The 224,784-nt window shown below is 43.4% G+C and overlaps 5 protein-coding genes and 1 long non-coding RNA gene across 7 annotated transcripts in view; 2 read left to right on the top strand and 4 right to left on the bottom strand.

Moving 5' to 3' along the window:
- Positions 1–7,761, bottom strand: part of DNTT (DNA nucleotidylexotransferase) — a 23,883-nt gene extending 16,122 nt beyond the window's left edge. Inside the window, exon 1 of the mRNA XM_036265655.1 lies at positions 7,486–7,761. Within this exon, the coding sequence (XP_036121548.1) occupies positions 7,486–7,688 (203 nt within the window). The 5' untranslated portion in view covers positions 7,689–7,761. The remainder of the gene's footprint in view (positions 1–7,485) is intronic.
- Positions 7,762–38,585: 30,824 nt separating this feature from the next.
- Positions 38,586–39,576, bottom strand: LOC118632334 (40S ribosomal protein SA-like). The gene is given in 1 exon segment (XM_036265363.1): positions 38,586–39,576. A coding segment is annotated over 1 exon segment (879 nt). The 5' UTR covers positions 39,506–39,576; the 3' UTR covers positions 38,586–38,626.
- Positions 39,577–46,260: 6,684 nt separating this feature from the next.
- LOC118632421 (sodium-dependent serotonin transporter-like) lies at positions 46,261–65,960 on the top strand. Its single transcript, XM_036265523.1, has 14 exons — positions 46,261–46,367; positions 47,038–47,450; positions 49,962–50,096; positions 50,521–50,740; positions 51,517–51,655; positions 52,183–52,317; positions 52,674–52,777; positions 54,359–54,486; positions 54,742–54,854; positions 55,528–55,659; positions 56,651–56,750; positions 58,154–58,254; positions 62,666–62,833; positions 65,886–65,960. Exons 2-14 carry the CDS (start codon positions 47,114–47,116, stop codon positions 65,958–65,960), a joined length of 1,887 nt encoding a protein of 628 aa, XP_036121416.1. The 5' UTR covers positions 46,261–46,367; positions 47,038–47,113.
- Positions 65,961–76,751: 10,791 nt separating this feature from the next.
- BLNK (B cell linker) lies at positions 76,752–153,728 on the top strand. The gene is made up of 17 exons (XM_036264937.1): positions 76,752–76,993; positions 105,694–105,759; positions 109,526–109,575; positions 118,536–118,576; positions 122,513–122,669; positions 125,906–126,066; positions 128,487–128,568; positions 129,744–129,815; positions 136,028–136,100; positions 137,778–137,805; positions 138,584–138,626; positions 141,036–141,120; positions 141,845–141,876; positions 144,890–144,966; positions 146,039–146,122; positions 148,001–148,156; positions 153,412–153,728. Exons 1-17 carry the CDS (start codon positions 76,947–76,949, stop codon positions 153,529–153,531), a joined length of 1,374 nt encoding a protein of 457 aa, XP_036120830.1. The 5' UTR covers positions 76,752–76,946; the 3' UTR covers positions 153,532–153,728.
- Positions 132,215–179,338, bottom strand: LOC118632153. Of its 2 annotated transcripts, XR_004959973.1 has the most exons (8): positions 179,240–179,338; positions 176,733–176,818; positions 167,547–167,698; positions 165,965–166,052; positions 164,203–164,254; positions 141,868–142,016; positions 141,709–141,774; positions 132,215–132,439 (listed from the first exon to the last, which is right to left on the bottom strand). It is a non-coding gene; the product is annotated as an uncharacterized LOC118632153 (long non-coding RNA). The 2 variants fall into 2 exon arrangements; XR_004959974.1 differs by lacking the exons at positions 132,215–132,439; positions 141,709–141,774; positions 141,868–142,016 and adding an exon at positions 163,337–163,394.
- Positions 160,856–163,275, bottom strand: ZNF518A (zinc finger protein 518A). Its single transcript, XM_036264936.1, has 3 exons — positions 161,499–163,275; positions 161,245–161,314; positions 160,856–160,968 (listed from the first exon to the last, which is right to left on the bottom strand). The coding sequence occupies exons 1-3, from the start codon at positions 163,264–163,266 to the stop codon at positions 160,932–160,934; spliced, it is 1,875 nt and encodes a 624-aa protein (XP_036120829.1). The 5' UTR covers positions 163,267–163,275; the 3' UTR covers positions 160,856–160,931.
- Positions 179,339–224,784: the final 45,446 nt, after the last annotated feature.

A 224,784-nucleotide genomic window follows, 5' to 3' on the forward strand; every position in this document is an offset into this window, starting at 1 on the left:
TGAGGCTGGCGCTGGAGAGGGGGGCTGGGGTCCGAGCTGGGACCACCTGGATGGCAGGGTGTGCCCCAGCACAGGTAAGTCACAGTAGAACAATGTTCACGAGACTTCAGGGAAGACAGCAAACTGCTTCCCTGTTCTAGGTCCACATAATTCCAAAAATTATTTATAATAAACTTCTTGAAAGGTTGTTTATATGAAGACTTTAAGAAGACAACAAAAGGATTAATAGGGCTACATATTCCATTTATATTCCTTTCCTTTATTATTAAGTACTATAATATTTATTGTTATTATTGTTGTTGTTATTGCCGTAACACTATGAAATAGGTATCATCACCCCCATCTAACCATGAGAAAAGAGAGCCTTGGAGACATAAAAATCCACCCAGCTAATAACTGGGAGAGCAGGGATTTGATCCTGGTTCTATTTTAACCCACAGCCTGCATGCCGGACCAACGTGAGCTCCCCCTCTGTGACTTTGTGCTGACTCCACTCTAGGCTCTTATATAAAATGTTGTAGTATTTGCATAGAAGCTACACACGTCCTCTCATATACTTTAAATCATCTTTAGATGATTATAGCACCTAATACGATGTGAGTGTTATGTAAATAGTTCTTATAAAGGGATCAACTTTCTGGGATTCTAAAGTTATTTTCCATCTACGATTGGTTGAATCTGTGGTAGGGAACCAGCGGATACAAGGGTTAACTGTATAGTCTTAGGAGATGGGCAATATCATTCGGATGAGAAAACCCAGGCTGGCAGAGGTTACATGAAGCCAGGATTCAAACCCAGGTGTGCATGACTCAAGCACTCTCTTAACGTTCTACTAGACTGTGGTTAGACCCCTGGGTGAGGTTTTGTTTGTTTTGGCATTTTTTCTGCATTTTCTGTCATGAGCCATCTATCATTACTTTTTTCCTTAGAAGAAAAAAATATACATGAATGTCATTTTCAAAGACAGAGAAACCTGGGGCTGGGGCTGAGGTGCTACCTGCCTCTTCCCAAGAGCCTGTGCTATTCTCATAACAAAAGGTGATAGGCAGCCTCACACAGCCCCCCCCCCCCCCAACCTTTCAAAGGCCCCAAGGCACTGCCGAGATGGCTGTTCCCGAAATACCAGGGAACTCAATTCCTTAAAAGCACCTAGTTTCTCACCCTGGCCGTTTTGGCTCAGCGATTAGAGTGTCAGCCCTCAGACCAATGAGACCCAGGTTTGATTCCCACCAAGGGCACATACTGTACCTTGTTTGCAGTTTGTCCCCAACCGGGGTCACGCGGAAGGCAACCAGTTGATGTGTCTCTCTCACATCGATGTTTCTCTCTGTGTGTGTCTATCTCCCTCTTTCCCTCCTTCCTAATCTGTCTAAAGATAAATGGAAAGATATAAATGAAAAAAATTAAATGGAAAAATATCCTCAGTTGAGAATTTTAAAAAAAAAGCATCTAGTTTCTTAGTCATGGCTAACTAAGGTCTTGGACTAGGTTTGGGAGGCCTTGACCAGTTCAAGAACTGAAATAGAATTTGTCCCTCAGCTTCCCACAGGGCAAATACCCAGATACGCAGAGCCTTCTCCTGCAGCTAGTGAACTGAAATGTGCTCCTCGTACTCACTGGTGTCCCGAGTGCTCACCGGCGCCCGGAGGGAGGGGCAGTGATCTAATCTGCCTGGTTACCACCTGGGTATAATCATGCCTGGTGCCCAGCACACAGCCAGATTCATAGTAATGGTCAATAGGTAGACCATTGGTATTCCTTAGGACAAAGCTAAATGATTTTTAACAATTCAGTTTAGGAACAAGTAAAGCAAACACATTAAGTATATAATAACACATGTGGTAAAAGGTATAAGAACCCTAAATGTGGCACTCAGATGTCTGGAAAACCCCAAGTTATGGAATTAAGTCATAAATCTTAGTTTTGAATTTTTTTCTCTGATACCTGTATCCTGGCTCTTCCTGTCTTTCTTTTCCTAGTTGGCCCTGCCTCTCAGTATAATTAGAAAAACCCTCCATGAAGAAAGAAGCAGTCTGTCTCCATGTCATCCTTTTTGCCTGGGGACAGACTGACCCCCAATCTGACTTCCCCAGTTCTCATGGGTGGTCATCTGCTTTTACCTTTGCCTTTAAAACTGTTTTCTGATGTAGGACTCATTTTGTGAGCAATGGCTTCAAATAGTAATTTACAGTTAAGCTGAGCTGTTTACAGTTTTAAACCCTCCTGCCAATTTCCTTTAGCAACAGATCTGTTTCAGGATCCTTGAAACAAAAGTCAAAGCAGTCAAGACAGGTTTCTATTTCCAGCCCCGATAGACTTAAGCCTGAGGGTCTTACCTTCTTTTGGGGCCCAGCTTAAATGGTATCATGAACATTTCCACATTTTGAAATACAAAGTAATTTGGACCAAAGCAGGACCAAAGTTTATATCGCGTGTTCTTGAATTTATAAATGTAAAGTCTTTATCATTTTGCTGCTTACAAAAGTAATACTGGTGCATTGTAAAAAAATAATTTCAATTATAGAAGTTAATCTTGGTCATCACAAGTCCTCTGGCTGGGTCCACATTCACCAGAAAAAAAATCATTCTTTTGAGCAAATATTTCCCTAAGTGTACTGTGTGTAAGAAAATTGTCAGAGGTCTGCGGGTGAGGTGTCTCTGACGGCCCTGATGCCATCCTTGCCCTCGGGGAGCCAGGGAGGTGTCCCTGGGTGAGATGAGGAGCAAAGCCAAGTGGAAAGCTGTGGATCACACCCATGTTCCAGGGAGGGACTTCTCTCCACTAACAGGCCTTCCGGGGTCTTAGGTCTTAGACATAGAGAGGTGTAGGGAGAAGGGGTTCAAGGTCAGGGGGCAAAAGGGAGGAAAAAATATAAAGAGGAACCAGTGAAGATGGGTTTGGACACTGGGCCTGGAAGGGGCCTAGAGATAGATTAGTTCAACGTCAGATTTTCTAGAACTGGTAGCATCTTTTCCTTCTGGTGTTCAGTTTATTTTGCAAACAATGACTTCCAATATTTCTTCTTTCAGACACCACGAATTTGAAGTGATAGGACATTGTTTCAGGTAAATAAAGCTGGACACCAGTTAAAGCTATAAGGATTGATTTTATTTAGTATTAGCTATTGCAACAGGGAAGAGGGTCCAGCATGATGGAGTTCAACTTCAAAGAAACAGAAGGCGGGGGGCCTTTTAAGGGCTGGATATGTTAAGGGGAAGGTGCTGAGGGGCATGGAGGGGATTGGTCCATGGGACCAGGCCACCTGGATTTGCTCACTGGTGCTATTCAGAGGAGAAACACATTTCTCGACTCTTTAGGACAGGAGGCAGTGGTGCGGGTTCGAGTTTTGCCCTCCCACAGAGAAGGGGATGGAGAGTTCTCTCCTTGAACGTTGGCCTTTCAAAGAGCTGACCCTCTGGTCTCTGAGAAGACAGCTGGGGGTGGGGGTGCTGGAAGACTTACATCTCAAAGAGGCAGAGGAAGAGTCTATCATTTCAAGGTGTCTATAGTAACTGCTCTAAGGGGGGCCACCTGCCTATTGCCAGGTTTGGCTGGAACAGCAGAACCTTCTCCTGGCAGCCCTGAGCTCCCTCAGGCAGGCATTTGTGTAGGGGCGGGCGGGGCATCCTAGGAACATGGCCTTACACTGCTAGAGACCATGCTCAAGTCTGGTTAAGGAGAGAGTTTTTATCAACAGTCAGGTGAGGAAACCATGACTTTTACTAGCATGAGATTCCCTGGGACACTGGAGGTAATAGTCGGGGGATAATGAGTGAGGCAGAAGCCACATTCCCCATGTGACATAGGAAATGCATAGAAAGCACAGGCAGGCAGGGTCGTATAACTAAGCTAACATAATACAAGAAGGCTGAAAGTAAAGGGTTGGGCAGGAAAATGCTAACTTAAAATAAAAGACTAGTATATACTTATTACAGTCTCTTTTAATTCTAGATGATAACAGCTCCAGTTCCTGACTCCCCTGCCCCATGGTGCACTCCTTGCGGGCAGGGCTCATGTCTTCTGGTTTGCATCCCCAGAACCAGGCACATGCTGCGCAGAGTGGATTCAAACGGAACCCTTTATTTGTGATGTCACTATGGTACGTCTTGCTTTTACGAAGACAATGCGTTCCAAAGGTGCCTTGTAGACAAATTATGGAGGTCATGGCAGGACAAAAGTGTCATCTGGTGGACTTCTACTGCTTAAACAGTGGAACAGCAAGTGTTCAGCTGCTGGGTGATATAACCCTGGAGAGCCCTCCTTCCCGCCACAGCGCTTTCTTCTTCAGCAGAAGGCTATGTGGGCATGTGCTGCAGAAGAAACCAGCTCCGACAGTTCAATGCATCCAGGTAGGCCGTGTCCAAGCCGTGCGCTCAGGCCAGCCGGCCAGAGTAAGAATCAGATTTTTCCTCAGCTGTAATCCTCCTCAAAGAATGTGCTGGGAACTCTGACGACGGCTGCCTATTTTCAGAGCATACTTTGCCCCCTCGGCTCCTCTTTCTCTGAATCATATTTGCTAGCAAGGGCAGGTATAGCTCACCTTCACTAGTGGAAGCATCCTTTCTTTTAAATATCAGCTTTTTATTCATCTTTAAAATATATTCATATTGGCCCTGGCCGGTTTGGCTCAGCAGTTGGAGTGTCAGCCCACTGACCAATGAGTCGTGGATTCGGTTCCGGTCAAGGTACCTCGGTTGTGGTTCATCTCCGGCCCTGGTTGGGTTGTGCAGGAGACAACCAGTCGATATGGCTCTTTCACATCGGTGTTTCTCTCTCTCTCTCTCTCTCTCTCTCCCCCTCCCATTCTACCTAATGATCAATGGAAAAATATCCTCGGGTGAGAAATTTTTTAAAAAATGTGTGTGTATGTATATATATGTGCATATTGTAAAAAAACAGAGAATAATAGCAGCTACAATCCCTCCCCACTACTCCCTTTTCTCCCACTCCCCAAAATAACCATTTGTAACATTTTGACTGGTTTCCTTCCTTTGTTCTATTTGTTTATATCATTTGACCTAGTTCATACTGTGGAGGAAAAAACCCTCTCCTTAGGGGTTTGCTGTAAAGGTCAATGGATCCAGCTAATTAACAAGAACACAATAACACTTCACATTTGCATAACCTTTAATTTATCAAAGCACATTGACATCCATCATCCCATTTGGTGATCACATCAGACAAAACCATTTATCTGGAAAGTTAGGTCAGAGAGGAGAGAGGGTCTCGCCACATGACATGGCTGGGAAGGGTCAGAGCCAGAATTTGAGGACTCTACATTTTTCATCTCGAGATATCCCCCTACAATGATTTCTGTTGTCCTTTCCCATTAAAGTCTGTGTTCAGAGATGCCGTTTGCGAGCTAGGACTTGTGCTTCCTGTGGTTTACTTCTGAGCCATAGAACACATGTGTATTGACTGTGCCTACCAGGCTGCCAGCCTGGGAACTGTGCCACCGTCACACGCACGGCAGCAGTTTGCTCACCAGGCACCGGTTTCCTCCGTCGCCTGAGCAGCTGGCCTGGGTCCCCGGCAGCAGGCATCTGGGGCACGGCCTGCCTCTCGGGCTCTTGCCAAAGGAGGAAACTTGCCTCCCATCATCTCCCCACATACCTGCCTCCGCCACCACGCACGTCTCTGTTGCCGTGCCTGTCACGAAGCTAGTCAGCCCGGCTGGGAGTACGGACCGGTCAGCAGAGCTTTCTGTGTAAGTGGTCCCCGGCCATCTGGTTCCCACCTTCCTGCCTGGCCCTTGCCAAGTTTCTTTACCACAAAAAAGTAGTTCCATATTTGCTAACGCTTTTCATTTCATTTCTTCCCCGTTTTTTTTTCTTTGAATTTTAATTTCTGATTGTTGGCCTCTTCGCCTAGGTCATCTTTCCCCTCCTAATTTCAACATTTTATGTAAATCTGTACAATTAGGCAGGCTTAACAATTAGATGAAATCTAAGATTTGACGGAAAGGATGAGACAGGGATAAAGAGAAAAAGAGGCAGAGAGAGGGCAAAGAGATCATACAGAGTGAAACGAGATGGGAGAGAGAAATGGAAGACTCGGGAATTTCTGAATGGGGCGCTTTGGTAAAAAATAAAATGTTTCTGGGACATTGAGTTTTCGTATGAATTACGGATCTTGTGAAAATGATCATATCTGATTATCGGCTTTTGACATATGTCTCTCAAGCCATTTGAAGCCGAGATTTCATCATCAGGGAAGGCTTGTTTTATTTGTAATCATCAAAGAGCATTTTTTAAATACAAATTTACTTTCACATAGAATTCTTATCGTTTGCCTGAAGGAAAAAAATGATCATCAAAACCAGACAATTGCATTAATCATCATTCTTGATTCACTGCCAGCCTCCTGGCAGTTCTGCTTGGCACTATTTAGGTTAAGGTTCTAATACCACTTATTCCTGGACTTTGTTTTGTTTTCTCTTCCATCTGTTTGAGACCAGTGAACAGCGTAAGTAACAGTTAGAAAAGCAATAAGGCTAACTGCCGGGATGTGACCGGGTTTGTAAGTGAACCAGTCTAGGGACCCCAGTGGTAGCTTCATCTGCCTCTTTTTTTTTTTTTTTTTTTAATCCTCACTCGAGGATATTTTTCCATTTTTTGTTCAGACAGAGTGGGAAGGAGAGAGAGGAAGAGAGAGAGAGAGAGAGAGAGAGAGAGAGAGAGAGAGAGAGAGAGAGAAACATCGATGTGAACGGGACACATCAAGTGGCTGCTACCTGCACGACCCAACCAGGGCCAGGGACAAACTGCAACCAAAGTATGCGCCCTTAGCGGGAACCAAACCCGGGTCTCTCTGGACTGCAGGCCGACGCTCTAACCGCTGAGCCAAACCAGCCAGGGCTCATCTGCCTCTTGTCTCGGTTTTCTTGAGTAATCTCATCACATTCAGCTTCAGAGCTGTTCCCGAATCTGTAACTAGCATCCTTCTCTCTACAAACCCCACTCAGATGATCTTTGGAAAAGCAAGATCAAGGCCCCATTGGGGTGCCTATGGTGATACAGTCCCTCATCTTAGCCTGTCACGGACACTGGTCACCATGGCACAGCCAGATGTTTAAGAGCCAACCAACCAAAACATTCTTTCTGCCTCAAAGTAGCTGAAATTTTTTTTATTGAACTCAGTGGTGTTTTGTTCAAACTGGGCAAGAATGAAATTTACTGGTTTCAGTATTGAATTTTCCAACTAGGATTCTGTTTATTGTCCTTAGATACCTCATCTCAAAAAAGTGAAAGGCAAAAGAAATGTTACCTTATTTTTGGATGCTAACTTGTTTCAGTATAATTGTATTCAGTCCCCACTCATCTTATTTCCCCTAACTAACTGCCTCAGGTTAGTTCTTCAGTTTCAAACCTGTTCTCCCAGTGGGGACACCACCTCTTCCTTACGTGGGAGAAAACACAGGCTCCTTGGGTTTCCAAGGAGCTGTTCACACAGTCGATTCACAAATGAAACCTGTGGTATCTTACCTGAGCTCATTCTCAACCCTGAATCCTTTCCTTCGAGCCAGCTCCATGAGGAAGGCCCTGCGGGTGCTTCCCATTTTCTTCTCCAAGATGAAGAGGACCAAATCTCGGAACTTGATGTCCTGAGGAGGGGAAGCCATCTGAGTACCCATCTGCCTGGGTCTCTTCTTCCGAGGGCCCGAGTGGGCCATTCGCGGGGAGTGCATGGGTAGGAGGCTGCTTCTGTTTCTGGCTGTGCCTGGAAGTGGCGTCTCCTGAAGCGAGGGAGAGTCTGCCCCTCCTTCAGAAGAGCTCTGATGTCATCCCCCCAGCAGACCCCGAAGCCAGGACACGGCTTCCTGGGCCCTGCCCTGGTCCTGTTCTTCCTGCTGAAGAGTGTTTGCCTCTGTTCAGCTCATTTGTCCAATATGGAGATCAGACAGAAACGGTAAATTAATTTTTGTTTTCCTATGCATAATCTCATCAGATCCTCAGAATAATCTTGTGAGAAAGGTAGGGAAGCATCATTTTCTCATTTTATTTTATTTGTTTGTTTGTTTGTTGAGGCCCCTCTTGTCTTTATTTTTTTAAATCTCTCTTAATCTCCCAACTTGCTTGCATTCTCTTCCTCTCAGACAATCATTAAATACATCAGATTTCTGTCATTTACATGGGTGTTATAATACACTGTGTGTGGTTATTCTGATTTTACATAAATGGCATTGTTATATTTCTCGTTCTGCCGATCACTTATTTTACTCAAAACGAAGTTTTCAGATCCATCCATGTTGCTCTGTGTTCTAATCTGTTGCTTGCTCCACAGTACTCCATGGTGGGCCTTTTAGCTGTGTTGATGCACTTTATAAGTGAAGAAAAGATTCAGACATGTCCTTATTCACAGAATAAGGGGCAGAACAGACCTTGAATTCAGGTCTTCACACTCCATATGCTATCTTGGCTTCTTCAGTAGACTGAAGGTTGTCTGGAGAATGGTCTATCACAGAGCCCAAAAATTGATCTTTTGGGATAAAATGAGATGATCTTTTGATGAGAATTACTGCCATAAAGAGACATTTTCATAACTTTATGTTCAAATAACATTGGTGTCCCTCATCGATACCCTTGATAGATCTCATTTCCTGAGCATCTCCTCTGTGGTAAAGGCCAGCACGGCCAAGCTGCAGCCGACTGCACCCTCACCCCCCACCCCCCCGCTTCCAAATACTGTACTAACATCCCCACCAGGGTAAACAGCCTGCTCCAAGTCACAGAGCTGGTAAGTGGTCTCAGGTGGGAAATGATTAAGCTAGGACTTGAATTCAGATTGATCTCATTTTAAAACCAGTGCTCTTAACTACAAAGGAAACTTCCTCTCTGCCTGTCTTCCCCAATAACAAATCTGATTTCTGCGCCTCCACTCTGCCATATTTGAGACTTTTTCTACCTCCAAAAAGTACATGAACTCCTTACCACACCAGCAGAGAAAGACTGACGTCATGCATCTGCAAAGCTGTGCTGCTCAAGGGTGCAAAATCTTCAGGTGGAACTTGTAGAGTAATAGACCTTAGCACTCTGCAAGTCAGAACTTTTTTATAAACCAGAGCTGTCAAAAATCAGAGAGAGGCTGCACTGTATATTACAGGTCATGAAAAGTATTCAAATAGAGTCTGGACAGCTGCTTATTGAAATGTAGCAGGGATTCAAATACCTGGTAAGGACTTTGAACGCAGCGCTGTGATTCCAGCATACTGTGATTGCTTGCTGAAGATCGAAATCGGGGGGTGAGTCCGTTCTGGCCTCACTGTTAGGCCTTTGGTTACTGACAACAGTCGTAACTACCAAGTGGCCCTGCGGCACAGGGCAAGCAAAAGATTCTGGCAAGAGTCTGAGGTCGTTGTGTCCATCCCATGGTATGGCCAGAGGAAGAACCAGTGTGTCACTGAAATGGTAAAGGGGGTGGAGACGTGGTGCAGAGATAAGACTCAGAGCCTGGGCTCTGACATCGGGCTGCCAGTACCAAGCTCACTTCCATCACCTGCTGAGCTGAGTGCTAGGCACAGGGGAAGCCCTGTAAATAAATGTCAATTGGTAGTAATTTGGTATTTTGTTCTTAAAGAAGTCCAGGTTCAATCTGAAATCAGATGTCTAAGCATTATACAATTACAAATCATCAAAATATTATATTAACCGGTCTTATTTGATTTGCTTTGAATCACTGATATTGAAAATATTACCAACAAAAATTTTAAATGTGATGATGCCTGTCTGGTTATTAGTCTATTGTCTCTCAGCTCCAAATCTATCTTCTTATGAGATTGGAGCTGGGACTGTGCAAACTTCATTTCTCGTTGGTATGAGGCTCCAAGTTAGGCTCTGCCAGTAGGGGGCACTAGAGGGAGACTGCAAGGCAGGAGAAGGGAGGACTTGGTCCTCTTGGTCTGCTTACTGATACTGTCAGGTCTTCTGAGTAATGGTTCATTACTCTGGCAGCAGCAGCAGTTGGTTCTACACGCCAGCTTTTCAATTTTACTTTTTTTTTTTTTTGCACAACCAGGCATAGCCTCATCATGCCCTTCGGAGGTACCAACGCCAGCCAGGCACATCTTCTCAGAGGTCTGAGTCCCAGCTCTGCAGGAATTTTCCTGTGAACTCCTACAGTGCCAGCAGCAATAGGCAGCACCCCCTCCTCAGAGGTCTGTGCTCCAGCTCCATGGGTCCCCTCTGCTCTCTCCCTTGGTCCCCCAGCCATCGAGGTGGGACATGCTTTCTGCAGTTACTCTCTCTGAGTTACTCAGTGCACTCGCTTTACCGTTCAGACTTCCAATGCCTATTAAACCAATCCTTGTATTAAATTCTCTTTATTGAAACACCTAGCATGATTTTCTTTTTGCTAACTGGACCCTGACTAATACACCATCTAACCAAAGTGAGGTGTAGGAGATGGGGACTCATCTACACTACTCTTTCTAAAGAGACCTTTGACAACAGTGTGAAAAGTCTTAAGGTGTCCAGATCCCTTGACCAAGCATTTGCATGTTTATAGGAAAGAGACACAGAGGTGAATGTGCTAAGAGCTTCATTGCCAGGCTGTGCAGCAGACTAAAGCCGCAGGCATGCCCAGTCCCAGGAGGGAGGAGGCAGACAGAACCCTGTGCAGCCACTGAAATCATGTCATCTGAGAACAATGGAAATATGGAGAAAGGCTCACACTATAGTAACTGTAAAATCAGTTTACAAAACAGTTTCTGCCTGACACCAGTTTTGACGGAAAAGACTAGTAAATATGGCAAAGCTAATATTGTAACAGTGGCTATCACTGGTGGTTTTATGCATAATTTATATTTTTGTCTTTGTGCTCTTCTGTATTTTACAAATTTTCTGTAATAAACATAAATCATGTTAATCACCACAAAAACAAATTACTTTAAAAAATAACCTTGAGCCTGGCTGCTGTGGCTCAGTGGATAGAGCGTCATCCCAGGGACAGAGATGCTGGATGGTTCCTGGTCAGGGCACACGCCTGGGTTGCTGTCTCCATCCCCAGTAGGGGCGAGCAGGAGACAGCGAATGGATGTTTCCCTCTCTAAAAAAAAATAAATAAAAACATTAAAAAATTATAATAATAACCTTGAGTTGACACCATGTGGCCTTCGTGCAAAGCTGCCATTCAAAGGCAGTAAGCTTGCTGGGTAAGCTAAATAGCACTTGAAGGTGTTTCCTCATAAGTACAGCACGGGGCTGAGGGACACGCTCTTCCACGTCATGGAAAAGTCCCATCTTACTGCCCAAGGCTCGCGGGGTGGGCCCGAGCGGGGCTGGAAGGGGCTGTCGACTCCGGGGAGGGAGCTGCATGCTCCCAAGTCCCTCCTGCCGCCTCCAGAGCCCTGTCCTTTGCGCCCTGCGCCTGTGCTAGGACGACAGCTGCTGGCGCTGAGGGCTCTGTCGCGGCCTCCAGCGGGCGTGAAGCCCCTCGGCCTCCGCTCAGAACTGGTCGCCTCGCCTCCAGATGGTGAAAACAGGGCGGCGCACACGCCAGTCTCGCGATGTCTCAGCAACGACCAAATCGCGCCGGTGCAGGTGCCTCGGGATGACCCAGCACCCCACGAAGGCCAGTTCCTCTCATGGGGCGCTGCGGGCCGCAGGGACACGCTCATCCTTCTCACGGAGGGAGCCGTCGCTTCCCGGAGCTGTTTGTGCCAGATGTCGAGCACTCCCTTGGTCCAGTATTTTTGGTCAATACCCCCCAAATTGCAGTGACTTCACCTCTCTCTCTCTCTCTCTCTCTCTCTCTCTCTCTCTCTCTCTCTCTGGGCTAGAAGGCCATCTCGGTCTCTGCAGCAGGGCCGAGGGCACTGGAGGGTCTTGCATCAGCAATGAAAAGCTTTGCCTGGGAAATGATGCACATGACGGTGGGCCATAGCCCGTTGCTGGAACTAGTCACACGGTCCCACCTGACTGCATCCGGATTTGGAAATGCAGGGGAGCACATGGGACTTGGGGGAGCTTTCCTGCCACGCCCAGGATGGGGCTAAGTGCCGGCCGGTGGGGTGGAGACTCCTGGTCAAGGGGTGTTGCTGCGGCCGCACTAAGCCTGTGGCGGAGATCAGGGCGGACCAGGGCCTGCACTTCCTACAGGAGAAGCTCCAGGAGGTGGACCTCAGCAGGCGGTGGTCAGGCGATTCTGGGGCCTTCCTGGAATTCCAAGTCGTTGGTGTGGTCCTGGGGACAAGAAGAGCTGATGCCCCTGAGATACTGACTGTTTCTCCTTTCAAGCATCACATCGAGGAAAAGTCCTTTATAAAATGTCAAAGGCTATGCTATGTTTGGGTCAGGTGCCTTCCCGGTCCCCACAGTCTTCTGCGGGTCTTGCTGATAACAGCACATGTCATTCTGTTCTACAGTGTTCTAATCCCCTGTGTGTACCTTGCATGGGACTGTAAGTCCTGCTGGAGTGGGAATCCTGTAGGTCATACTTACATCTGAATCCCCAGCACCTAATACAGTGCCTTATGTAGTAGGCACAAGTAAATGTAGAATAAACTAGAAATTAAAGGTAAGTTGAGATTACTATTATTACTACTCAGCTTTTATGCCGTTTGGGTAACCATGATAATGAGTCTTCTGCCATGACTGCCCTTCTTTACCCTGTAAGTTTCCAATGAAATGTCTCTTCAATATGAGCAAATAGAATACAGTTGTTAAGGAGCCAGACTGCCTGAATTCAACGCTCAGATATTTATGAGCTGTGTGACCTTGGGTAAGTTACCAAACCTCCCTGTGCCTTAATACCATCATGTGTGCAAGGGGGTTATAAGGTTTCTATGTTATAGGTAGTTATGAGGACTACACAAGCACTGCAAAGAGAACTGGCATGAACAAGTGCTCAGAAGGGTTCATGGTTATAGTAACTCAGCCTTCTTGTCCCCCTTTCCTCCCCTGCCCCTCCCTTGTGTCCCCATACACTTGAGAGGTTCTGTCAGAGTACTTCCCACTGGCCTTTTGCTTTTCCTGGACTCTTCCAAAAGTGATACCAGTCCCACTCAAGAACAGGCTCGGGACCTCAATGAGACTGCAGGGTGTCCTGCAATGATTCCCAACCTAGGTTCCAGGGAACACCAGTCTCACACAGTGGCCCAGATGAAACAAAAAGTTCTGTAGTGAATTGAGTTTAGGCCAGCCAGACAACACTATACAATTTGTGTCAGAACACTGAAGAAACCCGTTTAATGTTGTTTATAGCTCGGTGTATTCCCAATTGATTGTTTTTATTTGGGGGTGTTCCAGGGCACTTACAGCACCTTGTTGAACACAACAAATGTTGACCACTACGTAGGTACTCAGCCTGAAAGCCTGGAGTTAGGCCTGGCGACCACCTGCCACTCACCAGGTGTGTGATCTTGGGCAAGTCACTTAACCTATGGGATTCTCAGCTGCAGATTTGTCAAACACTAATTATGGCCAACTTGACTGCACTGGAAGTGATGAAGAAGATAGCGTAAACATACCTGCCTGGCGGTGGGTCCTGATTCTACCCTCTCCTTTGCCCTGCCACACCCTGGTGCTGGCAGACACACCCAGTGCTCCCGACCTGGGTGGGTGCTGGCAGCCACAAGGAAACGGAGAGCGCACCTGGTCCCACCGCCGCTCTCACGCTCCTGTGCAGTTGCTGCTCTTCTTAGCTCAGCATTGGTTTGTTTTCTCTTTGGGGGCAATACTGGGGACCCACATGATGGTTCTTGGAGGGCTTTATTGAGTGTGCGTGTGGTCAGGGAAGAAGGAAGAGGGGTGCAGGTTTCCCCTGGTTTGGTGGAGAAGTGAGCCTCTTCCCACCCACAAACGTTCCTTCTCTCCCCAGGAGTCCTGTTGTCGTTTTGTTTGTGTGCATTAGAAGAAGTCCGTTTGAGAGATTAAACTTCTGCTTCCGGCAGCTTTCTTTTCTTTTATATGAAATATTGTGTATCATCGACTCATTTCAAGCTGTGGATCTAGGAGCTTTGCCATCCTTGACTGTGAGGGCAGAGTTTGGTTGGGTTGGTTTTTCTCCTGAACACCAGCTTCCTCTGCTGCCCCAGCAGCTGTGTGGGTCCCTGGCAGCCAGTGGCTGCAGCTAAGAACGGCCTCCTTGGGAAAAGTGGTCAAGTTTTTTTTTTATACTAGGGTAGTTGTTTTATTTTATTTTTAAATTTTTTCAATTACAGTTGACATTCAACATTATATTCGTTCCAGGTGTACAACATAGTGGTGAGCCATTTATATACTTTACAGTGTGATCCTTCTCATAAGTCTAGTACCTCCTGACACCACACACAGTTATCACAATATAGACTGTATTCCCTATGCTGTACTTTGCATTCCCGTGACTATTTTGTAACTACTGATTTGTACTTTAAAAAAAAAAAACAACTTATCTTTATTGTTGAATGTATTACAGATGTTTCTCCTTTTTCCCCTATTGACCCCCTCCTCCCCACTCCCACCCCACTCCTGTCTTACCCAGCCCCCCAACCTCCCTCCCCTTTGGCAACCATCAATTTGCTCTCTGTATGTATGAGTTTGTTTCTGTTTTGTTTGCTCATTTCTTTTGTTTTTTATAGTCCACATATAAGTGAAATCATGTGGTATTTGTCTTCCTCTCTGAAGTCAGCATAATACCCTCTAGGGCCATCATGTTGTTGCAAATGGTAACATTGCATTCTTTTTTATGGTCAAGTAATATTCCATTGTGGGTATGTCTAAAAATCTTGGAAAATTTGCTTCCTGCCATTGAGAAGCAATCTTGTAGCTCTACATTCTTGATGCTCAAAAATGCAGAAATATTCTATATTTTAGTGATAACTTGGGGTTTCACCTTCATCCACAAGGTGAGAAATGATGGCAAAAACAAGGGAGTTAATGGAAGCAAAGCTTATATGTGAACTTCTAGTCTTTATTCAAAATGATTTCTTAAACTCCAGCTGTGCACAAGATGGTAGGAGGAAGCATGAGGACCAGCCTGGAGGTGAGAAAGTACAGGTATCGGCCTCGAGGAAGAGTTTGAACAGGAAACCTGGGATTTCATTTGCGAAGAATTGGGAGCTGTTGCAGGTATGTGAGCAGAGGCAGGGGGTGATAAAATGGTGCCAGAGGAAAATTAATCAGGCAGTAATGAATGAGATGAGTCAGAGATGGGAAGAAATTAGGAGACTTGTAATAATGTAGGCACAAGGTCATAAAAGGCTGGACTGGGATTCTTCGAAAAGAATCTGAGCAGAGCCTGAAATGAGAGTGACAGGTCCTGGTGACTGTGCCGTTGGCCTTCGGTTAGGGGGACCCAGGGTCAGCAATGACTCCTGGACACCTGAGGGAAGTCGTCCAGTTCCAGATGATTTTAAAATCTTCATCTCCAGCCCATTTCTCTCTCTTAAGGGCCAGGCCTATTTAGATTCCCATTAGGGATCTTACTCAAAATGCTTAGAACAGAACTCTCCCTCCTCACTTCCCAAACTGCCCCTTGACCTCTCTCTCAGATCCTTTTCACTGTCGCTTGATGGTGCTTCTGTCCCCTCTGGATTATGAACCAGAAATAAGCACAAGGGTCAGATAGGCAGCAGGGAGTGCGCGGATGTTTAACAACCAGCTTGTAAAGTTCCGGAACAGTTAACCTCTGGTTTTGTTAGCTGGCGGGAGCCGGTCCGACACAACACCGCAGTCTGGGTCACAGGACCAGCTCCGTCATCGGAGAAGTAACGAAACACACTGAGAGAATTTGGCTAGATTGTTTAGTCCTACCTTCAGGACACATATCGTTTCATCGAAAAGTTTATGACATAATCAGATGATGATGATGGAGTACAATAATGGCAGTCTGTAAAGATGTTAGGCTTTGTGAAGCGCTCTGACATTTACACTCACCCTTCAGAGAACACTGGAGGATGTTAACTCGCTCCTCTTACACGCTCCTGCTGGAGGAATTGGGAGGAGAGATGGTAGGAGAGAGGCAGGGGAGGGGTCTGTCCAGGTCAGGAGGGAGGGGCCAGGTCTCTGAGGGCTCGAACGCCTGCGCTGGGCCCTGGGAAGCCACAGAGCGCTTCTGAGCAGGCCAGAGGCCAGAGAAAGTCAGTCTAGCAGTAACATGTAAACGAGTCTAGAAGGGGACACCTCGGAGATGTGGAGATCTGGACTCCAGCTGGGGACTGTTGCCATTGGCCAGGAAAGAGCCTGAACTGGGGCTTCATGTATGCATCCAGTCATTCATTCACAAATATTTATTGTGTGGCTACTCTGTTCCAGGCACCATCTATGTCGTAAGACTACAGAGTAAATAAAACACAATCTCACCTTCATGGAATGTATATTCCATCAGAGGGAAATAGACAATGAATACAATTAATAAATCAACTGGAGTAGCCAGATGGTGACAAGGGCTAGGGGAAGAAACAAAGGGTATAGGTGGGGTTGAGGTGGCGATTTTAAATGAGATGTCAGAAGGCCTCGCTGAGGAGGTGACATTTGAGCCAAGACCTGAAAGCAGCTCATTTCAGCAAAAACGGGGGCTGGAGGTAAATGTGACCAATCAGGGAGGAAAATCATAAAGAAACAACTTTCAAAAGAGAGAATCTCACAACAATTTAGACAATGAATTAGCAAACAACAGGGTCATAACCAAAATGGTAAAATATACAGAATGAAGCTGAACTTGAAATGTGTTCATCTTTTCCAGTTTGAAAAGAGTTGATTGGCCCTGGCCAGTATTGCTCAGTGGTTAGAGCATTGGCCTGTGGTCCAGAGAGAGCCGAGTTCGGTTCCCGCTAAAGGTGCGTACCTTGGTTGCAGTTTGTCTCGCACCCTGATTGGTCATGCAGGAGGCAGCCACTCGATGTGTCCCTTTCACATCAATGTTTCTCTCTCTCTCTCTCCTTCCACTCTATTTGAACAAAAAATGGAAAAATGTCCTCCAGTGAGGATTAAAAAAAAAAAGAAAGAAAGAAAAGAGTTGGTTGAATTTTCCAGTTTTTCTTTACTAGATTGTGTGAGGGAAATTTTAGGCTATAGTATTTGTAATAGGAGGGGTTTGAGATGGTCTTAGCTCAGAGTGAAATGAATAAAAAACAGAGCCTGATAATGATACAGGGTGGGCAAAAGTAGGCTTACAGTTGCAATACAAATAATACAATAATAAATACTACTACTACTACGGGAACAAACTCATGTTTCATGTACTCACAACTGTAAGCCCACTTTTGCCCACACCGTATGCTTCCGGTCCCCGGCTGCTCCTGGTCCCGAACGGGTGTTTGTGCCCCGCCTGCTGGGACCAGTCTCAGTCAAGGTCGCCGAAATCCCCCAGCCCACCCTGAGCGCCACAGCGGACTGTGGTTTGCTGCCTGGAGCCGCACTGCAGGTCGGAACTCATTTCCTCTGCTGATGGCTCCCTGCCAAGGGAGCCACCTGGCCTCCGTCGGCCCCTTCTGGTGGGTGTGAGGGGTTTTGAAGACCTTGTTTCAAAGGGTAACAAGACTGAAGGGCCGCGCTAGCTCCAGAGCATCCGTGGGATTGGCAGTGTGACTGCACGGGGGATGGACAGGTCCCTCCACCACGTCCACTTCCTTCACCCCCCCGGAGGTGACTCCCAAGGGCAGCCCCGGCCCACTCCAGCACACAGATCTCCACGTCAGGGCCAGCTTCCTGGCAACTTGCCATTAGAGTATACATTTTGATTGTCTTCTGCCCCTAACTACCTTAAAAACAAAAAGTAATAGTTATTGACTTTCAGAGAGAGAGGAAGGGAGAGGGAGAAGGAGAGAGAGAAACATCAATGTGAGAGAGAAACATCGACTGGCTGCCTCCTGCATGGCCCCCCATTGGGGGATCAAGCCTAAAATCAGGCCTGTGCCCTGACTGGGAGTCGAACCGGCAACCTTTCAGTGTACAGGATGATGCTCAACCAGCTGAACCACACCAGCCAGGGTTCTTTATGTAGACAAGCATGGCCCGTCTTCCCACGTAGGTCATAGACTTCTTGAAGGTAAGGAGACCATCCTCGACCTCTTTCTGTACCCCAGAGAGACCAGAATGGGTCCTTGTGCATAGATGACAGCCCCTCATTACAGGCTTAAATACACCATTTCCGCTTCCATCCAGGGTGACCAAAGACTTGGTGCATGACCCGCCCCTGGTGCAGAGAAAAGGAATGCTCAGGCCCACACGTGTTTGTGCCAAGCCAGTTCTCCTAAGCTGGTTTTGCTGGGGATGCAGCCAAAACCTTCTCTGATCCTCTTCCAAGAAGTGAAAGTCTTTTCTCACCACCTGGGAGGAAAAAGGGGCTCAACGGCCCAGGCCCGGTAGAAACAATCACACATCGGTGGACGTGGTATGACACTCAGCTCCTGATGCAACGACTTGGAGACATTCAGCTTGAATGTGTGTTTCTCAAAGAGAATAATTCAGGGAGAGGGGATCAGGGACTGACTCCCCTTCAGTATAGTAATGTCTTTTCCACGAAGGTTTGTGGGCTATTGTTTACTTTCTAAAAATAACAGAACATTTCATATGTGATGTCTTAAAACTTTAGAGACAGTAGTTTAGCTTATAGCTCTTTGCTAAATAGTTTGATTGTATTTTTTTTCTTTATTGATTTTAGAGAGAGAGGAATGGAGAGGGAGAGACAGAGAGAGACATCGATGAGAGAGAACATCGATTGGCTGCCTCCTGCATGCCCCCCACTGGGGATCGGGCCCACAACCTGGGCATGTGCCCTGACTGGGAATCAAACCAGCAACCTCTTGGTGCAAGGGTCGATGTGCAACCACTGAGCCACACCGGCCAGGCAATAATTTGATTGTATTTAACCAAATGTTTTAACTTGTATAAACTATATGTGGTACAAAAGAGCCTGGCTCCTTTCAAAAGTTTTCTGAGGTAGCAGGTCACTTAGTCACAGAGGAAGCAGACCTATGTACCACGTGTAATTCTGAGCTCTACTAGACAGAGCAGAAGAGGGTCCAGAAGAAAGAATGGCTGAAGGAAGAAGTTTGCGTCAGAGAGCAAAACCAGCTTAGAAAGAGAACAGAGGGAGAGAGAGAGAGGAGAGTTCCAGAAAAATCTAAGAGGAAAATGCTGTAAATTCTAGATGTTAAGAGTCTCCTGGGGCAAGGGGGTGTCTTAGTCAGTGTGAGCCGCTATAACAAAAATGCCACAGACTGACAGGCTTAAACAATAAAAATGTGTTTCTCACAGTTCTGGAGGCTGGGAAGTCCAAGATCAAGGTGCCGGCTGACTCGGTCCCTGGTGCGCTCTCTTACGGGTTTGCAGATGGCTTCCTTCTTGCTGTGTCCTCACATGACACACAGAGAGATCATCCCCCTTTTTTCTTGTCTTATAAAAGCACTAATCTCCACTCTTTTCATCTAATGACTTCTCAGAGACCTCACCTCCAGTATTATTACCTGGGAACTAGGGCTTCAATGTGTGGATTTTGAGAGACACAAACATTCAGTCCATAAGAGTGAACAACAAAACAAAAGTCACTGCTTGCTTCTTATATGCATACATTGTTACATAAATATTGTTCTCTGCTTAGAACTTCTGTTCACAACCCTAGCTAAACAATAGCACTACCTGAGCTTTCATAATATCAGGGACCAGGCTGCATCCCAGGCTAATGGAATTCGAACCTCAGAGGGTGCGGTGAGGCTGGATCCCTGTGTTTTCTCCGAGCTCCCAGTTAGCCCCCTGTGCTGCTGAGGATGACAGAACGCTGGCTTAGGTATCTGTTGCGGAGGCAGCCACTGCTAACCATGCTTTGTCTTCCTTTCGAAAAGCTAAAATGATATGGAGACATAGGTTCCTTCTCTATTCCCTTTTGATATTTGGATTCGCTAAATGTAACCACTACTTTTAAGCAGGACATTATGACAAGGCATCAACCGCCCTTTAAGCACAGACTCCATCATTACCCTGTGAGACAGTGTCCCCAATGCCACAGGGACACATGGCCACATGTGTTTTTCATTTGCCCAGCACTACCTTGAGGGGGTTATATTCCCTGGAATTATCCAAGAAGACACTATGTTACCTAAGGGGACAGTTTGAATCATTGGATTGAAATTGACAGATGAGACCCAACTTTAAAAATTTCCCCCACATTCCAGCAAGAAGAAAGAAAATCAGCTTTTCTCTAGACAAAATAACAAAGCTCATGTTTTCTCTGTACACAAAAGGTCCAGTAAGTGGTCTTGCCTCTGACACAGGAGCTTGAAGACCCCTTTGTATGTGCTTATATATATACGGGGGTGGGCAAAGGTAGGTTAAGTTACTAGCCATCATTACCTAAAAGATAAATCATAAGTTTAAGAAATAATAACAATAAGATCAATAATACAATAATTAATACATAAATAACAGTACAAACATAAATTGTTTCGCATACTCACAATTGTAAGCCTACTTTTGCCCATCCCTGTATATAGCTGCACACTGTAGACCAGGCAGTGTGGACAAGAACTTAGACGTGCAGGTCAGCAGTGGGCAGCACTCCCAGCCTGCTCTGAGATCCTCGTGGCAAAGAAGAAATGCTAGCTTCTTGGAGGGAAATCCTGACATGCACACGTGGGAAATGCTGCGTACTGAAACCAGTCCGTGGTGCCGTTCACAAACCCCTGTGCCTGAACTACTGCAGTCGTCCAGCGAGCTGGGGACAATGCCATGCTTCATCTCCAACGATTCTGCTGCCCAGCGCACGCACGGAAGTTCTCATTGTCACCAGGTGGTGTCAGTATTGTCTACCTTTCGAGGTCTCCGGGTTGTAAAGCAAAGATCCTGTTGGAGAAAGTCTGGAGTCTTTGGCTGTGAATAAATTACTTTCTTTAACTAGATTTTAATATTCTTCTTCTTAGCCTTTGCTCCTTCATTTTCTGCTTTGTATTTCTTTTCCCTCCTCGTGCAGAAAAAGGGCAGCATCCTCTTTATCTGCAAAGGCCAACATAGGAACATAGCGTTCATTCAACAAACAAATTTTGAGGATCGGCACTGTGTCACACAGGTCCCTCCCCCACAGAGCTTTTGGGGTTCCGGATGTCAGCATAAACAGGGCAGAGGCAGCAGCTCTACAAAAAGAGGCTGTCTCTGGTTATGCCACTTAGCAGCTGTGTGGCCTTGGGCAGGGAACTTAACCTCTCTGAGTCAGTCTCTTATGCACAATAAACATTTTCTTTCAGTTTATTATGAAAATTAAAGGTGTTATTTACACTTGTGGCTACTTATTGAATGTCTTTAACGCATTGGTAGGGGTTGCTCTGGCCTTGTGGTCCTCCAGCTCTGTGGCTGTGCAATAAATAGCATGGAGTTTGGAGCCCAGTCTAGGTTCCATCATTTATACTTGATGACAAGATAAATTGGCTTAAATCCTCGATATGTGCATTTACATTTTTTTTTTAATCCTCATCTGAGGACATTTTTCCTTTTTTTTTTTTTTGTTCAGATAGCCTGGGAGGGAGAAAGAGAGAGAGAAACATCGACGTGAAAGGGACACATCGAGTGGTTGCCACCCGCACAACCCAACCAGGGCCGGGGACAAACTGCAACCGAGGTACATGCACTAAGCGGGAACCGAACCCGGGTCTCTCTGGACCACAGGCCGACGCTCTAACCGCTGAGCCAAACCGACCAGGGCTGCATTTACATTTTTATAGATATTTCCCATCTGCAAATGGCTCTCTATTAAGGATGTACTAATTTACACTTAGATTATACACCAGAGAGGTGGGAATAGACCCATTTCCTCATGCTCTTAACACACCATGTGTTATAAACTGGAGGAAAGGTATCTCAGTGGAGTTTTCATTTGCATTTCCTTCCACATGAGCGAGTTTGTGCATCTTTTTCATCTCTCTGGTGGCTATGTCCGTCTCTATCAACCATCATTTATATATCTTGCCTTGTTTCTATTGGCTATATTGTGTTTTTCTTGTTGATTTGTGGAATATGTTTACATGTTACAAAATTACCCCTTTTCCTGCATGTAGGTTGCAAATACTAGGCCCAATTTTTCCTCTGACTTTTGATTTGGTAAATGGTGGTGCTTTTGAACATAGACTTATTTTTATGTGGTAGATATATCAATTTTAGCTTTTATGACGTCTATGTTTTGTGTCTGACTTAGAAAGCCCTTTCCCATCTGAGATTCTAAAACAGGAAAAAATTCCCATGTTCTCTTTCAGGTTTTTAAAATGGTATTATTTTCATGTTTAAATCTTTCATCTTCTTGGAATTGATTTTAGTGTACAAACGGAGGTATTGAATCCACATTTCTTTACCCCCAACTAGCTTCCTAGTTGTCATAGATTCTTTTATTAAATAATCCACATTTTCTCCACTGGTTTGAAACCTACTGGAGTTTTGAAAGAAGGTCAGTGACTTCTAAATTTGGCAGCAGGAGGATGTCGAGTTTCAGAACTTTGGGCTCTTTACTCTTTCTGAATTGTATCTCTTGTCCTTGGGAAAAAGAAGAAATACATGTGCATTGACCTAAAAATGGCTCAACAACAAGCTGTGTGGGAGGGTGGAAAGAACATGCACTCCCAAGTTAGAAAACCAATACCTGGCTTCACTTCTCCTATTGAGTAACTGTGGGAAAGTCACTTCACTGCGCTGTGCCTCAGTTTTCTCTTCTGTAAAAGGGACATAATGATAGCAGCTTTGTTGTACTGTATTGTGAAGTTCAAGTGCATTAACACAGGTGAAAGAGTTATATAAACTATAAAGGTCTATAGGCACATTATTTATTTTAACTTTTCGAAGTTGGTACAGCATTACCAGTTAACTCAGGCAACACAATTCTAGAGTTTGAAATTTATCAACTTTCTGATAAATTCCAACTTCTTTGGAGATGGCTAACTTCTTTCTCCCTGCTGGTGAGCATCCTGGGTTTGCCTATTTTTGTTTATTTGTTTTCTGACAGCATCTGAGTGGGAGGAGGTGGTGATAGGATGAAAAGGGAAAATTAGGAAATTTGAATCCTCCATTAGAGTGTCAGGGAGAGGGAGGCAAATTAGCATAGGGGAAGGGGAATGATTTGGCGGAGAGGGAAAACTAGAGGAAGCATGAATGAGTTTGTCTGCAATCTTGTAAATATAATCACATCCCAGAAAATCTTAAAATTTGCTGTTTTACAGTTTAACTTACACTAAGTTTTGTGGGCAGTACAGAAGAAAGGCTGAGGGCCAGGTAGTGCAGTGGTTGGATCAGAGTCCCTCCTCGTTTTAGTAGTCCCAGTCTTCTCCTCTCTGAAGCAGCGAACGATGCATATATGCATTGCGCATGCTCATGCGAGACTGGATTGGGCATTGGAGTGGGTAATCTAGAAGATGTCTCATGATGGGGGCTTGTGTTTGCCCTTGGAAAGTGCAGCAGACTCTGCAAACAATCCTGCTGGACACGGGTGCCACTGGAGTCTGGGCAGTCACCCTTCCCGGTCCCACAGACAAATGCCCCTCCCCACTCTGAAGCTAGCAGAAGTCTGGGCAGAGGAAGATGCTTCTGACACCCTGCCAGATTTGCAAGAAAGGACATGAGACCAATGACTCTTTTATCACAAAGGGAAGATAGAGTGTTCAGGAGGACAAGGGATGGGGACATTGGATGGGGACTTGGTGGGGGGTGGTGGGAGTCCATGAGACCAGCCAAAGAAGAACTAGGAGACAATAAAACCACCAGTCAGGGTGCACCATTCAGTGAAGAAAAACATGACTGTGATTGACTTTGCTGGAACCAGAGAAACCTGTTCTTCATAATTCTCTCGGCTGTACACTGGCTTTATCAGCCCCTCCGTTAGTCTGTTACAGTGGCTGAGGCTGATCGTGGTTCCCAACACCAGACCTTGTCCACATATATTATTACAAATGCTTCCAGCCCCAGGGGAACAGTGGCTTCAAAATTCCTTCTCTGCTTAGCACATTCTAGAAGTTTGACAACAGGTCACCCCAAACACCCCGTTCATCAGTTGGCCCAGGTGCTGTTATGAATTACAGTATTTTCTCCAAGTCAGTTATTGTAACCAAGTGAATTCTCAGGAAGTGTGTTGGAAACCACCACAGGCTGTTTGAACTTTTTGAGGTCACATTATTAAATTTTCAGCATGAATTTCTGATTAATTCTACACAAGCCTAGAGAATTGTGCTTGTGTCTATAGGTGTGTGCTCTCATTTAAAAATCCACCAGCAGGGCCAGCTTCGTGGGCACATGACCTATGCGGCCACACAGAACCCCACACTCAGAAGTGCCCACCCTTGGTTTAATGCTCTGCTATCACCGTCTTGAACTTCTTAATCATTTTTGAACAAGGGTTCTCACATTTTGCATTGGATTCCACAAAATACGTAGTGAGTCCTGCTCACTATGAAATATTGGGCTTGGTTCAACAGGGCAAACAAGTTTTTTAAATGTTTAATCTGATAGTTATCAGTATATATTTTTTAATGCCTACCATTCAGGTACAGAGAACATAAACACCAAGAAAGACAAGTATCACATGATCTCACTTATTTGTAGAATATAATGCACAAAATAAGCTGATGAACAAAATAAACCGAGACATAGAAGTGGGGTGGGGGGAGAGATAAACCAAAGAACTTGTGAATATAAGCATAACCAACAGACATAGGCAACAGTGCTGTAGGGGGCGGGTGGAACGGGAGGAGGGTGTCATTGGGGGAAAAAGGAGAAACATCTGTAACAAAAATAAATTTAAAAAATAAAAGTCTCATACTAAAAAAAAAAGAAAATACACATCAATGCTTATAGGGGAAAATGTATATACCTTATGCCAATGTATATAAAAAAGGTCTGATTCTTGAATAAACAGCAGTAAATTAATGATTCTGAAAGGGGAAAATAATTATAGTTGAATTAGTTTCTTTGGTTTGGGAGCATTAATTACCACGTCATCTCCTATAGTTAGAGGAAGTGAGAGAGAAATAAGACTAAATAGAGAAGATCAGTCAAGGGTGTAGAGAAGAAAGAGAGAGGAATCTGGGGTGGGAAAGTGAAATTAATCAAGTATTGAGCCCAGTAGTCTTTTTGATGCAAAGAAAACAATTCACATGGTCACCCCTTCTGACATGTGCGTTATCTGATGACGTTGACTTCTTAGGAGACAGACTATGTGCTCTCTTCACTGTGTGGCTTTTTCGTTTTTCTGTGTCTGAGCTTGCTTTGCAACAGACAAGAAACATCTTGGCGATCTCTGGGTGACTGGGCTCAAAGTAACACCAAGCTGTACAGGGGGCCTTGATCCCTATCTCTCCGACTTGGAGGCATCTTACTATTTTGCCTTAACCTGTAATTATAAAGTTAAAAAATAAATTAACCTCTTTCTTTAACACTGTGCAAGTGTATATCTCTCCCCCTAAATTTTCAGCACTGCTGTTTTCCTTTTGGCCCCACCATTTCTTTGGCCAAGTTTTCTCTTAAACAGATATGTGTTCACCAAAGAAATGATTCTGTTGCTTTAAGAGGGGGAACAATGTTACACTTGGTCAGTCTGAAAATGGAACACCTGGCACCCATATTTAGACATTTTAAACATACACACATGCGCGCGCACGCGCGCGCACACACACACACACACACACACACCAGCCTTTAGCACTGAAGTGTGCAGAATATTATAGGAAGCTCATTGCTTAAAAGCAGTTGAGTCCACTCATTTATTTGTAACTTGGTTGTTTGGGACTTGAAAGCACTTTTCCCCAAAGAAGCAAAGTTATAAATGGTGCTTTAGTCCTCAGGCTCAAAAGACTGTTACAGAAACGTCTGCTCTGGCAATGAAAAAAAAAAAAAGACACGATTCTGTGGCAATACAGTAATCACGCCAAAGAGAACAGCTAACCAAAGGAAAAACGTGTTTGCTTTGGACGCTTATGCTTGAAGAGGAATAGGTTTCACCTGAGACAGTGGTAGAGGCAGCTGGAGATTTCCGAGGTGCCACGGGTCATTTTAGCCACCCAGACCCTAAAAGCCTTAGGTGTCCTCCCCCCCCCCCCCCATGCAAGGCTAAGCCACGTGTTTTGGTGTGACGCCTATGTCTGAGTTCTACTTTTGGCTCAGAATGAAAAGGAGAGCAAGAGAGGAAGGGAATTTTCCTGAGGTGTCTGGAGTCCAGAGTTTGGGGGAAAAGAGAGGAGGAGTAAATAAAGCTGGGTAAATTGTAGCATCACGACCCACACTGTTCCCTTGAAGAGAACGTCCACTTTGAACTCTTCTTGCCACATAGGGAGCTTCCTTGTGTCTGTAAAAGTCCAGCTCACAAGTCCTCTTCTCTGGGGAGCTGCCCCCATTCCCCTGACCCCCTCACTAGTTATTAGCGTGGCTTACATATATCTCTATGGAGGCACACTTCACATTGTTTTGTAATTATTTATGTCTCCTCCACTTGATTAGAACCCCTCACAGGAAGAAATAATATGAATTCATTTTTTTAAATGCCTCAAGAACCTACACAGCACAGGAATGCATGTTTCACTTGCCTAAGTGGGAAGCAAGCTATGAGCAGGACAGAACAGGACTCGGGGGAGAGAGTGGGGACCTCATCCCACCTTGGGGGAGGACTGGAGACTGCAGGGAAGAGGTCAGACCAGAGCTTTGCCCTGCTTACCAGGAGCTTGGTCGGTCCAGAACCACTGACTTCTTATCCAAGATGAATAGAGGAAGGAATCTTGAGGTGGGTTGGAGGAGGCTGAATCTAAGTTACTGCTTTAATAGCTGTGGTGGTTATAAAATCAGTGATAGCCCTGATTTTCACGTGGGATCATGTGGGTATCCCACATGAAATATATGGGCAGGGGAGGGTCTCTAACCCAGCTCCAGGATGGGGGCAGGGCATCACTTTCTTCTTGGCCTTGGTATTTGGTTTAGGGATGGAGATGTAATGAAAATATCTAATCAGGGTGGATCTCACTACTTTTGAGGGTGCTATCACCATCCTGCTGTACCTGAATCTGAGGCTGGAGGAGCCATAGGGCTCCCCACCCCCAAAAGCCCTAATTTATAGTACTTTTCAATTCCTGCAGAATACATAAATATACACACATACACACACACATTTATCCTGCTTGGTGTTCTCTGAGCTTCCTGGATGTATGGTTGGGTGTCTGAAATTAATTTGGGGAAAATCTCAGTCATAATGGTTTCACATATTTATTCTGTTCCTTCCTTCTCGTTCTGGTATTTCCGGTTTTCCATTACATGTATGTTAAACCTTTTTAGTGGTCCCACAGACCGTGTACAGTCTGTTCTAGAGTGTGTTTCTTCCACCTTTGTTCTCTTGGCTTTTTGCGTTTTGAAGATTCTATTAATGTATCCTCTAGCTTTGAGATTTTTGTCCTCAGGTGTGCCTAGTCTTCTAAGAAGCCTATCAAAGGCATTCTTCATTTGTTAGTGGTTTTTGTTTTTAACCTCTTGTATTTCTTTTTGGTTCTTTCTTAGAAATTCCATTTCTCTGCTTCCATTGCCTGTCTGTTCTTGCATGCTGTCTACTTTATTCATTATAGCCCTGAGGATATTAATCACGGATGTTTCAAATTCCCAGTCTGATAATTCCAACATCCCTGTCATGTCTGGTTCTGATGCTTACTCTGTCTCTTCAAAATGTGTGAGGTGTTTTGTTTTGTTTTTTTACTTTTGGTGTGCCTTGTAATTTTTTCTTGCTAGATGGACATGATGTTCTGTCTGGGTGAATGGAATAGCTGTAAACAGCCTTTGGTGATGTGGGGGTGCAGTGGGGGGCAAGTGAAGCGTTCTGTGGTCCTACGATTAGGTCTCAGTTATTCTGTGATCTTGTGCCCCCGCACCGCGGACTCAACGGATGTTCCCCTTTTGGTTCTTCCCCTTTAAGTGGGACAGGATGGCTGGAGTGGGCTGGGGTGGGTATTTCCGTTTCCCAGGTCACGTAGGCTCTGGTAAAACCCCCACAGGTTAGGACTTGGTTGCCCCGTTTCCAGAGGGCAGGGTGGTTTTTATCCTTCTCCCCTGCTGGAAGCCCAAGGGGATTTTTTTTTTTCTGATATTTACCGTGGGAACCAGGTTAAGCTTCTAGAGGTGAATTTTACAATATCGTTGGGTTCCCTTATGACTGGTCATCCCTGTACTTTTTAACTCTCAGCGTTGTGCCCACCGAGCCTCCAGCATTCTGTCAATTGCAGTTCAGGTTTTTCTACACTGGTTTCTTCCTGAGAGTCTGCTCCGGGAAGCCACAGTGACCTACATTCGCCTGTCCCTCTGATCTTAGGGGCAGCGGTTTGCACCGTGTCCTCTCCTACACACCAAAGATTTATTGTTTTTTTCAGTCTGTTCAGCTTTTTTCTTGTTGTTAGAATGGAGTTGCAACTTCCAAGCACCTTATATGTGTGAAGCTGGCAACCTCAATGATTTTTAACATTAATTCACTTCCTGAGTTTAAATAGTTGTTACATCTCACAACCAATTTTTACTTTGTTTATTTGCAGGTGTCTTTTAAAAACTGCCAGAGCTAATTCAGAAAGTATTTATTATACATAAATAATATTATAGTTTTGTGCTTGCTATAGAGAAAGACCAAAGAAGTAGAATATAGTCCTTTTGCTGCAACGTCATGATAGGATATACACTAGAAAAAATATTAGAGTTGGCATCTGGCTAAAAACCAAAACTGTGGTCCAAGAACCAAGAGATGGAGGAAGTCAGAGTAGAGGTCCAGGTGGACCAGAAGACAGGACAAGCTTCCAGGAGGAAGCGGAGCTTAAAGAGAGTGGAGTTTGGATCAGCCATAAGAAAGTAGAAAATGGTGTATAAAAATGCAACTGATTTGTTTTGTATCCTGCTACTTCTGAATTCATTTATCAGTTCTAGCAGTGTTTTGGTGGAGTCTTTAGAGTTCGCTATATACAGTATCAAGTGATCTGCAAATAATGACAATTTTACTTCTTTCTTTCCTATTTGGATAATTTTTATTTCTTCTTCTTGTCTGATTAGTATGGTTAGAACTTCCAGTACTATGTTGAATACCAGTAGTGAAAACGGACATCCCTCTCTTGATCCTGATCTTACAGGAAATGTTTTTAGTTTTTGCCCATTGAGTATGATGTTGGCTGTCGGTTTGTCATCTGTGGTCCTTATTATGTTGAAGTATGTTCCCTCTATTCCCATTTTGCTGAGAGTTTTTTTTTTAAAATCATAAATGGATGCTGGATTTTATTTCTGCATCTATTGATATGATCATGAGGTTTTTACCTTTCATTCTGTTTAGGAGGTGCATCACTTTTTTTTTTTTTTTGGTACGTGCCCCTAGCGGGAACCGAACCCTGGACTCTCTGGTCCACAGGCCGAAGCTCCAACCCCTGAGCCAAATTGGCCAGGACGGTGCATCACATTTTTGATTTGCAGGTTTTGTTCCAGCCACGTAGCCTTGGAATAAATCCCACTTGATCATAGCATATGATCTTTTTAATGTATTGCTGGATCCGGTTTGCTAATGTTTTGTTGAGGATTTTAGCATCTATGTTCATCAGGAATATTGGCCTATAATTTTCTTTCTTTGTAGTATCTTTATCTGGTTTTGAAATGAGGATAATGCTGGCCTTATAAAACAAGATTGGGAGTCTTCCGTCCTCTTGAATTTTTTTGTGATAATTTGAGAAGGATAGGTGTTAGTTTTTCTTTGAATGTTTGGTAAAGTTCATCTGTGAAGTCATTCAGCTCAGGACTTTTGTTTGTTGAGAGTTTTTATTTTATTTTATTACTGTTTCCATTTCATTGGTTATGACTGGTCTATTTAGATTTTCTGATTCTTCCTGATTCAGTTTTGGAAGATTGTATGTTTTTAAGACTTTATCCATTTCATCCAGATTGTCCAGTTTATTGACATCAAGTTGTTCATAATATTTTCTTACAATCCTTTGTATTTCTGTGATGTCAGTTGTTACTTCTCCTCTTTCATTTCTGATTTTATTTATTTGGGTCCTCTCTCTTTTCTTTATGAGTCTGTTTAAGAGTTTATCAATCTTATTTAACTTTTACAAAGAACCAGCTCTTGGTTTCATTGATATTTTACCTTTTTTTTTTTCAGTAGATGAACATAAAGTTTATTTCTCTATCACATCAAAATCAGATGTGGGTCAAGATGCTAAGTGTTGACTTAATTATCCAAGTTGTTTTTATTTATTCATTTATTTATTTATTGTTGTTAATCCTCACCCAAGGATATTCTTTCCATTGATTTCTAGACAGAATGGAAGAAAGGGAGGGAGGGAGGAAAGGAGGCGGGGGGAGAGAGAGAGAGAGAGAGAGAGAGAGAGAGAGAGAGATTGATTGGCTGCCTCCCACATGACCCCAACCGGGGGAGAGGATTGAACCTGAAACCCAGGTACATGCCTTTGACCTGGAATTGAACCCGAGATCCTCTGGTCCACAGGCCGATGCTCTAACCTCTGAGTTAAAAGGCAGTTAGAGTGTTGACCTGCGGTCCAGAGAGACCGGGTTTGGTTCCTGCTAAGGGCACGTACCTCGGTTGCAGTTTGTCCCCGGCCCTGGTTGAGGTTGTATGGGAGGCAGCCACTCGATGTTTTCATGTCGATGTTTTTCTCTCTCTCTCTCTTCCTCTCTCTCCCTCCCATTCTATCTGAACAGAAGTGGAAAAATGTCCTTGGGTGAGGATTTAAACAAAAGGGCCAGGGCTCAATTATCCAAGTTTTGTCTTGTGAGACTGCCATTATAAATGACATGGTATGGACAATTTTGCACTGGGTTTTGTAGTGAAATCTGAGAATCTCACTTCCTCCCATCACATTGGCCAGAACCCAGTCACTTTAACCCTAGTGTAAGAGAGATTGGGAAATATATTTTTAAATATCCAGAAAGCAAAATATAACACAAGATTTGAGACACATCATTTCCATTGCGATTAATGGGTTTTTGTTGTTGTTGTTTCTATTTTGATTCTCTTTTTTAATTTATCTTTATTGCTGAAAGTATTACAGATGTCACTCCTTTATCCCCCATTGACACCCTTCTCCCCATTCCTGCCCTCCCCACCTACTACCTTCATCACACTGTTGTCTGTGTCCACTGGTTAGGCATATATTGCATTGTTTTTTAGACTCTATTTTGTTTATTTCTGCTCTGATATTTATTATTTTCTTTCTTATATTCCCTTCAGGCTTTGTTGGTTGTTCTTGTTCTGGTTCCTGTAAGTGTAAAGTTGAGTGTTTATTTGAGATTTTTCTTGTTTCTTGAAATAGGCCTGTAATGCTATGAATTTCCTTTTTAGGATTGCCTTCACTGTGTCCCATGGATTTTGGGTTGTTGTTTCCTCACTTTATTTATTTATTTTTATTAATTAATTAATTAATTTTTGTTACAGATGTTTCTCCTTTTCCCCCCACTGATTCCAACCTCGCCCTCCCTCCCCACCCTGTCCCCAGCTTTGTTGTCCATGTCCATTGTTCATGTATACATGCATATAAGTTCTGTGGTTTATCTCTCCCCCAGCACCCCCTCTTCTGGGGATTGTCAGTCTGTACCACACTTCCACATCTCTGGGACTACCCCATTCCTCAGACTGTTATGTTCATTATATTCCACAAATAAGCAAGATCATATGATACTTGTCTTTCTCTGTATAGTTTGTTTTGCTTAGGATAATACTTTCTAGGTCCCTCCATGTCATCTCAAAGGATAAGAGATCTTTCTTTCTTGCAGCTGCATAGTACTCCATTGTGTACATGTACCACAGCTTTTTTATGCATTCGTCTACTGAAGGACACTTGGGCTGTTTCCAGATCTTAGCTATTGTAAACAGTGCTGCTATGAACATGGGGGTACATATATTCTTTCTGATGGGTGTTTCAGGCTTCTTAGGGTATATTCCTAGAAGTGGGATCACTGGGTCAAACGGAAGTTCAATTTTTAATTTTTTGAGGTAACACCATAGTGTTTTTCATAGTGGCTGCACCAGTCTGCATTCCCACCAGCAGTGTACTAGAGTCCCCTTTTCTCCACACCCTCACCAACACTTGTTGTTTGATGATTTGTTGATGAGAGCCATGCTGACAGGAGTGAGGTGATACCTCATTGTTGTTTTAATTTACATCTCTCTGATGATTAGTGATGTTGAGCATTTCTTCATATGTCTCTTAGCCATTTGTATGTCCTGTTTGGAGAGGTGTCTATGTAGTTCCTCTGCCCATTTTTTAATTGGGTTCTTTGTCTTCCTTTTGTTGAGTTGTATGAGCACTCTACATATTTTGGAAATGAACCTCTTATCTGATGTATCATTGGCAATGATGCTCTCCCATACAGTGGGTTGCCTTTCCATTTTGATGATTGTATCTTTTGCTGTGCAGAAGCTTTTGAGTTTGATGTAGTCCCATGTGTTCATTTTGTCCTTTGCTTCTGTTGCCTTAGGTGATGTATCAGTGAAAATTCTGCTGCGTATGATGTCTGAAATTTTGTTGCTTACGTTTTCTTCTAGGATTTTTATGGATTCATGAGTCACATTTAAATCTTTTATCCATTTTGAGTTTATTCTTGTGTAGGGTGTAAGTTGATGGTCTAGTTTCATTTTTTTTTTTTTTTTTTGCATGTAGCTGTCCAATTTTCCCAACACCATTTATTAAAGAGGCTGTCTTCACTCTACTGTATGCTCTTGCCACCTTTGTCAGATATTAATTGAGCATATTGCTTTGGGTCCATTTCTGGGTTCTCTGTTCTGTTCCACTGGTCTATATGCCTGTTCTTGTGCCAGTACCAGGCTGTTTTGATTACAGTGGCTTTGTAGTATAACCTGAAATCTGGTAATGTGATCCCTCCAACTCTGTTCTTCTTTTTTCAAGATTGCTGTGGCTATTCAAGGTCTTTTTTGGTTCCATATGAACTTTTGAAGTATTTATTCTAGTTCTGTGAAGTATGTCGTTGGTATTTTAATGGGGATTGCATTGAATCTATAGATTGCTTTGGGTATTATGGACATTTTAATGATGTTAATTCTTGCAATCCATGATCAAGGTATGTGCTTCCACTTTTTTATATCTTCCTCTATTTCTTTTTTTCAATGACCTGTAGTTTTCTGCGAATAGGTCCTTTATTTCTTTGGTTAAGTTTATTCCTAGGTATCTTAATTTTTTTTTTTCCCACAATGGTAAATTGGATTGTTTTTTTAGTTTCTCTTTCTGTGAGTTCATCATTGGTGTATAAGAATGCTATCGATTTCTTGAAATTAATTTTGTATCCTGCTACTTTGCCAAATTCATTTATTAAGTTTAGTAAATTTTTTATGGAGTCTTTGGGGTTTTCTACATATAATATCATGTCATCTGCAAATAATGGCAGTTTCACTTTCTTCTTTCCAATTTGGATCCCTTTTAATTTTTCTTCCTGTCTGATTGCTGTGGCTAAGACTTCCAGTACTATGTTAAATAAGAGTGACGAAAGTGGGCATCCTTGTCTTGTCTTGTTCCTGTTCTTAAGGGAAATGCTTTTAATTTTTGCCCATTGAGTATGATGTTGGCTGTAGGTCTTTCATATATGGCCTTTATTATGCTGAGATATGATCCCTCTATTCCCAGATTGCTGAGCTTTTTTATCAGAAATGGGTGCTGGATTTTTTCAAATGCTTTTTCAGCACCTATTGATATGATCATATGATTTTTATCTCTAATTTTGTTTATGTGGTGTATCACACTTATTGATTTGCAAATATTGTACCAACCTTGCATCCCTGGGATGAATCCCACTTGGTCATGGTGAATAATTTTTTTTGATGTATTGTTGGATTCGATTTGCTGGTATTTTGTTCAGGATTTTGGCATCTATGTTCATCAGGGATATTGGTCTGTAGTTTTCTTTCTTTGTAGTGTCTTTTTCTGGTTTTGGAATTAGAATTATGCTGGCCTCATAAAACGAGTTTGGAAGTCTTCCTTCTTCTTGAATTCTTTGAAATAGTTTGAGGAGAATGGGTATTAGTTCTTCTTTGAAGGTTTGATAAAATTCCCCCGTGAAGCTGTCCGGGCCTGGGCTTTTGTTTGCTGGGAGAGTCTTGATTACATCTTCAATTTCTTTTGTTGTTTTTGGTCTGTCCAAGTTTTCTATCTCTTCCGGGTTCAGTTTTGGGAGACTATGTGTTTCTAGAAATTTGTCCATTTTGCTTAGATTGTCAAATTTGTTGCCATATAATTGTTCATAATATCTGTTAATCAACCTTTGTATTTCTGTGTTGTCAGTTATTATTCCACTCTTTCATTTCTGATTTTGTGTATTTGAGTTCTCTCTCTTTGTTTCTTGGTGAGTGTAGCTAAGGGTCCATCAATCTTGTTTATCTTTTCAAAGAACCAGCTCTTTGTTTCATTGAACCTTTGAATTGTTTTTTTTTTTTTTTTGGTCTCCATGTTATCTATTTCTGCTCTGATCTTTACTATTTCCTTCCTTCTACTTGCTCTGGGATTTTCTTTTTGTTTGCGTTATAGTTCTTTTTTTTTTTTTATCCTTACCCGAGGACATTTTTCCACTTTTTGCTCAGGTAGAGTGGGAGGGAGAGAGAGGAACAGAGAGAGAGAGAGAAACATCGATGTGAAAGGGACACATCGAGTGGCTGCCACCCGCACAACCGACCAGGGCTGGGGACAAACTGCAACCGAGGTACGCGCCCTTAGCGGGAACCGAACCCGGGTCTCTCAGGACCGCAGGCCGACGCTCTAACCGCTGAGCCAAACCGGCCAGGGCTGCGTTATACTTCTTTAAGTTGTAATGTTAGATAGTCTATTAGAAATTTTTCTTGCTTCTTGAGGTAGGCCTGTAGTGCTATGAACTTCCCTCTCAGAACTGCTTTTGCTGCATCCCATAGATTTTGTGTTGTTGTGTGTTCATTTTCACTGGTTTCCAGGAAGTTTTTAATTTCTTCCTTGATCTCCATGGTAACCCATTCATTGTTCAATAACATGCAACTTAGCCTCCATGTTTTCAAATGTCTTTGCATATTCTTGTTGCAATTGATTTCTAGTTGTATGCTATTGTGATCTGAGAAGATGCTTGATATGATTTCAGTCTTCTTGAACTTGTAGAGACTTAGTTTGTGCCCTAACGTGTGGTCTATCTTTGAGAATGTCCCATGTGCACTTGACAAGAATGTGAATTCTGTGGTTTTGGGGTGTAATTCTCTGTAGATATCTGTTAAATTCATTTATTCTAGTGCCTCATTTAGAGTCTGTGTTTCCTTGTTAATTTTTTGTCTAGAAGATCTATCCAGTGATGTCAGCAGGGTATTGAAGTCCCCTGCTATTATTGTATTGCTGTTGATTTCTCCTTTGAAGTCCTCCAGAAGATTTTTAATATATTTTGGTGCTCCTATATTGGGTGCATATATGTTTACCAAGGTTATATCTTTCTGTTGGATAGATCCTTTCAATATTATGTAGTGGCCTTCTTTGTCTCTAGTTATGGTCTTCACTTTGAAATCTATTTTATCAGATGTGAGTATTGCTACCCCAACTTTTTTTTTGCTTTCCATTTGCTTGAAATATTTTTTTCTATCCCTTCACTTTCAACCTATGATAGTCTTTTGTTGCGAGGTGGGTTTCTTGTAAACAACATATATGTGAGTCATGCTTTCTTATCCATTCAGCTACTCTGTGTCTTTTGATCAGAGCATTCAAACCATTCACATTTAAGGTGATAATTAATATGTACTTATTTATTGCCATTTTTGTTTAGTGTGGTTCTATTTTTCTTCCTATTTCTTCTACTAATTACAGCAGTCCTTTTAGCACATCTTGCAGGGCTGGTTTGGTGTTAATATATTCCCTTAGCCCTTTTTCTTTTGTCTGGAAAGCTCTTTATTTGACCTTCTATTTTGAAGGATAGCCTTGATGGATAGAGTAGTCTTGGATTCAGATCCTTGTTTTTCATGACCTTGATTACTTCATGTCACTCCCTTCTGGCCTGTAGTGTTTCTGTTGAGAAGTCAGCTGAGAGCCTTATGGGATTTCCTTTGTAGGTAACCTGTTGCTTTTCTCTTGCTGCCTTTAGGATTCTCTCTTTGTCTTTAATTTTTGGCATTTTAATGACTATGTGTCTTGGTGTGGGCCTATTTGTGTTCTTCTTACTTCAGGCTCTCTGTGCTTCTTGAACTTGAATGCCTTCTTCCTTCACCAAGTTAGGAAAGTTTTCTGTCACTATTTCTTCAAATATATTCTCTAGCCCTTGCCCATTCTTCCTCTGCGGGGACTCCTATGATGTGAATGTTATTACGTTTCCAGTTGTCCCACAGTTCTCATAAGCTGTCTTCCTGTTTTTTAATAGTTTTTTTCCTTTTAGTTTCTTTATTGGTTGGTTTTTTTCTACCCTGTCTTCTAATTCACTGATCCAGTCCTCAGCTTCCTCTACTCTGCTGGTTAGTCCTTCCAATGTGTTCTTAATTTTTGTTATGTCATTCTTTATTTCCACTTGGTTGGTTTTCAGTGTTTCTATATCTTTACTCATGGTGCTGATGTCTTTACTCATGCTGTTGAGCTTCCTCAAGATCATGGCTCTGAACTCTCGCTCTGATAATTTGCTTAGCTGTCTTTCATTGATCTCATCTTTGATAGAGTTCTCTTGTTCTTTCATTTGGGATTTGTTTCACCATTTTGGCTATCTCAGTGGGTTTTGGAGCCTGCCAAATTTTCCCTGTGGGTGTTGGTGTTCTGCTGTTTGTGGCTCCCTCTACTGGGTTTGGATGAGCCTGGGTGGGCCCAGGTTAAACACCACTGTCAAGTCTTACTTTCCTGGGTAGATTTGTAAGCCCAGGAAAGGTTCAGTTGTCCTTTAGCTTTTTCCTGGTGGCTAGTAGTCTCAGTTACTCAGTGCCTTGGAATGTAGTCCTGGTGTTCTGCATAAGAGGATTTCCAGAGGGTGGGATAGATGCTGGTTATTAATGAGCCTCAATTTGCATTTCTTTGCCCCACCTGGGAAAGGCTGAATCTCCGAGGAGTGGTGGGGCTTCTGCTTTTCCCCACAGTTCTGGGAAGGAGCACACTGGCCACCGTCCTTAGTGGCTGCAACTCAGCAAAAACTCTGAGTGCCCTCCAAATCCCGGGTATCCCCACAGAGTTCCAGCCCAGTCTGACCTCCCTCTGTTGTAGCCTCTAGGTGAGTGGCTGTGGCTATTTTAGTGCTCTGTCCTGGCTTTCTGCGCTGTGGAGCAGGCTTGGTCTTTATTCCCCAAGGGCGCTGCTCACAGCTAAGACTGCTGCTGTCCGTGGGTTTCCACCCTCTCAAGCCTCTGCAGATCCTGCCAGTGTCCCTGGTTATATGGTCCTGTCCTGCTGCTTTTCTGTTGCTTTTTCACAAGTATTTGTCTTTATTTTAGTTGTAATTCCCGTTTGGTCCTAGGAGATTGTCTGCGTAGCTTCTATTCACTCCACCTCCATTTTTCACATCCTCTATGCCTATCTTGTGCGCAGCTGGGTCACACAGGCCTTCTTGGTGCCCCAACACCCTGCAGGCCCCACGGGTAACTGGATTGCACAGTCCCTTTGGGGACCGGGCTCTATGCCTATGTTATGGGCTGCTGGGTCGCACAGGCTTCTCTGGTGCTTCAGCACCCCACAGGTCCCACGGGTAACTGGATGGCACAGTCCCTGCTGGGTCGCACAGGCCTCTCTGGTGCTTCAGCACCCCACAGGTCCCCCAAGTAACTAGATTGCACAGTCCCTGCTGGGTTGCACAGGCTTCTCTGGTGTTTCAGAACCCCTCAGGTCCCGTGGGTAACTGGATCACACAGCCTCTTCTGGGTTGCACAGGCCTCTCTGGTGCCCCCAAACCCTGCAGGTCCCACGGGCGGGCAGCTGTATCACACCAGTCTCTCTAGGGCTCTGGCTTCCCACTGCACTTGTGAGCTGCTGGACTGCACAGGCCTCTGTGGAGCCCTAGGTCCAGCCGCTTGCGGCTGGGGAGTGCCGCTGCCCTGTGGGGCTCAATTCCCGCTCAGCTTTTGTTATAGTTTTTGGGGATGGGTCTCAGCTGCTGATCTGTGCTTCTGTTGCCTGGGAATGGATGTCTGCTCCCCAGCTTCTGCTGCTGGGGGTATATCTTGACTCTGATCGGGCTGCTACTATGGGGGATGGTGCTGGGCTCTGGGCTGTCTGCGGCTTCCGCAACCACCACCTTGGAAGCTCCACTACTGTGCACTGGTCTGTGTTGACACAGAGTGTCTACTGGTCTGATGGTGCCAGGTGTGCTGGTGGGCTCAGGTTGCTGGGCCCTAGCCGCTTCCACTGCCTCCTCCCAGGGAAGACCCAGGATCTTCCAAAATGGTGGGACCTCTTGCGACGCAGGGAGAAGCACCCTGAAGGGCCACTTACCACAGTAGCTGGCTGCTCCATCCACAGCACAGGAACCTTGTGCTCCATGTCTCTGCACTGCTTGGGTTTGGTCGTCCACCTTCACGTCCACTCACACTCTCTCACACACTCACCCTCCCTCCAGTCCTACCCGCCGCCATCTTCCCTAATTTTCTGTTTCCTCAATTTAATTTATTTCAAGCTATCTTTTGATTTCTTCCTTGATCTCATTGTTAACCCATTCATTATTTTTTGTTTGTTTGTTTGTTTGTTTGTTTGTTTAGAAACTGTTTATTTTTCGTCAACCTTATTTCAATTCTGTTAAGAGTTTGTGGAAGAACAGCTTAAGACCACTCGGTGGTTGTTCCTACCCATTCCGTGGCCTGAGCAGTGGGGGCTGCAGACCAGTCTTCAGTGGCAGGTTGAGTGCTCCAGTCTTCAGTAGGAAAATGCTGAATGGGCACCTGCACACCTTCAGACCAGTCTGCCACCTCCGGCTGAGCAGCAGTGAACTCGGGAGCAGGAACAGTCCATTCACCCTGAAATTCCTCCTTCATCACAGCCTTTTCAGCAGCGACATGCTCTTCTTTTTCAATCTCCTCAGGATCTCTGTAGAAGTAAAGATCAGGCATGACCTCCCACGGGTGCTCACAGGAGATGGTGCCATGCATGCGCAGCACTTCCTGGGCCAGCATCCACCACATCAGACCCACTGAGTGAGCCCCCTTGTTGTTGCAAGGGATGGCAATGTCCACGTAGCGCAGAGGAGAGTCTGTGTTACACAGAGCAATGGTGGGCAGGTTAACGTAAGATGCCTCTGTGAGAGGCTGGTGGTCAGCCCTGGGATCAGTGACGACCAGAAGTCTTGGCTCCCGGAAGGCTGCCTGGATTTGGTTAGTGAAGGTTCCAGGAGTGAAGCGGCCAGCAATAAAAGTGGCCCCAGTGGCAGCACCAAACTTGAGCACAGCTCACTGGCCTGTGTTCCTGGACGATATGACACTGACATCCGCTGGGTTTTCGATGGCAACAATGGCACGAGCTGCCAGCAGGAGCTTCTCCCAGGTTCTCTTCAGATTTATGATGTAGATGCTGTCACTTTTCCTTTTGTAGATGTACTGTTCCATTTGGAAGTCAAGGTTGGTGCCACCTAAGTGGGTTCCTGCTGCAAGGAATTTGAGGACATCCTCCTCCTTCATTTGCAGGACATCCAGGGCTCCGGACATTGCGAATGTTTCCCTTTAAGTTACATGGGAATGAGAACAACGCCGTATGGGACCCTTTCTGGGTAGCGCGGAAAGGCCCCATTCATTGTTTAGTAACATGTTATTTAGCCTCCATGTCTTTGTGTGTTTTTCAGGTTTTTTTTCTCGTGATTAATTTCTAATTTCATAGTATTATGATCAGAGAAGACAGTTGATATGATTTCAGTTTTCTTAAATTTATTGAGACTTGTTTTCTGTCCTAACGTGGTCTATCCTAGAAAATGTTCCATGTGCACTTGAAAAAAAATGTATATTCTGCTGCTTTGTGGTGAAATACTCTGAAGGTATCAATTAAATCCCCTGGTCCAGTATGTCATTTTAAGCCACTGTTTTCTTGTTGATTTTCTGTCTGGAAGATATATCGATTGATGTCAATGGGGTGTTGAAATCCCCTACTGTATTACTGTCCATCTCTCCTTTTATGTCCATCAAGATTTGCTTTAAATATTTAGGTTCTCTTATGTTGGGTGCATAAATAATTACATGTTGTATTAATCCTTTTATCATTATGTAGTGTCCTTTTTTTCTCTTACTAAACAGCCTTTGTTTTAAAGTCTATTTTGTCAGATATAAGTATTGCTACCCCAGCTTTTTTTGCATTTTCATTTGTATACAATATCTTTTTTCACCCCTTTACTTTTAGTCTGTGTGTATCTTTCATTCTGCAGTGGGTCTCTTGTAGTCAGCATATATATGGGTCTTGTTTTCTGATCCATTCAGCTACCCTATGTCTTTTGATTGGAGCATTTAAGCCATTTACATTTAAAGTGATTATTGATAGGTATGTATTTGCCATTTTATTCTTTATAACTGTGTTCCTCCTTCCTCCTCCTTGTCCTCCTCTTTCTCCTTGTTCTCCAAGAGACCCTTTAACATTTCTTGTAATACTGATTTGGTGGTAATGAACTCCTTTACCTTTCTCTTGTCTGGGAAGCTCTATTTCTCCTTCAATTTTAAATGATAATCTTGCTGAGTAAAGTAGTCTTGGTTGTAGGTCATCACTTTTCATCCCTTTGAATATTTCATGCCAATCCCTTCTGACATAAAATCCTTCTGTTGAGAAATCAGCTGACAGTCATATGGGAGTTTCCTTGTAGGTAATTATCTTTCTCTTGCTGATTTTAAGAATTTCTATTTTTCTTTGACCTTTGCCAATTAAATTATGATGTGTTTAGGTGTGGGGCTCTTTGGGTTCATCTTGTTGGAGACTCTCTGTGCTTTCTGGACTTGTGTGTCTTTTTCCTTCACCAAGTTAGGAAAGTTTTCAATAATTATTTCTTCAAATAGATTCTTGATCCCTTGCTCTCTCTCTCCTTCTAGTACCCCTATTATGCAGATGTTGTTACACTTCAGTCCCAAAGGCCCCTTAAATTATCCTCATTTTTCTAAATTCTTTTTTCTTTTTGCTGCTTTGATAAGATTTTTTTCTGCTACCTTTCCTTCTGAATCACTGATTCAGTCCTCTGCTTCATTCAACCTACTGTTTATTCCTTCTAGTGTATTCTTCATTTCAGACTGGTTCTTTTAATGGTTTCTATGTCCTTTCTCATGCTGTTGTAGTTCTTACTAAGTTCCTTGAGCATCCTTATAACCATTTTTTTAAACTCTATATCTGATAAATTCCTTGCCTTCATTTAACTCCCTTTTCTGGAGATTTCTCCTTTCTTTTTTTCCTCTTCATTTGGGCATGTTTCTTTGTCTCCTCATTTTGGCTGGTTCTTTGTGTTTGTTTCTATGTATTAGGTATATCTGCTATGTCTCCTAGTCTTGGTAGGGTGACTTTACATAGTAGGTGTCCTGTGGGACCTAGTGGTGTAGTCTCCTTGATTACCTAAGCTGGGTGCCCCAGGAATGTCACTTGTGTGGGTTATATGAGTCCTCCTCTTGCAATTGAGTCCTGATTGCTATTGGCCCATTCATGTGTGGTGTTGACCCTCAGCCTGGCTGACTGTGAGGATCAACTCCAACCACAGGTGGAGGTGCTGACCACACAAAGCGGAATTCTCCTCAGCAAGTTTTGGTGCCTGCCGAGACCTCCCTTTGGATATGCTGCTTGTGAAGCTAATTGGATCTTGCTCTGATGTTTTCTGAAGCTCACCACTGGGTGTGTTGGTTCTAAGGCCTCTTAGAGGGACTGTGGTACAGGCCAATGTCAGACACTGCCTGTGACTGGCCCTGGGCAACCTGTTTGGAACTGCAAAGCAATCTATACTTTGTGGCTGCCTCTGCTGGGCCTTGGTGCAGGTGAGAAGGATCAAGCTCTGTACCAAGGCTGGCTACTACCAGCACTGAGCCTGGGGGCAGGTCACAAAAGGTCCATGGCACCCAGAGATTTGCCTCCACCTGCCTCTTTCTGCTGGTTCAGTCACTGAAAGAGCCTCTGACAGCACTTGAGATACATAAGATAGCTTCTCACTGAGTCATTAGGTAGGGGCAAGTGGTATTCACCAGATAGATACAGGTTCAAACTCGGTGCCAGTGCTGAGTCTGAGGCCACTCAGCAAATGGTATATTAAATCTAGTTGTCACTCACTGGGTGCTCGCACACCTTTGTGGTGGGGTGGGGTCTCAGGTAGTTGTCATGGTCAGGCCAGCAGAGTTTATCAGGCCCAAACAGACCAAGATTTGAAAGCGTGAAGGGAGGGCTCTGCATCGGTTGGGTGAGCAAGGGAAAAATGGTCCTCATCCTAGAACTACGCAACTGAGTCTGTCCCAGATTCTTCCTTGAGCCTGATCTCAGCAGGGTGGGGCCACTGAGAGTTGGGAGGATGGGGCCAGTGGATCTTCTGTGAGGAGGAATTGCTGGTCAGGCTTGAGAGAAGGTGGGAAGAGTGGCCCCTGCCCTAGAGCCACACAAATCAGTCTGTCCCAGACTTGGTCAGACCTTGGCAGGGCAGAGCCACCAGGAGTTGGGAGGGTGGGGCCACTGGAGCCTGGAGAGTGGGGCTAGCAGATCTCCCACAAGGAGGGGGGGAGGGGCACCAATCAGGTTCGCGGGGAAGTGGGTGGAATGAGCCCCCACCCCAAAGCCACACAACTCAGTCACTGACTTCCCCTGAGTCTGCCCAGACCTCTACACCCCACCCCAGGCAGCTGGCTCCTCAGCAGCGTGCAAGCTCCAAAAGGTGGAGCGACAGGGAGTCCAGAGGGTGGGGCTATTGTTTTCCCCGAGCCTGAAGCCTGAAGGAGAGGAGTGCTCCCTCCAGGAAAGATGGCATCTGTGGCGTGGGAGAACTCAGCACAGAGATCCTGGCAGCTGTCCCTAAGCTCCCTCCCCAGAGCCACCAACCCCGGTCTTTCCTAACATGACTCCAGTCCACTCCGCCCTCCCTCCACCAGAGCCCAGGGTAAGTTGCTGCAAATGAAGTTTTGTGTGTTGGCCGTTTAAGAGGGAGCCTGTGCCCTGTCAGTTTGGCTCAGAAGTTAGAGTGTTGGCCTGTGGACCAATGAGTTTCGGGTTTGATTCTGGTCAAGGGCATGTACTTGGGCTGTGGTTCGTCCCTGGCCCTGATCGGGGTCATACGGGAGGCAACCAGTCGATGTGTCTCTCTCACATCAATCTTTCTCTCTCTGTCTCTCTCTCCTTCCCTCCCACTCTATCTGAAGATATAGAGAAAAATATCTTCAGGTGAGGTTTAAAAAAAAAAAGAAGGCACCTGTGTCTCTAGCAGACTCCTTTCTCTTCCTGATAAACTGAATTCCCACTGAATTTCACAGCCAACTGTTACATGTGTGCTTCCTCCCAGCTCTGGTGCTCTGGGCTGGGGAGCCCGGCTTGGGGTTGAGAGCTCATGCTTCTCAGGGGGAACCTTTACAGGCAAGATCTCTCTCCAGACTCTCAGCTGCCAGACCTTTTCGTGTCTGCCTTCCTACCAGTCTCAATGTGGCTTCTTTCTATAAATCTTTGCTTATAAGATTTCTCTTCAGCTAGTCTTCAGTTGGTTATTCTGGCTGATTGCTCTAAAATTTAGTTGTAATTCCAACTTAGTCCCAAGAGGAGGTGAGTGTAACATCCTCCTACTCTGCCACCATCTTGGATAAATATGTCTTTCAAAAGAGAATGCTCTCAAGAGCGCATGCTTAGAAGCCAACCTTAACAACAATTTCTTCTCATCCTTGGGCCCCTTGCTCTCAGTCATTGTTATCTGCTGGTCTCAGTAGCAATAGCTGGTCAGTGCTCTGTAAAATCAGGATCATGGGGAAGGAGTTGGGCTTCACAGGCAGCATCCTGCAGGCGGAAGGGGCCTAGGCCAAGCCCTCTGCTCCTGGCCAACCTGCCTAGTAACCGGGAGGGGTTCTCTTCTCCCGGGAGAGGCCTAGGAGTGAGTTGAAGGAAAAATGTGCATGTCTATCAGTTTGGTGGCTTCAAGTAGCTGTAACTTACGTGTTTGCACCCAGGTTCTCTGCTCAGGGGTAGGAGCACAATGGGAGAACCTCAGAAAGCAGAGCTGGACGGAGAGAGACCAACCTCTGTGGAGACCAACCCCTGAGTGGGCTGAGGGGCGCTCTTAACATGTTTTCTTATGACTTGGGCCATTTCAGCCTATTGATAATTTTTTTTAAGGTGCTGGGGATATTTCAGGAAACAATGTAATGCTCAGAACAAAAATAGAAAATATCCTTATATTCTTATAGGAACTGTTCTTATAGGAACTGTTCATGACTGTTGCCAAGAAATCACGATCAGATAGATGCTATGTGGGCTGGGCCCCTGAGGTTGCTCTCAGAAAGGTCACCAACACACACATTTCCAACACCTCTGCAGAGTGCCCCAAGGGAGAAAGTCGAAGAAATCCAGAACAAACCCCTCAGCTCCTGCGGCAGGAAGGTGATGAGTCACTAGCCGGCCACATGTCTTTCCTCTACCAACAAACCCTCAGGGACGGCCGCATTTCCCTCCCATCAGCCCTGGTGGACGTGCCGAGAGAGGTTGGGTGATCTTTTGCTCTCTGAGCTTCAATTTAAATGAGAGGAAAGTTGTGATACTAAAGATAGGAAGAAGAATATTTTGAGTAAAATTTTGAAGGTGGAGAAAGAGAGATGAGGCCCGGAGGCCTCCGTTAGGGACAGGCTCTGTCATCGGGCACTGTCTGGTCGCATGCTGCCGCCGTGAAGCCCCTGCTCCGTCTGGTCTGCCAGTTCTTTGGGGAGATGTGGAAAGCGTGTTGTTGATACCGACTGGAGAGGAGTGCAGAGGCCTCCTTCAAACAACACAGCCAGAGTCTACCGAGTTCAGGTTGAATTTGGCTATATGTTGAAATATGTTGACGTATCATCTCTCTCTAAAACAAAACAAACAAAAAAGCCACGTCCTTGGCCTCATACTTGTTTATGGTGGATAAGAGGATGTGTGGTTATTTTAAAAATTCATCGAGTCTAGTTGAGGTCCCAGGGAAGGGGGGAGCGGGGAGAGGCTGGACACCGTGTAAACAGGCGAAGAATGGGGTTTTATTTAGAGCACTCTTTGTCAGAAATTTGTATTCTTCTATGAGTAGTGTTTGTATCCTTGAGCCCAGGATAAGGTCAGGGGTGGGGACCAAACAGTTAGATAAGGGAGAACCCAGGACACCTACCCCACCCCTTACACACACACACACACACACACACACACACACTCTAGCTCCATAGACCTGGTTTCTCTCTTGTTGCTATATTTTTGGCAACAATTAGTCCCTTTAAAATTTTTATTTCCCACATACAGAAAAAATAACCCAATAAACATAAAACTCTAATTACTTGTGTCTCTTGGTGTTCATGTCTAATTCTTGTCAATATTCATGTACATAGTCATCAGCATGAATCTACTATTTTGTGTTCTAATTTTTCACTCATTACATTTTTGTCTTTACAGTCCCACATGTGCTAGTTAAGTTTATTCACTAAAAGCCACAAATATATAAAACACATACGTTGACATTTTTATTAGCTACCAGTTCCTAGCTCTCCTTCGACTGTTGTATTTGCAGGGTTGGGATAAATCCCTGCCGTTTTGGATAGGGGTGGCCGTCATCCCCAGATGTCTTTTCCTAGAAAGTTGTGTGTCTGAACTCCCAAACAGCTTCCAGAGCTTGAAAAGATCCGGCCCAGAAGAAATTAAATGAACTGGAGGGTTTTGGTTGCTTACTATTTAATAACAGGTCATAGGTTTAAAGTCCAAAAGGGCTCGAATTTCTACCCCACGTTTGACGTCTCAGACTTCAATCCAGAGGAGAGAGAGTTGAACTGACTTTGCTGCACCCTGGCCCACAGCAGGGATATGAAGGCTCGGGGACCACGGTCCAGCCCTCTCCCCCAGGGTGTGTGGGGACAGAGGCGCCAGCCATACCCGCATCTGTAACTGCCGAGCTCCTTTCTGTGGATCTTCTGGCTTGAATGAGAGGCGCTCCCGCTGCCCACTATTGCAGAGCAACCAGGGGTTAGCGCCAGGAATGCTGGGAGAGCAAGAAGAGTGAACGGTGAGCAGCAGCCCCATGTAAGGCCCAGTGGGACTTGCAGGGATGTGATGGGAATAGAAAGGAGAGCACAGATGGGCCAGACACGGCCAGAAGCAGCTAGAAGCTGCCCAAAGGCTTCTAAGAGCTGGGTGACAGGGAGAGTGAAGGAGTCCTCGGCTCAGGGCTGGGTGCCTCCCAAAGGGCGGCCTTTTCACCTCGATCCTTTGGTCTTTTCCTCTTTAAGTCACATCTGTAGTTTACACAAAATGTACTTTGAGTGTCCAGCTTAAACGAAAGAATTGTCCTTATCTACTTGCAGGCTGAAACGGCCTCTTTATTTGTTATTCTTTCCCCAGCACAGCACCCAGGACCAAGGAAGCACTCTGGGAGCTCTGCTGAAGCAAGCCCTCTTCTTACCTTCTTCTCAGTCCTGGTCAAGTCCAGCGCGAGAGTCCACTCCCAAAGCGAAGCCAGTACTTTGTTCTTAAATAGAGCTTGGGCAGAACCTTGGTGATTTGCTGCGGGTTTTTTTTTTTTTTTAAAGAGCCCCCTCCTTTTTTAAAAATATGTTTTTTTATGTATTTTAGAGAGAGAGGAAGGGAGAGGGAGAGTTAGAGAGAGAAGCATCGATGTGAGAGAGAAACATCTATCAACTGCCTCCCGCATACACCCTAATCAGGGTTCGATCCTGCAACCTGGGCATGTGCCCCGACCAGGAATTGAACCGATGACCTTTCAGTGCATGGGATGATGCTCAACCAACTGAGCCACAACGGCCAGGGCTGCTGCATATTTAAGTTTGTTTTGTTTTTTCTTTTTCAAATTACTTGATTGTGGTTTGATATCTTGTATTGGTTGAAAAATGTAGTTGATTTTATTGACTCTCATATAGCAAATAGGATGTCTCACATTTAACAGATGTACTTGTAATCCCATTAACCCTTGTAGTTTAAGATATATAATGAGTTAATACCAAAGCCAAGTAAAATGCCTAATTTTAGTCTTTCTCTGTGTTTCCTTCTGGCAGAGCTCCCAATCCCACTGACATAAAGCTCTGAGGACCCCCACGGATCATGCACCAAGAATTCAGTTCAGGTGCTTGGCAGACGGGCACCAGTATCTACTAGCCAGCAAGATGGAGACCCTGTCCTTACATTCCCAGAAGGAGCTGACAGTGTGTAAGGCTGAAGACCGCCAGGAAAGTGGAGTTCCACCGAAGGGGGTCCCTGCCCCTGGGGATGAGGTGTCCAGCCAGCTCTCCAACGGGTACTCAGCGGTTCTGAGCCCCAGTGAAGAAGATGACTCTCAGCACTGCATCCCAGCTGCCACCACCGCCCAGGCGGCTGAGGTTCACCAAGGGGAACGAGAGACCTGGGGCAAGAAGATGGACTTCCTCCTGTCGGTCATTGGCTACGCCGTGGACCTGGGCAATGTCTGGCGCTTTCCCTACGTGTGTTACCAGAATGGAGGCGGTCAGTATCGTGAGCCACACGCAGAGGCTTTGACCCAGGGGTGGTCTGTAGCGTCTCTTGGGGAGCCAGAAGATAAATCATATCTTTTCTGTCTTTTATTTATTTATTTATTTATTTATTTATTTATTTATTTATTTATTTATATTTTTTTAATTAACTAATTTTTATTTTTTAATCCTCACCCGAGAATATTTTTCCATTGATTTTCAGATGGAGTGGGAGGAAGGGAGGGAGGGAGAGAGTGTGTGAGACAGAGAAACATTGATGAGAGAGACACGCATTGATTGGTTGCCTCCCGCAAGACCATGACCAGGGCCAGGGATCCAACTGCAACCATGGTACATGCCCTCGACCGGAATCAAACCGGAGACTCTTTGGCCCACGGGCCGACGCTCTAACTGCTGAGCCAAACCGGCCAGGGCCTGTCTTGTTTAACTGATATGGGTCTGGGAACCCGATTGCTTAGACATAGAAACTTATCTAAAAGATAAATCTCCAGTAAGCCAACACTTGAAGTCTGCATGTCTGACGCTCCCTGGGCTATGAAGTTGGATGAACTCTCCCGAACCCGACCTCAGCAGGTCTTCAGCATCAGTCGGCAGCACTAGTGCTCCATTTGTTGAACAGCTCCCTTCCCGGCCCGCATGGCCCAAGCTCCACGCCTCCACCCAGCAAGATGCAGGGGTGACCGCAGTACTGTGCTGAGCTCCTGCTCCCGCTGGCGGGTCCCCTCAGAGGGGTCCAGAGAGGGAAGGTCTGTGCATGGAAAACTTGGGAGGTAGCTCACAGGTCCAGAGCTCCTGGGCCTTTGGACCTGGGTGAGATCAGAGAAGGGCTTCAGCTCGAGTCCAGAGTTTTAGGTTACAGTCCGGGCATGACCCCGAGCTGAGCCCAGCCCCAGCAGGGCATTAATGCCGACCCAACCGTGCATGGATGTGTCTGTGTCTCCAACAAGAGGGTTAGGTTTTTGAGACCAGAGACTATTTCTCGTTTCTCCTTCTGCCCTCAACACTTCCAGAGCAGTGCACTTGTACATTATGAAAAATAGTAGCTGAGTGTAGGCATGGATATGGGAGCCCAGAGAGAGGAGTGAGTAGGTGTGGGGCTCCGGGCTGAGACTGACTTGCTATCAGAATAGGAAAAGGATGAGAGATGGGAGTCAAATTAGTCGATATTTATCTTGACAGGAGCTCTGACTACAGATTTGGGAGGGCAGCTAAAATGAGTGGTTTGGGGGGGGGGGTGTAATTCATTTGTGCCCATGGCCTGACACGGAGTCGCCTATCTTGGCTGCTTTTGAGGGCCGTGGCCCATGCAGCTGCAAAGGCAGTTCCTGCTGGGGGAGGGGCTCCTGCCTGGGAGGAGCAGAGGTTGGAATCACCTTATCTCCAGCTCGGGAGGACTCACCTTTAGCCTGAGTGTTACTGAAGGGGCTGGGTCACCTTGTGCCCTGTGGTGAAGCCAGGCAAGCCAACCCTTTGGACAAATGCCACCAAGAGAACACAGCGTGGTTCTTACTCTCGATCCAGATTTCCCCAGAGTGGTTGGTTGTAAATTAGGTGGGACCTTTCTGAGCTGCACTGACTTCAGGTTTCTTGTTTCAAAGCACTTTATGGGAAGGGAAGTTGTCAGGGAAAATCACAGCCCACCCATCCTTTGGGCTGGAACTCGGGCTGCAGGTGAGCAGTCCTTGGCATGTTCACCTTCTGCTTTGGCCACGCCAGCCAGGACACGCCAGCATCCCCAGAGATGCAGCAGCTCCGCCTTTTCTCCGTCTGTGACAAACTTTCCTGTTCGGCCATACCTGCCCAAGTGGCTCAGGAGGGAGCATTCTGGCTCAGTGGGATTATGGAAAACAGCTCACTATCAACAATCAAGTGTCGAGTCAGGGATAATATGGATGAACAAAGATACTAATTCAGGGCCTCATAGATTACTGCAGCTGATGGACAGGTTGCCACAGGAGATCTGTTCCAAGGGTCCCAAACGCTGGTCCATGTACTGGTTGCATCAGAATCACCTGAGGAAGTTAACATTTTTTTTTTGTTATACCCACACCTGGAGCTTCTGCTTCAGAAAGTCTGGGTAGGTGTGTGTTTGTAAGCCCACCAGAGATTATGATGGATGGCTGGGTGTGGGGACATCAACTCTCCTCAACCCTGTCACTTTATACAGAGGGAAATACTCTGAGAGAAGTGGCCCTGGGCCCTCCAGGCACTTAGAGTGGAACTGGTCCCGGTGCCGGTTCTGTTGACTCCCAAACCCAGCTTTCTTCCGCTTGCTCTCTGCCACCTCCAAAACCTCACCTTCGTGGTGGAGCTGTGTCTGTTACTCCTGCCAACGCACCAGGACCAGGGAGCACAGTGTGAGGTCACTCAGCGGAAGGAGGCTTCGGGATGCCCGAGCCCCAGATGGCTCTGTGATTCCCAGTGCGGACCTGGCGTGCAGAGCAGTTGGGCCTTCCTGGGACAGGCGTGGGCAGGGAGTAAAATTGTCTTTCGTCTGCCTCAGGGGCGTTCCTTATCCCCTACACCATCATGGCCATTTTTGGAGGGGTCCCACTCTTCTACATGGAGCTCGCGCTGGGCCAGTACCACCGAAACGGGTGCATTTCAGTATGGAGGAAAATCTGCCCCATTTTCAAAGGTAACTGAAAGGCTGGAGTGGGTGGGTTTTCCAAGACAGTAGTGATTTCCATCAGTGGGTGGGAGCTGGGGACCTGGAATCCATTAGGCCTTCCTAACCCTGAGTTATAATAATTAACTGCTCAAGTGGTAGAAGACTGTTAATGGGAAACAGAATAAATGACAATGAAAAGTAAACAGCACAGAAAAACTTCAAAGCATTACCGCACAGACACACTTCTGAACCGTGTAACCTTGCAAATACACTTAGGTCATTTCCCACATTGTCACTTTCCCGCCCCCTCCCGGGGCCTTTGGGCAATGAATTGAGTGGCAGCCCCCGCCCGAACGCCTCCCCCCTGCTGCAGTGCCCTCCAGTGCCCAGTTTCCGTCTTTCACTGTTGGGCTGCCTTTCCCACTCGGGCCCCCCTTGCCCTCTGTCCCAGGGATCGGCTACACTATCTGCATCGTTGCCTTTTACACCTCCTTCTACTACAACACCATCATGGCCTGGGCGCTCTACTACCTCGTCTCCTCCTTCACCGCCCGGCTGCCCTGGACCAGCTGCGAGAACCCCTGGAACACGGGCAACTGCACCAACTACTTCTCTGAGGGCAACGCCACCTGGACAGTCTACTCCACATCGCCTGCGGAGGAGTTTTACACGTGAGTGTCTGTACGTGAGGGCGTGGTCTGTTCAGGGCAGGCCCCACCTCTGGGTTTGGCTTCTTTGGAGGGAGGCTGGGGCAGGGCAGGCCCCAGGCTGGTCTGGAGTTTGGGGACTCTACTTTGAATGCTCCATAACCTGGCCCTCTGTGCCATCCAGTCCTTTCCGAGGCACCATGCCAGGCGGCTGTAATGTGCCCAGAACAACCCCTACCTTCATGTTCCAGAATTACTCTTCTGCTCCCAAACCGCCCTTCTTCCTGGGCCTCCTCTGAGCTGATGCCATGGAAGCCAAGCCTCTGACCGCTTAGGTAGTTTGAAACTATCCACAGTCCTGGTTTCATGTGTTCACTTCCTAAGTGGGATCTACCCTTTGGAAGTGGATGCCTGGAGCAGGGAGTATTCCTTAATGCTGGGATTTCAGACAACGGCAGCCCAAAGAGAGTGATCGTTTGGGGTCAGGAAGGGGCCCACCACTCACACATACAAGTCCTCATGTGCCCAAAAGCCGGTCATGTTGTTCATGTTTCCTGCTGGTCCGGTCCCAGCAGGACAGGGGAGCCCTGGGAGCCTGCCCTCGGGCTGAGCATGCGCCCCAGGGCTGGCCACGCCTCCAGGGTGCGCAGAGCCAATCCCTGCTCTGGCCGAGCTCAGTGGCCACGTGGTGCTTGCAGCGCGGTGTCTGTTTCTTCTCTTGGCGCCTCCTCCGGGTGTCACCAGCAGTGTGCCCAGGCCACTGCTCAGACCATCTCCTGGCCTTTCTTTCTCCACGTCAGGCGCCACATCCTGCAGATCCACCGGTCGGAGGGGCTCCAGGACCTGGGGGGCATCAGCTGGCAGCTTGTCCTCTGCATCACGCTGATCTTCACTATCATCTACTTCAGCATCTGGAAAGGAGTCAAAACATCCGGCAAGGTGAGGAGGACTCTGCGGATCCAGGCCTGCAAGGGGCCCCAGAGGATCTCAGGCTCGGAACGCAGTTGCCCAGACAGGGGGACATTTTGCCAGACATTCCATGATGCTCAGTCTCTCTTCACCAAGTCTGTTAGAAAGTTCTAGAAATGGGCCAATCCCAAGAACCATTATATGATTTAATTTTTTTTTTTCTTTAACCCACTGGCAGTGTCACAGTATATAATAGTGGCAATAAGTTACTGAAACCCCCCGTGGACCATGTTCAGTGCTTTATATACACTGGCTACTTGACCGTCTCTGGCAGGGTACTCACCCCACTTTACAGCTGGGGCTGGGTTGAGAGGTCGTTAGTACCAGCAAGCAGTGGATCAGATCCCTGTCTGGTTTTAAAGGCTGTGATCTTTTTGCCACACCACCTGCCTCCTAAAATTACAGGGAGGAAAAAAAGGTAGATCTCTGTTCTTGGAGGTGTTCAAGAATAAAAGACACCATCACCCACGTGGTGACCTGTGTTTCCTTCCTCACAGGTGGTATGGGTGACAGCCACCTGCCCTTATATCATCCTGTTGGTCCTGCTGGTCAGGGGGGCCACCCTCCCCGGAGCCTGGAGGGGTGTTGTCTTCTACTTGAAACCCAACTGGCAGAAACTCCTGGAGACAGAGGTAAGACAATGAGGAAACCGGTGTGTACCTCTCTGTCCGTTTACTAAGTGAAGCGAGTCCTCTGAATAGGGTAGTAGCAACAACTATAATTTCAGTTCAGTGGCAAGTCTGCAGTGATGCTTTACATCAGGAATAAAAGCATGCAAAGTGCAGTTGAGGCCACTGGATTGGTGATGCCCACATGAGAGGAAGAGGTCACATTATTTGTACCTGGTATGCAGCCATCCTTGGAATGAGCCTTGAGAGCTGTTTCTCTGTGTCTGCACATACCCACATGGTGGCACGGGGCGCTGGCCCTCCTGGCACCTGGCATCGGCCCAGGTCTCAGCCCTTACCCTACCTCTACTGTGTTCCAGGTGTGGGTGGCTGCTGCCTCCCAGATCTTCTTCTCTCTTGGTCCTGGCTTTGGGGTTCTACTGGCTTTCGCTAGCTACAACAAATTCAACAACAACTTTTATCAGTGAGTATCGGGGGCCCCCCAAACACAGCTTAAAAGTGGGATAAGTGTGAGGAAGGTGTAGGAAGGTGATTGAACTGATGGCCTCGAACCTGGCTGGGCTCAGGTCATGTTGACACCCTGACCCTCAGGGGTGCCACAGGTCCCTGAACAATGCACTCATGGCCAGAGCTTCACCTGGGGTTGAGAGAGGCCCCAGGACTCTTCTGTCTTATGACAGTCTCTTTATACCAAAAAATATATTAAGAAATTCTAAAGCAGGTTTACAAAAACTGCAACAAACAGTACATGTTTAGATTTAACAAAACAATTATAATATTTATGTATATATACACAAAAAGTATGATTGAACTATTTTGACCAATGCAAAATGCCATAATTTTTGTGGCAAAGTCTTAGTTCAGAAATGCTGATGAACCAGAGAGTATTGCACCCATTAGGATTTAAATATCACTCATCATCGTAGAGTTGACTTCACTGTAATGTTCTATCACAGGTGCCAAGGTGCAGCAATCAGATTGTGCTATTCACAAGATAATTACAAATTTTATTTTATTTTTTAAAGGAATTCACACGCACCCTAGCAATATGGCCTAGCATTGGGACACCAGCCAGAAGTCCAAGATGAGCTCTTCTGTTAAAAGTGTCAGGATAGCACTGGCTGGTTTGGCTCAGCAGTTAAAGCATCGGTCCTCAGACCAAACAGTACCTGGTTCGATTCTGGTCAAGGGCACATAACCTCTGTTGCAGTTTGGTTCCCGGCCCTGGTTGGGGTTGTGCGGGAGGCAACCAATCCATGTGTCTCTCTGACATCTCTCTCTCTCTCTCTCTCTCTCTCTCTCTCTCTCTCTCTATCTCTCCCCCCCCCCCTTGGTCTGAAAATAAATGGAAAAATATCCTCAGGTGAGGAATTTTAAAAAAAACCATTGCCCAGCCTGTGTGGCTCAGTTGTTGAGCATTGACCCATGCACCAAGAGGTCACCAGCTCGATTCCCTGTCAGGGCACATGCCCAGGTTGTGGGACCGATCCTCAGTGGGGGGCATGCAGGAGGCGGCCAATCAATATTCTCTCTCATCAATGTTTCTATCTCTCTCTCCCTCTCCCTTCCTCTCTCTCTTAAATCAATAAAGAAAAAAATTAAAAGAAAAAACATTTTTTTAAAAAAGTATCAGTATATCACTGTGGCAGTCTTGTAACCTCATTTGCCCATAGTGTCAAAAGCCGAAACCGAGGACTTCACAAATGTGAGGCTAAAGCCCCCTTCTGGCTCCCACTGCCACGCAGGCCCAGTTTCAGAGCAAGTTTTGTCTGACACTGAGAGGTCTGTGCTGTGCTTGTTCCCAGGACCATGTTCTAAAATTACCTGACCAGCTGTCGCCCCTGCCATGTGTGATGGTAACGGCAGCTTGTGCTTCAGGTGGGATCCAACAGTCTGAGAGGCTGGGCTGGGACAGGGATGGGAGCCAGGTCGGGCTTGAAGTCCCTGTGAGGTCAGCCCGCTCACCCTTTGCCACAGCTGGAGACAGATGTCCTCAGACGCCTGGCTTGGAAATGTCTCAGCCCCCTTGGGTTTTCTGCTCCAGAGACGCCCTGGTGACCAGCGTGGTGAACTGCATGACGAGCTTGGTTTCGGGATTCGTCATTTTCACGGTGCTTGGCTACATGGCTGAGATGAGGAAGGAAGAGGTGTCCGAGGTGGCCAAAGACACAGGTAGGACCTCGGTTCTATTTAGGTCCCTTGCTCCCTGAATTGCTTTGCTGCTTTTTGGATCTTTTCAATACCTAACTTCTGAATGATTTCTAAATGCTTCCTTTAAAAATGTCAAAGATTTTAGAAAAATTTAATGCCTTGGAGAGCTCAACCCTTCCCAGGTACTCAGGCCACAGAGGGGATGGGGCAGCTCCCTTGGCACCCAGTACCAGGACCCTGAACACACTGTGGGCTTCTCCTCCCCCTCTGTCTCAGGCCCCAGCCTCCTCTTCATTGCATATGCGGAAGCCATAGCCAACATGCCGGCATCCACATTCTTCGCCATCATCTTCTTCTTGATGTTAATCACACTGGGGTTGGATAGCACGGTGAGTGGATGGGGAGGGAAATCTGACTCTGGGGAGGAGGAAGAAGAGGAGGAAAAGGAGGGGGAGGAGCCGGGAGGGGAGAGAGAAATTGTACCCATTCCCTCCCATCCTGGCCACCCCAGCTGGTGTTGGCTGCTCCCTCCGGGTGCTCCCCCAGCCCCTCGTTCGCCCCTCATCGACTGCGCTTACCACCCTCTAGTGCCTTAGGGCCATTAATGGGACGGCTGTGTGTGTGTATACACAAGCACAGGCCAGGGGCTCAGCACATGTGAGCTGTTATTACTGTACACTGTCCCTTAGCCAGGTGGCAGCAGCTAAAGGCCAGGGCAAGGTCACCCTGTGTCTCGGTGCCTTGCATTCAGCTTGGCACCTCGCACTTAGTGTAGAATGAGCCTCACTACAAGTCGGCTTTTCTCGTGCAACCAGTGTCCCCAAGAGACCTCACATGAACGAGTCCTTTCCGTGTGCTATAGTTTCTTCCCTTCATGTTCTTTGGGGTGGGTTCCAAATGACAGTGTAAACAGAGTAGGATATTTCCAGTGAGGGCTGGTGAGTAAGGGGGACTGGTCACGATCAGCTTGCCTGGTCACTTGGCAGTCTTAACCCCTCCTTCCTGTTCACTGTCCTAGATTTGTCCCCAAGCCTCCCTTGAAACCATGTGTGTCCCTCTCAGTTTGCAGGCTTGGAGGGGGTGATCACAGCTGTGCTGGACGAGTTTCCGCACATCTGGTCCAAGCGCCGGGAGCTGTTTGTGCTCTGTGTGGTTGTTACCTGCTTCTTCGGGTCCCTGGTCACCCTGACTTTTGTGAGTATCACAACCCTCGGCTTTCAGTCGGCCTCCTCGAGGGCAACAGAAGGCTACACGGCGCCGTCCCTTCCCTTCCATCGCCCACGGTGCCCTGGCTTATAAAAAGTGTGACTGCTTATAAAAAGCTTGTCATTAAGGACAAAAAGCTGTTCCTGGTGGCATCTGTTTGTACACTCTGTGCAAGGTGTCTGGATGCTCTTTGCATTTTACAGTAGCTCCAGCTGGATTTCAGGCTTGGCAGAATATCTGGAGAAAAGCTAAGATTCGCTTTCCCAGTTTACTCCCAGTCCTTGGGGCCACTTCCATGGCGATATTGCCCTGATGTCCTGATGTGCAGAACATCTGGAGGCTGGGGCCTCACGTTCCCTGTCACCTTGTCTCCTTCAGAGAACTTGCAATGGTGAAGAAGTCAGACCCTCTCCAGTGACTTACTTTTCTTGGTAGCTGAAGGAACTGCTCTAAAGCGGGCATCAGAAAGCACCACAGGCACCCGGGCTCGTGTCCTGACAGGCAGAGCTGGCAGATATCATCTTCAAGCCATGACCCCAGTGTCCGCGGAGCTTCGGCAGGGTGGTGGATCCTGGGCGGGACCCGAGGGATTTGTGAGCTGGAGCAGAAGGCAGACCTGTGCCCAGTGTGCTCGGTGGGTCTGGTGTTGTGGACTCTCACAGGCTCAGTGTTTAGGGATCGGGATTCTCCAAGGTAGAGTACGCAGTAGGGGTTTGGCAAATCGAAGAAAGTGAGCAAGGCCCTTTTGAGTTTGTGTCTTAAAATGTGGTGAGGAGAGGAGACAAATAGAGAGAGCTCCGTAGGGAGGGGAGCGGCATCTGATGGGCGAAATCTGGCCCACCTGAGACGGCCAATCCAACAGATACTGATATTAGGCCCAAAGTGGGCATTTTCCAGGATTACCCTTAGTTAAGAAGCTTCTCTTGGCCCCGGTCGTAGAGAAGAGGCAGTGCCTCACCCAGGCCCGTCTCATTCCCAGGGCGGGGCCTACGTGGTGAAGCTGCTGGAGGAGTACGCCACGGGCCCCGCGGTGCTCACCGTCGCCCTGATAGAGGCTGTCGCCGTGTATTGGTTCTACGGTAAGGTGCTTCCTCCCACCAGCCACAGTCTTGTCGACATCATCCTGAAGCCACCGGAAGAGAGAAGGGCCAGTTTCATGGAAGGGAGGGCAGTGGGCAAGACGTCCTCTCCCGGAGGGTCTGTGATCATCTCGTCCTCCCTCTCTACAGAAGGTTGCTCGAACCCTTGGGAGGACGGATTTTCCTTCTGAGTTTAAATGTTTACCCAGTGAGACAGCCCGAGGGGGTTCCCTGATAGGTCAGCCACAGTGGATGCTTGAGATCCCGGCTGGCTAAGAACTGGACAGAACATAAAGAACTGGAGGACGGCGAATGCATTAGCAGAGTGGACCACATCCTGTGGAGTCCGGAGTGGCCCTCAATTTAAATTTCGGAAGCAAGAGCTCCCTCCAGAGCCCCGAGGCAGAGTTTAGGAGCTTGTCTTCTAGGGAAGAGGCAGGAACGCCTCTGTTTGGATTCTCTGCCCTGGAAAAACCTACTCTGGTCCTGGGATGGAATCCAGTAAGAATGAAACCACAAGGACCTCAGACAGTGAGCCGACATGGGTCCGTTGGCAGGGGTCCCAGGAGCCCCTGGCTGGGGGTGGGGAGGGCACAGGCAACTGAAGTGAAGACAACCAGGTTCAGAGATACCTCTCTTTATCCTTGAAATCAAGAAGTGATTACTTCATTCTGAAAATGCATTTGTCTTCCTAGATTCAGTGACAATAGCACCGTGTTAGCATGCTTGGCATTCTGCACATATGAAGAAGGGGCCCCCATACTTTAAGTTGCACGTCAGTCCAGCTTTGTAAAGAGAAGTGCTCCCTACCTCCTCAGCAATTCAGACGACAAGTTCACGTGTGTGCTCTCAGGGGAGCCGCCGCAGGCCATCTCCTTCCCTTCTCAGCTGTGCACAGGGCAGAGTCCCCCTGGTGCTCTCATGCCAGCTACTGTCGCAGAAGAGCCTTCGCTGTGACCTGGCACACGAATGGGCCCCGCCGGGGTCCAGATGTTCTCCTGGAAGTTTCCGCTCCGTGGTTACATGGTCAGCCAGTCGCTGTTGAGCGGGCTCATCATTCTGAGTACTCAGTAGGGGTTTGGTAAATCGAAGAAAGTGAGCCTTTTCTACAGTAACAATAAAATAAAATATATGCTGAGATCTCAGAAAGGCAGTGTGGCCACCAACAGGGGGCTTAGGTTTCTCCCCGAATGTCCACCTGTCTTCCCGCTCTGCAGAAAGGGCGATGCTTGCTATGAAATGAAGTTCTGTGACAAGTCCCCGGGTCCCCCTTTCAGACCAGATTGGTGCCCTGAGCCCCTCCCATGGGAAATGTCAGACTGCTTCTCTCTCTGAGAATTAAGGATAGGACAGTCCATGTGCGCTCCCAGTCAACAGCCCCTTTCTCTTCCGGCTGATTTTAGGCATCGCCCGGTTCTGCAGCGATGTGAAGGAGATGCTGGGTTTCAGTCCGGGATGGTTCTGGAGGATCTGCTGGGTGGCCATCAGTCCCCTGTTTCTCCTGGTGAGTTTCACCTTCCTCGACCTTCTGGCCCTGGAGAAAGAGCTGCTCAAACACGTATAAAAAATAAATGCTATTGAGGTGTAGCATATACACTGCAAAGGGTACAAATCCTAAGTGTACATTTCAATTAAATTTTATAAATTGAGCACACTTTTGTAGCCAAAACCGTACCAAGAAAGAAAAACACCACCAACACTTCAGCCCCTTCGTGTCCCCTCCCAGTCACTGTGCACCCCATGGTTCTGGCTTCTACCACCACAGGGTCGTCCAGGCCTCCATCACGGCATTGCTTCGCCCCTCTGCTCAGTGATAACGATAAATAACATTTATTGAACATTACATCCCAGGCCAGACTTGGTAAAAAATGTATGCCCATTGCCCTTTTTCAATCCTCATAACAATTCTATGAAGTCGTATAGTTCCAATACCCCGTTTTACATTTAAGGAAATTGAGGCTTAGAGGGATGTTGAGTCAAGGGTCCAAGGTCACATGACAAGTGAGAACTGTTCAAGACCAGGGGAGGATGTAGTGTGCTGCTCCTGAGGCCCTGGGGATGGTCCTCGTAATTCTGTGTCCGTTTTCTTAAAGCTGCCCCCCAAGAAGGTCCTCCAGCATGACCCGAATCGAAAGTAGGATCCCTTTGTTGCGGAAGGACCTGGGTGAGATAGTTCAGCTCCGGGGTTACCCATTTGCCAGGGCATGTTCGGTGGTCACTTCCCCTGCATTTCCTCCTGGTTCCCGTCTGAAGGAGGTTTGCCCAGGGATGGAGACGCACCCCGCTGACATCCCAAGTCCGCCCTGAGCCTGGGGTGAAGTGATGCCGTCCGTGCCTTTTGGCAGGGGCTGTCCTGCTCTTTCCTTTCTCTGTAGTTGCATTTGGGGAGGCTTTTTGATCTTTCAGAGCCAGAACGGTGGGTAGACTTCCTTCAGCCCAGCCACAGCTTGTCAGGGGTGCCTGGGCCATTCATTTCTTTTAGGACAGCTCTGCCTTTGGCATACATCGCGCCTTCCCCCTCTTTGAAAGCAGCCCTTTTTGTGGTCTGTTTTGACTTTCTCAGGGCAGCCCTTCATTTTTTCTACTTTTGTACCACACATTAACCTACGAAATGAACGATATGCTCACCTTGCCTTTGCAATGCTGCCTGCGCCTCTCCCCAGAATCCCCCCTTGACTTACTTCCATTCCCCTGGGCCCTGGCGGTTTCCAAAACCAAAGCCAACCTGAGCAGCAAGAATCCTCAGGTCCAGGGGCTCTGGTGTGTGCTCTGGCTCCAGTGTTCCCCTAGATCTCAGGGACACCCTTTTCCCCACTCCCCACCCTCATCCCGCCTTCACTACACTGTTGTCTGTGTCCATTGGTAAATTCTTTGGTTTATCTCTTCCCGCCCCCCACCCCCTTCCCTCTGAGGTTTGTCAGTCTGTTCCCTACTTCCATGTCTCTGGATCTGTTTTGTTCTTCAGCTTATTTTGTTTATTATATTCCACACATAAGTGAGATCATATGATACTTATCTTTCTCTGACTGGCTTATTTCACTTACCATAGTATTCTCCCAGGTTCCTCTGTGTCATCTCAAAGGGTAAGAGATCTTTCTTTCTTACAGCTGCATAGTACTCCATTGTGTATATGTACCACTGCTTTTTTATCCACTCATCTACTGATGGACACTTGGGCTGTTTCCAAATCTTAGCTATTGTAAATAGTGCTGCTATGAATATAGGGGTGCTTTCTGATTGGTAAAAACATATATTTTTAAATCCTGAAATTTTGGTTGTTTTCAATGAGAGGGTTGATCTGAATCACCTCACCTGCCATTACCAGAAGCCGAAGTCCTGGCATCAGTGGTTTATTAATTTATATTATTACCAGTACTTCTCCGTAATCTACATAAATTCTTTTATTTGTTTTTCAAAGAAAGGAGAGACACTGGGTTGGTTCCCGAGGGGAGAAGTCATGTTTGTTGGTTTACCCGCACAGGGAGGAAATGATGTCGCAGGCTGACATTTGGGAGAGGCGACCGAGGCACTCAACACAGACGTAAAATTTAAGGGGGCACCAAAACTCTCAGCAATCAAGATAAATGCTCTCTTAATGCAATTTTTAAAAATTTGAATGAATGCAAAAAACTCCAAAGAACAAAATATCAACATTTTAAATAGATACGGGATCTGACCCTATTCTGGGATGACTTACCCTACCCCCTCACCCTGATCTGGCTGTGTCAGATCCTGTCTTTTTAACATATTGCATTCAGATATTATTTATCCTGTTTACTGAAATTCTGGCACCCCCTGAAGTGTTGGGCCTGAGGTGAGTGCCTCAGATGTGTCACCCTGATCCTGGCCCCAGGCTTTTACTGTTTCCATGTCTGTGCACTGTGGTTGACCAGCAGGCCGGCGACCTCTTGGTGTACCGTCAATGAGTTTCCCTGCCCAGCAGAACCCACCTACAGGTCTGGGTTCAGGCTCGTTACTCCTAACTCCTGTAATGTTCTATTTACTTCCTCTAAAGGCAAGGGCTCCAGGGCACGATGAAGAGGAGGCAATCTGGGTCGCACATCCAGGTTTACTTAAAAAATCCCCTGCTCTAGGCTTTAAAAAAAAAACAGTTTATTGATTTTTAGAGAGAGAGAAACATCGAGAGAGCTCAACACTGATTGGCTACCTTCTGCATACCCCCGACTGGGGATTGAGCCGAAACCGCAGCCTGTGCCCTTGACCTGGAAGTGAACCAGCCACTTCCTGGTGCACCGGACGATGATACCCAACCAACTGAGCCACACCAGCCAGGGCCCCTGCTCTGAGCTTTTTTTTTTTATCCTCACCCGAGGACATTTTTCCATTTTTTGTTCAGACAGAGTGGGAGGGAGAGAGAGGAAGAGAGAGAGTGAGAGAAACATCGACGTGAAAGGAACACATCGAGTGGCCGCCACCCGCACGACCAACCAGGGCCGGGGACAGACTGCAACCAAGGTACATGCCCTTAGCGGGAACCGAACCCGGGTCTCTCTGGACCGCAGGCCGACGTGCTCTGAGCTTTTTAAAGACTGTTTTAGGTCAACGATGAGCAGCTTACTAAAAATATTCTTTTTCACTGAAGCCAAGTTACAAAACAAGAAAACATTACACACGAGCAAGGAGAGGCTGGGCCGTGCAAAGGGTGTGTGAAGCCACAGGTACTGGCTGCAGCAAGAGCAGGAGGCCTCTCTGACGGGCACCAGATCTCAGCCTGGCGTCCGGAGGACAGGAGTTACAGCAGGCATGGCTCCTAACCAGACCCCGTTTCCCTGTTCCAGTCTCTCTTCCTTAGGATCCGAGTCTGGGCACGAGGACAGTGTCAGGACAAAGGTCTGCGACTGGCCGGGCTCCTGTTTCGAAAGCTTCCTCCTGGAGTTAGGATAACACTGTTCAGAAGATGGATGTGTGTTTAATAATTTCCCATTTTATTACCTGCAGACATAGGAAAAAAAAAAAAGATATAAATACGTGTTTAAACACACAAATAATTTACATTACTGTCTTCTTTATGACTATGAAGTAATAAAATGAAATTAAATCAGGAGCAGTAACGATTTCGACATAGTGGTTACAAGGTAAAAACTGGTATTTACGCTCTCTTGGGAAACCAAACTGAAATAAGAAAACTCAGAAACTGAGTGTTAGGAGCACACCATGGATTTCTTTCTTGGTCAACACTGTCACTGAATTTTCAGGTAAAAAGTGTCCTAAGCTGCATTCTCCTTGCATTATGCCTTCCATTAGGAGGGCTGGTGGCAGGCAGGCCTTCTCTGGGAGGTGCCTCCGGGCACAGCCAGCCTTGGTCACACCCCAGGCTGAGGCCTTGTGCGGACAGCAGAGAGCTCACGGGAAGGGGCAGAAGGAACATGTGGCCAGGAGCCCGGGTCCTCTTCGGGTCTTGAGAACCTCATTATCTCTCCTGGACATAGGTACCTTCCATCTGCTGGAAACACGGCAGCTGAGGCAGGAGGAAATGAAAGCGAAGTAGAGAGAACTAGGAAGCCCTGGGACTGGCAGGGGCCGGGAGAGGTCACCCAGCTTATTCCTCCACCATCTGAAAAGAGACGCCCAACCACTTCTGATGGGGGCCAGTCTCTTCCCCTTAGCCCTGAAGGGGGTGCTGTAACTCACCTGAATGACATTCTGAGGTGTTCACATTGCCACTGTGAAGGCTGAGGTGGGGGGGGGGGTGTCAAGATAAGTGCCTGGCTGCTTTATTTTTGCAGAAAATTGGGCACAAAAATCAGTGAATTCTGTGTGTCAGAGTTCAGTCTAAGATATATCACATCTTGGGAATTTCCCGAAAGTAGCTTTGCACTTGGCGTTCACAGTATCAGCACTGTCTCTAGCTACACAGATATTATTTTTAATGTTTCTTGGAATTTCTATTTTAGTTCATCATTTGCAGTTTTTTGATGAGCCCGCCGCAGCTGCGACTTTTCCAGTATAATTATCCTCACTGGAGCACCATCCTGGGCTACTGCATAGGAACCTCGTCTTTCCTCTGTGTCCCCACGTATGTGATTTACCGGCTGATCAGCACTCCAGGGACTCTGAAGGAGGTGCGTGCTAGTGTGTGTGTGCTCAGGCTGGTCATTGTTTGGGGAGAAAAGGTTCTTGGGCTATGCTCTCTTCACAGGAGATAAGTCCACTGCATGAATTCACCTTATATACTTACATAAGGTATACCGACCGTGCAGACTTCAGTGGCTGCCATGTAACCTCAAATACAGCAGCGAAGGAGCGAGCTGGCCATCTGGGAGCGCCCTAGCATGCAGCGTGGGGTGCACGTGGCACCCTGAACTTACCAGATGAGCACTTTGCCTCCTGCTTACCATTGGCATGGACATCAAATCAGTGGTGTCTTGGGCAATACACACATTTTTATTTAAGTGGGCATTATGGTGGGAAATGTCCATGGTCACTGTTCTAATGCCAATGTGACAAGGGCTATTTTGAAAATTGTCACTAAAAAAGGGTGTTACAATAACATCATAGTTTTAACTCAAGCCATTGGAGTTTTAAAAAAAAAAGTTGCCATTATAGCAAAATTCATTTCCGTAATTAATAATGGGCTGTAAAAATTTTAATCACAGAACCTGACAGTGTGTATAAGATTGTATATTTTTCAAAGCATCTTCATGTAGAGTATCCCATTTTGTTATCAAAATACCTTGTGAGGTGAATGGGAAGGTATTATTAGCAGACAAGCAAACTGAAGCTAAGAATAATGCTGCTCAGAATTTCCTTACTCCAGGGATTGTCCGAGGACACAGAACAGGGAGGCCCAGAATCCAGGTCTTCTGATTCCTGGCCCAGGGCCCTTTCGCTTTAGGTGCCGTTTCTCTGTTGTCCTCAGTTTGCAACGAATAGTTCGCTAAATGTAGAAATTGGTGCCAGAGGTTACGGAGAGATGAGTTGCCTTTTGAGGGGGGTGAGGTGGTTAAGCCTCACCTGAGGCTATTTTTCCATTGATTTCTTTTTTTTTTTTTTTATCCTCACCCGAGGATATTTTTCCATTGATTTTCAGACAGAGTGGGAGGGAGAGATGGAGAGAAACATCGACATGAAAGAGACACATTGATTGGTTGCCTCCCACACAACCCCAACCAGGGCCGGGGACAAACAGCAATAAAGGCTCGTGCCCTTGACCGGAATCAAACCTGCGACTCCCTTCTCCTCGGTCCAACGTTCCCACTGCTGAGCCAAACTGGCCAGGGCTGAGTGGCCATTCTCTATCCTATGTTGCTAGAGTTAGTAGTTCAGGCCACTCACAAGTCTGTGGGTGGGTGCTCGTGCAGGGGACAAGCTCAAAGGCGAAGAGTGGTATTTGGGAAAAGCTAGAAGGGATGGGACTCTATAATGATTGGAGAACTGGGATGGGATGGTCTGTGGGTTCTTAGAAGCAAAACTTAAACGGCAGACCAACATGCTCATCTTCCTAAAACATTTTAAAAGAAACATGAAGTACCCTGGCCAGTTTGGCTCAGCGGTTAGAGCGTCGGCCTGCGGTCCGGAGAGACCCGGGTTCGGTTCCTGCTAAGGGCACATACTTCGGTTGCAGTTTGTCCCCGGCCCTGCTTGGTCGTGCGGGTGGCAGCCACTCGATGTGTCCTTTCACGTCGATGTTTCTCTCTCTCTCTCCCTCCCACTCTATCTGTACAAAAAATGGAAAAATATCCTCGGGTGAGGATAAAAAAAAAAAAAAAAGAAACATGAAGCAAGAGAACACGAAGCAATTAAACACGAGCTCTTCCTGAACTGAGCTCATTACTTTTTTCAAACAGGAAAACTGAATTCTAGGTGAACAGAACTCTGCAAGGAGTTAGTAATTTCCTTCATCCAAACCCATCCTGTCACCACCTCATTCCTCCCAAAGGGACTTGGACTCTGGTGTTGCTTGAAACACATGCTCAGACCTAGGGTCATTGATGTGTTTCTACAGGTTGTCCTTCATGGCAGTCATGATGGCCCACTGGCTCTGTTGACGCAAACCCAGAGGCCAAGATCGGGGTGGAACTCAGGTTAATAAATGTCAGTACTCTTTGGTTACAGACTACACTTCGAATCTTTGTCATTGTTCTTGCAAATTCCCTGTTGGCCACAAGGAAATGGCACCAAAGGTATATAATTAACAGAGCTCAGATCCATTAGTAATAGAGGCAAAGCTGATTGTAGGGTCATTAGCAATAGAGGTAAGGCTAAATGACATTGGCTGATTGCCACTGGCCACCAGATAGGGAACATGGGTTACCAGGAAACATCATGATACAGCCTGTCAAGGAGGACGGGAAGGAAAAGACCGAGTCAGCTATAGAAAGTTATTCACCTTCTCTGGGCCTTAGCTTCTTCATCCTTCAAATGCGCTCAATTAGGTTGGATTAACACTTCCCAAATGTTAATGTACTTCAAGGAGCAGTAGCTCCGCGGGATATCAGTGGGCGCTACTGCTGGGGGAAGATTATGTAGTTGGAAACATTTTGGAGAATGCTGGATTAAGGCAAGTTAAATAGGTTTCTTTACTGTGGGACTTCGCAAAAGCCTTGCTATGCCCATGTGCATGTCTAAGCTCTGAGAGGGATAAAGCATGCCATGTTTTTTGCCAAGAACACCAAGGGACTATAATTCTACATGAATACCATACTTGATTGTCTATAACATTCTATCTATGAGGGAGGAAGGCCTCCTTTGAAGTTTTGGTATGGGTAAAAAAAAAAAAAAGACGAAGAGAAAGGTGAATTTCTTAACTGTTCTGGGCCCTGGCCACACACAGGGTCGTAGTCTGCTCTCTCACTGGAATTTTGCGGGTATCACATGCACAGGCTTGATCGGGTCATGCACAGAAGTCCCTGGTAACCTGCACCCCTTGGTGCATGGGTCGACGCTCAACCACTGGGCCACACCGGCCAGGCGTGAATATTCCATTTTAATTCATACTTGAGAATGAATAAAGTGGAAATTCCTTTCTTAAGGAAAGTCAATGAGACTCTTCCACCTTACTATTAAATGTTGTTAAAATGCTGTTCAAACTCTGTTTTAATATCAATGCCAAAATATTTTCTCAATACTGTGAAATTACAAAAATGTTTATAACATTGTTTTTCCCCCCAACAGCGTATGATTAAAAGTATCACTCCAGAAACGCCAACAGAACTTGCCGGAGGGGACATCCGCTTGAATGCCGTATAAGACGCTTCAAGAGAGGAAAGCGGCTGCCTGGCAACTCCTTTCCCCAGTTCTGACGATCACGTCTCCCCTTCTCCCTCTGAGTGAGTGAGTTTCCAGCTGAGCCCGACAGTGGAAGGGCCTTCTTCATAGAGACAGTGGTACCCAGAGTCATGGCTTCCAGCCTCTTCTTTCTGCGAAGCCTCCGGGACAGAGCACCACGTGAGACTCGGATGCCGCTGAACTGGACTCTCTTGGATGCAGGAGGGTGTGTATGGAGAAGATGAAAACCATCATATAATCACTTAGGATTAGGTCTCCAGTCAAGTCTGTGAATGACTCCTGGATCATTTCTTGTTATGATCACTGGTATTGAGACAGGACAGTAAGAAGCTAGGGGAATTCCTTGACAAGTGGAATAAGGGAAACTGAGACAAAATAATTAAATAAGGCCAAACAATTTGAGCAATTTACAGCCAGCTGGTGAATCACCAGGCTTTATCTTCTCTAACCAAGAACACTTAGGAGCAAATGGTTTACACATTCCAGACCGTCCTGGGACAGACTGGCCTCAGTCCCTGTCCCTCTTCGATGACACTCTTTGAAAATAAAACTAACCAGAAAATTACCCTGACCCTTCTATAGGAACATTTTGATGAATCAATATATTGAAGGACACACCTGGAAAGCTAATGAATATGCTGGTAAGACCCGCCCCCTCAGACCTCCCCTGGGATTCCCACTGGCCAAAGAGATAAAAAGCCTCAAGACAAAGGGCCCGGGCACACTCTCACTGGACCACGCCCACGCCATGTATCTCTGCTCCCTTCCCCTACACTCTGAGGGTTCCCATGAGACTTGCAACCAGGGGAGCAGTGAGCAGCAGCAGCTCAGCCAGGGCTCACCCCCTGAACCTGTCTCCAAGGCCTCCTTTCTCTGACTTCCCAGTGAGCTGACAGCAGCCCCACCTTGGCTCACTTCTGTCACTGTGACTTCTATTTCTTTGTGAGCCAAAGCAAAGCATGCCTGGGTTCTCTGCTGTTGCTTCTTCTTCCTTAAGCCCTTCCTTTGTTTCACTGTCTCCAGCTTTAACAAACGTGCTCTCAAAACCACCCTTATGAGAGAACATATTTGCCATTGATACATCAAATAAGGGGTTAATTTCCAAAATATATAGAGTACTCATACAACTCAACAAAATGAAGACAATCCAATTAAAAAGTGGGCAGAGGGCCCTGGCCGGTTTGGCTCAGCAGTTAGAGTGTTGGCCTGTGGTCCAGAGAGACCCGGGTTCAGTTCCCGCTAAGGGCGCATACCTCGGTTGCAGTTTGCCCCTGGCTCTGGTTGATAGTGTGGGTGGCAGCCACTCGATGTCACGTCAATGTTTCTCTCTCTCTCTCTCTCCCTCCCACTCTATCTGAACAAAAAATGGAAAAATGTTCTCGGGTGAGGATAAAAAAAAAAATGTGGGCAGAGGACCTGAATAAATACTTTGCCAAAGAGACCATACAAATGGCCAACAAACATGAAAAAATGCTCAGCATCACTAATCATCAGAGAGATGCAAATGAAAATGACAATGAAGTAACACCTCACACCTGCCAGAATGGCCGCCTTCAACAAATTAACAAATGACAAGTGTTGACAAGGTGTAGAGAAAAGGGCACCCTAGTACACTGCTGGTGGGACTGCAGACCGGTGCAGCCACTGTGGAAAACAATATGCAGTTTCCTCAAAAAATTAAAAATTGAACTGCCGTTTGACCCAGTGATCCCACTGCTGGAAATACATTCTAAGAAGCCTGAAACACCCATCAGAAAGAATATATGTACCCCCATGTTCATAGCAGCACTATTTACAATAGCTAAGATCTGGAAACAGCCCAAGTGTCCACCAGTAGATGAGTGGATAAAAAAGCTGTGATACATTTACACAGTGGAACACTATGCAGCTGTGAAAAAGAAAGATTTCTGTCCCTGGTCAGTTTGTCTCAGTGGTTAGAGTGTCAGCCAATTGGACCAGAGTTGTGGGTTCAATTCCCAGTCAAGGGCACATACCTCAATTTCAGGTTTGATCCCTGGTCCCAGTTGGGGTCAATAGGAGGCAACCAACTGATATGTCTCTCTCACATCAATGTTTCTCTCTCTCTTCTCTCTCTCTCTCTCCCCCCCCCCATCTTAAAAAATCAATGGAAAAATAGCCTTGGGTGAAAATAAAAAAAAAGAAGGTTCTCTTACCCTTTGAGACAGCATGGATGGACCTAGAGAGTATTATGCTAAACAAAATAAACCAGTCAGAGAAAGATAAGTATCACAAATCTCACTTATATGTGGAATCTAATGAACAAAATAAACTGACAAACAAAATAGATCCAGGGACATGGAAGCAGGGAACAGACTGATGAACCTCAGAGAGAATAAGGGGGCAGGTTGAGGGAAGAGATAACAAAGAACTTATATGCTTATATGCATAACCAATGGACACAGACAATAGCGTGTGAAGCTGGGAGGGTGCGGGAGTGGGGAGGAGGGGGTCAGTGGGGGGAAATGTGGGGACATCTGTAATACTCTCAACAATAAAGATACATTTAAAAAATTACCTAGACTCGTATTGTAAAATCTCTCCTGCACAAAGTCAAGAACCCACATACTACAGCCAGGCAGACCCACTCCAGGCCCAGACCCCATCCGGTGACAGTATCTGACATCAGTTGCTTCTAAAGCTTTCACTGTTCATGGTGCACAAATCGTGTAGGAGAAAACAGGGGTGCTGTCTTGCTAGCCATATACTTTCTGAGCAGCATAGAATTCTATAGCTGGATCTACTAGAGCCCACTAACCCTTGTGTGCTGTGGAGTGAGGAGAGGAGGAAACTATAGGAAACTAAACTGAAAAATACTGTGTACATGTGAGCATGTGTGTCCGTGTGTGCTGTTGTTTCAGTGTATCCTTATGTTCATCCCAATACTTAGGGCCCATTACAAACTATATGAATTTCCTCTAATTTTTCTTACATTAACAAATTCCACCTACTCAAATGTGGATGTAGGTTATTATTTGCAGAGTATAATTACTAAAACATGCTCTGCCACCTTCTCCTTTCCCAGTGATGCTACTTGAGTCCATACACCTTCCTTTATGGGCCAGCCTTTAGCATTTGCTGAACTTTATTGCCATCTCCCTGTCTCTCTCTGTTAAACATTTAGGATGCGTTCCACAGGCAAATCTGGCCTATTTCATTGGTCACTGTGGCTGGACCATCAACTACTTTGAAGATGGATATTGACAAATGCATTTTTGCTGTTCAGTGGCTATCTGATTTAAGCTCTGTGTACTTAAAATGGCTTGATATTGGCCCTGGCCAATATTTTTTAAAAATTAATGGGAGAATGTCCTCAGGTGAGGATTAACAACAAAAACAAAAGACTTAAATTTGACTGTTGAGGTTAGAGTTTAGAGCATCAGCACATGGACCAAAAGGTCACAGGTTCAAGTCCTGGTCAAGGGCACGTACCTGGGTTGCAGGTTTGATCCCCAGCCTGGTTGGGGTCCTGCGGGAGGCAACCAATCGATGAACCTCTCTCACATTGATGTGTCTTTCATTCTCTCTCTCTCTCTCTCTCTCTGTGTGTGTGTGTGTGTGTGTGTGTGTGTGTGTGTCACCCTCCCTCCCTTCCACTCTATCAAAAATCAATGGGCCTGGCCGGTGTGGTTCAGTGGATTGAGACTTGTCCCATGGACTGAGAGGTCCTGTTTCAATTCCCAGTCAGGGCACATGCCCAGGTTGTGGGCTCGATCCCCAGTAGGAGTACAGGAGGCAGCCGATTGATTTTTCTCACGCACATCGATGTTTTCATCTCTCTCTCTCCCTTCCTCTCTCTAAAATATCAATAAAAACATATTTTTAAAAAATTAATGGGAGAATGTCCTCAGGTGAGGATTAACAATAACAACAAAAGACTTGAATTTGACTGTTGAGATGTTTGCTTTGTGAAGAGAGGACAAATCCAGTTCTCACTTATAGGTACATAGATTTGGCATCCTAACCTAAACCAACGTCATCCTCAATCCAAAAGTAATCAGAGTGTCCGGGATAGCCTTCGAATAAATGCCCCCCCCTTGACCCTTCCTAGTTGACTGCCAGAATTGTGAGCCCTCCAGATAATTTTCAAGATTGTTTCTAAGTAAGACTTGATTGGAAAAGGATCAGTTAAATGAACAACCTTTTAAATTCCACATATAGCCCTTAACACAGATCAAATAAATTGACCTTCCGTGGTTGATGACTCTCAGATGCATGGGTAGAGAAGCGAATTTTACCTTGTGCGAGATTTTCTTACCCAGACCTTAAAGGGAATAAAGTCTAGTCAATGATAAAATGACTCAATTGTCTAGCTCCATTTCACTTCAGCCCTATGTATAAATCTAATTTAATGCTAACAGCCTTCTAGAAAGAAGATCCACAGAGCAGAGGCCTGGCTTCATTCACTTAAATTTCTTCCTGCCTCAGCCTCCTCTCGCCCCCTCTTCCCCGCCCATCTCGTATCCCCTACCTTCTTCTATTTCTGAGTCTTTGCTGTTTCCAGCAGGCTGTTTTCCCTTTATTTTTTATTTATTTATTTTTTTTATCCTCACCCGAGGACATTTTTCCATTTTTTGTACAGACAGAGTGGGAGGGAGAGAGAGGAAGAGAGAGAGAGAAACATCGATGTGAAAGGGACACATCGAGTGGCTGCCACCCGCACGACCAACCAGGGCCGGGGACAAACTGCAACCGAGGTACGTGCCCTTAGCGGGAACCGAACCCGGGTCTCTCCGGACCGCAGGCGGGCGCTCTAACCGCTGAGCCAAACCGGCCAGGGCGGCTGTTTTCCCTTTAGATGATAGCAGCTGAGTCTTCCAAAATATCACAGGAAAGAGGAGGGGGAATTAAAAATATTCCATACTGACCTACCTTCATTGTCTTCACTCTGTTATTCCTTCCTGCTACCTTACTTCCGTTCTCTGCTTTCTAGCGTGCTTAAAGGGGACAGTTGTATAAGGGGCAGCGTATTCAGTGTTTTAAGAATTTTCTTTATAAAGATACTTGGATATGGATTCTCCCCCATCCCACACACTTATGCATTCTCCAAAGATAACATTTTTTTTTTTTATCCTCACCTGAAGACATTTTTTCATTGATTTTTAGGTAGACTGGAAGGGAAGGAGGGAAAGAGAGAGAGAGAAACATCAATGTGAGAGACACATCGATTGGTTGCCTCCCACACAACCCTGACCAGGTGCAGGACCAGACTGCAACCGAGGTACGTGCCCTTGACCAGAATCAAACTCGGGATTCTTTGGTCTTCAGGCATCGCTCTAACCACTGAGCAAACTGGCCAGAGCAAAGATAACATTTTTTTTAAAAGTACCTTTTTGTTAAGATAGGTGTTAAGGAAATTATATGGGTGGTTTGAAAACTTCACCAGACTTTTAAAAAATCCCAAATCGCCTAGTCGGTGTGGCTTCAGCACACTGAGCAGCATCCCCTGGCCTGAGGGGGTCAGGGCACCTGCTGGGGTTGCAGGCTTGATCCCCAGTGGGGGGCGTGCAGGAGGCAGCCAATTGATGTTTCTCTCTCACACCAATGTTTTTATCTTTCTCTCCCTTCCTCTCTCTCTAAAATATTAATTAAAACATATTTTTAAAAAATAAAATAAATAAAAGTAAAAAATCCTGCCCTGGCTGGTTTGGTTCAGCAGTTAGAGCGATGGCCTGAGGACCAAAGAATCACAGGTTTGATTCTGGCCAAAGGCATGTACCTCGGCTGCGGTCCGGTCCTGGCCCTGGTGGGGGTTGTGCGGGAGGCAACCAATCCATGTCTGTCTGTCTCTCTCTCTCTCTCTCTCTCTCTCCCTTTCTCTCTGTCTCTCTCTCCCCCTCTCTCCCTCCCTCCCTTTCTCCCACTCTATCTGAAAGTCAATGGAAAAATATCCTCGGGTGAGGATTAAAAAAATAATAATAAAAATAAATCCAGATGGACTGCCTGGGTAGGACGATAAGGAGACAGAAAACTGGAATCAACAGCCACAGCATCTGCTCTCGAGCACTTCTCCCGGCCCCAGGACCACCCTCCACCCCTGGAAGCCCTGAGCCTCGCCTCGGCTCTCACGTCTCTGACACTCTCACTCGATGGAAGAAAACTCTGCCTCTCCCCTCTTGGCTTCACCGTGGTCCCCATCACCTGGCCTCTGACTGTCTGGGACCCATGTATCTGCCTCCCACCCCGTTTCTGGCTGGTGGCCGGCTGTGTGAGAGTCACACGGAGACATGGATGACATTCCCGCCTGGTTCTAGAAGAAAGGGGAAGACTCTGGGTTCCTTCAGAAGAGTCCGTAGCTGGGAAGGAGAACAGGGGTGTTTGGCTACAGAAGAGTAGGAGGAGGCTGAGCAGTGATCCGGGTGAGGGCTGAGGCTGGAGTGAGCAGGGCAGAGGTGGAACTGTTACAAAGGAGGATCTTGTTGGCAGATTGGCTCTGAGGATGGAAGAGAGGGGAGGAGGGGAAGATGACATAGGCCAGGAACTGTCCATCCTGACTATAGGCTATTGTCACGCTCTTGCCGACCAAGGACTTGGACTAATACCATGAGGAAAGGCTGTCTTCGTCTAAGCTACACTCCAGGCTAATTTGATATATCAAATATTGAGTTTACTGACTAGGTAAAATAGGGAACTGATTTGTCTCACAGAAAGTGAAGTCTGGAGCTCTAAGTGCCTTTGCCCATTTGCTCAAGTTCTCTTCTTCCTTCTTCCTCCCTTCCTTCCCCCCCACCCCCTGCTCCCCACAAAGGAGAACAGAAAGACTGCGACCAGCATCTGCCATACTTCCTTCCTGTCTCTGCCTTTCCCTGGCCTCTGCTGCTCTTTTCCCCACTGGCTTCCCCGCTGGCTCCCTCCCCCATCCGGGCCCTTCCCGGGACTGGCCAGTTAACCACACCGGGTCTGGCAAACAGCCAGCTCCTGCTGCTTTGGCCTTCATGTGTCAGAAAGCTGTCAGGGCCTGTACCTGCAGGGCACCCCCCCCCAGCCCCACCCTCACCCCCACCCCAAGCAAGGGGGCCAGCACAAGAGAGGAAAAGAGAGTGAACGATAGTTCGGGGCTAAGGGCCCTGGCTCAGGCGTCAGGAAGATGAATGGCCTCTGGTAAGTTACGTTACCTTCCTGAGGTTTAGGCTTCACACCATAATACGAGGATGGTAACAGTGCCCACTCACAGAGCTGTGAGGCTGTAGCACCGCAGTAGCGTGGTCAGAATCACCCTGCTTGGTACCAGTGCCATACCTTGCCTACTCTGGCAGTTTACTCAACCAGACCTGGCAAGGGAAAAGCCATCAGCAGGTGGGTGGCGGGACAGAGAGGGGGAACCATGGCTGATCTCCCAGTTCCTGCGAGGACTCAGACTACTTCCAAGGCTCTGTAAACGGCCACAACCAACTAGCCCCCCTTGGGGAAGTGAGCTCGTATGGAAAGATCAAAGGCTTCCCTTCTAGAAACAGAGAGTGTTTCCACTGGTGGAATCCAGTCTGTGCACATTGGCCAGGTCCAGATGCCAAGTCAGAAGGAGCCTGAGCCCTCCTTGAACCCCTTCCTGTCCTTACAGTCGAGAAATGGAGGTCAGGGAGAGGAAGTGATTCCCTCAGGTCATGGTTAAGTTGGTGCCTGATGCCAGGACAGCGCCCTGAACTGAGTCACAGATCCCTCTTGCAAAGCCCTGTGATTCGCAGCTTAGACCATGGAAACAGGCTTGAGTAGCGTAACTTTGGGCTCTACGAATCAGCTTCTTCACCTGTAAAATGAATGTCCTAATACACAGACACGGGAGCATTCAGTAAGCATGTTGTTGTTGTTTTTATCATTAATAGGTGCGGGGAAAAGAGCCCAGGAGAAATCCGGGATGCTTGGATCTTAGTCCAAAGCTTTGGTATAATGTCCTTGTTCTCACGCCTCATCATCGCACAGAGCTAACCGAGAGTTAGCCCGGCTGTCCTGGCTTTGCCCCCTAACTCTAGTCCAGATAGACTTTTATTTGCTTTTGTTAAGTATTTAATGCTGCAGTAGGTGCCTATATACCCACATTTGACTTAAGAAACAGGACACTGACAAGCCCTGAAGCTCTGTGTGCCCTTCCCACCAATCCCACTCCCTGGACACCTGAATGTCACATTTATCGCTCCCTCCCTTGGTTTGACTACATATGCATGTGTCCTAAATTATATATTACTTAGTTGTACATGTCTTTAACCTTAATATGAACAGAATCATATCATATGATCTTTTTTAACTTGTCTTTATTGCTTAAATTATTTTTGTTATTTATCCATACTAATGCAAGTGTAGGTCACTCTATTGAATAGTACTCCACTGCATGAATATGCCACAACTAATTGCTCATTCTCTTGTTGATGGGAAATCTGGTGATGTTCAGTGTTTTATTTTCGATTAGAAATGGGGCTTCAGTGACAGTTCTTGCACATGACCGTGGCGTACATGAAGCACTCTTTGTGCTCAGTTTCGTCCATGATCCATGCTGTGTCACAGGTACAATGTCATTGCACCTACTTATATTTTGATCTGCAGTGTATAGGAATTCTTAATTTTCTTTAAGGTTGGGATTACCCAATTTTCATCTGTTAATCTAGTGATTGATTAATGTTTATGCTCACTGTGCCGTGTGGATAGAGACTGAGTTGTTTACCACGGCAGGTTGTTCTCCACACGCTGTGGAGACCACGGTTAGTGATCTCATTCCTTTTATAAGTCTCAGCTGAGACTTGGCGCCCTTGGCTTCCGCGCTTGCGGAGACCTCCTTGGGAAGCAGGCCACACCTGCAGAGGGCACGTGGCAGCCGGGACCCACACGGCGGTCACACCACACACCGCGTGGGGCGAAATGTCCAGTCTGGAAAAGCAGACTCTCATTTTTATCATGTCAGACTAAATACAGTAAAAAGAAGAAAGAAGTAGCTGTAAAAAGAAAAAGCAGAAGTGCAACTCTTGGCCCTGGTCTTTTTCTCTAGGGAAATCAGAAGCTGCCAGCCCAGGTGCTGAGCAGAGTTGTTAGTTGAGAGAAAGATCAAGTGGTCGCTGGGGTGTACTTGACCATAATTTAGCAGGAACAGGCTGGTTACCATCACCCCGTTCAGCGAAGCTTGGCTTTCCTGATCCTTGATGACATTCGGTGTGCCCTGGTTTCCGTCAGGACCCTGGGGAGAGGGTGTGCAGAGGTCTAGGAACGCCTTCAGGACACACAGCAAGAAAATCAAGCTGCTTGTTTAGGGACAATAAAAGATTGGAGGCGACAACTGCTTGCATTTTTCTCATGAAAACTGCCTGCCCTCTTGCTGGCCTGGCCAATTCAGTGGCTTGGCCAAGCAGAAGGGCCCCACCCTTCAGTAGCTCTGGGGATTCAGCTCCTGAACATCTGGGTGAACTAGCAATTCAGATGCAGTACGCGAATGTAGGTAATCAAGATGTGCCTGGAGAAACACAGAACCTCTGCACAGAGGCGGGATGACACCCATCTGCTGCTTCCACCACTGCTGCCCCCCCCCCCCCCCCCCCCCCCCCCCCCCCCCCCGTCTCCTCTCCTCTGTCTCTTCCTCCTCTATCTTGGGTCTGTAACAGGAGAGGAACCTAGGAGCCCTCTGCTTTGTCCTTTCTGTGTGTTTTTCAGACCCGGGAGAGAATGTCACCTGGACAAATGTGGGAATGTGCGCCTACTTCACAAAGGTGAGCAGGGCATTCCTGTTGGCTACCAGGAAGTGTGTCTACGTATTAAAGGAATGGTTCCCCTTATTTATTTCCTCCCTGACCCTAAACTGTCTTCTGCTCTCTAAATAACAAACAAATCAGAGGTCTTTAAAATAGGTCAAAGAAACACTCAAGTCTTCCAGAAGGGAAGCGGACCTCTCTGGATGGGTCCGCCCCGCAGGTGTGCTTCCCTCCTCCCTGCGCCTCGCCCCACCCGCCGTGCTTGGGGTGCCCTTCCTGCGCCCAGGTCTGCACGCCACTGGGTCTGGTGAGGGGATGACAGTGAGCAGTGGGTGAGGGCAGAAGGGGACAAAGGCAGTCAGCAGAGTGGTGCTCTGTTTTTGGGGGGACTTCCAAATGGCCTGCTGTCAGAATTGCATTGTCGGGAGATGGTTAGATTTGGTTTTGGCTGACCTTTGGGTACATTCTGGTTTTGTCTGAAAGCATCTGATAAGCAGGACACACATCTGATGTTGGAAAGCCTTTTCCAGGTCACCTGTCTATTTCTACCTTGCCTAGGGAAGTGTGCATCCCATTGTAGATAGGTCTTCAGGAAAAGAAAACTCTGATACTCCGGGTAGACTGTTACCTGAGTACCCTGTGTCACTGCCAAGGCGGATATTTACTTTAAAAATATTTCGAAGGTGGAAGGGGTGAGCAGAGCAATATAAAAATGCCATTTTCATATCATGATTCTTCAAGTGGAAAAGTTTACCCATGACTTTATGCAAATGAGCATAAAGTTCCAAAGAAACCTTCAGATGGATTTGCTTATTCTGCCTTTTTTTTGAGCCCAGGAAGCTGCTGGGGACACCTGCTGCAAACAGGACTGGATGTGTTTGAGACAACAGGAAGCAGTGACCAGCCAGAGCTTGCCTGACCTGGTTACAAATCTGGTTATAAAAGAAAGCAGCTGGAAAGATATTTGCATGTCCAATAGGTTTCATGATTAAAGTTTACACAATGTGGAGTAGTCAGCCGAGCTGGCTGGCTACCCAGATCACATGATTATGTAGAAACATGAAACTTGACTATGTGTTCGAGCAAGTTTTACTTCTCCCTGGTACAAGGGTGCTTGCCAGCAGTCTGCACTCTCAGAAATCACACTCAAGTGGCTGGGCTCCTGAGATCAAAGGTTTACCATGCGACTCCCTAGAAGGGCCAAGGACTGCTGACGTGACCACTGGACGGTTATTTGTGGCTCTTATCTTTATCAAAAAGAATGGACAAGCTTAATAAAATAACTGTCCCTGCCAGTCAGAAGCTGAGGTAAGATTTTTCCCCATTCAATACTTCTTCATTTTCTTCTCTTCCTTCTTCTGCTTTTTCCCAATGATATTACTGCATCTCAGAAAAACTGAAACCCTGGAATACTAGTTCTAAGACAGCGGGTAGCAACTGCTACAGGGGAGTGGACAGAATTCACAAAGAATTTTGTAGGGACAAGTGGGATTATTCTGGCTGGCTTTCGCCAGTGATAAAGGGTAAAGCTCTGGAGAAACAATGGAAAGAAATGCCAAAGGTTTATATGCTACAGAAGGTCAGCTTTCAGCGTCTGGATACAACAAGCTTTTTCTAAGGAAAGGTCTGACCTGACCCTCTGCAGTTTCCTGCTGGATTACTGCGCAACTCAAGGATGCTGTGGGCGTTTGTGCTCATCACAGCTTTGCTGTCTCCTATGTATTTTGTGAGAATATTTCACAAGTGTTTTGGGGAGATTGCATCTGTTTCTCTCATGTCCTCGCCTCACTGTGACAATTCTCTATGAAAAGCCACTTAGAATGAATACAACAGAATGACCCAGGGTCAAGAATCAAGGAACTTCTTTGATCTATGGAAAAGGTAACTTCCCACATGTTGAGTTTGAAAGTCTTCTTTTTGTTTCATTGTAAAGGCACCATGGTTTTTGAAGACTGGAACTGTTAAATGTTCAAAGTCTGTTTTATATTCCAACTGCCATTTGCATTTCAGTTGTTCACGGGGTGATGTGACCCGTGTGGCAAGTAAGTTATCACAAATATTAATGAGCTAGAGAACTAGAGCTTTCGAGACCAAATGTCAGAGAAATTAGCCTGGCATTGGCAGAAGGCCAGCCCTCCATAGTTAGGCATGGGTCTTACACCTGGCAGGTGCTTGGCAAATGGCAGTTTGAAATGAACTCGATCTGGAATCAGTAGCAGCATCGCCGTGGACAGCCATGTTGTTGATTACTCCTGTCTGATCTGCAATTACAGGAGACAAGAAGGTGCCTCAGTCCAGCCCTTGGTCTCCAGTCTCTATGCTCTCAAGGGAGCAGGGCAGGTAAACAATAGGAGTAATAAGTGACAGCATAGCTGGAAAAGGTTTCAGGGAAGTGTTTGCTTCGAGAGTTAAGCTTTGAAAATATCTTCTACTTGGTTGGTTGCCTTTTTGTTTTGTCGGTGGTTTCTTTTTGCTGTGCAGAAGCTTTTTAGTTTGATGTACAGATGATGTATCATAGACATGTACACTTGAAACCTACATAATCTTACTTACCAATGTCACCCCAAAAAATTTAATTTAAAAAACAAAGAGCTAGGCTTTGAGAGGCAGGTAAGATAAAAGGAGAGGAAAAGTATTTTGTGCTGGGAGGGAGGAAATACAGAAGCTGACCCTTGGTGCTGGACTTGAATATGATCCATTGTGGGATGATGAGAGCTCTCTGCCCAGCAGACACTACAGAGTAGGGCATGTGGGACCTGAAGTTCCTGATAAGGCTGGATAAATGGGGTGGGGCCAGATTGCAAAGGACAGCGAGGGCTCTAACCACAAGGTCGGAGAACGGGTTACACTGTTAGACGTGTCACGCCAGCAAGCTAATGGGAGGCTGGCAGGATGGACTGGAAGGGGAGGGAAACTGGAGGCTTAAGCAGCCCAAGCATCTACTGGCACAGGCCTGGATTTGGGGCACAGCAGTGAGGAGAGGTAGGGCAGATGTGCCAAAGGAGCTAACAAGGAATGGGTATTAGGGCTTCTCCCACTGGGCAGGGGGGTTTTCCAAAGGTCCTTTTCAGAGGTAGTCCATAACCTGGAGCTATGCTAAGTCTTAGAACCTCTTTCAGGAAATTCAGATGGGAATTTAATTAAAGAAAGGCAATAAATAAAACCTAAGTCACTTGATGCTCCCTCCTTCTGGGACAAAATCCAGCTTGATCACAGAGCAGTCATAGATAATATACAACCATAGATTATGGGGTAGAAAAACAAAATTATATTGTGGATAATCATACAGTGCACTCATGTGCTTAGGCAGAAATAACTTTTTTTTCCCCACTTGGTTATTCAGTGTCTTTACAGAATTGGCCTGTTTTGGTAAAATGTGCATTGTCAACGTGGAACCTTCCAAGGAAATGAAATTGTAAGCACAGTGGACTTGAAGCACCATCTTAAATCTTTTCCTGTAATCGCATGGGAGAGTGAGGAATAGGTAGATGAATCACTTGATCCCTGTTGTTTATATCCTCTGTCCCGACGGGTTAACACCAGTTCAAAAGGTTGCCTAACTGCAATTACTTGGCACCAGATGACAATATAAATGAAGAGTTGTGTTTATACTCTTCGGTTTATGAGAGTTTATAGGAGACTTTGCTTGAATTCTTAGCCACAGAAATAGAAAGATAGTGAGTATCCATCAAGGATGGCTAAAATGGATGACCCTGATCTAGGTGGTATAGTCCCAGGGCTGAAAAGAAACTGGAGACAGAAGGAGTGACCAGGAGGAGAGGGGGAAAGAATCAACCAAGGGAAGGAGCACAGGCAGAATTGGGGAAAAAACAAGGGACTCTCACAATGAAGGAGAAAAAGAAGGTTCCTAGATGAACACCGTGGAGGATAAGGATTCACCCTGAAGCTGTGCTGTGGAAAATTTGAGGAAGGCAAGGTGGTTACGTTATCTGTGACCATAGAAATGTGTGAGCACAGATTCTCCCTTTTTCTCCCCATTGAGGCAGCGCACGAAGTAGGTTTCTCTGTTAGTAGGAATTCAAAACTCTCAGGATCTTTTTGCCGATTTTTAGTCATGATTCTCCCTGGATTTTATAAGATAATGATATCATCAGAAACCAAGCTAAGACCTGGTTTCTCGATCCTTCCACAGTAAACACTTCTATGGTCATAAAAAGCTTACACGACTAGGCAAACATTTCAAAGTTACAATTCTGAGCACATTGACTATGTTATTTTCAAGTTAGTGAAACTAGTTTGAAAAGGGAATTTTATATTTTTATACCTTTAAGAACCTCCCGAGATTCATCATCTGTGTCTTTGCAGTACCCACAAACACATATTCACGTACGGTTAGCAAATGCAGAGGGTCTTGAACATGAGTGTGGTTAAGCCAAGTCTCCCCAGTCCTTATCTTATTGCTTAAAGAGTACAGTATTTTTCAGTCAAACTAACATATGTGTAACGTTAGGAACGTTTATTTCAGCTCCCTGGTCCCAGTTTCTCCTCTGCAGCTGGTAAGATAGAACAGTATCGATCTCAGATAGCTGTTGAAAGGCTTGAAGACATTATTTTCTGAAGTACTGACTCATAGTGATCCTGGCACATAGTAATTATTGGATTTAAAAATGGTAGTTACTACACTGAGCAAAATAAGCCAGTTGAGAAAGACAAGTACCACATGAGCTCACTTATTTGTGGAACATAATGAACAAAATAAGCTGTCGACCAAAAGAGACCCAGAATCACAGAAGTAGGGAACAGACTGACAAACCTCAGAGGGATGGGGTGGGGGGAGGTGAGGGGTGGGGAGAGATAAACCAAAGACTGTATATGCACATATGCACAACCAATGGACACGAACATTAGGCTGGGGAAGGTAGGAAGGGGGTGAGAGCAGGAAGGAGGGGGTCAATGGGGAAAAAAGGGGGACATCTATAATCCTTTCAACAATATAAAAATGGCAGTTATTAATACCAATATTATTATTCTTATGAATTCTGTAGGCATGCAATTGATTTTCTGAACATAAACATGGTACTTTACATTGATCCTTGATAAATTTCATGTGAATTTCAGTTCTTCTTTTTGGCTATTTTGGTTATTTTACCTGTTGATTCTGACATCTGTGGCATTAAGCTTTTCATGGACGGTAGATGTGACAAACATCCCTTCTCCACCTTAATCTAAGTGGCTAATACAACTGTTGAGCACGACAGAAGCCTGTCATGGGTGCCCGGGCCTTAATGCCAGGACTCCCACTTGGAGATCTAACAGATTCGGGGATAGAACTTCTCTTCTCGGGTCTTGGAATTCTCAACTGAAGTTTCCAGTTACTTGACTTACCAATTTCAGTTCTTCAGAAACAAATTCACCTTCATTTCAGCTTTCTGCCACTAGCGCCCTATCTCGTCCTTCTTTTTTTTCCACTTTAAATCCGTTTATTGACAGTAACACAACACACTTGCCTCCCTGACACCCCCACCCCCCTCACCCAGACTAGATCTCTTCCTTTCCCGTTAGAACAAGCTGTTCCTTGACAAAGAAAAGGGCAGTCCACCTCTACAAGCCCAGTGCCACCCCTAGGCCCTATGGAGCAGGGTCTCAGGCACTATTCAGAACCTGTTAGAAGGGTGGGTTAAAGGGGTATGCAGTTAGCACTGTACTCAGCCAGGCAAAGGCATCCAGTCCTTAAGAACAGATTCTCCCCTTCAATCCCCCAGGCTCTGAGTTGCTATTCCTCTTCCTTTCTGCTCTTTGTGATCCAGGAAGGAGACATTCTGGGCCCCGGACCTGTAGCCAGTAGCAAGACCTCCTGTCCGTGATCTGAGAATTGGAGTTTGGCTAGTCTTTTTTAAGGCCCAGGAACCCCCCCAAAAAAAGCCCTGGTGGTGGGAGTGAACTTCAATGCCCCTATTTAAAATGCACTGATAACACAAATGCCAGAGTAACACTAAGCTGTAAAGAAGGAAGGGTCAGACCTACTTTCTCCAGGCCAGACACAAATGCACAGAGAAGCCCAGGTGGAGTATCAAAAAACAACTCAAGGACACTGATGCACAGGGGCTGAAAAGCCTATATTCAGGAGCCCCTGCGGTGACAGGAAGCAAGGAAAGAAAATACACGAGTCTTAAAAAACAATAAAGAAAGCCCAACAGCTGGGGAGCCTGAGACTGACAGTACTGCCCACCAGCCCTCCAGGCCTTGCCCGGACCCAGAGTGTCCCTCCCGTCTAGGCAATGTCCCCCCCCTAGGCTAGATAGAGCACATCACACAGCGCAGTTTAAAAAGCATCTAATGCCAGTTCATAAACATCTTCATTTACTATTGGTGATTACATGTGAATAATATGTTTATACTGTTCTTTATGGAAAACAATTTCAACGAGTCACCTCCAAGAACACAATAGGCAACCCTCACCCTGAGCCCCTCCACGTCCTTCTCTAGACAGCAAGGAGACCCCTCCTCTGTCCCAGGGCTGCCTAACTTCTCCCCTTTCCCCACTGTGGCTCTTGGGCAAAGCATCCTCTGACCATTAGTCCTCATCGGACAAGTTCTGGTCCAGGGGGTAAACCATGAACATCACATCTGGCCGTATCTCGTCCTTCTTGTGTCTGTCAACAGTATCATCTGATTCACTCTCTCGGCACCCCCACTCACCTACCACATGTGCAGTCTCTCCTTCATGATTCTCCCCTATATGCCCCTGTCTTTCCTTCTCTGCCATGACATTCTGGATAGACTCTTATCTGTCCAGTGTCCCCCAGCTACAAAATAAGGAGTTTGGACCAGACAATTCCCAAAGTCCCTCTCAACTTGGATGCTGTGTAATCCTTTAGGCATGGAAACCATACTTAACATATATTACATACCCTAACACTGTCATTTTATCCTAACCCTCAGGAAATATTCCCTGATTGAATTATCAATGTATTTGAGACCAACAGTTTTCAAAATAATTTAAAGTTCTTTTCTTATTGCTTTGAAAGCTGCCCATTTCTGAACACTGGGGTCAGAGGATGATGTTAGACAGCATCCCGATGAGAGTATTGAGAACGTAGCTCTGCTGTATTTAACAAGGACAATACAATCGGAGCCAAAAGGGCTGGACTCCAACTGCCAGTTACTAGCTATGGGTCCTGCAGAAGTCACTCAACTTCTCTAAGCCTCGGTTTCCTCAACTTTCAAATAAAACTAGAGATGCCTTCTTCACAGGCTTGTGGTGAAGACCTAATAAGATACCTTGGACTGAAGTGCACTGAATAATTTTGTCCATGGTCAGTATAACAAGTAAATACAAAGAGAACACGACAACCACTACTTCAACCCACCCATCACAAGTGACCATTTGCTGTCTCACTTCCTCCCCTTGGGAACAGATCCAACCCCCTTTAACTGGAGTGGGAAGCAGAGCAGGCCGCTGTCGGGGGGCTCATGGTGGGTGAAGCACCTCTTGAGTACACAGGTGTCTGGGGGCATCTCTCCTCTCCTTTACACACTTAGGTTGGCGCCACTGTGGATGTGGGGAGGCAAAAAGGAGGCATACATAGCATCTGATGGCAGAGAGTAGACAGACTTCCTGGAAGTATGGCTTCTCATTCTCCACATCGCATTATTTCCTCTGAGGATCTGCCCAGCTGGGCCATTTTGTGTCACACCAATGGATGGACTATTCAGACAAAGCCTCTTTGTCCTTATGGACAAGCTACACGGGAGCGACATTATTAGAAATTTGTTAAGATGTGTGGATCTCAGGACCTTCAGCTAAGAAAACTCAAGGCACTCTCTCATTCATGGCTGTGCCAGGAAAACCCTAAACCAGAGCCCACATATCCAAGGCACGCCCTCTCCTGAATCCAGTAATCACCTGTGTGCCGTGTCTGAACAAAGTCCTTCTTCATGCAGCTGGTCTCCCAGTGGCCTATGATGCAACTAAGTAGGTTTCCAAGAACTGAGCCACAAATACCTTCCACCCGTCTCCTCCATCACTGGCTTGGAGGAGGCTGGGCTGGCACCAAACGCTTCGGGCACACGTTTACAGACAGTCTCTTGCTTCCCCCCCAACAGATGACTAACTTCTTTTGTTCTGTGTAGAACTCACTAGTTTGGTTCATTTTCAAAGAAGATCTAACTATCGCCCTTATGCAATGACATCAAATAATCTAGGCTTGTTAAAGAATATTGTTAAGAGAAAAAAAAAGAAAGAAATTAAATAACAGCCTGTTGTAGGGAAATGGAAACACTGGATGGCTTTCTTTGTCTTTTTTAACAAACCCCTGCTGTTCCCCAGGACATAGCTGCATCGTTTACATAGGTGGTTCTCTACCAGGGACAGTTTAGCCCTCGAGGGGACATATGATTGTCACAGTTGGGGAGGGAGGCTATGGGCACCTAGTAGTAGATGTTGGGGTGCTTCTAAACATCTTACATTGTACAGAGCAGAGCTCACAGCAAAGAATTATCTGGCCCCAAATGTCAGTAGTGCTACCGTTGAAAAACTGATGCAGACCAAGCAGCACCTATCCATTTGTATGTTTATAGTGACAGTATGTATTTAAAGGTTAGAATATAGTGTATGTAACTGCAGCTGATGCAGCCTCTGCTCACTGAACTGATTTTCCTCTGTAGGGGATGGTGTGAGTAAGCAGGACTTGCCAAGGGGAAGGGCTAGAAGTACTTGGGCCCGTATTTCAATAGGTTGTTTTTTTCTAAAAAAATTTTCACGTCCAACAAAACTAGATTCCATGGACTATATGCACCATTGAGGGAGATGTTGTTCTTTCCTGGGTAAAGAAATGGGAGCAGAAAAAAAATTGCAAATATAAGGTCATTTTGGAATAGTCTCTGTTTCTAACTCTGTAAGTAGACTTGGCGAACCTTGAGTGGAAACCCTTAGAGTTGTAACAAAAAGCAAATTAAGTGATAACATAGCTGTTAAGAAGTGCAAGGGCTTACAGATCTGACCCAATGACCAAATTCTGGCAGAGGTGGACATGCTGTTCATGTCCTGGTGCAGCTTGTGTTGCCCTGAGGTCCATGGGTAGAACTGCCTGATAAGGACAAATCAAGGTATGGAGAGGGATGGCGTGTATGTGTGTCCATCTTTCATGCCTTCTCCGTCACGTTTGATGATTCTGCAGCTTGTCTGTGAGGCACGGATTTGGAGTAACTCTTCCATCAGCAGGGATAGTTTCTGCTGCAGTGTTCACCCTCTTTTGCCTGGTCTCCCTGGGGCCAGTGATGTATATTTTGTAAAACTGATGGATGGGTTTTGAGGGTACAAGTTAAAAAAAAAAAAGCTTATTCCAGTTCTATTATAAAGCAATCATGTATCTCACCCTTACCCCACGCCATCACTTTGTAAGTTGGTGCTGATCTTATCCAGAGGTCAGAAACAGTTTGCCTGATTCTCTTATGCTATTGGGAATGGTGAGAGGACATATCCGTGAGGGATCCGAGCTGGCGTGGGGCTGCTGTCTAATGTAATGTCAGATGCTCCAGGCTCCTGCTTGATCCCAGATTCTGCCTCCAAGCTAAAGGGGCTCCAGGGCTCTTGGCAACTATAGAAATGGCCTTGCCAAGGAAATATTTTCAGTCCACTGAACCAGACAGCTGAGAGCTGTCTGCTCCCCAAAAGCTCCTCCCACAAGCTCTCCTGGACTGACCACCTCCTCCTCCCTGTCCCACCTCACCTCCCTTCGGAAAGGGCATCCTTCAGCAGCCACACCTGCAGGCTTTATTTAACTTAAATTTTTTACAACCCTTTATGGTCTAGGCCCCTAAACAGGCCATTTTCCTTCAGTCCAGCATGACTATTTCAGTGCTCATTTCAAAAGCCAGGCAAGGAAGCCAGCTTCAGGGACATGCTGTACCTCCTCGGAGAGTCATGCTTCTCCATTAGCCGCTTTCCTGAGAAAGAAACTCATAACCCCTGGGGTGTCCCTGCCTCCCCCAGGCTAGCTGGGGCCCCAGACCTGCTCCATCCAAATCACATCCCTTCCCACAGTGCAGGGAACATGCAGCAGAGGCCACTGAGCTTCCCGGAGGTATGGCCACGCCCTCGCCAGGCCCCGTGCCCCCAGGGCCCCGTGCCCCCAGGGCCCCGTGCTCCCAGGGCCCCGTGCCCCCAGAGCCCCGTGCTCCCAGAGCTCGTGCTCCCAGGGCCCCGTCCTCCCAGGGCTCCGTCCTCCCAGGGCTCCGTGCTCCCAGGGCCCCGTGCACCCAGGGCTCCATCCTCCCAGGGCCCCGTGCCCCCAGAGCCCCGTGCTCCCAGAGCTCGTGCTCCCAGGGCCCCGTGCCCCCAGAGCCCCGTGCTCCCAGAGCTCGTGCTCCCAGGGCCCCGTCCTCCCAGGGCTCCGTCCTCCCAGGGCCCCGTGCCCCCAGAGCCCCGTGCTCCCAGAGCTCGTGCTCCAGGGCCCCGTCCTCCCAGAGCTCGTGCTCCCAGGGCCCCGTGCCCCCAGAGCCCCGTGCTCCCACAGCTCGTGCTCCCAGAGCTCGTGCTCCCAGGGCCCCGTGCCCCCAGAGCCCCGTGCTCCCACAGCTCGTGCTCCCAGGGCTCCGTTCTCCCAGGGCTCCGTGCTCCCAGGGCCCCGTGCACCCAGGGCTCCATCCTCCCAGGGCCCCGTGCCCCCAGAGCCCCGTGCTCCCAGAGCTCGTGCTCCCAGGGCCCCGTGCCCCCAGAGCCCCGTGCTCCCAGAGCTCGTGCTCCCAGGGCCCCGTCCTCCCAGGGCTCCGTCCTCCCAGGGCCCCGTGCCCCCAGAGCCCCGTGCTCCCAGAGCTCGTGCTCCCAGGGCCCCGTCCTCCCAGAGCTCGTGCTCCCAGGGCCCCGTGCCCCCAGAGCCCCGTGCTCCCACAGCTCGTGCTCCCAGAGCTCATGCTCCCAGGGCCCCGTGCCCCCAGAGCCCCGTGCTCCCACAGCTCGTGCTCCCAGGGCCCCGTCCTCCCAGGGCTCCGTCCTCCCAGGGCTCCGTGCTCCCAGGGCCCCGTCCTCCCAGGGCTCCATCCTCCCAGGGCCCCGTGCCCCCAGAGCCCCGTGCTCCCAGAGCTCGTGCTCCCAGGGCCCCGTGCCCCCAGAGCCCCGTGCTCCCAGAGCTCGTGCTCCCAGAGCTCGTGCTCCCAGGGCCCCGTCCTCCCAGGGCTCCGTCCTCCCAGGGCTCCGTGCTCCCAGGGCCCCGTCCTCCCAGGGCTCCGTGCTCCCAGAGCCCCGTGCTCCCAGAGCTCCGTGCTCCCAGGGCCCCGTCCTCCCAGGGCTCCGTCCTCCCAGGGCTCCGTCCTCCCAGGGCCTCGTGCTCCCAGGGCCCCGTGCTCCCAGAGCTCCATGCTCGGGTTAATGCTCTGCTATCGCAGTCTTGAAATTCTGAATAACTTTCAACGAGGAGCCTTGCATTTTCATGGTATCCTGGGCCCCAGAAAGTATGTAGCCAGTGCTGGCCACAAGTTCCACGAGCCATGAGGCTGAGCCTGCTCCCCCTGCAATGTGTAGGGGCACAAACATCAGTGGAGAAGCCCCAACCCAGATCATAGAAGTTTACCTGCCCAGAGTGGTCAAGCTACCTGTTCAAGCTCACACCAGCAAAGCCTGTTCTAGAACTACACCTCAATGTTTGTCTGCTAGGAAGAGAGTAGGCCACACCCTCTCTTTTTTCTTCTGTGTCATTTACCAGCCAATAAAACAGCCTCAATAAGCCTCAATTTTTTTTAGACTTTTTTTTTTAATTAAAAGGCAACTGCTCTGGCAGGCGTGCCCAGTGGTTAGAGCCTCAGCCTGTGCACCAAAGGGTCATGGGTTCAATTTCCTGTCAAGGGAACATACACAGGTTCCAGGTTTAATCCCTGGTCTCAGCCAGGTTACATGCAGGAGGCAACCAATCAATGTGTCTCTCTCACATCGACGTTTCTCTCTTTCCCTCTCCCTCTCTCCCTTCCACTTTCTCTAAAAATCAATGGGAAAAATATGCTCGGGTGAGGATTAACCAGGAAAAAAATTAAAAGGCAACTAATTTACTGGTCAGAATCCCCAGTGAAGCCCTACCAAATCATGCTGTCAGTATTTCAGGCTTTTACATGTTTCCAGGTCCAAACTTGAATTCCATGCTTACTCAGGCGTGTCTGATATCCGACTGATGTGCAGTTTTAAGGAATTCTCCCACTGGCTAGGTGCTAAATTTAGGTCTCTTCTAGGGATCTTATTTTGTTGAGATTTAGCAACTCTGCAGTTGTCTTTCTTACCTCTTCTTTCTTTTTTTATTTTAATTTTTCAAAATTGTTATTGAATTTATTGGGGTAACATTGGTTCACGAAACCATACAGGGTTCAAGTGTACAATTCAACAAAACATCATCTGCACACTGCATCGTACACCCATCGCCCCAAGCAGTCGCTTTCTGTCCTCATCTTCCCCCCTTTTGCCCACCTCCACCTACCCCCACCCCCCTTCCCTTTGGCTAATACCACATTGTTGTCTGTGTCTGTGTGTTATACATATGTGTGGTTTTTGTTCTTTGCTTAATCCCTTCGCCTTTTTTTCCTCCAACCCCCAACCCTCCTACCCCAACAGCCATCTGATCAGTGATTCGCTGCTTCATTCGCTCATCCCTCATTCTTTTCTTTCTTCAGTCAAGAGACATTTATTGAGCATTTACTATACAGCGGGCACTGACGGGTCACTGCCCTCGAGGAAGGCAAAGTCCACTGAAGCAAGAAACACATTTAATCAAGTCGTTCCACTGAAAACTGTTGGGAAATGCAGTCTCACGCATGCAGGGTTTCAGAGCCCCACTCAGCCACATAAGAATGGGCCTTGGGCCTGGAATACCTCCTTCCCAAGAGAAAAAGGGTTCAAACAGGCTGTGCCAGGCTGATCACCTTGTTCGGGAATATCCTTTCCTGTTTCAAGGAGTGTTCCTGTTCCTTTGTTTTGCTTAAGCATGTATGTCATGGCCCTGAGGTGCACCACCGCCTCTCAGGTCAGGGTCTATCTGCTGCCAGAAAGAGGGGTACATGCAGGCTGAATGGCTGCGGGGGATGGGATTAGCCACAAGGGACTATTGTCACCACTGATGCTGAGTTGGCTTTATCTCTTCTCTGTGAGGGAAGCATTGTTCCGTCTAAATAAATAAAATAAAGAACGCTCCTACAATTGTTTCTGTAATCTGAAAATGAATTATAATTATAAAGAGCAGAGTTGGTCTTAGATGAAGGCAGAGTATACGGGAGCAACGCGGTATAATTTAAGAAGCGCTCCAGAGAGGAGTTTTTGCTGTCCTGGAAAGAATTTGCACTTTGGAATCAGCAGACCTAGGTTTGAATACTTGCTCTGCACTTACTAGCTCTTGGTCTTTGAAAAGGTCACTTCATCTTTTTCAGCCTCAGCTTTATGAACTGAAAAATGGGGGGATGATCATATATACCATAAGAGGGGTGTTATAACAGTAACTATGTTGACTTGTGAGAAAGAACTCAATGAATGTTCCCCCCAAAAAATCCTCCTGGCCTGGGCTTTCCTGATGCCCCGCACTGTGTCGTCAGAGAGGCGTTCACGTCGAAGAAGGTGCTGTGTCCGATTCCCAGTCAGAAATAAGCACCACGGAGTGCAAAGGGCTCAGGCCTAATACCCAGGCAGGAGCCATCGCTCTCACACCGCTCAGACTGAGGTGACTCAATCCACTGCTGTCGGCAGAAAGAATGGAACATTGTTCAGGAAAGTGGTGATAAGAAAGAGGGAAAGGTCAGGGGAGGGAGGCCACACCTAAGGAAAGGATTGTTGGGGCAGGCCATGACTAAGGTGCTTGGACTGGCATTAGAGAGCTGAGTTCCCAGTTCGAAGAAACGTCCTCCTGTGTTCCGTCTGTTGTTGTTCACCTGATAACTCTATTCGGTTCAAAGTGTAAAAAGCTGCAGAAAGAACAGTCTGTCAAGCACATAAGGCAGGTTAATGTCCATGTCCAATACTGAACAGGGAGGAAACAGTCATTTTATTTTAGTGCAAATAAATACTGGAGAATCAAACACATGCATGAGAGATAAGAGGAAGATGGAAATGTAATACTGAATCATTGGAAAACAAACCTCTGCATATATGTCACTGTTTTGCTATTAAATGATCTTTACAGCCTGTTCAGGGTCAAAGTTCTGTTTTCACAATCGAGAGACTTGATTTTATTTTGTCTTCACATAAATCATCACAGTTGCCAAATCAGTCCCACATGATTGGGCCTAATATGCCTGATGGATTCTGAAAACAATCTCTATTTTTTAATTAATTTATTTTTGTTACAGATGTTTCTCCTTTTTCCCTCACTGATTCCTCCCTCCTCCTCCCTCCCCGCCGTCCCCAGCTTTGTTGTCCATGTCCTTGTTCATGCATACATACATATAAGTTCTGTGGTTTATCTCTCCCCCAGCATCCCCTCTTCTGGGGATTGTCAGTCTGTACCCCACTTCCACGTCTCTGGGACTACCCCATTCCTCAGACTGTTATGTTCATTATATTCCACAAATAAGTGAGATCATATGATACTTGTCCTTCTCTGTTTGGCTTGTTTTGCTTAGGAGAATACTTTCCAGGTCCCTCCATGTCATCTCAAAGGATAAGAGATCTTTCTTTCTTACAGCTGCATAGTACTCCATTGTGTATATGTACCACTGCTTTTTTATCCATTCGTCTACTGATGGACACTTGGGCTGTTTCTAGATCTTAGCTATTGTAAACAGTGCTGCTATGAACATGGGGGTACATATATTCTTTCTGATGGGTGTTTCAGGCTTCTTAGGGTATATTCCTAGAAGTGGGATCGCTGGGTCAAATGGAAGTTCAATTTTTAATTTTTTGAGGTAACACCATATTGTTTTCCATAGTGGCTGCACCAGTCTGCATTCCCACCAGCAGTGTACTAGAGTCCCCTTTTCTCCACACCCTCACCAACACTTGTTGTTTGATGATTTGTTGATGAGAGCCATGCTGACAGGAGTGAGGTGATACCTCATTGTTGTTTTAATTTACATCTCTCTGATGATTAGTGATGTTGAGCATTTCTTCATATGTCTCTTAGCCATTTGTATGTCCTGTTTGGAGAGGTGTCTATGTAGTTCCTCTGCCCATTTTTTAATTGGGTTCTTTGTCTTCCTTTTGTTGAGTTGTATGAGCACTCTATATATTTTGGAAATTAACCCCTTATCTGATGTATCATTGGCAATTATGCTCTCCCATACAGTGGGTTGCCTTTCCATTTTGATGATTGTTTCTTTTGCTGTGCAGAAGCTTTTTAGTTTGATGTAGTCCTATGTGTTCATTTTGTCCTTTGCTTCTGTTGCCTTAGGTGATGTATCAGTGAAAATTCTGCTGCATATGATGTCTGAAATTTTGTTGGCTATAGTTTCTTCTAGGATTTTTATGGATTTATGAGTCACATTTATGTCTTTTATCCATTTTGAGTTTATTCTTGTGTAGGGTGTAAGTTGATGGTCTAGTTTCATTTTTTTGCATGTAGCTGTCCAATTTTCCCAACACCATTTATTCAAGAGGCTGTCTTTACTCCACTCTATGCTCTTGCCACCTTTGTCAAATATTAATTGAGCATATTGCCTTCGGTCCATTTCTGGGTTCTCTGTTCTGTTCCACTGGTCTATATGCCTGTTCTTGGGCCAGTACCAGGCTGTTTTGATTACAGTGGCTTTGTAGTATAACCTGAAATCTGGTAATGTGATCCCTCCAACTTTGTTCTTCCTTTTCAAGATCGCTATGGCTATTCGAGGTCTTTTTTGGTTCCATATGAACTTTTGAAGTATTTGTTCTAATTCTGTGAAGTATGCTGTTGGTATTTTGTTGGGGATTGCATTAAATCTATAGATTGCTTTGGGTAGTATGGACATTTTAATGATGTTAATTCTTGCAATCCATGAACAAGGTATGTGCTTCCACTTTTTTATATCTTCCTCTATTTCTTTTTTCAATGACCTGTAGTTTTCTGTGAATAGGTCCTTTATTTCTTTGGTTAAGTTTATTCCTAGGTATCTTAATTTTTTTTGCCATGATGGTAAATGGGATTGATTTAGTTTTGAAGACAATCTCTTAACAATTAAAGCAAAAGCTATTCGTGTAAATATCTCAAAAGTTAATTGAAAAACAAACAAAAAAAACCTGCTTCAAAATTGCTGAAGACTGCTCTGTGTGTGAGGTTTCCTTCCGGGTGATGAGAGTGTTCTAGGACCAGATGGTGGTGTGTTCAGCATCGGGGATTCACTAAATGCCCAAGTCGTACACTTGGAAATGGTTGAAATGATGACTTTTATATTATATGTATTTTACCACAATAAAAATTGATATTGAAATTATTTTCCATATTTACCATAAAATAGTATATTTGGGGGACCCATGACCATGCTCTTGTTTGACCGATTAGATATTGTTTCAAAGCTTTAAAAAATGTATTATTGATAAACATTTCTGAATGGTTTTTAATAATTATAATGCTTCCCTCCACTAAAATCCCTCCACATCATATTCCCCAATATCTTTTTACTCAGAGCCCAGTGAAATGAGCTCAACTGAGTCACTTTTTTCAGTATATGGGAAACAGCTTTCCTCAAATACCATTTCATACTCTTTACTCCCTGAAAATATCTCAGCTGTGTAAATGATGGCTGGACCAGTGGGGGTCAATATTACAATGTACCATGTATACACAGCTAAGACTCAACCCCCTCCCCATTAAGGTTAATCTTTAAAAGAACACATTCTCCCTGACCTGTTTGGCTCAGCTGTTAGAGTGTCAGCCTGTGGACCAAAGAGTCACAGGTTCGATTTTGGTCAAGGGCATGTATCTCGGTTGCAGTTTGTCCTCGGCCCTGGTTGGAGTCATGTGGGAGGCAACCAATCGATGTGTCCCTCTCACATGGATGCTTCTCTCTCTCTCTCTCTCTCTCTCTCCCCCTCCCCCTCCTTCCCACTCTATCTGAAGATAGATGAAAAAATGTCCTTGGATGAGGATTTAAATAAATAAATAAAATGAAAGAACACGCTCAAAGTCTTAAAACACAATCCTTTTCTAAAAGTACATAGGATTCCATTTTCAGAATTTTCTGAAACATAAGTAGAACTATTCGTCATTTGGTATTATAAATCTGAGAATCATCAATTCCACAGGATAATGTATCCTGTTTTCTCCAGCCCCTCCCTGCTGTGTGGGTGGGTAAGTAAGAACCAGAGAGGTTTTCCCAATGCGAAGAGGAAGGAAAGTACTCCAGCCCTTCAGCACCCAAGGGCTCCTGCCCATAAAATCAGGAACGGGAGAGCTGTGACCATTCCTGTCACATCAAGTGGCAAATCTTCCAAGAAATTTTCAAGCTAGTAGACCATGGTTTCATTGTCATCTCTTCAATTCAGGGTGGTGTGTCCCCGGCCTAACTGCCTTGGATCGGGGAACACAAGCCAGGGTTTGTTTTAAGGACTTAGGGTTTTAGTAGGCTCATGTCTACTCGTAGTGGTGCCAAGTCAGCCCAGTTTCTGTCTGCTTATAGCCAGATCGGCGGTTCAGGCATGCCAAGGACTACCACAAGATGTTTGCGCATCTCAGTAGGAGAGAAAAGAAATGGTGGAGTGTCTGGAAAAACTTGCAAATTGCTTTCTGCAGTTACTAGGTGGTTGGTAGGACAGGCCTGGCTGTGGGAGGCTCGCGTGGACCGGGCACGCACTCCCTCCCCGGGAATCCTGGCTGTCTCTCTGACCCGTGGGAGAAGGGACCTGCGGGCTTTGTGCTCGGGCCTCCTTCCAGCTGTGCAGCCGCTCCACATCTGAGCGTGCTCCAGACCCCAGAGAGCCCTCGCCGCACTGCCTCCTGCCACCTGTGTGCCACCCTCTCTTTGTCCCCTCCTCCTGCCATCTGTCCCTTCCTCTTTTCTCCTGCCCCTCCCTGAAGACTGCAGGAGCCTCTAAGATCCCACACTTCCCTCTAACAAGTCTGACCTTGACCAGTATCAGGGTGGGGTGGGGGCACATGTGTCCCCAGTAAAAACCACTTGGCTGGCAGAGGGACTAGATGTCTTCTGCAGGGACAGAGAAGAAGGTGCCCAATGAGGCAGGTGGTGAAGCTGGTCCCCTGCCCTGGTGAGGGGCCGAGTTGAAACAAGTTAGTCTTCATCCTGATCTCCCGGCCAGCAGTGTCCCCGTGCCCAGCAGTGACACTCAGGTGGCTGAGAGCACAGGTTCTGCAGTCAGACAGCTTGATTCCCGTCTCTGCTAGTTGAAGGACCTGGGGGAAATTAACTTCCCAGAGCAAAATGTTCTCATCTATAAAACTAGAATAATCACAGCAATGTGAATACACAATGTGTGTGTGAACATACACTACTGAACTGTACGTGTAAAAATAGCTAAGGTGGTAACTTTTATGTTACGTGGTTTTTTCTATCACAATTTTTCAAATGGGAATGATTACAGGCCCTACCTATAATTGTGAGGGTTAAACGAGATAATGCCTGCAAAGTACCTGGCACATCATACATGCTCCGTAAGTGCTGGCATCCGCCGCTGCTGCTGCTGACCCAAGTCTCACCACTGGTGTGGCTTGTGGGGCTCTGACTGTCCTTGCGGCTCTGGGCTGGGGAAGACGGTCTCTGCCATGGAAACCTGATCCCCTAGCAGGAGACTCCAGCCACGTGCGGGTGGAAACAACAGGCACGAAGGACAGAGCTGGGGGATCCGCAGCTAGTTCGTCTGGGCGATGGCGCATTTTCCCTGTAGTGTCCTTTCCTCCCTCACAAAAGGAGGTTGACCCAGGAAATTCCTTAAGTCTGTCGCACCGCCAAATTTCTGTGACTACCTTAATGACAGGCACAGTCAGGAGTCAGGATTTCAAAGCTGCGTGATCTGAGACAAGCATCGTGACCTCTCTGGGCCTCAGCAGCTGCATCTGTGAATGGCACTGGGGGTGCTAACTCAGCCTTGGGAGTTGTCACACCATGGAAGGGGCTGTCGAAACTTCTGTGTCAGCTCCGCCGTGGATTCCTGCTCAGATGGAAGCAGGCTGGGCCGCTTAATTTGAAAATATATAAATACAACCTCCGTGAGGCCGCAGCAAGGCCAGGCTGGAGGAAGTGGGGCAGGAGGAAGCCGGCCGGGACCAGAAGAGGCTGCGACTAGGGCAGAGGAGGGAAGCTCGTGGCAGGACCAGTTTCGCTGCATGCAAACGACAGCCTAGTCACTGAAAAGCGGCAATCTGTTTCAGAATGACAAACGCGGCCAGAGACTTCAGCTTTGAGACAGAAATTATCCCAGAGGAAGCTACTTTACGTGAATCCCCGTCTCTGTCTATGCCTGTCCTCCGGTTTTACCCAGGTCGGGCGTTAGCGGTGCCCGGGGTGGCTGGAGGCAGGGTTTGTGGCGAGGTCGGCTCTCGTCCTGCGTGTGCCTTGCTCTGTGTGCATTCACTGCATATGGTGGAACAAATAAGACAAATACATGTCTTGTGTAAAACAAATAACAACATTGAACTTTCAGGGGGGAGCCCCCCAAATCAGTAAATCAAGATAAATAATATTTAGAATATTTTAAAAATCAAAATTAATGTAAAAAAAAATCCTCGATGAATAAAATATTGACATTTTACTATGTCAAAAGAAGACAGGAGTAGCCCTGACTGGGAGTTCAGTTGGTTAGCGCATCATCCCAATACGCCAAGTTTGCAGGTTCGATCCCCAGTCAGGGCACATACAAGAATCAACCAAATTAACCAATGAGTGTAACAACAAATCGATGTTTCTCCCCCGCCCCTTCCTCTCTCTCTAAACAATAAAAAAATATCCTCAGGTGAGGATTTTAGAAAATGAAGACAGGACTGGTACTGCTGATTTATTTTTGCTCGGGCCCATATGTGGCGGGCCTGGCACTGTGACCCGGCGAAGTTCTCTTCGAGAGCTGTTGGCCTTGTGGCCATCGATTCTTTCTTCTGCCCAGATGAGGCCCGAAAGGACTGTCTTAACTTTATCCCAGTGCTTTTGGTGTCACGCGGCCATGGCCTGGGCTGTGGCCCAGGAGAGTTGTCTTCATACAGATCTCCCAGCCAGCAGTGTCCCCATGCCCAGCCCCCCCATCCTCCATTCTTCCCCTTTAATCAGGACACACCCCTGAGTGAAGGTCTTTACAAGGGCTTCCCACCACCTCTAAACCTCATCTCCTGGGCCTAAAACAGCCCTGAACTCCTTGCACCCCAAGCTTAATTTTTTACTGTACCCCTCCCTCAGTACCCCCAATTTTCGCCACTCTCAGCTTCTCACTACACCTCAACATTCCCACAGTTTTACCTCTGAGCCTTTGCACTTGCTGTTCCACTACCAGGATGTTCCTCACTCTTTTGCCTCGTGAATTTCTGTTTTGCATGAGGATCCAGCTCCCAGGTCTCTTCATCTTAAAACTTTAACTAAATCCCTCACCCTCTTCTTAGGGTCCTCCCAGCTCTCTGATCTTCCCTGTTCCCGGCAAAGAAGTATGAGTAGTTTTCACTTGTTACCTATCTGGGTCATATACATTTTTTAAAATCAGCTTATATTACTTCTATAAATTAAAGAAACAAAACTATTATCAGTTTAGGACCCCCCCCCCCCTGAAAAAAATAAAACAGTTTAAGATATAAAATACAAAAGGTGTCACATGAACCAAATAATAGTTCAAAAATTGTTATTAGATTGGAGGTTAAATGACCAATAAGTAATTCTGCCTGAAGAGCTGCTAATTCAGGTACATAAACATAAAACTCAAAGCTGCGGTAGACCTGGCGTCCATATAATCCGATCTGGTCATTTTATCGGAGACAACGAAGCAGAGTGATGAAGAGAATCGCCCAGGCTCGCTCGGCCAGGAAGCAGCAGAGATCAGAGTAGAAGCTCTGTACTCTCATCGCTCTTTTCCCGGGGGACCTCCTTCCTGTGCCCAAGAAATTATCTGGAAGGGGGAAGGGATGACTGGAGCTGAGCCCTGGGCTGAGGGGATAGAATGGGAACAATTGCGTGTTCGTAACAGTGGGTTAATTACATCTAAAATGTTTGGTTGGGTCCAGATTGTGAAGGCCTTTGACTGTCAAGCTAATCAGTTAGTAGTTTATCCTGCAAGAAACAGGGAGACCTCAAAGGCTATTTATTAGCAGAGTGACATGATGAAAGGGGCAATTTAAGAAAATTAATTTGGGACAGGGAGAGACTGAAGGTAGGGAGATGAATGGGAGGTCACTGGCCTTGTCCATTGTCCACAAGGTCACAATGGCTGTGGCTGAAGGAATGAACAGGAGGGGACAGAGACAGATAAGATTCATCTAAAGATGAACTGACTAGGGATGAGGGATGAAGAGTCAAAGCGAGAGAAAAGGGTCAAAGGAAAATCAGAAGTTTAGCCCAAAGATACAAGAACACCATATTACAAGCTCCATTTTTTTTGGTATCAGATATTTTAAATGTTCTACAACAAACTAATATTGAAATGGAACAACAAAAAATTCAAAGTACCAAAAAAATGGTGAGCAGCATCTTAAAAAGAAATCCATAGTAAATAATGTGAGATCATGTAAACATTTGAAAAAGGAGGAAGTCAGCGGAAGAATCAGCAGACCTAGTGATGATCATCACGTTTAAAAATGCACATAGTACAAAGTAGTTAAAAGACTGGATGTTTTCTTTTCCTCCACATATACCAAAGAAAATATCAGAGAGATTTCGACTACAGTTTGATCTTACGAATATGTAAGTTGGAGATACTGGGCCAGTTGTGAGATGTCCTAAGGGTACTCAAACAAACAGATGTAGGTAAGTCACAGGCTGTCACCCACCAGTTCTAGGAGCTCAGGGTGAAACCCAGTAACTCTCGGCTAAGACAACAAGTCAGGCTTCATTCAGTAGACTCTGGGGAGCTGCTGCTGGCTCTTAAGGGGGAAGTGGCCTGGTGCAAACTGTTTTGGTTTTTTTTAGCTGATTAGGGCCCTGACAAGCCTTCGGAGCATGGCCGGATGGGCACACTGGTGTGAAGGCTTGGGTCTTGGCAGGAAGAAGAGGACCAGCCCCACGGGTTCTAAAAGGGTGAAACTCCGGAACGGGACCCGAGGTTAAGATGTGAGGATGAAGGAGAAAGGAGTTCCCTGCTCTTACTGTTCCCAAAGGGTTGCTTTAACATGAGACCCTCTTTAATCCATTCCTAAGTCCACATTAAACAGGGATTTTCTTATTGTAATAACTAGGTATGTACGATCACCCAGTAGTGCCAGGTGGGGACTGCAACAGTCGGGAAACACTTTGTAAAGTATATGATTTTCTAACCACTAGGCTGTACCTCTGAAACGAACACAAAATAATAGTGAACAGAAAAAGAAATATGCCTAAGATAATTATAATTTTAAGGCTTTTTCTTAAAAATAAATAAATAAACAGATTTTTTTTTCTCTGATTAATATTACCCTGCATCCCACCTTTTCTGGGAAGACGAAGTGGAAAAAAAAGCTAAAACCTGCCTTTTCCTGGTCCTCTGTGAACGCATTGAGGAGCTAAAAGGAAACAAGATGTTTTCTGACCCTCTTACTCTTTTTAACTAAACTTTAAAAACTATACTTTTAAAGTATAGTTTTAAATACTTCTGTATTTAATGAAAATATTGGAAAGGTATTATAAAATACTGCGAATTTTCTTGGATTATTCTTTGGGAATCCTGCCAAATATGCGCCTCCCCCGTGCCCCTCCCCCGTGCCCCTCCCCCGTGCCCCTGGCCCTGGTGGAGCTGTGCATCCCCCCAGCCCATCCTTCCTGGACTTGTTCTGTCCCCGCCCCCTGCCCCCACACCTGGGCTGTTCTCAGCGGCAGACCAGATGCCTTCCGAAGGGCAGTCAGCATCTACGAATCCCTGTCCCATTCTTGCACTCAGCCAGTGGCGGGTCTTTCCAGGGGGATCCACAAAGAACTCCTATTCTGATAATACTACCAGTGGTCCCCACCTCAGCCACACACTGGAATCACCTGGAAGCCAACACTCATTGAAGCAGGCTAGGCTCCTGGGAGCAGAGTCCCGCTCTGGTGCCAGGCCGAGCAACAGAAGGTTGGCAGACAACAAGCATCTCTGTGCCGACTCGTATTGATCTGAGCACAGGTGAAGGTAAAAGCCGTTCAGCACCCACAAATTATTCTTTCGGCTCTTTTTCCCGGTTGAAAGCAGACCTCATACCATTGACTGGAACTCCTGAGTCAGTGTATGCCTTTCCCGGGAGAAGCCTTGGGCAACCCATTACAGAGTAGAGAATAAGATTTGCCATAAAGATATCTCAGGCAATAGCGGGCAGGTGGGAAGATATTGTGGAGGTTGGCAAGCCTTCTCTTCCGCTCTTGGCAATTAAGCCTGGCCTGCAAGGAGATAAACCTGCCCTGGTCCTTTAAAAAAAAATGGTTCTCAGGAGTCACCAGTCTCAGGAAGTTTGTTAAAACGCAGATTGCTGGGCCCCACCTGGGGTTTTTATTCCGTGGATATGGTTTAGGGCCCAACAGTCTGAATTTTTAAATTTTTCAGTTTAATCTTTTGGCAGGCACATCCTGTTTACTTGTACTAAATTTAGTGTTGATTAAAACGCTCTCTTCTTACACTTAGATACAGCTGACTCCACGGGAGCATGTGTTAGCACTAATTCTTAGTGTACCCTAAGGACCCACAAAATTCATTATTTGCAAATGGCGCTACTGTAGATCAGAGGACAAGATGCCACTGCATTCCAGGGTACACGAACGAATACCCATAGTTTTATGCAGAACTGAGTTGGTGCCAATCAACCATGCCAGGTTGGGGAGGGATCTCAGCCAACGCTCCCTGCCACCACCCATCTCCCTTCACCCCCACAACAAAACCACAACCAAACCCAGTTCTGGAGCACCTTCTGGCCCGGAGGAAATCTGTCTAAGTGGAAATGTTTCCCCTTCACAGCTCCAGCAGGCGGCACTGACTTGAGTTTTGCTCCTGGTCAAATTCAGCCCCCCGGGGTCTTAGAAGAGCCAGTACCCTGGGCCAAAAAGGCCGGTGTGGGCAGGCGCCTCATATCCACTGTCTGTTGTTTTCACACCAACTCCGAAGGTACACTTTACTATCTCCATTTTATAGATGGTAACGCCAGGGGGTCTGCAGATCATACTCTAGAAAACTGTTTTAGAGGGTGGTCTGCGTTCAAAGGCACAAGAGGAAACCTGAGATGTCTGCTCTTTCCTGTACCTCAGGCCTAATCCCCGACCCAAGGCTCCCAGAGCAGGTGTTCAGTTCTTCTCCAGAGCCTTCGCTTCTCCTGGTCTCCTCCGGTCTGATGCAGTCCTCCCTCCCCGCCCTTCAGCACAGGGTCCTGACATTGCACCACTATCCTCACGCCCACCTGGATCAGAGTTTCAGCCACTTAAAGGCCCTCAGTGTGCAGGGGGGCAAAGGTGCAGAGAAAGACTGGGTGGTGATGATATGGTAATAACAGTGTCTGGTGCCAGGGGCACTAGACTTATGAGAGTGATCCCGTCATAAGGTTAATCGCCGTGTTGTACACCTGAAACGAATACAATTGTATGCCAAATGTAACTGAAAATAAATTTTAAAAAAATTTTTTAATTCTTCCCACTGTTAATCTAAAAATAAAAGACCTTTCAAAGTGGAAAAGAAAGGACTAGTTGGCTAAGCAGACAAAGCCCGAGGGTGGTGCTCACTTATAAAAATGTTCTCAATATAAATGGAAAATGCAACTTATAAAATGTCAAGTATTAACTTAATCATGTAAAATCTATCCACGCCATACATGTGTAGTTAAAAATGGGAAGGTTCCAATTAAATGTTAATAATGGGGGAGACTGATATTTTAAGTGCTATTTCCAAGTTTTCATGCAATGAGCGTCTCTTACAGTACCATACAAAATAGTGCCCTAAAGTCCCCTGTCACCTCTCCACCCTACCCTCCCCACCCTGAACTCCCAACAACCACTGATCTTTTTACTTTCTCCATAGTTTTGCTTTTTCCAGATTCCAGGTGGAATTATACATAACGTAGCGTTTTCAGATTGGGCTCTTTCACTTAGCATAAATTACATTTTAATCAGAAATAAAGTTATAAAATTGAAAACCGTACAGTCTATGCCACCAGCCACTACTTATATGTGACTCCAAAAAGGGGAAAGCAAAAAACAAAAAAACAAGTAAAGAAAAAAAGTTACATCATCTTTTGCCATTTAAAACACAGTACCCCAATCCCACTCTTACTGATCTCTGCCCAGGGGGTTCTGGGAGAGTCCTGGGGCTGCTTACACATCCCCACAGCTCCACACTGGCTCTTGACCACACGGAAACTTAGTAGAAATGCACATTCTTTGACCCCACCACATACCCACCCAATCAGAAGCTGGGGGTGTATTAAAACTGCATTTCAATAGCTCTCCAGGTGACCTGGATGCAGTTTAGTGAGAGAGTCACTGATCTATCAGACGCTAAAGGAATATACTTCTTTGCAGGCAACAAACAAACAAACAAACAAACAAAAAACTGCTGGTAACTTTCAAACGATCTAAATTTGTCCTCTCTCAGTACATCATGGGATCTAAATTTGTTGAGATCCAGGCTCAGCCAGGGTCACACTACTATAATATGCTGTTAAATAACTAAGTTTGTTGACATGAATTGAAAAAAAAATTAAAAACAACAACCAAGGAGAGAGAGTAAAATTTGATTTGGTTTATATAAGTAATAATAATAATAATAATGATAATAATCACTTATACAATGCCACAATTTTTAAATGCTGAAATGCTATAGTGCTTAAAAATTGCATATTAATATTATTTCAAAACATATTGGATAAGCCTTGTTCTTCATTTTATTTTACTATATGAACATGGCTGTCTCTTCACAACTTAAAAAAATTAGAACACGGCCCAGCCGGTGTGGCTCAGTGGTTGAGCATCAACCCTTGAACCAGGAGTTCACTGGTTCAATTCCTGGTCAGGGCACATGCCCAGGTTGTGGGCCCGATCCCCAGTGGAAGGCATGCAGGAGGCAGCCAATCAGTGTTCTCTGTCATCGATGTTTCTATCTCTCTGTTCCTCTCCCTTCCTCTCTCTCTAAAATCAATAAAGAAAAAAAATTTTTTTTTTAAATTAGAACACTGTGATCAATGGAAGGATATCTCTGAAAGGGCCAATCAACGTGAAGGTATTTTATGTCTTCCCTATGTTCACCTCTACACGATCTATCCAGTAAAACGCCGATGCCTAACCCAGAGCAGCCTCTCCTGGAACAGTCCAGTTGCATATTCCTTTATTACTGCATGTGGTACAGGTTCAGTGGAGAAACGCACCCCTAACGGAGCAGGCAGCACTAGAGAGCAGGAAGCTGCGCGTCACACCATGTGCGTGGCTGACCAGTCCAGCTAAACTAAGAGCATCATCACGTCTTCTTGGTTTGGAGGACACTTGCCAGGTAACTAGTGTGGCAGGTATAACTGAGCAGTCCGTGGACATCAGGATTTGCATGAATGAGATGCAGAAAGAGAAGAATATATTAAAATGCAAAACCTATGGTTTATGACACACTATAACAATTTACTATAATTATAATAAATTTAACAAGATAATAAACAGTAAATGCCAAGAAGCATCTAATACCAAGTTCAGCAAATGAAAAAAGTATGTCAAACTCGTTGGCAACAAGGTTCATGTTTATGCACACAGCAAAGTCTCTTACACAAATCGGCCCCGCTTCCTGTTGCACCGCCTGTGCCTCTCTCCCAAACTTCTGATAGGATCCTTCACTCCGGCTCATTCACCCCTTCAACCTGGTTAAGCATTAATTCAGTCTAAAGACTCCATTCATCTAGTCAGCTTACAACCACAGTTGCCCTCTGATCTCCATTTGAAATGATGAAATCGCCTCCCACTCAATCCATGGCCACCACCATCTCTCAGTCTCTTTCTCTCCACTCCCAGGACTCCTGTTGTTAATTTCCCTCCATTCCTTTATCGCAGAGATTCCCTATAGGAGAAAGGGGTTGAATGCAGCATAGAGGTGAACAAATTCTAGAATATTGTAGGGTTCTGAGGTGACTCTAGGGTCCAGCTTGGGGACCCTCTGTCACTCCATCCTTTTCTCTTCTGCCCAGCTTGGTGCTTTGCTGAATTCACACGTGTGGGATCAGTATGCCCAGCCTCCCTGACTGGAATACAGAATGTGATCGAATTTCTTTTGTTACCCAAATAATAACTTGGCACTGACCCTACCTCACATCCCAAGTTAGGCCCCTCAGTGGGTCCCCAGTAATGTAGATCACTCCCCAAGATTCAGCCTTAAGGAGACCCTGAAAGAAGTTTCCCTTTTCCGTCTCCTCTGCCCCCAGCCTGTCCTGCCTGTGCTCCACTCCGCCTTGCAGTGGAACACTCTTACCCCCGGCCCAGCTAAGGCCAGGCTGCAATGCTGACAGGACACCACTGAAGATTCAGGGACAATGGGGAGAAATGGCCTCATTGAGAATGGCTAGTGATGACATTGGGTATGGCTTTTCTCAGAGCCGAGGCTTAGACCCAGCCTCAAGTTCAGGGCCACCACGCCCCCCCCCCCCCCCCCCCATCTCCCCACCACTGAATGTCCCTCAGGTCTGTCTATGCTCTTCAGGGCTCCAGCTCCTACCAGTCATTAGACCGAGAGCAGAAAGAGCTTCCTAAAATCCCAGTCTAAGTTCCCATTCGTTGGCTGAGAATCTACTTTTTCCCAAGATGATGAAGAGTAGGAATGTCCATCTCACCCCACCGCCTCGGTGTCCAGTGACCCCCAATAAACAGCTATGGCAGAACGTCAGCACAAGTGGATTATTTGGCCTTAAACTAACACTTACTGGAGGGTGCCAACAGGCCAGGCAGAGATCCTCTAACAAGCTGTCTTCTCATCCTCTGACCTGCTCCATCCACACCAAAAAGCTTTGCAGCATGTGCCTCTGAACCCTTACAGAGCCAGAGCATTTCCCCCGATTCCCCCGACGACAGGGTTTCCCAGACCTGCACTAAGCGTGATGGTGCACCATTCTCCTGTTACCTTACGGAAGGCCTGGCTCCCACAGTCAGAGAAACCCGCGTGCCGGCTTCGGAAACCACAGTTTCTCCAGGTACAATGGCTGTCCACAAGCCTTACACTCTGTTAACAAAGAGCCCAATCAAATGGTTTCTCAGAACAAAGGAAAGGCCTGGCTGAAAGGTGAATTTGAATACCCTACTCTTCAGGGCAGAACCATGTTATTAGGAAGAAAATAAAACATAGCCCTATACTCCAACCTTGTTAACATTTTTCTGTATATATGTATGTAAAACAGATAGTAAAAGAGACAGACTAAGGTCATGCTATGAAGAGTCAAATAATGTAGAAAAATTTTAATTGTAAAATAAAAGTCTCCTTTTTACAAAGAAGTCCCCGCCCTCACCCCAGCCACTGATCCTTCCTCTCCAGCTATAAGGACTGGTAGGGCCTGAAATCCCCCTTGTCCCTTTGCCAAGCTGTGTGCCCCGCCCCTGGGCAGTGTCCACCAGAGAAAAGGGGACCTTTGTCTAATCTGTGTGAAAGCACTCTATTGGCCTGGAAAACAACCCTTTCATGACCTCTTGCGTATCTTTGTAAAAAGTGATGTACATACCAGCACATATGCATGTATACGTCCTTTCCCCCACAGACAGGCATATGTCACATACTATTCTAAACTGTCCTTCCTTCCTTTTTTTCTCCTCCTTTTCCATTTTTGTTTAACTTAATATTTCTTGGGGATTTTTGTACGCCAGTAATACAGATGTATTGTGGGTTTGTTTCTTTTAAAGGGTTTGTGGTATTCCATTGTATAGTTTTATCAAAGTTTATTTAAGTAGTTCCCTTTTAGTGATTGATGGCTGTTTAGGTTGTTTCCAGGTTTGATAGGGGGAAGGCAGAAAGGATTAGGGTTATTACATATAATGTCTATATGTATATAATGTGGATATCTAGGTAGTAGTATAGTTTTATGACCATGTTCATAAGGCAATCCCTAGCAGTGGGATTTCTGGGTCAAAAGGCATATGGACGTTTTACGTTTTGACAGGTACCGACTGTAACAATTTTCATTCCCAAGAATATCTGTATTCTCACACCCTCATTAACCATGGGTATTATCACACGTGTTAAGTTTTGCCAGTCTGATAGGCAGAACACATCTCATTGTTTGATTTAGATTTCTTTAAATAGAAACAATGTTAAATATCTTTTCATTGGTCTGTTGGCCACTTGTCTTTCTTTTCTGTTAGCTATGTGTTCACATCCTTTGCTCATTTTTCTATTGAATTGTTAGTCCTTTTTTTTTTTTACCGAGTTGTAAGATTTCTTTGTAAATCAAAAATTATTATTATTATTACAAATATTTTTCGGGCATGTCATTTATTTTTTTATTTCCCCCATATTCCTTTTTGTTCCACAGAAGTTTTGAATACCTGTGCAGTCAGATTCACTAATCATTTTCTTCATGGATTTTCTCTATGTGCAACTCTTAAATGACAATTTTTCCAGATTCTACCTCGTAAAGTTAACAACAGCAAACCCTGGGGCCTGATTTCAGCCTACACTCTTGCTTCAAGGTGACCCCATCCTTGCGATCTAGGTGCTCGGAGGACAGTGAGTGACGGACAGTGAGGCTATGACAGGATCAGGAGGCCTGGCCTCATGTCTCCTTGGAACAGACAGACCTGGGAACCAGAATTCCTCATCACAGCCACCTGATGGGGACGTGGCCCAGTGACCACGTTCCGTACAGAATCATAGAATCAGTCACCCTTTCTTTCCCTTTACTCAAGTAGCACATGGTCAACTTGATTAAATATAACTAATTAAACATAAATAAATACAATATAATTCATGCTATTTAGGGGTTTTATTGTAGGGTTTTTTCTCTCTCTTCAAGAAAGATAGAAAACATTTTTTTTTTAAATTAACCTAGTTATTAATATGTTATGTTTAATTTTGTTTCTTACAGGCAGTTTCAAAGGATGGTCCATGATATTAAGAACAATGAAGGTGGAATAATGAACAAAATCAAAAAGTAAGTTAGACTCCAGAGCACTGTCCGAGCATGAATATGAATGACACGAGGTGCCAGCCTGTGCCAGGCGATGAAAACAAAGTTCTCTGTTCCCGAGTCAGCAGCTGCAACCTCTTTAGCACGTAGCCCTCCCTCCCTCGTGGGCGAGTCCCCGGTGCTCAGATCCACACTCAGGAAACGTGGCGAGTGAGTGGGGCGGTTCTCAGGGCACTTCGCTTTCCCCCTCACTGCTCAAAAGGGGAGCGAGGCCATTTGAGGTGCTGAGTACATGTCCCAATAACATTTACTGAAGAAAGAAAATCAGCTTCCAGCACCATTTAGCCAAGGGCCATGAAGACAGGGTGGGAGAAGTCCAAAAGAGAAGTGACAAGGACACTTTTTCAGGATGCCATATCTGCTTTCCACACTTGGATTTCTGCTGTTTCAATTATTGCCTTACCTGGTGTTTTCAGTTGGCACTTGGAGAGAGAAAGCTAGAATTCTAAGTCTTCCTGCACACAAAACTCTTAAGGTTTTTTTTTAAGAAAAGATAAATTGTACATAAAATTGTACATATTTGCATTTGACACTCAAAATCTAAATCAAGAAGAAAGGGGAACTGTTATTCTGTTAAGTTTTTAAGCTTTTCTTTTTAAAGAAAGTAATACAGATTCAACAGGGGGAAGAAATCAAAGAGTTCAAAGTTGTATCAAGTCAAAATCTCTCATTTCTTCATATCCCCACTTTAACCGACTCCTCAGAAATGGATGTTGTCATGTGGGAGTTTGGCATATAAATCGATATGTATAAGCTCACGCGCGCACATGCACACACACACACGCACACACTGACAGATACAGCACATACCTTTACACCCAGACATTTTCACCATGAATGGCATCATACTTCATAAACCATTCTACCAACTTGTTTTGCTTTGTTCAGTGATTTTACTTAATGTTATATCGTGGGCATCTTTTTTTGTTGGTATGTAAAAATAAAACATATTCCCTTTTAAATAGCTGATTAAGAGTCTACTAGAGCCCTGGCCGGTTTGGTTCAGCGGTTAGAGCGTCGGCCTGCGGTCCGGAGAGACCCGGGTTTGGTTCCCGCTAAGGGCACGTACCTCGGTTGCAGTTTGTCCCCGGACCTGGTTGGTCGTGCGGGTGGCAGCCAGTTGGTGTGTCCCTTTCACATGGATGTTTCTCTCTCTCTCTCTCTCTTCCTCTCTCTCCCTCCCACTCTATCTGTACAAAAAATGGAAAAATGTCCTCGGGTGAGGATTAAAAAAAAAAAAAAAAAAGAGTCTACTAGAAATATATTATTGTTCATTTCACCAACTATATATTGTTGGACATTTTAAAAGTGGAGGTGGGAATTTAAACTAACACAATGTTTTCAGAGGGTGATTTGATAATATCTATTCAAGTAAAATAAAAACTTTGTGGCTACTTCTTTCAGTTTAACTGTCACAAATAATATGTCAATAAATAGCCTTGGCAGACTTTGAGTATACCAGAAAGCTAAACTCCTAAAATAGAATTTCTGGGTGGAAGGATTTGTGCCCTTCAAGTTTTTATTGATACTAGCAAATTGCTTTCCAAAAATGTTGTACCGTCAGTAGCATATGAAGGTACATTTCCTTGTGCCTTCAGAACAGAGTATTCTCATTCTTTTTGGTCTTTGCTAAACTTCAAAGTAAGAAATCACTTTTTGTGGTGTTTTCAGACTATAAAATGTAAACGAGTCTCAGTACGTATAAGTGATCATCATGAATGGTTCAAATGGTCTTCTGCTTGTGGGGCAATAGTCATCTCATGGAGGAGGAAGACTCATCTTCATGTTGCCCTGTGGCTGGGAGACGTGTGGGACCGTTTCCATTGATTATTTCAGAATCTCGTTGTTTTATTCACTAGCAATTCCAGATTATCCCACAGTCGTCAGTTTCACAATACACCCGTTTTCTCAGTAACATGGAGCCTATTTCATGGTCAGTCATCTTACAGCCGCCACAGGGCTCATGTTTTCCAGACAGTTTCCATTGCATTATACCACTGTCCCCAAATGCACGCTCACTCGACAAACTGTGTTTCTTCTCAGCGTGGAAACATGGCTGCCCCAGTCTTTACGCCTCGTGAAGCCAATGGCCCTTTGGCTCGAAGTGACGTGCAGCCCTTAGCGCGCGCTCGTAGCCAGGCAACAGGTGCCACCTCGAAAGGAGGAAGCATGGTTGAACACGCTGGTTTCCTAGCCCGAGGCTGTGACAGAGCAGTCACTGGTCCATGGCCGGCCGAGAAACTAAGGACCCGGAGTGCTGGGGGCCGGTGTGCTGCTGCTGGCGGCAGGGAGGCCCCAGCACACCTTTCCCTCCTGCTCGGTGGTCAGTGACCAACAGGCCTTCCTCGATCCTGTCCCTTATTCTGTGAGGATGACCTCCACACATTTGGGGGGTATTCAAATACCCTCTCTTTTCTTCTATAAATGATTACAACAATTTACAACAAAATTTTACAATTTTGCTGGTCCAAGAACAGGCCTGGCCCCAGATCCAGCTTTGTCTTTGTTTCTCTTCCCTACACCACCTGGGTGATCTTTCTCTCTGGACTCATCAGAGGTCTAACGACCGTGTGTTCCCAGCACACCCTGCTGGCTTGCAGTGGTGTGGGAGTCACTGGGGAGACGAACGCAGAACGGGTGGCAGCCACTCGATGTGTCCCTTCACGTCGATGTTTCTCTCTCTCTCCCTCCCATTCTATCTGTACAAAAAATGGAAAAATATCCTCGGGTGAGGATTAAAAAAAAAAAAAGAAAAGCAGAATTTCCACACAAATATAATTATTTTTGCAACATTACAATTCTGGTTTATATGTCTTATTTTTTACAATTAAACACAAATTTATGAAGTGCTTTTTTCCCCAAGAAAATAAATAAGTTTTTGTATATAATGATTACCTTATATGCTGCTTCTAAAGGATGTACTATTTTAACAAATACAGCCTATTAGATATAGGTTTTATTTATATATTTTAAATTTTAATTAAGTAAATAACTCTTAAATAAAGTGGGTAACTATTATTAAAAACAATAACTCTATAAACTTTACCCATTTCAAATAATGAAAGAGAAGGTGTTGCTAGTACTTATAAAAAGCCTAAAACTGGGATACAGTTTTTAAATATAATTTTAATTTTCTTCTTTTAATGAGTGGAGAAAGATTGTGAATATTCAGAACATTTTATATATGTAAAAAGACACCCCAGTAGTTTTGAAAGGGCTTGAAACAGTTTGACTTCTAAATAAGTGAAATATCACAATCCCCACCCTAGAGATACTCACCGCTCACTTGCTTGTCAGCTTTATAATAGCACAAGAATAATTTCAGTCCACCCTACAACTTAAGTGCTCATTATAACTAAGTGTTCCTATTAAAGCACTTATTACATTACTTATTATATTAGAGTACATCTTCCCTTATCTTCCTATCAACCAGTCAATATCGACCACTTGCCTTCCTGAACCCTGGACTCAGAGCTTACTCAGTCCTCTGGCCTCTCGAAGCCCTTTCTCCGCTGGCTCCACCTTTGCCAGGTCACAGTGCACATGGGGCGGGTGAGAAGCCTCTGATTGACGGCTTTGCTACCTTTTCAAAATATTTAGAATTTTGATGCGATAGGCCCAAAAGAAGCCATTATAGCATTCGTTATCTATTATCTCTATACCTGTTTATATCATGGGCCTTGACACCACTGTCCTATCCACTGACCCTTTGTCACCTTGTCACCTCCAGGCTGAAAGTGAAAGCGCCTCCAAGTGTTCCTCGAAGGGACTACGCCTCCGGTAAGAGTGTTTCTAAAATACCTGGATTCTTGACTCATGCCGTGTTTATATTTACTTCTTGAAAGGGGAACTATGTCCTACTCACATGGAAACAAAAGGTGCCCATCCAAATTATAAGAATGACCAAATCCCATCCGTCTGTCCTTCCATCCAGTCAGCTATCAAACATTTATTAAGCATCTTCCATACCAGGCACACACAAGGTCTCAGGTAGAAGTACAATGCTAAACAAGACCAATGTAGCGCCTCGCTCACAGAATTTACAGTCTAGGAGGGAAGGTGGATGGTGTTAAAAGCTATTACAATTGTGGTCGGGAAGCACAACATTCTCCAGCAGTATTTCATCTAAGCTGAGGTGGAGGGTGTGGAGGAAGTGGGGAAGGGAGGGCTTCCTGGATAAAGAACAGTTAAAATAGATATTCGAGGGGGGGGGGGGATTCATTATTGCTGGCACGTGGTTACTCAGCCCTCTCCCATTCCAACGAGGGTCAAGTTTGTCAGCGGAGAATCATTCGTCTTGAAGCTGGTCATTTTTATGGCAGTGGTAAGCAAAGTAAATAATCCAACATATTTTCCTTTTCAGAACAGATGCCTTGGGAGGATAGGTCTAAAATATGTTTCTAATGGCTTAAATGTAAAGATTCCTTGGACATGGACAGATCTATACAGCCCTCAGTAAAACAACAACAAAAAAAAAATGAACAAACAAACAAAAAATCTCATTCTTCTCTCCAAGTTCTAAAAGAAAACAAAGCAAACTACACCTGTTAGGTACCCAAAGGTTTTATGGGGAAATTATAAAATTATGGAGTGTCAGGCTTAAAAGGAACACCGGAGATCATGCCGTCTAAGATCCAATCCAATGCTTAAACCTACCCCGCCACCATGTACCACAAACAAGGCCCGCTTTCTGCCTGGATCTCTCCTGCGATGACAGCCCAGATCTGTCAGGTCCAGGCGGGGACAGGTAGCCCTGGTGGAATATAGATGTGATCCATTTCCTTGTAGCTATCATAGTCTGTCCTGATGGCCGCACAGCACAAGTCTTTAAATACTACAGAAAGTAGAAACCGTTGTTCTGTGTAACTGCAAGGATAGAGCTAAGAAGTTAGATTATTTGAATGTTTTCTTCTCTAGAACAGACATCCCAGGTGCTCAGCTATTCTACACATACTGTGATTGACTCAGCCAATACTACACCAGTGTGCCCTGTGTGATACTCACTGTGCGAGGTATGGAGTGGGGAACAAAATATAGTCCCTGGCATTAAGGTGCTCAGTGACTAGTGAGGAGTCAGGTAAACAATAATGCCGACAGGTACATATAAATTACCAAACATGGTCCCTGCTATGAAAAATGGCAGGAACAGCGACAGGGAAACTGTGGGGTGAGGGGACAACTTAGGTAATCAGGGAAGGTCTCTCTAAGAAGGTGACCTTTAATTCGAGTCCCAAGGGCTGAGCAGAAACATTTGTCAATTTGTAGATGAACCACACACACCAGGGACCATCAATGATTCCTCCTCCTCCAAAAATGCAATCTCTTAATCCGATTAATTGTAGCTTTCGAGTGTCTCTCAAATATGTTTGTCCCTCTCATTCACATAGCAACAACTTGGACCCTTCATCAGTCTGTTCGTCCTAGTACAGAAGCCTCTAAGTCTCCTTAATTCCTCATCCCATGTGCTCCTGTCAACCTGCACCAGGGAGCTGTTCTGAAATACCTTTGCTTAAACATTCTCCTGGCTTTGCGTCATCAGCAGGAGGAACTGCAAACCACGGAGCCTGCGTACAAGGCGCTTCAATGTCTAGCCACAGGGCTGTGTAACCCAGGACAGTGCCCTCTCTTCTCCTTACCTACATCACGCGGGGACTGAACTAGAAGCTGCCAGGTTCCTGCCAGTGTGACTACTTTACACTCACAGAAACACACATCTCAGGAGCCCAGGGCCCAGGAGTGAGGCAAGCTTCTCCCAGCGCCCCTGGCTTTAGGAAGTTACATCTTCCAGTTTGTACTTAATCTCTCTTGGGTCTCAATTGGGTCTCCTAAACCCTTGCTACTTGAAGGGCGACCCCTAGCGTGCGGCATCAACACTGCCTGGCAGCTCGTTAGAAATGCAGACTGCCCCACCCCACAACGGAGGGATCAGTTTTGCATTCTAACTGGAGCTCCATGGGATCTGAATGTATATTAAATTTGAGAAACCCTGCTATAAACCACCAACTCTGTCCTCACTGCTGTTCCTGAACTGAAAGACAAAGCCACTAGTTCCAGGATCTCAGAAATTGTCTCACCAAACCATAGGGCCTTGCCTACTCTGCTCTGACACCCAGTCCCTAGAAAAGGTCCTTTTGGCAAAACCACCATCACCACCTGCAGTTAGTACCTCCCTTGCCATCCCCCTCCCCACCCCCAACTCATGTCCTAGAAGCATTTCCAGCTGCTTCCTCTGAGCCTTGGGGACCCTGAGCAGTTGCAAGCCCAGGGCCTCAGAGACCAGCCCTAACAGCTCTTCCTGAACCCAGGGAGTCTGCAAGGTCCTCAAAGGTGCCAGAGCTTGGACACCTTAGCCCACCAGAGCCCCGGAGCTCGAGGCCAGTCCAGTGCTCCCTGGCGGCCTTTGGTCCACCAAAGACTCCTGAAACAGCCTCACCTGTCTCCCCCGATGCTGGAATTATGTTTTTCCACCGAAGGGCTTCCCCACCCTCTAGCCAGGAAAGTGTGTTGATCTTGGTGATACTGATCTTCAGAAAGCAGCGAATGGGAGGGGCCAGCGCCCCCCAGTGGCCAGCAGAAGAGTTACCGCAATCCTCTCCTTGGAGAGGACAAAACTCGAATTATACAAAGAATGGAGGCCCCTGAGCAGAATGTATTACGCCCAGCAACTGGTATTCAGAAGGGGATGATATGCAAAATGTGTCGAATTTACTCTGTTCTGGGTGTTATCGAAGCTCTTTACAGACTTAGCTCACTTACTCTCCCATCAGCACCATGAAATAGAAATACAACCTGGGTTTCCCAGACGAAGAAAACACATCTCAGGAACATTAAGTAAAGTGCCCAAGGTTCCTGCAGCCACTACAGGAAACCCACCCCGGCTCCCACTCCCTGTTTCTCCCTCTGGGCCAAGCTGAGATGGTCACACTTTTCGGGGGAATTTCTTACTGTCTTGAAGGCCCAGAGCCTCTGACATCAATGCCAGAACCTGCTTCCCAGTTCCTGTGCTTTCATAGTTGAACAGCCTCTGGAGTCTTTGAAGTCTGAGGTCTGGCTCGGGAGGGAAGGAGGGGAGACCAGCCATGGTGACCCCAGAGTCTGCTGGGGCCATTGCAGAAGCTCCACTGGTCCCTGCACAAAGCCCGGAGAGGTCGGAGCTGAATCCGGCCTCTCTCCTCGTATGCTTGGGCTCCGCTGCCCAGGGGCTGCTGTGATGCCCCCAGCAGGTCCACCCTCTCCTCCCTACACTGACGTCATAGCGAAGAGATCAGAGCAGTGAGGAGGTGAGGCAGAGCAAGGTCCCGGGACAGGGATTTCTGGGTAACTGCCTGCCACAGAAGTGTAGGATGCGCATCACAGCCACAGAATACGTGAATATAACACTGCTTTTGCCCCTGGCCCGGCGTCCTCAGCAAAGCCAGCATTCAGATGGTGTTCCGTCTCCTTATTTACACTCTAACTGGTGGTACCAACAAAGTTCACGCGGGGAGAGCCGATTCCACATCAGTCCTGGCTCATGGAACTAAGAATAAAGGAACGAACTTGGACTCAAAGGCATGTTATAGCCTAGACAGTCCTGAAGGATCACCCCACCCAAGCTTCTCGTGTTAGGGATAGCTGGAGACCAGAGAGGCAAAGTGACTGCCCAAGGTCACACAGCCAGGCGATGGCTAAGCCAGGACTATGTCTCTCACTTATGCACCCCTCTTTCACCCCCACCACCCCATTAATAGGGCCTTAGGTAGGGATGAATAAATGTACCAAAAATGGGAATTTCCAAGATGTATTTAGACTCGAATCACCTCTCCCAGCCAGGCCTTGGCCTCAGCTCCCCACCTGTCACACGCCTTCTCGTCTCAGGGTGTGCCTAGCAGGACCGTCTGTCCAGCAGAGCCTCCCTGCAGCCTCTGTAGCTCTGTCCCCAGCGCCGCAGCTGGTGCACTGCCTTCCTTCTTTCCTTCCTGCACCCCACTGCCGGGTGTGGGGGAGAAAGGGAGGGCCCGTGGCCCAGGCACAGCCGGGAGGGAATCAGAGCCACGACGGAGGCCGAGTGTCAGACAGGCAGCTGTGGAGCGCACCCCGAGAAGCCCGTGGCTGGGAGGCCACCAGCACTGCCCCACGGTCTCTGGTCTCCTGATGACTGGACCGAACGGCTGATCACTCCCTTGCCTTCACCCCCTTCGGTCAAGACCACTCCACAGAGCCTTTCGCTGCCCTTCCAGCCATCCCTTCCCCTCCCCAAGGCTCTCAGTCTACGGAGCCTTCGTCTCTTCATGGCTGATGTTACTCAAACGCCATCCTCCTCGTCAGCCTCCCCTTCTCCAGCTTGGCACTGGGACCAGTGTCCACTGTGACTGGGACATCCCCTCGGCTGGCAATGAATCTAGCTTTGTTTTCCCTCCCAGCATATTCCCCTGTGACTCTCCGGCAAAGCTCATTCATTCTGTGCACCTCTACGCCTCAGGGAGTCCCCTCCCATCCCTAGGCTAAGCCTGTCCCGCGGGTCCTCCAGGGCTCAGCTCAAGTCCCTTTGACAGAGATCCTCATGCAGCCTCTCAGCCCTCACTGAGAGCACCCTTCTCGATCTTTCCCGGGACTGGCCATGATTTCAGCTGCTGGGACACAAATCAGGGGGTTTTACATCACCCTGGACTGTCTGATACACAGTTGTTCTCTTAGACTCTAGGTCTTCTATTACTGTTGCACAGGATGGCTCAGTGAGAAGACCTTGAACTTTGGGGTCCTATTGGCCCGGGGAGGAATCCTGGCTTTGTTCCTTAAGCATTGTGTGAACCAAGAAAAGTTTTGTAACTTCCCCAAGCCTCAGATCCCCGATCTAGAGATGAGATTACCTATCCTTCAGGTTATTGTGAGAATTAAGGAGAAAGTCAGTTAATAGTTACAATCATTCACTGGGCCCTTACTCTATGCCAGGCACTCCCAAGTGTTCTTCCATTTTCATTCTCTCAAAACCTGCGGCATAGGTACTACTAATAGTGTCCATTTTAGTGACGAGAAAACTGAGGCCCGGAGGTTAAGCAATTCGCTTAAGGCCACACTGCTAGAAAATGGCAGAATCAGGATTTTCAGGAAGACAGCCTGCCCCTCCGTGTCTCAGCCCGGAGCAGATGCTGAGATGGGGCCGCTGTCGCCTTTCCCTAGAGCCCAGTGCTGAGTCCACGGTCTGGGAGGGTCACACGAGTCACAAAGCCTGGGCCAGCAAGGGGAGGCGTCCCTGTGCTGTGTGGCATGAAACTGTGGCAGTCATTGGAGCACAAGCCCCAAACCAGGTACATGACATAAGAGGAAAGGTTTAATGAGAAGTGTTCTATGTAGAAATCCATATAGTTTGTTTTTCTAATACGTGTGTGCTTTTTAAAATAGAAATGGTATTAAATTATGCATATTTCAACAGCTTGCCTGTAATTTTATTATTTATGTTTAAACCTTAGTTATGTATCTAATCCCCTGTTCTCATGCATGGTTTTTTCTTTCTGTTGATTGCAGGGTTTTGCATTTTTGTTTTTTTTACTGTTACAAAAGAATGCTTCAATAAAGGGCTTTATAGACTCAAAAAAAAAAAAAAAAGAGGAAAGGTTTTCCCTGACAGGGAGGCCCAGCCAGCATCTCGGTTCCTGGCAGGGGTGTGACATCCCACAGCTAAGATCAAACCACCTGGCCCGTATCAAACTTGAATTTACCCTCCTGAAAATGTCTGCCCCAGAGGCGTTCTTGGATCCATGGCTTGTGGTAGCCACACTGCATGGTTGCCGTTAGAGTGAAATCGAATTGGTATTATTTTGAGGGTTGATTGATCACTGTCAACACCTAGGACAGCAATCAGTGGCATGACGACAGCATTTACTGTGCCAGGCTTTGCAAAGCACGTCACGTGTATTATGTTACTTGGCTGTCATGAAAGCATGAGGCAGGCACTATTCTCATCCTTGCGTTACAGGTGAGGAAATGGAGCTTTACACAAGTACTGGTCCACTGCCAAGCAGGCAGCAAAAACCAGAGCCAGGATCAGAACTCAGGGAGGCTGGTTCTCAAGCCGCTGCCTGCACACTGTGGGCCTCCCCCCCTCCCCCCGAGATGCTGGAAAACCACCCACTCCTTTAGGTTTAGCATTTTGGCTTGTCACGCTTTTCAGTCTGGGCAACGGCCTGCAAGGTTGCGGCTTTATCAGATGATGCTGTGAGTGGCTTGTGGGACCAGGTGATGAGTGTAGCGGGGGGAGGGTGGGGCACCATCAAAACCCTCTATCACATGATGCTTTTGTCTCTTTACTGCCTCGATGTGTCACGGTGCCTGGATTGGGCCATTCTTGTTTCTGCTAGGTTTTACCTGACGTTCAGTGGCTCACAGAGATTCCAGCAGATAGCCAGGCCTCCAATCCAGCCCCCACGCTGGCTAGCCACAGGCTTTCAGGCAGATTTTGCAACTTCTCTTAGCCCCGGTTTCCTCGACTGTAAAACAAAAATCGTAACGGCACCTCCACGTAGTACCATGTTAATGATCAATGAAGAAATACATTTATAACACTTAGCCTAGCAGACCTTGACTAGTGCATGGATTACAAATGCAAAATGATCCAGATACAAAGATAAATAAGTCTTGCTTTTCAGTACAGAGTGACACTAATTGTAGCACAGGGCAGAGTGAAGTACACATGACAGCGAGGGGCCAGCAGCATCCAAGGGGGCCTGGAGGAAGGAGGGATGAGTTATGACCAGAAGGACTGGGGAAGACTTTATGGAGGAGGTCAGGCAGGAATCTCCATGGAAGAAGGAAGATGAGCTGGGGGAACAGCATGAGCAGAGCAGAGAGATATCGAAAGTGCAGGATGGGAGGAAGGAGCTATCGGTACTGCTGGACGTGAACAGGGGAGACTGCTGCGAGAATTCAGTGCAGGGACAGGCGGTGGAAGCATTTGAATGTGCTGATACAGAGCCCTGACTCTCTTCCATAGGGAGCCACTGATGATTCTCGAGGAAGGGGACAGCATGAGCCAACCTTTAAGAAAATAACTAGAAACAGTAGGAAAGATGATTGGAGAGGAAAGATAACAGAGACAGGAAAACTAGTTAGATGGCTACTGCAAGTACTTTCACCAGTAGCTGATCATAAAGTGGACCCTGACTCACTGAGAAAAGGTTCGGCAAATTCAGTGACCAAGACAGGCAGTGGGTTTTACAGAGGCATTTTATAAAGGTTTCTATTTGAAAGGTTGAAACAAAAACATCTTGTTGCCTTAAGTGTTGATTTTCAATGATCCTCAAACTTAAGTGCCAGGTACGGGCATTCTGGGAAGAGGGCTTATTCACCTATTCTTTTAGAGTTCCTCGGAGAACCCCAATGGTTGCAATATGCTATCATTTGGTATAAGTCAACCAGAAGAATAATTTGGTGAGAATTATTTTTCTGCTAATGTCCAAGTTTGACCCATTATTTGGCTTTGTAGAACGAAGCTCCTTCTTTGAGCCTGTCATGCTTTTCCCCACAGAGGGTGCCTTTGTTGACAATTTGGCCTCTGACCCAAAGACCTTCCTGCCCCCATTTTGACTCTGCAATTCCTTTCCCTGTGCCTCTGTGGAACCCCCCTAGGGCTGGAGTCTGTGGTCTGCTGAGGCGGGGGGTAGAAATGGCAATGAGTGGTTCTGTTGAGATTCTGGGGAATTTGGGGACCATCCTCAGGGCCCTCTAGCAGTGGTTGCTCAGCAAGATGGGGGGGCAGGGGGGTTGGGACCCTATGGTGCAGTCGCTGGAGCCACTCTGCCCCCTGGACCTATGTCTGGTTGATCACCTACATAGAAAAGTAAGCTGCACTTAACCTCTAAGGCCAGTTCACGTGACGGGACAGATGCTAAGCTTCTCATACTCCAAACGTGTTTAGGAGAAAAAGGGTCAAGTATTCTCCTTGCTTGTCATAATTCAGACCTATTTTATTCTTCCAGATCAGAAACTATGTGAGACTCATCATATCCATTTTTATTACCCCACAGAGCCTAGCATGGTGCCCACACCCTGGAGCGCAGACAGTGAGGCATCATGGGGCTGGGGTTCAGGGCATGAGCTTAGAAGCCAGCCTGCAGGGTTCGACTCCTGGCTCTACCGTTTACTATCTGACCTTGGGCGATGACTTATTTTCTCGAGGCCTCAGTTTCCTCATAAGGCTTTTAAGAGAGCTAAATGAGTGCCCATCTCGAATAGCATTGCCTGGCATGTAGTGAAGCGCTGGGTACAAATTTCCTTAATAAAAAGTCAAAGTTAGAACCAGAGGGAATCTTAGAAGTTATCCCCTCATTTTACAACTCTGGAAACTGAGGCCCCCTCTCTAACTGGTTAGGAACAGAGCCTGGATGATAATTGAGGTCTGACTCCGTGCCCAGGGCGCTTCCTACTCCACCATCCACATACTGGTTCAAGGGATCCTTGGGAACAACACAGTATGGATGGCACGTTCCTACTGGGTTACTCTGAAGTCCCCAAAATGTCCCTTGACAGAGACAGATATGGGTCTGCTCCTAGTGGGACTTTTCTTAATGCTTTGAGAGTTGACTTAAAAAAAAAGGAATTCAAGAGTGAATGAACATCAGAGGACTGTAATAACCATTCAAGGTCAAGTAAAGGGGGCCAGGAGGCCCAAGGGCAGGGAAGGCAGGTGCGAGGTGCTGTGGGCGGGGCGGAGCTGCGAGCTGAGACTTACGTGTGTGCATTCTGCTTCCTCCATGCTGGTCCAGAGAACCCTGCTGACGAAGAGGAGCAGTGGTCAGACGACTTTGTAAGTATTTGCTGCTGCGACGAGGAGGGTGTCGTTTCCACCAGGGCCTGTGGGAGGCTTTTCTAAGGGTTTGTTTTGAACGACAGGCTGGTGGGCAGTTGCACATCACAGAAGGGAGATGGCTGGACTAGAAGAGCCACTACAGACGGCAGCCCTAACCTCATAAAGGCTGGTTTGAGGTGGTACCACGCCGAACTGGAGCTCTGTGTGCATTGCCTCACCTCGTCCTCACTGCTGCCTCTGTAGGCATTCTTATGCCCAGTCTCTGCTAGGATCCAGAGGACTCGCCAGCACAGCCAAACAGATGTTAAAATGTTTAAATACTTCCCTGTCCGTTGGCAAAAGCCTACTCTGAAGTCCCCAGTGCCCATACTCCAGGCCCCAGCGTAGGAGTTCTCAACAAACCAACAACCAGAGTAACTGCCTGGCACACGAGGGGGCCTCAGGACACTCTTTAGGGCCATAGTCAGTGCCTGGGCCTTATTGTGAAACATTTCGAATATCGAATGTCAGCCCCCTCCCCCCAGGTGAAGAAACCAAGGCATGGAGAGTTTAACTTGCAGTCCAAAATTCTCACTCAGATGCTCGGGTCTCAGACCCAGGATTCTAAACTCCAAGGTGCTTTCTGTGACCAGCAGGATGAGCAGAGCATCGGAGGCCGTGGAGTGAGAGAGAGGAGCCCGGCCACGATGACGTTGCAGGGTGATATGTCCGAATTAACTACAAAACCTCTTCCGGTTTCTTTACAACCCACAAAACCCCAGCAGCCACTTTTTCTCAGGCTGAGTCCTATAGGGACAAGACACCCTAAAAACTTCCCTTCACGATAATCATTCCTTACATATCAAATTCATGCCGAATTTTAGCCTGCTCCAATCAGTGAATTTTCTATCTGGAATGGATCCAAGAGGATCCCACACAAGAGACCATAGAAGGAAATTAAGGCCAAGAGAATGAAAATGACTTGCTCACTGTTGCTTAGTTACTCAGCAGCCCAGAATGGGAACCCAGGACTCATGTCCAGTGCCCAGAATTGAGCCTGAGCAACATGCTGTGTACACCACTGGAGTTTACTCCGAGTATAAGGAGACCGGAGTGCCTCTCTTTTCAACTGCAGAGAAGTTTTCTTGAAAGAGGGCACCAGATGGCCTCTCTGTGGGTCCCTTGGGCATGGAGTTATTTCCCAGAGCCCAGCAGCCACTGGTGCCTCAGAAGCACTGCAACTGCGCCCCCTGCTGGCTGCACGCACCAAGCCACATCTTAAGTAAAGTTAAGAAGCTGGTCCTCATGCTGAGGGACACCAAGAACATTTAGCCTGCTGGCTGGATACAAACAGCACACAGTGGGGACGTAGGAAGCACAAAATAAAATCACCCTGGAGAGGAGGAAATGACTTGTGTCTCAAAGTCAAACAACCAAAATCAAGGTATCAGCTATAGTAAGGATTGAGGAACATTCACCCGCAATTATTTTGACCTTATTGGATGAAATCCAGACCGGTTGCTAACACCTCCAGGCTGGATGAAATCTGGCCCCTGTGGACCTGCCCAGCCTTCCCCACCCCCACCCCCTTCCTGCCCCCTTTCAGCAGGGCCTTGCTCATCACAGCCCAGGCACACAGGCCTGCCCTCAGCTCCCACAACATGCCAAGGTCCTGCCCGCCTCAGCGACTTCAGACTCATGGTCCTTGGGCAGGAAAAAGGAGGCTAAAGAGGAGAAACCAAACAGCACTCTTCCATTCTTCCTCACTGGGTCAGCTCCTTCTTGTCCTTCAGGCTCGGTTTTGAGGGAATTGAGGTTTTCAGGGAATTGAGTCTCAGAAGCCCCATCCCTGCTCCATGAAAACTGAGACAAAGTGGGACGCTCACATCGTCTCCCTCTTGGGCACATGTGTGCGGGCACCTGCTGATTCTTTCACTTTCCAGAAGCAGCTTTCTCAGCACTTGCAGTGATGTCTCCCCGACAGACCACCACAGTAGTGACCGGGTCCCTGGCCTGGATGAGGAGGGTTCCAACCACTGCATGCTGAACTAGACAGCGCGGGAAGCCAGGCTCTTGCCCTGTTACCTGCTCCCCCACCCCCGCCACCCTTTCACTCCTGTCTGCCCTCCTAGGCCCCTGCCTGAGAATAGTCATTGGCTTCTCCTGAACACAGATCGCAGATGCAAACTACTCAGCTCCTCTGTGCCTCAGTTTCCTCTACTATAAAATGGGATTTTTTAAAAGCATTCTTGCCCAACTGGTGTGGCTCAGTGGACTGAGTGCTGTCCCATGGGCTGAAGGGTCCAGGTTCGATTCCCAGTCAGGGTACTTGCCCAGGTTTCCAGCTAGATATCCAGTAGGTATCTATTGATTTTAGAGAGAGAGGAAGGGAGAGGGAGAGGAAGCTAGAAACATTTATGAGAGAGAACATCAATTGGCCGCCTCCTGCATGCCCCCCACTGGGGATCAGGCCCACAACCTGGGCATGTGCCTGGCTGGGAATCGAACTAGTGACTTTTTGGTGCATGGGTCGATGCTCAACCACTGAGCCACACCGGCCAGGCTGATAGATATTTCTCTCACATCGATGTTTCTATCTCTTTGTCCCTTCCACTCTCTCTTAAAAAAAAAAAAAATCAAAAAGCTATCTCATGATTGTGGAGAGGAGTGAATGAGGTGTGCAGTGCATAGAAATGTCAGTTATAAGAATAATATTATTACTATCATTATTCTATCCAGCTTAAGTTCATGTTCATGTTCAGGAAGGATTACTGAGCTCCCCATCTGCTATTGCTGAGATCAGGGTTTGGGAAAATCTCCCCTACAGGAATTTTCTTATCTCATCAAACCCACCTTCTCTCCCACTCTAGGCCAAGGGCAAGCACCCTCCTGGGCTCCTGCCTCCTTGTGTTTCCTCCCCCAACTCCACCAGTCACCTCAGGAAAAATTCTTTTCAACCCCTTTCTCATTCCTTATCTCACTCTTCACCCTATTCCTCTCCCCTTCTCCCCACAGACTCATGTGTTCGTTCGTTCGTTCGTTCATTCATTCATTCATTCATTCCAAACATGCTGAGCTCCTATCAGGGGCCAGCCCTGTCGCGGCCCTGAGGACACAGCAGTGAAGGAGACACTGCCCCTGCATCACGTACATCTGCATCCCTGTTACACAGCAGCAAGTAAAGGAGGCAGGCGGAGGGCAGGTGCACACCCACTCGTTGAGAACCACCTGTGGATCATGCATTGTGTCAGGTGGGGGGCAGAGGGGAGCCACAAACACTGAGGTCAGAGGATCTCTTAACTCCTGAGCCAAACGTATGTCCTACATGAATATATGTATGCAGACTGTACACATAAGCTGGCTCTGAACAAAAGTTACAGAGGCTCATCATTCTGCCCGCCTCTGGGGAGAGGCACTGAGCGCCCGGGAAGGAGACGTCATTGCATCCTTCTGAAATGTTTGAACTTTAGAACATATCAATGCGTTGTTTTTTTCAGTATCAACTTAAAATTTATATTTAATAAAAGAGAATGGACTTAAGTCCTTGTGAAGTCTAGCCCCTCTGGCTTACCATTTTTGTTTTTTTGTTTCAACTTGCTCTCCTCAAAGGTATTTATTTTTCTTGTGTCCCCTTCTCCTCTCCTTATTAAACTTACTTCTTCTTCAACTGTCCACATTCATAAGTAAAATCTATCAGTTATTCTATTTATCTGTCTTCTTAAAATATATTTTCTCTCCGAGTGTTCTTTGCCACATAGAGTTCCAGCCGCACTGCGGGTTCAGTGGTCCACCCGACCCCGGCTTCCGCCCGGTGACAAGTGGCTGCCTAGCCTCGGTGAGCAGGCCTGTCCACGCCTTGCGTCCCCGCCCGACCTTGGGGAGCAGCGAGGCCCCGCGCAGGACCTGTCCTGACGTGAGGCGCGCGGGCACTGAGCATGCTGTGTGCACTTGCAGGACAGCGACTATGAAAACCCAGACGAGCACTCCGACTCGGAGATGTACGTGCTGCCCGCCGAGGAGGCGGGGGATGACAATTATGAGCCGCCACCCGTCGAGCAGGAGACGAGGACAGTTCACCCAGCCCTGCCCTTCACCAGGGGCGAGTACGTAGGTGAGGCCGCCCCCCAAGCCCTGGGTGCTCAGCAGGAGGTGGGGGCAGGTGAGGTTGGTGGGGAACCTCCCATTGCACCCCTCCAAGTGGGTCATCTGGTCACTCCCAGGTGATGGAGCCCCAGCTGGCAAACTTGCCCATTTGAAGGGGACAAGTATCCTTCCCAAATCAGGAATGCTGGAAACAGGCCAAAGATAAACGAGCACATCCTGATGGCTCTCAGCTCCCTACAGTCTGAGAAATCACCCCGAGATTAGTCTCTACTTCTCTTCCGGCTTCCCGTGCATAAGGTTGGAATTTCTCTGAGCCGTCTGTGCAGAACAAGGATGATAGTCGAGGATTCCCGGGTCTGCTCACGCTGCTCCTCCCATGCCCACCCCCACACCGGCTGGCTGTGACACACCAGTCTCCACTGGGGACTTTTAACTGGGAGTGGAATTAGCCTCACAGGGTTTTGTTTGTTTGTTTGTTTGGTACATGCCCCTAGGGGGAACCGAACCCGGGACTCTCTAGTCCACAGGCCGAAGCTGCAACCCTGCAACCGCTGAGCCAAACCGGCCAGGGCAACCTCACAGGTTAATTAAATGGAAACAGCTTAGCTCTGGCCTCCCAGCCTGAGTGTGGCTTTCAATGTCCCCCAAGAAGAGGTTTGCGTTCCAGTCTTAGGAGGGGCGTGTGCCAGCGATCAGAGCGATGATGCTCACATGTCCATAGTGTCCTTCCCTGGGAAGGCTCTCTGCCCGTTACCACTGCAGTGGCCGCAGCCTGGTGAGCCCCACTGCGTGCGGGAGCGAAGGCCTGCGAGGCAGCCGGACTCCCGGCCTTCTTGGTGTGCAATGTAATGCTCTCCGGCTGTGGCCCAGTTCACCCTCTCTGCAATCTTCTGAGAGAAGCATGCATCCCTACCTCAGAGGAAGAGAGTGAGGCTCAGGGCCGTGAACCAGCGGGCCAAGGTCTGGCGCGTGGCGGTGGAGCTGGGAGCCATCCGCTCAGCCTCTGAAGCCCACACCCCTCGCCGCTCTGCTCCGCACACTGCCCGCCACAGCTTTAGGTGACGGTCCATCGCTGCGACCACCCTGGGAAGGCAGGGTCTGTGCTAGGCCCATTTTACAGACCAGGAAACCACAATGCAGGGTGGTTACGTGGCTCATTCAAGGGCACACTCTTCAGAGCCTGTATCTGTGTTTTGCTCCTTCTAGAAGATGGAGTTAAATCTTACATTAAGAAATCTAGCCTGGGCCAGTGTGGCTCAGAGGTTAGAGCTTCGGCTGGTGGACCGGAGAGTCCCGGGTTCAGTTCCCGCTAAGGGCATGTACCTCGGTTGCAGTTTGTCCCCGGCCCCGGTTGAGGTCGTGTGGGTGGCAACCACTAGATGTGTCTCTCTCACGTCGGTGTTTCTCTCTCTTCCTCCCTCTATTTGAAGATAAATGCAAAAAATGTCCTCGGGTGAGGATAAAAAAGAAAAAGAAATCTAGGTAAGCTCCAAGAGCTGCAGATAAAACTACAAAAACTGACAGAGTAACAGGCACAGCAATTAGATGCCCTGCTGGCTGAGCACAGCTGCACCACCCAGACAGGCTGCCGCGGAGCCGCGGATGGACGTCAACCTCGTGCCCTCAGCCGACCGTGGGCTGGGGCAGGAGCAGCACCAGAGAGCGGCGCTGGGGGCTCACAGGCAGAGCTGCACCAGGCTGGGGCAGGAGGAAGCAGCTGAAGTCAGCGTGAGCGCCTGTGCTTCCAGGATGGGGAGCACACCAGAGTAACCTGGAGGTTCTATACTTCCTAGAGCTCAGTGGTTTCTACCCCCACCCCTCCCCCCTCCCTGGGAGAATGACCCAGAGCCCTTTCATCTCAGGTTTTCCTGTGCTAAGGTTTTCCTGCTCACAGAATCATGGGCAGACGCCAGGTCGCCTAAGCCCTCCACCACCCCCTCTGGGCGGTCCTGGCTCCGTGTGTTAAGTGCCGACCCCGCCAGGCACACCGCTCCCCCCACTTCCACCTCTCCCCCTGATCCCTACAATATCTCCAGGTGGATATGACCATCGCACTTTAAAAATGAGGAAGGTGAGTCCCAGAGAGTTTGAGTAATGAATAACCCCAAGGACCTCAGCTAGTCCATAGCAGAGCAGGAGACTGAACTCAGGGCCATTTGGCTTCAGAGCCTGGACTCTTCCCCGATACCTGCTTGAGGACAGTCCTGGCCAGGGGAACTCATGCCTTCTCTGTGAAGGAAATCAATGAGGAGGGGGATGTGTAGATTCACAAGGATGAGCAGTCATAACACTGACTACACTTTGGAATAACTTGGGCAAACTATAATGCTAGGACCTTACCTAGAAGATCAAACTAGTTATGTCTGGAGTGGGGCCTGGGCCTTGACATTTTTTAAAATTATGTTTGTATTGATTTTAGGGAAAAAGAGAGAAAGAGAGAGAGAGAAACATCAACCGGCTGCCTCCTGCACACCCCCTAGTGGTGATAGAGCCTGAAACCTGGGCATGTGCCCTGACTGGGAGTCAAACCAGCAACCTTTTGGTGCATGAGATGATTCCCAACCAACTGAACCACACTGGCCAGTGCACCTTGACACCCAAGTGTCAAGGTGGTTCTTATGTGTAAGAGGAATTGAGAATTTCTACCTTTACGAGTTCATAGAGCAAGTGAACCTTTGGGGGAGCTCCCCTCTTAGACCCCCACGCTGCCAAGGTCACCATGCGCTCTGTCGGGCAGGGTGCTGGGCTCAGCTCTCCTGAGCTCATGGGTCTCCGTCTCTCCCTGGGAGGATGTTTTTGATGAGGCCCTTCTTCTAGTTTGTATAATGTAAGTCAACGGGCAGTTGAAATTGTTTACCTAATATGTCATTTTACTTTTTTTAAATATGTTTTTTTTTTTTTTTTTAGAGAGAGAGAGAGAGATAAAACACTGATATAAGAGAGATGCATTCATTGGCTGCCTCCTGCATGTCCCCCACTGGGGATCAAGCTGGTAACCCAGGCATGTGCCCTGACCGGGACCTCTCAGTCCATGGGACAACGCTCAGTCCACTGAGCCACGTGGGCTGGGCATCATTTTACTTTTTTAGGGAATGCCCCGGTTAATTATTTGTGGCTACTTAGGTGCTGGAGGTTCTATACTTTCCAGAGCTCAGTGGTTTCTACCCCCACCCCTCCACCCTGCCTGAGAGAATGACCCAGAGCCCTTTCATCTCAGGCACTTTTGTTTGTTTTTCTTTCAAGACAACCGATCGAGCCAGAGGCAGTCTCCACCCTTCAGCAAGTCCCTTCCCAGTAAGCCCAGCTGGCCTTCGGCTAAGGCCAGGCTGGCCTCCACTGTGCCCTCCTCGACTTCTCTGCCGAGACCTCAAGTCCCACCCAAACCCAAGGACCTTGAGGATGAGGTAAAGTGAAGCTCTCCTGGTGGCTTCCCAGACCTAGTGGAAGGCAGGAGGTAGGTGGGGGAGGGGAGGCACCAGGACAGGTCTTCCTTCCTGCACCCCTGCCCTCCAGTCAGCCCTGACCCCTCACTGCCCTGCTGTAACTCTCCAACGTTATGCTGAAAGGGTGTTTCTCTTCTTCCTCTAAAAATGTCATATATGGCCTTATTGTGAGCATTTGCAGTCACTAGAGGCACGTGGTATAGTATCAACACTGGATCTGGGCCCCTCCCATTATCCCCTTTCTCTTCCCGGTTCCCTGTGAATCTTCTCTTTCCTCCATAATACAGTTTCCTGTCCCCATTCTCCTTTGCATCTCTGCCTGCCCCACCTAGCTTTCCTTCCTCCACCTCTTTTCTCTCTCCTCCTCCATGGTCCTCCTCTGAGATGCAGGAGGGTGGGATGTATAAAGGAAACCCCTGGTCTGTAGGGAGAGCGGATAGCAGTACCTACCGCATTAAGCTGTTATAACGAGCAAGGGACACAACACGTATAAAGTGCTCGTGCTCAGTAAATGTTTGGTTCATGTTTCTCTCTGTCCCCATCTTGGCCACCTACCAAGGCAGGTTATAAAATCATTTTTGAGACCTGATTATCTCATTTGCCTCATATCAATATAAAAGTCACTCCTTCCCTATATTTATGATCAATTGATTATTAACAAAGGTGCCAAGACAATTCAATGGGGAAGGGATAGTTTTTTGAACAAATTGTGCTAGGATGACTGTGTAGCCACATGCAAAAGAATAAAACTGGAACTCTGTCTCACACCATAAACAAAAATTAACTAAAAATCGACATTAGACCTAAATGCAAGAGCTAAAACTATAAAACTTTTACAAGAAAACATAGGTATAAATCTCTGTGACCCTGGGTTAGGCAATGATTTCTTAGATACAACACCAAAAGCACAAGCAACAAAAGAAAAACAGATCAAATGAACTTCAAAATTTAAGACTTCTGTGCTGCGCCCTGGCCAGTGTGCTCAGTGGTTAGAGCGTTGGCCAGCACACCAAAGCATCAAGGGTTTAATTTCGGTCAAGGGCAATTACCAGGGTTGCAAGTTCAATCTCCAGCCTGGGGTGGGTGTGAGAGGCAACCAATTGATGTGTCTCTCTCACATCCATGTTTCTCTCTCTCCCCCGCTTCCCTTCCACTATCTCTAAAAATCAATAGAAAAATATCCTCAGGTGAGGATTAACCAAAAAACAAAAAAACAAAAAAAACTTTTGTGCTGCAAATGACACCACCAAGAAAGTAAAAAGACAATCTATGGAATGGGATAACATTTTTGCAAATTATATATCTGATAAGAGATAATTTAGGACATTTATGTTGTAACCCAGGAGAATCAACCTCACTCGGACACAAAGTAATTCTGAATATTGGGAGCTTTATTACCTGCGCAGGGACTGCAGCCAACCTTCGCAGAGGAGAACTGCAGCCCCGTAGCAGACTTTCAGCCCTTTTATAATTAGGGCTAAACAAGCACGAATTAGTGACAGAGTTAGCCAGGTGTAGTACATATATTCTTCAGTTTCTCCTTATTTACAGCTGAAGAATGTTACTTTTCAAATTCCCAGTGGAGGTCAAACTCCGGTTAATTTCTCACGGGGCTAAAGCCGCCTATAACAATTTAAAGAACTCTTACAGCCCAATAATAAAAAGACAAAAACCCCAATTCAAAATGGGCAAAGGAGTTGAATAGACTTTTCTCTCAAAAAGATATACAATGGCCATGAAGCATACAAAAAGATGCTCAACATCATTAACCGTCAGGGAAATGCATATCAAAACCATAATTAATATCACTTCACATTCATGATGATCATTATAAGCAAAAAGACAGACAACGAGTATTGGTGAACATGTGGAGATTTTGGGTCCTCGTACATTGCTGGTGGGAAACAGTTGGCAGCTCCTCAAACTGTTAAACACAGAACTGCAACGTGACCCAGCAATTCTACCACCAGGCATATTCCCAGGAGAAATGTACACCTACACAAAAACTTGTACATGAATGTTCATAGCAACGGTATTCATAATAAAAAGCGAAAACAACCCAAATTTTCATCAACTGATGAATAAACAAAATATGGTATATTCACATAATGGAATATTATTTGGCTATAAAAGGGAATGAAGTAGTGATTTATACTACAACATGGTTGAACCTTGAAATTACTATGCTAAGTGAAAGTCACAAAGGACTGCATATTGTGTGATTCCATTTACACACGATGTCCAGAATGGGCAAATATTAAAGACAGAAAGCGGATTGTTGGCTGACTAGGTCAGTAAAGTCTTTTTTAAAACCACTCCTTCCCATGCAATAATCTATGGATGTTCAGCATTCTTCTCATTCATTTCTGCATTTCTTTTAGGCTGATTATGTGGTCCCTGTAGAAGATGAAGATGAAAACTATATTCATCCCACGGAAAGCAGTTCACTCCCATCTGAAAAAGGCAAGTGTTTGTAGTCTTAAGCTCCTGAGCATTTCTACCAGTTGGTGGGGGCATACGAGACTATTCGGTGGCAAGCACGACGGGGCTTAGCAATGGTGGTGCCCAGGCCTCTCTCCTCTGTGGTCACAGCATTTGCCTGCTTTGACGGGCTGAGTGAGCCATCTCTGTGTTTCATAGTCTTTACCTTCCTCCTGCGTCCTCTACCCTGATTAATTTCCTATCTTAAATAATCCACCCAGGTACTGGTCATTAGCTGTCCTCACCTAGAATGAATTTCTCATAAAACCCAATACTCACAAAGTTGCAAACTACCACGTTGGCCTTACAGATATTGCATTAGGAACAATTTCTGCAGAGGACTGAAAAGATTCATAGAATAAAATATACTGTGTCCTGATTCTTTCGAGTTAGTGCTATTTCAGAAACATTTCGTTTGCAAACGCTTCACAGAATAACAAATGCAATTACAAACACATTATCTTAAAAAGCTAGTGCCACCTACCCTCCATGGAACAGTGCTTGTTTACCCGAGATATAGCCGCTATGAAGAATATAATCCTTGTAAGTGACACCTCTTCTAGTAACATTACTCATCTAATAAACTCGACTCTAAGCAGCAGTGCTCAGTTTTTACTCAGCCATTATGTCGCAACCCTCTCCTCATTCCCTAAATATCACCAACGGCTTCAAGACCCAGCTGAATTCCTGAGGCACCCATCACCATGAAAATAACTGCACGTTAAACTTCCCCTCCCAAACAAACCCTGCAAAATACAAAAGAAATGGGACACAAAATAGCAGGGAGAAAAGGGGCTGTAAATTTGGCCCCTCCACTATTAGGTTCAATATACTTCTCCTAATTTAAAAAAAAAAAAAAACTCATTCCTCTCCTAGACTTCCAGCTTGGCGAATGAAATTCCAAGCTGGTATTCACTTTGACAAAATCCCTATCATAAAATAATTTGATTATTCCTTGAATCATTAATATATTCATTCTAAAGATGTTTATCCTGAGAAGGCCTTTTTTATGGCGTATATGTTTAATAAGTATGTTTCACATTCTTTGCAAATTCTCTGGTCTGGCCCGTCATTTCTACAATGCATTTTCCCATAAGTGTGATGATTCTTTGGTAGATTGTAGCTATAATCATTATGTACATATTTGTGTGTTTCAGCTCCCACGGTGAATAGATCAACCAAGCCAAATAACTCTTCCAAGCCAGCCCCTCTTCCAATGACAGCTTCAGGTAAAGTATATGTGTGATTTGGTGTTTTTTAAAATTGTGAAATGATTAGATTTGGGGGTTTGGTTTTTAATCTATTCCAAATAAGATAAACAACTGAGAACAAATATTAAGAAATGATCATTTGTATTTTCAAATTTCTTAATAAGTGATAACAGCAGACCTCATCCTCATGCACTGTCTGGTGGCACCAATGTTGAAGGGACCCTCCCCACTCCCTGAGACGTCCGACCTCTATCAGACAAGCCCTAGTTTCCACCTTACCTCTCCGGGCACTTTGCTGGCGTCTCCTCCTCCCCTCCCGGAGGATGTCTGCATCCTTCAGCTCTTCTTTCAGAGAATCCTGGTGGTTAAGAGCTTGGGTTTTGAGCCAGACAGACGTGGTTGGAATCCCAGTTGCCAGCTCCACCACTTTGGGCCACTTCACCTCTGTAAGCATCAGAGTCTCATCTGTAAATGGGGATAGTGCCCTGAGCCAGGAGAATTCTGACCTCATGAGTGTGAAACTCTTAATGCGGTGTCTGGCACATAGTAGGTGCTCAGTAAAGAGTAGTATTCTTCACTTTTTTAGGGTCATCCATTCTTCTGGCTCCACTTCTCTTGTCTATGCTGCTAATTCTCTGGTGTCCAACCTTGACCTGCTTTTTCTTCTCAAAACCTTGAGTTCCCACCACCGCCCACTGCATCCATCACCTCCCTACCCCGTGGTCATCCCTCCTGCTCTCTGCATATCAGCCTCTAGGCCACGTGTCTCAGAGTGCCTGTGGTCTTTCCAAAGGTTGCTATTTCTTTTTCCCGAATTCCCTCTACTGTTGTAGTTGTCACCACCCTAGTGCAAGCTTTCTTTACCTGGTCACCTCACACCTTCTGTCTGTGAGGTCACTAGCCGCACCCTTGCCTCAAGGCTCTCTTCTCAGTCACTAGACTAAGCCTCTGAAGGCCTCCAGATGTTGCCGGTTTGATGCCATTACAAAGTCAGTTTTTGCCATGTCACTGCTACCCAAACCATGAACTCCCAGTGGTTCTTGTAGGGTTTGGCAACCCCAAAACTGAGGCCACAAAGCCGAGTGGTACCCACACTCCCACCCTATTACAGCACAGAGAGGTTCAGGAGCCTCCTCCCCAGCCCTCCCTCCTCCCTCCTCCCTCTCCCCTCCATCCATCTCTCTCTGTCAGTCTCTCTCTCTCCCAGAGCTGAAGGCTGAACATAAGAGATTGGGAGACGGAACTCTGCTTCCAGGGCCATGATCTTTAAGAAAATATGAAAGAACAGTTGTTGGTTTTTTGTTTTTGTTTTTTTTACCTTTTCTAGATTCATTTCTCGTGCAATTGTTCATCATCTTAACAAGTTCTTATCTTATTTGTCCTCTCCCTTGGAATCCACGCCTTCTTTATATTTGGGAAGTGATGGTCAGAGCCATCTTGTCCAGCTCATTGAACTCCTGGGAACAAATGTCAACATCAACCCCATACATCATGACTGCTTTGGTCCCGGCTGAAATGGAGACTCCTGGCTCGTAACGCAGGAGAAGATCTGCTACTACTGGAACAGAAAGCCTTTCATTGAAATAGATAAATGAAGCCCTAAACCCTCCTTTAGGAGAACAGTTTAATCATCTCTTGTGTTTGCATCTTAAAATGCTCTTACCAAACAAGGACTTTTTCTTCCTAAAACACACCCAATACTCCAATCATTCTAGATTTCATGGATCCTGCCTTTTGGTCTTTGTGTTCTCACAGTTATGACATTAAATCCTATCCATCCTTCAAGGTCTCCCCCTCCAGGAAGTCTCCTATGGTTTCTGTAGCCCTGAGAGAGCATTCCTTTGCCATCTCATTCTACTTACACGTATCCCATCCCTGTCTTCTACTTACTTTGTGTCTCGGTCCAATCTCCCTAACTACATTGCAAGCTCCTTGAGGAATTCGACTCAAATGTTACTTGCTCAGGAGGCCTTTCTTGACCCCCTTTTGAGCTACACCTCCATGGTGTGCACTCCAATAGTCCCCACACTCCTCTGATCCCGCCTTCATCCTCTATGTCTCCTACAAGACTCTCCGTGTCATGTCTTGCTCTCAGCTGTGTTTCCAGAGCCTAGACAGGACTGGCTCAGAGTAGATGCTGAACTGTGGATGGTCAGTTGGTTGAGAGAGTGGCTGAGTCCCCAGTGCTGGCTGTAGTGTTTAAAGAATCATGTGCATCATCATGAGGGCATTAGCCCACTGGATTTATTATTCATTCATTTTTTTATTAATCTAATAGAGCTGTATTTTAATACTAAAAGCATCAGATAAAGAAACGAAACCTGAACAAGAAATAACACCCTGATTATGTGATCGTTGGATACAGACAGGAGAAAGTACAGGAGGAGGGAGGAAGTGAGATAATTTGAGTAATTAGACTACTTGCGTGTGTCTTTGAATAAGCCTCTGTCATCCTTTAGAAGCTCTGGACAGTGCCCTGATAGATAACACGAAAGGGCTAAGGTTTCAGGCTGGTGTTTCTTTCAAAGTACCACACCACGTCGCCTGCCTCTGCTTTGGGCTCTCCGGTGGCTACGGAGAGGCACATGCCGGGGCGTACGGAGTGAACTGAGTGCCGTGTGTTCCAGACTGTAGCTCAGGTACTGTGGTGGTTGATAATAAGATGAAAAAACAAAAACAGCAATAATCGTAGTTACTGAGTTCCTTTATGAGTTACAATTTTTCACTCATTCTTCATGTATAATTCACTGATTTTTATAAATCATTTCATTTACAGAGTTTTGTAGCCATCACTGCAATCCAGTTTTAGAAAATCTCTAAAAGATCCCTTATGCCCATCTGTGGTCATTGCTATTCCCACCCCAAGCCCCAGGCAACCACCAGTCTGTTTTCTGTTGCTATAGATTTGTCTTTTCTGGACATTTCACGTAGATGGTGTTATATCACATGTAGTCTTTTCCATCTGGTTCCTTTTGCTTAATACGATGTTTTTAAGCCTCAAATACTTTTAATCCCTTTCCAACAATATTACTTTATATTTGGTTAATTCTTTACATTTTTTAAGTTGCCCTATTATTTTACCACAGTAACACTGAGTTAGGTAAGGTAAGTGGTGGTGTCCCTGTTTCACAGAGGGGGGAAACTGAGACACAGTGGCTGGTAAGAGGTCACCCAACCAGTTTCCTGGCAGAGACATAAAAATGTATTTTTATTCCTGTCTTCCTGAATGCAAGACCATAGGTGTTTTTTACTAACTCTGTCCCCACCACCAGAGGAGAATGGCCATGCCCTCTCATCTGATCGCAGAAGTTATTTATAAGAATGGAAGGGACCCTGGTTGGTTTGGCTCAGTGGTTAGAATGTCAGCCTGCAGACCAAAGGATAGCAGGTTTGATTCCTGGTCAAGGGCATGTACCTGGGTTGCAGGTTAGATCCCCTGTCCTAATTGGGGTCCTGTGCAGGAGGCAACAATTGATGTGTCTCTCTCACATCAATGTTTCTCTCTCTCCCTCCCACTCTCTCTAAAAACCAATAGAAAAATATCTTTGGGTGAGGATTAGCAGAAAGAAAGAAAGAAAGAAAGAAAGAAAGAAAGAAAGAAAGAAAGAAAGAAAGAAAGAAAGAAAGGAAGGAAGGAAGGAAGGAAGGAAGGAAGGAAGGAAGGAAGGAAGGAAGGAAGGAAGGAAGGGAGAGCGCGAGGGAGGGAGGGAGGGAGGGAGGGAGGGAGGGAGGGAGGGAAGAACGAAAGAAAGAGAGAGAAAGAAAGAAAGAGGAAGGAAGATGTTGGCAGACTGTTTGAAGAGATGGAGGAAAGGGAAGCGTAGCAGAAAAGCTAGACAGTAATAATGAACCCAGGCCCATCGAGCCCTCGGTATTTACAAAGAGGGAAAACCCCTGGGAGGAAGTTCAGACTTAGACCTTCTTTACACTTTAATTTTTAGACAAGATTTTTGTTCCTCTTGCCTGAAATCTTCATTAAAATCTGTGCGTAGCCAAATGTATTTTTATTGATGGATTGAATTTTAGACAGGGGGAGAGAGATTTGTTGTTCCACTTATCTATGCATTCACTGGTTGATTCTTGTATGTGCCCCAGCCAGGGATCAAACCCTCAATCTGAGAGTATTGGGATGACGCTCCAACCAACTGAGCTACTAGGCCAGGACCTAGTCAAGTGTATTTTAAGGGTCAATGGCAGGTATGAAGACTTTGAAGAACAGAATCAATTTGGTACAGTAGCTCAGGGAACATAGTGGGACTCGTACTACAGACTCAGATGACATTTCAGTTTATTGTCACATGAAATGTTACCAATTCCAAATATAGTCTCTTTCTCAAAATGTTTTTGAAAATCCCAGCTAGGTCAGGTGACGTGTAAGTAGGCGTTTCCTGGGAGGGGCATTCCTTCACAGATTGCTGGAGAAGGCGGCTCAGGAGAGCAACACCACCCACTCGGTGCAGCTGAGCACTTACGGAAACGGGCCCGGTGACTGTCTAGTCACTGTGCTGTGCACCTGAAGCTAATACAGAATAATACTGAATGTAAACTGTCACTGAAAAAAAAAATGTGTGTGTAGAAAAAGAGCAGATAGCCCGGCCGGCGTGGCTCAGTGGTTGAGCATCGGCCCACGCACTGAGAGGTCACCGGTTCGATTCCCGGTCAGGGCACATGCCCTGGGTGTGGGCCCGATCCCCAGTGCGGGGCATGCAGGAGGCGGCCAATCGATGTTCTCTCTCATCAATGTTTCTCTCCCTCTCCCTTCCTCTCTCTCTGAAGTCAATAAAGAAAAAATAATTAAAAAACAAAGCAGATAGACTCTGAAGGTAAGCCTGACAGCCTCTCTGGTAAAGGACATGAGAACAACCCTAAGACCTCGGTTTTTAATACTTTTTGAGGCCTTCTTTTCTTCCTGTGTTTGGAATAGGTGGTCCTGTCAGGTGAGGAGGCAGGAGGTACATGTTCTCACCTGTTGGAGAGTCTGAGAGGGCAGAGGCCTGTCTCTACTTCTTCCCCTTCCCACACCCCAAACATAGTCCCTTCACGTGCCTTTCACAGGCCAGCTTTCCAGTAATCCGTGGTAACTGATCATTACTTCAAGGTTTACTTACAAGTGCTTTATCTCGCCAACTAAAGTAATATATACTGAGGGCAGGCCCAGCCTACATTTACAGAGTGTCCTCTTTAAGGCCATAGGAATGGTGGACTTATAAATGTAGGTTCTTAATAAAATACTTATTCAGTTCAATTTAATTCAATAAACAGGCTTTGTCTCACTGAGCAATAATGTCCAGGCAGGCGAGCACGGGCCCGAGAGGAGGCAGCTGGGATCCACCAGGGGAGCCGGCTTAGCTTCTGGCCTCCCCGCTCCAGGCCTGCTGTCTAGCCCAGTGGGGAAGCTCTGCCTGTCTCTCATCTTCTGCCCCCAGAGCGATTGTCTGGCTTCTATCTTCAGGGAGCGGGAGGGGAAACTGGGTGCAGTGGACAAGGCCCTCCAGGTTCCTTCTGTGATCTCAGAAATGAGATCTGGGCAGTAGCTTGCCACTTGTCTTAATTTGTCTGTTTGAGCAGTGGGCAAAGAGAGGAATGAATGAGTATCTGCAAATGTGAAGCCAGGTGTAGGTACTGCTGTTTGTGTGACTATATGAATGAGCGAAGGCAATAGGTATGTATCAGGAGTTCTGGGGCTGTGCCTCTGTCTCTAGGCGCCTCTAGTGTACACGTATGTGCAAGTGTGAGCTCTTAGCTCCCTCCCTCGGGACTCCTTGTGTGGCTCTCACTGAGCTCACAGAATCAGGGACTCTGGGTTTATCTCATGGGGGAAAGGAAAAGGTCACTTAGAAATGTTAATATTATTGCCTATATTCCCTATGCTGTTACATCCCCTTGACTGCTTTGCCACTACCAATTCATACTTTTCAATCCCTTCACCTTTTTCAACCAGTCCCCCAAACCCCCTCCCTCTGACAATCATCAGTCTGTTCTCTGTATCTATGATGAAGTTCCTAATTCACATCCTAGTTCTGGGCCAATAAATGGACATTTTTAAAAATGTTTCATCACCTTTGCCTACAGGTGTCCCCCAGTAGCTTCAATGTAACTACTTATATATGCTTAACTGAAAGTAACAAAATGTGCATGTATTTCTGAGCCTGCCGAAAAGGCCAGCTTCACTGTGACCATGAGACCCAGATTCAGGACTCGGAGGTTGACCTGTGTCTATGTTTGTGCAGGTCGGAGCAGCGGGGCCTGGGACTATAAGTCATCTTCTTTGCCTGCTGTGCCGTCCCCACTGCCCAGGGCCGGGTGAGTACCCGCTGCAGAGCAGGGGGAGGTGGCAGGGACGGTCTCACGCTGCTGCGAGTGGGGCCTGCCGGGGACCACAGGAGTCCTGCCTGGGAATCGGGGAGGAGGTGCTTTTCCACTGTTTCCATCCAGAGCACAGCTGCCGGAGCTCAGACACAGTGCACCTCACATTATAAAAGATGTGTTCCTGAAGAGTGTGGGATGAAACCCTACTGCCCTGTTCTACCCACCCCACGGCATGCTTCAAGTCGTCCCAGGGTGCTGAAAACTAGTAGTCTTTCCTCCCATGAACTTTTAGTTACATCTTGAGTTCTTTGACCTACAGTTTCCACAAGACAGAAGCTCCAGCACCTGAATGGTTTTGAGGCCCACTGGGAGGTTTCAGCTTTACTTTCTGCCCCTAGTTTCCTCTTTCAGGGAGTGAGCGATCTCTAAACAAGCACGTAGTTTGCGCAGCAGACATGGGGGTGTTCAGTCCGAGAACACGGCCAAGGTTCCTCCCAAAAGTGACATGAGAGAATCATTCTTTCTTATTGAACTTCGAAGGGCTTGGAAAACCGTCAGGTGAGGGTTGTACCGTGCTAGTAAGTAGTACAGTGACCTCACAATTTTATATCGGCTCAACAGCAGTTGTAAAAGCCCATTTAAATGTGTCTCCGCTGGCCTGCACTCTGCCTCTGTGTAAAGCAAAGGAATTCTTAATTTCAGGGGTGTTTAGTAACCACTCTGCATATTTCCCGCTTGGCTCAGCTTTATCACTTTGGGCAAGTTACTGAATCTCTTTGAGCCTCGTGTCCTAATCTCTAAAATGTAGTAACTATCCATTTAAAAGGGTTACTGTGAAGTTTAAATAACGTGTGAAGAGACTAACCCAGTGCCAGCCAGGCATCCGAGAGGCACTTAGGAAGTGTTGGTATCCTTCCCCCATACTCCTAGCAGTCAGCCAAAAACAAAGCAAGAGAGACAGAGACAGAGACAGACAGACAGTATTTAAGAAAACAGAAGAGAAGCATTAAACCTTAGCAATATTAGATTCCAGTCTCCACTGGAAGTAAGACAAACCAGAGCGTTAGCTTAGGCATGCACCTTCAGGACCACAGATCACAGTGATTTTCAAACTTGTGATGGCCTTGGATTTCTCTGTTCAGAAGCCTAGTAGAAAACAGTCACCTAGAGGCAGGCGGAAGTCGGTGTCTGGAGGTGCCAGCCACGACCTCACCTGCATGGCCACCCTCACATCTCCAGTCGCCATCTCCAGGCAGAAGCCCGGTGCTGTTGAAGGAGGGAAGGGCTCTGTGTACACAGTGAAAATACTGATTCTGGTCCTCACTTTACAGGTGAGAGAACCAAAGCTCCGACTGGCCTCACAGCGACAGGAGGCCTGGGCCACAGAGTAATTAGTAACAACTGGAACAAGAGCTCAGTTATGCCGACTCCCTGGCAACTGGGCCTCCTGTTTATCCCCAATTTCCCCTTTGCCACCTGCCAGGGGACCCTGTCTGAGATACGGGGTCACGTCTCCACCCTGCTTCCTCCCTCTCCGCCCTTCCAGGACAGCCTTCCTACACACTGGGTCACCTTCATTGCTCTCATTTAAATTTGAGAAGAAAGTGATACGCAGATGGCTGCACTTTATCTTTTTGTGTTTTGACAAAGCCGATCTTTTTTATCCCCCAGGAAAAAGCCAGCGGCTTCACAGAAGATGGTAAGTTACTGCTGCAGTTAAACGCACTTCACATTTGCCACAATGTTCATTCTTGTCCCCTTACCTAAAGCTGACCGGGCTTCCAGCCAAGGTGAACACAGCAAGCTTAGCAACTGGAGGTGTTGCCTGGACAGTTCAAGAAAAACTGGGACTCCTCAGTGAGCCTGGGAAAATGCTGCCTGGGAGGAGTTCATGCTCATAAGAGCCTGGAGGCTTCAGGCTCTGCCTCCTGTGACATCCGCCTTCCTCGGGGGTCCCCTGTGTCCACTTCCCGACCTTCTGGCTGCGGACCAGACAGTTGCGTGTCGGGCACACGTAGGCCTGGCTAAACTCAGATTCTGGCCAGAACAAAGGGAACCTGGACTATTCAAGGAAGCCCGCCTTGACCTGGTATCCACTCTGGAGGCTGACATTGCCGATCACCCAGCAAACCCTGAGACGGTGGGGCCTGAGACGAAAGCCAAATTCCAGATGCCCAGGGTGCAAGCGCGACTGCCCTGCAGCTGGGGGCGGGGGTGGTGTCCGTCAGCACTACTGACAGAGCAGGGAGGTTCCCAGCACCAAGACCACAGTGCCCCTCCCACGAGACACTCCAGTCATCACTTCATGCAAGGTCAGCCTGGAGACGACTGCACGTTTTTAATCGTTGTTCTTGGGAAAGAGTGGCTAGGCACCAGGAAATGTTCTCCCCAAATACTCATTCTAGTAATAGTGCTTTGACTTGTATTTCCACATTGCACTGTATTGAATATCTTTGCTTTTTTTTTTTCTTAAATAGACTCCATTTGCCTCTCAACAGAACGCCTCAAGTGTTTGTGAAGGTAAATCTATATTATTTTAAAGGAGGAGCGTGTCCTCTAACAGTTATTTTAATTAAGGGTTTGTCTATAAGTGTCTTTCTAAATTCTTTCATTATTCATAAGGTAATTGTCAATATGCAACTCTATTTTCTAAATAAAATGGCCTTCCATTGCCATGAGCAGCGAGTAGCAAGGCCGGTCAGGACCTAGGCTTGCCTGGACAGCGTCTTTGGGGTGGGTTCCAGTCTGCACACCCCAGACCCGTCTGTTTGCAGACAATATGCCTTGCCGGAAGCAGCATATGGCCTTCCATTGGCGTGAAGATGAATTCAGAGCCACTCATGTATCTTAGGCTAATTGTTTAGTTAAGGAATAAAACTTTTTTTTTTGGTATGTGCCCCTAGCGGGACTCTCTGGTCCACAGGCTGACGTTCCAACTGCTAAGCCAAACCAGCCAGGGCAAGGAATAAAACTTTTAAAAACCTATTTATTTGAACCATTTCTTTTGCTAATTTTTCAAAATAATGTTTTCAGAGTTCGAATGTCTCAGTACATCTTCAAATGCTTTCCTTCCTTTGTTTTATCATAACCCTAAAACCTTACATATACTTTTTATTAGAATGTTCCATTTAAAAAATATTTATATTTGAAAAATCCTAGGGGGAAAACAGAAAGAAGTAGGATTCATCCATAATCTCCACACTTAAAATACTATATAAAGTTAAATGTCTGTGCCGAGCCTAATTCCACACTTGAAGAACCTAATGTTAAAGCTTAGGGAGTGTTCTTCTTACCATTTCCTGAGTTAATTGGGGCAGATCTACATAAAGAGTTCTGGTTTCTCTGATGATGGATGGTGGACATTTTCTGAATGTCCATTACAATTCCCTTGCCTGCTGTAATTGGTCCAATCATTAATTTCTTTAATAGTTTTTTTTTTACCTTTATTGATTTTTTAGAGAGAGAGGAAGTGAGAGGGAGAGAGAGAGAGAAATGTCGATGAGAGAGAACATCGATAGGTCGCCTCCTGCATGCCCCCCCCACCAGGGATCTAGCCCACAACCTGGGCATGAGCCCTAACTGGGAATCGAACCGGTGACCTCTTGGTGCATGGGTCGATGCTCAACCACTGATCCACACCGGCCAGACTCCTCAATAGGTTTTTACATGAGCTCCCACATCTTCTTCACCCCAGGGCTATTTCTGAGTATCGCTCCCTTTCTGCTGTCTTACTTCTGTCTGCCTTTTCTTTGGTGCTTTTACCTTGCTGTCCTCAGCAAGGGCTCATGGCATGTTCTGTGCAGCCCAGTGCAGGAGCTTGGTGCCATCTCCTTTGTGACTCATTTCAAGAGCATGGCAATGGCCATCCAAACCCGAATGGGGGGCAGCCTCTCCTCACTGGGGAAGGACGCCTCCAGGATGGGGCCAAGCTGGTGTGGTCAAAGGTAATCGGCTGTGAGGACCTAACGTGTTCATTGTTTCTCTTTCTAAAACTACCAAGCCGTTGGGTTGTGAACAAAACATGTCCCACGGCAGCTCAAACCTGAAGCATGATCTTCACATGTTCCAGGCTTCTGGGTGTCAGTGCAATGCACAAAACCCTGACGTCTATCTTATCATTTATTTGAATCTTTGAGTTCTTACTACTTTTATTTCTTGTGGTTCCTGTAACAGAAGATCAATAATTCTCAAGCTTTTTTCCATGCAGGAGACATACCAGGGCATACCCAGATTTTAACACAACCTAGACCAAATCTGAGGGAGGATAAAGCATGAAATGATTCAGCTGTAAAGTTCATAATGGGCTTCAACATAAACTTCTTACATTTCAGGTTCTTCCCATTTCCCTGTGTACTAGTTATAACTCCTGATCTTCTCCCACCCTCAGGAAAACACGGCGAAATGCAAGAGAGATGAATTGTTATGGAGCTACCCTTGAATTTGCTCAATTAGTTTTTCAAAGAGAGTAGATCATTCACAAAATGTCATATTTCACCACTTATCAGTAAGAAGTTTCTTATAGTCATATCTTATGACTAAGGAAGGGACACCCATGATACAGTAACACCTGTGTGAAGGCCACATAGAAAGCAGGAGGTGGGTAGCTAGAATTTGCTCATCCCTGGCTCCTGCACTCCCGCACTTAAAGGTCCAGATCCCACGGGTTCTGTCCCAGGTTCCTTGCCAGGAGATGAAAGCAGAGGCAGTAGAGCATGCCTGTAACACTGAGGGGTGGGGGTCCTGGCCCTAAGAGCACAGACACATCACCAGAGCGACAGGTGCACAGGCAACATCTGGTGAAAGATGCGTTCATAGGAAGACATCTGAGCTAACCCAGATGTCTCGTTGCTTCTCAGTTGACATTGCTGGGTTTTGGCACGGGCACTGGCACTTCACTCCGATTCTAATATGAGAATGTTCTTGATACAGAAAAACCGATACCTGCTGAACGCCACCGAGGGTCTAGTCACAGGCAAGAAGCTGTGCAGTCACCAGTGCTTCCTCCTGCCCAGAAGTAAGAAGCCTTTCCTTCAAAACAGGGTCCCTCTGGCTGCCGCAGGCGTGCTCGCCTGCGTGTTACACCACACGTTACACCACGGGCTTGTGCTTGGTGAAGATCTGACATTTCACTGCTTTGCTATTAAATTGCAAAGCGTGTTCAGTTTTTTTATTTTCTTTATTTTTAAATCCTCACCCAAGGATATTTATCCATTGACTTTTTCAGATAGAGTGGGAGGGAGGGAAGGAGAGAAAGAGAGGGAAACATCAATGTGAGAGAGATACATCGACCAGCTACCTCCCGCACGACCCTGACCAGGGCCGGGGATAGAACTGAGGTACGTGCCCTTGACCGGGAATCGAACCAGCAACTCTTCGGTCTGCGGGCCGGTGCTCTAACCGCTGAGCCAAACCCGCCAGGGTGAGCGTGTTCAGTTTTTAAGTAGGTAACAACTTTAAAAGAACTGCTCAGAATCTCAGAGACCTAATATTCGGGTTAACTACCGGACTTAACTAAAATGTAACACCTTAGTCAAGGCTCCTCCTTTTCCAAAAGCAAAGGGGACAATTTTTCTTATCTTGAAGGTTTTGTTGCCTCTCCTACCTTTCGATCTGGTTCACTGGCCATTCCTCTCGATTCCTTGGTGATGCGTGTGTGTTCGAGTCTTCACTGTAAACAGAAAGTCAAACTTATTCATCTGTGCTTTGCCCTTTAATTAATCTGAAATTCTTCCTTTCAGGCAAGTCCATCAAAAACCCGTACCTCTGCCAAGTAAGTACTATGAAGTCCTGAAGAGTAATATCAGGTTAAAGCCGGGCCTTCCTGTCTGAGTCACCTGGGCTCGAACACAACACTGTTACTCCCAGCTGGGGACTTGATCCTCTCTAGCTTGTTTCATCTGCAAAATGGGGCTGGGAATATTTTCCATAGAGTGGTTATGGACAGTACATAGATTTGAGATACATTTCATTTTTCAATTTTAGTATTGATTGAATATTTTACTGGCCATACTCCTCATATTTTATTTTATTTTTTACAAAATTAATACAACTGTTTTCGAAAGATTAAGTAAAACAACTTGAAGACAGTACCTGGTATAGTGTTTGGTTCATAGAAAGTCCTCAATAAATGATAGCTATTTAAATTAGACCTAAAATACATTTTAATGATCATAAAATAGATCTACAAAAGGTACCCTAAAGAGATTTGGAAACTATCTGGATAATTTTCCCAAAGCAAACATTACATCACCCTAAAAATATATAAATCAGAGAAGTTAGGCTTGCAGAACGTAAGTGTTCGAACCTTGACTGCTTTCTAGTTAATGTAGGAAAAAAAAAACAAAAAAACCCTACTTTACATGGGTAATTTGGAAAATAGTCCGAAATAATCAAGATTCAATAAATTTAAATACAGAGAATAATTGTTATATGCAAAAAAATCTATGTATTTATACATAAATCAGATTTTTAGGTTTTAATTTCATTTTTCATTCATCTTAAATAAATAAAACATACTAAATACAAATTTCTTTTAAAATTCTGAACACAAAGTGAATATGGTTGAGTTATAGGAATTTTACACTTCACTGCGTAAAGCTTTATTCGACTTTTTATTGTTTTCAACTCAAAGTCATTCTTTCAATTGATAAGTAGTTATTGACCATCTGCCATGTGCCAGGTACTGTTCTAGACACAGGAACTAACAGCAGTGAATGAAACAGAGTCTCTGCCGTTATGGAGCTTCTATTCTACTGGAGGAGACAGGAAAAATAAACTAGATAGATTACGTAACATCAAGTAAACGCTAATGTGCTGTAAAGAAGAACAAAGCGAGGTAGCAGAGGATGGTGCGCAGAGTAAGGGCGGCGAGGAGAGCAGGTGTTTCAATGGGGCAGTTGGGGAGGGCCTCCTCTGTACATGGGTCTAGCAGCTCCTCCCACAGAGGGCTGATGTGAGGACAAAATGAGCTAAGATGTGGACACCAGAACAGGACTGGCACATATTTATAGCTCAGAATATGTCAGCCTAGAACTCCTCCAACTGCTAAAACTGTAGAAACCACCATCTTGCACTGTGTATCTTGGGAGAGCCTGACCACCCACCATCTTCCGCTGCTGTCCACACGCCTAGAACACGCCCTTCCTTCACGCTCAGCCTTGCTGGGCCCTCACTGTTCCCGCCCGTTACATCGAACACCCTGCTGTCTCCTTGAACTTCCAGGACTGTGTCTAAATTCGTTTCTCTTGCAGATTTTGCCCTTTAATAAAGGACAAATCTGGTTGCTCTGGTCACCTTTGACCTCTTCACTTGCTTTCTTCAAATACATCCCAGCTATTTTTTCAAAATATATCTGGAATCCCACGACTCTCACTCCTACTATTTTTTTTTTGAAACAGGGGAGAGCGCGAGCAAGCCACCATCATCTCCTGCCTGGGCTGGCAGAGCACTGAACTGGCCTCCTCTCTTTGCTCTTGCCTCTTCTATTGCCAGTCCTGCAGCCAGAGTGACCTTGCTAAAAGACAGATCACATTACTGCTCTGTTCAAAACCCTCTAACAGCTACCCATACCTTGCTTGTTAAAGCTCAAGTCATGTCAAGGGGTCCACTGTCCTACAAATCTTGTTCCTTCATTACCTCCTGTGTGACTTTAGCCCCCATTGTCTCTCCTCTCCTCACTGCTCTCTGGGCACAGTGCCCCTCTCTAGTCCTCAAATATGCCAGACCTTGCACTCACTGCTCCTTCTCCCTGAAACATCCTTTCCTCGGATAGCACATGCCTCCTCCCTCTCCATCTGCAGGTCGTACCCAAGTGTCACTTCAGTGAGACCTTCCTTCCCTGACCAGTGTATTTAAACATACTACTGTACAAGGCTATTTCCAACCCCCTTCCCTGCTTATTTTTCATAGCTCTTATAACTCTATAATATAACTATATATATATATATATATATATATATATATATATATATATTTACTTAAGTCTTTATTGTCTACCTCACTCTATTAAAATTTAAGCTCCAGAGGGCAGGACATTTTGTTCATTGACTTGTATATTCCCAATGCCTTGATTCATGGCAGGCACATAGTCATGAATGAATGAATGAATGAATGAATGAACAAACGAACAAACAAATGAACTTAGCTAAGTATTTTCTCTATTTCATGTATCTTCACTCTTAAACTGAATTTATGCCTTAAGGCAGCAATTCTCAAACATTTTGGCTTTGGGACCATTTAACACTCTTAAAATCAGACCCATAAAAACATTAGTTTATATATTTTTATTGATATTGAATGCATTAATTTAAAAAGACATTTAAAACATATTTAATAATCCATTAAAATATTAAACTTTTTGCATGTTAACATGAATAACATTTTTATGAAAAATAACTATATCTTCCAAACAAAAACAATTAGTGGGAAGTGGCATTGTTTTACAGTTTTTAAATCTTTCTAATGCCTGGAATAACAGACAACTGTATTCTCTTATCTGCCTCTACATTCAATCTGTTGCCATATGTTTTTCTGGTTGAAGCATATGAAGAAAACTGGGCTTCACAGAGCTATGTAATTGGAAAAGACATGGCAAACCCCTTGAAAGGATCTTGTGGATTCCCCGCATCCTCAGACCATGCTTTGGGACTCATTGGATGTTTCAGTGTATGTGTGGCTTTTAATTGTGTGTGTCCCCTGCAGCACCGACCATAGTGTTGAGGTATGGGCATAGTAACTGCTCAAAAAGAATGAAGATACATTGATTTTTTTCAAATCCCTTTCAGGATTTCCAGAAGGGGGCAGCCCAACTGTGGATGGCCCATTACCCAGCTTTTCATCTAATTCCAATGTATCAGAACAGGTATGAAATGAACTCTTACTGTTACCAGTAAACTGCAGGAAAGGGCATATCTTCTTATAAGAGACAGTTGGAGTGAAGCTTGAGACAGACTATATTTTAAGTTGGTCTGTGAGTTGTCATTTTCTGATGGGTACAGAATACATCTTTTTTCAGTTATTAAGACCTTTCTCCATTTGTTCCAATTTGTATCCTAGATGCCCTAAATAACAATTTGTGGTTCTTCAAAACTAGAAAAGAAGTATGTTGCTTTTTATTGTTCTTTCCCTCACATAGCTTCTGTTAACACTATGTAATTTTGCCCTGGCCGGTTTGGCTCAGTGGTTGGAGCATCAGCCTGCAGTCCAGAGAGACCTGGGTTCAGTTCCCGCTAAGGGCGTGTACCTCGATTGCAGTTTGTCCCCGGCCCTGGTTGGTCGTGTGGGTGGCAGCCACTCGATGAGTCCCTTTCATGTTGATGGGGTTTTTTTCTCTCTCTCTCTTCCTCCCACACTATCTGGAAAAAAAAAAAAAAAAAAGGAAAAATGTCCTCAGGTAAGGATAAAAAAAATGTAATTTTCTCAAAATAGATCTGTGGAGGCATACCATCTATAAAGAGAGAAAGGATTCTCTGTGTCCTTGGGCAAGTGTCTCTAGGCTTTCTCAAATGTAAAATAGGGATGACAGCATGTTTCCTCCTTGCCTTCAAAGTAGTTACAAGAATCAAATATGATAACATTTGTGAAAACACTCTTCTGGAAGTTACAAAGCACTCCACAAAGCAAAAACAATGAGATCACAGTGGAAAGGGGGGTTATAACTTATTTAGGAGAAAGGAATGAATGGTTCAGGAATCTAGCAGGATTTAGTTCTTAATGTCCAGTTACTAAGGTTAGCAGCTAAGGCCAAATGGGGGAAAAGGCAATTACACAACCCTGTGATTGATCAAAAGAAGCATAAACTCATGACAAATTACTGGTCTACATGTAGTTAGGCCTGCCTTGGTAATGCAAAGTGGGATGCTGTTCTTCATGCACAGAAGGGACAGCGTCACTGAAGCACCATCTCATGCTTAACAATTCCCTCTACTTCACAGGAAGCTGATGTTCACTGTAAGCCATGGTATGCTGGTTCCTGTGATCGAAAGTCTGCTGAGGAGGCATTATACAGATCGAACAAGGTTTGGCCATTTTTAAACCTCATATCCTTCCCTCAGCCTATAACAGGCACAGCTGTCATCCTAATATTATGCTAATTAAATAACTGCAACAATTATGGATGCAGGGATCTTTCTTCTTTACTTAAGAGGAACTGCCATCCCCTCCTCTCTTTCAAGCATCTCCTTCTTTGTTCCTCCATCTCATCTCTACTTGTCCTTTCATGATCCATAGGTCCCTCTGCTCTCCAAACAGTGGGAGAGAAGGCTCCAGGGGGAGATCTCTGGAGGGCTTGGTGCTACATGAGATCCATCCAGGAGTGCAAAGTAACAGGCTATTTGTTTTTTTTAATCCTCACCCGAGGATATTTTTACATTTATCTTCAGACAGAGTGGGAGGGAGAGAAAAAGAGAGAGAGAAACATCAATGTGAGAGAGACACATCGATTGGTTGCCACCACACAACCCCAACCGGGGCCAGGGACGAACCGCAACCAAGGTACATGCCCTTGGCCGAAATCAAACCCAGGACTCTTTGGTCCGTAGGCCAATGCTCTAACTGCTGAGCCAAACTGGCCAGGGCATAACAGGCTATTTTGGATCATTGCATGGGATTAAAGATTGAGGTCAAGAAGGCACAAAGTCAGGAAAGAGACTTTTTGGAGCATCAAAGCCCAATCATGTAGGGACACTAGGGACAGTTTGGACAATCCAAGATTTAAGTACCAGTTTTCCCTTTCTTCCTCTTTTCCCCTTCCATTCTTTTCATTTGCACCTTTTGTCAGAATATGTCATATTTCATGCTTTTATTTATTTATTTATTTATTTATTTATTTATTTATTTAATTTATTTATTTTTGTTAATCCTCACCCAAGGTTATTTTTCCATTGTTTTGTTTGTTTGTTTGTTTTAAGATAGAGTGAAAGGGAGGGAGGTGGGGAGAGAGAAAAACATTGATGTGACAGACACATTGATTGGTTGCTTCTCACACAACCCTGACCAGGTCCAGGGATTGAACCTACAACCCAGGTACATGCCCTTGACCAGTAATCAAACCTATGACCCTTTGGGCCAAGGGCTAATGCTCTAACCTCTAAGCCAAACCAGTCAGGGCATGTACTTCTTTTTTTAAATCTCCCCTTATCCCTCTCTGTCTTGGTGGTTTCTATGCCCTCCTTCAGAGATTTATTTAAATCTTCATTTGAGGCTACTGTCCCTTAGGCATCTTGTGATTTCTTCATTTCTGAGACAGGTTTGCCTTTCTGTTTATTATTTTTGCAGAGTTTGATCTACGGTTGTTGCATTTTCTTCCTGCGTTTGTCCATAATTTTTGAATTTGTGATTCTAGAATATTTTATAAAACATTTAACTAAATTTGGAATGTAGTGTTACTGTTTTTAACTGCTTCAATATAAGTTTAGGGGGAAGAGAATTTTCATCAGCTGAAATATTTGTATCCCCAATTTATACTTTCTTCTTACAAGTACTTTTGAATAAAATTTGTTTCATAACTTTTTTTTATTCAAAAGCAACTTGTGGACATGGTTCCTAGTTCCAGAATGCCCTGTAGGTTTGATCTTAATGTGTCCCTTCACACATTTCAAATCCTATAAACCAAATGTCTTATTTGGTGCATCAAAAAGTGCATTGATCTCACTCAGGATTTTCTATAAGTATATATAAACATATGTAAATATAAAATATAAGTTTATATTTTATATAAGTATGTAGTTTACTGAAGTATTTTCTTGGAAAATAATAAAACAAACATCAATAATAAATATCATATAGCTAAATAGTTACATTTTGATTATAATATAGGTATTTTTAATAAACTGATTTCTAACCTGTAGAAATATAAGTAATACTAACCATAATTATGCTTTTCATTTAATAAATAGGATGGATCATTTCTCATTCGGAAAAGCTCTGGCCATGATTCCAAACAGCCATATACATTAGTTGTATTTTTTAATAAGCGAGTATATAACATCCCTGTGCGATTTATTGAAGCAACAAAACAGTATGCTTTGGGCAGAAAAAAAAATGGTGAAGAGGTCAGTAATTTCTCTTTTATTCCAACTCTATAACTATGTATTGAACACAATGGCATCATACTGTATTAAATGCTAGAGATGAGGAAAGAGAATACAAGAAGACTTGGTCCAAGGCTTACACAAGTTATAAATAGATAAAGTACTATGTTTGGGCAGATATCTTACGAGAGAACAAAAAAGAGGAAAGACTGGTATGATGTAAAGGCTACATAGATCTTAGTCCTTTTACCCTATTACTTAGTGGCATCAATCTGAGTCAGTACTTTAGTCCAGGGGTACATAAAAATCAAGATTGAAAAATCAACTAGAATTAATGTTGTAAAAATCAAGGCCAGTGTCCAGAGCTCCTAAGTCAGTGGTTCTCAACCTTCCTAATGCCGTGACCCTTTAATACAGTTTTTCATGTTGTGGTGACCCCCAACCATAAAATTATTTTTGTTACTACTTCATTACTGTAATTTTGCTACTGTTATGAATTGCCATCGGAAATATGTGTTTTCCGATGGTCTTAGGCGACCCCTGTGAAAGGGTTGTTCAACCCCCAAAGGGGTTGCGACCCACAGGTTGAGAACCGCTGTCCTAAGTCAAGAACTAGGATCTCAACTCAAATACCAAGGTGGATGACCAGGGAAGGATCAGAAAAGATGCAATAACCTGAGTTGAAGCATTCTACCCTTGGGCCAGAATGAGCTTTTGGGCCTGCAGCAAGAATAAAGCATTACAGTAGGCTTGAATATTAACCAAACATGAATTTCAACTCCTCTTTAATCTGGACCAAACTCAGTGCTTACCATAACTCTGTTTAGCCAGCTTGTTCTTATAAGTGAGCCCTGAAACATGGGCTGGCGTAACCCATGAATGGTCAGAAAGCGAGTGATGTTTATTCTGGTCTTGAATGATGGGTTGAATTTGGATAGAATGAAAGTTGGAATGGATGAGAAAAAAAGTGGAAAGAACAATCTAAGCAGAGAAAATAGAATTTTATAACTTCAAAAATGTTTATTTTTAGAATTCCTTCAGAAATAACCAAACTCATTCCAAACTCAGCATTTGTTAGATAGTAAATTGTTAGAAAGTGCCATAATTTCTCAAGTGTTTGTCTTCTCCATTAGATGAGGCCAGGGACTAGTCTCTGACGTATTCATCTCTTCATTTCTAAAACCAGAGCACGCTGGCTGGCCTCAGTGGATGCTTGATAAGTACTTATTAAATGAATGAATTGATTTGTTGATTGAGTGATTACAGGCAGGAGAATAGCATTTGTAAACTAAACTGATATGGTCATGTCAATTAGCATACTCTTTATTTTGCTTTAAAAAAAATGTGGTAAAAAAACATAATAAAATTGACCATATTAACTACTTTAATAAATATACAGTCTAGCCCTGGCCGGTTTGGCTCAGTGGTTAGAGCGTCGGCCTGCGGTCCGGAGAGACCCGGGTTCGGTTCCCGCTAAGGGCACGTACCTCGGTTGCAGTTTGTCCCCGGCCCTGGTTGGTCGTGCGGGTGGCAGCCACTCGATGTGTCCCTTCACGTCGATGTTTCTCTCTCTCTCTCCCTTCCTCTCTCTCCCTCCCACTCTATCTGTACAAAATAAATAAATAAATAAATAAATAAATATACAGTCTAGTAATGTTAAGTATATTTACAATGTTATGAAACAGATCTTCAGAACTTCTTATCTTGCATATGGGAAACTCTATTCACTGAACAACTCCTTTATCCCACCCCCCACAGTCCCTAACAACCACCATTTTACCTTTTATTTCTATGAATTTGACTACTTTAGATACCTCATATAAATGAGAACATTCAATGTTTATCTTTTGTGACTGCCTTATTTCATGTAGCATAATATCCTCAAGGTTAACCTATGTTGTAGCATGTAACAGGGTTTCTTTCCTTTTGAGGCTACATAGTATTCATTTTACTATATACCACATTCTGTTTATCCATTCATTGTTGATGGACATTTGGGTTACTCCTCTTGGTTATTGTAAATAGTGCTGTCATGAACATGGGTGTGTAAATATCTCTTCAAAACTCTTGCTTTCAATTCTTCTGGACATATATCCAGAAGTGGGATTGCTGGATCATATGGTGGTTCTATTTTTAATTTGGGGGCAAACCTACATGTTGTTTTCCATCGAGATTGCATCATTTTATAATCCTACCAACAGTGTATATGGGAACCAACTTTGCCACATCCTTGCCAACACTTGTTATTTGTTTTTTTGTTTGCTTATGGCAGCTATCCTAATGGGTGATATTTCATTGTGGTTTTGATTTGCACTTCTCTGATGGTTGTGATGTTGAGCATCTTTTCATGTTTGATGGCCATTTGTATATCACCTCTGAAGAAATGTCTATCAAGTCCTTTTCCAATTTTTAAATCAGGTTATTTGATCTTTTGTTGTTGAGTTATAGGAGGTCTTCATTATTCTGGATATAAACCCCTTATCAGGTACACAACTTGCAAATATTTTCCCTCATTCCATAGGTTACCTTATACTCTGTTGATTGTGACCTTTGATGAACAGAAGTTTTTAAGTTTGATGTAGTCCTATTTGTTTATTTTTGTTTTGTTGCCTGTGTTTTTGGTGTCACATCCAAGAAATCATCGCCAAATACAAATCTCATGAAGATTTTTCTCCTATGCTTTCTTCTAGATTTTATAGTTTGGGGTTTTATTTTGCTTTTAATAAAGTCTCAGATAGTTAGAAAATGCAAAACTCCTGCATCTGAAAACACAAACACTAATCGAGATTAAACTTGGGTTTTAATCCTCACCTGAGGATATTTTTCTATTTATCTTTAGATAGAGTGGGAGGAAGGGGGGGGGGAGAGAGAAAGAAACATCAATGTGAAAAAAGACACATCAACTGGTTGCCTCCCACACAACCCCAACCAGGGCTGAGGAAGAACCGCAACCAAGGTATATGACCTTGACTGGAATCAAACCCATGACTCATTGGGCAGCAGGCTGAGACTCTAACCTCTGAGCCAAACTGGCCAGAGCTAACTAAGTGTTATCATTTAACACCAGTTAAACTTTACCAGGTCTGCTTTTCCCTACGCACAAAAACCTTCATTCTCACTGCAAACTTTATCTAACAAATCTTTTTAAATAAATGCTCCTAATAGTAGTAATCAGTGATAGGAGATGGCAATGATCCTAGTAGGACAGAGTGACTTTGGACAGGTGGTTTCATTCTAAATCCTCCCCAGGAGTCCAGTACTTTTATAAAAGGCTTAAGGGTGGGTGAGGGAGCTGTCCCTTTAAAGGTCCTGAAATTCTCTCATTTAAATACTGAGCTCTAAGAGGGGCTCTAGACTTCCTTATTCTGCTAGGAAACTCTGGTAAACAGAGATTCCTCTTGGCCTGAAGAATCTGCATCCCTACCTCAGAATGGATAAATCAGAGCTTACCTCTCTCCCCACATATCCAGCCTATGGTTACCAAAATAAATAGTATATTATTATAAAGGCATCTGGAAGTATTAGCAGAGTCCATTAAAACTCTTAAATTACCTATAATAAAAATATTATTTCTTCCATATACTGAAAATCTGAATGAGAAATAACTTGTTTCATGATGTTAATCATGAGGCTATTTTGAAAAGTCTGTTTGTCTGATTTTGTGTTTGGATGTATGTGGGTAGAAAAAGTAACCAATTGGTTAACTGTTTAACTTTTTATGCAACTGTTTTAGCATTGTGTAGATACAGTATTGAGTAGTTTTATAGCTCTGATCTCTCTTTGCTTTATTTTATTGATCATGAGAATTTCAGTTACCAAACAAGTTGTATGTCCTTGTATGAATATCTTGAAGACAATGAATTAGTCTAGACAGAAAAAATAAAGAGCAGTGAGGGAAAATGAAACTAAGTTATGCTTAATTCTTCATGCAATTAAATAAAAGAATATGTCAAGAGCACTCCCTACTTCAGACATTTCAACTCAACTCCCTTCTTCAAACATTAAATCCCCAAGCAGTGCTCAAAAATATTCAGGGACTAGGAAAGAATGAGATGTTTGTTTGTGCAAGTATAGCAACTCTCTCTTATGTTTCCTGGGTTTAGGACACACTTTCCCCTCCTTGGAATCCACTTCATAAAGGTTGTGCTATTTCATTTCCAGTTCTTTAGTTCATACATTTAACTTCCAACTCCATCAGTTTAACATGCTATGCCAAACAAACAGAATGAATGTCTTTATGAATATCATTGACAATTGAACTAAATGATTGAGGAGAAAGTAAGAAATAAAGACTGAAAATACTCACCTCTCCACCCTGACCTAATATTCAGATACCCAAATATCTAAAAGACAACTGGTATTTCATTTGAAAAAGTCAACCAGTATTCTGAATACTTTATTCAATATATAGATATTTGGAAGCTAGCCAAATAATTAGTAAGGCTTTTTAAATTTTTTATTTAAATAAATTATAAGACAACAAAATCAATTGGTGATCATTGCTAAATTTATGGCACTGTTGCAAAATGATCATCACTTTTTAAAAAGTGAATCTAATTGCATTTATTTGATTATTGTGAGCTTGTAGCTCTTTTGTATAATCAGAGCATTTGATTTCATGGTCTGTTACATTTCTTTTACCTTTCATTTAAAACACTAATAATTTTTTCAGAAAAAAATATAACCTTAAAATCTAGAGTAGAGATATATGGAAAAATAAATGTGTATGGTAAGAGCCCAGCATAAAATTCCATGATCAATTAGGCACTAATTTACCTCTTAACTTACTAGGTGCTAAAGCAAAAATGGAAATATGAGGGTTTATCAAGTTTTCCTTGTTTATTCAAAAAAGAAAACATACATTAATCTAGGAAATAACTCTTTCTCGACACTAAATTCTAAAGTTAATTGATTATATCAGTCATTGTATCTAAGACCGTGCCCTAACAGTAAATAATATAGAGAAATTCACTGTATGACAGTTCTATACTAAAAAAAGACAATATTAACTTACCACATCATAACTCCATGAAGTAATTTCTCTAAGTACTTACACTAATGGAAGCTGCCAGTTGTGTTTTTAGCCTTATTGAATACGAGAAAGGGCAAGGTCTGCCACCTTGAAGGTTATAGTCTTTGTTAAATTCTACATTTTTTGGTAGAATGTCAGCTGGGACCTAATAACTTTGACAACTTAAGAACATGGAAGATGGGGAGTGAAGCTCAAAGTGAACAGAAACGCCAATGTATAATTCATCTATGTTTTCTTGCTCTAGTACTTTGGAAGTGTTGCTGAAATTATCAAGAATCATCAACATAGTCCCCTGGTTCTTATCGACAGTCAGAATAACACAAAGGATTCCACGAGATTGAAATATGCAGTTAAAGTTTCATAGACTTTTTTTTAAAAAAGGAAGTCAACATCATTGCTCTATTTCTACTTTTAAGAAAAAGTCCCCAAGCTTCATATTTTGGTTTATGAATCATCCAGTAATAAAACAGAAGATGGAAGCAACTATTGAGGTGGTCATCCGTTTCCTTATAACAAGCTTACATGGACTTGTTCTATTGCCTGACCTGATGAACTGTTAATATCTGGTAAGGCTGAGTTATGCTATTAATATTCTCCAAATAAATGTTTTTATTTAAAAGAAATGTGCATTTTCAGTCATGTAAGAAAACAACACTCTATTTTCAAAGTAAGACAATAAAAATCTTGGATAAAACAAAGCAGCTGGAAATTTGGGCCACTGCACTGCTCACTTTGCATTAATGTAACTAGGAACCCAATGACAATGCTTTGACAAGCATGTTTTGGTTACAATTTTTACTTGTAGAAAATAAAATATGAATAATGTTCTAAGTACAGATAAGGGGGATGGGGGAGGGTATAATGGTTCCTTTTTGTGAGTGCTCCCAACCGTGAGAGATTTATTATAGATATGAAGTTTTGCCCATAATTTTGTTAGCTTTGCTTATTAAAATAATTATACCCTCTTTGATCTGCATGTCTATTAAATGGACCCTATACTTGATATGAGGCTCAAAGTAAGATGAGAACAAAACTAGACTAAAAGCCTAGGGAAATGTCCCACAGAACAAGGGCAGAAAAGCAGACTGATGAACACTAAGGGACAAAAGATATTCCATTGTGAGCAGCCATATCCAAGGTCTTAACTCATCCCAGAAATGGATTATACTTTAGACAGCATTGAAATGATAAACTAATCAATTAAGGTAAATCTAATAATTAAATGAGGAATGTACTTGATCATTGAATAAGATAGCGATCTGAATTTTGAAAGGCTAAAAGGTAATGATTTCAGAGTAACTCAGATTCACCTGTAAAGATAATTGTTTTTTTTTTAATGCCATATACTATCATGATTACTACTTATGAGTTGAATTGTGTTCCCCAAAAAGGTTATGTTGAAGTCCTGATCCCCAGTACCTCAGAATGTGACTTTACAATGTCTTTACAGATGTATTCAAATTAAGATGAGGTTACTAGGGTGGGCCCTAATCCAATGCGATTGGTGTCTTTATAAAAAAGGAGAATTTTGAGACAAACACAGACATACACAGAGGAAAGACAAAGTGAAGAGATACCAGGAAGGACGCCATGTGAAGCGGGATCAGTGTGATGCATTTATAAGCCTGGGCGTGCTGAAGAGGGCCAGGGAACCACCAGAAGCTAAGAGGCAAGGAAGGATTCTCTGACAGGTTTCAGAGGGAACACGGCCCTGCCAACACCTTGATTTCAGATTTCTAGCCTCCGGAACTAGAAGATAATAAATCTGTTTCGTCACCTCACTTGCAGTATTTTATTATGGTAGCACCAGAAAACTAACATAATCCATATATATTTTTGACAGGTCCAGAGATCCAAAGCTAAGACCCTTGTCCTCTATCATCTTAAACTTCAAAGCATCAAGATAGACATAATTCTACTAAAGACATGAATGACCCTAATAGTAACTCCTCCATTAGCCAAGAAGCAGGATACTACTGCAGTTTTGTGCAAAGGCTTGGGAGGGAATTGCCTCAATCTAAGCTGCATTGCCCTTAGCACACAAATGACCTCTCTACTTTATCCAGTCATCACTTTCAGTACATTTAGATTCTCTTCACGTTTAAATTTACACATCAATATCGATAACTTTACATACATCTTAGTTTTTATACTTTGTAACTTTTATACAGGTGTACATCACAAAATACTATATCAAAAGTTTTTTTTTAATAAAAATCCACATTAAGAGCAAAATTTTGAGAGACAGCAAAGTAGGTAAACTATTTGGTGGGCTAAATTTGGCCCACTGCTTATTTTTTAAAAAATATTAAAACATAGGCACACTTATTCACTAATGTATTGTCTGTGGATGCTTCTGTATTATGACAGAATAGTTATGATAGACTAAATAACCTACAAAAGCCTAAGTTATTTACTATCTGACCCTTTACTGAAAAACCTCATTGATCCCTTAACAAAACCAAAATATTGCATTAAAGAACCATTACATTTGATTCTGTGCTACTGAATGCTTAGTAAGACAAAACGGTAAACTCTTTAAAAATTGAACTTATTTTTAAGTTAATGCCAAATAGCGAGGCCCATATTTCAATAGATTTTTTTTAAATAGGAGAAAAAATTAAACTAATTCCTGACTTAGAAGTTAGATTACAAAAATAAAACTTACTCTTCTAGTTTAAATAAGTAATTCAAACTACTGAATATCATATTTTGTAAAGGCATCTTTAGCTCAGTTTCAGTAGAGAGAAAAGACAGGACAGAGTTTTGTTTTTTTAATTTTCTGTTCTGGCAATAAAGTAGCTCCAAGCAGGTTTGTCTCCTTCAGAATAACCTAACAAAGTCAGGAAAAGTGCTAAAATAAAGTATCTGGGGGCATGAAGTGTTTTTTAAAAGGCTTTTAAAACTCTAAGGCAAAAAATGGGTCTCAACATTAGATACTTTTTTACCGGTTTGGCTGTTCTGAAATGTGTTTTAAATTTATTGAGGTGACATTGGTTCACAGTATCACACAGGTTACAAGTGTACAACTCAACAAAACATCATCTACACACTGCATCGTGTACACATTGCGCAAAGTCTCTGTCCCCATTTATCACCCCCCTTCCCACCTCTACCTACCCCCATTCCCCTCTATCACCACACTGTCTGCCTCTATGTGGTATATATATGTTTAGGATTTTGTTTTTTGCTTCATCCTTCACCTTCTTTCATCCAGCCCAACCACCCTCTCCTCTGACAGCTGTGAGTCTGTTCCATGTAACCATGCCTTTTTCTGTTTTGTTTATCAGTTTATATTGGTCATTAGATTCCACATGTACGTGAGACCATATGGTATTTGAAATGTATTTTATAGTGCTGCAAACATTGGCGAGATAGTTCTTTTTCTTCTCTATTCACAGAAGGTGATGCATAAAAGATCCATTAACAACAGAGCATTTTAGTGCTGTTAGGTTACTGAAGGGCATAGCCTCTATTGGTGTCCTTCCCAGTATAACCACAGTAAAATTATGTGTTAACCTTCTCAAACAAAAATGTTAAATTTCAACTGTGATTTGGGCAGAATCCCACACTTTATTTTGCATAGTCCACTAGAATTTAAAAAACAAACTTTAAAATCTAAATATTTCCCAATAGAATAAAATTCCCATTCGATTTTAGCACAGCAGAAAAATTGTGTAAACGCAAACTTAAATTTAATTGAAAATGTTCATTACAGAAATTAACAATGCTTACCATTCTTTAAACACCATATACATTATTAATATATACTGTATATTTCCAATCAACTCCATTCTTAGGCTCAATTTAAGAAACACAATTTTAACAGGTTTTATACAAAAAATACTTCACTAAGAAAGTAGACAAACTGCACAAAAACAGTACATGTATAATGTGCATAGCAAGATTAGCTTGAAGCATCTATGTATGGCTTTCTTTAAAATAAAACTATTTGGGGAATGGGCCCATTTGGGACCTACTGTTACAGTTGGATATGTAAACTGTTTCACATATTTTAGGCACTTGCTAACAATAGTGTTCAATCCCTGAAAAATGAATTTACCCAAAAAAAAATTCTACATCTGAAATAAAAACCAAGAAAATAACATGGGTAAAGTCTTATATATTCCTTTTAAATTAAACAACCAGTTTTATTAGTGCATGCACAGAACTAAATCAAAAAAATAAAATAAACTTTTTGTCAAAAAATTTCTGTGCAAAATTTACACAACTGAAGATTACAAAAATATGTACAGTTTAAATTCTTTTTTATATACAGAAAAGAAGCCCTGAAGTTTTCATTCAATCAATGAAAATGTCATAATACTTGTAGTAACATGTAACAAAAAATTATATAGTATGTAATTTTGCAATAAAAGAATTCCGTTATCCAATTATCCAACAAAACTTGATCCAAACTTACGTAGTGAAAAGTTTAAACTAATGATTCTGTCACTACCATGTAAATATCCATTTTAAAACTCTACCTCTGTTGAGCATGTCCCTTAGGAATCTGTCCCGAAGTTTTATGCACCACCACTGAATCCATTACTAATGCTTATTTTCAACTGCCAACAATCCGTAAATAATCTGCTTTGGGTTATGTCATACAAAAAATTGTTAACAAAAGTGGTTTGTCCCAATGTGGAGATGTTTAGACACTAACAGTAATTAAACAAAGACAAAAACATGATTCACTTTGCTAATCTTGCTTCAAAATATTGTTTCTGTAGAATTTTTAGTTTTTGAGAAAAGCCATTCCCTTAAAAATGTTTCTAATGTTCCACTCTTTTTAAATAGATGACAACCAAGAAAACTTGGCAATTTGGCTTATGGGGGACAAACTATTTAAATCAAATACACAATAATTCTATGTAAGGAAATCATTAATCAGCCAACAGAAGTATTCAAGTTCTTTAATTGGACTTCATCCTAGACCAAGAGAGTTTAATTCTTCTTTCAAAGCTGCCCATCTGCTGCAATGTTTGAGATAACTATTTAGAAACTCACCCTGCAAGGGTGTTACAATCTCTGACATGAAACACAGCTTATGAGAAAAAAAAAAAAAAAACTTACTGGTCAAAAACTCTTTTTGAGCATTACGAATTTTAACTGTAGTGAATTAAATGTACTCTCAAAAGAATCTATATCCTTCAAAAGAATAGCAGATGTAGAGTTAAGTTCTTTACCTAAGCTCCCTCAGTATAGCCTCACAAATAATGTGAAACTCCTTCAATTCCATGGTGAAAGAGCTATCCAACTTCAGAGGAACTATACTTAAGATTCATAAGGCTGGTGGAAGAAGAGAGGGAATGGATGGGACTGTCAGCCATTACCAAGTCATTGAAGAACTGGGAAAACATTTTCATCAAAATTTTCTTTAGCCTTAACTTCCTAAGAACACATTTTTAAAAATCAAATCAAAGTATCATCTGTGCTGTAATGAATTTCTTTCAAAATTTATATGTGCAGTGATAGCATTTTCAAACATCACACATAAAACTTTTTCTCCTCTATGGCATAGAGCCAATTTTTAAATGTGTAATTTCAGGTTAAATACTGAAATAGAAAATGTTCACATTAAGGTAATTAAATCCACTGTTTTCTTCTAAGATAATTTTACTTTTTTTCCCTTGGTAATTACTGTAAATTATTCTAACATATTCCAATCACGAGTAGCTTCCATTAAATGTCTCTGCCCATGACCAGCCCAAGCATCCTGATTGTCAAATACTCTACCACAAAACCAACAGTTAAATTTAGTCTTCAGAACATTTTCAGAGGTAGTTTTCACAATTTGATAATTGTTTTTGCTTGTCTTTTTGAGTGTTAGTTTAAGTACAAATCTTTCTTTCACAGAACTAATAGGTTTAAATGTTTTATGCCTCTTGGAAAAATCACGATCAATTGTTTTAGAAGGATTACAACAAACAGGTTTCAGTAAAGCATTGATAGTTCTTTTTGACAATGAAACCTTAAGTACACGTCCATTAAATTTGGAAATCGTTTTCATTACATTTACTACTTCTGGTGCATCTGCATCCGGATGATTCAACACTACAACTGGTTGATTTCTCCTGGGACATTTGACAAGCTGTTTGGAACTAAAGGGGAAAAGTCGCAAAGTTCTGACTGAATCTTTTGAAAGCCTAGGTCTGCTAAATCCAAATGATTCGTGGATATCTTCAGGTTTAACCTTTTCTTTACACTTTCTATGTAATGTTGCTTTTTTTCTTGGAGGTTCTTGGTAACTATCCCTACACTTTCGTTTACAGTTTCTGTTTCTAGATACACTGGCAGTTTCACAATCTGTACTTCTTACATGAGTTTTTATTCTTGAAAAATTTTTTTTGGAAGTCTTTTTTCTATTAAAGCTTCTCTCAATTGTACAATTTGTTTTACACCTCAATACCCTGGCCTCTGAACGGTCAGTGGTACGTATTGGTGCCTCAGAAGATTCTGGGCATGTTGCAGTAGAAGTTACCACAATTTCATTTGCTGGCATCATATCATCTAGTAAGAAGGGTAAGGCATCTCTAGAAGATTCTGGCTCTTTCTGCTCTCCTCCTGCAGTCTGATTAGATGATACATTGTCTTTCTGCGACGAGGATGCAGAGTTGCTTACTGACAGATTATTAGCAGCAGTCACATTCAAAACAGGGTTAAAAATTTTCAGCAATATTTTTTGTGGTGTTCCTTCAGGGTTCTTTGGCTGTATATTTTTATAATAAGTACTATTTTGAACTAATTTAGGCTTAAGCAGCTCAGTTTTATTTGGCATCACACATTTTAAAAAAACAGCTTGTTTACCATCAGGCAAGAGGGTAAAAAGAGGTGGTTTTGGAAAAATCTCATTCTGCTGTTTTACTGAATCCAAGATATTCGACTTAGCGCCCTGATGCTCAGATATTATATTAGGATGAGGAACAGCTTTCACTGAAGAACTCGCTGGCGTTTTAATAATGTAAGGGCCTTTTAATGGCAAAGTATTTTCTGAGCTACTTTTCATGCTCAAACAACTGCCAATGCTGGAACAAAGTGTAGGTGTCAGACAATTATTGTTTGGTTCTACCTTTAAAAAAGGTGTTCTGCAAGGCTCTTTTGTTGTAGTTCCACAAGCTTGAGCACTCTCACTTTTGACATTGGTAACACCTTCAAATTTCCCATTATTAAATGTTAAAATCATCCCAGGTTTCTTGTTTAAAAGAAGAGTAGCAGGTACACCTTGCGTATTAACCTGTGGTTTTCCTGAAACAACATGTAATCCAGGCTTGTTAGCCATGTGCAATGGTACAAAAAAGCCTTTTGGAGTCTGAACAAGTATAGCTTTTTTTGGTTCTGAATTTACAAGTGGACTCTGCATATATAAAGAACCTAAAGTTTGTGTAGTGGCTCTTAGTTTGTCTTTTACAAGCTGCTGTGTTATTATTGCATCTGACTGAGTCTTAAGTAATGTGCCAATACCTGAAATTCTAGGTGTCTTCTCTGAATCTCTCATGTCTTGTGACACTGACAGCAATTGTGTTTCTTTCCCACTACATTTTAAATTCAGATCATTTGTAGGCACATTAATCCCCATACTACCAGATGGAAATGGGAAGATACCTTGTACTTGGAAGTCTTTTGAAGAGTCAATAACTTTGCCTTCTCCCTCATGTTTCTGAAATGACTGGTCACAGTGAAGTGACAGGCCTTTATCAGGAGTGTTACCAGAGCCTTGTTTTACATCAGATTTCGTTTTTAATACATCTTGAAGTAACTGGTTTACTTCAGGTGGCAAAAATTCTGATGCCTGCTCACTCTGGAGAGAGAACACAGATGTGATTCTAGGCATCATAGGTGACTCAATATTAGAAATGTCATTAGATTTTTCAGTCATGCTCTCTAAATTTTGATTTTCATTAATATACAGGTTCTGTCCATCAATGTTTTGTCCTTTTTCTAAAACACACTGTTCTTCTATTTCAGCTTGAGTTTTTAAAGTTTCATCTTTAGTATTTAAATGGCTAACAGATGCTAACGTACTGTCTGGGTTTGAGCTCTCCTTTCTCACTAGTGATAAAAATGATTCACTTACTTGTTGCTGAACTGTCCTGCTTGATGAAGGTTCTCTTTGAGGACTTTCACACGTTGCTGTTCCTGAAGACCTACGATGTTTATTAGAATTATTCACTTTTGAGTAATTATGAAAAGGTAATGATCCTTGGTTGGAAGATTCAACAGGTAATTCAGAGTTGACATAATTAATACAATAGTTATGCATATCTCCACTGCTGTATGCATTTGGTTTGTTAGTAGAGTTGACTTTATCTGGACTTTTAATAGCAGTACCTGATATCTCAGGGTGACTATGAGAAACATGACTACCCAATAAGTCAACACTATCTCTTGTTTCAACTTTTGTGGTCAGGTTCACCGATGATGTAACTAATTCTGATGATGTTGGCAAAGAAGATACACTTTTTTCATCATCCACTGTTTGAAGTGTATTACTCATTTGAGACAGCAAAGCTATTTCTTTTTCTGAAGTTACTTTCCCTGCAAGTATAGGAGAGGAACATGAAAATGAAGTTGCTTTCATGTAAACTGTGTCACTTAACTCAGTTGTTACTCTTGTTAAAAATCCAGTGGTGTCCAAACTCTGCAGCTGCAAATTAGCAGTACTGTCCCTTTCAGCACCTGACTGTGAGCCTGGTGAATATAAATTCTGTTTATTGGTAGGCAACAATTTTATTACAATATGTTGTTTTCCATCCACCATCTTGAAGCCCATAAACTTAGCACTATAGTTAGCTGGAACTGTTATTCTATTATTTTTTACCATTAACACTGTAGGTCCCTGTACAGCAGTCTTCGAGAAACCTGAAGTAGAATTTGATAGTTCTTCAGCTCTATTATACTGTCCAGTGGACAGAAGAGTTGGCTTTTCAGACTCTGACTCAGCAGGTTTATCATTACTCTCACAGTGCAGTTGCTCATCCTTTTCTTCATTTAAATGTTCTTGGGTAAGATGGCTCTGGTCTTCAGATTTAGCCTGTGTTTTGTTCACTTTTTTAAGCATTTCAGTGTTTTGTTCTATACTTTGATCACTTCCATTGCTTATTTTCTTATGTTTCCAGAATATCTTCCTAGATGCACCTATTTTGTATCTTTCCAGTATTAGCTTAAGTCCTACTGAAGTCTGTGCCATCCTTTTTTCATATTTGTCTTTTTCCAATTTTTCTTTCGCATATAAATGTTCTTTGTGTAAAGTTAAAACATGTCTTACAAGGTGCTCTCTCCTTGTGGCACCATAGCTACAATATTGACAAGTGAAGGGAAATGTAACAGAATGAACATGAAGGTGCTTCTGAATCTCTCCTCTGGTAAAATATGTATGATGGTATTTATCACTTTTATAACGGATTTCATTGTGTCTATGAATGTGCTGAACAAATGTGCCAACATCCAGGGTGGAGAATGTGCACTTTTCACATTGAAAACTACCATTTACACAATGTTTGGATACAAAGTGTTTTGTTAAGTCTAATAAAGTATACACACTCTCATCGTTACAAATGTCACATTTTACTGAAGTGCCCCTATGGATTCGTCTGTGTAGTTTAAATATCTGGAAGTCATTTGCTGAAAAACTGCACATTTCACAAGGATATGAAGGTAATTCGCCATGGTGCCACATTTGAAAGTGTTTCTGCAGATCATTTGGGCTATATCGAGTGCTATCTTGGCATTTTAAACAGTTGAAACTGAGTATTTTTGCAGACATTTTTATACCTGCTTCTTCAACTCTCTCAGACTTACGGAGCTCCTCTATATAGCTTACAGTCTTTATATTGGTAGATTTCCTTGCAGTCTGTGGTTTATGCTGAAATAATTTTCTGTATTTGTCAACTTCATGTTTCCATAGGACTTCATTTGGAATATTTATCTTCGGCAAATCAATTTTCACATTTTTCAGTTTATAATGACAACTACTTTCCAAAATTTGTGGTTTAATTACTGATCTGATAGTATCAACTATGTCATTTTTCACATCATAATCTTTTTTTAAAGTAGCTTGTTTTTCATCAAAAAATAACTGTTTCTGTTCAGATTGCATGATTTAACAACAAAAATATCCCAATTATTTTTTTCTGAAAACTCTTGAAATTATTTGTAATTTAAACAGGAAACAATACTATGCCGAGACATCTTCAAAATACCAGGATTTTCCCCACATTAACTCACCTAAAACCAAACAAAGAGTTGAAATTTTCATTACAAAAGTTATCAGTAAATTTCATATATTTTTAAGTTCATTTTGACACAATGTAGGAATGTTGCTCAATACATAAATAAAAAATATAATAAAAGATCTGTTAATTATTTTAAGAACAGCTTGCCAAGAAGCAATAGTTTGAAGTAGAAATAACTCTAACACGGAAGTCAGGAAATACAAGTTTTACTCCCAGCTTTGCTGTTGTACTGGGCAAGCTTCAACCTCTCTGCACTTCAGTTTCAGCATCTAAAGAAAACCACAATTGGAAAAGTACCCTTAAGCTCTCTAAGGTTTCTATATTAAGTTGAAACTATAGTTTTTAAACAGGACTTATAAAATCTTAAAAAGAGAGCCCTAAAACCTTACATTCCAATTACACACATGTACCATTAACTTTCTCATTTGCTTATTAGTTGACTCTATTGCTGTTATTAGCTTGTAAAATTTCCAATAAACTTCTCTCCATATTTGCTACTTTAGTGCCTTAGGGATAATTTATGTTTAAAGTTTCATTCATTAAACAACAAAATGACATTATCTGCTCTCTCAAGTTATCATTACTAACATGTAAAAAAAGGAACAAAACAGAAGAAATGAAAACGAAAAGCACATTCCCCTGAAGTACTCCTAAAGTTTACCTACTACCTTTCTGGTTCCCTACCATTTTGGCTATCTGGCTTTTTGTCCCTAGAACTCAAGACAGATGGCAGTAAGGAAAGCTCTTGGCAGATTAGAATGTACCCATTACTATCTGCCTCCATTAATTCAAACACTTACTTGTTTACATTACTCTAGAAAAGTGTCAATCTCTGTGTCTTAGTTTCTTCATCTATAAAATAAAAAATAAGAAATAATTAGTACTCCCCTACCTTTTTCATGGAATTGCTGAGATTAAACGAGAAAACATATGTAACAGTATCCTGTAAAGTGCAAAACAAATTGCAGCTTCCATCATTACTGTACGTAATTACCATGTATGAGGAAATATGATTCAAATTTCAGAGGAATAAAAAGTAGTAAGGCCCTGGCTGGTTTGGCTCAGAGGTTAGAATGTCAGCCCATGGACCAAAAGTCCCGGGTTCGGTTCCCGCTAAGGGCACATACCTCGGTTGCAGTTTGTCTCTGGCCCTGGTGGGGTCGTGTGGGTGGCAACCACTCGATGTGTCTCTCTCACATCGATGTTTCTCTCTTCCTCCCTCTCTCCCTCCCGCTCTATCAGAAGACAAATGCAAAAATGTCCTCAGGTGAGGATAAAAAAAAAAACTATTGAAAAAATTACATTTTCTTACTTTCATGATCTTAAGTATGTACGAATAATAGATAAACTTTGATAAGCTAAAGAAAACAAAGTAAAAATCACATTTAACTTCATCTATAATGTCTACCCAAAGATCTCAGGTTTAAATTTCAGTTAATGTAAATAACTAGAAACTTCACTGTTCTAGAAATTCTTTATTCAGGTAATATAATTAGAAATCACATTATTTTACATAGTCAAGGCCCTTTTAATATTTCTCAAGCTTAATACTTTTGGTTGGATTTAAAAAATACATTCTTCAGTATTCTTCAAATACATATAAATATACTAAACTGATAATAAATTCATTAGAAAGGTACCAGTTTATTGAATTTATACTATACCTAACAGAGTAAAATAGTAAAATTTTTACTCTAAATTTTTTACTACATTATTTGAAGTTAAATGTAGAACCTTTTTCTTCAAAAGTAAGAAAAACAGCCCTGGCCACTGTGGTTGAGTTGGCTGGAGTGTCATCCCACGCGCCAAAGGCTTGCAGGTTCAATCCCCGGTCAGGACAAGTGCAGGAGGCAACAGATTAATGTTTCTCTCTCTCTCTCTCTCTCTCCCTTCCTCTCTCTCTAGAATCAATATCCTTGGATGAGGATTTAAAAAATAATAAAAATAAAATAAAATTTTAAAAGTAAGTATAATAATAAATGGCTAGAAAAAAGTTCAATGATATCTGGTGGTTACTCTACCCCAAATGAGAAGATTCCCTAAAAATTATCACATTCTAAACAGAGACAAGTATCGTGATCACATATGGAGTTTTCACCATACCAGAATCTGAGGGTGGGGTTCAAACATAAAAAACTTTTTAAGCACACCTAGTAATGGTTCTTCTCCACTGGCCAGAATATCATATTGTGGTCATTATGGATTATCCATACCCAAGCTTTTCTATTATTATACATAATTAAGAGGTGACCATATCATGAGTTTCATCACAAAAGGCAAATTGTTTTTACAGTAATATTTCATGTGTCCAAAAATGTGTGTAATGCTAAAAAAAGAACAGATTTTGGTATTTCTAAATACCATTAATTCCATTTCACAACATCTACACTACTTAAAATTTTTATAAGAAAACACATATCCCAAAGTCTGACAAGCAGTGTAAAGATATGATTTTAAATAACTAGCATTTACTAACATTAACCAACATTTACTAATAAATACCTACTATGAATGTGAGGCATTTTGATGGGTGTCATGGAGATTCAGAAACTTGGTCCTTACCCTATTGCAGCTTACATTCTGAAGGCGGAGGCAGGACATACACATTAACACACCGCTTATTCAGAGCTGACCATCCAGGAACCTCACCCTTTCAGTACACAAAGAATAGAAAATAATTAAATAGGATACATGGCAGTCAAATCAAATGCCAAAAAGTTTACTCATTAAAGTGCCTGCCCTTTCCTCATGGGCAAAACAAAGCTGATAAAAAGAATCAACTTATGCCCTGGGTTGTTTTGCTCAGCAGTTAGAGCATCAGCCCACAGATTAGAGAGGCCCAGGCTCCATTCCCGCTAAGGGTACGTACCTTCATTGCAGTTTGTCCCCGGCCCCATTTGGGGTCATGTGAGTGGCAACCTTCGATGTGTTTCTCTCACATGGATGTTTCTCTCTCTCTCTTCCTCCCTCTCTCCCTCCCGCTATAAATCAAGATAAATGCAAAAATGTCCTCAGATGAGGATTAAAAAAAGAATCAACTTATTAAGAAACCTACTTAGATTTTACTTAAGTTTGATAACTGCTAAATAATTAATGTTAAATGTCATTATTTTTTATAGTTAATATATGGCATATACAATATAGTATTAGGGGACTTTGTGTATTTTAGGTAGTTCTGGGTTTGTTATTTGCCCTCAAATTTTAAATCTAGAGAATCTTTTGTCTTCAACTATATTCAACCTATAGTAGTACATGGAACCAATCAAAGATGATACCCTGGTAGCAAATCATACTAGGGTGGCCACCTATGGAGAAAAATGTACTGCATGTTGGGAACATTTCAGATAACATAATAAAAGGAAAGAGAAACTTACTATAATTTTCATCTTCCAATTTATTAGCTTATGCTCTTTTTTCACTACAGTCTAATCTCTACTCCACCAATAAGGATTATAAATTTTAAATCTTCTATTTAAATTACTGCCTTCTATATATGTATTATTTTATTTCCTCATAAGACTTGACCAACATCTATCTCATCAAGCCATGAAATAACACAATTTGTATGAAGTATGACTGGCCCTTTAAAGTAGCCTGAAGAGTTTCTTGCACCAAAATTAAAGTTTAAGCAATTTTGTTTCCTTCCTTTCCCAATTGCCCACTAACAACCCCCCCCACCCCCCAAAAAAAGAGAAAATCCCACAAAATGGCTAGAAACTAGAAAACATTCCATAGACATACTGCAAGGTGTCTGCGTAGGAAATGGTCCAGAGAAAGAAGAGTGAAAACAAATGCTGACTGATTGTCAGGTACCTCTTTTAAAGAGGAAGCCTAGCCCAGCCGGTTATAGCTCAGTGGATTGAGCATCATCCCATGGACTGAGAGGTCCTGGTCTGATTCTTGGTCAAGGCACCCGCTCGATCTCCAGTGGGGGTGCATGCAGGAGGCAGCGATCAATGTTTCTCCCTCACATCAATGTTTCTCTCTCTACCTTCCTCTCTCTCTAACAAAATCAATAAAAACTATTCTAAAGAGGAGGTCTACTAGGGGACATTCATTCAACCAATATTTAACGAGTATCTATCTATTACGCCTTTAGTAAGGAAATGAGTATAATTCCGTCCACTCCCTCCCCTAAACATACCTTGGAAGAGAAAGCAAGGGCTTGAAAGGAAGATTGTATGGAGCCCCCTGGGACAACAGATGTCTCCAGCTGAGGTATGGGGAAGAGAGGATGAATCCAGAGCTTTGATCTGGGTCCAGAGGGCAAGCAGAGTTGGGGGTTGCTAGCACCAGCTATTAGAAAAAATGTGAAAAGGAAATTATTTCTGAAAAAAGATACATCTTCCTATATCACTGGTTATCTCCTTCTGCTTAAGACTTCTGTCATTTCTCCACATAAGTAAATAATTATCTCTAAGCTGTTAGAAAATCATTATATTAACTTTCCTCCACCCCCCCATCTAACTAAAAAACAAGAGTATCTGGGTTTACTCTCTAAGAATTAATATCAGCTACCAATGCCAATAAAAAAGATAAGTAGGCAGAAACATCACTGGATGCAACTGCTCAGAGAAAGGGTAAATAACCTAACACTCATCAAAACCTAACTTCTATTCTCCCATCCAGCACAGAAAACAGTAACTATAAGGTAAGTTACTGTAGGAAAATGGAGTAAACTTTAAAGAAAAAAATCAAGTAATAACTGGCAATCTCATTAAGACCCAAGATAACATACTAAAAGAAAGAAAGAATATACTGTAATAAAAGAGAGAACAAAGTAGATGGAGGAGAAATAATGATTTTGAAAAAATTACATTGAGTTTTTTTTAAGACTTGTATTTTCAAAATGAAAGGCTCCCCAAATGCCTGACAAGATTATTAGTGGAGGGAGAATAAAACTCAGTATCTACAACTTATCCTAGTAAAATTGAGTTTAAAAGATAAAAATGAAATGTTCTTTTTACACAAAGGTTACAAAGAACAGTTACATAAAAAGATATTCAAATTTTCATCTGCAATAACAACTTTAATCAGATAACAATATTAATCAGATATTTAACAAGTCTAAATGCTAGGAACAATGAAATAATATTTATAGAGCTCTGAGAGAAAATAATTGACCCAAAAATTAATCCTACAATCAGGTTAACTCCTATGTGAGAGAAAAATACAAGTTTAGATATGCAAAGATTCAGAGACTATACTGCATATGTACTCTTTTGGGAAAAAAAGTTTTAAGTAAATACTTGAGCAAACTTGAATTTCAATCAGAAAAAAACTAAAAAGAAATAATTTGAAGAAATATCTGTCAACAATAAAATCTATAAAATAGAAATAAATATATTTTAATATGATTAAGAAAACAGAAAAGGCTGGAGGAGAAAATTTACATCATGACAGATACAACAAGTTCTTCAAGAAAAATTAACAATGGGAAAAAGAAAAGGTAACAATAGCAACAAAATTAAAATATATTTTAATACAGTTAAGAAAACAGAAAAGACTGGAGAAGAAGAAATTTTACATCATGACAAATATAAAAAGTTCTTAAAGGAAAATTAACAATGGGAAATAGAAAAGGTAACAATAGCAACAAAATTCTAGATACTGGAAAGCAGATAAATAAGTAAAGGACTTTGCAGACCCAAGGAAACACTCCCAGGCAGACAGTGGGCAAAGCTAAGAACTAAGCCATTTTACACTTTGAATCTTCAAAAGGATTAGGAACTGGCAGCACCAAATGACTCTAAAATGGGAAAGGAGTAGGAAGCTAAAATAAAGAGAAATTTGGAGAAAGCTGTTTTTGGAGAAAGTTTGAGTTGGTTAGATGTTAAGATTCCCTTCCCTATTCCATGCTGGGTAAGTGCTGTTCCTCCACCACAGCAGAAGTCTGGAGGTTAATTCTCTGCAGAGGATAAACAGAATCTCTGAAATAGAGCATACCAGGCATAGCTGAGAGTGGCTACCTAAAGGTAACAATCAGAGACATTCATTACAACATTATTTACAAAAGTCACAAAATTAAAAATAACTAAATGTCCACCAAAAAATAAATTATGGTATTTTCTTCTACTTATTAACCCTCACCCGAGGATATTTTTCTATTGATTTTTAGATAGAATAGAAGGGAGAAAGGGAGCGAGAGAGAAACAGCGATGTGAGAGAGACACATTGATTGGCTGCCTTCTGCATGACCTCAACAGGGGCCTGGGATTGAACCTGCAACTTAGGTGCATGCCTTTGATCAGGAATCGAATCCAGAACCCTTTGGTCCAAGGGCCGACACTCTAACCACTGAGCCAAATCGGCCAGGGCAATTATGGTTATTTTCATTCAGTGAAATATTATTCAATTTTTACAACAATATAATATAAACACACATTTATTTTAATAGAAAGATATCCAAAAGGCATTAAGTGAAAAAATAGAAAACAAACAGTAGATTTATCAGGCTTTAATATATCAGGCTACAACTATCGATGTAACTAGAGAAAAGACACATGGACTCATACAAACTCACGTAAAAAGTCAATCATACACACACACAACAATATTAATACCTAAGGCAAGAGAAACAAAGGACAAAATGAACACATGGGACTACACCAAACTAAAAAGCTTCTGAACAGCAAAAGAAATAACCATCAAAACGGAAAGGGATCCCACTATATGGGAGACCATAACTGCCAATGATGCATCAGATAAGGGGTTAATTTCCAAAATATATAGAACGCTCATAAAATTCAACAAAAGGAAGACAAAAACCCAATTAAAAAATGGGCAGAGGACCTAAATAGACACCTTTCCAAAAAGGACATACAAATGGCCAAGAGACATATGCAGAAATGCTCAACATCACTAATCATCAGAGAGATGCAAATTAAAACAACTATGGGGGGGAGGAGATAAACCACAAAACTTATATGCATGTAGGCATAACCAATGGATATGGACAGCAAAGCCGGGGATGGAGTGGGGGGGATAGAGAGGAGGGTGTCAATGGGGTAAAAAAGGAGAAACATCTGTAACAAAAATAAAATAATAAAAAAAAACAACTATGAGGTATCACCTCACACTTGTCAGAATGGCCGCCATCAACAAATCATCAAACAAGTGTTGGCAAGGGTGTGGAGAAAAGGGGACTCTAGTACAGCCACTGTGGAAAATGCTATGGTGTTACCTCAAAAAGTTAAAAATTGAACTGCCATTTGACCCAGTGATCCCACTTCTAGGAATATACCCTAAGAAACCTGAAACACAAATCAGAAAGAATATATGTACCCCTATGTTCACAGCAGCACTATTTACAATAGCTAAGATCTGGAAACAACCCAAGTGTCCATCAGTAGGTGAGTGGATTACAAAGCTGTGGTACATATACACAATAGAATACTATGCAGCTGCAAGAAAGAAAGATCTCTTATCCTTTGAGATGGTATGGAAGGACCTGGAGAGTATTATGCTCAGCGAAATAAGCCAAGCAGAGAAAGACAAATATCACATGATCTAACTTATTTGTGGAATATAATGAACTGCTGAACAAAATTAACCCAGAAACACAGAGGTGGGGCACAGACTGACAAGCCTCAGAGGAGGGGGGGGGCGTTTGTGGGGAAAGAGATAAACCACAGAACTTACATGCATGTATGCAACACCAATGAACATAGACAACAAAGCTGGGGATGGGGCAGGGGGAGGAGGGAAGGAGGGTGTCAATGGGGGAAAAATGAGAAACATCTGTAACAAAAACAATAAATAAAAAAATTTTTTTAAATAAAATTAAAAAATAAAACTACATCATAAAAATGGCTCAACCATTATCTACAGAAAAATAAAAAGCTGCAATTTCTATAATGCCATTCAAAGCTAAATAAAAATTGTTTAATTATAAAAAAATGTTCATAGTGATTACTGATTATCGTTAGGTCAGTGTTTCTTAAAATGTCCTCGGATCACTATGGCCTCCACACTGGCATACTGCACTTCCTTATCATAGCATAAGTAATTAGCTTACTTTTGGATGTAATAAGAATGACAATCTCTTTGCCTCTAGACCACACTATTATGAAACTTTATCAAAAATGCCATGAAACCTTGAAAATTTTGAAATTCTCAAACAGAGCGAGCAAGCAAGTTCTGTGACAGAGTTTTTCCTAAACTTAAAAGAGTAATCTTGAGCCAGTACAAAATTGATGAATGTTGACACTAAAGGTGAAGAAGAAACCAAAATAAAATAGATTACTCAACGTTGTATTCCTCAATCAACACACAGGTACCCAATCACACCACCACAGAAAAGCTTTTAACAAAGCTAATGGCAAACATAACACTCAGAGAATGAAAAATTATGCGATTAGATGTCCCTCATGCTTTATAAATTCATGCTCTAAGAGAAGTGATTTTTTTGTTTAAACAATTAATTTGTGAGCCTTGATGTTACCTAAAAAATAAGTGAAGGGAACTAGTTTCACCAGAATAGCAGCTATGTATGCAGTGTTGTTAAACAAATAAAATGTTACATGTATTTTATATAAAAAGCTAATAATATTCAATTAATAATATGCTTCATGATCTTGGTACATTGTTAAAAGAATAAGAAATACTAAAAAGTATAACAGTAACCTATTATTTTCTATATACTACACAAATAGTAAGTATAATGTTGAACTATTTTTACATTAATTAAGTATATCATTCTTTTTTTTTTAATCTTCACCCAAGGATATGTTCATTGGTTTTTTGAGCGAGGAAAGGAGAGAGGGAGAGAGAGAAACATCAATTGGTTGCCTCCCGTATGCACCCTGACCAGGGATCAAACCTGAAATCTAGGTATGTGGCCTCACCAGGAATTGAACCTGAAACCTATTTGGTATACAGGACAATGCTCCAACAGAGTCACCTGGTCAGGGCTAAGCATATCATTCTTTTTTTTTCTTTTTTAATCCTTACCCGAGAATATTTTTTCTATGTCTCTTCAGATAGAGTGGGGCGGGGGATATCGACGTGAGAGAGAGACATCAACTGGTTGCCTCCTGCACAACTCCAACCAGAGCCAGGGACAAACCGCAACCAAGGTACTTGTCCTTGACCGGAATTGAACCCACGACTCTTTGGTCTGATGGTCGATGCTCTAACCGCTGAGCCAAACCAACCAGGGCAGCATATCATTCTTTAACAAAGTCCTGGTTGTGCCCGGCCAGAGAAGCTCAGTGGATTGAGCATCATACCATGGACTAAGAAGTCCCGGTTTGAGTCTAGGTTTGATTCCTGGTCAGGGCACATGCCCAGAATGTAGGCTTGATCCCCAATAGGGCATATGCAGGAGGCAGCCAATCAATGTATCTCTCTCACATCAATGTTTCTACCTCTCTCTCTAAAAAAAAAAAAAATAAATAAAATCATATTTTTAAAATAAAATAAAGTCCTGGTTGTGTTCTAACAAAATTTTATTTAGAATTTTCTTTTTTATTGCTTTAACAGTTTTGCTACTTCATCTGTTCTGGAATAATTCACATGAGAATTGCCCACTCCTTAGAACTGCATAGGCTGTACCAACAAAACCATATGGGCCAAAACCAACAAATCCACTTCTGTGGATTTTAGGCTTTACAACTTTGCAAGTTCTTCTATGGTTTCCGGGGTCTTCAAGTTTTCTTGAGTCACTTTTGGCAATTTATATTTTCCTTGAAATAATCAATTTCCATCACATTTTCTAAGTATACTTCTATAATCACTTTTTATATTCTAATCTACAAATAAAACCACGACAGAGACATTTATTAGAATCACTTAAATGTCCATGAATAGGAAAATGATTAAATTATGGAATATTCCCATGAAAACATTATAAAGAAGTATATGTATTAAAATTATTTAGAAAGATAATTATGGTGATTTTTTTTGTTTTTAAAAAATAAAGATGCCAATTAAGGCAAGTAATACATTTTTAAATAAGGAGGAAAGATCCTCATTTTTATATCAGGAGGAAAGGTCCTATGAGTATATGTTCATATAAACAAAGACAAATCTATGGAAAAATATCCTCCAAACTATGGAAAACAGGTTAATTTAAAGATATGACACCACAGCATAGCATAATAAACAAACCAACCAAAACAACACGGAGAGAACCCTCAACTCTTCTAGGTACCTTGATTGAAATCAAGAGGGTAATGTTATCACCACAAGTCTTTACTGGGGCCTGGCTGTGTATTCCTGCCACTGAATTCTAGGAAATCCTGTATTCTTAAAATAATTCCCCCTTTTCAGCTTACACTATCTTAAACTAACATAAGCTAGTTCTATTACTTGTAACTAAAGGCTCTTAAGACATTAAGTTGATAGATCAATGTTAACTGTGTTTATTTCACAGAAAAACAGACGATCCTTTAAAGAATAATGAGACTTATGCCCTGGCTGGTTTGCTCAGTGGTCAGAGCATCGGTGTGCGGACCAAAAAGTCCTGGGTTCGGTTTCTGCTAAGGCAGTGGTTCTCAACCTTCCTAATGATGCGACCCTTTAATACAGTTCTTCATGTTGTATGTGGGCGTATCTGCATGTGGGCGGACCCGCCTGGAGACGGATAGAAGAGCCATGTCTCAGCTCCTAAGACCATCGGAAATATGTGTTTTCCGATAGTCTTAGGAAACCCCTATGAAAGGGTCTTTTGACCACCAAAGGGGCTGCCACCCACATGTTGGGAACCACTGTGCTAAGGGCACATACTTTGGTTGCAGATTGTCCCCAGCCCGGTTGGAGTAGTGTGAGTGGCGACCACTCGATGTGTCTCTCTCATATCGATGTTTCTCTCTCTCTCTTCCCCCCTCTCTCCCTCCCACTCTATCTAAAGATAAACGCAAAAAATGCTCTCAGGTGAGGATTTAAAAAAAAAAGCATAGTGAGACTTAAACATGTAAGAAAGGAGCAAAGGCATCCAGACCAGAAAACCAGAACAAAGAAACGTTGGAAGAAAAGCATTTTTCTCTTATGGCACTACCGGATCTAGATCAAAAAGAGAATATATAATGAGGATTTAAGAAAGAATACACTAGCCCTGGCTGGTTTGGCTCAGAGGTTGGAGTGTTGTCCTGTGGACCAGAGCATTCCAGGTTCGGTTCCTGCTAGGGGCACGTACCAACAAACAAACAAACAAACAAACAAAAAAAGCAGAAAGAAAGAATACACTATAGAGGACAGATCTGAACTTCAAATAAAAGGTAACCAGAAATCACTGTTAGTTCTTAAGAACAGAGAAGTTATAAAAGCACTATTTTAGAAATATTAGAATGCTACCTAAAAGCAAGCAAGATACAGTGAAGAAAGTAAAAATGAAAAGTGAAAAAATTGGAGGACTAAGTGTCAATCCAAATAAAAAGTGAGGATTCAGAGAACTGGCAGTATTAATATATGTTAGGAATTGCACAGTAGGTATAATTTTTTTCCCAATCCTCACACGAGTACATTTTTTTTTCTTCTGCTTATCCTTAGATACAGTGGGAGAGAGGGAGAGAGAGGAAGAGAGAGAAACATCAAAGAGGGAGGGACACATCGACTGTTTGCCTCCTGTATAACCCAGATCAGGGACGGGAATGAACCACAACCGAGGTACATGCCCTTGGCCAGAATCAAACACGCAACTCATTGGTCTGCAGGCTGATGCTCTACAGCTGAGCCAAACCGGCCAGGGCTAAAAGGCATCCTTTTTTTTTTTTATCCTCACCTGAGAACATTTTTCCATTTTTTGTTCAGATAGAGTGGGAGGGAAAGAAAGGAAGAGAGAATGAGAAAGAGAGAAATATTGATGTAAAAGGGACACATCGAGTGACTGCCACCTGCACAGCCCAACCAGGGCCGGAGACAAATTGCAACCGAGGTACGCGCCCTTAGCGGGAATCAAACCCGGGTCTCTCTGGACCACAGGCTGACGCTCTAACCGCTGAGCCAAACTGGCCAGGGCATGGGCATCTTTTATAAGGTGAAGGAAAAGGGAAAACTGTAGATGGATGTGAACAACCAACTTGAAGTTACAGGTCTTAAATTCATTCTGCTGCAACTCAAACTAATTTAAGGACACCAGGATAGCTAGCAAAAGTAAAAGATAAACACTAGTATCTCATATCCATAGTCCCTAACTGAAATTGGCACTCTATTTCCAGCCATCTCCCATTTCTATATGGCTTCACTTTTTCCTACTACAGATGAGGTTCTCATACATGTGGGAAAGAATGTCACTAGCACCCTCCCAAATAAACAACTTTAGAGAGGAGAGAGCATCTTTCTCCTTGCATTCATACATCAATTTCAAAGGATTCTGACTGGGTATGTGTGAGTAACAGGCAATCACTGTTGCAACAGGAATGCCTAGGCTTGGGTTATAAAACTATAAGACTGACTGATAGCCCACCAACTACTCACAAGAGAAAAGGATGTTTCCCCGAAATGATGATATATTGAGATGACAAAAACTATAGATAGATAGGTAGGTAGGTAGATGGACAGATAGATAGATAGGTAGGTACGCAGGTAGGTAGATAGGTGGATAGATAGGTAGGAAGGTATAGCTAGATAGATAGATCAATCGATCTTCTAGCAGACACAATCTCCAACAACCCAATTTTAATTGGTGACGATTTTACATTTTGGAATTACGTGACTTTTTAAAAGCCAATATTTGTTTTCAGCTATTGCTATTACCATTTCTTGAAATGAGACCCATGTGAAGCCCACTCCATTTTCTTAAGCTTCAAGTCACACACCTTCATTCTAATATTCTGACACGTTTCATGCAGTCATACCAATTACAATTTTACATTGTTAGTCAGACTTTGCTCAGTGTTTCAAGATGGAATAATCCAAATTGTTTTGGTCAGTCATCATTCAGCAGCCTCTTGTTTAGTTCATTATATTGGAAGCTTTCTTTTTTTCAATCCTCACCAGAGGATATGTTTTGCTTTGTTTTTTTAACGATTTGAGAAAAAGAGGAAGGGAGAGAGAGAGAGAAACGCTGATGTGAGAAACACTGATCAGTCAGCTCCCAAGAGTGCACACGCCACAGGGATCAAACCCACAACCTGAACATGTGCCCTGACCGGAATCCAACCTGCTATCCTTTTGGTGCATGGGACAATGCTCCAACCAACTGAGCCACACCAGCCAGAGCTGAACCTTTCATTCTTCATAATATTACTTTGTTCTAACCAAAAACTACTTTTTCTGCTTATTTTAAAATGAAAAACCATGTATATTTTACTTAAGCCAAAAATAAAATTATAACTTATTAACTTACTACTTAATAGACTATAATATAGTACTTCGACCTTTACCATACCTCTTTCTTCAAGGAACAAAAGGCACACAATTTAATGCCTGGACAAAGCCACAATCAGGAACAGTGATCAAAAGAAGAGATGATATCTGGAAATGAAGACCAAGATTTTAAAACTTTGACTGTAAAAACGGTAAGTAAAACAGTTTTATACTCTCAATTATGTTTCATATTCAACTTGTGTGTATAAATTTAGAAGAAAAATAAACCTCTCTGCACTTAGGCAAATAACCTATCATTGATACCCAGTGATAACATCATGAATTTACCAGTCAGAAAACTCAAAGCTTAGAAGGGAGCTTAGAATCAAACTAATTCAATATCTTCATTTATTACAAGATAGGGACAATGAGCCTTATACAAAGTCACAAAGCTAGAACTAAAACCTGCATCGAATTCTAACCCAGCTATCCTACCGCCATGCTACCTCTTAATAGATACTTTTGATATCCAACATCACATGAAAACTGCTCGCTGCATGAAGCCAACACCCCATACATAAGCCTACACACCTGGGATCAGATAATTAATAAAAATTTTTCAACTTTATTATAAATTTTTTCTTCTGTGTATAGTGCTCTGCCAAAAAACTTTTAGCAGGGTACCTGAAGGAAACTGGGCAAGATTCAAATCTTTTATCATTTAAAAAAAAGTTGTATTAAGTGATCTAAAGCACACAGTGCTTCAGTAACAGTTCCAAACAGAAAGTAAACAATAAAAGTACACTAAAGAACATGTGTAAAACATATTTTAAAGTCAAACTGTACAGTTATATTCCCTCTGGTATGTCAAGCTATAGAAACTTTGGGGACTGCAGTATACTATTACCAGAGAGGAGAGCATAGGACTTGAAGTGTAATAATGATAAAAACCTCAAGCATTTAAAAGGCTCATGTTATCAATGTGCACAGTAGATATTCATTGTGGTTGCTGTCTTTTACTTCTTCCACAAAACCAGACATAAAGTGCTTTGAATTGACATTTATACTTACTTTGATGGCAACAGTAAGAATAAATTTGAATGTGCAAAACAGGTTGTTAGATACCCATATTTTATCCCTTCCTCCCCCTTTGGTAACAATATTCTAGAGAAGGGACTCATATTATTTGTGAGCATTTTAACAAAAATGAATATGGTCTACTATGTTTACCCTCCCTATGAAATGGAACATCCTAAAAATGTTAATACAATGCAACGTCTTTATGAGTTTCTGAAGAATACAGTTTTGCTTAAAGATAATGAACCCACTTCTATTGATTAGCAATTCCACTCTGAAAAATGTTAGGGTATTTCACTGAATCAATTTTAATGGTTTCTATCAATTCAACCCAAGAATATTAACGTCAAAGTACAGTCAAATCGGATCTCTTGCTGCATAAAAACCAACTCAACAGTATCAGTAAACTAGGCCTATCACACAGCTGCTCCAGTTCATGAAATTCCTACCCTAAGGTACAGTTTGGTGGTCCTCATGTTTAATCACTGTGACAATCGTGCAAAGTTCAACATTCTTAAGGATTCCTTAAACACTGACTTTTTCTAGGGACTCTTAAACTTTTGATAACCACACTAATGTTTTCACTAAAATACCTCACAAACACTACACCTAAAAAAAAACAAAACACAAACCTGAGCCTTACCTTTTGCATTTTTAACCTCAAAGCTACCATGTCTGTTTCGTGGGTCTACTTAAGAGTTACGACATCTTACCTCCTATGCATTCACCCTATCTGTTCTCAGTTACCACAGCCATCTAGGAAGAGCCTAGCTACTTGACAATGAAGACACCATATTAAGAAGACACTCAAAATGGACCCTACAAGTGAGAAAGCCAGCTACAAAGAAAGCATCTGCCACTGGGTGTGGTTGGGTTTGCAGGGAAGAGTGCCTTTGGCCAACTCGGAGGAAGAACGCGCGCCGCAGGGCTGAGCGCATCCGCCAGAAAAGACCTCCAAAGACCACAGACTGGACCCACAATGGGGCCGCCGTCGAGTTGGGGTGCCATGGGGCTGCGAACCTACGGCTCGAGGGGCGCGGTCTGACGGGTGCCGGCGCTGTCTCCCCAGCCCCGCAGCGCCGAGGGGTGCTTCGAGCGCCGCGCGCCCCCTCCGTCCCAGGCGCCGCGCCCGATCCGCCCCTTCCTCCGGGGTTCCGCTGCCCCTCGGGCGCGCGGAGGCACACCGCCCCGCGCCCCGCTGCAGCCCCTGGCTGTGGGGACAGGGAGAGTTGAAAAGCCCGGACGTAAAACAAGCACAGGCCAAGGTTGGCTCCAGCAGCCTGCAAGAAAACCAACGGAAAGAACCAACTTCCCTAGAAAAACTTTGCAGCAAGTTAGGCGAAAGCACTGAATGGCCGGGACTATTTAACAGGCGCTTCCTATCTGGAGGCGGATCCCTGAGCCGCTTCGGGGGACCCTGGCGCCCCACAAACTCGCCCTTTGCCCCCTGGCTGGGCCTCCAGAAGTCTCGGCATCCGAACAAGTCTGGGCGGCCCCGCTCACAGGGAATACCTGTCGTGGTCCCCATTGCCTGCGAGTCCCTGATGGCGGCCATTACACTTCCATCCGGGTATCGCCGAGAGCCGACCGCCGCGCTCCGGGAGCGCCTGCTGCGGCGGATGGATCCGCGCCGCACCTGGGGCAAGCGGAAGAGGACGGAGGCCGGCAGGGCCCGCGCCTCTGCCTGGCGACACTAGGCCCCTGGCCGGACTGGGCGCTGACCTCTCGGAGGAGCACGGTTGCTCGGGGCCGGCCACGGCAGCGGCCGGCTCGCCCGTCTGCTCACCAGTAGCTGGAGAGAGCCTACTCCCAATGGAATGGTGTGGGCACCCACTCTGTGCTCTTCAGAGGAGACACCAGAAGCAGGAACCGTGCTATTGGCAAGCCCTTGCTGCCTGGGAATGGTCTCCGTCCCGAGATTGTAATCATTTCCGGCTTTGCAAATGGCGTCTCCCCTCCCCTTGCTTTGGAGACCCAGGTTTTGGCGGCCCTTGCAGCCCATGTCAATGAAGGAAGATGCCACAAGCAGCTGTGGAGGACGTGGTGAATTCCAAACACGCACATAGTTAATGACTGATCTGCAAACTCGTTACAACAAGGGAGGCTCTCGTCCCCGTCGAAGGAATCCCTTGGCATCACACAACGGGGCTAGACAAAGAGGCCAATTAATGTTATGACTGGCTTTCCCCCCAAAGACCAGTATGGCTACTGGTTTCACCTTGGGCGCATTTCTGAAATCCAGCTTACTAATTCACCTCACTCTTTACACAAATTATTTTACTTAAGATGTAAGAAGAATTGCCTGGGGTGGAGAAATACACTAAAATATTAAAAGCGAAAGTCTCTTTTTTTATGCCCCCTTTTTTGTTTTCCGTTAAATAGATATGGAGTTTATAATTGGGGGAGAAAAAAAAAGTTGTTTACCATAAACATTTTTCATTGTCTTGGAGTTTGCTTTTGAAAACGCTGACCTGGCCCTGGCCTGTGGCGCAGCGGTTGGAGCGTCGGCCTGCGGTACTGAAAACGCTGACCTGTAGCCATACAGAAGATTTTCTCCACGCTTGGACAGAAAGTACACGGAAGTAACCTCACTTTGTTTTTAGGAAGCTTTCTTATCACTGCCTTAGTCCACAGTATTCCTCCTGGGAAAGGCAAATGAGAGATACTCGGATGCCTTTACACCAGGAGAAATATACAGTAAATGTCAAAAGGAATGCCATTATAAAATGAGAAACATGGAATGGATTTTATTTTGCATTAAACGTCATCCCCCCTTCACTCCAGTCTTCATGTCCATGCAAGTCAGAGAGAGGATAGGGATTTTTTTTTTTTTTTAATAGCAAAAAAAAAAAAGATTGTTGGGAACGTGGACAGAGTTGTTCGTTTTGTGTTTTGACTTAAACCAATCATGATTTATACCCTGGAACTGGGCAAATTGCACCTGAGGAAAAAAACAGTAGTTAACTAGCAAGGAGGAAAGATAAATAACTTTTGGTTGGCAATTAAAGATGTTTGGAATCTGCTAACATCACAAAAAAGAGATGAAAGCAGGTATTATAGACAAACAAAAGAGTGCCTATGAAATAATCTAAGCAATTCACTGGAAATACAGACGAACATATTAAACTATACCATGAGGAGAAAATCAGCTTTGAGCTTTAGGAAACTGCACAAGACAAATGACTTGTTTTCTCAACCAAACAAAGAAGTGATGGAAGGGAAACCTATCAATTAAAAGAGACCTAAAATATATATCAATCAATCACTGTATGTGGAAGTTACTTACTTGGCTACTGATTTAAGCAAACAGGCAAAAACACATTTATGACTCGTTTGAGACAACTGGAAATATGAAGAGTGGAGATATTTAATGATATTAAGAATTGTTTTGTTATTTTAGGTGTAATGTGTATACTGTTATGTGTTAAAATTTTATCTTGTAGAGATATATGCCGAAAGATTTACAGATGAAGTTGATAATGTGTCCCAGATTCATTTCAACATAAAGAGGTAGGGTTGTAGGTGAGGGTAGAGATAAGATTAGCCTGAGTTGATCATTGTTGACCCTGGAAGATGGGTACAGAAGGAACCATTATAAAATTCTGTCCACTTTTTGTGTTTGCATTTCATTTTTACATTTTCCATAGTAAAATATTTTTTAAAGTGAAGAGAAGGAAGCTGAAGGAGACTCCATAATGAAATTTTCTATTTCATTGATTTTTTTTTAACAGGAGAGGAACCACAGCAGAAAAGAACACTATCCTGAGAGTCAGTTTTGCATTTGCTGAGTAAATCAACTGGGTGAGAAATATGTCCATAAATGATAGGTCTTTAACCCTATCAGCAAGATGGCCAGTGTTCCTCAAAATCAAGAAACCAGGGATTTGCAAAAGGAACTGGCTCTCAGGACAAAGGGCAGGGAGCCAACAGATTTAAATGAAAAAATGTCCATATGTAGACTGAAATTACATCACTGCCTTTTCTCCCTCTAGTGAAATGGAAGAACTTAAGAAAAATACTCATAGAGATTGGCATTTATGGGTCTTGCAATTGAACTCTAAAACTCCAAATAAAGTCCACCAGTCAATAACCAATCCAATCAATGTTCAATTAATTGCCTCACTTTTAAGTATAAACTTTAGAGAGCCAAGGATAACCAGAAATTCAAGAAAAGGCTCTAAAAGTATATATAGTTTTTTAAAAAAAAAACAAACAAACATAAAAAGTAACTCTGAAGAAAGTTTATAGACCAAGCAGAAAAAAAGCTAACTGTAGTAAACAACTATAATATCCCCAGATAGATAAGAAAAGTACTGCATCTATGAAAGAAGAAATACTATGAAAAGGGACTATCCTGAGGCCAAGAAAGAGCCCTTGAAAATTAAAAACATGCTCTAAATTATTCAATAAATCGTTTTGAAAATAAAATTGTAAAAAATGTCCCCTCAAAACAAAAAAAATCAGAATTAAAAAAACAGAAAATATAAAAAATTAAAATCTAACATGCAATTAATAAGAGTTCCAGAAAATGAGAAAGTAAAAATGAAATTATTAAATAAAAATACAAGAAAACATATAGAGAAGTGGACAAATCACAAATGTACAGTGCAATGAATTTTCTCAAAGTAAATACACCCATGTGATCACCACAGGTAAAAAAAAAAATTCTAGCACCTCAGAAACTACCCTCAAGCCTCTTCCCAATCACTACACACTTGCCCCTCCTTAGAGGCGATCACTTTCCTGACTTCTATTCACCAAAACTAGTTCAGCCTTTTTTTCTTTTTACATTACATAAGTGAAATAAATCAGTATGATTGTGCTTTTGTGCATTTATGCATTCAACATATCATCCATTTTCTTGTGCAGCAATAGATAATTATTTTTAAATTGCTGTGAACTGTTACCTTGTATGAATATACCACAAGGTATTTATCCTTTCCATTGTTGATAGACAGTTGGATAGCTTCCAATCTGGGGTAATAACAAATGGTGCTGCTATGAGTGTTTTTATACTTGTCTTTGATTACACATGTGCACATTTATGTTGTTGGCTATATACCTAGGAGTAAACCTGCTAAATCATATTATTATGTATATTTACTTTTAGTATGTATTACCACATTATATCTAAAGTTATTATACTAATTTTCATTCTGACTAGCAACATATAAGAGACTACTAGTGGTTCCACATGCACACCAATACTTGATACCATGGTTAGGTTTGTATTCTATTATTTAATAATGATGTTGAGCTCTTTCTATATATTTATTAGCTAGTTAGATTCTCTTTTGTGAGGTGTCTACATCTTTTGCCCACTTTTCTATTTGTTTGTCATTGATTTACAGGAGTTCTTTGGATATAGTATTCTGGATGAGTTCAGAATTAAATGTGTTGTAAATATATTCTTCCTCTTTGTGGCTTACCTTTTCAATCTCTTTTTCCCCGCTTTATTGAGGCATAGTTGGTATACCAAAACAGTACATAATTAATGTATATAATTAGGTGACTTTGCACACATGTATACACTCATGTTATTTATTATCACACCATTAAAGTAATAAATACATCTATCACTACCAAAAATTTCCTTGTGTGCCTTTGTGGTTTGTTTTGTTTTGTGGTAAGAATGCTTAAAATGATCTATCCTCTTAACAAAATTTTAAGTGCAAATACCATATTGTTAACTATAGGCACTAGGTTGTACAGCAGATCTGAGACTTGCTCATCTTGTATAATTGTAACATTATATCCATTGGACAACTCCCAAGATCCCCCTTCCTGCATTCCCTGGTAATCACCATTCTATTATCTACTTCTATATGTTTGACTATTTTAGATGCCTCATATTAGAGGAACCATGCTGTATTTGTCCTTATATGACTAACTTATTTCACTTAGCATAATGTCTGCCAGGTCTATCAATGCTGTCACAAGTGACAGGATTTCCTTTAATGGTATCTTTTGATGAACTTTTAAATTGTAATGTAGTTCAATTTATTTATTTCCTTTAGAGTTAGTGTCTTTTCATGCTGTTTAAGAATTGTGTTCCTACTCCAATAACTATCTTTTCATATATTACCTTCCAGAAGTGTTGTTGCTCACTTTTAAATTTAGAGGTAGGAGTTGCTTCATTTTTTTGACATAGAGATATTCAGTTTTGCCAACATTATTTATTGGAAAGACAGTCCTTTCATTACTGTTCTACAGAATCATCTTTTTCATAAATCAAGTGTCCACATAAATGTGATGTATTTCCAGACTGTCTCTTCTGGCCAGTTGTTCTTATTTCTATATACTTGCATCAGTAAAACAGTTTTAATTACTGTAACTTTATAGGAGTCTTGTTATAAGATGAGAAATTCTTCCCACCTTTTCCTTCTTAATTCTTTCAAATTGTTGTACATACATACTCTCAGCCCCTTGTGAACTTAAATCTACAATTTTAACATTTGTTGTTGTTTTCTTCTTTCTTCCCTTTTCTGTGCTACTTTTTCTCCCTTTCTTTTCTTCTTTTGGATTGATTTTCTTTTTTGCTATTCCTAAATATCCCACCAAAAAAAAAATCTATTAGAAACCATACACAAATTCAGTAAAGTTGCAGAATACAAAATCAATGTACAAAAATCTACTGCAATCCTATATACTAACAATGAAATTCATAAATGAAAAAAAAGAAAGAAATTCATAAAAAGAAATGAAAAAAAAACACAATTCTTTTTGCAACTGCAACAAAAATACCTAGGAATAAACTTAAGAATGGATGTGAAGAAACTATATATTGAAAACTATAAAGCATTATTAAGAGATTGAAAAAGACACAATGAAATGGAAAGATTTTCCATTTGTATTCATGGATTAGAAGAATCAACATAGTTAAAAATGTTCATATAACTGAAAGCAATATATAGATGTAATGAAAACCATTTGATATTTTAAATAGACTCCAAGTATCAGCTGAAACTCTCCATTTCCTCCAGTTTTTTTCACTATATTAATCATTTTTATTTAAAATTCTCTGATAACTCCAATATATGAATCACCTGTAAAAATACTTCTACCATCTCTTTTTAATCTGGTTTTTGGTATTTGTACATTTTTATAGCATGCCTCATAATTTTTACTGGGTGCCAGACATTGTGTATTTAAAAAATGTAAAATTTTGAATCACATATCTTTTTCCTAAGCCAGTCAAGTTTTCTTCTGACAAACAGGTATGGTACAAGTAGATCATCTTAATAGTGTCTAAGCTTGGTTTTAGGCTTTGTTAAAGTTGATTTACCTTTTTGTTCTTACTTCTAAGATAGGGCTTTTCTGCGCTCTCTTCTAAAAGTCTATGGTATTTAGATAGGCTATCCACCTTTACAAATCTTTACCTCCATTCTCTGTCTCCCCATCACTCTACAGCTGGTGAATCTCTGTTTATTTCTTTAGCCTCAAAGATACTCTTTTATGCTAGGTTTACTGGAATTTCACCCTATGCATGTAAAGCCTTGCAATTGGCAAATATCTTCAGGGAAGATGGCATGCAGATTTTTGGAACCACTTTCCTTTGATTCTCTCTGCTGTGGAATTTTGTCCCTCAAGTTCCAGTTTGTCAGATCAGCCCAATGGGACTGATTCTTTCTGCTCTGAATATGTTTGATTATGCTACAAATTGACAAATTCCACAGGAAAAAAGGCCAAGAGTTTATCAAAATTTACCAGAGAAATTTACAAACTACCAGGCAGAATTTCTAGAAAATAAAAATATAGTAATTGAACATTAAAACTCAAGGATTGCATTAAACTACATATTAGAAACTCAAAAAGCAGTGATAAACTGGATGACAGATCTGAAGATATTTATTAAATGCAGCATTAAGAGTCAAAGAGATAAAAACAATAAAAAGAACTAAGATACAAGAAAGAGTGGTAATTTCAAAACATCTAATCAGGGCTCCAGAAGAATGGGGAAAATATTGGAGACAACCTCTAAAAATGGCTATAATTGGCCCTGACCAATATGGCTCAGTTGGTTGGGGTGACGTGCCATACACTAAAAGGTGGCAGGTTCAACTCCCATTCAGGGCACATAGCCAGGTTGTAGGTTCAATCCCCAGTCAGGGCTCATGCAAGGGCCAACCAATAATTGTTTCTCTTTCACATCAATGTTTCTCTCTCTCTCTCTCTCCTCCCCACCCCCATTCTCCCTTCCTCTCTCTCTAAAATTGATTTTTAAAATGGCTATAATTGATTAAAAGAAACCAATTTTCATATTCAGGAAGGCCAGAAAATCCAAATTAAGATATATAGAAAGACATCTATACCTAGAGACAGTATAGCAAAACTGAAGAATACACATGTAGAAACAAGAAGAATAAGGAGGGGGAGGAGAAAGAAGGAAGTAGAGAAGGAGGAAGAGGAGAAGGAAGGAAGGTATGGAAGAAAAAGGAGTGGGAAAACACCTTAAATGCAGCCAGAAAAAAAGGACACACAATTTTTTTAAAAGCAAAGGTTAAGTTGGGTGATAATTTCTCAAGGGCACAATAGCACATTTCCCATAATACTGATAATGTATACTTGGATATTAAGCAAAAATATCTTTCAACATCAAGGGCAAAATAAAGACATTTTTAATACAAAATCTGAAAGGGTTCACACAAATCAGCCTTCAGTAAAGTAACTTTAAAACACAGTTTAGAAAGAAAGACAATTATTCCAAGAAAAATATGTGAGAGTGGCAGAGTTGGCAAGCAGACAAGAAAAAAAGAAAACATATAGCTAAGCCTAAAGAAACACTGACTGTATAAAACAATAACAACAATTTTTAATTTTTTATAGTAAAAATCAATATAGTACTAGAATTCCAGATTCTGGATAACAATAGCATATACATTAGAGAACTGGTTTGAACTAAAGAGCTAGATGCTCTTAATCAGAATAGAGACTTGTGGTCAGGACGGCGTCATAAGTAAACGCGGTATCGCGTCCTCTCACAACCAATCAAGATTGCAACTAAACTACAGCACAACCATCATTCAGAACTGCCTGAAAGCTGAATGGAAGTTCTACAACTACAAAATTAAAGAAGCAGCCACATCAAGACTGGTAGGAGGGGCAGAGGCGGAGGGAGTGGTCCCACTCACATGTGGCAGATAAAAATCAGGAGGACACCTCGGCTGGGAAGGCCCTCCCTGAGGACTCAGAGGTCCCCGTCCCACACCAGGCGTCTGGCTCACGGATCCAGTGCCAGGAAGAGAAGTCCCTATAACTTCTGGCTGTAAAATCCAGCAGGAACTGAGGCTCAGGGAGGCTGAGGCTGCTGGAGCCCGAGGCAGTTCCTCTTAAAGGGCCCGTGCACGGATTTGCTCCCTCTAAGCTCGAGGTAGCAGCATGAAAGTCACCAGAGACATATAGGGAAGAACTGAGCTGATTGGCCTCGGAAGGAGGGCTGGAGAGACAGCTTTCTCTCAGACAGAGGTGCTGGTGGAGGCCGTTGTTCCTTTGATGAGCCCTTCCCCCACAGGCCAGCAGACAGCCGCCATATCTGGGACTCCAGCAACCTGTCTCACACTGCTTGCCCCACCCTGGTGATTCTCTGAGGCCAGGCCCCACCCAACTTTCAGGCCCACCCAAGCTGTTTCCAAAGGCTTTGCCATAGGATTGGCCTGTCTTGGATCCTGCTTCAGATTGTCCTAAAATCGCTCAAACAAGCATCATCAGATCTCAGCGAGCCCCATACCTCTTGTTAAGTGGCCCAGATCTGGCACTAGAAGCAGCCAGCTTTGGTTCACAACTTGGCTTTTCCTGGGCACCTCCAAGCCCAGCACAAGAAGCAGCCATCTGCAAATCACTTTGTAGCTTATGCTCGGGGGTCCTGGGTAGAACACAGGTGGAGGCTGACCTTGCCCCAGAGCCAGCAAACCCAGTGGACAGCTTCAGACCACGTCAAAACACCACCACCAACCATCTCCACAAGTGACACACGCAATGAGAGGACTCAGTGGGTACCAAAACGCCGCTGAAGTAAGTATTGCTCTGTGTGTTGGGCCCCTACACCGTTGATCCTCCAAGGGAGTCAGAGGCCAGTAGTCAGTGGGCACAGCCAGTCCTTGCAGCTGATCAGCCTGAAGAAATCCCTCCCATTGATGTGCCAACAGCAATCAAGACTCAATTACAACAGAAGGGTGTACAGTCTACACTAGGAGTGCACCTCAAAGGCCCAGCTACAGTGATCAGGGAGGCTGTGCCACCGGATCCTACAGAACACCTATAACAATAGGCCACCCTATGAAGCCTAGGACATATAGCAACTCTACCTACTACATAGAAACAATCACAGGGAAGCAACCAATATGAGGAGACAAAGAAACATGTCTCAAATGAAAGAAAAAACAAAACTCCAAGAAAAGAACTAAACAAAATGGAGATAAGCAATCAATCAGATGCAGAGTTCAAAACACTGGTTATAAGGTTGCTCAAGGAACTTAGTGAGACATTTAAGGAACTTAGTGAGAACTTCAAGGAACTTGAGGAGACCTCCAAGGAACTTAGTGAGACCATCAACAACATAAAAAAAGACCAGTCAGTAATGAAGGATGCACTAACTGAAATAAAGAATAATTTACAGGAAATCAATAGTAAAGTAGGTAAAGCAAGGAAGCAAACCATCAATTTGGAATATAAGGAACCAATCAGAACAGCAAAAATAAAAAAAGAATCCAAAAAAATGAGGACAGTGTAAGGAGCCTCTGGGACAACATCAAGCGTGCCAACATTCACATCATAAGGATGCCAGAAGGAGAAGAGAGAGAGTGAGAAATTGAAAACCTATTTGAAAATACAATGACAGCCCTGGCTGGTTTGGCTGGGAGGTTAGAGTGTTGGCCTGCAGTCCAGAGAGACTGGATTTGGTTCCCACTAAGGGCATGTATCTTGGTTGCAGTTTGTCCCCGGACCTGGTTGGGTCGTGTGGGTGGCAATCAGTCGATGTGTCCCTTTCACGTCGATGTTTCTCTCTCTCTCTCTCCCTCCCTCCCTCCCTCCCACTCTATCTGAACAAAAAATAGAAAAATGTCCTTGGGTGAGGATAAAAAAAAAGAAAGAAAGAAAGAAAGAAAGAAAATATGACAGAAAACTTCCCTAACTTGGTGAAGAAAACAGACATACAAGTCCAGGAAGCACAGAGAGTCCCAAACAAGATGAACCCAGAGAGGTCCACACCAAGACACATCATCATCAAAATGCCAAAGGTAATGACAAAGAGAAAATCTTAAAAGCAGCAAGAGAAAAGCAATTCATTACCTACAAAGGAGCTCCCATAAGACTGTCAGCTGATTTCTCAAAAGAAACTTTGCAGGCCGGAAAGAAGTGGCAAGACATATTCAAGGTCATGAAAAGCAACAACCTAGAACCAAGATTACTCTATCCTGCAAAGCTATCATTTAGAATCGATAGACATTTGAAAAGTTTCCCACATAAGAAAAAAGCTAAAGGAGTTCATCACTACCAAACCAGTATTATATGAAATGTTGAAGGGTCTTCTTGAAGGAGAAGAACAAAAATATGAACAATAAAATGGCAATTAATATATATCTATCAACAATTGAATCTACAAACAAAATGAGCAAGCAGAACAGAAACAGATTCATAGATAAAGAGAACTTTTTGTTGCTTGCCAGATGGGTGGGGGCTGGAGGGATGGGTGATAAAGATGAAGGAATTAAGAAGTACAAATTGGACTTCCGGTCAAGATGGCGGTGTAGGTAAACGCGGTATCCCGTCCTCCACAACCACATCAAAGTTACAACTAAATTACAGAACAACGATCATTCAAAACCGCCTGAAATCAAGCTGAATGGAAGTCCTACAACTACGGAATTAAAGCAGCAGCCACATCCAGACTGGTAGGAGAGGGGGGGGAGGCGCGAGGGGCGGAGGCGCGAGGGGCGGAGGCGCGAGGGGCGGAGGCGCGAGGGGCGGAGGCGCGAGGGGCGGAGGCGCGAGGGGCGGAGGCGCGACGGGCTGGTCCCACACCCACGTGTGGCAGATAAAAATCAGGAGGATACCTCGGCTGGGAAGATCCTTCCTGAGGACTGAGTTGCTCAAGGGGTCCCCGTCCCACACCAGGTGCCCCACTCAGGGTTCCAGTGCCAGGAAGAGAGTCCCCATAACTTCTGGCTGGAAAAACCGGCGGGAACTGAGCCTCAGGGAAGCTGACGCGGCTGGAGCCCCAGGCAGCTCCTTAAAGGGCCCGCGCACAGAATTATCAGACTCTCTCCCTCTAAGCTTGGAGGGGAGGCAGCTGGAGGGGCACCAGAGACATACAGGGAAGAACTGAGCTGTTTGGCACTGGAGTGAGGGCTAGAAAGGGGGCTTTCTCCGGGACAAATGTGCTGTCAGAGGCCTTTGTTCCTTTGGTGAGCCCTTCCCTGGGGCAGCAGACAGTCACCATATCTGGGACTCCAGCAACCTGGCTCACACTGCTTGCCCCACCCTGGTGATGCCCTGAGGCCACGCCCACCCAACTTTCAGGCCCACCCAAGCTGTTGCCACTTGCTTAACCACAGGATTGGCCTGTCTTGGATCCTGCTTCAGGTTTTTCCTAAATTCTTTCCAATGAGCAGCTTCTGGTCTCAGATAGCCCCATACCTCTCGTTAAGTAATACACAGAAACAAACACAGGGAGGCAACAAAAATGAGGAGACAAAAAAACAGGTCCCAAATGAAAGAACAGAACAAAACCCCAAGAAAAGAACTAAGCAAAATGGAGATAAGCAACCTAACAGATGCTGAGTTCAAAATACTGCTTATAAGGATACTCAATGAACTCAGTGAGAACCTCAGTGAACTTAGTGAGGGCCTCAAGAGTATAAAAAAGGACCAGTCAGAAATTATGGATGCACAGTCAGAAATGAAGGAGGCATTAACTGAAATAAAGAATAATTTACACAGATTCAATAGTAGAGTACGTAAATCCAAGAACCAAACCATCGATTTGGAATATAAGGAAGCAAAAAACACCCAATCAGAACAGCAAAAAGAAAAAAGAATCCCAAAAAATGAGGATAGTGTAAGGAGCCTCTGGGACAACTTCAAGCATGCCAACATTTGCATCTTGGGGGTGCCGGAAGGAGAAGAGAGAGAACAAGAAACTGAAAACCTGTTTGAAACAATAATGGCAGAAAACTTTCCTAACTTGGTGAAGGAAACAGACATACAAGTCCAGGAAGCACAGAGAGTCCCAAACACGATGAATCCCAAGAGGCCCACACCAAGACACATCATCATCAAAATGCAAAAGGTTCAAGACAAAGAGAGAATCTTAAAAGCAGCAAGAGAAAGACAGCTAGTTACCTACAAGGGAGTTCCCATAAGGCTGTCAGCTGATTTCTCAAAAGAAACTTTGCAGGCCAGAAGGGAGTGGCAAGAAATATTCAGAGTGATGAAAAGTAAGAACCTACAACCAAGATTACTCTATCCTGCAAACCTGTCATTTAGAATCGATGGCCATATAGAGAGTTTCCCAGACAAAAAAAAGTTAAAGGAGTTTATCACCACCAAACCATTATTATATGAAATGATGAAGGGTCTTTTTGAAGAAAAGATAAAATATATGAACAAACAAAATGGCAATGAATACATATCTATCGACAATGGAATCTACAAACAAAATGAACAGGTAGAACAGAAACATTCTCATAGATACAGAGAACATTTTGTTGGTTGCCAGATGGGAGGGTGGTTGGGGAAATGGGTGAAAAAGGTGAAGGGATTAAAAAGTACAAATTCATTGCTAGACTGCCAAACCTCAAAGGGAAAGGGGTTGGGGGGGTGGGAAGAAATAAACCAAAGAACTTATATGCATAACCAATGGACAAAGACAATAGTGTGGGAAAAGGCAGGAGGGGGGCAGGAGTGGGGAGGAAGGGGTCAATGGGGGGAAAATGAGGAACATCTGTAATACATTCTACATTCAACAATAAAGAGTAAAAAACAAAGAAGTACAAATTGGTTGTTAGACTGATGAAACTCAAATGGAAGCAGGGAGGAAGGGCGGGATGAGGTAATCCAAGAACTTCTATGCATGTATGCATAACCAATGGACACTGAAATTAGTGTGGGAAAGGCAGGAAGGGGACGGGATTGGGGAGAAGGGGGTCAATGGGGAAAAAAGGGGGGGGACATCTGTAATACACTCAACAATAAACATGAGTTTTTTTAAAAGTTATATGTTCCTTCTATTCCTTACAAATAACATGAGAATATTAATAACATGTAGATTCTGTTGACTTAAATATGCTTGATAAAATTTAAAGGGTTGGTTTTAAAAAAAATAATTAATGTAAAATTTCCAAACTAGTATGAGACAGGAGAAACCAAAACACAACAGGAGAGACTGAAAACAAACACACCAGAGGAAATTGTAGCTATAATAAATAGTAAACATAGCATAACTGCTAGACAGATAAACATAAACACTCACACTAGAGGCCAATTTATCAGCATTCCTATTACCTGATACTCATGTGCAGCTCTCAACAAAAAATTATGAGCCATGCTAATAGGCTAGAAAAAAAGACAGTCTGAAAAAATAAAGCAATAATAATAATAAAAAAAGAACTAAATTCAGATGTAGATATAACAGAGATTTGGGGATTTCAAATAACCATGCTAATGGATTTAATGGAAACAGTTAATAACATGCAAGAACAGATGAGTAATGTAAGCAGAGGCATTGAAACTCTAGGAAAGAATAGAAAATGTCAAAAATCAAAATCACTGTAATAGAAATAATGAACATTTTTGATAGGCTTACAAGTAAGCTGAACATTACTGAGGAAAGAGTCAGTGAGCTTGCAGATATTTCCATAGAAACTTTCCAAACTAAAATGTAGAGGAAAAGAATGAAAAAAATTAGAGCAGAATATCTAAGAACCGTGGGATAATGACAAAAGGTGTAACAAATACATAATTGGAATACCTGAACAAGACAAGAAAGAGGAAGAATTAGAAAAAATATTTCCTCAAACAACAAATATTGGTGAGGATGTGTAGAAAAGGGTACTCTAGCCCAGCTGGTGTGGCTCAGTGGTTGAGCATCGACCCATGCATCAATAGGTCACCAGGTTCAATTCCTGGCCAGGGCACATGCCCAGGTTGTCGGCCCAATTCCCAGTGTGGGGCATGCAGAAGGCAGCCAGTCAATGTTCTCTCTCATCGATGTTTCTCTCTCCTCCCTTCCTCTCTCTCTAAAATCAATAAAGAAAAAAAATTTTTTAAAAAGAAAAGGGTACTCTAGCACACTACTGATGGGAATGCAGGCTGGTGCAGCCACTGTGGAAAATAATATGGTGCTTCCTCAGAAAATTAAAAATGAAACTGCCATTTGACCCAGTGATCCCACTTTTAGGAATATATCCTAAGAAGCCTGAAACACCAATCAGAAAGAATATATGCACCCCTATGTTCATAGCAGCACTATTTACAATAGCTAAGCTCTGGAAACAGCCCAAGTGCCCATCAGTGGATGAGTGGATAAAAAAGCTGTGCTACATATACACAATGAAATACTATGAAGCTGTAAGAAAGAAAGATCTCTTATCCTTTGAGACGACATGGAAGGACCTGGAGAGTATTATGCTCAGTGAAATAAGCCAATCAGAGAAAGACAAGTAACACATGATCTCATTTATTTATGGAACATTATGAACAAAATAATCTGTCCATCAAAATAGATCCAGAGTCATGGAAGTAGGGAACAGACTGACAAACCTCAGAAGGATGGGGTGTGAGAGGGGTGGGAAGAGATAAACCAGAGAACTTATATGCATATATGCATAACCAATGGATACAGACATTAGGTTGGGGAAAGAAGGAGGGGGTGGAAGTGGGGAGGAAGGGGTCAATGGGGGGGGGGGAGGAGACATCTGTAATACTTTCAACAATAAAAAAAAAAAAAACTTGTAACACTGAAAAAAAGAAAAAAGATTTCAAGTAATAATGGCTGAGAATTTTCCAAATCTTGTGATAGACAACAATTACAGTTACAGGAAGTTCGGAAAACACCCATCAGAATAAATACCAAAAAATATACACCTATACATATCATATTCAAACTACAGAAAACCAAAAACCAAGAGAAAATCTTGAAAGAAGCCAGGGGACCAAACACCTTATCTAAAGAACAAGGCTAAGAATTCCTGGGACTGTTCTGTAGAAACCATGAAGCTAAAAAAAAAAAGTGGAACAAAATATATTTAGTGTTAGAAGAAAAGAAATCACTAAACTAGAATTCTGTGATCAGTGAAATTATTCTTCAAAAGTGAAGGACAAACACTTTATCAAAAAGACAAAAACTGAGAGAATTTGTAGCTAGTAGACCTGCCTTGCAAGATATGTTAGAAGAAATTCTTCAAAGAGAAGGAAAATTACATAGGTTGAAACTTGGATCTACATAAAGAAAGGAAGAGTGTTAGAGAAGGAATAAAGGTAAAATAAAACCTCTATTTTTTTTTTCTTTAGATAGAGTGGGGGGCAGAGAGAGAGAGAGAGAAACATCAACATGAGAGATACACATCAACTGGTCCCCTCCCACACCACCCGACCAGGGCCGGAGACAAACCGCAACTGAGGTTTGTGTCTTTGTCTGGAATCAAACCTGTGACTGTTTGGTCCATGGGCCAATGCTCGAACCATTGAACCAAACCAGCCAGGGCAAAACCTCTATTTTTAAAAAATATGTTTTGCCTGGCTGGTGTGGCTCAGCAGTTGAGCATCAACCCATGCACCAACAGGTCGCCGGTTCGATTCCTGGTCAGGGCACATGCCCAGGTTGTAGGCCCAATCCCATTGGGGGCATGCAGGAGGTGGCGAATCGGTGTTCTCTCTTATTGATGTTTCTTTTTTTTTTTTTTTTTTATCCTCACTGGAGGACATTTTTCCATTTTTTGTTCAGGTAGACTGGGAGGGAGAAAGAGGAACAGAGAGAGAGAGAGAGAAACATCGATGTGAAGGGACACATCGAGTGGTTGCCACCCGCACGACCGACCAGGGCCGGGGACAAACTACAACCGAGGTATGCGCCCTTAGCGGGAACCGAACCCGGGTCTCTCAGGACCGCAGGTCGACGCTCTAACCGCTGAGCCAAACCGGCCAGGGCTCTTATTGATGTTTCTATCTCTCTCTCTAAAATCAATAAAGACAAAAAATTTTTAATATGTTTTTATTGATTTTAAAGAGAGAATGGGAGGAAGGAAGAGGGAGAGAGAGAGAGGAAAAAAAAAAAAACATCAATTGGCTCGACCGAGGATCAAGCCCGCAACCTACTAGGAATCAAACTGGAGACCTTTCAGTGCAAGGGGTATTGCTCAACCAATTGAGCCACACTGGCCAGGACTATTTTTCTTATTTTTAATTGATCACATAGAAACTATTCAAAATAAGGTTATAGCTTATAGATAAGTGAAATGAACATCAGTAATGTCATCGGAAATGGGAGGGAGGTATTGCAAAACTCTCTCACAGGTATTTGCACTGCTCATGAAATGGTACTAAGTTATTTGAAAGTAGACTTGGATTAGTTGTAGATGTATACTGAAAACTCTAGGGCAATCACTAAATATATTTTTATTTTTTATTTTCAATTACAGTTGAATATTATATTAGTTTCAGGTGTAGAGCATAGTGATGAAACATTTATATAATTTTCAAAGTGATTCTCCCTGATAAGTCTTGCACCCACCTGACACCATGTACAGTTATTACAATATTTTGACTATATTCCCTAAGCTGTACTTTACATCCCTGGGACTATTTTGTAATTGCCAATTTGTACTTCTCAATCCCTTCCAAACAGGTTTTTAATAAGGTATAATTAATTGCTGAGAGAAGGGAAAATAGAATAAAAATGTTCAATTAAAAACAGAGAAGGCACAAAAAGAAACTAGAAGATTTTTTTTTTTTTTATCCTCACCTGAGGACATTTTTCCATTTTTTGTTCATATAGAGTGGGAGAGAGAGAGAGAAACATCGACGTGAAAGGGACACATCAAGTAGTGGCCACCCACACGACCCAACCAGGGCCGGGGACAAACTGCAACCTAGGTACGTGCCCTTAGCGGGAACCGAACCTGGGTCTCTCTGGACTGCAGGCTGATGCTCCAACTGCTGAGCCAAACCAGCCAGGGTGAAACTAGAAGATTTTTTAAAAAGAAAGAACAAATGCAACAAATAGAAAATAGTTACCATCATGATTGATATTAATCCAACCATATCAATAATCACTTTGAATGTGAATGTTCTAAATACACCAATTAAAAGACAGAGACTGACAGAGTGGATAAAACAAAAAAGAAGACCCAACTACATAATGTGTACAAGAAATTCACTTTAAGTACAAAGGCACAAAGAGATAAAAAGTAAAAGAATTAACAGAAACTAACATTGATTTTATTAATATAATTATATTCATTTTATTCAACTCAGTGAAGATTTACGGTCATTATTTATTCAGTCTCTATATATTAAACACCTCTGACTTAATATAATCATCATTACTATGTTACAAATTTGTACTTATAAAATGTCACTGTTTTTATGTTCTCTCTTTTTTAAAAATGTGTGTGACCTATATTAATAAACATGAAGGTTTGCATTGTAAAAAAAATAAATAAATAAAGATATGGAGAAAGATACATCATGCTAACACAAATCTAAAGGAAACTGGAATAAGAATGTATATGTATATGGACACAGACAATAGGGTAATAATGGTGGAGCAGGGCAGTAACCCGGAGGAGGTGGACAACAGGGGAAAAAAGAAAGGACATCTATAATACTGTCAACAATAAAGAGAGAGAGAGAGAGAGAGAGAGAGAGAGAGAAAGCTGAAGCAGTTGTAGCAATATCAGATAAATCAGACTTCCAAACAAGGAAAGTTATCAGTTTATGATGTTAGTACTCAACATAAAGATAAAGGGGCCAATTCTCCAAGAAGATGTAACATGAGGGAGAAACAGACAATCCATTATTATACTTGGAAATTTCAATACACAATTATAAATAATTGACAGAACCAGCAAGCATAAAATCAGTGAAGATAGAGTTAAATTGAACAGCACTATCAATCAATTGGATTTCATTGACAGTTATAGAAAATGTAGCCCAACAACAGAATGTACATTCTTCTTTTCAAGCTCACAGTAAACAGTCACCAAGACAGACCACATTCTGGGTTATAAAACACACCTGAGTAAATTAAAAAGAATAGGAATCATATAAAGTATGATCTCAAATCACAGCAGAATTAAACTAGAAATCAATAGCAGAAAGATAGCTTGAAAAGGCAATGCATTTGGAGCTTAAACAATACACTTCTAAATAACACATGAGTAAAAACAAAGTCTGAGAAATTCTAAAATATATTTAATTAAGTGAATATTAAAATATAATATTAGAATTTGTGGGATTCAGCAAAATCAGTGCTTAGAAGAAAATATATAGCATTGGATGCACATATTAGAAAAGAAAAAAATCTAAAATCAATAATCTAAGTTTCTACCCTAGGAAACTAGAGAAAGAACAGCAATATAAGTATAAAGTAAGTGAAAGGAAAAAAATTTGGTCAGGAATCAATGAAATTGAAAAAAAAATAATAGAGAAAGCCAACAAAATCAAAAGCTGATTCTTTGAAAATTGACAAACCTCTAGACAGGCTAAGCAAGGGAAAAAAAGAAAACAAACTACTAATATCAGAAATAAAAGACTATCACTACTGATCCCATGGACATTAAAAAGATATAACTCTATGCCTACAAATTTGATAACTTAGATGAATGACCAATCCTTGTAAGATACAATCTACCAAAACTCACCTAAGTAGAAATAGGTTATCTGAATAGGCCCATATATATGAAAGAAATTGAATCAATGATGAATAAACAGAAAGTCAAGATGGTTTCACTCTTGAAGTCTACAACACATTTAAGAAATGATACCAATTCTCTACAGTCTCTTTCAGAAAATAGGAGTATTTCCCAACACATCCTATAAGGCCAGAATTACCCTAATACCAAAATCATAAAAAGAAATTTACAAGACCAGAACACTACAGACCAATATCTCTCATGAACATGCATGTAAAAAATCTCAACAAAATATTAGCAAACCAAATCCAACAATGTATAAAAAGAATTATAGCCCTGGCCAGTTTGGCTCAGCTGTTAGGGCATCGGCCTGCGGTCCCAAGAGACCCGGGTTTGGTTCCCACTAAGGGCATGTACCTTGGTTGCAGTTCGTCCCTGGCCCTGGTTGGGTCGTGCGGGTGGCAGCCACTCGATGTGTCCCTTTCACGTCGATGTTTCTCTCTTCCTCTCTCTCCCTCCCACTCTATCTGAACAAAAAAAATGGAAAAATGTCCTTGGGTAAGAAAAAAAAAAAAAAAAAAGAATTATACACCACGACCAAGTGGGATTTATGTCAAGTATGCAAGGTTGGTTCAATATTCTAATTTTATTTATGTATCTATCACATCAACAAGGTAAAAAAAATCATTTGATCCTATCTATGAATATAGGAAAAGCATTTAACAAAATACAGTACTCATTCGTGATAAAAACTCTCAGCAAACTAGACATAGTGGGAAACTTCCTAAACCTGATAAAGAACATCTACAAAATACCTATAGCTAACATTATACCTAATGCTGAAAAACTAGATGCTTTCTGCTAAGATCAGGATTAAAGCAAGGATGTACCCTCTCATCACTTCTGTTAACCATCATTCTGGAAGTCCTAGGTAATGCAGTAAGTCAATAAACTAAACTAAAAGTAAACAGATTGGGAAGGAAGTAATACAGTTTTCTTTGATTGCAGATGACATGATTGTCTGTGTAGCAAATCCCAAAGAGTTAACTACAACAACAATAAAAAACTCCTAGAACTAATAAATGGTTATATAGCAAGGTTTCAGGGTACAACATTAATATAAAAAATTACATTGCTTGTCTATATTCTAGCAATGAACACTTGAAATTAGAAGTTAAAAGCACAATACTATTTACATTAGCACCAAAAAATGAAGTACTTAGGAATAAATCTAACAAAATACATACAATGTCTATATGGAAAACTATAAAATCTGATGAATAAAACCAAAGAAGATCTAAGTAAATGGAGAGGTGCCCCACTTCATGGATAAGAAGAATCAGTATTGTTAAGATATTTGGTCTTTCTAACTAAATATCTTAACATCTTAATATCTTTCCATTCCAAACATTCCCAACCTGATATATAGATTCAATACAATTCCAATAAAAATCCCAGCAAGTTATTTTGTAAATATCAACAAACTCAAGTTTACATGGAAAGTCAAAAGACCTAAAAAATTAACAAAATACTGAAGAGGCAAATAACATGAGACAATTGGCACAACCTGACTTCAAAACTTACTATAAAGGCACAATAATTGAGACAATGTAGTATTGGTAAAAGAACAAACAGGTCAATGGAACAGAACAGAGAGCCCAAAAAGAGATACACACAGATACATGCAACTGATCTTTGATAAAGGAACAAAGGCACTTTTAGTGGAGAAGGGTTAGTCTTTCAACAAATAGTGCTGGAAAAACTGGACATCCACATGAAAAAAAAAATGAAAAAAGAATCTAGACATAGACCTTACACCTTTTACATCAAAATGGATCGTAGACCCAAGTGTGAAACACAAAACTATAAAAATTCTAGAAGATAACACAGGAGAAAATCTAGGTGACATTGGGTTTTACAATGACTTTTAAATACAACACCAAAAGCGTGTTATGTTGGACTTCATTCAATTTTAAAACTTACGCTCTGTGCCCTGGCCAGTTTGGCTCAGAGGTTAGAGCATCAGCCTGCGGTCCAGAGAGACCCAGGATTGGTTCCCAATAAGGGCATGTACCGCGGTTGCAGTCTGACCCCAGCCCTGGTTTGGTCATGTGGATGGCAGCCACTCGATGTGTCCCTTTCACGTCTATGTTTCTCTCTCTCTCCCCCTCTCACTCTATCTGAACAAAAAAATGAAAAAATGTCCTCGAGTGAGGATAAAAAAGAAAAAAAAAACTTATGCTCTGTGAAATTCACTATTCAGAGAATGAAAAAAGAGGCCATGTTCTGGGAGAAAATATCTCCAAAACATGTATCTGATAAAGGACTTTTATTAAAATATATAAAGAAGCCTTAAAACTCCACAATTAGAAAACAATTTAGTTAAAAAGTGAGCTAAAAATGAACAAATACCTCACCAGAGATGATATACAGATGGCAAATAAACATATGAAAAGATTCTCAACATCGTATGTCATCAAGGAAATGCAAATTAAAACAATATACCACTACAAAGCTATTAGAATGTCTCAGTTACAAAAATTGACAAAACCAAAGACTGAAGAAGATGTGGAGCATCAGGAACACTTACTTTTTGTTGATGGGAATGCAAATTGTACAGCCACTTTAGAAGATTGTTTTGCATTATTTTACAAAACAAAAAGCATGGTCTTAACATATGATCCAGGAGTTGCCCTCCTTTGTATTTACTCAAATGAATTGAAAAGTTATGTCCACACAAAATCTATACATAATGTTTATGGCACTTTTATTCATAATTGTCCCAAACTGGAAGCAACCAAGATATCCTTCAAAGGGTAAATAAACTGATGAACAAACTGTAGTACATCCATGCAATAAATATTATTCAGCAATAAAGAGAAAGGCACTACCAGTCCAGAAAGAGCTGGGAGAATTTTAAATGCATGTAAACACAATCTGAACATGGCTACAGTCTCCAGCCTCTGAGTCAGAGGGGTGATAGAAAATACTCATATATCCATACTATGTCCTAATTTTGAAGAAAATGTTTCTAAATTTAACCATTAATATGTTCTTATGGGCTTTACATTGATATTAGTTATGATATTAAGGAATTTCTTTCTTTTTAAAATTTATCTTTATTGTTGAAAGTATTACAGATCTCTCCCCCTTCGCCCCCATTGACCCTCAGGAATTTCTTTCTTATCTTGCTTTGCTAAAGGGTTATTTTTAAAATAATGAATATATTTTGAATATCTTTGCCTCATTCATTGACCATTGAAATGGTCATATTGTTGCTCTAACTGATGAGCCAAACCAGCCAGAGCAACAATATGACCATTTCAATGGTCATATTGTTGCTCTGGCTGGTTTGGCTCATCAGTTAGAGCATCAGCCCGTGGATCAGAGAGTTCTGGGTTTGGTTGCCGTTTGTCCCCCACCTTGGTTGGGGTCGTGTGGGTGGCAACTAGTCGATGTGTCTCTCTCACATTGATGTCTCTCTCTCTCTCTCTCCCCACCTCTCTCCCTCCCACTGTATCTGAAGATAAATGCAAAAAATGTCCTCGGGTGAGGATTAAATAAATAAATAATAAAGAAATGGTCATGTTATTAATTTGATTTGTTAATATTGTGAGTTACATTGATAGAATTTTAGTTGTCGAACCACTGTTAAATGTCTATTAAATTTGGTTGTGATGTATTATTTCAGAATGTTGTTTCACTCAATTTTTTGATAGTGTGTTTACATTCAGGTTCAAAAGTGAATTTTGGGCCCTGGCCAGTTTCGCCCAGTGGTTAGAACATCGGCCTACGGTCCAGAGAGACCCAAGTTCGGTTCCCACTAAGGGCACGTACCACGGTTGCAGTTTGTCCCTGGCCCTGGTAAGGTTGTGCGGATGGCAGTCAGTCATTGTGTCCCTTTCATGTCGACATTTCTCTCTCTCTCCCTCCCACTCTACCTGAACAGAAAATGGACAAATGTCCTCGGGTGAGGATAAAAAAAAAAAGTGAATTTGGCTATAATTTTTTCATTGACTTTGTATGGTCTCATATGAATACTGAATCATATTTCCTTTTCTTTTTAAGGAATCTTTTCAACAGATTATATAAGATAATAATGATTCTTTGAAAGTTTGTTAGAACTACCTATAAACCTATCTGGGGTAGGGGGAGAAATTTTAATAATGACTATAATTTTTAAATGATTATTTGTTTGTTCACATTTTCCAAACTTTATTTATATTTTCCTAGAAAATAATATATTTCATCTAGGTTTTACAAATTTATTAAATGTATACATTCAAATTATTTTCCTAAGCTAATTTAGGTCTATTAGAGCTACTTTTTAACTCTATAATAGCTATTTTTCTTATTTGATCTTTTATGTTTGCTTCTCTTTCACTCTATCTTTATCTTGATTTATTTTTTCTTTTAGTAAAAAAAAAAATCTGGTGGTATTATTTTTCTCTTGTTTTGTTTATTAAATAATTAAATTATATTTCCATGTTTATTATCTTCTTCTATATTCTCTGGGCTTACTCTATATTATTTTTAGCTTTATGCATTAGGTGCTTAGCTTGTTTGTTTTTCATTTTTCTTGTGTTTTGGTATATAAAAACTAAATTTCTCTCTTAGCTCCACTTTAACGCATTTCACTACTTATTTATAAGTAGTGATTTCATTGTCTTTCATTTCAAAACATTTCATAATTTTCATTTTAATTTCTTATTTGGACCTTCAGTTATTTAGAAGTGAGGATTCTATTATCCAGATTAATTTTTAAACTACGTTTTTGCATTGGTTTCTAATTTTATTTCATGTTGTTCAGAGAACATTGCTTCTATGTTACCATTTTTATTTTTTTTATCCTCACCCGAGGACATTTTTCGATATTTTGTTCAGATAGAGTGAGAGGGAGAGAGAGAGAGAGAAACATCGATGTGAAAGGGACACATCAAGTGGTTGCCACCCACACAACCCAACCAGGGACAGGGACAAACTGCAACTGAGGTACGTGCCCTTAGTGGGAACGGAACCTGGGTCTCTCCAGACCACAGGCCAATGCTCCAACTGCTGAGCCAAACTGGCCAGGGCCTATGTTACCATTTTTAAAGTGTTTGTTGAAGAGTCTTTTGTGTTTCAATATATAATCAATTATGGTAAATATTTTGTGCATGCTTGAAAAGAACTTATTTTCTGTGTTGGATGCAAAGTATTACATATACTTCTTTAAATTTACATATAGGTTGAGATATACAATTTTATCTCTCTTTTTTTTCCCCTGTATAAGCAATCATTTTCTGAAGAAGAGTATCTTAAATCTTCTGTGGCTTGACATTGACAATTTCTCCCCTTAATTATATCACCTTTTCTATATGCATGTTGAGTTATCAAGTTGGACAAAGCAAAGTTCATGATTTGATGATTTTACTTTTATCATTATGACACTCTTTTGCTGTTCTTACTAATTGCACATTAAACTATATTTTGTCTGATATAATCTTTGCTAGACTAGGTTTCCTGGTCAGTTTATTTCTATCTCTTTACTTTCAACCTTTCATTGTGGTGTTATTTTCAGATGTTTCTTATAAACAGAATAAAGTCGATTTCAAAAAAATTGAATCTACATCTTTTCACTTAATAGTTACCCTTAAATTATCATACAATTTCTTAAACTTACTCCTTTTTCTTTTCTTCTTCTTTTTTTTTTTTTTGTTAATCCTCACTAGGGGTTTTGTTTTTATTGATTTCAGAGAGAGCAGAAGAAGTGGGGGGGGGGGGAGAGAGAAACACGGATCAGTTGCCTCCCAAAGGGGGATCAAACCCGCAACATGGGTATGTGCCCTGACCAGGAATTGAACCCGTGACCCTTTGGTGTACGGGATGATGCGCCAACCAACCGAGCCACACCAGCCAGGGCACTTACTCCATTTTCTATCATGTCTAGAGTTAATCAATATTTATTTCATTCCCCTTACATGACAAAAACCTTATCATGCTTTTATTTCCCTTCAGTCTTCTTCTGTATATACCACTTACAATATTGATATCTGTTTCAGTTGCTATGACTGTGGGAAAAATTACCTCAAAACTTAATATTGTAAAAAAAAAACACATTTTATGGTTCTGGATTTTGCAGGTCAGAAAAATCAAAGAGGGCACAAAAGGGATGACTTGTCTCTGTTCCATATGTTTGGAATTTCAGTTGGAAGACTCAAAGGCTGAGTACTGAAATCATCTGAAGATTCATTCACTGAAAGTCTAGCGGTGGATGCTGGCTGGGAGGTGCATTTCCTTTCCACATGGACTTCTCCATTTGTCCTCTTTTTGTAAACTAGTTTGGGCTTCCTCACAGCATGGTGGCTGGTTTTGCCAGGGCAAACTTCCCAGTAAGAGAGAGGCAGGCTGACACTGTATCCTTGTGACCTACCCTCAAAAGTCACATAGCAAGCATCACATCTGAGTACTCTATTGGTCGCAGTGTTACAAGATAGTAAGAAGCTAGGAAAATTCCAGGAGGAGCAGAATAGGGAAACTGAGACAGATAGTTAAAAAGCAGTTTGCAGCCACCTAGTAAATCAAATCCTATCTTCCCTAAACCAGGGACACTTCTCCCCAAACAAAGGGTAAACAGCTTAAATCACCCTACTCAAGGAGACAGATAACAGAAATCCAATTAAGTGCCATTTGCCAATTACACCCAAGGACAGACAAATCAAGAGATAAATCTCATTTTGGTCCATCAGCATAAAGCTGATAAATATTCTAATGATGCTCCTCCAAGGCTTTAAAACCCCTGAAAACAAAGGTCCCGGACCCACTCTCCTTCCAGAAGCAGGCCCCTGCTCCCCTCCCCTTTTCCTTCCCCACAGGCAGACATCTCCTAGATTAAGTAACCCCACCAGACTTGCAACCAAGGCAGCAATGGGCAGTGGCAATTCATCCTAGGCAAACCCCCTGACCTTGACCCCAAGGCCCCCTTTTCTCCGACTTCTCATTTAGCCAAAGCAGACCAGCCTAGGCTTATTTCCCAAACCCTTTCTTATTTCATTGTCCCTAGCTTTATTTATTTTATTTTTTTTATCCTCACCCAAGGACATTTTTGCATTTCTCTTCAGATAGAGCAGGAGGGAGCTAGGGAGGAAGAGAGAGAGAAACATCTTTGTGAGAAAAACACATCGACTGGTTGCCACCCACACAACCCCAACTAGGGCCAGGGACAAACTGCAACTGAGGTACGTGCATCCAGTATTGCTGGTGAGAATCTGACCAATGATTCGCATTCCTTTTGTAGGTTATCTCTGATAACTTTTTGGATTGCCTTTCTTTTAGGCTTTACTGAGGTATACTTGACAACTAAAAATTGTATATATTTAAAGTGTACAACATGATGTTTTAGTATATGTATGCATTGTGAAATGTTTATAACAATGAAGCTGACTTGGCAGGTTTTGCTCAGCGGTTAGAACATTGGCCTGCAGTCCAGAGAGACCCAGGTTCGGTTCCCGCTAAGGGTGCGTACCTCGGTTGCAGTTTGTCCCCGGGCCTGGTTGGTTGTGTGGGTGGCGGCCACTCGATGTGTCCCTTTCACATCGACGTTTCTCTCTCTCTCTCTCTTCCTCTCTCTCTCTCCCACTCTATCTGAACAAAAAATGGGAAAATGTCCTCGGGTGAAGATTAAAAAAAAAAAAAAAAATGAAGCTAATTAACATTTATCACCTCACAAAGTACTTTGGGGGGATGAGTGTAATTAATATCTACTTTCTTAGGATTGTCTCTTCATCCTTGGTTTTCTAAATTTCACTACTATTTGTCCAAGCTTCACTGCGTTTAATACATCTTATTTATCCTACTAGGAAGGATATTTTCAATTTAAGAATTCTTGTCTTTTTTTAATATATATATGAGAGAGAGAGAGAGAGAGAGAGAGAGAGAGAGAGAGAGAGACTTCAATTTATTGTTCCACCTATTTTATTTTATACATTCATTGGTTATTTCTTGTATGTGCCCTGACCGAAGATCAAACCTACAACCTTGGAGTATCAGGTTGATGCTCTAAGGAGCTGAGCTACCTGGCCAGGAGGAATTCATTTCTTTCATTTGTTATTTCTTCTTCTCCATATCTGTATTCTCACCTCCTAGAATTCTTCATGGATGCTAATGCTTCTGGATTGATCCTTTATGTCTCTCTATTTTATTTAAATATTCTATTATCCCAGTATAGCCTACCGTTTAAAGATGGACTCTAGAACCAGTCTCTGAATTCAAATTCTGGCTCTCCTATTTACTAGATGTGTGACCTTGGGTGAGTTTAATCCTTTCTGTGCCTTATATTTCTTGTCAGTACAACATGAATAATAATAGCACATTCCTGACAGTCTTGTTAGGAGAATTATGAGAGTTTTAAGATCTGTAAAGAACTTAGAAGAATGCCTTGAACATAGAAGCACTATATAAGGTTAACTATTCTTATCTTTCTTATTCTCTTCCTGCTGCTCAACATACCAATTTAGCTATCAACATATGGACTGTAAATTTTGTCCATTAAATCTGAAGTCCATTAAATTGAGGTCTGCAAAATCAAGGGTTTACCGTACTAAAAAGATGAGTACATTTTATATGACTTAACATAGAAAATTCCACAACACACTGCTTAGTGAAACAGTGACATGTAAATCAAAGTAAGTTATAGGTGATATGATTTAATACTGTAATATATCTATACAAAATATGGAAAGATAGTAAGCAAACTGTTAAGAGTAGTTAACTCAGCCCTGGCCGGTTTGGCTCAGCGGTTAGAGCGTCGGCCTGCGGTCCTGAGAGACCCGGGTTCGGTTCCCGCTAAGGGCGCGTACCTCGGTTGCAGTTTGTCCCCGGCCCTGGTCAGTCGTGGGGGTGGCAGCCACTCGATGTGTTCCTTTCACATCGATGTTTCTCTCTCTCTCTCTATTCCTCTCTCTCCCTCCCACTCTATCTGAACAAAAAATGGAAAAATGTCCTCGGGTGAGGATAAAAAAAAAAAAAAGAGTAGTTAACTCAGTATAATGGGGGGAAAATTCCCTACTTCTTGCTTAATGTTTTGTTGTTGTTGTTTTGCATGACAGCCATAAATGCTTGAGTGTTCCTTTTTGCTTCAAACAAGCAACCTGGTCTAAAAAATATTAATTTATTAGAAAAATATTAAATTATTGCATCTTTTGTAATAAAAAGAACTACTGAAAGGGTAAAATGATACTGGGTCTCAGAAACTCCCAGAAACAGATTATCAAAATATTCAGATCTCGCCCTGGTCATTTTAGCTCAGCGGTTAGAGTGTTGGCCCACGGACCAGAGAGTCCCGGGTTAGGTTCCTGCTATAGGCACATACTTTGGTTGCAGTTTGTCCCCGGCCCCGGTTGGGGTCATGTGGGTGGCAACCAGTCAATGTGTCTCTCTCACATCAATGTTTCTCTCTCTCTTTTCCCCCCTCTCTCCCTCCTCCTCTACCTGAAGATAGATGCAGAAATGTCCTTGGGTGAAGATAAAAAAAAATTCAGATCTCTTTCCATGAACCTCTTATCTTGGCTTCTCTTTGCATGTCAGCTTCACTCTACCTCATTGCTATGCTGCAGCTCCCTAAGTCTACTACAGCTGTCCCCTTCAGCTTCATCAAAGATTTCTTAGAACCATCCAAAGAGACTGTGCACTTACCTGTAGTTTGTCCTAAGTGAAAGAGGAAGTAGTAAGGGAGATGGTTTGTTCTCTTGCCTCAACGGAATACATTTAGAATAACGTAAATGATGCAAGATTCTAGTAGCAAACATACACGGCGAAAACTTTCACATTGTCATCAGGGGAACTGACTGTGTTCTAGATGATCCATGTCTTTATGTTCACATAATCTTTAGGTAATAGTTCATCTTTAAGCACCGCTGAGAAGCCTTCCACAAACTTGATTCATAACTAGCATGTATTTTAAGTAGAGACTGCCAACAGCTGTAATACTGTATCTTTTCTCAATAAACCCTGGTTAAATCTTAATGGCATTTCTTTTTTCTTTTTTACTTATTTATTTATTTTTATCCTCACCCGAGGACATTTTTCCATATTTTTGTTCAGCTACAGTGGGAGGGAGAGAGAGAAAGAGAAACATTGACATGAAAGGGACACATCAAGTGGCTGCCACCCACACGACCAACCAGGGCCGCGGGCAAACTGCAACCGAGGTACGTGCCCTTAGCGGGAACTGAACCAGGTCTCTCAGGACCGCAGGCCGACGCTCTAACCGCTGAGCCAAACCAGCCAGAGCTACAAGGGGAGTGTTTTAATGCTGTTATGTATTAGTCAGAGTACACTACCTGCTGGCTTGTTTTATTTCAGTGTCTTAACAGAATAAAGAATTATTGTTTTCTCATGTCCCAGTCTAAGGTAAGTTAAAAACAGTGTGGGGGGCAGTGTCTAGCACTTTCTCAAATGGGTAAACATAGGGTTACCATAGGGTTCATGACCTAGCAATTTCATTCCAAGGTACATACCCAAGAAAAATAAAAACATACATCCACACAAAAACTTATAGGCGAATGTTTATAGAATCATCATTCACAATAGCCAAAGATGGAAACAACTCAAGTCTTCATCAACTGATGACAAGATATGTGGTGTATCCATACAATGGAATATTATTTGGCCATAAAAATAAATGAAGTATTAATATATGTTACAACTAAAATAAACCTTGAAAGCATTATGACATATGAAAGAAGCCACAAAGGACAACATATTATATGATTCCATTACCATGAAAATTCTAAAATAAGCAAATTTAGAGATAGAAAGTAGATTAGCGGTTGCTTAGGTCTTGGATGTGGAGGGTGATGGGGAGTTTGAGAACAACCGCTAAGGGATATGGGATTTCTTTTCATGGCAATGAAAATGTTCTCAATTGATTGTGGTGCTAAATGCATGAGTGTGAATATACTAAAAGCCATTGGATTACATACTTTAAGTGAGTGAATTGTATGCCATGTGAATTACATGTCAAAAAAGATGTTTTAAAGAAAACATGTAGCCATAGACAATAGGTAAAATGGGCAAGGCTGTATTCCAATAAAATTTTATTAAAAAAAAATAGATTGCTGGTTCATGGGCCAGTTTTCTTAACTCTGTTTTAGAGTAATAAAATCTCAAATATTTTAGCTGGGAACCAGCTTACTAGAAAAAAATACTATCTTTCCCAACCTCTCTTGCAGAAATTTGTGTCCATCCTTTGCAATTGTCCTTAAATGGAAGAGGTATACTATTTTTTAAAGTCTTTTGTCTTTCTTATTCATTGGAATGGACAGAGCTCTAGCAACCACCTTGGACCATAAAGTGACTTTGGAAAATGGAGGCCACACACAGTGGGGGCAATAAGATAGCAGAAGCCTGGAATCCTTCTATGAATCACCCTGCCAACCCTAAACTGAATTCATCCAAATTTCTTGAAAAAAAAATTTAATTTATGTCATATGTTTAAATTACTGTTATTTTGGAACTATTACTCTGTGCTCACAGCTGAACTTCATTCCAACTACTAAAGCTTTCAAGGCATTAAAAACATAGCTATGCCTTCTGGAGGAATTCAAGTGGATGTGATGGACATCCAATATTCAATTCTGTGGACAGTCATCCAATTCCAATTCTTTTTTTTTTTTTTTTACATCATTTTATTCTTACATTTTAACTTAGCCAAAAGCCAAAAAGTGATTACTACTTGGGTTCATATCTCTGTAAAATGATATAAGAAGATATATTTTCTAATTAACCAATACTTTGTAACTTTTTAAAATGTCAAATATCATAAATATAAGCAGCACCATATAGAATAGGGATAGAATAGAGAATGAAAATGTTATTTTGAATAAATTTCTTAAAACTGTACCTCAAAGGCAAAATAAAAATAGCTCTCTATAACTGTTCTGAATTTCAAGTGCCCAAATCCCCTTCCCCTCCTTTTTTAGAAGAAAAACTTTATTGTCATACACTTTTACACAAGTGTCTTGAAAACATCAAGTTTTACTCATTTGATTCATTTTTCCTATGAGGATTATTGACCCCAAACTGTATTTTTATAACACCGACAAAAAAATCCAATGCTTTTCCAAATAAACAGTATTCCTCTATGAGTTGTGATAAGGACTGTCATTTGTCAAAATGTGATCACATGCCTTTGTCTTCATTATAACAGCAGACAATTAAGAGTGTTTTATCATGGTCGATTTATTTTTCAATATTGAAAAATATAGCAGATATGGAAATAGAAAGAAGAAAAAATAAACATAAAGATAAAATGGCTCCTCTTTCAATATTATCATTGTTAATTTTGATGTATTTGTTAGTACTTTTTCTATGCATAACTTGTTTTTACAAAACTATGGCCTTAGTAGCTATTCACACATTATTTGAGGGCTGGTTCATGTCGACATAAGATCGAAGGACTGGTTCTCAGTCATATTCTGAAGAAATGGAAACCTAAGAAACAATCGATTTGGTATAAAGTCCAAGATAACCGTCAGTCCTCAGTTAAGGCCAAAAACTTTTATAATGGTGACAAGCCCAGTTCTGAGTTTACAAGTTTAAAACTATTTTCCAGAGCCCAACAGCCAGTGCCAGTTTCCTTGGCAGCAAAAAGAGCCCTGCAAGTGCAGAGTGAGGGGGCAGGTGACCAGGTGAAATGTTAGGGCGTCGTGTTAGGGAAGGTGACTCAGCACAAAGTTGCGCTCGCATCCAGCGTAAAGAGCTCTGGGGCTGGGGCCTGGCCCCACTCCCCGGGCAACGGGGTACCGAGCGGAAGGTGGGCAGCCCTTGCAGAGTAGCTTAACAGGATGCCAACTACCCGGGGTTGGGACTTTTCCAAATGGGAGCACCACAGAGTAAGTTAAAAGCACAGGTTCTGCAGGCAAACTGGCGGGGTTGGCCCAGTTCCTAATACTAACCCCCAAATCTTGGCCAAATCACCGGCTTTCTCTTAGCCTTGATTTCTCCGTACAGAAAATGGAAATGATAGTATTTCTCTCTCCTGGGATTGTTGGGAAGAAAGAACACAATGACATGGCGATGCTTGTGGTAAGCACCATGCCTGGCACGTAAAAACGCACGAGTTGGTTGCCCTGAAGCCCCGACCTTCCCCCGCCAGCGCCAGCCTCCCTACCGGCCTGCTTCCGGGAGCGCCTGCACTTCAGGCCCCGCAGCCGGACCGCGGATCCCTCCGCGCTCGCGTCACTTCCGGGAGGATCCGGCCACGGCTCCTCGAATACCCGGATGCAATTATCATGGCTGCCATCAGTGAGAGGAAGCAATGAAGACAGAGTCAAGAACTGCCCAGAAGGCCCTCAGAGTTCGGGGCTTCGAGGAGGCCTCTCCCAAGGACAAAAGATGAGATTGCTGGGCATCAAGGTCCCCGCGCTTTTGTTAACTTGCCGCCCAGTGTTTCTAGAGCAGTCGCTCCTGTTGGAAGGGTGGGGCTCGCTTCCTACCCGGACCTTCTTGGTGTGCCGGTTTTTGTTCCGGTCACTCCCCTCGGCCATGGAGGGGGTCGGCGTGCGGTGGCTGGCGCAGTGGGAGGGGTGGGCAGCGAGCGCGGAGAGAGGCGGGGCGCACTGCGGATCGCCGGCGGCGGAGTATCCCGGGACGCCCCACTAAGCGCAGCTCGAGCTGCCGCCACAGTGCATCCTGGTCCCTGGCCATGTCGCCTGAGATGCTCCTGACACTGGGGCCTCGGAGTTGGCCATGGGGCCCTTCCCAGCCCACCAAACCATACTCAACAGTAGACTTTGATCTTGGAAAACATCTAGGATTTGTATAGTGCAGTATGTGGTTGGTTTTTAAAAATCCCAAACAAGCAAACTGATAATGTTAGTTTTAAGTTTCAGAATTAATAGGGAAAGCTCACATTTTGAGTCATGTGGTGGGTTTTAAGGTTTAAAATTGGAAGATGGTGAGATTTTACCAAAAGCATTCTTTTTAAATTAAGTGGTGTGAGGAAACAGGCTAATCTTTAAAATACCATATGGACCTGGACAAAACTTGTATAGGTGGAAATTTTTATTATATTAATCAGTTCAAATAATTGACCAATCTAGTTTTCCAGTATTTTAGTCAAATAACTAGATGTGGGCTTCTTATAGTGAGCAATGTTTGTGGGATAATGATCACTTTTAAATTATTTCCTACCAAATATAAAGTTGGATCTCAAGTAGTTAATTTTTATGAAGCACTTACAGAAGCCAGTTTCTGTGTTAGTCTTTTGCACACATTATCTCACTTAATACTTACAGTAACATCATCGGTTAGTTCTGTCAAACTTGCTGTTTTACAGATGGAGAAACAAGCAAAGAGAGTTTAAGTTCTTTGCCCATAGTCCCAAAACTATGAGCCACATTAGAGCCTTTCTTTCCATGTAACTGAAGACTTTGTTAGAAGAAGCTTGAGAGTGAACTCAGACCTGGATTCTAGTCCTACCTGCCCTGCTTTGTGAATTAGGGCAAGTTATTCAACTTCTATGAATTTCATTTTCTTCTATGAGAAATGAATACTTAGAACTATTATATTTTATTGAATTTTGAATCAACAAGAATCCTTAAAAGGGTGCCTTAATTGTTATCTCTTGGATTTTCTTCCAAGCCCCTGACACTCATTCCATAAGTTTGATACACATGTACAGGCCTGACAACTCTGTTTCCACTGCTACTTGGTCTGTCCACACTGTGAGGTATGGCTGATTTCAGAGGTGTCGAAATATAAAGTAATGTGCATCTTGGAACTGATGACATACAATAGGTGATCTCTGGGCTTCTTTTCAACCTAGACTCCAAGACATCTGTGACTTTATAACATTTTGTTGCTGGTTTATGTATTTTTAATGTAAGTGATTCAAGATAAAATATAAGCTTCTTGGTAGTGAAAAAGTAGGAACCATGTCTTTTCACCTCTGAATCTCAATACCCAGAACAATGCCTAGCATGTAGTAAATGCTCAATAAATATTTGCTGAATAAATTAAATCTTCATTTCATATTACAAATACAACATTTTAAAAAATTGTGTTTGACTTGACTTTGACATAAAATATAATATTATCAACAGTGCAAAAAATGTTTGCTAATGTTTTTTGCATTCAGAAGTACAAGAACAGTAGTTGTTCTTTCCCAAAATCTTTTCTGTTAACTTTGTTGATTGTCATCAAGTACGGAGTATATTTTGTTCCTTGAAGTGGTATAGTAAAAATGAAAATGCTGGCATATAGACTTAACAAGAAATCGAACTGGTTTTATTTTTTAAACTGGCCAATGTTTAGGGACACTTTCATATATAGAGACCTTCATTTTAACAAAAGTTGGAAAAATGTCATTTGATATCTTTATTAAATTTTTATAAGTATTCTTGAGGTGATTAAGCATACCATCCTTCCAAATGTACAAATAATATTAAATGTGTCTGAGTTATGAATGATGAAGATAAACTATAATTTAAAGACATTTTGATAGTGTGTAAATGGGCAGAAAAGTGTTCAAGTGGGGTGGGCAAGTGTAAAGTAATGTAACTAGAGAAATCTCAGCGATATTTATAGTATGTATGATGAGGTTTATACTTTTGGTGAGAACCAGAAGGAGGGCATAGGAACTATTATAGAGTTCTAGACTGTTCTCTGGGGATAATCAGTTAAGTGTTCTTCTGTGGCTAGAAAAGCCAACAATGTAAGGTTATTATCAGAAAAGATTTTGGAAAATCAACAAAATATGTCTTATTCTCAAACAACACAATGGTCTGTGCTCATTTCTGAACCAAGCACTGACAGAGAATGAATTATACTTAGGCCTCTAAGTCCCATTTCTGTAGTTGAGGGTAAGCTTCAAAAGTTTGGTGTGGCAAGAGCATAAAAGTAATCAAGTTTCTGGTAGCAGGAAGGGGGAAATGGATGCTACAATAGGCAAAAACGGAATCCACTAGAATACCTCTGTTGTTTTCTAACAATCCTTGGATCACTGCAGTGGACACCAAAAGCAGGGGGAGATTATGGAGAAAATGATAAAAATAAATAATTCTCATGTTCTACAAATGGAGCACACATTTTTAAAGCTTATGATCTAATAGGTGCATTAAAAAATTACTCTAGCCCTGGCCAGTTTGACTCAGCAGTTAGAGCATGGGCCCTCAGATCAAAGGGTCTTGAGTTTGATTCCAGTCAAGGCCTAGTACCTGGGTTGCAGGTTTGATCCTTGGCCCTGGTCAGGGGTGTGCAGGAGACAACCAGTCGATGTGTCTCTCTCATATTGATGCTTCTCTCTCTCTCCCTTCCACTCTCTATAAAGATCAATGGAAAAAATATCCTTGATTGAGAATTAACAACAAAAAGATCACTCTTGCCCTGGCCAGTTTGGCTCAGTGGTTGAAGTGTCAGCCAGAGGACTGAGTGGTCACGGGTTTGATTCCTGGTCAAGGGCATGTACCTGGGTTGCAGTTGCAATCCCCATCTGGGTTGAGGTGTATGCAAGAGGCAACCAATCAATGTTTCTCTCTCATCAATGTTTCTCTACCTCACTCCCCCCTTCCACTGTCTCTAAAAATCAATGGAAAAATATCCTCTGGTGAGGATTAACAATAACAGCAAAAATTACTCTTGTCAGATAGCATTTTAAAAAATATTTGAATAATGTCAATTCAAATAAAGGAAGCTAAAGAAACATGGATAGCCCTGGCCGGTTTGGCTCCGCGGTTAGAGCATCGGCCTGCGGTCCAGAGAGACCCGGGTTCGGTTCCCGCTAAGGGCACATACCTCGGTTGCAGTTTGTCCCCGGCCCTGGTTGGGTCGTGCAGGTGGCAATCACTGGATGTGTCCCTTTCACGTCGATGTTTCTCTCTCTCTGTCTCTCCCCCTTTCACTCTATCTGAACAAAATTGGAAAAATGTCCTCGGGTGAGGGAAAAAAAAAGAAAGAAACATGGATAAATTGGCTACTAATAGAAGAAATTTCAACTATTTGGGAGTTGATGAAATAAATTAATCTTCGTCTGGGTAACAGAAAAACATGGAAAAAGGGAGTGAAAATAGAAAGAATGAATAGTGGAGTTCCTGATAAATCAGGTGTAAAAACAATATAAGGGGAGACTATCACTATAAATGAAATTACTGAATACCTCCAGCCTCAAAAGAGATTGACACACTATTTAAAAACCACTTTTCCATGAGAGGAAATTGAGATTTGGGGGTAGTTCATAAAGTATAGTTAGTCTCTGCAGCAATGGTTCTCAAAATATGGACCTTCAACAACCCAAATCAAGTGATGTGCAGCTTACATGTAACCAGTGGCTGACACATTGCCTGATACATAGGAAAATATTTGTGCCTGGCACTAGAAAAATTTTTGTTAAATTAAGTAAAAATGAATGATCAAAAGATGGGTAAGTGATGCAGTCATTAATGAACCCAAATACTATTTATCAATAATTCTTTTTCTTTTTTTTTTTTTATCCTCACTCAAGGACATTTTTCCATTCTTTGTTCAGATAGAGTGGGAGGGAGAGAGAGGAAGAGAGAGAGAGAGAGAAACATCGACGTGAAGGGACACATTGAGTGGCTGCCACCCGCACGACCAACCAGGGCCGGGGACAAACTGCAACCGAAATACGTGCCCTTAGCGGGAATCGAACCCGGGCCTCTCCGGACTGCAGGCCGACGCTCTAACCGCTGAGCCAAACTGGCCAGGGCCCAAATGGCATTCTTTTTTTTTTTTTTATCCTCACCCGAGGACATTTTTCCATTTTTTGTACAGACAGAGTGGGAGGGAGAGAGAGGAAGAGAGAGAGAGGGAAACATCGATGTGAAAGGGACACATCGAGTGGCTGCCACCGGCACGACCAGCCAGGGCCGGGGACAAACTGCAACCAAGGTACATGCCCCTAGCGGGAACCGAACCCGGGTCTCTCTGGACCGCAGGCCGACGCTCTAACCGCTGAGCCAAACTGGCCAGGGCATTTTTTTTTTTTTTTAATTTTCTTTATTGATTTTTAGAAAGAACAGAAGGGAGAGGGAGAGAAAGAGAGAGAGAGAGAGAAACATCGACGTGAAAGGGACACATCGAGTGGCTGCCACCCGCACAACCAACCAGGGCCGGGGACAAACTGCAACCGAGGTACATGCCCTTAGCGGGAACTGAACCCAGGTCTCTCGGGACCGCAGGCCGACGCTCTAACCGCTGAGCCAAACCGGCCAGGGCCCAAATGGCATTCTTAATGGTACTAATAGTTCATGCTATGAGATGCTAGTTATTAATAGTAATAGGTACTATTTATTGAGCATTTAACATGTGTCAGGCACAATGCTAAGTGCTTTTCTGCATCAATACATTCAATCCTTATAACAACCTTGTGTGATGAGTATTATTTCTCTTTTACAAAAAAGCACATCAAGGCTCAAAGATGAGTAATTTGCCCAAAGCTAGATAGCTGATAAAAAATGGGAGTTTGGGTTAGAACCAATTTTGATTAACGTTGTAAGTTGAAGCCTGTGCTCTCCATTGCTACACTACTGCTTCCAAAATTTGCAACATTCTGAAAATGTATTTGGCTTCTTACAAGCTTTTCCACTCCTTTGAAATTATCTTTGACACCACTTTTAAGGTGCTCTGGCACTGTTTCCTTTTGCCACGGGTCTTCATAAGCTCTTTTGTTTATGAACTAATTCTTCATTCTTATTTATTTTTTATTTTTTTATTTTTTATCCTCACCCGAGGACATTTTTCCATTTTTTGTTCAGGTAGAGTGGGAGGGAGAGAGAGAGAAACGTCGATGTGAAAGGGACACATCGAGTGGCTGCCACCCGCACAACCCACCAGGGCCAGGGACAAACTGCAACCGAGGTACGCGCCCTTAGAGGGAACCGAACTCGGGTCTCTCAGGACCGCAGGCCAACGCTCTAACCGCTGAACCAAACCGGCCAGGGCAGAATTTATGTTTTGGCTTTAGAATTTTTCTTTTTTTTTTAATCCTCACCTGAGAACATTTTTCCATCTTTTGTTCAGATAGAGTGGGAGGGAGAGAGGAAGAGAGAGAGAGAGAGAGAAACATCAATGTGAAAGGGACACATCGAGTGGCTGCCACCTGCACGACCGACCAGGGCCGGGGACAAACTGCAACCAAGGTTCATGCCCTTAGTGGGAACCGAACCCGGGTCTCTCTGGACCGCAGGTCGATGCTCTAACCGCTGAGCCAAACTGGCCAGGGCTCTTCATTGTTTGTTGGCTTCTTTTGAAGACTTCTCCCAGGACCTGAAACCCTCACTCAGTTGAATTCTAGTCTGAATACATTCAATTTATAGCTTTTATAAATTTCATTATCTTCTGTTATCTCCCTCTTCCTACCAGTGATCAGAGTCCCAACCTTTACCCTGTAATTGCACAATTGGCTCAAAGAACCCAGATTAGAAATAAATTTCGATATTGTTTCCCATTATCCCAAGTACCTTTTTTTGAATGTGTTTACCTACTTGTCTAATTGTCTTAGGACCCCAGTCATTATAGTCTATTGCAAATTTTCTCAGAGATTTATCTCGGTTGTATTTGAAACTGGTATTTAAAAAATTTTTCATTTTTAAATGCTGACTCAATTGAGAGGCAAAATAAAGTGGCCTTTCCTCTCTCTACTCTGGAAAGGCTTGCAAATAGGGATCACTCTGTTGACCTAAATCCTTTTTTGGCTGCTTTCACAACCCTTATCTCCTGGGTGTTACTCCAGGCTTCCTGTGGGAGGAGCCTCAGAGAAGCTTTTCTGCTATTCCTCAGGCAGGACCTGTTCCATCTGGCCACCCCCAGATAAGACCAGTCTGCCTCCATCTCTGCACCCCTTCAGCGGCCAGGGCACAACCCTCCCCATTGTCCAAATTTTACCCAAAAGGGGAATTCAGATGCTGATTTTATTGAATTTTGTCCCTAAATCTCAGATTGGCTAGAAGGTTACTCTTTTACTTCCAAACAGCTAATGTGTACTTTTTTTATGAGGAAGGATGACCACTTTGATTTAGCTGAGATTAAACCAAACTTAATTGCCAGCAACAACAATTTCTAATTGATTAGGTCCAGTTACCTTAGTGAATCAAGTTCTCTACAGGGACTTAAATCAACTGACTTCATTTTTAGTGCTGGTAATGTGCTACTTTTGTGGTCTCTGTCATTTTACAGTCAACAGAAACACTTAAAGGAAATGTGGGCAGTTTGCTGATTTGTATCTTTAGAGGAATTGAATAAGAGGATACAAGTACTTTTTATTCAGTTTAAAGAAATTCCAGCTTTGGCCGGTTTGGCTCAGCAGTTGGAGTGTCAGCCTGTGGACCAGAGAGTCCTGGGTTTGGTTCCCACTAGGGGCACGTACCAAAAAAAAAAAAAAAAAAAAAAAATCCACAAACAACAAGTGTTGGTGAGGGTGTGGAGAAAAGGGGACTCTAATACACTGCTGGTGGGAATGCAGACTGGTGCAGCCACTGTGGAAAACAATATGGTGTTACCTCAGAAAGTTAAAAATTGAACTGCCATTTGACCCAGTGATTCCACTTCTAGGAATATACCCTAAGAAGCCTGAAACACCAATCAGAAAGAATGTATGTATCCCCATGTTTGTAGCAGCACTATTTACAATAGCTAAGATCTGGAAACAGCCCAAATGTCCATCAGTAGACGAATGGATAAAAAAATCAGTGGTACATATACACAATGGAGTACTATGCATCTGTAAGAAAGAAAGATCTCTTATCCTTTGAGACAACATGGAGGGACCTGGAAAGTATTATCCTAAGCGAAACAAGCCAAGCAGAAAAATACAAATATCACATGATCTCACTTATTTGTGGAATATAATGAACATAACAGTCTGAGGAACGGGGTAGTCCCAGAGACGTGGAAGTAGGGTACAGACTGACAATCCCCTGAAGAGGGGGTGGGGGTGGGGAGAGGTGAACCACAGAACTTATATGCATGTATGTATGAACAGTGGATATGGACAACAAAGGTGGGGACGGGGTGGGGAGGGGGGGAGGGGGGAATCAGTAGGGGAAAAGGAGAAACATCTGTAACAACAATAAATAAATTTTTAAAAATTAAAAAAAAAGAAAAGAAATTCCAGAGGTCCAAGTATCAAAGACCTCACTTGCAGGGGCTTGGTAACCTTGATACAGGATTAAAATTTGGGGCATCTATGGCTCAAATAGAAGGGCCCCATGGCAAGGAGCCTAAAAAAGGGACTTGTCTGAGACCTCTTTCTTTTAGGCTCAGAAAAATCTGTTCAGCAGGCAACATTTTTACTTGTCTCCTGTCATATGGGGATTTCTTATGGCTGGGTGAATTCACAGCCATACTTAGCATCAGTGCCCTCTCCATTATTGGGTCCTGAAGAAGTGGACCCCTTTTTAAAAAAGGTTAAATTTATTAAGGTATAATTTACATACAGTAACATGTGCACATTCAATATATTTAGGCAAAGGGGACCTGGCCCTGAGTGGGTCTGCCTGTGGCCGGGCCAGTAGTGTGTGGGTTCTTGACTTGGTGCAGGAAGAGTTTCACAGCACGAGTGCAGGTGAATTTTAGAGGACATTTGTTAAAGCTAGGACAGTGAAACAAGAAAGGGCTGGGGAATGAGCTTAGGCTGGTCTGCTTTGGACCACTAAGAGGTCAGAGAAAAGGGGGCCTTGGGGACAGGTTCAGGGGTTTACCTGGGATAAATTGCCACTGCCCATTGCTGCCTTGGTTACAAGCCTCATGGGGTCCTTTAGAGTCTAGGAGATGCATGCTCCTGAGAGAAGGAAAGGGGGAGGGGCCAGGTGAGCTCCTGGGGAGGAGAGCACAGGCTGGGTCCTTTGTCTTGAGGCTTTTATTTCTCTCTTGCAGGCAGAATCTTAGGGGAGGTCTCAGGGGAGAGTTTCAACAGAATATTCAGCCCTGGCCTGTTTGGCTCAGCGGTTAGATTATTGGCCCATGGACCCAAGGGTCACAGGTTTGATTCCTGGTCTAAGGGCACATGCCTTGGTTGTGGGTTTGATCTCCAACCCCAGTTGTGATGGCACAGGAGGCAACCAATTGATGTGTCTCTCTCACATCATTGTTTCTCTTCCTCCCTCCCTTCCACTTTATCTAAAAAAATCAATGGAAAAATATCCTCAGGTAAAGATTAAAAAAATTTTTTTAAAGGATATTCATCAGTTTTTTAGGTGTGCTCCTTTAGGGCTGTGGTCCTCACTGATTGGTCAGTGTCAGGGCAGGGAGTCATTAGTCACTGCAGCTTGTCCTGGTATTGCTTACCTGGTTTCGTTGCTTTTCTGGGGCTGGAGCTGAAATACAACTGAAGCCTAGATGTTATTTCTAGGGAGGTGACCTGTATCCACTGTAAATTGCTCTCAGTTTGTTCAGCTATCTGTCTCAGTTTCCCTATTCCACTTGTCCTGGCTGACCGGCCTGTCTCATAACCATCACCACAGTCAAGATATAGAACATTTCCTTTACCCTAAAAAGTTTCCTTGTGCCCCTTCCCTCAGTCCTCCCCACACTCACGTCCCTAGCCCAAGCAACCATGGAAGAGTAACACCCATGAGACAAGGATCTAACGTTGTGGAATAAACTTATCTTTCCTAGAATTTCAAACAATATTATACAGTATGTTCTCTTTTGGGTCTAGCATCTTTCATTCAGCGCCATGTTTTTGAAATTCATCCATGTTGTTTATGTAGCAGTAGTTTGTTTGTTTTTACTGCTTAGTACTAAGCCATTGTATGCATACACCATAGTTTGTCTATCCATTCACCTATGGATGGACATTTGGGTTGTTTCCAGATTTTTGTCTGGCCTTTGTTTGGACATATGTTTTCATTTTTCTTGGGTAAAACTTAGGAGTGGAATGACGTGGGTCATATGGTAAGTGGATGCTTAACTTTATAAGAAATTGCCAGACTTTTCCCAAAATGGTTGTACTATTTTACATTTCCACCAGCAGTGTTTTGGAATTCCTACTGCTCCAAATTCTCACCAACACTATGTAGCTATTCTAGTTGGCATGTAGCGGTATCTCATTGTGTGTGTGTGTTTTTTTTAATAAATTAGTTTTCTTTTTTGTTTTTTTTATATTTTATCTTCAGACAGAGTGGAAGGGAGAGAGAGAGAAAAAAAGAGAGAAACATCGATGTGAGAGAGATACATCCACTGGTTGCCACCTGCAGGACCCCAACCGGGGCCAGGGACAAACTGCAACCGAGGTTCGTGCCCTTGCTGGAATCGAAGCCGGGACTCTTTGGTCCGCAAGCTGATGCTCTAACAGCTGAGCAAAACCGGCCAGGGCCCTCATTGTGGTTTTCATTTATATTTATTTGATAGCTACTGATGCTGAGTTTCTTTATGTACTTATTGGTCATACTTTTATGGAGTGAACAAATATTTATAAGCAATTGATATTTGCCAGGCCAATATTCCCTGGCCCACTTGGACTTCTAGAATGGCCACCAGAGTTACACTATCTCTACCAGGCCAAACATCTTACTCGCACCAAATCCCTTCCTTTTCTCTAGGTCATGGATCAGTAGAATCATGTTAAGAGCCAGATAGTATTTTGTTCTTTGTAGGCCACAGAAACTTTGTCGCAACGCTTCAACTCTTTCATTGTAAAATCAGGCATAGATAATATATAAATAAATCATTATGGTTGTGTTCCAAATAAATTTTATTTAAGGACTCTGAAATTGTCACAAAAATCTTCTTTAGATTTGTTTTCAACCATTTAAAAAAGGTAAAAAGTATTCTTAGCTTGCAGGGCTAAGCCTGCCAAACTCTGCTCTAGATGGTTCACAGATTTCACCAGGCCCTTGGGGTACAGTGGAATCACACAGTTATGAGTTTGAATCTCCACTATTTAACAGGTTGTGTGGCCTTGGGCATATTTCTCTCCCTCCCTTTTAAAATAGACTCTCTGGAAGTCTCAAACAATGCTTCTACTTATATTTCACTGGCTGAAACTTAGTCACGTGAGTATACTAACTGAAAGGGAGGCTGAGAAAGTCAGTAATATATGCGATCTTGCATCCGGCTGAAAACTTGGGTTCTGTTCCTGAGGCTGAATGACAGCAAAGGCTATTAGGCTAGTTAACGCCGTGTGTGCCACGCACTCCTCATCCACCGCCCTGTCCAGATATTCTCTGAGCCCTGGAATAGGCTCTGGAATTAAACTAGGCACTAAGCTCCGTCACATCTGCCTGCCTGAGAGGTGCCTTACTTAGCAATGATGTTCATTAAGTTACAATAAAAGAAACCAGATTTTAAAGTCCAAGGAGTCAAAGTACATCAGTGAAAACTTTTTTGTTAGTAATTGCAAAAGTATCATCCCCCAGATCTTTAGAATATTGCCATTTCAGATCTCTTTTATGATGCTCTTTAATACTCTGTATCAGGTTCTGAGGTTAATTCTGTTTTTGATGATGACAGTGCTTCGGTAAACAAAACGTTGGCATGGGTTTTCTACCCTGCTAATCAGTAAAAATTTAAAAGTAGGTGTGATTATTTTATTTTTATTTTTTATTTTATTTATTTATTTATTTATTTTTCAATCCTCACCTGAGGACATTTTTTTGTTCAGATAGAGTGGGAGGGAGAGAGACAGAGAAACATCGATGTGAAAGGGACACATCAAGTGGTTGCCACCCACACAACCCAACCAGGGCCGGGGACAAACTGCAACCGAGGTACATGCCCTTAGCGGGAACCAAACCCAGGTCTCTCTGGACCGCAGGTCGACGCTCTGAAAGGGACACATCAAGTGGTTGCCACCCACACAACCCAACCAGGGCCGGGGACAAACTGCAACCGAGGTACATGCCCTTAGCGGGAACCAAACCCAGGTCTCTCTGGACCGCAGGTCGACGCTCTAACTGCTGAGCCGAACCGGCCAGGACAGGTGGGATTATTTTATTTATTTATTTATTTATTTATTTATTTATTTATTTATTTATTTATTTATTTATTTATTTATTTATTTTTATCCTCACCCAAGGACATTTTTTGATATTTTGCTCAGATAGAGGGGAGGGAGAGAGAGAGAGAGAAACATCGATGCAAAAGGGACACATCAAGTGGTTGCCACTCACACAACCCAACCAGGGCCAGGAACAAACTGCAACCGAGGTATGTGCCCTTAGCGGGAACCGAACCCAGGTCTCTCCAGACTGCAGGTCGACGCTCTAACCGCTGAGCAAAACCAGCCAGGACAGGTGGGGTTATTTTAAACATTTTGCTTTGAGTCATTCCCTCCCCAACCCGGTACTTGTCTCCACAGCACCTAGACTTTTAGAAAATTGGTAGTGGTGACATTTTGAGTGGATGGAGCTTTGTTTGATCATTTCCCCAAAAGATTTTATGAGAGACCTAAATCTTATTCTGAGGGGTCTACTAAAATCTTTGACTTAGTGTCTATAATCAGAGTACTTACCCAGATATATGGAGAACTCTTCCAAAGTCATGGCGATATCACATGGGAATGGCTTCCACTGAGCACACTACTCTTCGAAGGCCCACAGAAGAGGGCATCCCAAACCTTAGGCATATCAGGGTGGCAACAGGGCTTTAGATGAGAGTGTTTGGATTTAGAGGGGTAAGCCTTTTTATTTGAGTGAAAATAACATGCTTTTATACTGTTATGGAACAAATAGAACAGGTTTTGTTTACACAATTTATAAACTCTGATTTTTATCATGTTCTTGACAGTTGATAAAAACTATTTTGCTTTGGAAATAGTGGGAACACATGTCTGTTTGTTGGACCACCCCCTCTTCTGAAGCTGTTTTATGCTGAAAATGTATTCTCTACAAAATGGAAAGAAACCTTGCCATCTTCTTGAGGACTTTCTTTGAGAGTGTTATTGTTATATCAGCCAGAGACCTCTGGGTTTTAATGTAAGTGTTTTGGGTCACCCAGAGTGTCTATAAGTTATAAAAATGAATCGATTTATTGTGAAGTTGATGTATTACAGTTTTTGAATCAACGAATACCTTTCTCGAAAGCCTCCTGGTCCTATATTTGTTTGCTGCTTGGTAATACAACATCTTTGAGCCTTGAGAACAGGATCCTATTTTAAAAAACCTGCACAAATACCAAAGAATTCATCTAGAACTTCTTTGAGGCACGATAAAGAAGTCAGTCTCCTTGATCTGGGAAGCTTTTTATTTTAACAAAATAAACAAAATGTATTTTCCCCAATTCTAAAAGTAATCCATATTTACTGTAGAAAAGGTTAGAACACACAGTTACAAAGGAAAAAAATAAGAATCATCCACATGCTGCGAGATGGTAAAATTAAATTGGTTGCCTTTGAACCAGTTAAATATACCCAGTGGGCTGCCCTTAAGTGATTTGTGAATAAGGGAGGGCTTTGAGTCTCTATAATTCAAAGAGTGTTCTCATTTAGCACCTCGCTGGGAGGATTATCTGTAAAACATGAGTCTTCCTAAATAGACTGATTGCTAACACTGCAGCACATAGCCAAACAATCCTGTCCGAATATATTTCTCAAGACTTCTTGGAGATCATGGTTTCTAGGATGACATAACATTTTGGGATGCCTTGATAGTAGGACCAGAAGAGGTTCTATATAGGTCCTTAAAGACATGAACAATGTTTCTTCCCTCAGGTGTGTGAAAGAAGAAAGGTGTGAAATTTGAAGATATGGTCCCATCATCTCAGATGATAGCAAACCACCTCCCTGATATCTGAAATTGATGAGGCACCTTTGCCAAATGGGTGTTGGGATGAAGAACAGTGGTGGTGTCTGTTTGTGAAGACTTCTGGGTTAGTCAGTTTTGTATTCCCCTTAATGTCAAGCACAATACCTGGAGCCTAGTTTACTAGTATTTAATAAAAGTATTTGCAATTGTGTTAAGAATAATCAAGGTCAAAGAGCACTTGAGGACACATAGTGACATTAGCTCATTTCTGATGCTACTTAACTGTAAGAGATCCAGGTCTTGGCTGTGGTTGTCACCCTTCCTGAACATGTCACTAGCACAGCAACCTAATATCTGGGAATGAGGTAGGTGCAGGATAATCTGCAGGCCGATATAAGGACACAGCTGCAGTCTGCAGGCACATGCTGCCTAGCGCTGCCCCTCTGTACTGAGGTGGTTTTCCATGGCAAAGGATGTCACCAGCTGCCTTTGGACCCTACTGGAGAAGATGTGCATGTACAGTGAAAGT

Source organism: Molossus molossus, unplaced genomic scaffold (assembly GCF_014108415.1).
Source record: "Molossus molossus isolate mMolMol1 unplaced genomic scaffold, mMolMol1.p scaffold_m16_p_17, whole genome shotgun sequence".
Taxonomy (NCBI): domain Eukaryota; kingdom Metazoa; phylum Chordata; class Mammalia; order Chiroptera; family Molossidae; genus Molossus; species Molossus molossus.

Bases quoted from the DNA above. Each gene is read 5' to 3' on its own strand.
- ZNF518A (XM_036264936.1), bottom strand. From the start codon at position 163,266: ATGCAATCTGAACAGAAACAGTTATTTTTTGATGAAAAACAAGCTACT. The intron at 161,315-161,498 runs GTACTGCTATTA...TAAACATCGTAG, and splicing joins TAGTCACCCTGAGATATCAG to GTCTTCAGGAACAGCAACGT. The intron at 160,969-161,244 runs GTAAGTGAATCA...TTCTCTCTCCAG, and splicing joins GCAGGACAGTTCAGCAACAA to AGTGAGCAGGCATCAGAATT.
- BLNK (XM_036264937.1), top strand. From the start codon at position 76,947: ATGGACAAGCTTAATAAAATAACTGTCCCTGCCAGTCAGAAGCTGAG. The intron at 105,760-109,525 runs GTAAGTTAGACT...TGTCACCTCCAG, and splicing joins ATAATGAACAAAATCAAAAA to GCTGAAAGTGAAAGCGCCTC. The intron at 144,967-146,038 runs GTATGAAATGAA...TCTACTTCACAG, and splicing joins ATTCCAATGTATCAGAACAG to GAAGCTGATGTTCACTGTAA.
- LOC118632421 (XM_036265523.1), top strand. From the start codon at position 47,114: ATGGAGACCCTGTCCTTACATTCCCAGAAGGAGCTGACAGTGTGTAAG. The intron at 52,318-52,673 runs GTAAGACAATGA...ACTGTGTTCCAG, and splicing joins AGAAACTCCTGGAGACAGAG to GTGTGGGTGGCTGCTGCCTC. The intron at 58,255-62,665 runs GTGAGTTTCACC...TTTCTATTTTAG, and splicing joins TCAGTCCCCTGTTTCTCCTG to TTCATCATTTGCAGTTTTTT.